This window comes from Pipistrellus hanaki (genome assembly GCF_964339955.1).
Source record: "Pipistrellus hanaki genome assembly, chromosome: 2".
NCBI classification, from domain to species: Eukaryota; Metazoa; Chordata; class Mammalia; order Chiroptera; family Vespertilionidae; genus Pipistrellus; species Pipistrellus hanaki.
This window is the reverse complement of record NC_140504.1, coordinates 50,033,538-50,295,988: the sequence shown is the minus strand read 5'-3', so window position 1 is coordinate 50,295,988 and position 262,451 is coordinate 50,033,538. Positions and strand designations below refer to the sequence as shown.

Genomic DNA, 262,451 nt, shown 5'->3' with positions numbered 1-262,451 from the left:
CAAAGTGAAAAAAACAAAGCAGCAAAATAAATACAAGTTAAGACTATGGAGAAAGTAAAAGGGGATCATATAGCCCTAGCCGGTTTGGCTCAGTGGATAGAGCATTGGCTTGCAGACTGAAGGGTCTAGGGTTCAATTCCAGTCAAGGGCACATGCCCAGGTTGTGGGCTCCATCCCCAGTAGGGGGCATGCTGATCAATGATTCTCTCTCATCATTGATGTTTCTCTCTCTCAATCTCTTTATTCCTCTCTGAAATTAATAAAAAAATTTAAAAATAAAAAAATAAGAGGGGATCATATAAGAAAATAAATGTGATGAGATGGAGAACCTACTTTACAAGAGTAGTGGAGGAAAGTCATCCATGAGGAGACAACATCAAAGTTAGAGATGAAGAAAGATGAGGAAGCTAAGGAAAAGGCAACCTTCACTTATTCTGAGAAATGAGAGATCTGGGAGCCTGGAGTACGGTGAGCAAGAGAGAGAGAGAGTGGTGTGAAGTGAGAGTGAAATGATAGGCAGAGAAATTTATATTTTATATTAGAAAATCACTGAAAGTTTTATCAGAGGAGAGCTGTGATACAATCTATGTTATTTAAATATCTCTCTAGTCTTTTTAACAAATGGTGCTGAGGCAACTGGATATCCACATGCTAAAGAATAAAACTGGCCAAAACCTGTTTGGCTCGGTGGATAGAGCATCTGCCTGCGGACTGAAAGGTGCCTGGTTCGATTCTGATCAAGGGCATGTACCTTGGTTGCGGGCACATCCCCAGAGCGGGGTGTGCAGGAGGCAACTAATCGATGTTTCTTTTTCTTTTCTTTCTTTTTGGCACTTCATTTTATTTATTTATTTATTTTTTGTTTGTTTGTTTGTTTGTTTTTTAATAAGTTTTTATTTTTCATATTATTACAAATGTTCCTTCCCCCCCCCCACACCATTGCTCTCCTCCACCAGGTTCCCACCCCACCCTCTGCCCTTTCCCCTCTCCCCATTGTCCTCGTCCATAGGTGCACAGATTATGTTCAGTCTCTTCCCACGTCCCCCACTCCCCTTTTCCCCGAGAATCGTCAGTTCGCTCCCCTTCCATACCTCTGATTCTATTATATTCAACAGTTAATATTGTTCATCAGATTTTTTTAATTTTGTTTATTTTTATCGGCCTTTTCTAGGAGATTCTTGAACAACCTTATAAGTGTGGTTTTGAACTCTATATCCAGTCGCTTTTTGTCCTCCATTTCTTTTGTTTGTGATCTATTTCGTTGTCTCAGCATTATCGCAGCTTCCCTGATGGGGCGGAGTTTCAGGGTGGAGCCTACAGCTTTGGCTTCCGTCAGCCCCGCCCTATGTGGCTCCTGAATCTCAGGGTCCTTCAGTATTCGTTGCAAGCACCTCTGAGAGTGAGGTGCCCTCGATTTTCGCCTGCTACCAAACAGTCTAGGCTCTCCCCCAATGAGCCCGGTATTGGGGTTCAGTTCAGTTGGAAGTGGAGTTGGAGGTGGCGTCCAGAGCAGTCTGGAGCCCCTGTCTCCTTCCCGCCAGGGAAATCCCGAGGCACAGCCAACCGCCCCTTCTCTGCGCGCAATGTGAGTGCCTCTGTGACCTCCTTTCGCTGCTCCCTGGGGTTCCGCCTTACAGCCCAGCTCCCTCTGTTTGAACCTGGTCCCCGGGGTCTGGCCTAGAACTGGGGTTCAGAGCAGTCGGAACTGGGGCCCAGCACAGTCGGAGCTTTTATCTCCTTCCCGCTAGGGAACGCCAGCCAGGCACTCAGCCGCCCCTCCTCTCCGGCTCCACCTCTCCGTGTGCGCCGTGTGTCTCCATACCTTAGGCTTTTACAGCTCCTCCGCTCTTCCTTCTGGTTTTCTCCTTGCTTTTCCTTGTAGAATTTCCAGTCAGTCGACTTTCCTGTAGTTCTGGGTAATGTCCATTTTATATTTTAGTTGTATTTTATTGAAATTGTTGTGTGCGGCTGCGGCTAGGTGTTTACCTGTGCAGCCATCTTGGATTCTCCTCCTCATCGATGTTTCTAACTCTCTAGCACTCTCACTGTAAAAAATCAATAAAATCTATATATTTTTTAAATTGTGCTCCAAACAGTACCATCAAGAAAGTGAAAAAACAACCCAACAGAAAGGGAGAAAAATATTTGCAAACATGTATCTGACAAGGGACTTATAGCCAGAATATGTAAAGAGCTCTAATGGCTCATTAATAAAAAGATAAGTAAGCTTATCAACAAATATCACCCCAATAAATTCAACTTTTAAAAAAAGACAAGTAAGCCAATTTAAACATGGGGAAAGGAGCTACACAGACATTTCTCCAAAGAAGATACACAAGGGAAACAGCTGCAGTGGTGGGCCAGAGGAAGCAGGAAGCAGAGAGCCCCACACCCATGACAGTGCTGACTGTGGGGCCCTGGTGACCTCCTGGAGGGGCACCTGAAGAAGTTTGTGGAGAACATCTGGCAGCTCAGCAGCAGCAGCAGCCCAGCGACCAGGCTTAGCTCAACCAAAACCTGAATTTACTGTGACTGGCTTACAGGATATTGATAGTGCAGACAGTAACTTCACGACACTACTGAACCTTTAGAAGTTTTTTAATATATTGATCAAGGTCCAACACTGCAACTCTATACCAAAGAGTGCCTGGGGAAGGCTCTGGTATGATGAACAGGTTAAAGGCAAGATTACGTGATGAAGGGTTGTGGTCCATGCCTGTTCTGCCAGGTCCTGCTATACTTCTCTACAACTCCAGTGTCTGCAGGTGAGGGAGAGGTCTCCTGTTGGCGGTACTGCATGGGGGCTGTGTAGCTTGTCCTCAGTTTGCCTCGGTTGGCACTTGGTGTCATTCTCTCTGGGACCCGAGAAAGTCTCTGCAGTTCTATGGCCTTCCTTTGCCCAGTGGGTGTGTACTGTAGTGTTAAAGTGCAATCTCCTTAGAGAATGTATTCTTAAAACATTGTATTGACTTCAGTGAGGTAAGGAGAGAGGGAGATGTATAGAAACATTAGTGATGAGAGAGAATCATTTGTCAGCTGCCTCCTGCATGCCCCTCCACTGGAGATCAAGTTCACAACCCGGACATGTGCCCTAACTGGGAATCGAACTGTGACCTCCTGGCTCATAGGTCGATGTTCAACCACTGAGTCATGCCGGCCGGGTGGATAGGCTCACTCCTATCACTGTGGCTTTTACTTCTCAGTGAGCTAACGCCTTGGCTTCTTCCCTTCCTTCCTTCCTTCCTTCCTTCCTTCCTTCCTTCCTTCCTCCCTTCCCTCCCTCCCTCCCTCCCTCCCTCCCTCCCTCCCTCCCTCCCTTCTTTCTTTCTTTCTTTCTTTCTTTCTTTCTTAATATTTTTATTGATTTCAGAGAGGAAGGAAGAGGGAGAGAGATAGAATCATCAACGATGAGGGAGAATCATTGATTGGTTGCCTCCTGCACACCCTCTACTGGGGATGGAGCCCTTAGCCTGGACATATGCCCTTGGCCAGAATCAAACCTGGGGCCCTTCAGTCTGCAGGCTGACGCTCGATCCACTGAGCCAAACTAGCCAGGGCAGCTTACTTCTTTCTTGTTTTTATTTTTATTTTTAAATTTATCTCTATTGTTGAAAGTATTACAGATATCCCCAATTCTGCCCCTTCTCCCCCTCATTAACCTTCTCCCCCTCACTCCCATCCCCTCCCCTGGCCTCTTTCTTATAACCCCTCTAGAGAGCAAAGCAGCCCCGGCTAGGCTCTCTCCTGTTGTTTCTTCTGTCCCGAGCCAGCCCTTGTTTCACCATCCCAAGCTTTTTCCTTAAAAATAAATAAATAAATAAATAAATAAATAAATAAATAAATAAAAATTGAAGAGTTTATTTGAGCCAAACTAAGGACATATGCCAGGGAGCAAGATCTCAAATCCTCCACACTATCCCAACTTTAATAAATGTATTCTCAAAATCTTCCTGCATGCTGTGAAACCTTTCCTGCTCAAAGTCAAGAACCCACACACCACAAGCTGGTCCCCGGCAGACCCGCTGTGGGCCAGTCCCTCAGGGTGACACCCTCGCAGAGGCCTTCGCTGACCACTGCCCCTCCCCATTAGTCTCCACCCCTTTCCCGTTTTCGTTTTCACATAGCACCTGCCAGTATATGCTTTGTTGTGAAGTTTATGTCTCCTCTCTTTTCCCACTTCTGCGTTCCCCGGCTCTTGAATGCATTGTTGAATGAGTGAATGAATGCACTACAGTGGGAAAGAACTTGAACTTTGGCATCAGCTTTCAAATCCCCATTACTTCCTGTATGTGATCTTGGCCAGATTACTTACTTACCTTGGTGAGACTCAGTTTTCTCACCTGTAAAATGGAGAGAGAGTGAAATGAGAAAACATGTGAGTTCTTCCCTTGCATGCACATGCTGTGGTGAAAGGAAGTTCCAGTTGGACCCCAATGAGACCAGTGAATGCGCCAAGGCCAACTCTCGGAAGCTGATCAAAGATGGGCTGATTGTCCAGAAGCCTGTGACTGTCCATTCCTGGGCTGGATGCCCCAAATCACCTTGGCCCCAGGAAGGGCAGGCATATGGGCACAGGTAAGCAGGAGGGTACTGCCCATGCTCGAACGCCTGAGAAGGAACCTGGGTGGAGAGGATGAGAACTCTTTGCTGGCTGCTCAGAAGATTGACCTCCACATGTACCACAGGCTGTACCTGAAAGTGAAAGGTAACGTGATAAAAACCAAGCGGATTCTCCTGGAACACAGCCACAGGCTGAAGGCAGACAGGCTCGCTGGAAGCTTCCGGCTGACCAGGCCGAGGCCCGCAGGCCTGAGACCAAGGCGGCCCCCAGGCGCTGTGAAGAGCGGCTCCAGGCCAAGAAGGAGGAGACAGATCATCAGGGCTCTGTCCACGGAGGAAGAGACCCAGGGATAAAGCTCCCCCTCTCTTCCCTGGACACAGTGGCCTTGGCAATTACACGGATAAACCATTCAATAAAGTAGCCTTCATCTTTAGAATAATAAAAAGGAACTATAATATATAGAAAGTGGCCGAAGCCGGTTTGGCTCAGCGGTAGAGCGTCGGTCTGCGGACTGAAAGGTCCCAGGTTCGATTCCGGTCAGGGGCATGTACTTTGGTTGCGGGCACATCCCTGATAGGGGGAGTGCAAGAGGCAGCTGGTCGATGTTTCTCTCTCATCAATGTTTCTAGCTCTCTATCTCTCTCCCTTCCTCTCTGTAAAAAATCAATAAAATATATTTAAAAAAATATATATAGAAAGTGCATAGAGTCAGTAGTAAACAAATGCTATTTTTTTAATTTTTTAAAAAAATATGTTTTATCAATTTTATACAAAGAGGAAGGGAAAGGGATAGATAGTTAGAAAGATCATCAGCTGCCTCCTACACCCCGCCCCACACGCACACACACACACACACACACACTGGGGATGTGCCTGCAAACAAGGTACTTGCCCTTGACTGGAATCAAACCTGGGACCCTTCAGTCCACAGGCTGACGCTGTATCCACTGAGCCAAACCGGTTAGGGTACAAATGCTATTTTTCACTTCCACTTTCTTTTAAGATTTTTAAAAATTATTTTATTTTGCCGAAATCGGTTTGGCTCAGTGGATAGAGCATCAGCCTGTGGACTGAAAGGTCCTAGGTTCGATTCTCGTCAAGGGCATGTACCTTGGTTGCGGACACATCCCCAGTAGGGGGCGTGCAAGAGGCAGCTGGGCGATGTTTCTAATTCTTTCTCTCTCTTCCTCTCTGTAAAAAAGCAATAAAATATATTAATAAAAAGAAACCCTTGTGTTTAAAAAAAATTATTTTATTTTATTTTTTACAGAGAGAGGAATGGAAAGGGAGAGAGAAACATCCAGTGTGAGAGTGAAACATCAATAGGCTGAGGCTGCAGGAAATTAAACCGGGAACCTTTGGGTGCACTGGAAGACACCCAACCCACTGAGCAACAGGGGCCAGGGCTCCCTTTCACTTTCTAAGCCTAATCTACTGAGGGCGGGAGGGTGATTTATTTTCCTGCTTTCTCTGTGAGCCGCAGCTATGGCAGCTGGAATGAAGAGGACAGGCCACAGAGAAGCTGGGGCAGGCTAGCGAGGAGCAGTACAGAGACACTGTGAGAATAAAGCTGTGGGCCCACAATTTATATATATTTTTTTAAATGAAAGAAGGGAAAAGAAAGGAATTCCCAGAAGGAATTACGTTCACATGCACAATAGACGTTATTCCTGTGGTGACAGAGAGTCCCTGTTAGCCAGGAGCCCTCCCTCTCCAGCTTAGGCAGAGGTCCTCAGGCGATTCAGCATTTCACGGAAACACTCCCCTGCCAAGCGCAAAGCTAGTTGTGGGAGTGAAATAAATAGACACACAAAGAGCGCTTGCTGGGGAGGAGAGAATGGAGTAGCTGCTGTGCTCAGATTTGGATAAAATAATGTTTTTCTCCCATTCCTTGCTCCTCCCAGTAACTCTCTTCTGAATCCCTATTGAACTGTCTGTGGACACAAGGGGCCACATGCTGACCGGACAGGCTCAGGGAAGGCCTGTGTGGCAGTCTTGCAAACTCAAAGACCTAAAGTAACCATAAAGGATGGTCTGAAATTTTACTAAAAGCAGTTATGTTGGGTAGTCACCTTCTAGGCTGGTATCTTCCCTGACAAGGTCAACCTTTACCTTACCTGAGACTATCTGTCATTTTGCATCTATGATAACATACCCTTGAAATGTCAGGGTAATGTGTAACTTCCCTTTTTTCCAGACTCCTCAGGCCACAACCAGATGCCCTGGGCACCACAATAGGAGCCATAATTCCCTTCATTGTTATTGTTATCAGGTTAATTGTTGACAGTGAACTATCCTGAACCCACCTAAGTATGTGTCTATCATTTTACTTTTTATCCAATCCCAGAGTTCCCCCCACCTTTGCTTCCTCCCGCCTTTATAATCTATCACCAGTGGATTTCATGTAACCCACCTACATCTCCTCCTATGTATTGGGTCGGCAGCTAAGTAATTGCGGGTTTCACACATATATGGCTTCAGTTGAATTTTTAGGTTTGCAGACGTAGTACAAATGTAAAACACATTTTGTTATTTGATAGTTGGCTATTCAGCTGTTAATCAGTAAAAAAAGTTTTTTGATCTGTTTTGTAGTTTTCGTTTGGCGTTCGTTGAAAAATGGAAAATCAAAAGGAACATTTTCGTCATATTTTGCTTTTTTATTTCCGCAAAGGGAAAACGCATCGCAAGCTCATAAAAAGTTATGTGCTGTTTATGGTGACGAAGCCTTAAAAGAACGGCAGTGTCAAAATTGGTTTGCCAAATTTTGTTCTGGTGATTTTTCACTCAAAGATGAAAAACGCTCTGGTCGTCCAGTTGAAGTTGATGACGCCCTAATCAAAGCAATAATCAATTCAGACTGTCACAGTACAACACGTGAGATTGCAGAGAAGCTTCATGTATCACATACATGCATTGAAAATCACTTAAAACAACTTGGCTATGTTCACAAACTCGATACATGGGTTCCTCACGAACTGAAAGAATCACAGTTAACGCAACGCATTAGCAGCTGCGATTTGCTAAAGAAACGTAATGAAAATGATCCATTTTTAAAACGACTGATAACTGGCGATGAAAAATGGGTTGTTTACAACAATATCAAGCGGAAAAGATCGTGGAGCAGGCCAGGTGAACCAACTCAAACAACATCAAAAGCTGATATTCATCAAAAGAAGGTTTTGTTATCAGTTTGGTGGGATTACAAAGGAATTGTCTACTTTGAACTCTTACCACCCAACCAAACGATCAATTCTGATGTCTACATTGAACAACTAACGAAATTAAACAATGCAGTTGAAGAAAAGCGGCCCGAATTGACAAATCGAAAAGGTGTTGTATTCCATCATGACAATGCAAGGCCACACACATCTTTGGTCACTCGGCAAAAATTAATGGAGCTTGGTTGGGATGTTTTGCCACATCCACCATATAGTCCTGACCTTGCACCATCTGATTACTTTTTGTTTCGATCTTTACAAAACTCCTTGAATGGTAAAAATTTCAATAATGATGATGATGTCAAATCGTACCTGATTCAGTTTTTTGCTAATAAAAACTAGAAGTTTTTTGAACGTGGGATTATGATGCTGCCTGAAAGATGGCAAAAGGTCATTGATCAAAATGGGCAATACATTACAGAATAAAGTTATTTAGTTTCATAAAAAAATTGTCTTTGATTTTCTTTAAAAAATCCGCAATTACTTAGTTGCCGACCCAATATAAAAGCAGATGAAAAACCGCCATTCTCCAGAGCATTATCCCAAGATGTTGAGATTCTGCTTCCTGGCAATTGCCAACAGTTTGGCTCAAATAAACTCACAAAAATCCTTTACAGGTTTGAAGTGTCCATAAAGTTTATAGTGTTAACAGTGTCCATGAAGTTTATAGGTTGGGATACCATTAGAAAGTAAGTGAATTCGGCTTCCACAGTATGGCCGGCGACATTAGCTGGAGCTCGCTCAGCTCGCTCTCTTAACGGGGGAACAGCGGACTACAAGAGACTGAACTGTATCTGCCTCTCTTCTTTCCAACAGACTCACGTTCAACTTTTCGCTCACACGCATACAAAAGAAAAAAGAAAAAAAGCCGGGAAAATTTTATTCTTTTTTTTTTTTTTTTTTTTTTTTTTTTTTTTTTTTAAAGAAAAAGTTAATATAAAAATTGTAGCAAAAAAAAAAAAAAAAAAAAAGTAAGTGAATTCTTGTGAAGAAACCATCCAGATTAAATTCACCTTATTTTTCAAGTTTTAGCACCATTTCCCTCCCTAACATCCCCCTGCTTTTGTGTGTCTTGGAATCCCTCTCCTGAGAATCACTCCCCTGGGTGGTGTTTGGGCAGAGGCCTCAGATGTGCCCAGAAAGCCCCTGGCAGGGAAGGAGTTGCACCTTTTGGGGCCTTAAGCATTGAAAGATGCTGTTTCTCATATATGTTCAAAATCTTACCTAATAAAAGGGAAACATGCAAATTAACCATCAATCCACTACGCTCACAGCCAATCAGAGTGACTATGCAAATTAACCCAATAAAGATGGAGGTTAGTTTGCATATACAGGCTCAGAGCCAGCTATAAGGGAACGGGGGCAGTGGAGGGAGCTATTGGAGAGGTGCTCTAGATAGAAGCGAGGGCTTGCTGGCTCTGGGTGGCTAGGGAGCAGGGACTTGCCAGTTCCAGGGGGGCTGGGAGTGAAGGCAGGAGAAGAAGGAAGGCCTATTCTTGCATGAATACTGTGCAATAGGCCTCTAGTAATAATAATAATAATCTACATATATAAAAGCTTAATATGCAAAGTGTCCCCACAGGAGTTTGATGGATGACTGGGTGTTCCATCACTTGCTATGATGTGCACTGACCACCTGGGAGTGGTAGTGTGGAACCAAGGAAGACCCTGGCAGGCATCTGGCAGCAGGGAAGGGAGACCCCGGCCAGCAGCTTGCAGCTGCTAGGGACCCTAGCCATGCACAAATTTTGTGCACTGGGCCTCTAGTAATAATAATATCAACCTGTGAAACAAGTGAAAGATGCCCAACAAAGTTTGGATTTGCCCCATAAAAAACTGTTTTGAAACATCATGTTTCAAACCTGAGACACTTGGGAGAGGCAGGTGTGCTTATTGGGTAACAGCACTGGATCGGGAGAAATGCCTTCTGCCTGGTGGTGGTGGTATGGGGTGAGGGTGGAGTTCCTAACCCCCTTGCTGCTCTACCCTGGAATGAATGGATTTAGTTCAGTCTCTTCTCCATCAATGAGAGCACACTTGGGATGGTGAAGTAGTAGAAAACTGTGCCACAGGAAAGGGCCCAGGGGTACCAGCCATTGAGGACAGGCTCATGGCAACAGGGAATTTGGGGTGGTTTGGCTACCTCGATGGTGAGTTGCCTATTTTAAGGCCTTGCCTTGGACCATCTTTTTCGTTTCCCCAGGATACTGGATAACTGCTTTGTGTTCTATGTTTAAGATATCTGTGTCAACAAACAAACAAAACACACACACACACACACACACACACACACACACAACTAAAAGAAGATCTCTGAGGGACTATATTTGCATTAACATAAAGTCCTTATCCTTAATCTTTGATAACATAAGAACAGAAATGCTCTCTCATGTAGGAACTCCTCCCTCCTCACCCTCATTCTAGGCTGTGGGGGACTTAGAAGGCAGATTCCTAGGTCCTGAGCGACTAGCACAGCCTGGTGCAGAGCAGGCCTGTAAGTGCTTGTGGAATGAAGGAATGGTGGGAACCTTTCAGAAGACACAATGCCTTATCCCTTCCTGGTCTGGCAGCTCCTCACGGCATTCAGGCCAAGACTCTGCATCAGTGGGCCTCAGCTACATGGTGTGTTCTGGGCTTGCTCTTTTTAAAAAAATATATTTTATTGATTTTTTTTTTTACAGAGAGGAAGGGAGAGGATAGAGAGTTAAGAAACATCGATGAAAGAGAAACATTAATCAGCTGCCTCATGCATACCTCCTACTGGGGATGTGTCTACAACCAAAGTACATGTCCTTGACTGGAATCGAACCCGGGACCCTTCATTCTGCAGACCGATGCTCATCCCACTGAGCCAAACTGGTCAGGGATGGGCTTGCTCTTGCCACCCTTTTGTCCTCAGTGCCAGCAGCCTCAGTGTCAGCTGTGATGACGGCATTTGTGATGTTACTCACACTACCCAGAGGACATCTCACCTTCCATACATGAGCCACCAGGTCTCCTCCAGGGGACTTGTTACTAATTTTCTAAAATACTGAACTCACAGAGTACAATGTCTAAATGAAGACAAGCCTCTTTCATCCTTGTGGAAGCTGGAAGATGCCTGAGTCTGTTAGAGCAGGGAACAAAGAGGCAAGGTCAAGAGATTAATGATGTGGGAAGTAACTTTCTATTGCAAGTTTATTGACACAGAACTAGAGGTTTGGGAATGTGCATAGTCAGAAAGAGAACAGTAAGATCATGCAGTCAAATGGACTTATGTCAGATTTACCCAAAGGTTCCCCATTTGGGGCCCAAAGATGAACTATCTAGAGTGTTATGCTCGGCCAGTGTTGCTCGTGGTTGAGTGTCAACCCAGCAACCAGGAGGTCATGGTTCTATTCCTGGTCAGGGCACATCCCCAGGTTGTAGGTTCAATCCCCAGTAGGGGGCCTGCAGGAGGCAGCCAATTGATAATTGTCTATCATTGATGTTTCTCTCTCTCTCCCACTCCCTTTCTCTCAGAAGTCAATAATATATATATATAATTTTTAAAGAGTGGTATAGTTTCTCTTTCTATGGGAGTTTAGGATGAAAAAAGATCCCCATCTTCTTGAACTAAAATGAGACCTGGCTAAAGGAAAAGAGATAACGTGGTCTTGGATTTTCAAAACTCACAAATGTTATTTCTGATTTCTTCTCCAAAAACCTTTACTTTAGTCATTAACTGAAGATACATATTGCACATGGATGATATGCCAGGCACTCTGCTAGTTGCAAAGGATACTATAATAAACAAGATACAGCCTCTGCCTTCAAAGCCCCCACATAGAGCTGGGAAACCAGTTATTAAACAAGAAATTTAAAATAAATCTGAGAAGTGTAAGGTATATGTAAGTATGGAGCTGGAGGAGAAATGGGTGGGTGAGTGGGTGGGCGGTTGTTTACCTAATGTAGCAATCAGAGAAGGCCTTCTTGAGAAAACTGATATTTAAGCTGGTAACTGCAAAGATGAATGGAAGGCAGAGGGAAAAACATATCCAATAATGAGAGAAGAGGTATAAGAGAAATTAAAGAAGGCTGGGGTGAGCAGAGCTTGAAAGGATATGACAGAAGATTAGTCTAGGAATGTCGTCAAGGGTCAGATGGTGGCCAAGAAATCTGGAGGTTTTTTTTTCTAAGCACAAGGGAAGCCATTGAATGAGTCTAAGCAAAATCATTAATTGCATGATGAGAGTAAGGTTGTTTACTATAGAATGACATTATTTCTAGCCCTAGCTTCTTCCTGGGTCTAAGTACAGCCTTGCCCTAAATTAGGTTGCTAAGAAAATATTTCCCACGCACATTGCTGGATTTCAAGTAGAAAGACCTCCCCTGCCAGGTCTTGCAAATCATCAGATGGGCACAGAAACCTGCAGCAAGATTCTGTAAGAGCGTGAAGTAATGAATCTTCATCCTACCTGTTTACATTTCTCAATTTCCTGACTCGGTTGACCATAAAGACATGTCAATTCCCTCCTAATTGTTCTTTTCTTCTCCTCCTACCATCTCTACAGTTTCTAATGCGGTATTGGGCACCATACAGCCTTATGAAAAGTTGCTTGGTACAATGGACATGGCATAAAGGGACATTCTCCTGACTTCTGAGGCCATTTGCTTTCATCATAAGCTCTTCTTTTTTTTTTTTTTTTTTCTTTTGCTTTTGAGGGGAGATTTGCCTGTTTTGGTTCCTTAAATATGTGCATCCTTTTCTATCACCCGTCATGTGTATCTTTTATGTGGTTTTGCTTTTCGATAAGAGGATTGGTCTTTGAGTAAGGATTTGCTAAGAATGCTGGTTCCTCACTAGAACTCCCAAACAATGTGTTGTGGCATTGTTCTCCCTTCATCTTCATTTCTGAATATCTTTATTACTAGCTATGTTTATTTTTTTCTTCTTCAAAAAAGATAACTCTCTGAATCTAGAACTGGATCAGTACCAAATGCACTGGTAGATTGTGTGTGTGTGTGTGTGTGTAAGGGTTATGCTTGATTTTGCTGATGAAAGGTCTTTGTTCTTACTCCACATATTATTCTATTTTAAGGGACGGATATTGGACTGGAAAAGGGGAAAGAAAAGGATCTGACATATAACTGCTAATTATAGTAGCAATATATTAAATACTATGTGCCAGTCATTGTGCTAAGTAGTTTATACATGTAATATTTTATTTTATTTTATTTATTTATTTATTTTTTTTACTTCTTTTTTTTTAATAAGTTTTTATTTTTCATATTATTACAAATGTTCCTTCCTCCCCCCCCCCACCATTGCTCTCCTCCACCAGGTTCCCACCCCACCCTCTGCCCTTTCCCCTCTCCCCATTGTCCTCATCCATAGGTGCACAGTTTATGTTCAGTCTCTTCCCACGCCCCCTCTCCCCTTTTCCCCAAGAATCGTCAGTTCACTCCCCTTCCATACCTCTGATTCTATTATATTCAACAGTTAATATTGTTCATCAGATTTTTTTAATTTCCTTGGTTTTTAGATTCACTTGTTGATAATTACGTATTTGTTGTTCATAATTTTTATCTTTGTTTACTTTCTCTTCTGAAAGAACCCCCTTCAGCAATTCATATAATTCTGGTTTGGTGTTGATGAACTCCTTTAGCTTTTTTTTATTAGTGAAGCTCTTTATCTGGCCTTCGATTCTGAGTGATAGCTTTGCTGGGTAGCTTATTTTTGGCTGTAGGTTCTTGCTATTCATCACCTTGAATATTTCTTGCCATTCCCTTCTGGCCTGCATGGTTTCTGTTGAGAAGTCAGCTGACAATTGTATAGGTGCTCCTTTATAGGTAACTACCTTCTTTGCTCTTGCTTCTTTTAATATTCTCTCTTTATCTTTTGCTCTTGGAATTTTAATAATGATGTGTCTCGGTGTGGTCCTCTTTGGATTCCTTTTGTTTGGAGTTCTGTGCGCTTCCTGGACTTGTAAGTCAAATTCTTTCACCAGGTGGGGGAAGTTTTCTGTCACTATTTCTTTCAGTATGTTTTCGATATCTTGCTCTCTCTCATCTTCTGGAACCCCCATAATTCTGATGTTGGTTCGCTTGAAGTTGTCCCAGAGGTTTCTTACATTATCTTCAATTTTCTGGATTCTCTTGCCTTCTAGCTTCTGTGGAGGAGTGTCTTCTGGCTCTTTATGTTCCAAATCTTTGACTTGATTCTTGCGATCTTCCCTTCTGTTTTTAGGACTCTGTAGAATATTTTTTATTTCAGACAATGTATTCTTTATTTCTTGTTGATCCCTTATCATTTCTTGTTGACTCCTTATTAATTCTAGTTGATCTCTTTTCATATCCTCATAGGCCTTATCCATCTTTTCTAGGAAATTCTTGAAAAACCTTATAAGCGTAGATTTGAACTCTATATCCAGACGCTTTTTGTCCTCCATTTCTTTCGTTTGTGATCTATTTTGTTGTCGCATTTCGCAGTTACAGATGGGACGGGGTTTCAGGGTGGAGCCTGCAGCTTTGGCTTCCGTCAGCCCCGCCCTATGCGGGTCCTTCAGTGCTCGCTGCCTGCGCCTCTGAGAGAAAGGTGCCCTCTATTTTCGCCTGCTGCCAAACAGTCTATGCTCTCCCACAATGAGCCCGGTATTGGGGTTCAGTTCAGTTGGAAGTGGAGTTGGAGGTGGCGTTCACAGCAGTCTGGAGCCCCAGTCTCCTTCCGGCCAGGGCAATCCCGCGGCACAACCGACGGTCCCTTCTCTGGGGGCAGTGTGCGCGCCTCCGGGACCTCCTTTCTCCGCTACCCCGGGGTTCCGCTTTACAGCCCAGCTCCCTATGGGTGAGCCTGGGTCCCCGGGGTCTGGCCCAGAACTGGGGTTCAGAGCAGTCGGGGGCCCAGCACAGTTGGAGTTTTATCTCCTTCCCGCTAGGGAACGCCCGCCAGGCACTCGGCCTCCCTCCTCTCCGGCTCCGTCCTCTTCGCGTGCGCCGCGTGTCTCCGTACCTTAGGCTTTTACAGCTCCTCCGCGCTTCCTTCTGGTTTTCTCCTTGCTTCTTGTTGTAGGATTTCCAGTCAGTCGACTTTCCTGTAGTTCTGGGTAATGTCCATTTTATATTTTAGTTGTATTTTATTAAAATTGTTGTGTGCGGCTGCGGCTAGTTGCCTACCCGAGCAGCCATCTTAGATTCTCCCTATCATAAGCTCTTCTTTTTATGGGAATTATAGTTGCTCGTGGTTCTTCTGCCTGCGGCAAAACCTGTTTTACTCTTCTGAACCATCCAAATCTTTTAGAGTTTAACTGGTCAGATCTTTAAAGCAGTTTCTCATAGGGTCTAGGAAAAGGATGGATGAAGACATTTGGCGCAGACCACAGCCCAATGGTAGCAATTCATCTCAAGAAAAGCATAACAGAGAGTGTTCCTCCTCCAGCCACACAAGGTGTGATTCTACCTTCTTTCAATGCTGGAGAGTCTGAGGCAACAATTTCCTCATTGTTCTTGGCAATTTAAGTTATTCTTTGCAAATGCAGTGCTGTTGGGAAACCAAGCTACTAATTTGAAGCATTGGGTCAGGCTGCCGGAGGCCAAGGTCAGCTAGTCCCCTGATCACCTGTCTCCAGTCTTCCCTATGCTCAAGCTTTCCATTTTCCTGGGATCCTTTCTCATGGCAGTATGCTCCTAGTTTCCTGTTCAACTTTTAATCAAGTCTTTGGTATAGACTTTGCTAGTTGAACAAAAGGCTAAGAAAATATCAGACTTCTACTGTATATACCTTGCTAGTGAGGAGGAAGTCTGTGATGACCTTGGCAGGGCGGAGTGCAACAGACTTGTGGCTTTTTTATTTTTATTTTTTAAAATATATTTTATTGATTTTTTTTTTTTTTTACAGAGAGGAAGGGAGAGGGATAGAGAGCTAGAAACATCGATGAGAGAAAAACATCAACCAGCTGCCTCTTGCACACCCCCTACTGGGGATGTGCCCGCAACCAATGTACATGCCCCTGACCGGAATCGAACCTGGGACCTTTCAGTCCGCAGACTAGCGCTCTATCCACTGAGCCAAACCGGTTTCGGCACTTGTGGCCTTTTTAGTTGACAGGAATCACAGATGCAAATGCTGAAGAGTCAGGCGAGTGAACGCAGGCCACGTGGGAAGTGGAGGGGGTCTGTCCCACCTAAAGAGAGAGCCAGCACTCCACGCCAACAGACTGTTTCCAGGAAGGCCCAGTGAAGCCACATCTTCTAATTTGCTAGGAGAAGCCAGAAATGTGGGCTTTGATGTGATAGACCCTCAAGTTTTAAACGTTTTCCCCCAAAAAGTTTAATATGTAGGGATCAAGACAAAGCATGTTTCATGACCAGATTCAACCCAAGTTCATTCCACATCTGCACGGCAGAGCTCCAGCTATTTCAAGACAGAGACCATGTCACCATAAATATTTTTTTTCTGGTAAAAATCTTCAATTCTAAGTAAAACGCTCAATTCCTTTGAAGACATGATTTCAAGTGCTGTTATTGTCCTGCATGCCCCCAGGTATGCCCAGAATAGAAAGAAGCAAACCTGCAGAAGTGTCCAGACTTGTATAAAGTGGATCAGGTCAATCACCTCCCTTACTCTTGACATTGTGCTTCTATTAATACAGCTTTTAGTCATCTGAGCACGCCTCTGCCTGTGTGCATTCACCTCATCTTCAATCCTTTATGTGCTTGCTATGAAAAGCCCATCTCTCCACCTAGTGCCCAGTACGTGGTTTTTCTCTGTCAACTTACATCTTGCCAAATCCTCCTCATCGCTCCAGCCTGACCGGCTCTCTCTGGATTCTGACACTGACATCCTGTCCATTCACGGCCTCCTCTGGCTCCATGTCGGCTGCACACTCAACCGATGGTCACCTGTGCTCATCCAAGTCATGGACAACATTTTCACCAGGACAGAGCCTAACTGGAGCCTTTCCCCCGGATTCACGTGATCTCATCAATCAGGACTCTGGTGAGGTGCGTTGTCTCCATTCTCACCCGGCTTGGATTTTTCCACCTAATTCGAAAGAAGGTAGCAAGAGATTTGGCTGAAATTCTGTGGTTACAGCATTTCCCTACCCTCTGGTCTAGAAGCCTTAATTTATATATATATATATATTCTTTTTTATTGATTTTTTACAGAGAGGAAGGGAGATGGACAGAGAGTTGGAACCATCGATAAGAGAGAAACATCGATCAGCTGCCTCCCACACCCCCCACTGGGGATGTGCCTGCAAACAAGGCACATGCCCTTGACCGGAATCAAACCTGGAACCCTTCAGTCTGCAGGCTGATGCTCCATCCACTGAGCCAAACCGGTTTTGGCTAGAAGCTTTAATTTTTAATAATCACCCTACAGGTTAGTGGCTGAGCTAAAACAGTGTGGTTAGTTGCTGTCCTAAATGTCCCAATCTACTTGGAGACATGAGAAGCATACAACTGAAACATCCAGAAGATGGGCTCTTCTCTCCTCCGTCTGCAGAGAGGAAGGGATACGAGAAAGGAGGGCTGTCCATGATCCAAACCTAAGACCAGAGCTGCAGGCAGGATCCAACCTCTGGCTGAATCTGAGCATGCCCCGTCCTTCCCCATTGCCCTTTCCTACGACTTGGGGGGAAAATGGTATTTTCTTCCAGAGTGGGCTGTTCACCATCGGAAACAGCGCTCCTGTGGAAACAGTCCCTGAGGAGCCTCCTTCCTAGAAATACTGTGAGAGCCGGCAGGTCTGGCAGGAGATCTGGGCCAGATAACCATGCAGTCGCTGCAGCCGCGTTCCTTTGGCGATGAGGGCCAAGAAAGAGGCCTTTGTTTGGAGCACTCGTGGCAAGGGAGGTCTTTCCACACCGAAGTGCTGCTGCTCGGCGGCAGGCCCAGGAGGTTCAGGCTGTCTTTCCCCCACTGTGCTGATGTCCAAAGCCGACCCTGCCCTATAGTCTAAAGACACTTCTTAGGAATATTCTGTCCTCTCAGGTAAAAGAATGTTTAGTTAGGTGGCTGGTTCTCGTCTAGCCAGTGCTGAAAAAGGCCTAGGCTTGTCTTGAGTCCCATGCTCCTCCGACAGTGGTCGGCAAACTCATTAGTCAACGGAGCCAAATACCCTGTTTCCCCGAAAATAAGACAGTGTCTTATATTATTTTTTGCTCCCAAAGATGCGCTAGGTCTTATTTTCCGGGGATGTCTTATTTTTCCATGAAGAAGAATACAGTACACATTTATTGTTAAATGAAAATAAAGGAAATTTTTTACCTGTAGTACGGTAGTTGTCAACACAAACCAGACAACTGTGAATCCTACAGTATCAAGAATTTACTCATTTATTCAATGACAATCATGTCATCATCTTCCGGAACATCATCATAACAATCCAATTCCTGAATTTCCTGGTGAATTTCTTGTGACTCCATTTCTTTCAGAATCAGTGGACCAAATCTCTCATGTGTAGTCTGGGGGGGGGCTTATTTTCGGGGGGATGCCTTATATTTCACTCAGAAGGAAACCTATAAGTAGGTCTTATTTTCAGAGGATGTCTTATTTTCGGGGAAACACAGTATCAACAGTACAATGATTGAAATTTTTTTTGAGAGCCAAATTTTTTTAAACTTAAACTTCTTTTAATGCCATTTCTTCACACATACTCCCCCAGGCCGTGGTATTTTGTGGAAGAGCCACACTCAAGGGGCCAAAGAGCGGCATGTGGCTTGCGAGCCACAGTTTGCCAACCCTGGTCCTATGATAACACAACTCTAATGTCACAACGTACCTCCTGTCCTCATCTTTGTTTCTAAAATACGAACAAAGGAAGTTAAGGGTAGCTCAGGTGGGAGACATAGGTTATCTGCCAACGATAACAGTGTGGGAGGCCTGAGACCAGTCTACAAGGAGGACACAGGGAGGTGCTGGTCCGGCAGGGCTTGAGACAGAGGCTTAACACCAGTCTGTCAGAGATGGGGTTGGTACAGAACCTAGGGCATCACTCCAAGCAAAGGTGACCCCAGACTGTGCAAGGTTTTCAGTTGTTTCAAGGATTAGCAGGCCATTTGTAAGAGAACTGCCACAGAGAGGGGAGAGTGGAAGGCACCGTGTCTTAAGCCTCATGAGTTTTAAGCCTCAGGTATCCAGGTGACCTTCCTCCTGGATGCCCCCTGGACCTTCAGCGTCAGGCGCCGCATTGCTCAGCCTGACCTTTCCTCTTTGCCCCTCTTCCACTCAGCCTGACCTTTCCTCTTTGCCCCCGGTTTCCTCTTTGGGTCCAGGCCTTCAGAGGAAAATACATCACAATTCCGTCAGGTTCACCTTTCCTTCCCAAGCCTAGAAGCATGAGCGCTGTCTTAGTCCTTTCGGGCTGCTGTAATAAAAATACCGTAGGCTGGTGGCTTAAACAACAAACTTCTATTTCTCATAGTTCTGGGGGCTGGAAATTCTAGATCAAGACTCTGACAGATTGTCTGATGAGGGCCCACTTCCTGGTTCATAGATGGACTTCTTCTTGCAGTGTTCTAACCTGGTGGGAGGCTCAAGAAACACTCTGGGGTCCCTTGTATAAGGGCCCTAATCCCATTCGTGAGGGTTCCATCCTCATGACCCAAGCACCTCCCAAAGACCCGAGCTTCAAATACCATCATACTGAGGGTTAGGGTTTCAGCATTTGAATTTTGTTGGGAAATAAAACATTCAATCCAGAATAAGAGCTCTGAGAGTTCTTCCTCACCTCCGACTGGACTCTGAGAATATTCTCTGTGGTCCTTGTCTCAGTCACATTTTGGCTGATATTAATTGGGTCTAAGGTAATCTTAAAGAGTTATCGTATTGCCCACATGGCTCAGTGGACCTATAACCAGGAGGTCAGGGCACATGCATGGGTTGTGGGCTCAATCCAGAGAAGGGGATATGCAGGAGGCAGCCAATCAAGGATTCTCTCATCATTGATGTTTCTATCTCTTCATCTCCCTTCCTTTCTGAAATCAATAAAAAGATATTTTTAAAAAAGAGTTATCATACCATTGCATACATTCTTTAACTTCCAGAAAAATCTACTTAGCCATGCAAGGAGGTTGAACATCTAGTTTTTTTAAAGTACAGTACAGGGAATCTATGTACTAGAACTGAAATATCATTTCTGGAATCTACACATAAGGAACTGTTTGACATTGGAATTGGGACTCAAAAAACTGTTGGCCCAGAAAGAAACTCAGTACAGACTGATTCATTTACCTCTCAGCATAACCATTACGGCTGGTCTCATTCTCGGTTCTTACAAGTGTATTTCTTGTAGCACATGATCTCACACATCTAGGGGAAATAATGAGTAACATAAACTGCTGAACAAAAACAGACCCGGAGACAGGGAAGCATCGATCAGACTGTCAGACTCAGAGAGATGGTAGGAGAGGGTGGAAAGAAAGGGGGAGAGATCAACCAAAGGACTTGTGTGCATGCATATAAGCCTAACCAGTGGCCACGGACAACAGGGGAGTGGGGGCATATGTGGGGAGGGGTTTGGAGTGGGAATGGGGAATGAGGACAATTATGTGATATCATAATCAATAAAAAATAAAAAGAAAAATATGCTAATTAGACCAGATAGACCAGATGTCTTCTGGTTGTCCTTCCTAACAAAGCCGTGGTATGGCCAGCCTGCAAACTGCCTGAAGCCCCTCCCCTGGGCTGGCCCCACCCCCCAGTGGGGATCCCTCCACCCTGTTCCGGGCCCCCTTCAGGCAGGCCAGCAGGCCCCATCCATACATCAGACCTCTACCCTATATAATAAAAGGGTAATATGCAAATTGACCCCAACGGCAGAACGAGTAGAACGACCGCTGGACCAGTTACTGTGAGGCACACTGACCACCTCTTGGTCCCTTTCCCCAGCGAGCAGGTCCCATTGCCTGATGGCATCTGTGTCAGGGGTGGGGCTGGCGAGAGGGCAGGAATAGCCGACCTCTGGGTCCTTTCCCCTAGCTGTCAGGCACCAATCATCCCATGGCTGGCCAACCCAACTGGGAACTGGGGGGTGGATGGCGGCAGAAGGCGGGGCGGGCTGCAGGCAACTGGAGAAGGTGGCCCTGATCACAGGCCATCCCTACTGGCGCCAATAATATCATAATAACTATTTATAGTGTCACGTGGGTAATACAATTATCAGGGGAAACACAATGTAAAGTATAAGAGACCACATGGTGTGGTTGAATGACCCTGGATTAAAGTCAGACCATCCTGGCTCTGCCATTTGATAATCGTGTGTCCTTGGACAAACTACAAAGCATTCCTAAGAATCAGTTCTCTAATCTTATTAATACTTTCATGCTGGAGTTAATGGGAACAAAAATGAAATGACATTTAATGTTAGTTACCTTCTCACATTATTTCAGGTAAAAAAAATCTTGACCTAAATATTTCTAGACAGAATTTACCCAATCTCTGCCATTGATGGCAGACTAGAAAGCTGATTACAACTTTATTTACAAAGGATTTTCATTAGCTTGCAGGTTTCTGCTTCCCTCTTGAAGTCATGTGCCAGATAAAAACTTCCTCCTTATTACCTTTCAGTTGAATCTTTCGTTGGTAGCTTTATATTTCTTTTTACCCTCTGTGGCAGCTCATTCCTACACATGGCATCCATGGAGTCCTGTCTTTGACACACACTTAAAAAAAAAATCCTACTTAAAGTCAAGAACAGTTTGGCTCAGTGGATAGAGCGTCAGCCTGCGGACTGAAAGGTCCTGGGTTCGATTCTGGTCAAGGGCATATACATTGGTTGCGGGCACATCCCCGGTGGGGGGTGTGCGGAGGCAGCTGGTCGATGATTCTCCCTCATCAATGTTTCTAGCTCTCTATCCCTCTCCCTTCCTCTCTGTAAAGAATCAAAAAAAATATATTTAAAAAAAATCCTACTTAATGATATATTCTTCTTGACTTTTAGAGAGAGAAAGAGATACATCAATGTGAGAGAGAAACATCTACAGGTTGTGCCCCAAACTGGGATTGCACCTGCAATCTAGCTATGTGCCCTAACCGGGAATCGAACCTGTAACCATTTGTTGGGTGTATGGGCCTTTGTTTCCCCCCTCCCCCAATTTAATTCTAGAGACAAGTCACTAGGTAAATGTGGTTCTCTCCCAAACAGTAAAGAAAAATTTTAAAAAGGAAAAGAAAAGGGAACTTCCCCATGGGGTAATATCCAATAGCTTATAGTAAGATTAAGGCTTTTGTATTCTTTTCTGAACCACCTACCGTAATTTCAAGCAGTTTGATTTTGTTCTGTATAAGCAGTCCTCACTTCTAAAGTAGGCTATGGATTCCAAAGTGTATTTACAAAGCCGTTAATCAATCAATCAATCAATCAATCAATTAAATGGAACGCTTCACAAATTTGCACGTCATTTTTGCGAGGGGGACCAGGCTAATCTTCTCTGCCAGAAGCGAGCACCAAAGCCTGTTGTTTAAAACTTGCAATGCCACAGCCCGTGGGCATGAGGTTACCTTGGGTCGTCAGGTGCTCAGGGCAGTCCACAAAGTCTATCTAATCCTGAATGTTGCCAACCCGGCACACTGGAGGCACTGTTCGTGTTCTCCCAGTGACTGCGCAGCCTTGGTTTTGTGAGGGAGGGAGAACGGGCACGCTGTGTTCCAACCTCGGGTGCCAGGCCCGCCGCTCTCCCCTCCTCCCTGCTTGGCTGGGCCGCAGCGAGGGGCGGGGAGGAGGGGGCCGGAGAGAGGGCAGATAATCCTGGTGGACGGATAATCCCACCGGCGCCAGGAATTTGATTCTCTGCCTCTAGACAGAGACATCAGGACATCTTTCTAGTCCTTTCCTTCATAGGAATGCCGAATAGGAAGCAATAGTCACAGTCATGACATTTGTAAAGTGCTTTATAGTTTCCAAACAACATATTTTCGTCCTTAATACCTCACTGGTCTCATTTGGTACTTATACGAACCCTCTTGAGTTAGTTATTGCATGATTTTTGTCTCACGGGCAAGAAAACTGAGGCTGAAAAAGGAAATGATTTTTCTAAGGTCAGGGAGGTAGGAGAGTGTGAAAGAAAGCTCAATTGCCACCCAAGTGTGGGTGTTCCTAACGAGGTCTCCTCCCACACCCGCGTGTCAGTACTTGGACTGTGAAACACTTACACAACTAGTGTTCACTGAGTGCCTGGGACTGATCTAAGGGTTCTACAAATATTAGCCCACTTATTGTGGCTCAGTCCAAAAGCAAGGTTTGCCTTCTTTTCTGCTTTTACTTTTAGTTTTAAATATTTTTAAATATATATATTTTATTTATTTTTTACAGAGAGGAAGGGAGAGGGATAGTTAAGAACATCGATCAGCTGCCTCTTGCACACCTTCTACTGGGGATGTGCCTACAACCAAGGTACATGCCCTTGACCAGAATCAAACCTTTCAGTCCACAGGCCAACGCTGTATTCAGTGAGCCTATTAGGGCTATTTTAAAATATTTTTATTGGTTTTTAGAGAAAGAAAGGGAGAGGGAGAGAAACAGCAAAGTGAAAACAAAACATCCATGGGCTGCCTCCCGCACGCCACCTCCTGGGGACTGAGCCCACAACCCAGGAATGTGCTCTTCCTGGGAATCAAACCAGCAACCTTTTAGTGCACAGGATGATACCCAACCAACTGAGCCACACCAGCCAGGGCTCTGCTTCTACTTTTTAAGCCCAGGCCTCCATCACTGTGAAGTCATCTTGGAAATGGATAATGACTTTAACAATGTTCCCCTGTGGTAGATTTTTTAAGTCAGAGAGTCTTGGGCTGTGTAGTCAAGTGATCTCTGACTCTCATATTTCAGTTATCAGATGAGTTGTTTTCAAGAGGCAGACTCTTTGCCAAATACAATAGAACCTCGGTTCTCGAACTCAATTTGTTCTGGAAGGCTATTTGAGAAGCGCTTTGTTTGAAAACGGAATCATTTTCCCCCATTAGAAATAATGTAAATTGAATTTAGTCCGTTCCAGACCCCCAAATGATTCGTTTTAACCTTTCTGTATACAGTGCATGTCCAATTCATTTCAGAGATGACCTCAAAAACACTTCTGAAACAGTGCCTTTGGGTAGAGTTTCTTAAACTTAGAAATGACCTTCCCTTGCTGGTTTGGCTCAATGGATAGAGTGTCAGCCTGTGGACTGAAGGTTCCCAGGTTCAATTCCAGTCAAGGGCACATGCCCAGGTTGCAGGCTCGATCCCCAGTAGGGGGTGTGCAGGGGGAAGCTGATCAATGATTCTCTCTCGTCATTGATTTTTCTATCTATAGATAGAAAATTCCTTCCTCTCTCTGAAATCAATAAAAATATTTTTTTTTAAAAGAAGAAATGGCCCTACTTGGTTTGGCTCAGTGGGTAGAGCATCAGCCTGGGAACTCAAGGGTTTCAGGTTCGATTCTGCAACCAAGGGCATGTACCTTGGTTGTGGGCACATCCCCAGTAGGGGCTGTGCAGGAGGCAGCTGATTGATGTTTCTCTCTCATCGATGTTTCTAACTCTCTCTCCCTCTCCCTTTCCCTTCCTCTCTGAAAAAAAAAAAAAATCAATAAAACATATATATATTTTTTTTTTAAAGAAGAAGGAATGACCTGCTGGTCCATAGGCTGGGTGACAGGAGCTGTAGTGACAAGAGCCTCGCAGTGATGAAGCTGTGCTCCTGCACCAGCTTGGCCTCCAGGCCTGAGGGGTGGGCAGCAGCCCTGTGCCTTACAGGAAGTTCCCTGAGTGGCAATTGTGTTTCCTGGAGCTATTTCTTCACATTTGGGACAAACACTTCATGAATCCACTCAATAAAAAATTGCCTGTTTACCCAAGTTTTGCTCTTAGCCCTCCATATTATCACATTCCATTTGTTTTTCATGGCATTCTTTTTTTCTTTCTTTCTTTTTTAACTCAGAGGTTTTCAGAATGGTAGATGAATAGATGCTTCAATTAAAGTCCCTGCTCACATTCCCACACAGCAATACTGTCAGCCTGCCCGCCATTGGCTTGTGTCCGGCAGAGACTTCTCCTCCTGTGAGATGTAGGTCCTCCTCGGCATTTCCTTCCAGAAGAGGCCTGTCTCCCCACACCTGAACCCTTGTTAGGGAACAAGTCCCTCAGCCTCTGCGCATTCTTGAGATTCTGCCACAAAATTATCAGCAGCTACTTTGTTAGAACTGGTAGCCTCCCCGTGCCTCACTGCACTATAAATGCTTCTTCTCCTCCTCCTCCTCCTCCTCCTCCTCCTCCTCCTCCTCTTCCTACTCCTCCTCCTCCTCCTCCCCTACTCCTCCTCCACCTCCTCCACATCCTTCTCCTCTTTCTCCTCATTCTCCTACTCTTTCTCCTTCTCCTTCTCTTCTTCTCCTCCTCCTCCTCCTCCTCCTACCCCTACTCCTCTTCCTTCTCCTCTTTCCCCTCCCCCTCCTCCTCCTCTTCCTTCTCCTTCTTCTCCTCCTCCTACCTCTCCTCCTCCTCCTCCTCCTCCTTCTCCTTCTTCTCCTCCTCCTACCTCTACTCCTCCTCCTCCTTCTTTACCTCCTCCTCCTCCTTCACCTCCTCCTCGACCTCCTCATTCTCATCCTCGTCCTCATTCTCCTCCTCCTCCTCATTCTTATTCTTCCTTTTCTTTGAAAGAAAGAAAGGGAGAGGGAGAGATAGAGATATCAATGATGACAGATAATCCTCAATTGGCTGCCTCCTGCACGCCCTCCACTGGGGACCAAGCCTGCAACCCACAACCTGGGCATGTGCCCTGACTGGGAATCCAACCCTGACCTAGTTCATAGGTCGATACTCACCACTGAGCCATACCAGCTGGGCTGGGTTCCATTTTTCATTTGGTAGAAGAGGTTGTTGTGAAACTCGGTCCCCTCCCACTCTCAAACTGTCATCTGCTGACTTGGCAATTTGGGTTCTGAGTCTGACCTGAGGAGTAACTGGCTTTGGCACAGTCACACATGGTAGGTATGTGTGAGAGAGACTGGGCTGACTCCTGTCGTTAGACCTCACAAACGAAATCCGAACACCTCAGCCCAGTGCAGAAAGCAGCTTAACCTCATGACTCGCCCCCTTTCCCCTCACAACACTCAACCACCGATACTGTCCCTAAACACCACGTTGGTTCCCCCCAATCTGTGTTTGTACGTGCGGTTCTCTCCTCCTCACCCCATTCAGCCATCTGGACCTTTAGCCAATACAAGGGGCCCCTCTGGGAAGGTGTTCTAGCCTCTGCCTCTGCTCCCCTTTTCCAGGCCTAACTTTTCTCTCTCTCCCTCCTTTAACTTTGCCTTGTGGTACATATTAGGTCATCCCATCTATCACAGTTCTCACACTTTTAAACACTTGTTCCCCTACGAGACTGATTCCTTCAGGGCAAGGACCAATGCACATTCATAAAGGCTGACCAGCCCTGAACCCCAGATATGCTGAGACAGACCCTGACGTCAGAGAGGAGCTGACCACTAGTCCTTGTCCTCCCCACACCCCTCCCCCAGCGCACACACTTCTGCTTTCTGAGATGCAGCGTTTACTGCCGATCTGCGGGACGACCGAGGATGTGTATCACTGGTGACCATCCTGGGTCTCAGCATCGCTGTTGTATAGAGTGGACTGTACGGGTTGGGAGGTGATTTAAGTGTGTAGCACTTAATAGTAGCACCATGGTACAGGGCAGTGTTTCCTAAACTGTTATGAGACGTCCTCCAATCCTTTTCTGGGGAATGCATAGTCACTGCATTAGAAAGTAGCCTGGGAGCTTTTTTGGAGGTTCTAGCCGGGGAGCGCAGCTACTTGTATACCCTCAACCGAAGACCGGTCCTCTCCCGGGGGGGCGGGGGGGAGTTTGTCCTCTTTGACCGAGCGCGCAGCTTGGGGAGGGACACACACGGGTCGGTGAGGGAGGAGGGGGACACCGCCTAGCCAGCCAGATGGGCCGAATCATCCCTGGTGATCGATCAGTGGGGTGACAGATGTCACGGCCAGATCGCCCTCACATCCCACAATTCACCATAGCTAAGATTTGGAAACAGACTAAATGCCCTTCAGCAGATGAGTGGATTAGAAAACCGTGGTACATCTACACGATGGAATACTACACTGCCATGAAAAGAAGCAATTCTTGCCCTGGCTGGTTTGGCTCAGTGGATAGACGCAGGGGTCCCCAAACTTTTTAAAGTGGGGGCCAGATCACGGTCCCTCAGAGAGCTGGAGGGCCGGACTATATGAACTACTAATCCCTACTGTAACACCTTGGCTGCGCTCACTGCCCAAAAAACCTGGCGGGCAGGATCAGACTCCCCTGGGGGCTGCATGTGGCCCGCGGGCCGTAGTTTGAAGACCCCTGGATAGAGCGTCGGCCTGTGGACTGAAGGGTCCCAGGTTCGATTCCAGTCAGGGGCATGTACCTTGGTTGCGGATACATCCCCAGTGGGGGGTGTGCAGGAGGTGGCTGATCAATGTTTCTAACTCTCTATCCCTCTCCCTTCCTCTCTGTAAAAAAATCCACAAAATATATTATAGAAAAAAAAGAGGTAATCATTTACAATAGCATAGATGGAACTGGAGAGCATTATGCCAAATGAAATAAGCCAGTCAGTGAAAGAAAAATACCACATGATCTCACTCATTTATGGACAATAAAAAACGTTATAAACTGATGAACAAAAATAGGTACAGAGGCAGAGAAGCATCGAACAGACTGTCAAATTACAGCGGGAAGGCTGGGGAGGGTTGCGGGAGGTAAGAGATCAACCAAGGGACTTGTAAGCATGTATATAAGCATAACCAATGGACACAAGACACTGGGGGAGGGGGGTTGAGAGCATGTGCCGAGGGGTAGGGGAGGCCGGGGGAAGGTCAGTGGGGGGCGGGGGGGAAGGAGATATATGTACTACTATTTGTAATGCTTTAAACAACAACAACAACAACAACAACAACAATAATAATAATAATAAAAAGTAGCCTGGTCAAGAAAGCTTGGGAAAGCCTGAAAACCATATTCTAAGAAGAAAGACAGTGCAAATTAGCATATTAAAGGCCCAGAAATCTGGTGATGAAGAAGATGACTTCATCTTGCTTCTCCCAACATTTCCAAAGTGTCGTGTCAAGGAGCAAGCACTGCAGTTACAGTCAGGAGACTGGAGTTCCCACTTCTCCCCTCCCAACAACGCAAACGTGTGATCTCGAACCCGATGTTTCCCCTTTGGGAGCCTCAGGTTCCTCCTTTGTAAATGGGAAGAATGGAAAACTCTGAAGCGGCATGGCTGTGTTCCAATGGCCCTTCTAAGCCCCACTTTCTATCCTGCGGGCAGAGATGACCGGCTCCAGCCTTTGCTGGGGCTGAACAGCCCCCACACGGTGCTTAGCAGCGCGGTCTCAGCTCTGCCTGCCCCGCCCTACCCCGGGACAGCTGGGCAGGCACTTGGTTGTTCTCCTAACGCAGCTGTTTCCTTCCACTGGCCGGATCGGAATGGGAATTATCTGTGATTCTGAGCTGATTGTGCAACTCCGGGACAACCCCCAACACTGTACAGGTCAGCTGCTCACTCTTCCTCCCCTCCTTTGCAAGGCGTTCACCGTGGCAAGAATCACTGCTCAGAATGTCCCCAAACCAATAAACTTGACAGTGAAGTAGCACTTCAGGTTATGGAAGAGCTGGTGAGGAGGAGAAACTTGATAGTGATCATCAACTAGGACCATGAAAACCCCAAGTACCTGCCAGGAGACCAGATCCCCAAAAATGTAGTGAGGGGAGTTAGGCTGGAAGTTCCTCTGGTCTTGGGAGACAATACAGCCAGTCCTGTTCCCTTTAAAGTGCAGCTGTGGAAAAATAAAAAAAATAAAAATAAATAAAGTGCAGCTGTGGGAAGGAAAGTACATCTGGCTCCAGTCAGATCTTGGAATCACCGTGTTTGTGTGGACAGTGGTCAGCCCACTGGTACTCTCTGCTGATGGAGGCCCTATTAGCATGGCCCCATGTTCAGAACAGAAAGCCCACAATTTCTTCCCTGAAGGGTGGCCCCCCCAAATGACCACCATTTAAGGCCCACATCCTATATAATAAAACGCTAATATGCAAATTGTCTCCTTGACTGGGAGTTCTACCAGCAGTTCAACCAGGGGGTGGGGGCTGGCCAGCCAACAGCCTGCAGCCCCTCCCCCCAGCCTGCCCGGCCTGATCAGCTGCGAGCTGGGGCAGGCCGGCCGGACCCCACCCATGCACAAATTTGTGCACTGGGCCTCTAGTTATACCTAAGCAGAGTGGTGGTTCCCTCTGAATATCTTCTCAGCAAAGTCAGAAATACCATTACTCTGTGGCCAGGACTTCCTTCTTTTGTAAGCTACACCCACTCCATGGTCCTTCCTTCTCTCCTTTCCTCTGTCCTGAAACATTACAGAGCCTTCCTGTTGTCAAAGGACAAACTGAAAACAATTTAGGAAGGAGTTTGACGTCCGGTACTCAAGGGGAAACAACCCATGCACTGGGGGAGTACAGGGCCTCACAGGCGGCGGAGCACTCTCCTCAGCATATTGTGCGCAAGAGCGAGACTATTGGACGTGGCGATGCAGACACAGGGCGGGCTGGGCTAGGAGGGCAGGGGCTTCCGGAGGAGGCTTGCAGCCCTATTTTCCAGGGTCAGGTAAGCTGGCTAAAGATGACTTGGAGGATTGCACTTGGTGTTAGGTTTCCTTGACAGTGAGGCGTCTCCGGAAGTAAATGCAGGCTAAGGTTTTGAATTATGAGCTGGGCCCTGGGGCAGCCTCTGTTTTGTGGATCCCGATATATGAATTAACTTTATCCCTGTATTTCAGGTCTTGCCCTGGCTATCATGTTGCTTCATGGATCTCGAGTAGGTATATACACTGCAACTTTTATAGGGGTTGGGTTAAAAAGTTAATGTTTACGTGAAAAATCAAGTATTGTCAGTGTTACCTTTGACAATAAAATCATCCCACAGGTGGTAAAATGGTCACATTCTGAGAAGCACAAGGCAGATGAGAGACCTGGGGTATTTTTGTCTGTTTTCCAAGTTTTTATTGTCGGTGGTGTTAATCCTCACTCGAGGTTATTTTCCCATTGATTTTTAGAGAGAGTGGAAGGAAGGGGAGCGGGTGTGGGGAGACAGAGAGAAACATTGATGTAAGAGAGACACATCAATTGGCTGCCTCCCGATGGCCGGAGATGGAAACTGCAACCAAGCAAGTTATGTGCTCTTGACTGGAATTGAACCCACATCCTCTCAGTTTGCAGCCTGGAGCTCTATCCACTGAGCCAAACTGGCTAGGGCGATTTTTTTCTTCTTTAAAACATTTATTTTTAATTTATTAATTTGAGAGAGAGAGAGAGAGAGAGAGAGAGAGAGAAGAAGAAGAAGAAGAAGAAGAAGAAGAAGAGAGAGGCATTGATTTGTTGTCTCACGTATTTATGCATTCATTGGTTGATTCTTCTATGTGCCCTAACTAGGGATTGAACCCACAACCTGGGTTTAACACAACACTCTAACCAACTGAGCTACCCGGCCATAGCTTTATTCTTACTTAACAGAGAAAATGTATTCATGTTTTTCTTGAAAAATATAAAAAGGTTCCTAACTACAAGTTGCTTACAACCTCAGGGAGGCAGGTATGAAAATAAAGACAAGATAGTGTTGTAAGTGCTGTGACAGCAGCGTGCGATGGGAGGCCTCTGGGTGGCAGAGCAATTAATTTTGTCCTGTTTGCCTGGCTCCTTAGCCTCCTCCCTTTGCTCTGTGCTCAGGGGAACGGGGCTGGATGAGGCCCTGCTTATCTGGCTTCCAGTAACCTAGGTGCGGCTTGGGCCGTTTGGCTGGTCTTGCCAGGCTCCTCCCCGGCCCCAGGGGAGGGCAGCTCTCAGGTGTGTAAGGCTAAGTGAGGTGCATTGATATCAGGAGGCGCATGTGCAGGAGTTCGATCTGTCACAATTTTTTGCCATGACAGGGATGTTGCTAAGGGTGAGAGGGGACCTTGCATCCCTGCGTTGCCCTGGCTCGCTGGTTGTCGTTAGTCCTCACTCAAGGACAGTTTCACCCTCGGCAGTGCCTTCTCCTCCACGCTGTCCTTTGTGAGGCGAAATAGACGAGCATGACTATTCTTATTATAGGTTTGAAAACCAAGGCACATGGCCCTGGTGGAGCAGCTTAACTGGTTAGAGCAGTGGTCAGCAAACTGTGGCTTGCGAGCCACATACGGCTCTTTGGCCCCTTGAGTGTGGTCTTCCACAAAATACCACGAGCGGGCGCACACCTACAGTGCGATTGAAACTTCGTGGCCCATGCGCAGAAGTCAGTTTTTGGCTCTCAAAAGAAATTTCAATCGTTGCATTGTTGATATTTAACTCTGTTGACTAATGAGTTTGCCAACCACTGGGTTAGAGCATCGTCCTTGTTACTGGCGAGAGGAGGAGACTCAGTTCTTGTTTTCTTAAGGGAAAAATTTCAATCAAGAGATAGAATATAGAAAACAAAACAAGAATTTATTGACCTCAGCAAAAATAGACTTAGGACAGTGGAACAAGGAAGGGCATAGAAGAAGCAACAAGAGAGCCCAGGCCGGGCTGCTTTGGCTCACTGGGAAGTCAGAGGAAAGGGGCCTTGGAGACAGGTTCAGGGGTTAGCCCAGGATGAGCTGCCACTGCCCGTTGCTCCCCTGGTTGTAAGTCTCACGGGGTCTCATAGAGGTGAGGGCACACGTGCCTTTGGGGGGAGGAGAGGAGGAAGGAAATGGCAGGGGTGTGCTCCTTGGAGGTAGAGTGCCCTGGGACTGAGCTTATGGATCAACTCTGAGCTCAGGATTCTGCATCCATAGCAACAGAACCGCAGGAAGGCCTCTGGGTGACTGGATCATTTCACACATAGGCTAGAATGTGAGCTGTTCATGGCCTAATAGAAAAAATATACCTTTTTTTTTTAATTGTTATATTTCAATAACAGTTGACAATTTTTAAAAAAATATACTTTATTGATTTTGTACAGAGAGGAAGGGAGAGAAATAGAGAGCTAGAAACATCGATGAGAGAGAGTCATCGATCAGCTGCTTCTTGCACACCCCCTACTGGTGATATGCCCACAACCAAGGTACATGCCCTTGACCGGAATCGAACCTGGGACCCTTCAGTCCGCAGACCGACGCTCTATCCACTGAGCCAAACTGGTCTCGGCAAACTATACCTTTTTTTTTTTTCTTTTCCTAGAAATAAGGTCCTGCTCGGCGGAAGGCTGTGCTTTGTATAGTAAAAGTTGCAGGCTCTAGACTGAGATGGAATCAACCCGTTTCACCTGTGAGATATTGGACTGTGAACATCAGCACTTTATCTGTCAAACGGGGAAAAGACCACTTGCCTCATTGGATGACTGTGGGGAACGACTAAAGAAGATGGGCGAAGGGAACACTGGATTGTGATGCCAGGAGAGGAAGGAGCAGGACAGTGTGCCTCCAGGAGAGGAGAAGGAGCAAAGCATTGTGCTTTGCTCCCTGGAATAGATCCTCCCCCAATGACAATTGAACCTCCACCTAAACATTTTGTAATCTATTCCCCTCCAATATCCTGACTCTAAATGGGACCCGTGTCCCTGGGCTCTCATCTTCTTCCCTAATTAAAGGAAAGCACGTTAAAAAATAAATAGTGGTAGCAAAAATAACAGCTTCCACTTACTAAGAGCCTACTACATCCCAGCTGTTTTACATAGTTTACCTCTAATTCTCACAACAACTCTGTGAGGCAAACATTGATATCCCCATTAAAAAATAGTTTTGTATAGCTTGCCTTTTACTTATTATTATACTATTTTTAACTATAATTTTTATTGATTTCAGAGAGGACGAGAGAGGAAGAGATAGAAACATCAATGATGAGAAATTGTTGATCAACTGCCTCCTGCACGCCCCCCACTGGGAATAGAGCCCACAATGTAGGCATGTGCTCTTGACCAGAATTGAACCTAAGACCCTTCAGTCCACAGGCTGATGCTCTATCCACTGAGCCAAACCAGCGAGGGTGATATCCCCGTTTTACAGACATGGGAAACGAGTCTCAGAGTGATAAAGTAACCTGCCCCCAAGTCTCTCAGCTACGGGGTGCTGAGTCAGACCCAGGCCTGCCGACTGCCACCCGCCAGGCCACAATGTCGTTGTGGGGGAGAAGGAACTGTGTTCGCGTCCTATTGCTGCTATAACAGATCACCACAGATGGAGTGCCTAGAACAATGTGAACCTATCATCTCAAAGTTCTGGAAGTCAGAGGTCCTAAAAGCAAGGGGTGGGCAGGACGGCGTTCCTTCCAGAGGTTCTAGGGGAGAACCTGTTTCCTTGTCTTTTGTAGCCTAAAGGCTGCACGCATTCCTTGGCTCATGATCCCCTGTGTGGGTTGGGGATCATCTTTCTCCATCTTCAGAGCCAAAAGCATAGCATCTTCAATTCTCCATCTGACTCCGCTTCCATCTTACATCTTCTCTGTCAGGTCCTCCAGACTTCCTCTCTTATAAGGGCTCTTGTAAGTGCCTTGGGCCAACCAGATAACACAGGATAACCTCTCCATCTCAAAATCCTTAACCTTATATGCAAAGTCCCTCTGGGCCTGTAAGGTAACATAGTCACAGTTTCTGGGATTAGGACGTGGACATCTTTGGGGACCATCATCCTGTCTCCTACATGAACCACATCCATCTCGTTGACCGCCGTATCCCCAGCACCTAGTACAGTGCTTGCTGCATATAAAATGCTCAAGAAATGTTTGTTAAGTTGATGAGTGAGGAATAGTAACCTAGATTAACTTCAAATCTTATCCTCTCTTTTTGTTTCACTTTGATTTCAGTTTTTGGTTCATATAGAGATATGACAGGACCAGAAAGACCAACTCTGTGCTGAGCTATCTGTTCTTCCAATTGGTCCTGAACTTAAAAATGGACAGCCCCGAACACAGAGTCTGTAGCTAAGGCTGAGTGGCGCTCTAGATTGTTAACAAACTCTGCAAGTGCAGATGGGATGCCTGCAAACCTAGAGGAGTAAGGCCTTCAAAACTCTGAGATAGAAATAAACCTCAAACAAACAATTTAAAAAAGGGAAAATGACTTAAACAGACATTTCTCCAAGGAAAATAGATGAAGGGCCAATACACATATAAAAAGATGCTCAACATCATTAGTCATCAGAGAAATACAAATCAGAACCACAGTGATTTTTTTTCCACATTTACTAGGATGATTATAATAAATTCTTTTTAAAAAAATATATATTTTAATTGATTTTTTACAGAGAGAAAGAGAGAGGGATAGAGAGTTAAAAACATCCATGAGAGAGAATCACCAATCAGCTGCCTCTTGCACACCCCCTACTGGGGATGTGCCTCCAACCAAAGTACATGCCCTTGACCAGAATCGAACACGGGACCTTTCAGTCCGCAGGCCGATGCTCTATCCACTGAGCCAAACCGGTTTCGGCTACAATAAATTCTTTTCAAAAAGGAAAATAAGTGTTGGTGAGAATGTGGAGAAACTGAAACCTACATACATTGCAGGTGGCTAATGAGAAATGGCACAACTGCTGTGGAAAACAGTTTGGTGGTTCCTCAAAAAGTTAAAAATAAATTTATCATGAACTAGCAATCCCACTCCTAAGTATATATCTAAAAGAATTAAAACTAGATTTTTGTACATCACTGTTCATAGCAACATTATTCACATTTGCCAAAAGATGGAAACAACACAAAACAGGACCAGGAAAATTAATGAACAAACAAAATGTGATCTATAAATACAGTTGGATATTATATAGACATAAAAAGGAATGAAGTTCTGGTACATGCTACAACATAGGTAAACCTTGAAATCACTATGCTAAGTGAAATAAGCCAGGTGCGAAAGGACAAATATTGTCTGATTCCACTTATATGAAATATCTAGAATAGACAAATTCATAGAGACAGGAAGCAGATTAGAGGTTATGGAGATGGGGAAGTGGGAATGGGGAATTATTGCTTAATGGGTGTGGAATTTCTTTTGGGGGTGCTAAAAACTTTTGTTAACAGATAGTACTGATGGTTGCACAACACTGTGAAAAAACATACTTAATGCCACTGAATTGCACATATAAAAATGGTTAAAATAACTAGAGGCCCAGTGCATGAATTCGTGCATGGCTGGGGTCCCTCTGGGTGGCCTGCAGGGATTGGGCTGAAACCCGCAGTTCAATGCCACCTGCAGCTCTTACCTGCTGCTCCGCTCATCCTGGCCCCACTGTGCCTGCTGCTGGCTTGCACCCTATCATTCCCGATCGATCCATCGGGAGAGGCTTGTGCTACCACAGCAGCGCTTGCCAACCATGAGCCCTGCATCTGGCGCCCTCCCAAGGGGAGTGGCCTGCGGGATTGGGCTGAAACTGGCTCTCCGACATCCCCTGAAGGGTCCTAGATTGCAAGAGGGCACAGGCCAAGCTGAGGGACCCTGCTGGTGCACAATTGGACACCAGAGGGACTGCAGGAGGGCTCCAGGGCATGTCTGGCCCATCTCGCTCAGTCCCGATAGGCCAGACCCCAGCAGCAAGCTAACCTTCTGGTCAGAGCATCTGCCCCCTGGTGGTCAGTGCATGTCATAGTGAGCAGTTGAGCAGCCTTAGCATATCATTAGAATATTACGCTTTGATTGGTTGTTCCATTGTTCTGCCATTCAGTCTCTTTGCATATTACCCTTTTATTATATAGGATTACCACAATTGTAAAAAAAAAAAATAAGTAAATGAATAAACCATGATCTTTTTTGCCAGGGAACAACTAGCTTTCAGTGAATCCACTCTGCCACAAGGTAAAAATCATAGATCCTATGAATCCCAATGTTCATAAAGGACAAAGTATTTAATTATAGGGCCTTGATGGAAACAAATGTTCTGGCCTTTGTAGTGTAACACAGGGAGCAGCTAAACTATTATAGCTTTATCAAATCTTATCAGCCTTAGGGGAAGACCTGGGATGGATACATATGAAATTATCTCACAATATGCTGATTTTAGGGTTTAATGAAACAAAGCAGTAAGACAGACATTGACCCAGAGATAAAGTTCTCGGAGAAGCGAGTTAAAAGGAAAAGGAACACTGGAGCTCTGACCAGTTTCTAAGGAACTGTGGCAAGTAATAAAATGTAGTACTTCTGATATCCCTGTAAATTAGCTAGTTATTAACAGCAGGAAAGGAGCAAAGGAGAGGCCAGATATTATAGGCATGTTCCCTGCAAAACACTGTGGGGAAGGGACTGGACGAGGGGGAGAGAGACACGTGCCCAGTGAAGTCGGGGTGACCTAGGGAAAGAGCTGTCTGTCAGTCACACTTGGGAACACGGCCCTTGGCCGGATGTATATGGCCACTGCAAGCCCGTGAGGATCTGGGATGCTTAACCTCTAAACAAAGAAGTTGGCTCACTGTGATCTTACGCTCTTGGCTCTGTTGGAACTTGTGTGACTCTGGGCTTGTGGGCTCTTTTGCTCCTGCTTCCTCCCTCCCGCCCTCCCTCCCCTACTCCCCACACACACTGGACTAATGGACTGTAGCTAGCGTGATGCTGTATTGGGCCCAGCTCCAACATGGAAAGGAACTCTGACACTGACTTTGCTTCTAGCGCTATTGAAACCACAATCCCCGCAGGCCACTCTGAGGGACACCACCCATGCACGAATTCAGGCACCGGGCCTCTAGTTTAGACCATAAATACCGAGTCTGTGAGGACGATTTGAGAGTTTTGGTTTAGGAGAGGCAACTCTTTCTAAGCCTGAAAAGTTTCCAAAGACCCTTGGGGCATTAGCTTGTCTTGGGGAGGCACTCCTCACCGGCAGTGGTGAGAAAGTGCAGCTCCTGTGAGAGAGGTCAGCTGCTTACTTACCAACACTGGTCTTTCTAGCAACAGGGGCTGTCACACTCTGCACTGCAGCTGCAAATCAGCTCTTGGTTGGTCACCCTCTCTCCCAGGTGCCTTCACCTCTTCTTAAATTTGGACTTTATTCCTTCATCTTTTCTTGCCTGGAACAAGAGTGTGATTAATCTGACTTTTTAATTTTTTAAGTACATTTTTATTGATTTCTGAGAGAGAGAGAAAACACCAATGAAGGGTGAGAATTGCGGATTGGTTGTGTCCTGCACAACCCACACAGGGGATCAAGCCCGCAACCTGGCCATGTGCCCTGACCTGGAATTGGATCATGAATGCCTAGTTCATAGGTTGATGCTCAACCACTGAGGCATGCCAGCTGGGCTGTCTTTTATTTGAAGTATGTTATTTCTTTATTTGGCTTACTAAAAGTTATTATCCTGTATGCTATTGGCCTCTCTCAAACAAAAACAGAACAGGTGGTGTGCTCATTTTTCTTCAAACACTCAAGAAATGTTTATCTAGCACCTACTCTGTGACAGGAGATGTTCTGGGCTCTGGGGCACATCAGTGAGCTAAAGAGGCAGAAGTCTCTGCCGGGCAGAACTTACACTCCTGTGGGTGAATGAGCCCCATGGAAATGTCCCCAACTTCTTTGTTTTTGCTTGTCCTGGTGTGTCATCTCTTTCGGAGGTAACCTGGAAAAAACCAGGAGATGAAACTCTTTTTTAATATACATACATATATATTTATTGATTTTAGAGAGGAAGGGAGAGGGAGAGGGAGAGAGAGAAAAATCAGGGATGAGAGAGAATCATTGATTGGCTGCCTCCAAATGCTCTCTACTGGGGATTGAGCCCACAACCCCGGGCATGTGCCCTTGACTGGAATCTACCTGGGACCCTTTGGTCTGCAGGTCGACGCTCTACTCATTGAACCAAACCAGCTAGAGTGAGACCTCATATTCTTTTTTTTTTTTTTTTTTTTTTAATATATTTTATTGATTTTTCACAGAGAGGAAGAGAGAGGGATAGAGAGTTAGAAACATCGATGAGAGAGAATCATCGATCAGCTGCCTCTTGCACACCCCCTACTGGGGATGTGCCCGCAACCAAGGTACATGCCCTTGCCCGGAATCGAACCTGGGACCTTTCAGTCCGCAGGCCGACGCTCTATCCACTGAGCCAAACCGGTCCCGGCAAGACCTCATATTCTTAAGAGCAGAAGGGCCATCCTATATATAATAAAAGGCTAGTATGCAGATTGACCCAACAGCAAAATGACCATTCGCTATGATGCTCACTAATCCCCAGGGGGCAGACGCTCAATGCAGGAGCTGCCCCCTGGTGGTCAGCGCAGCAGCAGTGGTGGGAGCCTCTCCTGCCTCTGCGGTAGGGCTAAGGAGGTCCAACTGATGGCTCCCGGATTGTGAGAGAGTGTAGGCCAGGCTGAGGGACACCCTACCAAGCGCACAAATTTCGTAAACTGGGCCTCTAGTCTAAAAGATAAGCCTCTGTCTGGATATTTGTTGATCAAAGTGATTCCAATTTGTAAATTAAAGTATATCATCTAGTGGCTGTTTTTCTTATATAATTTTTTATTTAAAAATTTGTATCACACCGAAACTGGTTTGGCTCAGTGGATAGAGCGTCAGCCTGTGGACTATAAAAGGTCCCAGGTTCGATTCCGGTCAAGAGCATGTACCTTGGTTGCGGGCACATCCCCAGTAAGTGGTGTGCAAGAGGCAGCTGATGGATGATTCTCTCTCATCGATGTTTCTAACTCTCTATCCCTCTCTCTTCCTCTCTGTGAGGAAAATCAATAAAATATATCTTAAAAACAAAAATTTGTATCAGAATTTATTTGAGCCAAAATAAGTACATATGCCTGGGAGCAAGATCTCAAATGCTCCCTTATGTGCTTTTTTGTATAAGAAAGTTTCTGTTGCCCTGACCTAGGTTGCTCTATGGTTAGAGCATCATTCTGTGAACCAACAGTGGAGGGTTTGGTTCCCGGTCGAGGGCATGTACCTGGGCTGCACATTTAATTCTGGGCCTTGTTTGGGGCACATGCACAAGGTAACCAATTAATGTGCTTCTTTCACATCGCTGTTTCTCCCCCCTCCCTCCCACGCTCTTTTAAATCAACGGAAAAAATATCCTCAGGTGAGGTAAAAAAAAAAGTTTTTGTGAAATATCTTTCATTGTTTAAGCTTTAAAAGAAATAAAAGATAAAAGACAAGTCACTGACTTGCTAATATTAACCACCTAAATTAGAAAGAAAATATATAACGACCCAAATAACAGTCTGAAACTGAGGTTCTCTAAGCTGAAGATGAAAGTGTAGCTACACCAAAGAAGCACATTATTATTTAAGGCAATATTGCCTGGCCAGTGTGGCTCAGTGGTTGAGCATCAACTCGCCAACCAAGAGGTCACTGGTTTGATCCCCAGTCAGGGCGCATGCCCAGGTTGTGGGCTCAATCCCCAGTAAAAGGGCAAGCAAGAGGCAGCCGATCAATGATGTTTCTCATCGATGTTTCTATCTATCCCTTTTCCTTCCACTCTCTCTAAAATCAATAAAAGTATGTTTTTAAAAAAGGCAATATTATAGCCCTGGCTTGTTTGGCTCAGTGGATAGAGCATCAGCCTGCAGATTGAAGGGTCCCAGGTTCAATTCCAGTCAAAGGCACATACCTGGGTTGCAGGCTTGATTCCTAGAAGAGGGGCATGCAGGAGGCAGCTGATCCATGATTCTCTCTCATCATTGATTTTTCCTTTCTCCCTCTCTCTTTCTCTCTGAAATCAATTTAAAAAAATGTTTTTAAAAAATATATTTAAAAAAGGCAACATTATAAGTTCAGGTCTCTCGTTGGCTCAGAGAAGGATTATAAAGTCTTCTTTGCCATCAACAGCCTTCAGGTTTCATGTCACGGGTGCTAGAAAGCCAGGTTTCAAACAGATCCAAAATGGGTAGTGTGAAAATGAACAGAAACCTAATTTTAAAAAATGAAGTTGCGAGGAGGATCCAAGATGGCTGCACAGGTAAACACCTAACCACAGCCTTACACAACAATTTCAATAAAATACAACTAAAATATAAAATGGACATTATCCAGAACTACAGGAAAGTCGACTGACTGGAAATTCTACAATGAGAAGCAAGGAGAAAACCAGAAGGAAGAGCGGAGGAGCTGTAAAAGCCTAAGGTACGGAGACACGTGGTACACGAAGAGGACAGAGCCGGAGAGGAGGGGCAGCTGAGTGCCTGGCTGGCATTCCCTAGCAGGAAAGAGATAAAAGCTCCGACTGTGCTGAACCCCAGTTCCGAATGCTCTGAACCCCAATTCTAGGCCATACCCTGGGGACCCAGGCTCAAACAGAGGGAGCCTGGGCTGTGAGGTGCAACTCCGGGGGAGCGGCGAAAGGCAGAGCCCCCGGAGGTGCGCACATTGCACGCAGAGAAGGGACGGTTGGCTGTGCCGCGGGATTGCCCTGGCGGGAAGGATACAGGGGCTCCAGACTGCTCTGTACGCCACCTCCAATCCCACTATCAACTGAACTGAACCCCAGTTCCAGGCCCATTGGGGGAGAGACTAGACTGTTTGGTAGCAGGAGAAACTCAAGGGCACCTCACTCTCAGAGGTGCTTGCAGCGAGTACTGAAGGACCCTGAGGAACACTGAGACTCAGGAGCCACATAGGGCGGGACTGACGGAAGCCAAGGCTGTAGGCTCCACCCTGAAACTCCGCCCCATCAGGGAAGCTGCGAAAATGCCGAGACAACGAATTAGATCACAAACGAAAGATATGGAGGACAAAAAGTGACTGGATATAGAGTTCAAAACCACACTTATAAGGTTGTTCAAGAATCTCCTAGAAAAGGCCGATAAAATAAACGAGACCTATGAGGATATGAAAAGGGATCAACTAGAAATAATAAGGGATCAATAAGAAATAATAAGGAATCAACAAGAAACAAAGAATACATTGTCTGAAATAAAAAATATTATACAGAGTCCTAAAAACAGAATGGAGGATCGCAAGAATCAAGTCAAAGATTTGGTACATAAAGAGCCAGAGGACACTCCTCCGCAGAAGCAAGAAGACAAGAGAATCCAGAAAGTTGAAGATAATATAAGAAAACTCTGGGACAACTTCAAGAGAACCAACATCAGAATTATGGGGGTCCCAGAAGATGAGAGAGAGCAAGATATCGAAAACATACTGAAAGAAATAGTGACAGAAAACTTCCCCCACCTGGTGAAAGAATTAGACTTACAAGTCCAGGAAGCACACAGAACTCCAAACAAAAGGAATCCAAAGAGGACCACACCAAGACACATCATAATTAAAATTCCAAGAGCAAAAGACAAAGAGAGAATATTAAAAGCAGCAAGAGCAAAGAAGGTAGTTACCTATAAAGGAGCACCTATATGATTGTCAGCTGATTTCTCAACAGAAACCATGCAGGCCAGACGGGAATGGCAAGAAATATTCAAAGTGATGAATAGGAAGAACCTACAGCCAAAAATAATCTATCCAGCAAAGCTATCACTCAGAATCAAAGGCCAGATAAAGAGCTTCACCAATAAAAAAAAAAGCTGAAGGAGTTCATCATCACCAAACCAGAATTATATGAATTGCTGAAGGGGGTTCTTTTGGAAGAGAAAGTAAATAAAGATAAAAACTATGAACAACAAATATGTAACTATCAACAAGTGAATCTAAAAACCAAAAAATTTAAAAAAATCTGATGAACAATATTAACTGTTGAATATAATAGAATCAGAGGTATGGAAGGGGAGTGAACTGACGATTCTTGGGGAAAAGGGGAGATGGGGATGTGGGAAGAGACTGAACATAAACTGTGCACCTATGGATGAGGACAATGGGGAGTGGGGAAATGGCAGAGGGTGGGGTGGGAACCTGGTGGAGGGGAGCAACGGAGGGGGCGGGGAGAGGAACATCTGTAATAATATGAACAATAAAGATTTAATAAATAAATAAATAAATAAATAAATAAATATAAATAAAAAATAAAAAATGAAGTTGCAAGGCCAGAAGGGGGAGCCCTTATCCCCTAAGCCAAGCACAAAGTCCAACAGGAAGAACTCTGTTTAGAATAGCATTACCAACCTATTATTTTTTATCATACATATTTCTATATGATATCATATATATTTCATATGTATACACATATATTTTATATATATATTTCAAAGAGGAATGGAGAGGAAGAGAGAGATAGAAACATCAATGATGGGAGGGAATCATTGATTGGCTGCCTCCTGTACGCCTCCTACTGGGATAGAGCCCATAACCCAGGCATGTGCCCTTGACCGGAATCAAACCTGGGACCCTTTGGTCTGCAGGCTGACTGGTGCTCTAGCCACTGAACCCAACCGGCTAGGGCTATTCTTTTCTATAAAAGAGTCTCTTCTCCTTTGTTTCTTGGGACTTGCACATGGTTTGTTATTAGGCCTCATGTCCTTGCAATGCTTTATTGTTCTGAATCCATTTTGCTGGAGAAATATCTGGCTATTTATTTGTGTAAGGTCCACAGTAGCTTATGACAGCGTTTTTCAACCGCTGTTCCGCGGCACACTAGTGTGCCGCGAGATGTTGCCTGGTGTGCCGTAGGTGCAGACAATACAAGAATTTTATAATTTTTCACTATTTTGTTTACTTAATATTTCATAATAAAGTAATTATAAAATACTTTCTTTGTGTTTATTTGATTCCTATTCAAGAGAATTACTTTATATATAGTCAATATAGGCACAGAGTTAAATTTTTTAACATTTTCTAATGGTGGTGTGCCTCATGATTTTTTTCATGAAACAAGTGTGCCTTTGCCCAAAAAAGGTTGAAAAACACTGGCTTATGATTCCAGCAGGCCTAGGGTCATTCAGCAGAGGTGTTGTATGCATGTGCTTGACGCTTAGCAAGTTGTTTCCTTACGATTTTTATATCAGAAGGTAAACATTTCCTTTGGCTAAACTCTTCCTCCATACAGGAACAAGAATGGAGAAATGAGGGTGAAATAGTAGGTGAAACAGAGGGCCTCAGTGGCTACGTCCATCTCATTGACAGGGACTCAAAATGTCCTTATGCTGTGCAGCAATCCACTTCATATGGATGAGGTCTGCACTCAGAAGGACACAGAGAAAGGACTTTCTCTTCGCAATGACAACCCTCAGGCTGCTGTTCTATAGGAGGAAAATCCCAATCGCCTTGATATATTCATTCTAGTATGTCAGTTTCCAGGTCCCCATCATCCTGACCATTCTGTTCTGATTTACTCAGGTCTGCCAGTATACTTTTGTTCTGTATGATTTTTTATTGAGGTATAATTGACATATACCATTATATTAGTTTCAGATGTGTAACAATGATTCGATATCTGCATATATTAACAAAAGTTAACATCTGACGCTACATATACCGTGTTTCCCCGAAAATAAGACATCCTCTGAAAATAAGACCTAGTGCAACTTTGGGAGAAAACATTAATATAAGACACTGTCTTATTTTCGGGGAAACAGGGTAGTTACAAAAAAATTCTTTTTTTTTTGTGATTAGAACTTCTAAGATCTATTCTCTTGGCAACTTTCAAACATAGTTTGCCATTAGACTTTTTAAAATTTGGCACTTATGGTTGAAAGCTTGCCCGGCAGGCATGGCTCAGTGGTTGTATCGACCCATGAACCAGGAGGTCATGACCTGATTCCTGGTCAGGGCACATGTCCATGTTGTGGGCTTGATCCCCAATAGGGGGTGTTAGGAGGCAGTGGATCAATAATTTTCTCTCATCATTGATGTTTCCATCTCTCTCAATCTCTCTCTTCCTCTCTGAAATCAAATATATTTTTTAAAAAGAGTTAAAAGCTTTCTCTCAGTACACATTATGCCTGCGTAAGGCAGAGGGAGAAATATAAGTGATTTTGTTGTTGTTGTTAATTCTCACCCAAGGATATTTTTCCATTGATTTTTAGAGAGAGTGGGAGGAGAAAGAGACACAATCAACAGAGGTACATGATCTTGTCCAGAACCCTTCAGTCCATGAGCTGACGCTCTATCCACTGAGCCAAACTGACTAGGGCAGAAGCGATTGTGAGGAAGTGAGCTCGAGGATCAGGAAGATAGTATTGAAGATGGCATGGATAACAGCAGAGATGTGAGATGATTTAGACTTAGCTATGTTTTCCTGGTGAGAATGGATTCAAGACTTAAATATAACTCCCTAAATCATAAAACTCCTAAAAGAAAAAAACAAGTAGTAAACTCTATGACACTGCTCTTAGTATTATTTTTGAATATGTTTCCTTGGGCAAGGGTAACAAAAGAAAAACTAAACAAATGGGACTAACATCAAACTAAAAAGGTTTTGCAACACCAACAAAATTAAAAGACAACTTATGAAATGGAAGAAGATATTCACCAGTGATACATCTGATAAGGAGATAATATCCAAAATTAATAAAGAACTCATGCAACTTAACACCAAAATAAATAAGTAAATAAATAAATAAAATAAAATAATAGGCAGAGGACCTGAATAGACGCTTCTTCAAAGAGGTCATACAGATGGCCAGTAGTTATACAAAATGATGCTTACTATCAATAATCATCAGAGAAATGCAAATTAATACTATAGTGAGATATCACTTTACACCTGTCAGATTGGCTAGCATCAATAAATCAACAAATAAGAAGTGTTGGTGAGGATGTGGAGAAAAGGGAACCCTCATTCACTGTTGGTGGGATGCAGATTGGTGCGGCCACTGTTGAAAAGAGTATGCAGATTCCTCAAAAATTAAAAATAGAACTACCAAATGACCCAGCAATACCATTTCTGGGTATTTATCTTAAGAAATCCAAAACACTAATTCAAAAGAATATATGCACCCCTATCATTATTGCAGTATTATTTATAATAGTCAAGATTTGGAAGCAGGCCAAATGTCTTATCAGTAGATGAGTGGATAACAAAGCTGTGGTACATTTACACAACGGAATACTATGCAGCCATGAAAAAGGAACTGTTACTTTTGTGACATAATTGATGGAGCTAGAGATTATTATGCTAAGTGAAATAGGTCAGTCAGAGAAAGACAAATACCATGTGGTCTCACTCATATGTGGAATCTAATGAATAAAATAAATTAATGAACAAAATAGAAACAGAGGCATGGATACATGGAACAGACCAACAGCAATCAGAGGGGTGTGGGGAGGGAGGGACTAGGTGAAAGAAGATGAAGGGATTCGCCAAAGAACATATATGCATAACCAATAGAAACAGTCAGCAGTGTAGTAATGGCCAGAGGAAGGTGCGGTGGGGGGGGAGGGGAGGCCATGGGGTGGGTGGAGGTGGGCAAAGGTGGGGTTAGAATGCGATTGCAGCCCTCTTGACATGTCATTCGGAGACCCACTGCTGTGGGGGGGAAACCAAGCACTGACACAGGGGTGGACAAACACAGGTTCATAGTTGCAACATGACATTCTTTTGAGTTAATACAGCTTTTGTAACAATCCTAACCTGCATGTCTTTTTCCATATGCAGAACTGTAAACCTACTTTGGTGATCTGAATATTTTAAAATGAGATCATGGAAAGTTGTTGAGTTTCTGTTGAAACTAAAATTAGAAAGGAGTGTTAGTGGTATTGAGAGCTAGAGTGGCATTGACTCTAAGACATACTAATTTTGTACATATACAATGGGAATGGCATTGGCCATCCACTGGAACAGGGGCGGGGAACATGCAGTCTGCGGGCTGTATGTAAGGCCTGCGGAATCATTTGGTCTGGCCCAGCGAGGCATGAGGGGTGAGTGAATTACAGCAGGCTAATTTTTAAGTTGATCATTTTGTATGGCCAAGAACTATGCTGTCACTACCCAAATGGCCCTAGGCAGAAAAAAAGTTCCCCACCCCTGCACTAGAACATCCGATCACATCTAGTTGATAGTTGGACAACTATCTCCAAATATGCCCAATTTATTTTAAAACAATAAATAATGAAATCTGGTTGAACACTAACAAAATTGATTTAAATAAACCCCCTCCATTTCAGCAAATCTGAAGTTGTGGACAAAAGACTCTGTACCAGTAATGAGGTCTACTAAATAAGCTGTGCTTTGTGGACATATCAGGAGGCAGTGTGAACAGGTAGTAATGTATGAGATTTACCTTCAGCACACGGGCAAATATTAACATTCCCCACGACGGTTTCAGCTCAGCAATCCGGTCACAGTCGTCACGAAGGGCTTGGCTCCGGGGCACCGGGCGGAACGGCTGAGTGCCCACGGTGAAGGCACGCCCCCGGGCCATGCTCTCAAACTGCTTTCAGAGCCCCACGCGGAGACGAGGCACAGGGCGGCACCTGAGTGCGCCAGGGTGGCCGGCAGAAAGCTCCTGGCCCACAGCGCCGGCCAAAGGGACGCGGCATGTTCAGCCGGCGGTGGCCGCCCTGATTGTCTGCTCTCTTTCCTGTTAACTATTTGAGGAGGGCTATTCCCTGCAGCTTTTCGTAACATTCTGTCCTCGTTCTGTAAGTAGGACAATTTTACTCCAGGTAAAATAAAAACTGCCCTAGCCGGTTTGGCTCGGTGGATAGAGGGTCGGCCTGTGGTCTGGTCAAAGGCACATGCCTCAGTTGTTGTGGGCTTGATCCCCAAAGGGGTGGTGTGTGTGTGTGTGTGTGTGTGTGTGTGTGTATGAGTTTGTGCAGGAGGCAGCCGATCAATGATTCTCATCTCGGATGTTTCTATCTTTCTCTCTCTCCCTCTTCCTTCCTCTCTGAAATCAATACAAATATATTAAAAAATAAAATTAAAAATAATAATAAATAAAAATAAAAACTGAACTATACTTCATAATAAACACCTCATCTTCTCCATGCAGAGTGCTGGCTGTGTTTGTGTTTCCCATCCATGTTTTTAAAAACTGAGTGTTGGCCTGGCTGGTGTGCCCAATGGTTAGAGTGTCAGCCCTGGAACAGAGGGTGGCAGGTTTGATTTCTGGTCAAGGGCACATACCTGGTTTACAGGTTTGAACCCCTCCCCGACTCAGGGCGTCTGTGGGAGGCAACCAGTCCATGTGTCTCTCTCACATTGATGTTTCTCCCTCCCTCCTCCCTCCTTTCCACTCTCTCTAAAAATCAATGGAAAATATATCTTCACTCCTCAGGTGAGGATTTAAAAACAAAGCAAAACCACCACCCGGAAGTGTTAAAGACAAGACATAGCTTAGTTCTCATTTTTATTAAAGATGTTTTTTAAGGAATATATTACACTTAAAGTTCAATACCATAAATAAAGATTAGTTTTTAAATATTCTATTTTTACTTATTTAAAATGTAAACATAAAAGAAAAAAATTCACCACTCCTTCCCCAACTCTGCCTAAATGCGTTAAAAAAAAAAAAGCCATCCCTTATGTAAGTTCTTTCTTCAGAATGAGAAGCCCAGTCTTCATTGACGGGAGTCCCCCGGGCTGCGGGCCCGCGAGGCCTGGGTCCGAGGGGCTGAGACGGAGTGCCCCTCCTGCCAGGACTGCGCAAGCGCCCGCAGGGACAGGCTCTTTCCCTTCCACTCGGCGTCCAAGGCCATGGCTGTGCGATGGTTTCCAGCGCAAGGCGCTGCGACGAACGTGGCGTGCAAGCGGGCACACCCTCCGAGGCGGCCCAGGCCCGCAGTCACCCAGCCATTCTGGGTCGGCATTAGCCGCGGGACGGCCGAGCTGGCGAGATCCCGAGAAAGCACTTAGTCATTTTGCAGTTGATTTCAACCAGTGAGTCTTCTAACACTGAAGAGAATATTGATATTACATTTTCAAGAATACTCTGACATACTTATTTACACCTACTTAAACTTCATTAATTCATGTTTCATCTTCACATAATCATAGGCTCTAAGCCAACATATTACGCTGAAACTAATTTTAGCACAGTTTACAACATCTTTAGAATGTCTATTTGATCTTAACAAAAATAGGAATCCTTAAGAAATCAGTAAGGGAAAAGGATGTTTTTCAGGAGAATACTAGAGGGGTTGACATGAAGACTTCCTAACTGCTTGCCAGTTTCTTGAACGCCGTCAGCTCAAATCTACTGACATGGCTTTTGCTTCCTTCCTTGAAAACCTGAGAGACAAATTCACTTGATACAATTGGGACCTTAATCCTATCAAAATGAACCTAAGTCTGAACGGAAACTGAGGTAGTCGGAGTTGTAAGCACTTGACACTTTGAGTCAGAAAGGACTCCAATCTACTACCCCCAAATCGGCTCCTCCCCACTCTCCTTCCCTTCCCTCCCCCCACGGCTGCAATCTGCTCCATCTTCCTCAGGAAACTGGGTTTGCTAATATGAAAGGTATAACCTGCTGCAGAATATTGCCAGTTCAGCCATTTCAAACTCTTCAGTTCAAAGCTGCATTCTAGCCCACTAATTCTGTATTGAAAGCTCAGATTTTAAAAGTCTTCGTTTTTTAGAATATGGTCATAATCTGAGTGAAAAAAATGTGCCTCTTAAATTTTTTTTACAGGCTCAATGGCCTTCTAAGTCTTCATTGATACAGGGGCCCTCAAACTTTTTAAAGTGGGGGCCAGATCACGGTCCCTCAGAGAGCTGGAGGGCCGGACTATATGAACTACTAATTCCTACTGTAACACCTTGGCTGCGCTCACTGCCCAAAAAACCTGGCGGGCCGGATCAGACTCCTCTGCGGGCCGCATGTGGCCCGCGGGCGGGCCGTAGTTTGAAGACCCCTGGATTAAACTATGCAGAATCCGTGATAGGGAACCACTTTCAAGATTTGAAGAGGAAGACAACAGCACATTTAGTTATCCTCAGAAACTCAAGATTTGTTAACATTATACTTTATCAAGTTTCACATTTGTGCAGAAAAAACACCGGGATACCAGATTTCAAGCTTAATAAATATATGTAGAAAAAATGTCAGCTATAATATTTTCTCCAGAAAGTCCTTAGTGCAAATATAATTATATCAATAAAGCAAAAATATATTTCAAGTATAAAAAGCACCATGCTCAGAAACAATACTACCTCAATGGCATCACTGCACAACAGTCAAAATATAATCAAGCGTATCATTGCAAATCTCACATATATTCTTGGTCCATAATTTTTTTGTGAAATTCTTTATACAACTTTGCAGGATGATCCATAATCACAATCAGAATGTAAGTTTAGATTTTCATGGTTTTCTTAAAAATATACTCTATACTTTTCTCGGATGTTGCACAATTGAAGAGATACGTGACACAGGCAGAAAACAGAGCACTGACCTGACACCTTCACTATCAGCTTCTCTTTAGCTGAACGTGGATATGCTAGAGACCCCAGCTTTCACAATGAAATGCCTTTAAATTCAAAACTGCACATTTAAATACATATTTAAAATTTACGCGTTAAAAAAGGCAATTTTCCTTTGCTGGGGTTGCTGTTTGGCCCCAGGTCCAAATAATCTGCTGGAATTACTCCTTAGTAATTATGTTACTTGCTCACTTTGCACAGTTTCTTACACAGAGAGCTGGATAGTTATATAATGAATTAAAGGGCTAACCAATGAATGAATGAATGTATGAATGAGTGAATGCATGCATGCATGTTTGTCCAAGAGCTGTGTTTATAATGCCACAGGACTTTGTTAGCTTTTGAGATAAAAACTGGGATCATTCATCATTAAAGAATGTAATTAGTAAAGTGAGGTGATAAGCTCCAGAATAGACTTGCTTCTGTGGGCCAGAATCTACGTGGTAACAGAAGGGCCAAAAGCAGGAGGTAAAGGGCATCACCTCCTTTTAAAGTAAAGGCTGTCTTTCAACCTCTGAGGATTGACCGTATGTGAAACAGTCAAGAGAGCCCTTTTGGATGGGCCATACACCAAACCTACACTTTGCTATTAGTAAGCGATTCAGATTATCTTGTTTTGACTTATATTTTTCTTCTTGTATATAAAATAAGTTTCACAAGTTCTTCTGAAACAATTCGTAAGCCCATGTGAAGACAACTTGCTTACCTGTCTATCCCAGGATTTCTTTTTATCTTCATTGTTAAAAAAGGAATAGTTCTATTTGTTGTTGGATTATAACTGTCATATCTATTATAAGAAAAACATATTTATATTCTCTTCTGAGTGCACATCCTCAATGTTTTTACAGAGCACATTACTTTTCTCTCTGCTTCTACCGTTTTCCAGGTCATTATTAAACGAATGGAGGATACAACAGGAAACTGGGTACGGAGATCTGGGAGTAACAGGTGCAGCTGGAAGAGGGCTACCAACACACCATGATTCCACAGTAAACCACCACAAAGCTAGTTTGAGAAGGCGAGCATGGTTAAATCGTAACATTTAGCATAACATAATTAAAAAAAAGACATTTTATAACAAGAACAATGACTTAACTGTGCGATGTACACTCATTAAATTCAACATAAGTATAACAATGATGTAGAAACCTCAACTCAATTACTTTCTGTAAGTCAAAGAATAACTTATACCTGTGGGCTCAGGATCCACAATTTATAATCTTGAAGTCATTAGCAGTTCTTTATTACTGCAGTACTGATGAACTTTCCCATCATTCTAGGTTAATGAGAATGCTGAGGTATGTAAATCTGAAAATTTCACCAATATCCCATTTTCAAAGGAAAACGTGAGGAAGGTTATGCATCCTGAACAATAAAGTGTCTTGATGACTTGGAATTCCTTCTCCTTCGCCAAGCCGAGGCTGTTGGGTTGCTGTGAAGCTCTGCTTCAAGGTCTGACTGTGGTCAACGCTTTCAAGCCAAAGTCAGGAATGCCACTTCTGCCATCTGCACAGGCTCATACTCGCTCAGATTTTGTGCTTTGTTCAGAGGAACGTGACACAAAAGAATGCCTTGAGAATTCACATTTCCATTCCTAGTGCCATACACACAGAAGAAATCCAGCCAGCAGAGGAAACAGATTGCCTAGCAGAAGCCAGAGGGTGACCACAAGGCTAGAGGAACGGGAACAGATATCTAGGGTTGAAAACAAAAATTGACTTTCTATAGACATTTTTGGAATATATTATGCCAACTAAACACTGACAGATGAATATAGGTAATTATTAAAGGTGAACAAGGACAACCTTGGAGAGCAGAATCAAGAATGACTTCCTGCCCGCCTGGCGTGGCAGTGGTTAAGCGTTGACCAAGAGGTCACAGTTCAGTATCCGGTCGGGGCACGTGCCTGGGTTGTGGGCTCGGTTCCCAGTAGGGGGTGTGCGCGAGGCAGCTGACCAATGATTTTTTTGCATCACTGATGTTTCTACCTCTCTTTCCCACTCCTTCCTCTCTGAAATCATTCAATCAATCAATCAATCAATCAATATGACTCCCGAAAACCTAGATATGTAAAGTCAATTGTTTTTTGCAGTTTTTGAAAAAAAACAAAATGTTTATTCAGGAAGAAAAGAAGATGTACCTACCATCTCATGGTTAAAAAACAGCACCCAGGAAGAGAAGGACGTGCCTTTGGCTAGTATCCCAGCAGTTAAAGATGTTACACAGGAAAGCAGATTATTATCTTGTCTATTCTGACATGGGAAGAAGAACTCTCTTTTCTTTCTTGTTCCTTTATTATGGTAATTTGATATAATTTATCATCCCAAATAAGGACATTTTGAGACAAGTTTTGAAATAAATTGCCATGTCAACAAACTGAAACTTAGATCACCGGGTGCTTGACTAGAAAGATAGTATATCCAGTCAGCCAATTGTCAACCAACAAGCCAACTCTGGGCTATACTTATTTCCTTGTTCCTCAATCTTTCAACATGAGGTCAGATATGAAACTCTGGCCAATTAACTTACGGCGAGCGTTTCTTCCTTGTTTCCTGCTTGTATCCTTTCCCCTTATTTTGCAGTTCTCTGGACTCTTGAGAGTGGAGACTGCCTGCTTCATGAAGTATGAAATAAAATTTGTTTAGATCAAATAAATGTTCTCTTTGATTTTTTTTTTAAACACAGGGGACACTATTAACAATTATACCAGGACAAGAGGCATATGGACTGTCCCAGGCAAGCTAGGGTATATGGTCCCCAATCTCTAAACAACTACCTATCTATCACATCCAGCCTTCATCTGGAAACAGAAGACACGTTTGTAATGACTTAATAAAGAAAAAATTTTAAAAAAGAGTCTATGGGCTTTTGGCACTAGAAGTCCATTTTAATTTAGGCATGAGCTGTTCTCACATCTAAAACTATATTTCCCAAAATAATTCTCACAAAGGAAAACTTTTTAATTTTGTTGTTTTTAGAGTGTGTGTGTGCGTGTGTGTGTGTGTGTGTGCGTGTGTGTGTGTGTGTGTGTGTGAGAGAGAGAGAGAGAGAGAAAGAAAGAGAGAAAGAAAGAGAGAGAGAGAGAGAGAGAGAGGTTTGTTATTCCACTTATTTATGCCTTATTGATGGTTATTTCTTACATGTGCCCTGACCAGAGATTGAACCTGCAACCTTAGTGTAACAGGACACTACTCTTAACCAGCTGAGCTACCTGGCCAGGGTTGGTAAACATTTTTACAGCAGCAAAGAGACCAGGCCAACTTGAATTTATCTTGAGATTAATTGTCCTTTCTAATATACGGTGTCCTCCAAAAATGTATACACACACTTTGAATAATTATAAAGTCAAGTGTTTATTAAAAGACATTTTTGCAAAATTGAGTTTTTAGCGATTAAATTATGTTTGCTTCTTTTGGGACAGACACCCTGTATTTTGACCAATAAAGAGCCAACTAAGCTTCAAGTCTGATGCTTACAAGTGGAAAATAGGGCTAGTCTTCAGCTCTAGAATGAAGAGAATGATAACGTCACAGCACTGCAGCCTGTTCTTCTGAGCACCATATAATGCAGGTAAAACAGGAGGAAACTCCTATTTTTCCCAATGGAATCAGTTGGTAATTGTTAAATCTTACAAAGATCCTACTTTCCCAAGAACAGTCCTTCTCATCAGCATCATCTGTAAACTTGTTAAAAATGCAAATTCTCAGGCTCTGACTCAGATCTTCTGAATCAGAAACTCTGGGGTTGAGGCCTGGCAACCTGTGTTTTAACATGATTCTGATGCATGCAAAAGTTTGAGAAACTGATCTAGCATTGCACTGTCTAATATGACAGCCACCAGCTATATGTGCTACTTAAATTTAAATTAACTCAAATGAAATAAAGTATTTAGTTTCTTAATCACACTAGTCACATTTCACACATTCAACGGTCGTATGTGGCTATTACTCTGTTGGGCAATGCATATAACAGAACATTTCTGTCATCCCAGAAAGTTCTACTGGATAAGTTCTGGCCCGGAGCATGAGGTAGAAGGGTCTTGGCTGGAATAAGGAATGGAACCTGGAGTCTAATAACGCAAGTATATCCCTTTATCTCATGATTCTCAATTTGGCCCAAGGAAATGGAGAAGGACTACCTGTTTCTTTTTCTACTATTGACACTAAAATTTAACAAACTATTAAAACATTAATGGCAGCTCTGGAATATTTGTTGTCCTTCAAAAATACTGAACGTTAGCCAGGCCAGTGTTACTCAGTGGTGTGAGGCAAATTACTAAATTTGGTTTTCTTAGATGGTCATTAAGCTACTTTTAAAGGCAATTTAAAAAGAGGAGTTCCAAAAATGTATTTCAACAATGGAATTGCCCGGCTGATGTAGCTCTGTGTGTTGAGTGCTGTCCCATGGACCAAGAGGTCACCAGTTCAATTCCCAGTCAGGGCACATGCCTGGGTTGCAGACTCAATCCCCAGTAGGGGACATGTAAGAGGCAGCCTATAAGTATTTCTCTTCTCACTGATGTTTCTATCTTTCTCTCCCTCTTCTTTCCTCTCTCCCTAAAATCAATAAAAACATATTAAAACACAACAAAATAATGGAGTCACTTTTGAAATAACTCTATTGATAGATATTGCTCCTGCCAGGGGAAAAAAAAATCAGTGGTGGGAAGGAGATTTTCCAATAAAACTGAAATTAGAAGAGAAGATGCTCAACCTGTTTAGAGCTTCCTTGAAGGGAATTTCCAACATCTGATAAGAAAAGTCCCTGTCTTTACTCCAACCATAGAGATACTCACCCAGCGGTACAGCTCTGGTCAGGTTAGCAGCTGGAGGGTCTGTTTCTGGAGGACAGAGTTCACAGAAGTCCCAACATGAGGGACAGAGCAGGTTTCCATCGTGAATCCAGCCGTTCATATGAATACTAACGAAGAGGACCTGCCCGGCTCGACTACACAAATATGAAGTATTCTGGACCCAAACCTTTAGACCTTGTGGAGAACAAGAAACCTTCAACAGAAAGAAAAAAAATCAGATCCGTAAGTATACTGGCCTCCTTCATCTGCAGGAAAAGGTTAGAATTTGCCAAAATACTGGTTATAAAAAATAATTTGGGTTATAAAAATTTCAAATAATTATTTCTTCTTCAAAGTTGTTTTCCAAAAAGACTTCATGTTAATTTCAATTATGCTACTTCACTTCAAATATTTCAAAACTTCTCTCCTAGAATTATTTTCAAAGTAAAAGCATGTTTCTGAAAATGTTTGTTGGTAGCAAATTTTTACTCTACAGGGAGATGAAGTTTTCTGTAATATTTGGTATGATTATTAATAATCATTTAGTTTACCTGATAACATCCACTCCCCCAGTCTGGGTAACTCAGCTTCCTTTCACACTTTTCCATGACAAATGCTGATTTCTGAATTAGACAAACTGAATGAGGTCCATACTTTTCAGCACCATAGTTTTTAAAAAGGTCTGAAGAAAAACAGAAAAATTTTCTTAAAAAACTTATCTTAGGCTCAAAGAACAAGAAATTGAAGTATTCCATCCTTATGACTAATGGTTATTTTTAAAACAAACATGTTTAATGGAAAATTTCAATTTAAAATATCAAGAGAAAGAGGGCTCCAAACTCAAACTAGGTTCTCAATACAGAAACTACTGGGAGAAAATAATTATAGCAGAAACAAGTGATAAAACTGGACCTAAAGTATTTAAGTTAAATATACAGAGGAAATGGCACTGAGAATCACCTTCATTAGTGGCTTAAATAGCAGTCATTTCCCAAATGGCCCAAAATAGGATGAAGGCAACTATTTATATAATGAAAGCTTTTTGGAGGTCTTGCAACTTTTGTAAGACTCTTTTTGTATTTTCATAATACCTGGAAGTTCATAAATACCATGCTGATCTAGTCTCAGACTAAACACAAACTTGCAGAGTGGACTCAATGACCCCTAAATAGCTAATAGGGCAAAGGATGAAGTTCTTAAACACAAGCAATATTTTGCTCTCTTTATACTTAATACAAGTAAGTTTCATTTTTTGAAAGCAGAGAGTTCAATTAGCCCATTTAATAATATTGTAAAGGTAAGTATTGCCCTGCCAGTGGTTAAGTGTTGACCTATGAACCCAGAGATAATGGTTCAATTCCCAGTCAGGGCACATGCCCAGGTTACAAACTCAATCTCCAGCAGGGGGCATGCAAGAGGCAGCTGATCAATGATTCTCTCTCATCATTGCTGTTTCTCTCTCTCTCCCTTCCTCTCTGAAATTATAGATAGATAGATAGATATAGACTAGAGGCCTGGTGCACAAAATTCATGTGTGGGTGTGGTCCCTAGGCTTGGCCTGTGATCAGGGCCATCTTCCCCAGCTGCCCTCACCCAGCCCCACCCCCCACCTACACCCACCCCCAGTCCCCCATTCGCCATCAGGTGATCAGTGCCTGACGGCTGGGGGAAGGGAACGAAAGATCGCTATTCCCACCCGCTCGCCAGCCCCACCCCACCACAGGTGGCTATCAGGCGATTGGAGCCTGTTGGCCGGGAAGAGGGACCAAGAGGTGGTCAGTGCACCTCATAGTGACCAGTCCAGCAGTCATTCTGCTGTTAGGGTCAACTTGCAAATTACCCTTTTATTATATAGGACAGAGGCCTGGTGCATGGATGGGGGCTGGCTGGACTACTCTGAAGGGGGCCCTGGATTGGGGTGGGGGTCCACTTGGGGGTTGAGAGGCTGCAGGCGATTTGCAGGCTCACTGCACCCCCAGCTTTGTCAAGAAGAATATCTGGAAGACATCCAGTCTATCCAATATAATTAGCATATTACCCTTTTATTAGTATAGTTGTGTGTATGTATATTTCTATCTCTATCTCTATCTCGCTCTCTATATATAAAAGGCTAAGCGACTGTTAACAGCAGAATGACCAAATGACCAGAACGACCTGTTGCTATGATGCACACTGACCACCCTGATCGCCTTGTCAGGGCCTGCAGGCCAACCTCCTGGACCCTTCCCCTGGCCAGCAGGCACTGACTGCCTGATGGGAACAGGGAACTGGAGGTGGCTGGTGGTGGACTTGGGTGGCACCAGGCCAAGGCGGGTACAGGTGGGGGACAGGAACGGCTGATGGCAGCCAGGAGTTGGGGAAAGGAAGGCCCCAGCTAGCCAACCTCTCGGTCCCTCCTAATCGCCTGATCCGAGCCTGCCAGCCAAACTCCTGGTCCCTCCCCCAAGCAGGCAGGCACTGATCGCCTGATGGGGAATGAGGAACCGGGAGCAGGCTGGGCTGAGGGACTCCCCCCACTCTGGTGCATGAATTTCGTGCACTATCCTCTAATATATCTATATCTATATATCTATATCTATACCTATACCTATATCTATATCTCTAATAAATAGATAAGTATCGCCCTGGCTCGGGTGTAGCTCAGTTAGTTAGAGTGTTGTCCTGATATGTTAATGTTATAAGTTTGATTCCCCATCAAGGACATATAAGAATCAACCAGTAAATGCATAAGTGAAATAATAAATCGATGTTTCTCTTTTTCTCTCTAAAATCAATCAATAAAAATTTTTAAAGGTATTTTATTTTATGTCTGTTTTGAAAAATCTTAATTATATAAATGAAGAAAGAAAATGTAAAATAGAACTCTGTATTTCTTTTATTTTCAGAGTATTTCAAAGTCCTCAAAAAACACAGTACCAATTGTAAAAATTAATTAATTAATTAAAATAAAATAAAAGGAGCATCAACAAGCTATAATTCTCAGGCCAAATCCTGAAGGTTACCTGTTTATATGAATAAAGTTTTAGCCAACACATCCACACTCATTCATTTATAGATTATGACTGCTTTCACACCACAACAGCAGTGTTGAGCAGCTGCAACAGATATTATATCCCACAACACCTAAAATATTTACTATCTTGTTCTTTACAATAAATGTTTGCCAATTCCACCTATAAAACAATAAAATGTGATAAGGTACTTTTAGAAAACCCATGACTGATAGATCTGTGCATTTCTTTTGCTCTATATGCAACTGCTGAGTGTTGTATCATAAATCTTTAGATATTTATTAAGTACGTGAGTGATTAAAAAAACACACGAAACTAAAAACCCAATTAAATTTGCTAGGTTTAAAAATAAAACATTATAGAAATTAAAAATTTAAATGACTTAGTTTGTAATAAAGTATGAAATACAGTATGAAATAAAGTGATGATGCCCTAGCCAGTTTGGCTCACTGGACAGAGTGTTGGCCTGTGGACCTAAGGGTCTCAGATTCAATTCCGGTCAAGGGCACATGCCTCAGTTGCGGGCTCAGTCCAATGTGCAGAAGGCAGACAATCAATGATTCCCTCTCATCACTGATGTTTCTATCTCCCCCTTCCTCTCCTCTCTGAAAGTCAATAAAAATACATTTAAAAAATAATTTTGATGACCATAGAAACAAAAACTATTCATTGCTATTTATTATTTTTTATTTTAAAAAAACCACAATTTCTGATTGTTTATAAGCAATGGGAAAGATTTTATTTTTCTTTTTTTAAAATATATTTTATTGATTTTTCACAGAGAGGAAGGGAGAAGTATAGAGAGTTAAAAACATCGATGAGAGAGATACATCGACCAGCTGCCTCCTGCACACCCCCTACCGGGGATGTGCCCGCAACCAACGTACATGCCCCTGACGGGAATCGAACCCGGGACCTTTCAGTCCGCAGACCGACGCTCTATCCACTGAGCCAAATCGGTTTCGGCTCATTGCTATTTATTAACACAACATATGTGAGAACACTTTATTTTTAGAGGTGAATAGTATGAGCTGTAACTATTATTGTTAAATATCCAGTTGCCGTATTGTTTATCCCTTTGAAGACCTGTTCATTTATATGTATATTAAGAAAACAATAAACAGTATGACATCATCTTACTAGCTATGAGATAATAATGTCATTCTGATAGCTGAAGAATGGCATGTTACTTCTAAATTACATAAAATGCACACTCCTAAGGAGCTGAAAAAATAGGTTACTTAATGTGATTAGCTAAAAAGAGCTCTCCATTGGAGGAACCTGCACTAAGTAACTGCATCACTTAGTGTCTTTTTATTCACCTGTGAAATTCAATATCTTCTCTATGTCTCTTGTCAGGTTTTTACAAGAATAAAATTAAATATAAAAATAAAATGTTTTGTAAATGAAAGTGTCATGCAGATGTAAGGTATTACTAAAAAGCAGTGTAGCCGAAACCGTTTTTGGCTCACTGGATAGACCATCGGACTGCGGACTCAAGGGTCCCAGGTTTGATTCTGATCAAGGGCATGTACCTTGGTTGCGGCCACATCCCCAGTGGGGGGTGTGCAAGAGGCAGCTGATCGATGATTCTCTCTCATCGATGTTTCTAGCTCTCTATCCCTCTCTCTTACTCTCTGTAAAAAATCAATAAAATATATATATAAAAAATAAAATAAAATAAATGAAAAGCAGTGTATGCATACATGTACAAATCTATATACTAGCTAAAAATCCTTTCTATGTGTGATGGTTCTGAGCTCTTACTACATTAATTCATTTAATTCTCACCATACCTCTATTAGATGGGTATTATTATCCCCTTTCTACAGATGCCGATGCTAAGGCACAGAGAAGTTAGATTATTTACAACAGATGAGTAGCAGTGGAACCACAATACAAATTCCAGGGTCTGTGCTCTTAACCACTATTTTACATTGCTGATATATAATTGTAATATGTATATAACATTTCATTTCATTAGACTACTAACCTGGTTGATTTTCCAATATTCTACAATCTGAGCTGCGCTGATATTCACCACTTACATGCCAACTGAATTCCTGACTGAAAGGGCAGTAGTCAGCAATTTCTACTGAACCACCATAATGAGGCAAATCTTCTGCAGGTATTCCACTGAGTTCATCAAAGTACTACGAAGAAAGTATCAGGAAGACAGGAGAAAAAGAAATATTCTGTATAACCAAACAAAGCCCACAGTCAATTTATAGCAACCCTCTAATGCTGTACAACACAAAGAAGATATTAATGTAGTTTTCCTCATGTACAGCAAGCATGTCAAACTCAAAGGCTAACACAGGCCAAATAAATGTGGCATGTGGCCCGTGGGCCTCAAGTTTGACATGCTTGATGTACAGTGTAACACAAAGATATTAATATACTACTTGGATATGACAAAGCTTTACCCAAGATTTAGTTTTAGAAATAAGTAAGGTAAGCAAACTGGTTAAGTTTCTTATTAGATAACAAATTTGATATGTTTTTAAAGAATGAATCGGAAGACTTTCAAGAGTTGACAAAACACAAAAAACTGCACAGAATTAAGATTTTAAATATACTGTACATCAAATGTCTTAAGAATATTTAATTTATATGCTGTTTTGACATTCTTGAAAAAATAAAATTGTGAGAAAATGGAAGAGATCACATATATACATACTAGAGGGGCGGTGTCCCTCATCCTGGCCTGCCCTCCCTCACAGTCTGGGAGCCCTCAGGGGCGGGAGGTGACCTGGTGATCAGGGGAAGGAGATGCCCCATCACATCTCTGCTGCTGCCACTGCTGACAGTGCAAGCCTCAGCCAGCCCTGGGCAGCTGGGCAGCCACCATCCGAGGCTTGCCTGAACCTCAGGCCGGCCCTGGATGGATGGGGGGCTGAGAGAACTGGGGAACTTCGGAGGCAGGAGGGCCCAGTCTGCTGCATGCCTGCTGCCCCTGCAGAGTTAAGGGGATTGGGCACCGCCATCTTGTGGCTGTGGGCACCACCATCTTTGAGGGTGGGGCAGTCAATTAGCATATTCCCTCCTTATTGGCTGTGAGTGCTGCCATCTTTGAGGGCAGGGTAGTCAATGAGCATATTCCCTCCTTATTGGCTGTGGGTGCCACCATCTTTTCGACAGCTTGAGGGTCAATGAGCATATTCCTTCTTTTTTTTTTTTTAGGTTTGAAATAAGCATTTTTTTAAATTAAATTATTATCTGTGTACATATTTTAACATTGCTCCCTCCCCCATACATACCCTCCCTCCCCAGAGTTTTATGTCCATTGGTTGTACTTATATGCATGTATACAAGCCCTTCGGTTGATCTATTATCTCCCCCAGATCTCCCTACCCTCCCTGCTGTAATTTGACAGTTTGCTTGTTGCTTTACTGTCTCTATATCTATCTTTTGGTTCATCAGTTTATAATGTTCTTTATCATCCATAAATGAGTGAGGTCATGTGGTGTTTCTCTTTCATTGATTGGCTTATTTCACTCAGCATGATTTTCTCCAATTCCATCCAGGTTGCTGCAAATGATGAGAATTCCTTCTTTTTTATGGCTGCATAGTATTCCATTGTGTAGATGTACCATGGTTTTTGGATCCAATCATCTGCTGACAGGCACCTAGGCTGTTTCCAGATTCTAGCTATTGTAGATTGTGCTGCTATGAACATAGGGGTGCATATATCATTTCTGATTGGTGTTTCTAGTTTCTTGGGATATATTCCTAGGAGTGGGATTACTGGGTCAAATGGGAGTTCCATTTTCAGTTTTTTGAGGAAACTCCACACTGTTCTCCACAGTGGTTGCACCAGTCTGCATTCCCACCAGCAGTGCACGAGGGTTCCTTTTTCTCCACAACCTCGCCAACACTTGTCGTTTGTTGATTTGTTGATGTTGGCCATTCTGACAGGTGTGAGATGGTACCACATTGTTGTTTTGATTTGCATCTCTCGGATAATTAATGATTTAGAGCATGTTTTCATATGCCTTTTGGCCTTCCTTCTGTCTTCTTTTGAGAATATTCTATTTAGGTCCATTGCCCATTTTTTAATTGGATCATTCATCTTCCTTTTATTTAGTTGTATAAGCTGTCTGTAGATGTTGGAGGTTAAACCTTTATCAGTGGTAACACTTGCAAATATGTTCTCCCACACAGTAGGCTTTCTTGTTGTTTTGTTGATGGTTTCTTTTGCTGTAAAAAAGCTTTTTATTTTGATGTAGTCCCATTTGTTTATTTTCTCTTTAGCTTCCATTGCCCTAGGGGCAGTATCAATGAAGAAGTTCTTTTGGCATATGTCTGAGATTTTGCTGCCTGTGGATGCTTCTAGTATTTTTATGGTTTCCCATCTTATGTTTAAGTTCTGTATCCATTTTGAGTTTATTTTTGTGTATGGTGTAAGTTGGTGATCTAGTTTCATTCTTTTGCATGAATGAAAGAGACTGTCTTAACTCCATTGTATATTCGTGCCTCCTTTGTCAAATATTAATTGAGCATAGTGATTTGGGTTGATATCTGGGTTCTCGATTCGATTCCATTGATCTATATGTCTGTTCTTGCGCCAGTACCAGGCTGTTTTGAGAACAGTGGCTTTGTAATACAGTTTGAAGTCTGGTATTGAGATCCCTCCTACTTTACTTTTCTTTCTCAGGATTGCTGTTGGCTATTCAGGGTCTTTTATTGTTCCAAATGAACTTTTGGAGAATTCTTTCTAGGTCAGTGAAATATGTCGTTGATATTTTAATGGGGAGTGCATTGAACCTATAGATTGCTTTAGGAAGTATGGACATTTTGATGATGTTGATTCTACCAATCCAGCATATTCCTTCTTTATTAGATAGGATAATACTTTGAACACCAAAGGAACAAGGTACCAGATAAATCTTAAAGATTTCACATTTTACACCAACTCATCCTATATAATAAAAGGCTAATATGCAAATGGACTGAATGGTGGAATGACCAGTCTCTATGACGCACACTGACCACCAGAGGACAGACACTCAATGCAGGAGCTGCCCCCTGATGGTCAGTGCGTTCCCACAGGGGGAGCGCCGCTCAGCCAGAAGCTGGTCTCACAGTTGGCAAATGCAGTGGCGGTGGCGGGAGCCTCTCCCGCCTCTGGGGCAGTCAGACATCCTCTGAAGGCTCCCAGACTCTGAGAAGGCACAGGCCGGGCTGAGGGTGCCCCCCAAATTTTGTGCACTGGGCCTCTAGTTGAATTATACCACTACTAAAGGCCCAATGCACGAATTCGTGCACAGGTGGGGTTCGTCTGGCCTGTCCCGATTAGGGGAAGGGAGGAAGGCATTTGGGAGTGGGGCCAGCTTAGGGGAGGGGCCTCGGGTGGTTGATGGGCTGACCCTGCCCCCTGGCTGAACTCCCAGTAGAACTCCTGGCTAATTGTTCAGCGGACAATTTGCATATTAGCCTTTAATTTTATAGGACGTCTAGAAATATAGTTACCATCATATGATGTCTGAAACAATCAGAAAGGTCATAAACATATGTAGAAAGCTCAAACTTTAGCAGCAATCATTTAAAATTAGCTTCTGTGATATAGTTTCTGACTAACATGCCCTTTGAAAATGACAGGCAGAGATGAGGGTTTTTAGAAATAGCCATGGCAATGTATCACTTAAAAGGTCAAATCAGAGATTCAGACTGAACATCATGTGGGGCCCTTTTCTTCACCTTTACATCCCTTGAGTCAAACCTCCTCTAAATCAGAACTCCCAAGCCTTCTAATGAATTGGCTTAGAGTACCTGGGTTATTTTCTTTAAAGAATCTTGTGGGGTTTTGTGGTGTGGAAATTAGAGGAAATTAAAGATGAAGACTTTGGAAACAACTATAAAGAAAAAAAAAAAACATACAGTTTAGAAATATTTAGAGCAAAATAAATATTCTAAATGCCTCTTACTATTTCTGCAAGGAATTGCTAGATATTAATTACTATCTATTATCACATTAGTTATAAATAAATGGAGGAATTCCTCAGTTTTATCTGACTTGTAGAAAACAAATGAGGCCTTATAAATTGAAACAGTTAAGAGGCTTTACTCTTCTAATTCAAAATAGAAACTTATTTTTAAAAATGTGATTGTTAAAATTTTGCCCCAAACAAGTGTTACCTGGTATTCTTGAGGCAAAGGTTTTGGAAACTTCTGCAAATTACACACTGCAACTGCTCTCTGGTCCTGTCTGCAGGTTAACTGCAAGGGATTACTCCTTAGGGTGTCACAGTAAGGGCTCAGCATCTGCCTCCTGCACATAAAGATAAACACCACAGCATAAAACTGTAAAGAAAATAGTACACATCTATTCTTTTCCATTATAAGCTTATCTTTTCCACTATAATTTCAATATGTTTTAATAGCTTAAAATTAATTGCTAAATCGAATTATAAACTTATTTTTCAAAGGGTAAAAGGTACGCGTAATGTAGATGTGAAAGATTAAAGCTAGATGCATTATAACATTATTTCACTGTTATTAAGTAAAATCCTATTTATCTCTCTCCATTTTTGTCAGTAAAAAGGAGTTTTAAAGACCCAATTTGCATTTAATATGACAAATAATGAAATTCCAGAGCTTGTCAAAAATATACATCTTCATAATTAACAAATGGAGTCTCAGAAACAAATGGAGATGACATCCCCTCTATCCTGTAGCTACAAAGAATTAATTAAATATTTTCTATGCTACAATCTAGGTAAAAAAAATCCTATTTGACAATTTGTTAAATTAAAAACATTCACACCCTGGCAGGCCCTCAGATGGGAGGGTCACAGGTTTAATTCCCGGTCAAGGCACATACCTCAGTTGCAGGTTCAATCCCGGCTCCTGTTGGGAGTCAACTAATCAATGTGCCTCTAAACACATGGCTGTTTCTCTTTCTCTCTCTTCCTTCCTCCCTCCCTCCCTGTCCCTTCCACTCTCTCTAAAAGCTCAATGGAAAAAATATCCTCATTCCTTGGGTGAGGTTGAAAAAAGAACACACAAATACACAAAAATAAAAACAATATTCACAATCCAATCTGGTTCTTCTGAGTAAAATGAAAATTGTGTTAATATTCCTAATTGTTACAACTTACTCTGTTGTCTGTTAAATCTAATCTTGGAGAGAAAGTAATTTATGTAATGTTTAATTATTTAATTTGTTAATCCTCTCTTCTTCCAAGGATACTTTTTCCATTGAGGGTGGAAAGGAAGGAGAGAAGGGGGGAGATAGGGTGGAGATTGGGGGGCAGGAAGGGTAGGTGGAGGGAAAGGGAGATGAGAGAGAGAGAGAGAGAGAGAGAGAGAGAGACAGACAGACAGACAGACAGACAGACAGACAGACAGACATAGATGCAAGGGAGACACATTGATTGGTTGTCTCCCACACATGCCTGATTGGGGCCAGGGATTGAACCAGCATCCCAGGTACATGCCCTTGACTGGGAATTGAACCCAAGATCCTATAGTGTGCTCTACCCACTGAACCACACCAGCCAGGGCTGAATGGAAACTTTTTTAAAAATTGCACTAATTGCTACAGATTAAACTGAGTCCTACAAAATTCATGTGTAGAGGCCCTTACCTCCAATCTGACTATAACCAGAGAAAGGGTCTTTAGGAAGCAATATGGTTAAATGGGGCCATAAGGGTAGAGCCCTAATTTGATAGGACTGGTGTCTTCACAAGAAGAAGAGGAGAGACCAGAGTGCACTGTCTCTGCCATGTGAGGACACAGTGAGAAGGCAGCTGTCTGCAAACCAGAAAGAGAACTCTCTCCAGGAACAAAACCGGCAGGCACCTTGATCTCAGACTTCTCAGCCTATAGAATCATGAGAAAATAAATTTCTACTGATTAAGCCACCCTCTCTGTATTTTGTTATGGGAGCCCAAGCAGACTAAGACATGAATGAAAATAAAAATAAAACATTGGAATTTGTGGGAGATAGCTGAAGAAATGCTGAGAGGGAAATTTATAACACTAAATCAGAAAGATGTAACATCTCAAATTAATAATCAACAATACAGAGAAAGAAGAAATAAAAAACAAGCAGAAGAAAAGCTATAAGATAAAAGCAGAAATCAATGGATTTAAAAAAAAAAAAACAGGAGACATCAATAAAACAAAAAGTTGGTTCTTTTAAAAAATTGGTAAAACTTCCCTAGCCGATTTGGCGCAGTGGATAGTGTCGGCCTTCAGAATGAAGGGTCCCTGCTTTGATCCCATACAAGGACATATACCTGGGTTGCAGGCTTGATCCCCAGTAGGGGGCCTGCAGTGCAAAAGGCAACCAATCAATAATTCTCTCTCATCGTTGTTGTTTTTAGCTCTCTCTCCCTCTCCGTTCCTCTCTAAAATCAATAAAATATATATATATTTTAAAAATTGGTAAAACTGACAAGCATCTAGTAAAACTGTAAAAGAAACATAGAGAAGAGTCAAAGGATTTTTTTCATTAATTAAAATGTTTTTTCATTCACTGATATGAATACAGTATATAGTGAATAATGTATTCATTATATACAATATAATTTCATGTATATAATATTCTTGAAAGGACAAAATTAGAGAAATGGAGAAGATTAGTGATTCCAGGAGTCAAGGAGAGGCTGACATGAGAGGGAACTGAGTATGACTATAAAAGTGAAGCAAGCTGAAGCCGGTTTGGCTCAGTGGTAGAGCATTGGTCTGCGGACTGAAAGGTCCCAGGTTCGATTCCGGTCAAGGGCATGTACCTTGGTTGCGGGCACATCCCCGGTAGGGGGTGTGCAAGAGGCAGCTGGTCAATGTTTCTCTCTCATCGACGTTTCTAGCTCTCTATTACTCTCCCTTTCTCTCTGTTAAAAATCAATAAAATATATTAAAAAAAAAAAAAAAAGTAAAACAAGAAGGATCCTTGTGATGATCCAAATGTTCTGAATCTGACTGTATCAGTTGCAATATCCTGGCTGTGACGTTGTACTATAGCTTTGTAAAATGTTACCAATCAAGGAAACTGAATGAAATGTACATGAAATCTCTGCATATGAACCCGTAATTATCTTCAAAAATTTATTTATATATATATATGTATATATATATATATATATATATGTATGTATATACACACACAAAAAAAATATAAACATGCGCGCGCGCATGTGTGTGTGTGTGTGTGTGTGTGTGTGTGTGTGTGTATCCCTCCAAATTGGAGACTATTTTTTAAAAAGCTTGCTAGGTGATTATAATATGCATCCAGATTTGAGGACTCTATTGAAAAATACTTTTTTGTTTTTTTTTAATATTGAATCAATAGCTATATCTATGTTTATGAGTGGATTTTCTGAAGAAAATGGTAAGAAATGTAGAGTATGTAAAATTTTTGCAATGTATATTTATGAATTATAAGCTAAACAGAAATATCTTATGGTCTGGCTCCCACATTGTAGAGTCTTTAAGTCTATGATTTAAAACAACATGCAGCTATTTGTTATATCACCAAGTACCATAAATGGTTTTCTACACCTTTTGAATATGAACTATACAGATCATATTTTGAAAGTAGCACTTTAGGCTCCAGATAAAGAACAAAATCAGAAATAAATTGCTATCAAACATTATGAGGAAATGTATTCTTACTTTTTTTTCTGCTGATCAATCCAGAACTTACAGCTCTTCCTGACAAAGTCACAGCCCATTCCTCGACCCCAGTCTAACTTCTCAGCCATGCTATAATTAGCTTTATACCAGCTGTGGAAATAATTCAAACAAAGCACTTTTTATTGCTGTCATTTAAAAAACAATTCCAACATACCCGTGACAAATCTCAACAATGAGAAAAGTAGGACCTCAAAAGGGACTTTGGTGGCCATCCCACGGGGCAGGCATCACTAAGAAAGCCCTTGCTGCAGGGGTCTCCGGAGCAGGACTGGGGACTTCAGTTTTATGGTGAGGCTGTTCAGAGTTGGAAAAAAACACTAACAGACCATGTTTCCATTGTAATTTCCAAAGATGACAGAAGTCACAGAGTAGAAACTAGTTCAGGTGTGAGACCAGCGGAATGAGGGCCAAAGAAACAGAAAGAGAATGAGAGAAAAAGAGAAGTAAACTGAGGAAGAAACAGTGGAATTATTAGGTAGCTAGTTTTTACCTAATCTGATTCAGTTGGAGTTTCTTGCTTCTCTGGCTTTAAAACTGTGCTATTTTATCATATAGGCCCTGCCTGTGACTAAATATTACACCATTAAAATAAGGTAAATGGCCGAAACCAGTTTGGCTCAGTGGATAGAGCATCGACCCTGCCAACTGAAGGGCCCCAGGTTCGATTCCGGTCAAAGGCATGTACCTTGGTTGCAGGCACATCCCAGTGGGAGGTGTGCAGGAGGCAGCTGGTCGATGTTTCTCTCTCATTGATGTTTCTAGCTCTCTATTCTTCTCCCTTCCTCTCTGTAAAAAATCAATAAAAAATATATATTTTTAAAAAGACAAATGAATACAATGTCTAATACTTTTTAAAATGCTTATCATTTCAGAAAAAAACACATAGCACATTGATTTAGTTTCCTGGAAAATTTAATCAACAAGCTTAGTTTTATCAGCATTTCTCCTTTTTTTTTTTTTTTAAATCTTTTTCTTTTGGTCCTAGCCAGTTAGGCTCAGTGGATACAGCATCAGCCTATGGACTGAAGGTCCTGGGTTTGATTCTGGTCAAGGGTGCGTACCTCAGTTGCAGGCTCCTCCCCAGCCCAGGCCCAGGTCACAGTTGGGGCAGGAGCCCACCAATCTATGTGTTTCTCTCACAACAGTGTTTCTCTCTGTCTTTCCCTTACTTCCACCTTCCCTAAAAATCAATGGGAAAAATGTCCTCGGGTGAGGATTAATAAAAAAATAAAAATAAAATAAAATCTTTTTTTTTTTTCAACTAAAGGCCCAGTACACAGGTTTGTGCACATTGAAAGGAAATTAATTAGAAGGTGGCCGGCGGGACAGGACTGGGCGAGATGGGCCAGACACGCCATGGATCTGACCTCCTGCAGTCCCTCCCCGGCTGGCCACACATGGGGCAGCGCTGGGGCTCAAAGGGCGACTGTGGAGTGAGTGGGGTCCCTCCGGCAGGTGGGGTCCCTCAGCCTGGCTTGCGGGGATAAGCCAAAACCCCTGACATCCATCAAAGGGACCTGGAATGCGAGAGGGCATTCTGCCAAGTTGCTGTCATTCAGCTGCTCCTGCATTGAGCATTTGCCCCCTGATGGTCAGTGCGCATCATACCTACCAGATGGTCAGCCAGTCGGCAGGTCGCTTAGCCTTTTAATATATATAGATTGCAGTTGACATACAATATTATATTAGCTTCAGGTGCACTCCATACTGATTAAACATTATATAACTTACTGATCCTCACAATAAATCTCATACCCATCTAACGCCATTCATAGTTATTTATTTTTAAAAATATTTTTTATTGATTTTTTTTACAGAGAGGAAGGGAGAGGGATAGAGAGAGTTAGAAACACTGATGAGAAACATTGATAGCTGCCTCCTGCACACCTCCTACTGCAGATGTGCCTGCAACCAAGGTACATGCCCTTGACTGGAATCAAATAGGGACCTTTCAGTCCAAAGGCTGACACTCTATCCATTGAGCGAAACTGGTTAGGGCCATACATATTTATTAGTATAGTATCTATATACTAGAGGCCCATTGCACAAAATTTATGCACGGGGGTGGGGGTTGTCCCTCAGTCCAGCCTACACCCTCTCCAATCTGTGACCCCTCAAGGGATGCCAGACTGCCAGGAGAACAGAAGTTCCATTGCTTGCTATGATGTGCAGTGCAGAACGTGGTGGGTGACCAGTGGTGGCAGCGGGGCTGAGGGAGCAAGGGAAGGAGGCGGCGGGGGAAACCACATAGTGGCAGTGCACAGGTAGCAAGGGAAGGAGGAGACCGAGAGGTGGGGAACCTGATCAGCCCTGATCACTGGCCAGGCCTAGAGACCCTCCCCATGCACGAATTTCGTGCACTGGGACTCTAGTTGATTATAATGCTCTAATTTACATCCTCATGACTATTCTGTAGCAACCAATTTATACTTCTTTTGTTGGTTAATTGATTTTAGAGAGAGAAAGGGAGATGGAGAGAGATACAAACATAGATGAGAGAGAAACATGGCTTGGCTGCCTCCTGCATGCCCTGTACTGGGGACCAAGCCCAAAGTCCAGGCATGTACCCTAATCGGGAAATTGAACCGTGACCTCCATGCCAGCTGGAACCAGCAACCTCTTGGTGCATAAGACAATGCTCAACCAACTGAGCCACACTGGCTGGGCTCCATGTCTAGTTTTAAAATATTGCCAGAAATTTAGAAACCTGAAGCCCATGCTGCTGTTGTGTTGCCTCAGAAAAAAAGAAAAATGTTTAAAATTCACCACTACCATGATTTTTCATTAGTGACTCACACACTCCACAGTGCAGTGCTTCTATATCCAACTGGTATCTTAAAGAAACTAGCATTGTTTATAAAAGGGCTATAAACAGGCTGTTAAGCAGAGCAGCAGGACCACTTCAGCTAGCTATTGCTTATTCAGGGATAAGCGAGAAAGAGCTATACTGGCACTAAAAAACATCCGTCATTGTGGGTTCCCCCCCACCCCCCTTTTCAAATACAGTATATGAATGCCTAACTTGGTCCACTGTAAAGTATGAGAAACAATGATAACCTACTAGCAATGAACACAGTGTATAGGCTGTAGTTTCTTAAAGCTGTCTCTATTAAAAGGAACCAGCGCTCTTTGTTAGACTGGCTGATCAGCCTGGTACATTCTACCATCCCAGAAACCAAGGGAGCTATCAAAAACCAACATGTCTTTTCTAAAGGACTCAGGAGCCAATAAAGAAAAAGACCCCACTGGAGTCATTTAAAAACAGTATTCTACTGCTTTATCAGAAAATTCCACTGCTTTACAAACTAGGAATCTATACATCACCAATTTCACTTAGAATTAAAATTTTTTTTAAAAATTAATCTTTCCTTTATGTTAGCATGGCCTCTATGCATTGAAAGATAAATTCCATAATACTTGGAATTTTCTTCTATTCTTTACTATATCTCAGGGCTTCAAATATTTATTGAATGAATAAAGGGAGTTGTTAGAGGTAATGGATAGCTAACTGCACAAAATTCTAAGAATATTTTACTCCAATGCAAAATGTCAGCATTTTAAGCTGATTCGCTTATTTAGCTTAATTGCATTAATTTTAATATTCATTTCATTTTAATAAACAACTCATATAATAATCTCAAAGCTGTCTTACCCAGTGTCCTCCATTAATGCCAGAGTGATTCGAGAGAGGACTCGGTTCTGGGTGTGAGAACCAGTCATTGCTTCATTCTGAAAATCCACAACAAATTTTCATTAGAGGACTGGACCCCTTGCAATAGCAATAATTTCCATGATTATGTATGTTTAAATATACTTTGATGTATATTTAAATGCCTTAAGTATGAAAGGCTCATGAAGTATTCACTTAAAATAGTGAAATACGTAAGTCTTGTTTAAAATGACAAAGACAGGAGCTTAAAATCTACTTTCTGCCTCAAATGTCGACATTGTGTCCAATTTTGTTAGAATGGTAGACAGCCAACATTTAGAACTCTATGATGAAAATGAGGATAAATACATTGAAACAGGAATAGTGTAAAAATATTAACTACCTAGGCAAAATGGGTAGTTGAGACAGGTGCCCAGATAATATTACCTGAATTACACAAAAATGCTTTCATAACCCTCAATTTTGTGATCACAGAAATACACATTAATATGCAAAACACGTATCACAGGATCAAAGGATTTGCATGAGGGACCTAAAATACCATCAATGTCTATCATCTACCCAATGTTTTAATTCATATAATAAAATTTATACCAGTAGGTTACCTAACAATAAGGATTTCACTGCCTCTTAAAAAGACATATTCTATCTTTGGGCAGCTCTGAATATTCTTCCAATCTCTAATTTGAACACTTGAGTCTTCTCAAGTACTTTCATATCATCTTAGGTCAAGGACACAAAGTTGATTTCAGAGAAAGGTGTAATTTGATGAAATTAATAAAACTATTACTATCTACTGAAAAGTAAGTATGCTTTCATTTCTGGACAATCTACAGCTTTCTAAAGGGAATCACTTCATAAAATTGCTTAAAGAAAATAAACTGAAATTCCCACGGGAGAAATATATGTTACTTCCAGTAAGTTTCCATTACTTACTTTGTGGTCATCTAGATAAGAACAGTCAGTACAAGCATTAATTTTACTCTTTTCACAGTTTCACCAACTCAAGTCCTGATACATGTAAGCACAATTTTCAAATCCTACACCCATTTTTAAATTAGGTTGTCTTTTCTTTTTTTTTTTAAATTTTTTATTGATTTTTTACAGAGAGGAAGGAAGAGGAATAGAGAGAAACATTGATTATCTGCCTCCTGCACACTCCCTACTGGGTATGTGTCTGCAACCAAGATACATGTCCCTGACTGGAATTGAACCTGGGACCCTTGAGTCCACAGGCCGACACTCTATCCACTGAGCCAAACCGGACCTGAGGTTACATCCCCTGCCTGGCAGGGCTTGACAAGGGTGGGACTGGCCAGGTCTTGATCTAGCCCAATGGGGGTGGGGGGCGGCAGGGTCTGGGTTTTACACTTTTTTTTTTTAAAATAAATTCTTATTGCTCATATTATTACAAATGTTCCTTCACCCCCATCCCTGATTGCTCTACTCCACCAGGTTCCCATCCCACCCTCTGCCCTTTCCCCACCCCCCATGTCCTCATCCATAGGTGCATAGTTTATGTTGTCTCTTCCCACATCCCCATCTCCCCTTTTCCCCAAGAATCGTCAGTTCACTCCCCTTCCATACCTCTGATTCTATTATATTCAACAGTTAATATTGTTCATCAGATTTTTTTAAAATTTCCTTGGTTTTTAGATTCATTTGTTGATAGTTACGTATTTGTTGTTCATAATTTTTATCTTTATTTACTTTCTCTTCCGAAAGAACCCCCTTCAGCAATTCATATAATTCTGGTTTGGTGGTGATGAACTCCTTTAGCTTTTTTTTATTAGTGAAGCTCTTTATCTGGCCTTTGATTCTGAGTGATAGCTTTGCTGGGTAGATTATTTTTGGCTGTAGGTTATTACTATTCATCACCTTGAATATTTCTTGCCATTCCCTTCTGGCCTGCATGGTTTCTGTTGAGAAATCAGCTGACAATCATATAGGTGCTCCTTTATAGGTAACTACCTGCTTTGTTCTTGCTGCTTTTAATATTCTCTCTATGTCTTTTGCTCTTGGAATTTTAATTATGATTTGTCTTAGTGTGGTCTTCTTTGGATTCCTTTTGTTTGGAGTTCTGTATGCTTCCTGGACTTGTAAGTCTAATTCTTTCACCAGGTGGGGGAAGTTTTCTGTCACTATTTCTTTCAGTATGTTTTCGATATCTTGCTCTCTCTCATCTTCTGGGACCCCCATAATTCTGATATTGGTTCGCTTGAAGTTGTCCCAGAGGTTTCTTACATTATCTTCAATTTTCTGAATTCTCTTGTCTACTTGCTTCTGCAGAGAAGTGTCCTCTGGCTCTTTATGTTCCAAATCTTTGACTTGATTCTTGCAATCTTCCATTCTGTTTTTAGGACTCTGTATAATGTTTTTTATTTCAGACAATGTATTCTTTATTTCTTGTTGATCCCTTATCATTTCTCGTTGATTCCTTATTAATTCTAGTTGATTCCTTTTCATATCCTCATAGGTCTTATTGACCTTTTCTAGGAAATTCTTGAAAAACCTTACAAGCATAGATTTGAACTCTATATCCAGTCGCTTTTTGTCCTCCATTTCTTTCGTTTGTGATCTATTTTACTGTCGCATTTTCACAGCTTCCCTGATGGGGCGGAGTTTCAGGGTGGAGCCTACAGCTTTTGCTTCCGTCAGCCCCACCCTATGCGGCTCCTGAGTCTCAGGGTCCTTCAGTACTTGCTGCAAGCACCTCTGAGAGAAAGGTGCCCTTGATTTTCGCCTGCTACCAAACAGTCTAGGCTCTCCCTCAATGAGCCTGGAACTGGGGTTCAGTTCAGTTGGAAGTGGAGTTGGAGGAGGCTTTCAGAGCAGTCCGGAGCTTTTGTTTCCTTCCCCCAGGGCAATCCCGTGGCACAGCCCAGGGATTCCGCCTCACAGCCCAGGCTCCCTCTGTTTGAGCCTGGGTCCCCAGGGTCTGGCATAGAACTGGGGTTCAGCGCTGTTGGGTCTGGAGTTCAGCACAGTCGGAGCTTTTATCTCCTTCCCACTAGGGAACTCCAGCCAGGCACTCAGCCGCCCCTCCTCTCAGGCTCCGTCCTCTCCGCGCATGCCATGTGTCTCCGTACCTTAGGCTTTTACAGCTCCTCCGCTCTTCCTTCTGGTTTTCTCCTTGCTTCTCGTTGTAGAATTTCCAGTCAGTCGACTTTCCTGTAGTTCTGGGTAATGTCCATTTTATATTTTAGTTATATTTTATTGAAACTGTTGTGTACGGCTGCAGCTAGGTATTTACCTGTGCAGCCATCTTGGATTCTTAAGCAGCTATTGGTCTCACAGGATTTTGAGGTGCATGTGAGTGGGCAGGGACTTGACTCTGGGTCCCGAGGTGTGCCCCCGACTGACAGGAGGAAAGTTTTCATATACACTTTACTAATTTTCTTTCATCTCTGACACTTCTATTATAGAGAGCAAATAGCAATATTAAATTATTTCCTCTAATTAATCCCCTTTTAATGTGCACAAATTTCATGCGCTGGGCCACTAGCATTTAAATATTCTTATTGATTTCAGAGAGGGAGAGGGAAAGGGAGAGATAGAAACATTGATTGGCTGCCTCTTGCATGCACCCCACTGGGGATTGAGCCTGAAATCTGGGCATGTGACCTGATTGGGAATTGAACCATGACCCCCTGGTTCATAGGTCAAGGCTCAATCACTGCTTTATTGTTGAGTTATAAGAGTTCTTCATATAGCCGAAACCGGTTTGGCTCAGTGGTTGAGCATCGGTCTGCGGACTGAAAGGTCCCAGGTTCGATTCCAGTCAGGGGCATATACGTTGGTTTTGGGCACATCCCCGGTGGGAGGTGTGCAAGAGGCTGTTGGTCTATGTTTCTCTCTCATTGATGTTTCTAGCTCTCTATCTCTCTCCCTTCCTCTCTGTAAAAAAAATCAATAAAATATATTTTTAAAAAAAGAGCTCTTCATATAGTCTGAATTATAGACCCTTATCAGACAAATGATTTGTAAATATTTTCTCCCGTTCTGTGAGTTGTTTTCTCACTTTCTGAGAGTGCCTTTTGAAGCACAAAAGTTTTAAATTTTTGATGAAATTCATGTTATCTATATTCTTTGGTTGCTTATGCTTTTGGTGTCACTTCTAATATAAATATAAATAATATAAATATAAATATAAATGTGTATATATATGTGTGTGTGTGTGTGTTTATATAGATATATATATCCCTCCTTTGAGCAAGACATTCCACTTGTAGGGATTTATCTTTTCTTTTTCTATATAAAGAAATTTGACCTTCAGTTAACTTCCTAATTCTGGTTTCTAGGAACCTAATAAAGGTGGAATGTGAACTGTGTACACAGGGAAAAAGACCACCTGATATGCATCTGGACTTGGGATTACTGTAAGTGAACACGAACACCTGTTGGTAAGCCACAATTTTGGACTTCTCAGTGTGCCGTGACTTTTATGAGTATGACCCTTACAGGGTTCTGCAAGTTATATCTATGAATAACTCTTAGACTGCTGTATGGAGTATAAGAGAAATGCCTCTTGGCCATGGTGGCATGCTGTGCTTTCTTTCCTCTACCATTCTACATGAATGTTTTTTCAACGGACCATTTAGGTCTTGTTAGTTTGATTATTTAGTTGAACCTAATTACCACCACTAGAACAACACTCCTAGAAGACAGTATACATTTAAATAAGTTGCTCATTACAGTATTTTTAAAATCAAATAAAATTAAGTTATTCATTAGCATAGGAATGTTGTTCATATAATATGTAGCTATTAAAAAATAAGTAGATTCAATATACAGATTATTCTACTAAAGCATGGTTTTCTGTATGTGAATGAGCTCATGTAAGCCTGGTAAATAAGAAAACATCATAATCATAATAAGGAATCGTGTTGCTTCATAATGATTTTTCTCTGGATTTTAATGGCTTGTGTAATGGAGCAATAGCAGCTAAATACAAAGTACATTAAGGCAGCTAAACACAGTAACAGAGAAATGCTATACTGTGCAGGGTGTCTGTTCACACCATGCACTTCTACATGGCTTGATACAGCTAGGGACTCTGATTTGGAAGTGCTTATTGCATGGTTCTCTCTAATCTTTGTACAATTTTACTATTTTCTTCCATTGCTCAGATTTATAGTCTCCCATCCAACTATCACTGCTTTTTTGTTATTGTTGTTTAATATAAAGAAATACCAAAGCCAAAACTGGTTTGGCTCAATGGATAGAGCGTCGGCCTGTGGACTGAACGGTCCCGGGTTCGATTCTGGTCAAGGGCATGTACCTTGGTTGCGGGCACATCCCCAATAGGGGGTGTGCAGGAGGCAGCTGATAGATGTTTCTCTGTCATCGATGTTTCTAACTCTCTATCCCTCTCTCTTCCTCTCTGTAAAAAATCAATAAAATGTATCTAAAAAAAAATACCAGAGTAAATATAGTTTATTTATTGGAAATATATGTCTTTTTATTTATAGTCATAAACCAAGCTAGCACTTTTATTATGACTTATTGCTTTTATTAATGCTTTGGTATTTGTTTTACCAAAAGCCTTGTTATTTTTAGTGTTCAATTTTGGAGGAAGAGGTTTTTCTAGGAAAGCATACATTGCATTACAATAGAAGCACTTTACTACCTTGGAGAAATGTTTAAGATAAGTATCATTAAGTGTAGAAAGTTATAGAAATGTACGAACCACTTTTTTAAAAGTATATGTTAGTTCATACTTCTGAAAGAATATACAAAAAACTTAAAAAGTGATTACTTTAGGAAAGTGGATCTGAAAAACTAAAGGGCAAAAGAGACTTAAAATTTTTTTACTTTACTAGTATACTCTATTACACTGAATGACTTTTTACCATAAGGAAAAATATGTCTAGTAAAATTTAAAGAAAAAACAGATTTAGTACAATGTTAATGTAAACTTACCTCTAATAACCGCTTTTCCCAATGGTTGAGTTCAGTGCCCATACCACCTTGATTTTCAAGTTCCATTCCTTCCAGAATTGGACAGTTAAAATGTTTTCTTGCTTCATCCTTAAAACCAGAAAAAAAACATAAGCCCTACAAAAGTACAGTTGGATAATGGCAAATGACCACACTAGATGTAATCAAGAGTTAAAGAATTACTTTGGTGCCCTAGCTGGTTTGGCTCATTGGATAGAATGTCAGCCTGTGGACTGAAGGATCATGGGTTCAATTCTGGTCAAGGGCACATGCCCAGGTTGCAGGCTACATCCCCAGCAGGGGGTATGCAGGAGGCAGCCAATCAACAACTCTCTCTCATCATTGATGTTTCTCTTTCCTTCTCCCTTCTTCTCTGAAATCAATAAAAATATATTTTAAAAATTGTTTTAAAGAATATAATTTGAGCCGGGACCGGTTTGGCTCAGTGGATAGAGCGTCGGCCTGCGGACTGAAAGGTCCCGGGTTCGATTCCGGTCAAGGGCATGTACCTTGGTTGCGGGCACATCCCCAGTGGGGGGTGTGCAAGAGGCAGCTGGTCGATGTTTCTCTCTCATCGACGTTTCTAACTCTCTGTCCCTCTCAATTCCTCTCTGTCTAAAATCAATAAAATATATTTAAAAAAAAAAAAAGAAAAGAAAAAAGAAAAAAAGAATATAATTTGGTTCTGCCTGTCCTTCAGTTGGAGACTTCCAGGGATGGAAAATATACCAAGAGCAGTGTACAAGTTCAAAAGACTCTTAGAGAGAGCTGTGTTCAGTCAAGGAGGGAAATTAAGTTTTTGTCATTACATACATGTGTGATGGTTAATTTTATGTGATCTTGGCTGGGCCGCAGTGCTTAAATATTTGGTCAAACGTTAGTCTGGATATTTCTATGTGGATGCTTTTGGATGAGATTAGCATTGAACTTAGTGGATTTTGAGTAAAGCAAATTTATAGTTGGGCCTCATCCAATCAGTTAAAAGCCTTAACAGAACAAAGACTGACCTTACCTGACCAAGAAGGAATTCAGTCAGCAGACTGCCTTTGGATTCAAATTACAGCTCTTCCCTGAGTCTCCAGCCTGCCACTGCCAGCCAACCCTCTCAGATTGGAGATTCTCTGAACTTCCGCAATTACATGAGTCAATTCCTGAAAACGAATCTCTTTCTTCTCCCTCCCCCCATGACAACACATCCTGGGGTTCTGTTTCTCTGGAGAACTCTGACTAGTACAGACTCCAAATTAAATGATCCGCAATTACGCAATAGTGCCAGTAATACTGAGAGGTATGAAAATAGAGGAGCACTGACTTAAAGCAGTGGGAGGAAGGGAAACCAGGAGTCATTGTCAATTTCCATTTCCTCGGATTTCTCTGGGCATGTAGCTTTATTGTACTGCCTTTCTATTCTTTCTATACTTTTTCCATTGTAAGCTCTACAATGTTATCATAGTTCTTAAATAATAATAATTAGTAGAGGACCATTATGAAAGAAAAGAGCTGATGGCTCATGAGACAATAATTTAGTAATACTTACAACAACACGAGGTGTTACTAGGAGATGCACAGTGTGAGGAACTATCTTGTTATCTCGAACATCCCATAATCTCTCCACCTTTTGAACTACTTTATCACTCCATTGATATAATCCAAGACTGTAGTTAAAGGATAAGAAGACAGTCACTTTTGCAAACTGACCACATTAAATGTGCTTATGAATATCAGTAAAATTAAAATTTTCAAGCTTACTAAAAGTACTTGATAACATTTTCTCATTTAATCTTTTCAACAACATCATGAGATTGTCATCACCACGCCACAGATAAAGACACAGATGCTTAGAGAGATGAAGTAACTTGCTCAAGTCCACATAGCCAATTCTTGGCTACAATGACAATGAATTCTTTCCTTTTAAGACACTTATTGGGGGTGAAAGCAGGTCCAGAGACATAGTCAAGTATATAAAGAAACTTAAACCAAAAAAAAGATGGCACTTTAATTGAGTGGGAAAGTATAATTTACATAATAACTGTAAATCCGATTATTCATCTAGGAAAAAAAGTTAAATCCCTATTTTGTCCCATATACAAAAATAAATTCCAGACAGATGGCAGCAAAAATAGTAGAGTAAGGACCCCTGAAAATTTTCTGCCTTGTGAAAGCCATGAGAAAAGTAGCAAAATGGACCAAATCAACTTTTTTAGAACTCTGGAAATTAACCAAAGGCTTGCAGCAATCCAAGAAGCACTTAAAAATGGATGAATCTGATGAATTAAGAAAAATGAATTGTAAGAACAGCAAGCCTTTTGGTGTTTTCCCATGCCCTCTCTCCTGTCTTACGGCAGGCTTGAAAACCAAAAACCCAGACATGGCAAAAACCAGCAACTGAGCAGCCACGAGAAGAATTCACAAAAAACAACAGCTATGATCCAATTATATGTCTACAAGAGACAGTTCAGACTCAAGGACACAAATAGGTTGAACATAAAAGGATTAAAAAGACATGACATTCAAAGAGTACTCAAAAGAGAGCTGGAACAGTTTTATTAATATTACACAAAATAGACTTTAAGACAAAAATTATTTCTAGACACAAAGAGGGAAATTTTCTAATGATGAAAGAATCAATCCACCAAGACATAACAATTATAAAAATATATGTATAGCCCAGCTGGTGTGACTCAGTGCTGAGTGTGTCAACCCAGGCACCAAGAGGTCGCTAATTCGATTCCTGCTCAGGGAACACGCTTGGGTTGCAGACTTGGTCCCCTGGTGAGGGGTATGCAGAAGGTAGCCAATCAATGTTCTTTCTCATTGATGTTTCTCTCTCTCTATTCCTCTCCCTTCCTCTCTAAAAACATAAATAAATAAAAATAAAAATATATCTATATAATAAAATTCTAAGTGACGTTAAGGTGGACTGACCAGAATGACCAGTCGCTATGATGAACACTGACCACCAGGGGCAGGTGCTCCATGCAGGAACTGCCCTCTGGTGGTCACTGCACTCCCACAGAGGGAGTGTCACTCAGCCAGAGCTGGGCTCACAGCTGGCAAGTACAGCAGTTGTGGCAGGAATCTCTCCTGCATCCACAGCAGTGCTAAGGAGCAGTGGGCCAAGTGGCAAGCAGCAGTGAGCAGGTTGGTGGTAAGGAGCGAGGAGTTCCAGACATCCCCCAAGGGGTTCCAGATTGTGAGAGGGCGCAGGCTTGGCTGAGGGACCCCTCAGTAGTGCTTAAATTTCGTGCACCGGACCTCTAGTGTGTGTTTGTGTGTGTGTGTGTGTGTGTGTGTGTGTGTGTGTGTCTATCTATATCTATCTATCTATCTACCTACCTACCTACCTACCTACCTACCTACCTATCTATCTATTTATCTATCTATATCTATATATAGAGAGATGGATAGATGGTAGATACATATAGATATAGATAGATGGATAGATAAATAGATAGATACTCTTTCCTGCCAGACTGCTATCTTCCAATAATTTGCCAAAATGACTAATACAAAAAGAGAGCCATCCACTATATCTTTTTTAGGGTTTTTAGAAAACATGGAGTTGTTCCTCTAGCCACATACAGGTGAATCTACAAGAAAGGAATGGGCGCTGTTAAAAAGGAATGGCTCACGAATGTTACCATGGCAAATCTGGAAAAGTCTACAGTGTCATCCGTATGCAGTGGGCACTGCTGTGAACAGACAAGTGCAAGATTCTTGCCAAGAGAATTAATGTACGTATTGAGCACATTAAGCACTCTAAGAGCCTCGATAGCTTCCTGAAATGTGTGAAGGAAAATGATCAGAAAAAGAGGGAAGCCAGAGAAAGGCACTGGGTTCAGCTAAAGCATCGGCCTGCCCCACTCACAGAAGCTCACTGTGGGAGAGCCGTGGGAAGGAACCTGAGCTGTGGAACCCCTTCCCTATGAATTCATGGCATGACAAGTGTAAAAAACAAAAGACTTGTGTACCTTATAAAAAAGGATGGGGAACCTTTTTTCTGCCAAGAGCCATTTGGTATTTACAACATTGCTCACTTAATATAATTCACTAAATATAAGTTTATGTTGCTTGAAAAAAGCTCCTAGATTTATTGAATTTCGAGTACTGCCAGGGGTTGCCTGGGCAGGGCCACACCAAATGATTCTGTGGGTCTTATAAAGCCCTCAGGCCAGACATTCCCCACCCCTATTATAAAGAACCAAAATATATAAAGCAAAAATAAATTTCAAATAAAGTTATGAATGTAAAAAATTTACATAATAATTTACTGTAAGAAATTTAGGGTAACATTTTTATTTTAGAGAGAGGCAGGGAGAGGGAGAGAGAGATAGAAACACTGATGTAAGAGAGAAATATCAATGGGTAGCCTCACACAGGCACCCAGACTGGGCTTGAACCTGCAACTTTTGCTCGGTGTACTGGATGATGCTCCAACCACTGAGCCACAACAGCCAGAGCTAGAATAATATTTTTATAATCTTTGGAGGGCAGGAACTTTCTTATGCAATAAAGAAAAAAGTAGATGAATTTAATTATAAAATTTAAAAAAATTCTTTGTATGTGAAGCTAAATGATCTCTTATACCCTATCTTGTTTTAATAGGCTAGCCATAAAACCACTGTTTTATGGCTAGCCATAAAACCATAAATTTTCTTAGGCTAGCCATAAAATCACTGTTATTTATGGCACTTAACATGCTACGATTCTCAGATTCAATTCTTAGCATCTCGCCTAAAAGAGAACAAGAATAAAAATAACAAATACCTATAATTAAAAAGTGGAAGACCATCTGCAAATCTTGAAGTTAGAGGATTTCCATCTTTATCATGGTAGAATGCAAATAGCCCAGCAGAGAAACCCTGTAAGAAAAAGTTGGAAATGTCTTAAAGTAAAAAAATATCAATTCTGATTTGAGACGTCATAACATGCTGCTATAAAAAAAAAACACACTGATACAACCACAAAAAAGCATCAGTACTTCTACAGGAACTTCTTACATTGAAATTGGACAATTAAGTGGTCCATATTTTTGAATTCTAAATTCCAATTACTTGAGGTTATTAAGTGAGGAAACCATAGGTAACAATAACAAAGATATTCTTTTTTTTCCTTTTTTTTAATTGTATACTGTATTACACTGATTTTTAAATATATATTTTATTGATTTTTTTACAGAGAGGAAGGGAGAAGGATAGAGAGTGAGAAACTTCAATGAGAGAGAATCATTGACCAGCTGCCTCCTGCACACCCCCGACTAGGGATGTGCCCGCAACCAATGTAAATGCCCTTGACTGGAATAGAACCTGGGACCTTTCAGGCCACAGACCGACACTCTATCCACTGAGCCAAACCGGTTTTGGCTAGAAAGTTTTCTTAAGCACTCATATTTCAGAAGTATTATCTAGTATTTAAAGCACCATGGATGACTTTAGTTGAGAGCTATGAACATATTTAACTTTACCGGGAGTACCTGTAACTGTTAAACATTTAATTCTTTCCATTCTCCAGGATGGTTTTTGAGATTTAAACTAATCTTTAAATTTTGTAGGGATTTACAATTTCTAAAATAATTAAAGAACACAGACAAATTTCAAAAGCCTAACAGAAACTTATGCATCCTCTTTAAAAGGATTAAGATGTTGGTTTTTCCATATTTTCTTCAGTTTTTTTTTTTAAAGAAATAAAACACTCCAGAGTAAATACTGCTGAAGCCTCACTAAACTCCTTTTCCTCCCTCTCTTCCCAGAAGTAACCACTACCTTGAAATCAATTTGCATAACTCTCAAAGATATTTTTACATTCAATGGTGTCTCACTTTTATTTGAAATTACCTGACTACTAAAGCAAGTATGAATACCTTCTGATACATTTCTTGGCCAATTGAACCTTTTCTTTCTTTCTTTCTTTTTTTCAATAAATATTTATTGTTCAGATTATTACAGTTGTTCCTCTCCCTCCCACCCCAATAGCTCCCCTCCACCTGGTTCCCAACCCAGCCTCTGCCCTTACTGCCCTTCGTACTCATCCATAGGTGTACGAATTTTGTCCAGTCTCTTCCCACACCTCCCACACCCCTGTAAAAATATGGAACGTTTCACAAATTTGTGCATCGTCCTTGCACAGGGGCCATGCTAATCTTCTCTGTATCGTTCCAATTTTAGTATATGTACTGCCAAAGCGAGCACTGTTTAATTATTTTAAACAGTATAATTCAACCTAGCTCAAATGCTAGTCATCAGAAATTTTCTAGTGGCAAAGGCCTAATCAACTGTTTTATGGAACATGAATCTAAGAATCTACATAATCTTAAATGTTAATATATACATCAAAATGAAAGCATAATAAACGGAAAATCACATACACACACACACACACACACACACAGAACAGTTAACAGGAAAATTTACCAGGGCATGAATAATCTCATGTTTCACTGTAGACAGCATCCCAATAAACTCCTGAGGCTGGGTAGAGATCATATTTGGACACAGGTTAGCATATCCTGCTATTGGCCTGTTAAAATAGACATTGAATTTTATTATATTCCAGAATAATATGCATTATGATATTTATTAACCTATACTTTTCTATAAAAAAATGCCCAATTGCCCTGGCTGGTGAGGCTCAGTTGGTTGAGGGTTATCTCATACATCAAAAGGTGGTAAGTTCAATTCCCCATCAGGGCACATTCCCATGTTGTGGGTTTGATCCCTGGTTGGAGCACCTACAGGAGGCAACTGGCTGATGTTTCTCTCTCTAAGATCAATTAAAAACAAAAACCTGCCCAAGGTAAAAAAAAAAATCTTTGCTAAATATCAAATGTCATTTTGTATAATAACATCTAACTTTCACTATCTTTTACTTTGAAGAAATTTGCCTCTGTTTCTATGGCATGATAATCAACAACTATTTCTACAAAAGGATTTAGTCAGTTAATTTTATTTTACTATGAATTTTTAAAATTTCAATATATATCAAAGAAATTACTGGATAATTCAAATTCTAACACTATTTTACTTGCAAAATCCATATATAACTTCAGCATTTCTCTATATTTACAGGCAAGTAAGTAGAGATGGAAACGAGATACACTACAGGACAATTAGCAAATCATTCAGGTCACTGACAGTTGCTAAACCTTCTTATTTCCATCTCACTATTCCCTCTCATGCCCCAACACTGCCCTTCATTCATATAAAGATCTCTATCTTCCCATTATCTTCTTTCATATTCTATCCCTTCTAGAATCTATAGAATTCTACATCTCCTCTGCACCCAGCACCTGATTCTGAGAGCTGACTAGGCCCAGAGTAATTCAGTCAGTTGTGTCATGCACTTAGCCATCTTTCAAAAGCAACGGCAAACAATGGTAAGGAACCCCAAGGTCATTTCTCTCATCACTATGTAACACTTTACCACAGAAATACCACAAACCTCACTAAATTTTGATTGCCTATTTAAAAAGTAGCATTTGTCTTATTTTAAAAACATAGTATAGATTCTTCATACTTGCAAACAATAGTCTTACTCTTAGAAAAGTATATATATATATATTTATTTATTTATTATGTTATTTATTATTTATATATATTCATTATTATGTTATTATTATTATTTTAGAGATCGATAGTGATGTTTTGGTAAGTGAATTATATATATATATATATATATATATATATATATATATATATATATATATGAAACATTGCTAAAAAAATCTTTGCTAAATATCAAATGTCATTGTCAGGCTTAAAACCCATCAGGGACTTCTATAACATTCGATTAAAATAGCCCCGTCTTTCTCTTCAATCCATTTCATGAAGCTCTCATCCTCCCACACAGTGTGCACTGAAGTGGCTTCTAACAGCAATAGGTATACATGGCTTCTTCCTAACCTAAGCTTATTTATAAGTATCTATATAATAAAAGGCTAATATGCAGATTGTCCCCTTAGGAGTGTAAACGACTGAGAGTTCAACTGCTCACTATGACATGTGTTGCCCACCAGGGGGCGGCATGGAACAAAGGAAGGCCCTGGCTGGCAGCTGGCAACTAGAGGAAGGCAGGCCTGATTGGCCCTGATTGCGCAGCCAGACCTAGGGACCCTACCCGTGAATGAATTTCGTGCACTGGGCCCCTCGTATTTAACTAATATCTTAGGAAAAAAGAAATACTCTATTAAGTGTATATTCTTTTTACTAAACAAGATTATTATATAGGAACATAATTATGTTATTATTATTATTTATTATATAGGATACCTACAAATAAGCTTATTTTACATATGATTCTGCAAAACATACAGCACTTCATTAGTACATATACTCAATATTTGACTAAAAGCTTTTTGAACATTCAGAAGCTAAAGATTTTTGAGTCAACTTCATGGATCAACAATTACATAGTATCATAGTAACAGACTGCTTTTCATAATTCATGATGCTGATTTTGAACTCCTTTCCACCTTCAGTGCCGAAAGAATAATTCTGAAGCACATAGCAGTGATTCAGAAATTTTCATTTTCCTTAAATGTATGACATATCAACAGAAGTGAAACAACTCTTAAAGCCAGCAAGTCTTTTGACAACAAATGAATGTTCAGGACCTCAGAAATTATCCTTATGTACACACGAATTGGCCGCATTAACTTTCCTAGATTTGAGAATGTTACATAGAATCTATTCTGAGAGTTGCAATTTCTACTGCCTTTAATTGATTTCCCTGGAGTGTGACAGGCAAACTTCTGCATATATAATAACTTTTCATTTTAAGGCTGCTTCACTGGAAAAATATTTTGGAAATATTTTGTAAGTAAAAAAGACTCAATTTTTAACTGATAATTTAGCTAAGTACAGCACATATAAATAATATGACAATTAGATGAAGCTATTTTGAACATCTTACTTACAGTGTAGCCACAGAATTGCTCAAATTTGAGTTAAAATTGTTTCCTTAGAGAGGTATTTACTTCCAAAGAAAATTCCCTTGACAGCAGACGTTTTCTTTGGACTTGGTACTGACATGGCCGTATGTGTAACGGCCCTACAATCTGATTCCTCCACTCCCTGGCCCCCATTCAGGCAGTGTGCCATTTCTTACTTCTGAAGGCAATCTGGCAAGTGCAAACTACCTGTACTCTAAACACATAACATAGTTTGTTTTAAATGTTCCCATACCAGATGTTGAGAAATAAGTCTCAGGGAAAAGCTTACCTGTCCATTTTTGCTTCCTGCTGACAATAGGCTGCATAAGAAATGATGTTTTCATGGCTGCACCTCTCGGTGGCCAGAGCACCAACATAAAGAACAAAGTCAGCATCTCGGACCCCCTCTTGGTCTGGCACACCCACTGCTCCACAGGGCCACTTACCCCCACGGCAGACCCTGCATTGCTGCACCCAGGGGGCGGGGAGGAGGCAACAGAAAATCAGACCAAAGACAAGATTAGCTGTGGAGACTTTTAACTTACAGTGAATCTAGACTCTGAACATATATAATTTAATTTTTATTTATCCTTCAAATTTATCAAAATCCATACCTCCTTCTACTCACTTCTTGTCTCTATTAGTAACTCTGAATTCATTTTACTAAAATTTCTACTTTATGTAAAATTATCATAAGTCTATAATTTTACCTCAAACAAATAATTGCTATTTCTAAGCAGCAGCCAACCAGGAGGCAAAACAGAAATATAAAAGAGACCTCCTTATACATTTTTTTTCGCAGCTTCCTATAAATCTATTGTTATTTAATTTCAAAATTAATTTTAAACATTTAAAATATAAATATATTTCCTACTATAAATAATCCATGTATCTTTTTAAAAATTCAAATACAAAAGTATATAAGGTAGCCTGGCCTTATGGCTCAGTGGTTAGGCATTGACCTATGAACCAGGAGATCACAGTTTGATTCCCAATCAGGGAACATGCTGAGGTTGCTATCTTGATCCCCAGTGGGGGATGTGCAGGAGGCAGCTAATCAATGATTCTCTCTCATCATTGATGTTTCTATCTCTCTCTCCCTCCTCTTTCCTCTCTGAAATCAATAAAAATATTTTTTTTTTAAAAAAAGAAAGAAAAGAAACACTTCTTGGTAACACAGATTCAAAATTTCCCCTAAAGAATAAAAACATTGCTATAAAAAAAAGAAAAATCCTCAAAGATCATTTATGGCAAAAACAAAAACAAAAACAAAAAGCATTGCTAATAGCAGGCTGAACTACCTGGAGGTGCTCTTCAGGCACTATAACGGGGCCACACTTTGTGTGCTCTGCACATTCTCCTGTACAGTATCTGTGGGGATCATTTTCCTTCCGTAGGTATTGGTTTGTTGCACATTGTCTTCAGTTTATTTGTACATCGAAGTTTAATTGCCAAAAAGGAAAAAAAAGGGGAGGGGGGAAGAGTTCACAGTAGTCAAAGACATCATAAAAAACTAGTAAAGCTATATTAGCTCATTAATAGTTACGATATTGCTTAGAAAAGTGGACTAAGAAAAAATTTTGGTTCCATGGGAAATCTTCCTGATCTGAGTTTTCAAATACCCAAATATTTCATAAAACCAATACTGCAGACAAAGAAAGTGGGAGGAAAAAGGATGTAGCAAGCAGGGGACAACTACACCCTAGGAAAAAATCTAGTAGGTCACTATATAACAGAAAATCAGGAAAATAATTATCCAACAGATGCTTTTATATTATTTTTAAAATAGCTTATATTTTGGTCTTTAAAAATATTATAATAAAATATTCTAGTATAAATTTCATAATTTTCCATACTGGTAAAATGGGAGGGCAGAGAACTAAATGACAAGAAAATGATCTGTGTTTAAAGTGACATACCTGCTAAGTAAGATAGTGCCCGCAGGTCTACGAACCTGAAAAGTCTTCTCTAAATAAGAAATAGCTTGTGGAAAAAGTTTGTTCTAAATAAAAGTTAAACAAAGAAAACTAGTCAGAATTATAATCAAAGTATAAATTACATTTAAAACAAGTATATACAGGATTTAATGCCCGAGGAGAAAAAAGGAAAAAGCCTTACATTTCTGGAATACAGATATTAATTAGTAAAAGGCTGCATGGCAAGGAGTAGGGGGAAGAGTAAATATGTCTAGGAGCAAATGAATTTCCTCATTTTCTAGATGAGTTTGGGGAAAGAACACTAGCTGGAAACTTCCTTCCCTACCTCTATGTAAACAGAATATTAGAAAGCACAAATCTGACCTATTAATCTAAATTACTTCAAATTTGGGACTGAGTTAGTTGGTTCCAACATCATAGTAGTTTATGTGAAGAAAATCTTACATTTAGAAAATTTACTTTAACCTCGATTATTTCTGTGAATGAACTGGCTTAACGTGTCTGTGTGACTATCTGTAACAGTTTAAAAAACTAATGAGGTTAGCACTTCTATAAACAACTCTGGCATATTATACTTTCAGGTTAATTAATCTTCAGGAGAAAAAGCATTTCCACAATGGTATTTTCAATGCATTTCCAAAAACTCAGCTTTTTGTGCACTATCCTTCATATATATGTTCTGCTCCCCCAAAACTTAAGAGAACAATTAAGAAAATGAGAAAACTAAATTAATATCAAACATAGATGAAGTCTTGGTGAATGCATAACAAAAACACCTTTGGTGAAAATGATAAATACATTTATCAATTCACTACCAACATCTTGTATTCAATAATTCACAAAAGTCATGTATATAGCTTTCTTTACCGCAGTAGAATTTACATACAATAAAATATACCCATTTTAAGTATCCAATTCAAACCATGAGTATTTATTACCTACCTTAACAAGGTATCTTTTTTCAGGGAGCAACCTGAAAGAAGTGACAACATGAAAGATAAGAATTGCCATCCTGGGCAGAGCACTGTCTCACTTATTCAGAATACATCTGGTAGGAGCCCCAAGGAATGCTTTGTGGAAGAATGCAGTATTAAGCCCCCAAAATTTCAATTAATTACAATAAGTATTTGAGAGTTCATTCTGTGACAAAGCACAGTGCTAGGCATGATCATATGCTATTTCATTCATTTGGAAAGTTAAAGATAGTAAAGGATATCAACTACTCTTAATAGATTTTTATAAATTTTATAAAATTCATGCACTGGGGCGGGAGGGGGGAGGGTGGCCTCAGCCTGGCCTATATCCTCTAGCAGTCTGGGAGCCCTTGGGGGATGTCCAACTGATGGCTTAGGCCTGCTGGCCACGGGAAGTGGGCCTAAACTGGCAGTCGGACATCCTTAGCGCTGCCACGGAGGCAGGAGAGGCTACCACCACCCCCGCTGTCAGTTGTGAGCCCAGCTCAGGGCTTCTGGCAGAGAGGCACAAGTGTACCAACCACCAGGGGGCAGCTCCTGCATTGAAGTTAGTGTGTGTCACAGAGATCTGTCATTCTGCTGTTCAGTCGACTTGCATATTAGCCTTTTATTATATAGGACTATAAATTGTCCTGGACCAGGGGTCTTCAAACTGCGGCCCGCGGGCCACATGCGGCCCGCGGGCCACATGCGGCCCGCAGAGGAGTCTGATCCGGCCTGCCAGGTTTTTTGGGCAGTGAGCGCAGCCGAGGTGTTACAGTAGGAATTAGTAGTTCATATAGTCCGGCCCTCCAGCTCTCTGAGGGACCGTGATCTGGCCCCCACTTTAAAAAGTTTGAGGACCCCTGTGACCTGGACAGTGTGGCTGTTCGTTGGGCATCATCCCCTGTACTAAAAGGTTGCTGATTCAATTCCCAGTCAGGACACATACACGAGTTGTAGACTCAATCACTGGTGGGGAGCGTACAGGAGGCAGCCCATTAATGTTTCTCTCTCATCCCCTTCTCCTTTCCTTTCTCTCTAAAAATCAATAAAAATATTTTTTAAAAACCTACTATAGATTCATAATTTACATGTTTTCTGGACTACTCTTACACTAAATAAAAAATTTAGACTATACCACCTCTCTAGTGAATAATTTTGTAAATGTTCTTATTATGCACTTCCTCTTATTTTTCTTCCAAGTACTTATTGAGGAGGTGCCTTCTGGGTCTATTATTGACCACATCCAAAGAGATCCACATTTGTTCTGTTCAAATTATGTATAACATATAGATTTTTTAAAAAATAGGTTTTTATTGATTCTTAGAGAGAGAGAGAGTTAGAAACACAGATGAGAGAGAAACATTGATTGGCTGCTTCCTGCACACCCCCTAGTAAGGATCAAGCCCTCAACCCGGGCATGTGTCCTGACTGGGAATAGAACCCATAACCTCTTGGTGCATGGGTTGCTGCTCAACCACTGAACCACACCAGTTGGACATCATGTACAGATTTTGATCATATCCCATGGTTATCATCTTTCCAAATTAAAAAGCATTTTTAGATTAATTCCATCTTTAAGATGCACTGGCTCTGAGTTGAATCTATGGAACTTCAGATAATAGATAAAAATACCTTTAAAAGTTTGATTCTTACCCTAACTGGTTTGACTTAGTGGATAGTACTGGCCTGTGTACTGAAGGGTCCCTGGTTTGATTCTATCAAGGGCATATGCCTGGGTTGCAGGCTTGATCCCCAGTAGGGAGTGTGTAGGAGGCACCGATCAATGATTCTCGTCATTGAAGTTTCTATCTCTCTCTCTCCCTCTCTGAAATCAATTAAAATTTTTTTCTTTAAAGTTTAATTCTTAATAAAAAAGATCACAAAATAATGATGTACTTACTCTTCAATACTTTTATCATAGACAGTCTTGATTCGTAAATGTTCATCAACATCTCTCTTTACAACATGATTTGCTTTAAGATGAACCTTATTTATGACCTGAAAAAAAGGAATAGATTTAAAGTTTTTTAAAAGATGTTGTACAGATTAACTGATTGAGGTCATAATGTAAAATTAATAAACTAAATTTCAAGTGTAATACCCAGAATAAAAATAAAGAATGAATAGAGAGATATTTCCTATTTATGGATAAACTCAACTTGATGTATAGATTCAAAGTAATCTCAATCAAAATCTAACAGGTTATATTGTGGATATAAATCAACTGATTCTAAAAATTTATATAAATAGGTAAACGACCCAGAATAGCCAACACAATATTGAAGAAGAACAAAGTTAGAGGACTGACACTACCTAACTTCAAGACTTACTATAAAGCTACAGTAATCAAGACAGTGTGGTACTGGCAAAAGCAGAGGCAGACCAATAGAACAGAATAGATAGACTAGAAACAGAACCCCATAAATACAGTCAACTGAGCTTTGGCAAAGAGAAAAAAAGGCAACACGATGAAGCAGATAATCTTTTCAACAAATGGTTTTAGAACAACTGGATATCCATATGGGAAAAAATGAATCTAGACACACACCTAACATTCTCCATAAAATGAACTCAAAATGGACTGTAGATCTAAATACAAAATGTAAAACAATAAGACTCTTAAAAGATGCAATAGGAGTGAAACTAGATGACCTTGGGTATGGCAATGACTTTTTAGATATAGCACTAAAGGCATGGTCCATGAATGAAATAATTAATAAATTCAACTTTATTAAAATTAAAAGCTCTGCTCAGTGAAAGATAATGTCAAGAGAATAAAAAGTTAAGCCACGATAGAAGAAAATATTTGCAAAAGACACATCTGAAAAGGGACTATTATCCAAAATATAGAAAGAACTCTTAAAATGAAACGATTATGAAAACAAATAATCTAAAGAGGGGGAAGGAGGGTAGAAGAGGGTATAAGGAGGATAAATGCTGATGGAAGGAGACTTGACTTGGGGTGGCAAACACATAACACAATACACAGATTATGTATTATATAATAGAATTGTACATCTAAAACCCACATAATTTTTGAGAGAGAGATAAAAACCCACATAATTTTTAAAAAATACATTCTTATTGATTCCATAGAGGAAGAGAGAGAGAAAAACCAATAAGAGAAAATAATTGATGAGCTGCCTCCTGCACATCCCCAACTGGGGACCTAGCACACAACCCAGGCATGTGCCCTGACTGGGAATCAAACTGCGACTTCCCTGGTTCATAAGTCAATGTTTAACTACTGAGCCAAGCTGGCCGGGCTGAAAGCTATATAATTTTATTAACCAATGTCACCCTGATAAATTCAACAAAAATGTTAAAAAAGAAAAAGAAAACAAACAACCCAGTGTTTTAAATGGCTGAAACTGTCCTGGCTGGTGTGGCCCAGTTGGTTGCCAGGTGGATTCCTAATCAGGGCACATGCCTGGGTCCAGGTTACAGGCTTCATCCCCTATAGGGGGCGTGCTGGAGTCATCTAAGTGATATTTCACTCACACTGATATTTTTCTCTCTCTAAAAATTAATTTTAAAAATCTAAAAAGAAAAAAAAAAGGCCAAAAAGTTTAATAGTCATTTCACTGAAGAAAATACAGTGGTGCCTCACACAACGAACTTAATTCGTTCCAGGAGCAAGTTTGTTATGCGAAAAGTTCGTTATGTGAAACGCGTTTTCCCATAACAATACATGTTAAAAAAAATAATTCGTTCTGTAGCATAAAATATGCTAAGATGACATAAAAAAAGATAAATTTTTTGTTATTATTTTTATTTAGATACATCTAAAAACATAATTTTTAAAAAAAAAACACACATTTTTTTAATTTTAAGACAGACTAAGTAGAGTCTACCGAATCTTGCACATCTTCATCCATTTTCTGCTTTTTGGCCGATGGTTTCATGAAAAACCTGTCCAAAGTCGTTTGTTTTTCTCTTTTCTCCAACATCTGCCGGAAATAACGGACAAGAGTATCGGAGTAAAGATCGTTGATCCTGTTTGCTTCAGCTGAATCCGGATACAGTGTATTGAGTTTAACTTAAAAGGACGACTGCCGTGATACGTGCGTGATTTAATTCGTAATGAAGAACGATTGCCGCGATACGTGCTTAAGTTAAGCGCAGTGACTAACGACTGCCAGCAGTGCCTGCGCGGAAGGATGCAATACATCGGCAGCGATCGTGGAAGCTCGGGCAAAGCGGTCGTGGAAGCTCGGGCGACTTCGTTGTGTGAAACGAAGTTCGTTGTATGAATCATGAAATGAAGTTCATTGTGTGCAGCGTTCGCTGTGCGAGGCGTTCTTTATGCGAGGCACCACTGTATACAGATGGTGCCCTGGCTGAGTAGCTCAGTCAGCTGGAGCATTTTACTGAAGCTCAAAGATTGTACGTTTGACTCCTGGTCAGGGGACATATAGGAGTCAACCAATAAATGCACAAATGGAAAAAAAATATCTATATTTCTCTTTCTCTCTCTAGCCCAGCCTAATATTCTTTTTTTTAATATATATATATATATATATACATATATATATATGTATATGTATATGTATATTTTATTGATTTTTTTACAGAGAGGAAGAGAGAGGGATAGAGAGTTAGAAACATCGATGACAGAGAATCATCGACCAGCTGCCTCTTGCACACCCCCTACTGGGAATGTGCCCGCAACCAAGGTACATGCCCTTGACTGGAATCGAACACGGGACCTTTCAGTCATCAGGCCAATGCTCTATCCATTGAGCCAAACCGGTTTCAGCCTAATATTCTTAATAGTGGAAAACTAAATACTTTCCCCGTAAGATCAAGTATGTCTATTCTCACTATTCTTATTCAACATCATATTGGATGTACTATACTATCCAGAATAATAAAAGCATATGCTAATTAGACCAAACAGCCAAACAGCCTTCCGGACAGAGCCAGGGCTGCGAGGGCTGAGGCAAGCTGTTGAGGCTATAAGGGCTGAGCCCTTTACACAACTTTCGTGCATCAAGCCTCTAATTATACATAATAGTCATTATAAGACAAAATTAACATGAAAATATTTAAAACTAGAGGCCGGGTGCATGAAATTTGTGCACTGGGGTGTGTGTCCCTCAGCCCAGCCTGCACCCTCTCCAATCTGGGAACCCTTGAGGGATGTCCGACTGCCAATTTAGGCCATATCCTACCAGGATTGGGCCTAAATGGGCAGTCAGAGATCCCTCTCACAATCCAGGCTCCCAACTGTTTACCTGCCTGTCTTCCTGATTGTCCCTAACTGCTTCTGCCTGCCAGCCTGATCAACCCCTAACCACTCCCCTGCCAGCCAGATTGATGTCTAACTGCTCCCCTGCCTGCCTGTTTGCCCCCAACTTCCCTCCTCTGTAGGCCTGGTCACCCCCAACTGCTCTCTCCTGCAGGCCCGGTCACTCCCAACTTCCCTCCTCTGCCGGCCTCGTGACCCCTAACTGCCCCTCCCCTGCAGGCTTGATCACCTCTAACTGCCTTCTCTTGCAGGCCTGGTCCCTCCCAACTGCCCTTCCCTGCTGGCCATCTTTGGTGGCCATCTTGTGTCCACATGGGGGCAGTCATATTGTGTGTTGGAGTGATGGTCAATCTGCATATTATTCTTTTATTGGATAGTATAAAGCCTGGTGCATGGGTGAGGGCTAGCTGGTTTGCCCTGAAGGATGTCCCGGATCAGGGTAGGGGTTACCTTGGGGGATGGAGCGGCCTAGGCAAGGGGCCTGTGATGTTTTGCAGGCCGGCCATGCCCCCCAGTGACCCAAGTGGAGGTCCTGGCATCTGGGATTTATTTTTTATAATTGAAACTTCGTAGCCTTGAGCAAAGGCCAGGCCGGCCAGGGCTGGCAGAAAGCTTGGCTTCCTCCATTGCCAGGGGAAACCCAAGCCTCCAGCTGGCTCCAATTCTGTGACTGCCAGCATTTTTGTTGGGATTTATTTATCTTCTATAATTGAAACTTTGTAGCCTTAAGTGGAGGTCAGGGCAGGCCGTGGCAGGCGGAGAGCTTGGCTTCCTCCATCACCGGGGACAACCCAAGTCTCCTGCTCCCTCCAGCTCTGTGGCCACCACCATATTTGTTTACATAATTTGCATACTCACTCCTGATTGGCCAGAGGACATGGCTTGTGGGTGTAGCAGAGTGATGGTTAATCTGCATATTACTCTTTTATTAGATAGGATAAGCAAAAGATGTAGCCTGGCTGGTGTGGCTCAGTGGTTGAATGTTCACCCATGAATCAGGTGGTCACCATTCAACTCCCAGTCAAGGCTCATGCCTGGGTTTTGGGCTCGATCCCCAATAGGGAACATACAGAAGGCAGCAATGAATGATTCTCTCTCATTATTGATGTTTCTAGCTCTCACTCTCTCTTCCTCTCTGAAATCAATAAACACCCCCCCACACACATATATGTATACACACACACACACACACACATATACATATATAGTGTGAGAGAGTGAAACATCAATTAGATGACTCCAGCATGCCCCCTCATAGCCCTGGCTTCATCCGGAAGGCTATTTGGCTGTCTGGTCTAATTAGCATATTATGCTTTTATTATTAAAGATGTATATTATAATCTCTAAAGCAAGCACGCGCGCACACACACACACACACAGCACAAAAGTTAAAGGTGAGAGAATGTAAGCTCTAATTATAAGCAAGCTGAAATGGCTACATTAATATCAGACAAAATAGACTTCAAGAAAGGGCCAGAAATAGAGTAAAATTTTATATTGAAAACTTATACAAGTAGACAGGGTTAATACAACAGAAAGACATAATTATACATTTGAATCCACCTAACAATGGATTCAAAATCCATGGAGCAAAAGCTGAAAGAACCAAAGGAAGAATAATTTATAATCTTAGAGGTTTTTAAGATCCTGACAATTAGGCATAATTTGTAAGAATATATTAATCTGAAGTACACTGTCAATCATCACATCTTATGAGATGTATAGAAACCTTCACACAATAACTATAGAATATATATCCTTTACAAGTACAGATAAAAAGTTAAACAGGTTAAAGCACATGCTGAAGTATATATAAAACAACCTCAAACTTTAAAGTGCTGAAATCTTACAAAAGATACTCTCTAAATTAGAAATTACTAACATAAGGTAGCTAGAAAAGGACCAAATATTTAGAAATTATATTTTAAACATATTTTTAATAACCCATGGATCAAAGAAAAAATTATCCGGAAAAATAAAAACACTTTTTGAACTAAACAATAATTAAAATACAATGTGTCAAAATCTGTGAGGTGCAGCTAGAGTTGTAGGTACTTAGAGCAAAATTTGTATCTTTGAATGTTTGTATTAGAAAGAATAAAAGGCTCTAAGTTTCCACTTAACAATATGAACAAAGTAACTATAATAAGTAGTAAGAAGAAATAATAAAGAACAAAAAACAATAAAATAGATAACCATCTTTAAAGATAACTACAAAACCAACCATTGGTTATTATAATGATTAATAAAATTAATAAATCCCCTACCCAAACTGGACTATGATAAAATAGAATAAATACCAATTGCAGCATTAGAAATAAAAGAGTAGATATTACTCCAGATTCTATAGACAATGAGAGATAATTTTTAAAAAATATATTTTTATTGATTTCAGAGAGGAAGGGAGAGGGAAAGAGAGATAGAAACATCAATGATGAGAGAGAATCAGTGATCGGCTGTCTCTTGCATGCCCCCCTACTAGAGAAGGAGCCCACAATCCAGGCATGTGCCCTTGACTGGAATTGAACCCGAGACTCTTCAGTCCCAGGCAGACACTTTATCCACTGAGCCAAACCAGCTAGGGCCAAAAGATAATTTTTAAAAATATTTGTTTCAGATGTTCAGTATAGTAGTTAGATAATTATATAATTTGTGAAGTGATTCCCCTGATAATTCTAATGTCCACTTTGCACCATACATAGTTATAATACTAGAGGCCCAGTACACAAAATTCATGCACAGTGGGGGGTGGTTCCTCAGCCCAGCATGCACCCTCTCCAATCCGGGACCCCTTGAGGGATGTCCAACTGCAGGTTTAGGCATCCCTGATCCCTGCAGTTGGACATCCCTCTTGCAATCTGGGACCACTGGCTCCTAACCCCTCACCTGCCAGCCTGCCTGCCTGATGTCCCTAATTGCTCTCCCCTGCCGGCCTAATCACCCCTAACCACTCTGCCTACCTCCCTGATCGTCCCTAACCGCCTCAAACCTGCCACTAAGGGCTTGCTATTACATACCCTATCAAGAACTAGGAAAATTTACTAGGGATGAGAACTCTCAAGAACTTAATAGCTTGCTTTTAATACCTGAAGCACTATCACTACCAAGTTTTTCCAGCTGAGAGGCAAAAACAGGAATGGGGGTGAGGATGGTGGAAATTTCAAAAAGAGTTTTCAGCTCTTATGATAAAGAAAAACTTTAACAATGTTGATCTCCAAAAAACATAAGGGCTGCCTCTGGAGATAATGCCCCTATTCACGGAGATGTTCAAATATAAGTTGGAGATTCATACATTGGCACAATCACTAGAAGAAAACAGATATTAAGTTTCCTTCTAGCAGAGGTTTTATATATCTTTGAACTACTTCCTATTATTATTATTATTATTATTATTTCCTCTTAATTTAAACTAGGTTAAAAGGGAGAAGCACAGGGCTTTGTGGAAATTTTTTAAAAAGAGGGATGGGAGAACAGAGGGATATGTTAAGGGTACAAACTTACAACAGTAGATAAATAAGTCCTATAGACCTAATGCACAGCATAGTGATTATGGACAACACTAATCCTGTATTATAAAAGCCTAATATGCAAATTGTCCCCTTGGGAGTTCAACAGGAGACCGATGGCTCACTATGACATGTGCTGACCTACTAGGAGGCGGTGCAGAATGAAGGCCCCAGCCGTCAGCCTGAGGGAAGGCCCCAATCGGCCCTGATCTCCAGCCAGGCCTAGGGACCTAGTGGTGCACCAGGTCTCTAGTGTATTATAAACTTAAAAGTTTCTAAGAGACTAAAAAAATAAGACAATTCAGCCAAAATGCAGTGTCATGATAAAACTATACCATCACAAACCACACACTTAATATTTTGACACATATGGTGGAACATTGTGCATAGAAATCTTTGGAAGTTACCACATAAATTAGTGGTCTTAGATTACTAGGCTGAACTGAACATTTCTAGGTTAATAAAGCAGTAAGACAAACTGTAAAACCAACCACAACATGCAGCCCTGTCCCAGCACTGTGTCTCTTTTCTTCAAAGAAGAGTAACGGTTGTGGGCCCTCCCTCTGAGCTAAGTACTGTGAAGAATCAAAGTGATTTGAGGTTTTTTGGTGAGCAGGGTGCAAGGATGATTACCAGGTTCTTGTCTAGACAGATTCGAAGAACGAGGCCTTGGACAAAAGGTGATAGATGAGAAGTACAGAAACTGTATTGCAAGTAGATACTACCTCTTAAATTTCTAATTCTAAGACTATGTCTCTCTCTGTCTTGAGGTAGTAAATATTCTAGAGACCATTCTTTCCTTTATCGAGCCTTTCCCACCGTGGGACTTCGGCCTTGTAATCAGTTCCCAGGGCCCCTAAATCACTTCTCCTATTTGGTCATCTTATCTGTTCAGGCTGGAATTGCTTTTGATCTTCCTTAAGGCGTTCTCAGCTGCTCAGATCAGGGCTGCTTTAGATTAACTTATGGTTGCTTTAATTGCTCAGGCCGTAGACACTTGTCCTTGGTTTATGGCTGCTGTAATTGCTCAGGCCAGAAATGCCTCCATCCTCCCTGAAGCCCCCGCCCCTTCCTGTCTGCCTAATTAAGCTAGCTAGCCAACCCTTTTCCCAAAAGCGTAAGACACGAACTTTATCCTAAGGAACTTTACAATACAAGGGCAAGCCATGCCTGGAAAATAAGCCAGCATCACATAGCAGTACTTGATCAAGTTACTACCGATGAGACTACAGATAAGACGCCCAGAGAAATGGAAAGAGCGTCCTGCTGGGGTTGGTTTCAGCAGGCTGCCGTGAGATAAGAGAACGTAACCCAGACGGAAAGAATTGAGAGAGGAAGAAACATGGAGTGTGAAGGAGGTGGGCACTTCCAGGGCAGGAGAGCCGGGTAAAGTAAGCAATGTGATGAGGTAACTTGAAAATAAACCTGGATTTTGTCTCCACAGAACCCCCAATACCCCTCCGATTCCCCCAATTAATTCCTTCCCGAACTTTTAGTTCGGTGTTTCCCGGAGTGTGGTCAATGGATAAGAGTACCATCAACTACCTGGGAACTTGAGCTGCACATACTCTGGGGGTCCATCCCGGACTTAATGAGTCAGAAAGTGGGGAGGTTGGGCAGCGACCTGTTTTAACAGCCCTTCAGGCTATGTGATGATGCTCAGGTTTGAAAACCACCCCTCTAGGGCTGCCTCATACGCACAACTCCCCGCACAAGAACGCGATGATGCTCCAAGTGCCTAGGCCAGCCGCTTAGCTGGGGACAGGCAGGGAGAGGACACCAAGGCCCGGCCTCTGGGCGTTGGCTTCCTCCCCCCGTGCACCCGGTTCCAGTCTCTGCTCTCGGCCGCTGCCTCCCGCATGACTTCGCCCGCAGGCCCGCTCCCTGCCCGCCGCCCTACCTCAGCGTCCGAGGGGACGTGGTGCCGGCAGGGGAAGGAGCTGCTCAAGGAGACGGGAACGGACGTAGCACCTGCCCGGAGCCCGCCCAACAGGAGCAAAATGCCTCGGACCCATGAAGAACCGCTCCAGAGCCACCGACTGGGGCCCGGGCTTGGACCAGAGGACCCCGTTCCTCTGCCCCAGTCGGGCGCCATCTTCGGGCTGCGCGTCGTTTCCATGGAGCGCTTGACGCTCTCACGCCGGCGCCGGCCCCGCCCCTCGCCGCTGGGTGGAGGCCCAGCTGGCGGAAGCTGCTTTGCCATCGGCTTGCGTCACCCGGAGGTTCACCAAGAACACAAGCCGGGCCTCGTAGCCAGAAGCTAACCAGGAAACGCCGCTAAGCGGCTCACGTGAGAACTGACAGTAGTGACGTCGATGGTAATGATGGTGGTGTCTGGGACTCTAGTGAGGAAGTTTGTCTTTAATTCAGTTAGCGACGGAACATATACACACATAACTAGATGCCAAGTGACTTGGAGCTGCAGAATTCTTTATGGTGTAGCCCTCACAAAAGGTGAATGGAATATAATTTTTAATGGATTTTTTTTATATTTTATTCTTTGAGAGGAAGTTAGAAACATCATGAAACATTGATCAGCTGCCTCCTGCACACCTCCTTCTGGGGATGTGCCCAAAACCAGAATTGAACCTGGGACCCTTCAGTCTGCAGGCCTATGCTCTATCCACTGAGCCAAACTGGTTAAGGTTTAATGTATTTTTATTGACTTCAGAGAGGGAGACAAACATCTATGATGAGAATCATTGATCAGCTGCCTTCTGCACACATTACCCCTCCTCCCCACCCGGAACCTGGGCAAGTCCCCTGATGGAATCAACCACTTGAGCCACACTGACCAGCTAGGCCCATTTCTTCTTAAAGTCATTTTCTATAAAGTCAACCATGTGTCTGTCCTTTACTATTCAACCCTATCCCTTATTTAAAACCCAAGAATTGGCCCAGCCTGCCTCAGTGGTTGAGGAACGACCTATCTGAAGGAACCAGGTCACCAGAAGGTCACCGTTTGATTCTGGGTCAGAGCACATGCTCCGGTTGAGGGGCTCCACCCCAGTAGCGGGCACGTGGAAGGCAGCAGGCCAATGATTCTCATATGTTTCTCTCTGAAATGAATACAAATATATTTTAAAAAAATAAAACACAGGAATTGCAACTATAATTAACTCAGTAAGAGATTGGGTGGATCCTTGCCATTGAGTAAACTACCTTCAAAACTGAACAGTGAGGAACTACAAAAAAAAATCTGAAAATCTGAAAACCTATAGCACATGAAAACAAAGTAATTAGGTTTTGGAAGCACTTAGCTAGAACATTCAATGCGAAGTGGATATTGTAAATTATTATAGTTGGAAGGGTAGGGGATACAAAATCCCTAAGAATTTATATTTCATTGGTGAAGATCATGTACTCAAATAATAAGGGGTAAGACATTTTACAAATAAAGTCATCAGATAATGTGTCAACCCTGGTGGGGTAGGTAATTCAGTTGGTTAGAGCATCATCTGGATACATCATGGTTGCAGGTTAATCCCTGGTCAAGACACATAATAATCAACCAATAAATTCAGAATTAAGTGGAACAAATCTCTCAAATCAATTAAAAAAATGTGTATCATTCCACAAGTATAAGTTGGGATTCTAAACCAAATTTACCACTTTCACCTGTGCTCTTTCCACTACAAAACCACAAAGAAACAATAGATTATCAACAAAAAACACCTACCATCTTCAAGTTCCTGGTGTAACAGTAGTGTCAGGGTGGGAGGCTGTTTCAGTGGTCTGGAGGAAAAGCTGCTAGTCATTCAAGCTCATTTCTGTGAAATGTTGGAGTCACGCAATAGTAACTTCAGCTTGAGGACTACTTTTGCACAGACCGAACCTCATGTGGGAACAGAAAAGCGCAGACACCCTCATTTTGAAATGATGCATTACATCACGCAAAGAGGAATGTCCATGCAAGGCTACTTTTCAAAGCTGGCAATGCCAAGGATTGCCAGTTTTCTCTTCCCTGCTTTGCTCAGATGCGTATCAGTTCTTGTGTGTTCACACCATTGCTTTACTATCTATCCCACTCAAAATACCAATTCACCTGACTCCTACAATGTTGACAGAAACACCCAACTTGTTCCTTTTATTTATGCATCCACTGGTTCATTCTTATATGTGCCCCAACTAGGGATTGAACCCACAACCTTGGCATATTGAGACAAAGCACTGAGCTACCAGGGCCACACTATTTCCTTTCCTTTCCATGAATAAGCCAGACCTGAAATATCCATCTGTCTTCCTGGACATATTCACAGCTAAGTAACCCGTCTCCTCAAAACTCAACCCCCCGACCTCTGCAAAACAAACAAAAAACCCCCATCTGGTCCCCCAGCATGCACTAAGCCACATCCCAGCCGGGTGTATTTGTTTACTTGCACTGACTGGTGAATTTACTAGACCTACTCAGTATAAACTTAAAATTACTGTAATATATAGGAAAGTCTCCTGTGAAAGTATACTTTTCATACATAATTTCAGTCACACAAATTTGTCTGGAAGGTAAACACAGGTTCACTAGTCCATTTTCTAACATAAGCCTCTGGAAAACCATTTACTATATAACGAATGGACTCTCAGCTATAAAGGGACCCCTTTGCCCAGATTAGTCCATTGCATCGAGGTCAATCAGTAAGACTGGATTACAAATACAAGCCCGTTTCTGTGAATCATGGCCTCTTCCAAAAGCAAACTTGGCTTGAAGACTTATCACTGGACTAAGAAACCTTCCCGATTGAGTGCCTTTAGTACCCAATCCGAATCCTTTCCTAGAGCCTCTCCTTCAAAGGCCTTTCACACCACAACACACTTTTAGCATGCTGCTTCCCAGCATCTATTTAGGGAACCCTAATACTAATGAAAACTTTAGTAAGAGGGGCTGTTTTGCAAACTCCATTTATTCCCATGGGATGTCAAGATTTGTTAATAAAGGACTAACTGTTACTGCATCAATTTACAACCGCCATATTACAAACTGATGAACTCGGTTCAAACTTTTACCCCCTACTGGGGATATGCTCGCAACTGATGTACATGCCCTTGACCGCAATCGAACCTGGGACCCTTCAGTCCGCAGACCTACGCTCTACCACCGAGTCAAACCAGTTTCGGCTGGTTCAAACTTTTATTTCAACATTTTGAGATTCAAAATACTCTGCAGCCCTGCTTAATCTCATTATGCTAAAATCCCAATCCTGCACTTTTATACCAACCCTGACACCCCCCCCACACACACAGATAATGGAGGCATGTGGCATTATTTTGACATTTTCAACTAATTATTCCCATTTGTGATATGCTTGAATGCTTTGTCATCAGTGCCAAGGATATCTCATCCCTGCCTATCCAGCAGGCTGCCAATACCATCACTATAGCCTCCATTCAAATTTCTCCCAACTACCTTTTTTAAGTCACAAGTTTTCCACCCAATATATTGAACAGTGCATTCTATTACAAGGTATTTGAAAAGATCAATATGTTTATTCACCGACTCTCAATCTAATCTGGAAGGTGGTCCCCAGAATATTTAGTAAAATGCAGTACCAAAGAAATAAACTGTTACATGGTGCTTACCTGTGCTGGCTAAAATTGGCTTCTGTACTTCCTGGAATATGCTGTGTCTCCAATTGTCCAAAAGCTTATCAGAGGTTAGGTTTAAGTACTCCATCACTTTCCAATGTACTTCTTTTTCCCTGTCCCCAAAGTTAACTTGTTCCCTCTCTCCATTAACTTGTAAGGCCTGATACATTATTCCTATCCAGTTGTTTAAATCTCTGTAATCATCACTACATACAGCCCTCTGACTTCCTAGTATACTCTGAAAATGCCTGATAACTGCCACCATTTAAGCACATAGCAAGTGAATTTAGGGCACGTGATTTTTAAGCCATTTGACCAAAACACATGAAAACAAATCCATTTTATTTATTTTCAGTAAGTTTAAATCCTTGAGGGGTACAGCATCTGGAGGGGGAAAAAGAAAATGTCATTAGGTGCATGTTATATATACAAATTTACAAATGCCATTAGTAACACAATATGGATAAATCTCCCGTTGTCCCATTACTCATCTCTAAAAGGCATCCAATGAGTTATATGTAGGTAGGGGGAGGAACCAAGTTTTTATGGCCTTCAATTTTTAGGTGAACGTTACTTTGCACTAAGGTTCAAAAGTACCCCAAGTGGCCCAAGACTATTAAAAACAGATACTAATTGCCCTGACCAGTGCACTGAAAGGCTTTGGGTTCAATTCCTGGTTAAGGACACAGACCTGGGCTGTAGGTTCATTCCCTGTTCCTGGTCGGGGTGCTGTCAGGGGGCATGAGGGAGGCAACCAATGTTTCTCTGCCCTTAACCAGGAATCAAATCTGGGACCCTTCTGTAGGCCACTGCTCTATCCCCGGAGCCAAACCAGCTGGGGCCAATGTTTCTCTCTCCCTCCCTGCCACCCATCCACTCGGTCTAAAAATAAATATTCTATGGGCCCAGCCGGCATGGCTCAGGGTTGAGCATTGACCTATGAACCAGCTGGGGCACATGCCCAGGTTTCCTATTTGATCCCCAGTGTGGGGCCTGAAGGAGGCAGCCAATCAATGATTCTAATCATTGATGTTTCTATCTCTCTCCCCCTCTCTGAAATCAGTAAAGATAATTTTAAAAATCTGGTAGGATTAACAAAAAGATGTTTTCTTCTACAAAATAAGACTAAACACCTAATCTAATAAAACTGTCAAGAGACAGGAAAATATTAGTAATTATGCCAGAAAATGGTATGTTTTCAATTCTCTAGCAACTATTGATATTTTAGTGTCCAATACATGTCTTTGCCAGGAATTTGTTCATTTATTTTATTTTGCTGATTTTTTTGTAGAGAGGAAAGGGAGGGGACACAGAAAAACATCTATCTACTGCCTTCTGCACATGCCCCAACCAGGAATAGAACCCCAAACCTGGGAATTGAACCCACTACCTTTTGGTGCCCTGAATGATGCTCCAATCAAATGAGCCATACCAGCCAGGGCAGAAAATTATTCATTTAAATATTTCCCTCCACAAAGCTTCAGCAAAATCTAAAATCTAGGCATAATTCACTTGAAAAATTTGCCTTCACTTTCCTTCTAATGTGAAGAACCTTATGTTCCATAATACAGTTACACAGGAACCACTAATTTTGTAGCATAATCTTTCTAGTCACATTTTATAATCACGTAAGTTCTTCCAACACCTTGAGCTTAGTTTGACTCAACAAGTATTTTGCTTATAATTGTACTTACTACTCGGATTCTGTGTCCAATAGCCTTAGCAGGAAGGTTGCTTCGGAATTTGGCACGAACCATTCCACTGTTTCCATGAGCGCGAGTTACCTTCCCCCAGATCACTCTGGTTTTGTTTGGTTTGCCCCCAGGAGTCACTGTGTTACTGATTTTAAAAGGGAATACAAAAACCATGAGAACCCAGGCAATTAGTACTCCAATGTGGTACAAATTCAAAGTGACATCTGACCTAAAAGCCTTCCGCATACTATATGCCAGACACAATGTAATTGTTTGGAATTTTGTAAAAATACAGTTTATAAAACATAAATTCCTTTTAGAGGATAACCAAGTATATAGCCTTCATTTATATGTAAGTAAAGTATAGAAGGTAAGATGGTAAGAGCTTTTGAAATAACTGAGGAAGAATAAAGGAAAGGGGGTCAAATAGTTTGAGGTATTTGTGTGTATCAAATTTTAAAATCGGGAAGGTCTAAGAAGGTATCAAAGGCTGAGGAAGTGTGTGCTTTGCTTGTGAAAAGGCATAAGAGACCAAGAGGTGAATCCCAACTAGATTAAGAGTAGAAACAGTTTTGAAAGCATAGTCTTTGATGACTTTGGCTTTTACTAATGACATGGGAGCTTGAACAATGTACAGATGATCTGACATAATTCAAAAGATCACTGATGGTAGGAGAAAAGGAGAACAAAGATGAAAGCATGTATCAAGAGTTTTTAATTGGTCTGTAATGGGCTTAAGAACCCAGGATAGAGACCCAAATGAATTAAGATACATGAAAAGCACTCTATAAAATCATAATATCATAATATAAGGAGCTGGCTCTTGCCTTGAAATAATGAACAGCTGTTATTAACTGCAGAAGATACTTAAATACAAAACTACCCTCAAAAGTAACATTGCTTTATAACCCATAACCTCCCATAAAGGTCCTAAAAGTCCCAAAGTAGAAGCCACACCAGTACCAATTTATTCGTTTGAATAGGGAAATAAGACAAATCTCAAATAACAACTCAATATGCATAACGATACTATAAACTTACTTCTTTGCTTTGTACACATAAGCACATCTCTTGCCCAGATAGAATTCTGTTTCATCTCGAGCATAAACACCTTCAATTTTAAGAAGAGCTGTATGCTCCCTCTGGTTCCGGAGACCCCGCTTATAGCCAGCGAAAATGGCCTTGGACCACAGCCTAGGACACACAAAATAGGTATCAACCACAAACTGCTGCCAGATCCCGTTTAAATTCAACAAACCACCAGTATGATTTGACCTGTAATGACCCCATCCACCAGTTACCTATAGCAAACATCTAATTCCCCACACACACACTAGTTTCGAGTTCGCCTTTAGTTAGCTACAGGCCTAATAAACAAAAAACTACAAGAACAAAGCAATTATATTAAAAATGCATACCTTCCAGACATATTTGTCCTTATAGAAGTCCTGTTCCCAGCAGGCCTTAAACAAAAAGAATCAGTTTAAAAATTCTTGCAACGCACGTTCCCCACCTAGTCCCTGCTTGTTTCTTAAACCTGTCGGCATTTCCCGTTCAGAGCATGGGGAGACGTCATGACGCTGAAACAAGTACATGAAGCGCAGTCTGGCAAGACTTACTCCCAACGTCAGGCAATGCCCGATAACTAAGTAAACTCCGAAACCAAAGTTGCAAGACTTATAACCCCTAGAAAACTCCTAAAGGAAGTCCTAAGAAAACTCATGTCATGAAAGCACGGAGCAAACAAGACTCTTAAGCAATGAATGGGAAAGAAAACCTAAGGATGAGAGATTATAGACAAAGAAAGGTTTGCAGGGGAAGCAAATGCCAAGAACCCCGCCAAAAGCTGCCGCTGTCTCAATAAGGTAAATGCAGACGATAAAAGTGCCTGTCTCCTTTGGGACGGGACCAGGAAGCAACTCTCAGACTAGGGGAGCACCCGTTTCCCGGGTGTCAGGGGACCAGCGTCATCCGTCCCACATCTCCTCCATCCTGTCCTCCCTGCTGCTGGGACCCATCCAAACCAATGCCTGGCAGAGCCTCCGTGCCCCAGCAGTGCCTCTCCGAAAGACGTGGTGGGACCCACTCCAGTTATTTACCCCTAAAGTTCAGCAGCAGCGGCGCTCCCGCTCACCTCCGCAGGGTCCAAGATGGCGGAAAAGGGAAAGCAAGGCCCCGCCGCGTGGCCTTGTGGGAGAAACACCTCTCCGCCCCGCCCCCAGTTTAGGCATCTCCCGCAACCGCCTAAAGAAAACACACATCGGGGAAATGGTTTTCTGACTAAAAACAAGCCACGTTCAGAAGCACTCTTACAAATTCTGTCCCTGAGTAATGTCATCTTTGTAAGCTGCCGCTTGTATTATATTGGAACAGAGGGAGGCAGAGCGGTAGCCAGCTAAAGGAGGAGAACCAACGGTCCCATAAAGCCCTGCGTTGCCATAGAAACATCTGGGTTTGGCGCATGCGTCTTCGGGTGCGGTCGGTGGGAAGAGCGAGGCCTGCCGGAGGACATCACCCCGGCTTCGGGGACCTCAGGTTTGATTCCCCTACGCGAGGGTGTCTTTCGCTCTCACCGCACAGGAGCGGGGCGAGCGGAGCCTCCGACCCCAGCCTAGAAGAGAAAGGCCGGTCTCACCAAGGGGGGAGCTCTTCTCTTTACCTTCCCCGTCCCCCCCCCCTTCCTCCTTCCTCGGTACTCCTTCCTCTCTTTCCAGAAATGACTTAAGCTCTTACCTCGATCCTTTGTTTTTGTCCCCGAGGGTAAGGAGGACCGTGGTTTAAAAAAGGCCTTATTCCTTTTTTAGGGAGAACTCACTCAGCTGCCCTGTGATAGGTCTTCAGGAATTACATGATATAGGTTAATGGACGTCGGAGATTTACGTTTCCTAGTTATCGCACATTTGTTTGGGTTTCCCTTTGGGCCCATTCATTGATCGAACCGTTTATTGAATGACTCCCGTGTACCAAGCTTGTTTTTTTTGGCTCAGAGGACATTGCAATAAACCATACAACAGAAATCTGCCCTCATAAGGGTTTACTTTCTGGTAGGGGGAGCAAACTATAGTCTGAGTACATTTTAAATGTAACGCTGACCAGATTTACTAATGGATAAGGAATGAGCGAGAAAGAGTAAAAGGTGACTCCAGAGTTTTGTGTAATAGATGTATATCAATCATATTTCAAGTCAGATCCGTATACATGCATCAGGATAGAGTTTATGTACCTTTATAGCCTACCCCCCCCCAACCCCCATCTAATTTCCTGTATCCTAGAAATATACTAGAAAGCCCACTATTATAGAATGTGCTAATAATTCTAGCATTAAATTCCTCGGAGGAATTAACGCATTGTGAGTTTGATTCCTTTGTTCATTCATTCTAAAAATATTTATTGAACATAGTGCCTGAAACTTAGGATACAATCGTGAGCATCCATGTCAAGGTTCCTGATCTCGTGGAACTTAACAGTCTAGTGGGGGAAACGGACATAAACATTACAACGTGTGAAGAGAGCCCTGCAGTCAGTCCTTGCTTGCACAGAGGAATCAAGATCCAGCCTGATGGATGAGTGAGGGAAGGTGTCACTTGCAAAAGTGTCAGTCAAGGCATTTTTCAAACTGCAGGTGATCCATCACCCATTAGATCATGATTATAATCCTGATCTAAGGCACATGCAATAGAACAAAAAATATCAGAATGTATCACAAATGTTGCAGGTAAATTGTTTTATAAAACTTTTTCGGTTACTTGCATGTATGGGTATTTACATAGATGCCGTATATGAAATGTATGTGTGTCATTGTAGGTCATTGTGTCAGTGTTGTGCTGGAAGGAAAGGATTAGCAGAGTTGAAGAGAATTTAATAAGGAGTCTGCTTACAAAGGTGTTGGCAAGAGTGAAACTGTAAGGGCTAATGCATTCTCCAGGCGCATGGGGATGAAGTTCCCTGAGCCCCCAGGAGAGAGCGCTATGGAGAGGATTGCCTGACAGGAGCCATGGACTTGGGAAGAGAAACAGCCAACTAGTGGAAGAGCGGAAGCTGGGGGAATAAACACGGGACTTTACAATCCTACTCTACGGATCTCTTTTGAAATTCCCCACTGATGCACGATGCACTCCATGGGGATTAGAATCTCAGGGCACGGGAAATGATGGAGATTGAATTTAGAGGGGCAAAAGGCAGATACCTAGCAAAATGGCACTAATTTAAACTGCTGCCTGACAGGACTTTATAAGATGAGAGCCATGAGAGAGAAGAGGGGGAAAAACAAAACAAAAAAAACAAACAGTGCCAGATAGATATGGAAAAGGACAGATCATGAAGGCCTTATAGGCAAAGTTAAGATTTTTTTTTTCCTAAGGCAAAGGGAAACGATAGATGGAATATGATCAGGATTTTTAAAATTATTATCTTTGCTATTAAAAATATTACCTATGTCCCCTTTTTTTCTCTTTTGACCTCTTCTAGCCCGCACCCTCCTCCCTTGCCCCAGGCCTTCACCACACTATTTATTGTCTGTGTCCATGGGTTATGCATATAAGTTCTTTGGTTCATCTCTTCCCACCCACTCACCCACCCCCATCTTCTTTTATGATCAGATTTTCAATTTTAAAATATCTCTCTTTCATTTTAAAAAGATCATTTTCAGCTCAACTGGCAGCCAATCAATGATTCTCATTATTGGTGTTTCTTTTTCTCCCTCACCCTCCCTCTCCGAAATCAATAAAATATAATTTGAATATATATAAAAAGATCATTTTCAGCTTGGCTGGTGTGGCTCAGTGGTTGAGCATTGACCCAGAAACCAAGAGGGACTCAGGAGCCAAGAGGTCACTGGTTTGATCCCTGGTCAGGGCACATGCCCAGGTTGTGAGTCCCATCTCTAGTAGGAGGCATGCAGGAGGCCGCCAGTAGATAATGGTTCTCTCCCATCGATGTTACTTCTCTCTCGCTCTAGTAATCAATTAAAAATATATTAAATAAAAAAGATCACTTCCAATTTGGAGGTAATTAGGGTAGTTCAAGCAAGACACAACATGGTCTAGCATGGTGTTAGAGAACATGGAAATATTAGGTACGATCCACAGGACTTGGTGTGGGTTAGATTGGAGGATGCTGATGTCAATATGAAGGAGAAAGCAGGAATGATTCCTGGGTTTCTATCACTGAGGAATGAGAAGCTAGAACAGAACAGAAGAACTAGATACTGTATAAGCATAGTTCTATCTTACCTATGTGAAGCACATGGACCTAGGCCCCAAGTTGAAAAAAATGGAAAAATAACACAAATGAACAAGACCTTATTAAACCATGCCACTTCCTCCTAAGACTGCCCTTGCACCAGAAAGTTTGGCTAGTTTGGAGTATGGTTGTTTCAAAATTTACATAAACATTCTGATTCATATGTTAGAATTTTTGCATTTGAGGTTTTTGTTGTGTGAGGCATTTGTACCACCCCCCTTTTTGTGTGAACAAAACCACACTGGACACTTAACCATTCACTATTCATTCAGTATAGAGCAAAATTCTCCATAGAAAATTTAAAGCTCTTTTAAGCAGATAGGACTCTGGTTTACTGAGGAGGGTTAACATCTTTGTAGCTGTGATTTTTAGGATAAATAAATAATTTTTTTTTTTTTTTTTTTTTTTTTTTTTACAGAGAGGAAAGGAGAAGGATAGAGATTTAGAAATATTGATGAGAGAGAATCATCGACCAGCTGCCTCCTGCACACCTCCCACTGAGGATGTGCCCGCAAACCTAGGTACATGCCCTTGACCGGAATCGAACCCGGGACCTTCCAGTCCGCAGGCCAATGCTCTCTCCACTGAGCCAAACCAGTTTTGGCAGGATAAATAAAAATTTTTTAAGTGTAGTCTCGAGTGTTTTTTAAGTCCAGATGGAATCAACTCTGCTGTCTTGACAGATCAGAGGAAAGATTAATGAAATATTTTAGTAATCAGGGTAACAGAAAAGTAAGTATTTTATAGAGGTTACCAATTAAAAAATCAGAATATAATAAAAAGTATGAACACCATGTTGGATATTAATTTACCTTAAGAAGAGACTCAGAGATTGCATTTACCTGCTGATAATTAAGCTGGTGACCTAGTAGACCTGCACCACATGATGGTTCTTCCACCTCTAAAACTTCTAATAGCAAAAAGATGGGATAAACTACAGCTCTTGTAATTCTTTAATTTTCTCGGAATGGAAGAGCATAGAAAAAACTTAAATGTCATTCAATACTCAAACTAATCTCAATGTTTTCTTCCCATTTTAGCTGACTTCATTTTTGTGAGATTATACATGTACCTTGGAAGTTAACAAAGCTAACTTAAGAAGAATGGAAGTGTATGTTCAAAATTCCTATTTTGTGTGTATTTATTTATTTTTTACAGAGAGGAAAGGAGAAGGATAGAGATTTAGTATTTTGTGTGTATTTATTATATTTAAATTGTCCCTTGCATTAAATTTCTATGAATTATTTATCTATTTTTATGTAACAAATTACTCCCAAACTTATCTACTTACAATATAAACATTATTTCACACAGTTTTTGTGGGTCAGGAATTTTGGAGCTGGATGGTTCTAGGTTGGGTTCCCTCAAAAGATTGAAGTTAGCCAATCCTGCAGGCATCTGACTGGAGGATCCTCTTCCAGATGTCTCGTAGAGCTGGCATGTTGATGAACCTATCCACAGAGCTGCTTAAGTGTCTCCAGGACAAGGCAGCTGGTTTCCCACAGTGTGAGAGAGACAAGAGCATATGGGTGAAGCTGCAATGTCTTTTCTTTCATTGATTTTAGGGAGAGAAAAACATCAATTTATTTTCCCACGTATTTATGCATTCATTGGTTGATTTTTGTAAGTATCCTAACCAGGGATCAAACCTGCAACCTTGGTATATCAGGAGGATGCTCTAACCAACTGAGCTACCGGGCCACTGCCTGAACCTAGCCTTTTATAACCTTTTAGTTACACAGGTTGGTTAGTCCCATTCAATGTGGGAGAGATTACAAAAGGGCATGAAGGTGAGAATCATATGGGCCACCTTGGAAACTGGCTACCACATTCTGTTCTTCACTGATCATGAGGCACTTTTGGTTAGTAGCATCTAAAGATGTTGCTAGAAAAAAAGTTAATTCAAATTGGTTAAGCATAGCCAAATTACATGGATCACATAACTTTGTTAAACAGTAAGTTGCTTGCTTATGGGTTGGTTAAAATGTCACTGAGGTATTTAGCAGAATCACGTGCAAAACTCTTTCTTTTGTTCATCTTGGTTATATGACAATATAGACTTCATAGGAGCCAATCTACATGCTCTCTGTGCTTTTGAGTTTAACTTTAAAGCATTTGGTGGCTGACTTATTTTTTTCTTTATTTTTTCTGTAGAAGCCAACTGAAAGCCTCAAATCTTTCTTTAAATCCTTGGCAACCTGAGGTGATGGTGTCAGTGACAGGCGAACCACCCAGGATAATAGTAGTAGAAGAAGAAACAGCTCCAGAAGCAGACGAAGAAGTCATCCCGGAAATCATAGAGGCACTCTCCATTCTAGATGTACTGAGGATCTGTGCTGTTCTGGAAGATACCACAGACCAGCTCTCCATTCTCAACTATATCATGCCTATTCAGTACGAAAGAAGACAAAGTAACACCATGGTATATTTCATTGAATCTATTTTTTCTTATTTCTCCATTTACAGTATCTATGTCATTAAACGTAACATGGGCAATAGCATCTTTATCTCAGATAAGGCCTATAATTATTACCTGAAATATGGACTCTCCGTTGGAGTGAAATAGCCATATCTCAAGGTTCGTTACCAGCCAGAATATCCTTTCCTTCCAGTATGCTGGCATTGTTCAAAAGGCCTGTAGTTAAATAGGTGTAAGTACAGTATATACAGATACATGACTGAGTGGTCCCATTTATATTTCTCAGCTGCTAAAAGCTAACTGAACACTAGGTGGAGGAAATTCAATGCTGGCGCCTCTAAACATTGCTTTAACCATTTAAAATGGCTTTGTTGTCATTTCAGAATATATCCTAACCTGCCCTTCTGAATACCCGCCACATTATTGTGTCAGTCATTACATTTTCAGCGATGCCGTGGACTACTCACAGCACGTATTTAGTTATCAAAAAATCCACCGCGGTAGTGTCCAAAAGATTTATAAGTGACTAAGCTCTTGTTAATTTTAATAACTTAGGTCATACATACACGATAAAAAATTTTAAATACAAATACATATTTATTGGTAGCTGGCGATTGGTGAAGAAAGCGGCGGCTGTCCCAGTGGAGCCAACGATGGGGCGGCCTCAGGGAGGCGGGACCAGCTGGAGCGCGGCACCCCCTGGCGCCGCGGTGACCACTCACCTTCCCTGTGTGCCGCCCTGCACGGCGGTGGCCAGCGGGGAACCATGGCCCTGCTCGTCCTGCTTCTGTCCTTGGTGGCGGGTGTTTGGGGGAATGAGTTTAGTGTATTACGATCACCGGAGTATGTTGTTTTCCGCAATGGCAATTGGTCTCTACCAGCAGAGCGAATCCCAGACGTGGCTGCGTTGGCCATGGGCTTCTCTGTGGAAGAAGAACTTGCTTGGCCTGGACTTGCCGTGGGTAACCTGTTCCGTCGTCCTCAGGCTGCTGTGGTGGTGACGGTGAAGGGAGTGGACAGACTCGCTCTACCCCCAGGCAGCGTCGCTTCCTACCCTCTGGAGAACGCAGCTCCTTTCAGTCTTGACAGCGTTGCCAATTCCATTCATTCCTTATTTTCTCAAGAAACTCCCGTAGTTTTGCAGTTGGCTCCCAGTGAGGACAGAGTGTATATGGTAGGGAAGGCCAACTCAGTTTTTGAAGATCTTTCAGTAACCTTAGGACAGCTCCGCCGTCGCCTGTTTCAAGAAAACTCTGTTCTTCATTCATTTCCCCTTAATTCCCTGAGCAGTAACAATGAAGTTGACCTGCTCTTTCTTTCTGAACTGCAAGTTCTGTGTGATATTTCAAGTTTGCTGTCTCGACATAAGCATCTAGCCAAGGATCATTCTCCTGATCTATATTCACTGGAACTGGCAGGTTTGGATGAAATTGGGAAACATTACGGAGAAGAATCTGAGCAATTCAGAGATGCTTCTAAGGTCCTTGTTGATGCTCTGCAGAAGTTTGCAGATGGCATGTATAGTCTTTATGATGGGAATGCAGTGGTAGAGCTAGTGACTGTCAGATCATATGACACATCACTTGTGAGGAAGACGAGGACTATCCTTGAGACAAAACAAGAGAAGAACCCAGCAAGTCCCTACAACCTTGCATATAAGTATCATTTTGAGTATGCAGTGGTCTTCAACATGGTACTTTGGGTAACGATCTCCCTAGCCTTGGCTGTGATTATCACCTCTTACAATATTTGGAACATGGATCCTGGCTATGATAGCATCATTTATAGGATGACAAACCACAAGATTCGAGTGGATTGAACTTGCTCCATGCCAAAATTACAAACAGGGTTTGGAAATGGGCTGTTTTGTGAAAATAAATTAGTGTAATTTAAAGTAGTACACTTCAAAAATTTTTTAAAAGCAAATTTTGTTGTCTATTTTGTGTGTACCTGTGAAGTTGTTTTAGAGTAAAGTATATTGACATGAATTGATTTGTGTGATAGATTTCATAATATGCTCAAATAGTAATTATAATTGCGTCCCATTTAGTATTTGAATATAATGCACTGAAATAAATGTAAAACATTTAGAATAGTTTGTGTAATTTATGTTGAGAAAAAGCACTGGATTTATTAGAGAAACTTTTAAGTGCTCAACTTCCTTACACAGGATAGGTGAACATTATATTTGGGTTGTTATATGAGCAATGGGTTATTTTGAAGCAAGAGAAAAGGTTTTAAACTTTAGAGCAGCCCTAAACGATGAAAGTGCATGTACAGTCACTGAGATTTGGAACTGCATCTGATTGAGAGGATAGCTATTTTTTAACTTATTCTGAAAGTTTGGTGACGCACATTTGGTCTAATGTGGATATTAAAAATACTACAGAGATCTAAGAAGAAACTAGCTTTGTGGAGTTATAAATGCTTATAATTATACACACAGAAACATATTGGGCCGTGAATCTATAGTCTTTTAGTTTGCTGGCCAGTGCGGCTCGGTTGGAGCATCGTTCGGTACACCGAAAGATTTCAGATTCAGTTTCTAGTCAGGGCACATACCCGGGTCGCAGGTTCAAATCCCTGTTGGGGTGTGTGCAAGGGGCAGCCAGTCAGTGTTTCTTTCTTGAATTGATGTTCCTCTCTGTCTCCTGCTCCCTTCCTCTCTTTCTAAAATCAATAAGGATATCCTCAGTTGAGTATTAAAAAAAAACAAATGTTAAAAAATTTTTTTCAGTAACTGTGGTTTGTATCACTACAGAATATTAACTATAAATAGATACTCCTTACTTTCCATGAGGAAGTGGACCAATGTCTAGAAAGAGCAACAAATAAAGTGATTAATAACGATTCCAAATAAAAAATAACCCACATACATCTTTATTAAGTTTAGCAAAATTAACATTATATAATTTGTACAGAATATATTCTTGGTGCTTTTTTTGGTACACAATATATTCTTATTTCTGACAAATGAAAATTGCTTTAAGCCTTGGCCAGGTACCTCAGTTGGTTAGAGCATGGAACCAACACACCACAATTGTGGGTTTGATCCTGGGTCAGGGCACATACAAGGAGCAACCAATGAATGCATCAATAAGTGGAACAACAAGCCAATGTTTCTCTCTCTCAAATAAATAAATACAAAAAGAAGAATAAAGTTACTACATAAATAAGAAAACAAATTGCTTTCTATATCTCACTGAAAAAGAAGTCCATATTGTAACTAGACAAAGTTCCCTTTAATTGCTCCTTATAATTTAAAAATTACTATATGTATAATCTGGGTTTGTAAAGCTTTTTTTAAAGTTTAAAACTTTTCATATAAGCATAATCCATGGACACAGACAAGAGAGTGGTGAAGGCCTGGAGTGGGGGTGGGAGGGCGACTAGATGAGGTTCATCGGGGCAAGGAGAGTGGGACTATGTAATACTTCCAACAATAAAGACTTAAAAGAAAAAATAAAGTTCAAAAGTTTAGCCCTAACTGATTTGGCTCAGTAAATAGTGTTGGCCTGTGGACTGAAGGGACCGGGTTCGATTCAGGACAAGGGCACATGCCTGAGTTGCAGGCCCCATCTCTGTGGGGCTTGCAGCAGGCAGCCAACCAATGATTCTCATCATTGATGTTTCTGTCTCTCCCTCTCTGAAGTTAATAAAAACATATTTTTTAAAAATTTACACAGGATTTTAATAGAACACTGGATTTGAAGTCAAGGAGACCTTTGCAGTTCAGTTGTGTGCTATGAACAATTCATTTCACTTTCTTGGTCTTAGTTTTCTCATTTGTAAATTGTGATGGAGTTTTAAGAAAATGATCTATATGGTCCCAATGCTAAAATTCTATGAGTTCTGGGGTAATTTTTAAATGACCTTAATAGATATTAATAGGTATTTTATAACAAATTAATTTCCTTATCAATTTATGAGTGACAAAGATTAGAAGCCCAGGAATTAAGCCTTTCAATGCCTGTAAAAGAACACTGATTCATGAGTTAAGAGAGTTACAAACAGTACGGAGGAGACTAGTGTTTCCTTCCTACTTCCTGTCTCCTTCAGTAAGAAAGCCCTGGCCCGTGTTCGCAGTGGTTAGAGCCCCAGCCCATGCACCAAAGGGACTTGAGTTCGACTCCTGATCAAGGGCACATACCTGGGTATCAGGTTCAATTTCCAGCCCTGGTCAGCGTGAATGTGGGAGAGAACCAATTGATGTCTCTCTCTCTCTCTCTCTCTCTCTCTCTCTCTCTCTCTCTCTCTCTCTCTCGCGCGCGCGCTCGCTCTCTCTCCCCCTCCCTGCCTCCCTCCCTCCCTCCCTGCCTTCCATCCATAAACCATCCCTTCTTTCCACTCTTAAAAAATAAATGGAGCTGAAACCGGTTTGGCTCAATGGATAGAGCGTCGGCTTGTGGACTGAAGGGTCTCGGGTTCGATTCCGGTCAAGGGCATGTACCTTGGTTTCGGGCACATCCCCAGTAGGGGGTGTGCAAGAGGCAGCTGATCGATGACTCTCCCTCATCGATGTTTCTAACTCTATCTCTCTCCTTTCCTCTCTGTAAAAAATCAATAAAATATATTTAAAAAATAAAGAATAAATGGAAAAAAAACGTCCTCAGGTGAGGATTAACAAAAACCAAAAAATAAAAAAGATAATCAGTTAACAAGATGAAGTATTATTGTTCATAAATGATACTGTCGGGCATTAAAAAAAAAAAAGGAGGAAAAGGAGGAGGGGGGGGGGAGGAAGAAAGGAGAAAGGAGAAAGAAGAAAGAAGAAAAGAAAGAAGAAAGAAGAAACCTGTTTGGCTCAGTGGTAGAGCCAACTACCACAGTTGGTCTGCAGACTAAAAGGTCCCAGGTTTGATTCCGGTCAAGGGCATGTACCTTGGTTGCGGGCACATCTCCGGTAGGGGGTGTGCAAGAGGCAGCTGGTCAATGTTTCTCTCTCATCGACGTTTTTAACTCTCTATCTCTCTCCCTTCCTCTCTGTAAAAAATCATAAATATATATTTTAAAAAAAAGAAGTAATTTACCATCATAGAAATTCAAGAAAGAATGAAAAACCCAAATTTATAAACAGCCTTCAGCAGTAGTCACCGCTTCAGTAAATAAAAGAACACAACTTTTGAGCTGTTTTATTCTGGCTAATGATCTTCATCCACAAAATTTTCTGACTTAACAGAGGTTCTGATTTTGATTTTATAGAAGTATAAGTAATAAAGGTTTGATCGGCTGGTGTGGCTAGCGATTGAGCATAGGCCTATGAACCAAGAGGTCACAGTTCGATTCCTGATCCGGGCACATGCCTGGGTTGTGCCCACTGTGGGGCATGCAGGAGGCAGCTTATCAATGATTCTCATCATTGATATTTCTCTCTCTCCCTTTCCACGTCTCTCTAAAATCAGTAAAAATAGCCAAAACCAATTTGGCTCAGTGGATAGCGCATTGGCCTGTGGACTCAAGGATCCCAGGTTTGATTTTGGACAAAGGCATGTACCTTGATTGCAGGCACATCCCCAGTGGGGAATGTGCAGGAGGCAGCTGATCGATGTTTCTCTCTCATCGATGTTTCTGACTTTCTATCTCTCTCCCTTCCTCTCTGTAAAAAATCAATAAAATATATTAAAAAAGAAAATGATGGATCTCTTAAAATAATGTTTTTACTTCATAGTACTATAGTTGTTCAATTTCATAAATGTAACTATGCCATTACCCTATATGTCATTGGATGTACACTTTTAAATCTTAGTATGTATGTGGATTTTTTTCTTCCAAAGACTTCGCATTGTTTAGCCTTATAACAACCTGGAGTTGAACTGTTAGTTAGCATTATCCCATTTTTACAGCCATTTTTATAGATAACGACATCTCCAAGTAGATTCCCCCCCATTTGTTTGAAACATGGAATGGGCATGATGAAACTATACTAATATACCAGGCTCTCTCAGAAGCGAAGTAATGGACCGAAGTTTGGAAAGAGATCCCTTGCAGGAAATAACTTTTTCTTTTTCCTTATAGTCCAGTGCCCTATCTTGTACATAATGTATGCTATATAAACATCTTTACTAGTGACTGGACTAAATAGAACACTTAGCTAGTTCCTTTAAGTTCTCATCTAGAAATTCCTCTCTCTATTCATCAGTAAATCCGTTTGACACATTTGCTTCCCTTTCCAAATGCCTACGCCTAAAGGAAGAGGCAAAACAGGCCGATCAGAAAACCAGCTTCCTAGGCCTTACATTTCCTAGACAAAAATGAGGTGAAAAATGTAGGCGAAGGCCCTTGGATAGCTTTGTCTCTTTACTCTTTGAAAATCTGTTACGTAAAACACCGTTTCTTGTTTTTTAGAAGAAATACAGTGAAATGAATTTAGAAGAAAAAAAAACAGAAAACCTCCCACGGTTCCGGAAAGGGACTAAGGAAGAACCCAGGCTGCCAGAAATCAGACAAGGAGGCCAATTAGCCAGCGAATTCAACAGAGTTCAAGACCTCGTCCTCCATTCACACGCAAGGCAGTCTATACTTTCCACAGAGACACTGAAAAAAATTCAGAATGATAGGTAAGGAAGGAGAGCATGTTTGGAAGGGTACGGGTACGTATTTCTGGATGGATAAAGAATGAGTGCCAATGGGGAGTGAGGGCTTCTATTGGGGCGGGGGAGGGAGGCAGTGGTAAGATATGTACACAGATAATAATTTAATTAAAAATATATATATAAGGGGGGAAAAAATGAGTGCCAGGGTGGCTGGCTGCCCTCTTCACTTCTGGGTGGTCCTTGTATCCAAAGTGAGTGCTGATAACAGAATTAGCTAAAGATTGCCTAGAGCCGTGGTCGGCAAATTATGGCTCGCGAGCCACATGCTGCTCTTTGGCCCCTTGAGTGTGGCTCTTTCACAAAATAACCACGGCCTGGGCGAGTCTATTTTGAAGAAGTGGCATTAGAAGAAGTTTAAGTTTAAAAATTTGGCTCTCCAAAGAAATGTCAATCGTTGTACTGTTGATATTTGGCTCTGCTGACTAATGAGTTTGCCGACCACTGGCCTAGAGGAAGTGTGATATAATGGAAAGTATAGGAGCTTAAGGATGTGAAGCAAGTATTGAGTATTTATTTGCAATTTTTTAAAAATGAGAATAACTGCAACATTAGTGTGATGATTAGAAATGAGGCTTCAGTTAAGTGTCCAGCATAAACTGGTAGCTATTGTGTGCTTTATCCATTACTAAGAGACAGACATCATCAAAATAGCCAGATTTCAAGCTAATGTTTTAATCCTGATGGTTTTTTAAAGTCAGTCTCAATTTCCATTGTCTCATTAGGCAGTTTTTGTCAACTGACTTGCTGACAAAATAGCCTGTTATGTTTAAAAGAGGGTATAACATTAAAAAAAGAAGAAAAAAAAGAAGGAATAACATTATGGTAAGGATTTTTGGTAAGCGAGAGCTTGTAGTAATTGCCTAGGGTCGCTTGCCAAATCCAGCCTGTAGTCTGTTTTTGAAAATAAATTTTATTGGAGTACAGCATTGCTCATTCGTTGACATGTTGTCTATGGCTATTTTCATGCTTCAACAGCGGAGCTGAGTAGTTATAACAGAAAATTTATGGCTTGTCTCTTTACTGGAAAAGTCTGCGGACCCCTGCATCACACCCTCACTAGAGGAGTAATGCTCTTGTTAAAATCAGTCTGGCCGAAACCGGTTTGGCTCAGTGGAGAGAGCATCGGCCTATGGACTGAAAGGTCCCAGGTTCGATTCCGGTCAAGGGCATGTACCTTGGTTGTGGGCACATCCCCAGTAGGGGGTGTGCAAGAGGCAGCTGATCAATGTTTCTCTCTCATCAATGTTTCTAACTCTATCCCTCTCCCTCTCTGTAAAAAGTCAATAAAATATGTTTTTTTTTAAAAAGAATATTAAAAAATAAAAATAAAAAATAAAATCAGTCTGGCTCAGATTTGCAGACATGACAGGAAGATGTCCTGTTTACTATTAACGCCCTTTTCATTCTCAGGATGAGGCTCATGGCTTTTCAGTATCTTGACTTCAATATACTTAATTATTATGAAAAAACGTTATTGAATCTTTTTATGTGAATTATTATTGGTACATTACTATGTAAGTGTGATTCTTGCTAAGTCTATATCAGAACATTAAATGGGAGATTAAAATTTTTCTACTTAAGAGAATATAAAGAGCAGTGGACTAGGAGTCAGGAACCAGGATTCCATGGTTCTAGCTTTATCTCAAATTGGCTCTGTGATTTGGGCAAGTCACTTAACCTTTCTGAGCCTAGGTTTACTCATCTTTAAATTTTATTAGGGTCTTTCTCTTTTGTAAATTTAAAATGATTTAACTTTTTCAAACATAAACTATTTCAAAAATAAGGAAAACTGCAAAGAATAAAATAATGGATATTATCTATATAACCATCAAATCGACATTTTACCATGATTGCTTTAAAGCTTTCTTTTTTTAATAAAATTACTTCAGATACAATTGAAGCCTCTGATCCCAGCCCTGTAGTGCTTGTTCCAAAGATAAACTGTCTTCTGAATTATTCTTTTGTAAATTGTGATACTTTAAAAGATATTTTTATTAATTTCAGAGAGGAAGGGAGAGGGAGAAAGAGACAGAAACATTAATGATGAGAGAATCATTGATCAGCTGCCCCCTGCACACCCCCAACTGGGGATTGAGCCCAGAGTCGGGAATTGAACTGTGACCTCCTGGTTCATAGGTTGATGCTCAGCCACGAAGCCAATCCAGCTGGGTGTGACTCTTTTATTAGGTATGTACGTATGTATATTATTAAGCCATCCATATAGTCCTGGCTGGGTAGCTCACTTAGAGTATCATCCCAATATGTAGGTTTGATCCTGGTTGGCCGGGCACATGCAAGAGGTAACCAGTGGCAGAGCCAGCATGGCTCAGTAGCTGAACATCAACCTATGAACCAGGAGGTCAAGATTCAATTCCCGGTCAGGGCACATATCCAGGTTGCAGGTTCAATCCCCAGTGTGGGGTGTATAGGAGGCAGCTTATCAATGATTCTCTCCCATCACTGATGTTTCTATCTCTCTTTCCCTCCCCCTTACTCTCTGAAATCAATAAAAATATATATTAAAAAAATTAAAAGAGGCAATCAATGAATGCATGGATGAATGAGGCAGCAGATGGATGTTTCTCTCTTTCTCAAATCAATCAATCAATAAAAAACAAAAAACCAATACATATATACTTTTACATGTTTTTAAATGTTTATATATCTTATCATACTGTATATTCAATGTTTCTCAGCCCTTGGTATGTAAACTTTTTCAGATTAAGAACGTTCTGTTTTATTTCTAGCATTCTAAGAGAGTTTATTGTTTATAAATAAAACAATAAAATATCAAATGCCTTTTCTGCACTTATTGCAATGATTATATGGTTTTTCTCCTTTTGCCTTTATTAATGTGATGAATTCTTTTTTTAAAAATATTTTATTAATTTTTACACAGAGAGGAATTGAGAGGGACAGAGAGTTAGAAACGTCGATGAGAGAGATATATCGACCAGCGCCTCCTGCACACCCCCCACCGGGGATGTGCCCGCAACCAACGTACATGCCCTTGACCGGAATTGAACCTGGGACCTTTCAGTCCGCAGGCCGACGCTCTATCCACTGAGCCAAACCGGTTTCGGCAATGTGATGAATTCTTTAGTAGATTTTTTAATGTTAAACTACATTGGCATTTCAGAAATAATTCCAACTTAGATATGATGTTCCTTCTGGGTCTTGTGTGACTTCTATAGCCCTTTGTGACTGTAGTGAAATATGAATCTTATTAACTTATATTTTTTCTCCTTACAGGCAATTTCTCAGTGATGTGATTTTAGAAACCATGCAGGAGTTACAAAATTCAGGCACTTTCAACAATCTCCTGACATCTCTGAGTGAAGAGAGGGAAAACAAAATGCATTTCTATGATATCATTGACAGGTCAGAGTAATACTAATTTTGTTTTCTTTGTTGCATTTTAAAGTGCTATAAAATTTACCACAAGTCCTTGATTTCTAAAACAAGTAAAATTTGTGCTTCCCAGGGAGGATAACTAGAAGTCAGACATTTGGGTTGTATTCCTAGTTTTGCTCCGACAATAATTCAAGTTTCTGGGCTCCTGTTATCTGTATGTACAATATATCAAGAATATTCTTCCTATCATAGAGCAGTGTTTCTTAAGACTGAGCTCACTGAACATTCCTGAGCGGTAACAGTAAAATCATGCTGAGGGAAGCTTACTTTGCCAGAGTCTTTCAACTAATTTCAAAGATTTTCATTGCTTTAAGACATTCAACGCAATCAAATGCTTTGGGACCAAGATAAAAGTCTCTTTATATGAACCCTGAATACTCAGAATGAGAAAGTGTTGACCTTGTCTGCATAGGTGGAATTGTTTTTCTTTTCTTTTTTAAATATATATTTTATTGATTTTTTACAGAAAGGAAAGGAGAGGGATAGAGAGTTAGAAACATCGATGAGAGAAACATCGACCAGCCGCCTCCTGCACACCAACTACTGGGGATGTGCCCGCAACCAAAGTACATGCCCTTGACCGGAATCGAACCTGGGACCCTTGAGTCCACAGACCGACGCTCTACCACTGAGCCAAACCAATTTCGGCTGGAATTGTTTTTCTTTGAATTTGTTACTCTTCCTTTGTGCCTTGGTATTGGTGATAAATTCAGTACTGGGGTTATTGTGAAGATTAGATTAATTTATACATGTAAAACACTTTGGATAGTTTCTGGCACATAGTCAGTAAATGCTCACTATAAGTTTATAATAGCTACTATTATAAATTTAACAATTGGAGTTGGCAAGGAAGCACGAAAATGAGCAGTTGTGTGCATTGCTGGTGGGAGAATAAATTGGTAAAACTCTTAAAAAAGTGATTTATTCAGGAAAATGAAAAGATATACACCTGATTTTAATTTTATACCATTCACTATTATATATGTACTATTACATAATTTATTTATCCATTTCTTGAGTTTGAATATTGAGCTTGTTTCCAAATGTTTTCTGTAGCAAAAAATGTGTCAATATACATTTTGTATGTAAATATGCATCATCAAATGTCTGAATCTTTTATTATTCCATTTGGTTGGCTCACTATATGTGGAATTACAGAATCAAAGAGAGTGTCTATAGTTTGATGGATGATATTATGAAGCTGTTAAAAAATACTGCTTACAAAATCATAATAGCATGGAGAAAATATTTATTACAATTTTACACAGAAAAAGAAAGGCTAGACATAATATAGTATTATCACATCTGTATAATAAAATTAACAAAAACATGTATAGAAAATGAGAACTGGAAGGAAATATATGCCAATGTGTTACTGGGGTGTTTTTACAAACCATCTTTTCCCCAAAAAAATATTTATTTTTATTGATTTTTTTTAGAGAGAGAGGAAGGGGAGAAAGAGAGATTGAAAGATTGATTCATGTTCCATTTACTAATGTGTTCACTGATTGACTCTTGTATATGCCCTGACCGGGAATGGGAGCCACACTTTGGCAAATCAGGATGATACTCTAAACAACCGAGCTACCCGGCCAGGGCCCAAAACCTTTTAATTTTTAAGTATTTTCTCCATTTTCACTTTATTTAGGGAGAAAATAAATGTGTTAACAGAAAAGCTAAACAAAATACATATACCCTTTTGACCCAGCATTCCTACTTTTGGAAATCTAGCCTATAGGGGGGAAAAATAGATATATATGCAAAACATTTATTGCAGCACAATACAAATACCTAGAAATAGCATAAATGTCCTTCAACAGGGGAGTACTTGAATGATGGTTAATTTTATAAAATAAAAACATACAGCTATTAAAAAGGATGAAATAGTTATGATTGGTCGAAGAAATGTTTTTCATACATACAGATAAGTGCCCAAAAGTTACAGTATTATATATATAGCATCATTCTATTAAGAATACATGCTCATTCACATATTTGAGAGCATAGAGAGAGATGTGAAAGTATATGTACAATCAAAAAGTTTGACATTGGTTACCTCATAGGAGTAGAATCGGAGGGGAAAAGGGAGATGGCAGATTGTGTACTTTTCCTCATATATTCCTATTCTGTTTTGAAATATTACAATGTGCACTAATTGTATGACCTTCCCCTCCCCAATCCCTATTCCTCACTCCCCCAAAAGAAGTTTCATAAGTAGAGGGCTGAGGGGAGAGGGATGGAGAGTGAGTGCAAATGAGTACAGGGTTTCTTTGGTGGATGATGACAATGTCCTGGAATTGGAGAGTGGTGATGGTTGCACAACGGTGAATAAACCCCAAACCACTAAATTGTACTGTTTAAAAGGATGAATTGTATGGTATTACCAAAGTCTCTTACCTTGAACTAACTAATCAGGCTCCTCTGGTATTTTTGTTATAGCAGCCCGAGCAAGCTAAGACAGTTGTTTAGTTTTGTTTATCTCCATGTTGTTATTTTGTTTGCTTGTTTTAAACTTAAGTAATGGGATTGCTGGAGATAAACAGAGAGTAAACAGAAACCATAACAAAAAGTAAGTTCTCAAACAGTACTGAGTTTGAATCCTGCTGTGCCATTTACTGTTTGTATGGCTGTGGCAAGTGTGTTGGGTCTGTGCCTTCTGAGAGGTAGGTGCCCAGATGAGATTAGTCACCTGAGTGAAGAAAGTGGAAGGGAGCCCTCAGACCCAGTGCTGGACAGATCCCAAGTGGAGGAGAGGGGAGGGTGGCTGGAGGAGACCGCCTGCAGTGTAAGGATTCTGGGCAAGGTCATCAGGGAGCCCTTGAGCCAAAGTCAACCATAGCCCTAACGGGTGTAGCTCAGCGGATAGAGCGTCGGCCTTTGGACTGAAGGGTCCCAGGTTCGATTCCGGTCAAGGGCATGTACCTTGGTTGCGGGCACATCCCCAGTGAGGGGTGTGCAGGAGGCAACTGATCGATGTTTCTCTCTCATCGACGTTTCTAACTCTCTATCCCTCTCCCTTCCTCTCTGTAAAAAAAGTCAATAATATATATTCAAAGTCAACCATAGAAAAGGCCTGGGAGCAGTCGGTGGGATGTGAGGCCTCCGAACACACACAGTGAAGGATTTCAGAGCCTTGAGCTATGTTTGCTTACACTCCCTGTAGTGGGAGGTCTGCGAAGCACATTCTCATGTCCACCACGCATTATCTCAGCTCTCCATTACCTCATTTGTCAAATAGGATAATGATAGAGACCACTCATAAGGTTACTGCAAGGTAAGAATATGTGAAGTGCTCAGAACAGAAAAGATTCTTTTTATCCTCTTCCTGTACCTTCTCGTCTTAGTTTTTCTCAGCAGTAGCTATTTTATTTTATTTTATTTGGGGGGTGGGGTGGGAGTGGTGAGAAAAAGAGAAGCTTTTATTTTTAAACAGAAGAATGCCAGTTCATAAATGGAGAAGGAATGATAAAATTACAAATTCACCACTTTTGCAACTTTTTATAGTGAATAAATGATTCGGTCAAATGTTAGCAATGGAACTGAACACATTAGGTAAAAGGTGCTTGGGGAACAAGATATTAGCATGGTGAGAGTGTGCCTGTGTGATAGAGATATGTGGTGGTTATCACCTTAACCAAGACCTTGAACTTAGTATAAGTAATTCAGCAGCAGCAATTTTAGATACAACACTGATAAGCCAAAAAAATCCTCCTCCAAGTTACTAAAACAAATCAGTCTTTTCAAAAATATCACCGAGCCCTGACTGGGTAGCTCAGTTCATTGGAGCAGCGTCCTGATTTGCCACGGTTGGGGGTTTGATCTCCAGCGAGGGTACATACAAGAGTCAACCAATGAAAGCACAGGTGGGTGGAATTGATGTTTTCTTTCCCCCTCCTGCTCTTCCTTCCTTCCTTCCTTCCTTCCTTCCTTCCTTCCTTCCTTCCTTCCTTCCTTCCTTCCTTCATCCCTCTCTGTCCCTAAAATCAGTAAATTTTTTAAAAATGTTTTTTAAAAACGTGTCACTGAAAGTGTGCTCCATGAACCAGCATGATGAACATCCCCTGGGAACTTGTTAGAAATGCAGATTCCAGGGCCTTGCCCCAGACCCACTGAAATAAAAACCTCGGGGAGAGCCTGGGAATCTGATTTATAGCATCCAGGTGGTCCTTGTGCACACTGGAGTTGGGGAAGCACTGCTCTGAACACAAATCATTCTTATTTCTTCTAGGGAGGAAAAAGGAAGAAAACGAATAAAATCTCTTCAAAAGGAGCTTCACAATGTCAAAAAGGAGCGGGAAGTTGAAGTTCAGGTAAGAATTTCCTGGGCAACACCAAAAGTTACTGAGCTAAAGCTGCAGCATAGAAGCCGTTTTTCTTAAGCCAGGTTTTGTATGAAAAGTTGCTGTTTCTCCTGGGGTGCCTGTACTATTGGAAATCTGAAGAGCGTAACTACAGAGTGGGTCTGAGATGTGCAGGTATGTCCAGGATAGAACTCTGTGAGACCCCAGCCCTCCGGAGCTCTCAGCCAGCCTTACCCTCCCATCCCACCCACCATCCCTCCACTCCTTCCCTACCGGAGACCTTATCCCAGGCAGCCTCACTCCAGCTACCAGATGGGAATTATAGTCCTTGGAAGGACATCAAGCACAACATGAACCTTCTTATACATGATGGTTAGGATTAATAATGGCATATGTAGTATGTTTTTTTAAACATTTATTTATTTATTGAATTGAAAGAGAGAGAGAGAGAGAGAGAGAGAGAGAGAGAGAGAGAGAGAGAGAGAGAGGGAGAGAGGGAGAGAGAGAGAGAGAGAGAGAAACATCAATTTGTTGTCCCACTTATTCATGTATCGTATTTTCCGGTGTATAAGATGACCTTTGAGACAAAAAAAAGTCAACTGAAAATCGGGGGCAAAAGACCAAAATTGCACAAAAATTACCTGCAGATCTTGATGGCAAAGTAAGTCTTTTCTTTGAAGTGGGGGGTAGTCTTATACAGCAAAATCTAGGCCTAAACCTATGTTTTAACTGTAAAATTAGGGGGTCGTCTTATACGCTGGAAAATACGGTATTCATTGGTTGATTTTTATGTGTCCTGACCAGAGATTGAACCCTTAACCTTGGAATAGCAGGATGACACTCCAACCAACTGAGCTATGGGCCAGGGAGGGCCATTTATATTATATTTTAAACTAGAGGCCTGGTGCACAAATTCGTGCATGGATGGGGTCCCTCGGCCTGGTTGGTGATCGGGCCGATTGGGGCCTATTGGGGCTGGCTGGCCGGGGGAGGGATCGTGGGAAGTTGGCCAGCCACGGGAGGTTGGCTGTGGGAGCACACCGACTACCAGGGGGCAGCTCCTGCCTTGAGCATATGTCCCCTGGTGGTCAGTGCACATCATAGCAACTGGCCAATCGGTCATTCTGGTCATTCTGATCACTCGGTCATAAAGGTCACGTAGGTCTTTATATATATATAGATACGGAGTGGACTTACTGAGTTTTTATGGTTATTAGAACCTAACATTATATCTAATTTACCTCTATTAGAAAATACATCCGACTTTTAAGCAATTGACTTACAAAGTAATGTTTGGGCTACCACTTAGTCAGTTAGAAATTAGTTCTACTAAAATGACAAACACTATTAGTAGTTTAGGGAGTTAAAAATGATGGCCTAATTTCAGTTTATCATTACCTAGCTATTTGGACAAGTTTATGCTTCAGATCAGGGAACTGTCACTATTCCCTGAATGGAAGTTAGATATATTTAAAAACATATTTGGAAGAATTGTCTAAAAAAGGCCACTAGCCTTTGTTCCTAGGTACATAGTATCTTTAGGTTTTCTGAACAAATTGCTCCCAAAGGAGTCAAAGTGCATGAAGCTGGATGTCCTGGAACCCTGTAACCTTATTACAATAGTAAGAGGACCTTCCCAGTGATGCTCAGTGATTCTGAGTACAAACTCTTGCCCTTTGACTCTGCTAGTGCCCACTTGTATTCCAGTGCTGGATGGAAGGCATTCTATACCTCCTCCTTAGCAGGGGCTAATCACGATTATTTTCCCTTAGAATTGGGTTCACATGAATGTCTAGACTGTGGGTGGACTTAAGTCAACTGCAGCACTCCGAATCCCTCACCCTTTCATTCTCTATTCAGCAACCCCATGGTCATCCATGGTCACTGGACTTTGGGACGCCCAGTGCTATCCTGAAAACTTTGCATGATATCCTAAAACTGGCCTGAATTACTCCAGCCTTCAAGCCATACTTGTTTTTCCTGTGGCCATCGTATTACTACTTTGCATGTTACCTGGCTCTTTTCTTCACTCCAGCCCCTCACCTTTTTTAAAAAAAATCCTCACCCGAGAATATTTTAAAAAAATTGATTTTAGACAGAGAGGAAGAGAGAGAGAGAGAAAAAAAAAAAGAAACACACACACACACATCTGTGTGAGAGAGAAACATTGATTGGCCACTCACCACAACCTGGGTATGTGCCTTGACTGGGAACCGAACCCACAACCTTTTTGGTGTACGGAACGACACCCAACCAACTGAGTCACTCAGCCAGGGCAGTCCCCTCAGCTTTTTGTACACTTTGATGACTAATTTCTTTTTGGGGGCTAGGTTAAGAGAATACCAAGAGAATAGGTTGAGATGACTCTGATGTTCTCTGTGGTCCAAAATGGATTCAGGAATTAAATGAAAATACAGAAAGCACGCTTATTAAATTTACTAGCAACTCAAAGCTGGTATGTGATAAATAATAGACATTAGAAATAAAGACCCTGTTAATTATTAAAATTTCGAACTGATTCCAAAAAGAAGCAACTGTGAATGAAACTAATGTCCCTAGAAGACTCTTCTAAGTTGAGCATTGGGAAGACCTAACTTGTCTTCAGCAATTTCTTTGGAGGTTCAGCCAGGTCATCACATGAGAATCTGAATTTAGGCCTAGCTCCACCACTAGTTGTAGCAACAGCCTTGCCTGCCTACCCCTGTCTTCTTTAAACTTCTCAGTCTTCCTTTCATAGTGGTCCTTCTACCTTCTTCCTACTTCCTTATTCCCTCTTCCTTCTTCCTTCCTGTGACCAGAGTCTTCACAATGTGACACCGTATTACCATACATTCTGAAAGCACGTGGAGTACTTGCTTTTTGTTTTGGTTACTGACATTTGGCACTGTGGGCCCTGGTACAACAGGGAAAAACCACTCCCTGTCTTCTGTTGTGGTTAGACCACGTGTCAAACACAAGGCCCGCGGGCCAAATCCAGCCCGCCAGGCCTTGCAATGTGGCCCGCACTGCGCTGTCATCACTGCACTCCGCTGTCAGTTTATGACATTGTCAGTTTATGACTGTTCAGTAAACTATTCGGCCCGCGATTTAGGCTGGATTTTAGATTTTGGCCCCTTCTCTGATTGAGTTCGACACCCCTAGGTTAGACAGATAGAATAACACGTACAGTTTTAGGCGTCATATTTAAGGAGTTTACTCAGAAGAGATCAGCCAAGACAGTGAGGTGTGTGGAAACTTTATTACAAAAGGAAAGAGAAGAGGAAATTGCTACTATTGGAAAGAAAGTAGTTCAAGTGGAAGTGGGTGGAACTGGAGCCTGAAACTTTAGAATTTGGTCTTGATTAGGTTTCATTTATATCTTATAACTGGAGACTCTGCTTAGCTCAGACTTTATTCGTAGACTCTTATAAAATCAGCCAGCATTTTTAGTGATAGACAGACAAATACAAATGTTAATTTAACACAGAACTATAGTTGTTTCTGTGGCTGTTATCAAGGCCACATTCCCATTTTTCCTTTTTCCTTCTAACCAGACAGGACAGCCTGAGTTGTAAGACAAAATCCAACTTTTCCAGACAGTAGCGTCCAAAAATTCCAGGAACCAGTACTCTTGTCGTACTTTATGTTCAATTATGAAAACAGACACTACCATTAAAATCCTTTGGCTCATGATAATGTGCAGCCACCAGAGCCTTATTAACTTTAACTGGCCGACTCCTTCTTTCCATTACTCATACTTCTTTGAATTCAAGTAACAATTCCAGAAGTCCAGATCTGAAGGCAGTTTTGGAAGTAAAATTTGGTCTTCTACAAAGCCCCACAAATACGCTGTCCAGTCCACAGACCCTGATCGTGGGGGGAGCTCCAGACACTGGACAGCCAGGGTTATGATGGCGGGTGGTGGTGAAGGCAGATCTTTTCTTAGTCATATATATATATATATATATATATATATATATATATATATATATATATATATATATATATATATATATATTGTATATATATATCAAGTAATGGGAAATTCTTGTGGATACCAAGTACCCAAATAGTGTGTCTCAGAAAGAATCTCACAGTCCTGATGTTTAGAACTACCTATCTTTCCTTTTCACTTATACTATCCACAATTACTGGCTAAACTTCCCATAGCATGATAGCAGAAAAAAATAAATAGATTCAGGTCCTTGTTGATATATATATACAAAAAGTAAGCATAAAACCACTGGCTGAACTGAATGGAGGTAGGATGTATTTTCATTTACAAACCTGGCCTTACCTCTGCAGAGTCGGAACGAATATATTTCTCACCTCAAGGACCAGTTGCAAGAGCTGAAGGCAAAAACGAACATGGAGAATCGCTTTATGAAGAGAAACACTGAGCTGCAGATCTCTCAGACCCAGAAGAAATGTAACAAAACAGAGGAGCTCCTGCTGGAGGAGATTGAGGTAATCGCTGCTGCCCAGGCAGGAGCCGGCGAGATGGCACTGCCGTCCCTCCTCACATTGTCTCAGCTAGCGGAGGAGCGAGAGGAACATCCCCATGATTTGTCTGATCTCTTCTGTAGCCCTAACGTTTGAGGTTAAAGATTAGAAGGGAAGGAAAACTTGATTGTTTGCCCGTAGAGACTCTGATGGGCTGGAGAGCCTGGATCTCCTGTTGTTTTGAAAAGACTGAAAACTGGTTGTACTTTCTTCCCTTGATCACTTTCATAAAACCGCCTGCCATATCTCCTGGCAATCATAGGCAGAGAATAACACTAGGTTTGCAGAAACTGCAGGATTTTGCTGCTGCTTTCCTCACTCAGCCAGTGCCTTTTTTCTTTGAGTATTTAAAAATAAACGTTTTTATTGATTTTTAGAGAGAGAAAGGGAAAGAGACAGAAGCCTCCTGCACACTCCGTTCTAGGGACAGAGCCTGGACCCAGGCAGGTGCCCTGACTGGGAATTAAACCGCGATCTCTTGGTTCCTGGGTCAGTGCTCACCCACTGAGTCACACAGGCCAGCTCAGCCCGTACCTTTATCCCTCCACTAAGAAATACAAAAGTTAGAGATCTGAAGTTCATACAACTTAACAAGGAAAGCTAAACGGCTGAAAGAACAACAGGCGACAAGGAGCAAGCAGGAGAGTGTGTCTGTGCGAGACTCCTTTCCTCTGAGCTCCCTGCTTATTGGAAGGTCACTTCCCAGGCAGCTACGTCTGTGATAGAAAACGTTTTTCCTGCACCCGGCATTGCCTTTCCTAGGCCTGAGAACCTGGGCCTTTGTTGACATCCTTAAGTTGACATCACTTTCCAGGCAACAGGATTACGGCCCCTTTGTTCTGGTTCCTCACACGCACCAGCACAGTGCCCGACACACAGCTCCGAGGTTGGTGAGCACACACTGAGCGAGCTGAAAGGAGCAGAATTGTGGCTCCAGAGCAACTCCACGGAGTCCTGTGCTTCTGCCGCAGCCTCGCCTCTAATCTTGAGAAGTTCTCATTTCCAACCCAGGAGCCCTGCTGGGAGGAACTGACGTGGTTTATTGTTTTCATAGAAACTAAGGCTGAAAACCGAAGAAGAAAACCAGATTCATATGGAGATTGAAATATTCCTTCGAAGGGAGCAGCAGGTGAGTCACCAAAACTATTTTATCCTCTGACATGTTTGTGTCTCATTTACAAAATACCAAGGACAGCCAACACACTTTTCTTTAAGGGAAAAAAAATCAATCTTAATTCTACCAGCTTAATGAATGAGCTATAGCCCATGTTATCTTTTAAAGTTATTCATCTGAGCCCGGCTGGTGTGGCTCAGTGGTTGAGCATTAACCTATGAACCGGGAGGTCATGGTTTGATTCCCGGTCAGGACATATGCCCAGGTTGCTGGCTGGATCGCCAGTAGGGGGTGTGCAAGAGACAGCTGGCCAATGATTCTCTCTCATCATTGATGTTTCTTTCTCTCTCTCCCTCTCCCTTCCTCTCTGAAATCAATAAAAAATATATTTAAAAATATTTTAAACATGTATTTCACATACATCAAAACAAAATAGTTATTCATCTGAATAAATATTTTATAAAGCTGTAATCTGAATACGATTCTGACTTCTATCACTATGGAAACATTGTGCTTGTTCTTGAACTTTATATAAGTGCTTTGTGTCTGGTAGAAGCCATGATTTAATATTCTTTCCCAATAGAAACTTGAGGAGAAGCTAGAGTTCTGGATGGAGAAATACGATAAGGACACAGAAACGAAACAGAACGAACTGAATGCTCTCAAAGCTGCGAAGGCCAGTGACTTAGCACACCTCCAAGAGCTTGCAAAGACGGTAAGGAAGCAGTTTCAACAGCTGAAGGCTGAGCACTGAGGAGTGGGTGCAGCTAAGTTACAGGAGCTGGAGTAATGCTATTTTTGGTCACAAAGTGAAGATGTAAACCATCTTTTTCTTGTTCTTAAATATATTTTTATTGATTTCAGAGAGGAAGGGAGAGGGAGAGAGAGAAACATCACTGATGAGAGCGAGTCATTGATTGGCTGCTTCCTGCCTGCCTCCCTGTGGGGATCAAGCCCAAAACTCGGGCTTGTGCCCTGACTGGAAATCCAGCTATGACCTCCTGGTTCATAGGCTGAGACTCAACCACTGAGCCACACTGGCTGGGCCATGGGATTCTTTTTCAGTGATCATAATAGCGGTGACAATGCAACAACAAGAGCAGTACTAACACTTAGTGCTTACTGTCCCAGGCGCCTTCCTAGTATTGCACATACTCTAGTAGAACTTAATTTGACCCTCACAACAACCTCTTGAAATTTCTACTTTATGGTCTCTGAAGACAGTAAATTATGATTTCCAAAATGCTTCTAAGTATGGCTTCATGTGTGCATTCTATCACAGCTCTTAAAAAATGACATTAATTTGAGGTCATTAATCACATTAATATTTCATTTTTATGAAATATTTTAAGGCAAATTTGAATTATTCAAACTGAAAAAACAATTAGGAACAGAACAGTTATGAAGCTAATAAGTGAATATTTATAATATAGGAATCCAGTAAGTATTTTTTCCTTTGGTTTATCTTTAGATTTGGCATGCTTTATTTTAAATTTTATTAAAATTGCAGGGCTGGCTGGGCCACAGCTTAGCCAAGAGTCCTGTAACATAATTAATGTTTACTTTTGCAGATAAGGGAGTATGAACAGGTCATCATTGAAGATCGTATAGAAAAGGAGAAGAACAAGAAGCAGATAGAGCAGACTGCCTTGGAATTAAAGAGCATCATAAAGGTAGAAAGTTGTAATTGTCTTAGTGACTCCTTTCAGTTCTGTATCTGGCTTACCACTGAGGAATGCAAAGTACTTCTCACTTATTATCAAACTCAGAACAGGACATCTACAGTCGGTGGTGCAGGGAGACAGTTAACAGAAGAAGACATTCCTCCAACTTTATTTTTTTTAATTTCTTTATTGATTCAGGTATCATATATTTGTCCTTATCCCATTCCCATCCTCCACCCCTCCCATTCAAGCCCCACCCCCGTTGTCCTTGACCACTGGTCAGGCTCAGATGTATGCACACAAGTCCTTTGGTTCATTCCTCCAACTTTAATCAGGGAAAAGAAGGTGACTTAGCAGTGGAAACAAAACCTAGAATTTGTGCCCAGAGGTCAAATTTAAGGATACTATTTCTAACTAAAACGTATTTTTAAAAATGTTTTTATTGATTTTTAGAGAAAGGGAGAGGGAGAGAGAGAAACACTGATCGGCTGCCTCCTGTACACTCCCTACTGGGGATCAAGACCAAAACCCAGATGATGAATTGAACTGGTGCCCTCTTTCTGCATGGCATGCAGCTCAGCTGGGCCATACAAGCTGGCCTAACCAAAACAGCTCTTGATAGACTTCTAATATCATGCTGCTTCTGAAAATCCTATTTCTAAGTTAGCCCAGGCTATCTGCCAGATTGTGCTGAGAGCTGTTTTCAAAAAAGGTAGAGGGGATAAGTTTAGACAAAAAAAAAAAGTTTTAGTTTTATATGAACTTCTGTATATTCATGATGCTTTAACTGGCAGGTCAGATTCTAGGAAATATCAAGCAAAAATAACATCAATGGAACTGAAACTTGTTTTGAGGATCGTCCTTGTTTCTGAAAGAGGAGTACCTGCGGAGATAGAATAATATGCAGGCTGTAGTTTGGGATATGTATTAGGAGTGGATTAAAAACGTAAGCTTTAGCCCTAACTGGTTTGGCTGAGTGGACAGAGCACTGGCCTGCAGAATGAAGGGTACCAGTCAAGGGCACATACCCAGGTTGTGGGCTCAATCCCCATTAGGGGGTGTGCAGAAGGCAGACAAACAGTGATTCTCATCATTGATGTTTCTCTCTCCCTTCCTCTCTGAAACCAATAAAACTATATATATATATATTGATTTTGTACAGTGAGGAAGGAGAGAGAAACATCGATGAGAGTGAGTCATCAATCAGATGCCTCTTGCACACCCCCTACTGGAGATGTGCCCACAACCAAAGTACATGCCCTTGACCGGAATCGAACCCAGGACCCTTCAGTCCCCAAGCCGACGCTCTATCCATTGAGCCAAACCGGTCTCGGCTATATACATATTTTAAAAAGTAAGCTTTAAAGTGCATTCGGGATCAGGTAACCAAATACAAACTTGAGCTTTCCATTAGGAGTCAGATGTACAGTTAGTATTTATTGAGCTCCTATGGTGTTTTCTATTTGTCACCCACTAGTCAGGATTTCTTGACTGAGAGCAAAAATGTAAGAACTAGAGGAAGGCCACCTTTTTTTTGTTTTTGTTAGTGGATTTGCTCTCAGTCTTTATGGCTGAGTGTGATTTTAAAGTAGCCCAGAACAGTTCTCTAATGACTAAAATATGCAAGGCTTACTTTTTGAAAATAAGTATTGATCCTTTAACCAATCATTAAAGATATGAAGTGCACCAGAAGTCTATTGAAATCATCTAGATTTGCACATTTTATTTATTTTTAAAAATATATTTTTATTGTCGAAACCAGTTTGGCTCAGTGGATAGAGAGTCAGCTTGCAGACTGAAAGGTCCCGGGTTCAATTTCAGTCAAAGGCATGTACCTTGGTTGCGGGCACATCCCCAGTAGGGGGTGTGCAGGAGGCGGCTATCGGTGATTCTCTTTCATCGATGTTTCTAACTCTCTATCCCTCTCTCTTCCTGTCGTAAAAAATCAATAAAATATATTAAAAAATACATTTTTTTTTTATTGATTTTAGAGAGGAAGGGAGAGGGAGAGACAGAAACATCAATGATAAGAGAGAATCATTGATTGGCTGCCTCCTGCATGCCCCACACTGGGGATTAAGCCTGCAATCCAGGCATGTGCCCTTGACCAGAATAAACCCGGGATCTTCAGTCTGCAGGCTGACACTCTATCCACTGAGACAAACTGGCTAGGCCTATCTGCACATTTTAAACTTGGATCAAATTGTTGTTAGATGGAAAAGTATGTTTGTGAAGAGCAAAAGTACAAGGGAGTTGGTTTTCTAAGTGTAAGAAAAAGGTTTTTTGGTTTTTTTTACTCCTTGAGAACTTGAGTCCATGGCTTAAGCTCTGGGTCCTACACAACCGGGGAGCACTGCTGCAGGGAGGGCATGCTTGGCACACCCAATTCTCAGTCCATTCTTCAGGCACAAGTCACTTCATTAAAACCCAACCCCTTGCCAAAGCCGGTTTGGCTCAGTGGATAGTGTCGGCCTGCGGACTGAAGGGTCCCAGGTTCGATTCCGGTCAAGGGCATGTACCTTGGTTGTGGGCACATCCCCAGTATGGGGTGTGCCGGAGGCAGCTGATCTGTTTCTCATTGATGTTTCTAGTTCTCTATCCCTCTCCCTTCCTCTCTATAAAAAAAATCAATGAGAAACATATGTTTTTAAAAAACCCAACCCCGCCGTAACGGGTTTGGCTCAGTGAGTAGAGAGTCAGCCTGCGGACTGAAAGGTCCCAGGTTCGATTCCGGTCAAGGGCATGTTCCTTGGTTGCGGGCACATCCCCAGTAGGGGATGTGCAGGAGGAAGCTGATCAATGATTCTCATCGATGTTTCTAACTCTTTACCCCTCTCTCTTCCTCTGTAAAAAAAAAAAAATCAATAAAATATATTAAAAAAAAAACACACACACCCAACCCCTTATGTAGGAAGAATGCAGCTTGTCAGGCACTATAAATTGTTCCCACTCCCCTTTCTCTTCCAGCTCCAGGCCTGGTGGCGAGGCATTATAGTGCGGAATGAAATCGGTGGTTTCAGAATGCCTAAGAGGGAGAAAGCTGATGGCAAGGATTCAAAAGGTAAAGGCAGAGGCAGAGATAGACTGAGAATCAAGAGAAAATGACTAAGTATCTTCCGGCTTTTCCTCTGGCATCCCGAGATGGGGAGGACTTGAAGGGAGTAAGAAACATCTATAACTCATCTTCAGTAGTTCCTGATTTGGACATTCCCAGGTGTCCCCTGGTTATTTCACTTTGCCTATTATATTAGTTTCAAACCTTGAAATAAGATTATAGCATTGATTTAGGGCTTGTTCATATTTTGAAAAATTTGTGCTGAACTATTTGTAGGAGCCTTGTCTTGTCTTGCTCTTTCTTACCAGGAAAGAACTCATAGGCTGTTACAGTAATGCATTAAAACTTCAGTAATTCCTGTAATTCGTCTCTGATTCTGATTTTATTCAATTGGTCGATAGTGAAAACACTCTATGAGCAAAAGTGAAGTGTTCGCCCTGACAGGTTTGGCTCAGTGGATAGAGCGTCGGCCTGCGGACTAAAGGGTCCCAGGTTCGATTCCGGTCAGGGGCATGTACCTTGGTTGCGGGCACATCCCCAGTAGGGGGTGTGCAGGAGGCAGCTGTTTGATGCTTCTCTCTCATCGATGTTTCTGGTTCTTTTTCCCCCTCCCTTCCTTACTGTAAAAAATCAATAAAAAATATATACATTAAAAAAAAGTGAAGTGTTCAATAGGAATTACAAGATGTTTATGACGTGTCCAGCATAATATACATATGTAGTGAAGTTTTATTTAAAGATTGGTTCCTTCCTGCCTTTTAGATTTATCACCATTTTAGTGTTTTTATCAGGGGATGATGGTGGTTTAGCTTCAGCTCCTTTTCTGGGAAATAGGTCAGGATAATTCAATCTCCCAGAAATGTCAGGAATGAGATGTCAGCAAACCCAACCGGGTAAAGATGGGGGACACAGGTTCCCTGGAAGGCCAGTTTGGAGATATTTTTGATAAGGGGGGTATTAAGACTAAGAGACGAAGCACGTGAAAATACCTAACCTGTGCCTGCAACATAAAGCTGATGGTTGGTCACCCTCCCTCTTCCCCTAAAAAAGAATGAGCCGCTGGGTCATTCGTGTTTTGCTTAATCAAAGCAGAATCTTGGGATGCTAAAGCTTTTTCAATGGCACAAGCGGTAGAGAAAATGTGTCTCAAAGACACATGTTTCATGTACTAATAAATAAGCCTTACATCTAAGTCCAAATACAGGGCACTACTGACTTCCATACTTCCTTTACTAGGGGTGTCGAACTCAATCAGAGAAGGGGCCAAAATCTAAAATCCAGCCTAAATCGAGGGCCGAATGGTTTACTGAACAGTCATAAACTGACAATGTCATAAACTGACAGCGGAGTGCAGTGATGACAGCGCGGTGCGGGCCACATTGCAAGGCCTGGCGGGCTGGATTTGGCCCGCAGGCCTTGTGTTTGACACATGTGCTTTAAACAGTACATTTTGATGTCAAGGGCCTATGATGAGAACCCCGTTTCTCCTGATCTGACGTTCCTTAGGAAATTAGATGCTCTTTCATTTCTGCCACGGAAACCACGCTTTAGATAAGAACATTTTCAATCAGCCTTTATCTCATGCTATTGAAGTGTTGGTTTTTATTTCAGTGTGGAAGTGTAAGGTGGCATACAGGCAATTTAAAATAACATACATGATATTGACATATTTATAGTTAGAACTTATGCACCATATTTACACACATACAAATATAGGACAACATTTCACAAATTCTTTTACTAATTACATGTTTACAACATTTTCAGAAATAAAATCTGCTGTAAACCATCTCACTGCAATATGTATATAAAAAAGCTTCAAAATATCCATGTTTTCCTTCATTTCTATAACCATTTAAGTGCTTAGTTTTTAAAAATTCATCACACTCATCAGCACAGGCACACATTAGTCACTGCTGAGCTATGGCAAGTAAGAGAAGTCAGATTCCTTGATTGGCTGTAAGACGGTGTTTCTATAAAGAAAAGTGACCTATTAGTAAGCCTCCTCCTCTGTTCTAGTCAAACACGAAGGCTCCCCCTCCTGTGGGTTGTTTCGGAGAAAGTGGTTTGGAGTGCCGAGCGCGTGTGCGCCTGAAAGCCCAGAGACCTGCTGACTTACAGCCTCTGCAGGTGGCAGGGCCCGGTGGGTGGGCACCCAGCCTTTCCTTCCTCCACACTCCAGCTCCGGGAAGGCTGCTGCAGCAGGAAGCGCATAAGTAAACGGTCAGGTGGAGCTGTTACAAAGTCATCTTCGTTAGTATCTGGAAGGCTAAGTGTTAAACCGTATTTTCCAGTAAAAAAAACAAAAGGTACAACTTAAAAAATTGCACATTACTATAAAGCAACAGAATTTTGTGGCATATAAATTATACCTCAATAAAGCTTAAAAAAAAAAAAAAGCAAAAACAAACGCAAAGGTACAAATAAAATACTGAAACACTGAATACAAATAATTTTCAACAACAAAAAATCATGGTTCCCTCATCTTGAAGAAATTCAATATATTTGATATCTTCATTATCAACCAAAACTGCATTTTTTCCTAGCAATTCAAATGTAAAATTTGATAAAAAATACATGAACAGGTTTCATGCTTATGTGTAAAATTTGAAATGCATTGAAATTACTATTTATTCCTCTGGAAAAATTAGTTGCAAACGTTCCGAATGTTGCAAAAAACTAGATAATTAGTATCTTCACTTACGCTATTTACTTCTGGGGTTATTCGTTGCAAAATATGTGACAGAGTCCTGTCCTTTGCCGAGTTTCCTTCAAATGGCTCGCTATAATCTGGAAGTAGTACTGAGGTTTAATGTTGACCAGAAGGAAAAATATAGTTTAAAAATGCACATAACTAAATTCTAAACAAGTCATATGACTGGTGGGTGTCTGGAACTGTTAGTATAATGGGTCTGGCTCTAAGCACTTAAAGGCATTTTGCTTTTGTTCTGTGCGGAACGCTGGGCTTTGAGTGCAGGTGTTCTGTGATACATAATTTTAAACTAGGACAAGTGGTAATGTCCTGATGAACTCATTTCCTTAAGGCTTATGAGAACAAGTAGAAAACATTGACTTATCAGATACCAAACACTATTTTATCCAAAGTTACGTTTAGATGCTGTGTTTACATTGATAAAAAGAGTGAGAACATTATGCTCAAATGCATGCATTGGTAAAGGAAACCCAGAAAAAAAAAAAAACCTAGATAATTAGTATCTTCACTTACGCTATTAACTTAGTTTGTAAGGACAGTGACCAAAACATTATCACCGACAACTAAAAAGGGTTCAAAATGCAGAGGAAGAAAGACCCCGAGGGCTGAAGGGCTGAACTCCCCGAGGCTCAGGGAAAGGCCCGGCCCCGTGCGGGGGAGGCCTCGGGCCCACCTCTGCACACAGTGGGGAACAGGCACTGGCGGTGGAGCTGGATGAGAAGGCAGCGAGCCGTTTTTAAGATGCTGCAAGCGCTTTAACTCAGCCCCTGGGACTGACAGTTGCCTGGAAGAAACAGAAGGCTTTCCCCTTATTCCTTCCACTTTGTTTTATGGGCTTCCATCAGCTGGGGAGCTGGACGTGTACTGCGGTGGCTGGAAGGTGCTGGCAGGCCCAGGGATCCTGGGAGCAGCATGGCCTGAAGGAGGGGCGGGGGGCCTCAGGGAAGTCAAAGCAAATGCTGAGTTACTGGCCTGAGGATTCCGAACAGTCGGGCCCAGGACACTGGCCTTAAATTCAACTTTGTTCCATTGGTTTACCATGCAAAATCTAGGCCTTCTACATACTTCTGTTTTGCCTTGGACAGAAAGTCCAAGTAGTCACCATACAGCTTTTGGTTTTAAATGTGGCTGAAAACACAGTGGAGCCATTGCTTCCCCCAATCACACAAATATCTAGCTTGGAACGGTGGACTCCATTACATGAAACATCTGGAATGTCCGTTGGAAATGCAGATGCCCAGGCCTTCCTAGACCTTACTGACGAGGACCTGTATTTTAACAAATGCTCCAGGAGACTCCACTGAACAACCGCGTTTAAAACCAGAGCTCTAGCGGTCTGGGGGACAGGGAAAGCTAACCGCATGTCTGTGCCTTTGAGAGAGCTAACGAGTCTCTGAGACGCTCTCTCTGGGAGGCGGGAAAACCCTTCCTCCAGGGAACCACGGCCAGGTCAGGCCTCGGTGCTGGTTCTCAGTAATGACAGGATTACGTTTCATTTGTGAAAATCAACCAGGTCTTCCAAAACAATTCAATGGAAATAGATATAACCTCCCCTAAAATGGAGAAATGAAGCGAAATATTCCTGTTAGGAATCATGGAACAGTCCCTGTTAAGAGCATGTGAGAGCTCTGGGTAAGCAGGCGGCTGGCGGCGTGGTGTGTCCTGGGCGTGTTGGCCAGGCAGTGCCCGGAGCGCGGGGCGTCCTCACGCAGCAGAAAGCTGGTGCTGCTGCTGCTTGGGCGGGGCCAGCGCCAGGAGAGCCTGCACCGTCACTGCAACCTGGCTCAGACCTTTCTCTTCTAAAATGTGGAGAGGCAAACATAATTGCTCCTGAAATGGGAAAACGTGACATAAACACAAAAGAAAACAGGATGAACATCACAGAACTGAAAAGAAAAAAAAAAAAAAGCATCTCTTACAATAATCAACTGAGAGGTGGAAAGTCAGTTGGGAAAATGACCTCTGTTCACATGAGGCAGACGGAGATGGTATCCGATACTATCACTTTATTAACACAACTAAAAGTACATAGGATTGTTTTGGCAGAATGGAAAATGGACAAGTTACGTACACTTACACAAACGACAGAGGACAAACAGAATACTATGGAGTGAAAGCAGGAGCTTTACCTCTGATAAATAAAAGAGTAATGCAAATGAGTAAAACGAGGCAGGCGAAGAGAGAGAAAAGGACAGGCTATGTCAGATGGCTGGGCCACAGGAGGTGCACATGGGAATGCCGTCCACGAGGAAGGCACGGCCGTCTGGTGCCATCGCTCAGCGGCCCGAGGGAGGGAGGCCTCCTCTCTGCATTACTCCTGACTGTGAAAATCAGGGCTTCATACAGGCAGGGGTTACGGGAAGAAATGGACAGAAAGGAGCATTCTGGTTTCATTAAAAAGAAATTATACATACTTATTAAAGAAGATAACTGAACTTTTCTCAGCTTTTCATTAGCACTTACTATAGTAGGAAGTTTTACAAAATCAGCTGCAATAAAAAATATAACAAAAGTATTTATTTTGAGCAGTTATTGGTCCTTAAATGCTTCTTTCTTTTAAAAAATACTTATCTGATTAAAAAACAGTAACTGCAATCTTTTGCTCTTTTAAATGATCAACTTTGTGTAAATACTTTGAGTACAACTGCAAGTATAGGTTGCTACACTTAACATGAGCTTCCAGGGCTTTGCTCTTGGGAGAGACCTGTTCTCTCTGAGGCCGGTTCCCTGCGCTCCTCTCGGGCGTGCCCTGCGCCGGTGCACGTGACAGACACGTGCTCGGCGGCTGTGCTGCCGGATGCAGTCACCTTCCGCTGGCCTAGACAACCACGTGTTCCCAAAAGAATGCACAATTACGCCCTTCAAACCACACACATGAGACCATGTGTTTTTTATCAGGTGTTTTTTCAAAAGCACAAAATTCCACAGAACTAAATGATCTCTGACTCAGAAACATCTGACCCTCCCCTCCCCCAAACTCTGGAAGGCACTACTACGACATAAAATTAAAGTTCCCAACACAGTGTTCCATGTTTCAGCACCAACAGTGAATAGTTTTAAATGTTTTAAGTAACTGTCTCATTTAATAGAGAAGAAACTGAAAACCATCAAACCTCCAGGCTGACTTCTACAACAGGATGTTCTAAAAGCAAATATATCCTTTGCCTTGTATACAGAACAGAGACTGCTGCCTAATACTTTACCTACAGTTCAGATAGAATTTCCTCAACAGCCTATAAAATACAAGTTCACCTAGTAAGGTGGTTCAAATGGTATTAGGAATTACATAAATTCTGATTTTAAATTCTTAATAGGATTCTAGACATGAAGCTCAATTAAAGATGAACACATAGTAAATCTGGACAGCTGCCTACCCCTGCAGTCAGCTCTAGACCATTTGCTTGCTGTGTATTGCTTTAAATGTACACCCCGGGCTCAGAATAACAATCTAGAGAACCTACATGACTTTGGACTGACCATTCTGATCAAATTAAAGTTATTAAGGTTAAGTGCCTTCCAGATGCCCAGACAGCCAGAGGGAGACTTCAGGGCACAGTTCAATGCAGAGATTTAAGTGAGCAGATGCCCTATAAACCAGAAAGGGTACGACTACTTTCCTTAGGAGCATCTGTTGAAGAAGTTCGGCAACTTACAATTTCAACATTTAAAAGTTGTGTTTAGGCATGGAAAAATAGCCAGATGGGAATTTTATTATGTCATTTGGAATGAAATTCTTAGTCATATGCTAAGACAGGCTCAGACTGTTTTAGCAGAAACACTTCAGCATTAACAGAAACAAGGCCACAGGCCAGGAGAACGGGTGAATGGCCAGGAGGAAAATGCCGGTCTTTTGCTCTGTGTTAGTCTCCATAAATGCCTACTGACTAACGTGACATATGAGGAAGGGATTCATCTCCGCTAGGGGTTAGCTCTCCGATGGCCAGGAAGATAAAGCACATATGTAAATATTTGTGACGAGAAACAAACCTCCTTTACCAAGCCCAGGAATGAGGTGAAAAACCACTGGAATGCACTCTTTCAGCTAGAGGGGGAAGGTCCAGTAATAAAGCATACAGAGAGTTAACATTAAAATACAATAAAATGCCACAAAACCCAAAAGCTGTATAGACAGAGAGACAAAACTGGATTCTTCTGAACGTGCCCCAAGAGAAAGCAGTGTTTCAACCGTTCTTTTAACGCTGAGGTTTAGCTGAAGGATGTCAGAAGGGGAACAAAGATTGTCCTGTCCAAAGTGTGAGCAGGAAAGGAAACAGAAAAACAAAGTCAGTGGATCGGAAATACAGATTTGAGTATAGAATTCAACACGATCATCTCAATCATACTCAAGGAAACATCTCGTAACATTTTTTACTAAGATGAATGAAAAAAAAAATGCTGAACAACAAAGCTACAAAGACACCTCTGTGTGCCGAGTTTGGTTTTACTACAAAACAGAATAAAACTGGCTGGAATGGTGACTGGTATGAACATTCAGGGTACAATGAGCAGCTCTGGCTGCCGGCTGAGGGAGGCCTGAGAGCAGTGAGGGCTTCGAGAGGAAACCTCTTTCTCGGATCTCATTCTTCCTCAATAACAAAAAAGAATAGGTTTCTCAGAAAATGGACAAAACCTAGGAGCAGGCTGAGGAGAGGGAAGTTTTCAGGGAAAGCCAGGTTAATTAAGAAAGTTCAAAAAAGGAGGAAAACCTACAATCAGAGAATTTAGCTGCTCAGGTGTACTGGATGGCGTGGTGCTCCTCTAAAGCCACGGCACGCCCATCTAACCACGTCTTCACTGATATGTGCAAAATGAAGCTACATCACAACGATCTCAGAGATTACCCAACCTTTCAGTTCATAGATGAAGAAATTAAATAAGCAAATATATATCACTGGACTTGATAGATAGAAAATACTCAACACATAACATATAGTAATTTTAGTACACAAGATATTGAACTCACATAGAAATTTTTATCATCCACTAGTTTTTCAAATGTAACATACCTAATAAAAGCACAGTAATAAAAAGAATATCCACATGCCCAATCTTATCAGAAGTTTTTAATAGTCACCTTATTCTTTTTTAAAAATATATATTTTATTGATTTTTTACAGAGAGGAAGAGAGAGGGATAGAGAATTAGAAACATCGATGAGAGAGAATCATCTATCAGCTGCCTCCTGAACAGCCCCTACTGGAATGTGCCCGCAACCGAGGTCCATGCCCTTGACCGGAATCGAACCTGAAACCCTTCAGTCCACAGACCGATGCTCTATCCACTGAGTCAAACCGGTTAGAACATAGTCACCTTATTCTTTAATATTTTATTCATAACTTACATTATAAACACTTAAAAATTATATTGAGAAGGGAAATTGTTTGCCTTTACATATAGAATCTGATATTTATAACATTACATTCCTGTTTTCTTTACAGTCACACAGAGAGTGGGCTGTGCAGGAATCAGAGCGCCCGGAGCAGGGGGACAGGAGGCGGCGGCGGCACAGGCTTCTCCTTCCTCCTTAGCAGAGGCCCTGAGAATGCTAGTTTGAACCTATGAGTTTGTGTATTTATTCATTTTCCTTCACTTTGTTCTAAGCAAATGACTAATTTCTTTTAGAGCAGAAGCTGCAGCCTAACAGGAACCATCGGAAGTGGCGGCGGCGGCGGTGGCGGTGAAGAGTGGGGGGCAGAGGAGGAAGAGGTGGCTGTGTGGGATGTCCGTTTCCCCCTTCGGGTGGGGAAGAGGTGGGGAGGAAGGATACGTATGTCATTATGTCCAGAAACCCTTTCTAACCACCCAGTATTTTAAAATTACATTGCTTTCTCCTCCTGACTTCAAATAGCACAGTTCTGGTAGGAATAGGGACAGCCTGGCCCACAGTAAACACTATTCACCACTGCTTGGCAAATGCTGAATTAAATGCCTGCTCTAAGGCACTCTGTCTTTGTATTTCGCTGACTGCAGGCACATTCTAAAAGAATTTAAGAGTGTGCACTTTAAATCTGAGGTAGATGATGGTTCCATAAAGCCCAGAATACAGGTCCCATGACGATAAACACTGGTAAACACAGTGCTTTCAACAGGCTTGACAGGCTAATTCTACTAACATGTCTTGCTCTTTGGGGCTGTTCTCCGCATTCCTCTATGTGTGCAGTGACTCTCTTGAATCACTCATATCTTTTCTCTGGCTGCCATTCCCTATGCCAACCCATGCCACAGGCTTTTGTTCAGGACCTGATGGTATGGAAGCAGGCAGGTACTGGGCAGGCTTGTGTAATGTGATGACCAGGTAGGAACATATTCAATAGACAAAAAGAAAGCACTGAATGTTAATGTGAACATCTGAGTTTTAGACCTGCTTGTTAATATGGAGAAAATGCATGCTATTTGTTTAGAAAACGTATTAATACGTTTAAAAAAGGTTTGTTCTGCCAAAACCAGTTTGGCTCAGTGGATGGAGCATCGGCCTGTGGACTGAAGGGTCCCAGGTTTGATTCCAGTCAAGGGCATGTACCTTGGTTGTGGGCACATCCCAGAAACATCAATGTTTCTCTCATTGATGTTTCTAACTCTCTATCCCTCTCCCTTTCTCTCTGTAAAAAAATCAATACACACACACACACACACACACACACACACACACACATATATATATATATATATATATATATATATATATATATATTTATTTATTTATTTTAAAGGTTTGTTCTAAGAGATGATGAGCCTTTAGGAAACTATGATGTAAAAATGAAAAAAAAATTTGAATTTTTTCATACAGCAATTAAAGGTTCTTGCTAACTACCACCAAACATATTTAAATTCTTTCATTTTATAATTCTTAAAAAAACACAAAAGAAAAAAGTGAAAAAGAAATAGAATCACAATCTACTTAATAAAAGGAGGAAAACACACTGACTAATACAGACACTATGGAGCTGAGCTCTCTCTCTTCCATTCTGCAGCATGTGAACGAGCTGAAAGAGAAAATGCTCACTGGACAGTGAGCTGAGCCCTTCACCAGTCCTGGCCGCGAAGAGACAGGAATGGAACTGGGTTAAAAAAGAGTCATGTTGTGACAGCCATTAGGACAAGGGCTTAACTTCAAGAGAAACAGTGGAGTTTGAGTCCAGGGCCCAATACTGGATTTCTAATTAAGGAGACAGAAGAATCATGTTTTTCTCCTTGAAGGAGAAAATGATGACAGGAACTGTAATGACTGTGGTTAATGAAAAAAACATATAAAATGTTACCAAGTTGCTTATTTCTTTAAATTTAATTTCATTAAATATTATATTTCTTAAGAGCACCATGCTTAGTTGGTTTAACATAATTGTTTTTAAAAGGGTAAAATGAATAAAAAGTGTATCAAGTTCATATCCCTTAATCACATCTATAAAGTTTAATTTTTTGTACTATTAAAGGCAATAAAGCCGTAACTGCGGAAGTCAGAAGCAATAAATTTCAATAGCAGGACAAGAGCCTAAAAATGGCCTCTTGGGGGCTAAATGCTAAAATCCAAAGTATTAGAGCTTGGTAGGAAAACGGGAAATCTGAACAGAATCTGTAATTCAGTTAACAGCATATCCCAGTGTTCCTTAGTCTGGATGGCGTTCTACGTTTATATAAATGTTAGCAGTGGAGGATCCTGGGTGAAGTGTACACAATGACTCTCTGCGATATTTTTGCAACATTTCTCTAAGTCTAACTTTATTTCAAAATAAATAAGAAAAGTAATATAACAAGTGTGAAAATACCTGAAACCCACTGAAGCATTCTCAATCGAAGATGCACTTATTTTGAAAGCACAGACTATTGTGCATGAAGATGTATTACCAGTCAAACCGCAAGTGGGAATGTTTAGGAAATGTCAGAATAACTATTTTTGATTACTTTGCATGTTATTACAATACATTTAAAATTATATGTGGGGGTGGGCTGGAGAGAGTTAATTGGGGGGAAAAGGGGACACGTAATACTTCCAATAATAAAGATTTAAAATAAAAAAATTTATGTATGTATGATTTTTTGCTTGGTCCTTGGAAATAATTAAGGAAAACTGCTCAAAGTATACCGATTGCCTCTAAGAATACAAAATCATGTTAGTAATGATCAGTTTAGTTCAAAGCTAGCCCTATAAGGTTATAGATTCCTGCACTTCTGAAAGATTTCAGAAAAATAATAACCATCTATTTAAGCAATATAAAAACGATGAATTCATTACCTGAGGCACACCAATTTTTCTGCAAGCTTCTAGGAAATTCTCCACATTTCGCCTGCATTTTGCTATTGACAATTTAGGCTGCAAAGGAAGAAAAATGTGATTTACTAGCAAAATTTAAAAAATTTTGCTAATTTTAAAAATATTCTTGCCAGTTGCTTTATAAACTCAATGCTCTAGATCAGAGTCAGCAAACTTTTTCTTAAAGAGTCAAATAAATGTTAGTCTTGAGAGCCATAAGATCTGTTGCAACTACTCAATTCTGTTAATAGTCTGAAGGTAACATATAATATATAAGCAAGCGGGACTCGGTTCCAATAAAATTTTATTACAAAAAGAGGTGCTGGCCTTTGCCTTACCTCTCTAGCTACATTTCCTGCCTTTTGCACTCACACCTTGTGCAGGATCAATTCTGAACAAGTTAAATTCCTTGAATGTGCCATGATCTTCCTTATCTTTCAAATCTAGAAATACTATGTCAGAATTCCTACAATTTTAGCTCTTCTGGAGGGCTTTCCTGAACTCTTCAGGCAGAAATGAGCGGTCCGTTTTCTGTATTCCCATGCACATCTCTTACCTCTCTTCCAACATCACGCACTCTGCTGTAAGTCACTGTCTACGTGCCCATTTTCTTCTCTGGCAGAAGGTAGGGAAGGCAGGGACTGCACTATTCGTATTTGTATCTCTAGCATTCTGCACAACACCTGCCATTGTACTTTATAGATGTCTGACAAGCAGCCAACATTTTTTAACAATAAACTTACTACAGCTGGTGAGGGAACGTGAATACTTGGGACAGATCGAGGCCACACGTGATTGGCCAAATGGCAAAGAACAACACCATCGGTTAGAGCTGCTCCGAGATCACAAGGCAGAGATACTTTCAGACGGTACTCAATGTGCTAAAAGAACAGAAAACATGCGATGTATTAACTGAAGAGTGGCTGGCACATAGGACATAATGGAATTACAATGAATATATTTAATTAGAAATCAGGATAAAACACAAATAACTTCAGATTATAATCCCTACTTTATCCTTCTATCTAAATCAATGTTAGGATATCAATTACATCGATATGGCAGTCAGGGCATAGTGGTGCAAAATAAAACAATAGAAATTCATTTATAATTTTCTGATTAAAAAAACAACTAGCCCTAGCTGGTTTTGCTCAGTGGATAGAGCATCAGCCTGCGGACCAAAGGGTCCCGGGTTTTATTCCAATCAAGAAACATACCTCAGTTACAGGTTCCTCCCGGCCTGGGCCCTGGTTGGGGTTCATGCAGGAGGCAACCAATTGATGTGTTTCTCTCACATCTATATTTCTTTCCCTCTATTTCACTCTCTTTAAAAATCAATGGAATGCCAAAACCGGTTTGGCTCATTGGATAGAGCGTCGGTCTGCAGACTCAAGAGTCCCGGGTTCGATTCCGGTCAAAGGCATGTACCTTGGTTGCGGGCAGATCCCCGGTAGGAAGTGTGCAGGAGGCAGCTGGTCGATATTTCTCTCATCAATGTTTCTAGCTCTCTATCCCTCTTCCTTCCTCTCTGTGAAAAATCAATATATATTTTTAAAAATCAATGGAAAATATCCTCAAGTGAGGATTGAAAAAAACTAGATTGTCTCTTAACTCCAAAATAAAAAATAAATACTATAAATGATGTGTGATATGTATATGAGTAATATAACATATAAATTATTATTACTCTTATAAGAATTCTTTACATGAAGCAGAAAATATTTTTTAATGAGTAGGGCCAGATTTAAAGAATTGAGCTTTATAGAATAACCCATCTCATTTCCCTAGTAAACAGTTGAAAGAATTTTACTAGCAAAATTACTTTTACTTTCATCACACAATGGGTACTTCTTTACTCTGTTAAAAATTGTAAGTCACATAAACAATTGATTACAGGATTATAATGAAAAAGTGTAATTTCAAGGTACTGTACACACTTTCCGTAGCTGATCTATTGATTCCAGTTCTTCTTCTCTCTGCCTTGAATTCTGTCTTGTTATGGGATCTGTAGAATCCGTGGTAGGTTCAGAAGATGAAAGAAGGGTTGAACCATGACCTAAAAAATATTCATATGATACAGAAAGGTGATTTGCCAATATTGGAAAAATAACCTGATCCACCTGTTCACAGTTTTCGTTCAAGTATAGCACTTTCTACTTCTGGATTAACTCTTTAAAAATTTATTATGCTAATTTTCAAATACACAAAATCAAAGTGAGAATAGTATAAAAAAAAAATCAACAAATGTCCATTACCCATTTGGCTCAACTACTTTTGTTTAATCACATCCACTTCATAATGTTTTCATTATGAAAAATAACACACATACAGAAAATTATACATAAATCATAAACAAACACCACAATGAATTATCTTCACAAAGTGGACACAACCAGGTAAATAAATGCAACATTACGAACACCCAGAAGCTCCTCTTAAGCTCTCTATCATCAGTATCCAAAGGTTATTTCTACCACCACAGGTTCCAATCACCTACTCCCTGACTCCTAACACCTGAATAGTTTCGTTCATATTTGAACTTTCTAATAAACACTAAGAGATTTATCCATGTTGTATATGTTAATTTGATAATCTTCATTGCTTATATGGTATCCCACTGTATAGATATACCACAATTTTTAATCCATTCTATCATTGATAGACATTAAGTTTGGGGCTATTATGAAAAATGTTGCTATGAATCTTTTTGTACATATCTTTTGGTATACATGTATAAATATTTCAGAAGGCAAATTTGCTAGTTATAGGCTATACAAATGTTCAACATTAGTAGATAATGTAAAAAGTTTTCCATACTAATTTATAATCTCATCAGCAGTATGTCTCTGGTTTAATTTTAAATCTCATTGCAAGTGCAACTATCAGTTACATTAAAAGTATTTTTGGACTTGAAATGTTTGTTTTTAATTCCAGGTAGTAATTTCTTTTGGGACTAGGCAGAAATTTTTCATTTTAACTAAAAACAAAAAAACACACACAAAAATTAGGAAAAAATTACAGATTCATTTATTTAAGCACATACTGTAGAAAGAAAAAATCTGTAAGAGAGCTCATTATAGAGAAGAGAAACATTCTCTAAAGCCCTAAAAAAGTATTTTATTTGTTCAAACACTATAACCTGCTTTTAGGTGGTATAAAGAAATTCTCTTTAAAAAAACACACACAAAACTATTAGAGAGGGAAATGGTGGGGATGGGAGAGGAAGGGAGAGAGGGGAGGAGTGGCAGGGAAGGGGAGGGGGAGGGGGAGGGGGAGGGAGATGGGGAGGGAGAGGGGGAGGGGGAGGGGGAGGGGGAGGGGGAGGGAGGTATCAATTTGTTGTTCCACTTATTTATGCATTCACTGGTTGATTCTTGGATGTATACTGACTGACCGGGGAATGAATCTGCAACCTTGGTGTTTTGGGATGATGCTCTAACCGAGTTCCCTGGCCAGGGCCAAGAAACTTTCTAATTAAAACAAATTCAGTCCCTGGCCAGTGTGGCTCAGTTGCCTGGAGTGTCAACCTGTACACCTAAAAGGTGGAGGGTTCAACTCCTGGTTGTGGCATATGCTGGGGTTGCACATTCAATCACCAGTTGATGCAAGTGCAGGATGAAACCAATTGATGGTTTTCTCTCACATGGATGTTTCTCTCTCTCTGTCTCTCCCTTCCTCTCTTGAAAAATCAATTAAAAAAAATTAAAAACAACAAGTTCAAACAAGAGTCTCCTGCTGTAATGTCAGTGAGATCACAGATAAATGCAGAATCCAAAGCTCTTGCCAAGGTGACATCTCAGGGTGGTTTAAAAGCATGTGACAGTACATGTCATTGTATGAAGCATTCCCTCCTCCCCCTTAGTCACACCTCCTACCTTTGTTTGTTTCTGCCCTGACACCTGCTCGGAAAAGGAAGCTTTCAGGGCGCTGGGGCTGGTTTCTCTGGGTAGCAGCAGGAAAAGAATATTCAGGAGAATGATGAACTAAATCAGCACAGAAAGTAAATTGGATAAAAAGAGATGAAAAATCATTAAATATGTAACAGACACATGTCACAAAAGTTCAATAAATGAAAAAAAATTAAATATGGCAATGATATAAAAGGATAATAATTTTGTTAGTACAAAACCTGGTACAGAAACGAAACCCTGACAGCAGGAAGGCAGCTTGTGTGTATTTTTAATTGTCATGTTATTTTGGTGTATCAGTAAAGGTAGACTGAATGTTAATATATTGAATATAGTCTCTTGCAAACCTGTAGCACTGCTAGCTCATGCTCATTTGTTCATACCAAATAGCTGAATAGTTGAACAACCAGTTGAATTTAAAAATTTAAAATGTACAGAAAGTTTCCAATATTGTGTCTGATTTCTCATCTCTAAGAGGTAATTTATCAGCCAGGTGGGTACTTTAAATATTGGGGATGGGGGGCGGGGCACTTTGTAAAGTATGTAACTGTCTAACCTCTATGCTGTAACCCTGAAATTAACACAAAATAATACTGAATGTAAACTGTAATTGAAAAAAAGAATACTTTATGAGGAAAATCCTGGTAAAGAATTACAATCTTGATGTGGAGAACTGCCCCTGTGTGTCTATTACCTGTTTCTGTTGTAGGTGAACTTGATACAGCATTAGATCTGTCACCATTCTGTGGAGAAAAAGATATATCAATACTTATTATTCAAGAAGAGGAACTCTCCATATTTATGGGAACATTAGGATTATAAAAGAGAAAAAAAAACCATGCAACTTTCCTTCAAAATTAAGTCTAGAAATGAAAATTTGGACTATTGATTTAATTTTATATGTTTTTTACACTTATAAAAATAGGTATTACACAAGATCTTAGCCAAAAGGTTAAGAAGTGATTTTATATATATATATATATATATATATATATATATATATATATATATATATATATTTTTTTTAAGGCCAAATTTTTTATTTCTATAGAATACAAGGTTTATGTATTGCATTCTCTCAAGACAGTCCTATTATATAATAAGCCTTTCTTATAACTGAGAAAAGATAATAATTGGGAAATGCAAAGGAAAGAATATCTTTTTATTTTATAATAGTATTTTTCTGGTATAGTTTCTAAAGTATTCTTCTCTGCAGAATAAAATTTAATGTGTTAAGACAGAGTGATAAAAGTTTTTTATTTCAGTTAGGAAACAAGGTGTTTAAATATTACAGATAGCTGTATTTCTAGACTAGAATTTGAATCCAAGCTGTTTTTAATTCATTGAGCAAAGGAACTATAAAAAGGAAGAAGAGGTAGGTGAACTGGTATAAAGTTTACCTAAATAAAGAAAAATGTAGTTAAACTAATTTAAAAAGAAGTGCTGGGTCTGAATAGTGTGGCTCAGTGGTTGAGAGTACCCATAAACCATGAACTAAGAGATCACTGGTTCAATTCCCGGTCAGGGCATATGCCCAGGTTGTGGGTTCCCTCCCCAGTAGGGGGTGTGTAGGTGGCAGCTGACTGATATTACTCTGTCATGGATGTTTCTATCTCTCCTCTCCCTCTCTCTTCTGCTCTCTCTCAAATCAACAACAACAAAAAATAATAAAAAATAAAAAATAAAAATAAATATAAAAATATAAATTATATATATATATATATATATATATATATATATATATATATATATATATATATAAATATAAATAAATAAATAAATAAATAAATGTTGGGCCCAACCAGTATGGCACAATGGTTGAGCTTCAACCCATGAATCAGGTCATGGTTCGATTCCTGGTCAGCACACATGCTCAGGGTTGGGGGGCATATAGGAGGGAGCTAATCAATGATTCTCTCTTAACATTGATATTTCTATCCCTCTTTCCCTTTCTCTTCCTCTCTCTGAAATCAATAAAAACATAAAATTAAAAAAAAGAAGTGTTGGCTGGCTGGATAAAGATGTAGAAGAATAACAGGATACTAGAATAACTTTTTAGACCTTGATATCTAATTATACTAAAAAATTTAAATATAACTTTACAATAACTATGACACATTTTGAACAGAAAAACTTTAAAATACACACACATATCTGCTCCCATCCCTTCCCCCACCCTTTTTTGTTTCATTATTTCCACAAATCTTTTTTTCTTTTTTTAATAGATTTTCACTGATTTCAGACAAGGAGAGGCAGAGAGAAACATCAATGATGAGATATAATCATTGATTCGCTGCCTCCTACACGACCCCTACTGGGGATTAAGCTGCAACCAGGGCATGTGCCCTTGGTGGGAATCAAACCCGGGACCCTTGAGCCCACAGACCAACACTCTATCCACTGAGCCAAGCCAGCTAAGGCACTTCCAGAAATCTTTTATTTCTAATTGGAGTTGGGTTGAATGAAATGGAATTTTAACTGCTAAAATAAATACATAAATAGGGGCTATGCTGTTGAGTAAATTCTTAGACTGATCTAAATGACAATTTTGTGGTAATTATTCCTTGATCTGACACTTTTAGTCTGAGAACTAAGATTTAAAAAGCAAGCTGCATTCTTGAGTAAAGTAATATACAACATTCTCATTAGTGAAAAAGAGAACATGTTCAATTTACAGTTGGCAATAAACTAAATTTAGAATGTTGAGAAGAAATGGAATTTAAATAAATTTAACTTAAAATAACAAGAGGAACTACTAAAAGAAATTTATAGGCAAATGAGGCAAAAGCTGGATATCTTTATAGAGAAACAAACAAAAGACTAACCTTATTTTTTAAAAATATGAGCTAGAAAGCTGATTAGCTAAAGACTTGTTCAAGGACCAATGGCACAAACAGAAAAATAAAAAATGTAGATATGTGTGTGTGTGTGTGTGTGTGTGTTAAAATGTTAAAAAAAATCAAAATTAAGTATTTTGGAAAACAAAAGATATAAGATGTAGAAATTGTAGCCGAAACCAGTTCGGCTCAGTGAATAGAGCGTCGGCCTGCGGACTGAAAGGTCCCAGGTTTGATTCAGGCCAAGGGCATGTACCTTGGTTGCAGACATATCCCCAGTCGGAGGTGTGCAGGAGGCAGCTGATCCAATGTTTCTCTCTCATCTCTCTCCTTTCCTCTCTGTAAAAAATCAATAAAATATATATATTTTTAAAAGATGTAAAAATTATCATTTAAATTGTCATTTAACTAAAACATTTGAGAATTGTAACAGATACTGAGCAAATTAATATTGAGATGGAAAAGGTCGACCTAAAGCTCTGTAAGAGGTGAGAAAAGTCCTTGTTTTATGCTCAGCCCCAGGCGAGCTCTAATGAGAGAGATTTGTGCTGGACACAGTGGAGCCAAAATGAAAGGCAGAGAACTTGTGAACGTTTCTAAGGCTGGGGAAAGCATGTAAAAGGATCAGAGTTTATTTAAGGATAAGACAAGGATGACATCATAATAATTTTCAAATATAAAGAATATTTGAACTACTAATGAAATGAAATGCTGAAGGGTATTCTCTAAGAAGAGGAAGAAGAAGAAAAAGGTAAAGGTAAAAACTATGGACAACAAAAAGACATCAAATACATACCTACCAACAAGTGAATCTAAAAATCAAGTAAATAAAAAATCTGAAGAACAGAATGGACTGGTGAATATAATAGAATCAGGGACATAGAAAGGGAGGGGACTGACAATTCTCAGGGGGAAGGGGGTCTGAGGGATGCGGGAAGAGATTGGACAAAAATCTTACGCCTATGGATGAGGACAGTGGCAGGGGGTAAGGGCATGGCGTGGGATGGGGAATAAGGTGGAGGAAGCTATGGGGGGGAAAAAAGAGGAACACCAGTAATAATCTGAACAACAAAGATTTATTTTTAAAAAAAAGAAGAATATTTGAAGACTGCTATTTACTAGAAAATCTCCACTCTGGAAAGAAATAAACATAAGCCACAGGAGGACAGATAGAAGTTAGAAAATAGAGGATCTTGACAGTAAGGATTATTAATCATCTCTTATGTGTCATATGATAACCAAGATAGAATTACCATCCCTATGGGCCTTTAAAAAATAATATCCTACAGGTTCTTTATTTAGGTTTCCAGATTAGATGATCTCCTTCACAACTATTCCAAGTGTGCTGCTGAGCACAAAAGCAGCCACAGATACTACATAAGCAAATAGCAGTGGCCGAGAAGCTGCAAAACTATTTACCAAAACGGATCTCCTGGAGCCACTGTAGAGGGTTTCGGCAGTAATAGTTTGAGGTCTGGAACTCAAACTGCTTTGCATGTACAGTAGTATCAGAGTAAATTTGATATTACATATTAGTCAAAATAAAATAACTCACGACAAAAGAAAAACTACTGATAAGAAAATGAGAACAGCCGAAGCCGGTTTGGCTCAGTGGTAGAGCGTCAGTCTGTGGACTGAAAGGTCCCAGGTTCGATTCCGGTCAAGGGCATGTACCTTGGTTGCGGGCACATCTCCGGTAGGGGGTGTGCAAGAGGTAGCTGGTTGATGTTTCTCTCTCATCGACGTTTCTAGCTCTCTCTCTCTCTCCCTTTCTCTCTGTTAAAAATCAATAAAATATATATTTTTAAAATGAGAATGATATTTATAAAGAATTTATGACTGTTTCTGGTATGATAAAACTTCAAGTGAAATTAATGTTAAATTCAAATAGTTTAAGTACATTTCATGTAATCTTAGATGCCAGACTGCTTACTATTAGACCAATCCATTGGAAAAGTTAAGATCTCAACACATACCACCCCACAAAGTTCCCGGTAAATTACAGTAACGAAAGATACCTTGAGGGGCGTGAAGGCAGAAGAGTGAGGCAGGGTACCAGCACAGCCCGCTTGCTTCAACCCTGACAGCAACTAAATTTCAAAAGAGAAAGAGAAGGCAGGATTTATGTTAGCAAAATGTTAGGCAGGCCCTGGCCAGTGTAGCTCATTTCGTTGGGCATCATCTGATGAAACAAAAGGTTGCTGGTCTGAATCCTGTCAGGGCACAGGCCCCAGCTGCAGGCTAGATCCCCAGTGGGGGTAAAGGGGGTCATGCAGGAGGCAGCTAATCTATCGATGTCTTACTCTCACATCAATGTTTCTTTCTCTTCCTTCCCTTCTCTCTAAATATCAAACTTTAAAAATCTTAAAAAAAAAAAAAAAAAAAAAAAAAAAAGTCAGACAGGCAGGCAAGCAGAAAAGGAAAGATAATTTACAAACTTTCAAATGGTGTACTAAGATATTAGTAGTGCAGAAAGAATAAGGGGGGGGGGGGGGAGAGAGAGTAACCCTATCTATATATATAAAAGCCTGCCCTAACTGGTTTGGCTCAGTGGATAGAGCATTGGCCTGAGAACTGAAGGGTCACAGGTTTGATTCTGGTCAAGGGCATGTACCTTGGTTGTGGGCACATCCCCAGTAGGGGGTGTGCAGGAGGCAGATAATCGATGTTTCTCTCTCATCGATGTTTCTCTCTCATCGATGTTTCAAACTCTCTATTCCTCTCCCTTCCTCTCTGTAAATAAAAAATTTTAAAAAGCCTAAGCAACTGGCCGACTGACCAGTAGCTATGACACACACTGACCACTAGGGGACAGAGGCTCACCGCAGGAGCGGAAACCCCAGGCATGGAAACATGGAACAGACTGATGAATCTCAGAAGGAAGGTGGGAAGGGGGAGGGCGGGAGGAGATTAACCAAAGATCTTATATGCATACTAGAGGCTCAGTGCACGAATTTATGCACCATTGGGGTCCCTCAGCCTGGCCTGCACCCTCTCCCAATCCGGGACCCCTCAGGAGATGTCAGAGAGCTGGTTTGCTGGTTTCGACCCAATCCCTGCAGGCCAGGCTGAGGGACCCTGCCAGTGCATGAATCCATGTACTGGGCCTCTAGTTTAGAAATAAAACTGAGAACATCATGTGTGATTATTTTAGCAAAATAGCCTTGAAACTAATGAGTTCTGAGTGTTCCCATGACAGAAGAAAAAAAAGTCCAGTCAAAGAGGACATTTTAATTGAGTAGAACCAACATGAAAGAATATTTTTTCAAAATTAATCCAAATTAGATGTAATATATTTAATATTGTAGTTCTGATATGAGAAGACAGAACATGAGAATTCTGCATCACACCTAAAGGATGAACCAGCATTTCATTTCTACCTATGAGCAAGTCCTTTTCTTTAAATCCTCTATTCACTCACCACCCTACATGTAACTAATTAGAGATAGTGTTAGTATTTATTGTACATAATTTTGATTACAGATAAAAAGCTGCTCAAAACAGGATAATTTTTTCATTTGGCGATGGATGGAAATCAAAGACAGCTTTCACAAAGGATGTTGTATAAGACAGTACCTATTAAAACAACAAAATGCCAAAGGCTTAATGATATTAAAGACTTTATTAGTTGAATAATTTTAAGAAATTTAAATTAGGAACATAAATATCTGAATCATAGGACAGATGAACAAGAACACATGCGGGTTTTAGAAAATAAAGAAGTGTAGATGGTCAATAAAATACAACTATTTTTTAAAAAATATTTATTTTATTGATTTTTTACAGAGAGGAAGAGAGAGGGATAGAGAGTTAGAAACATTGATGAGAGAGAGTCATCAATCAGCTGCCTCTTGCACACCCCCTACTGGGAATGTGCCCGCAACCAAGGTACATGCCTTTGACAGGAATCGAACCTGGGACCTTTTAGTCCACAGGCTGACGCTCTATCCACTGAGCCAAACCGGTTTTGGCTAAAATACAACTATTTTTAATGAGAGTTAATAGCAATGTCTTCCCTCACCCCACCCACCCCACCCCAAAGCATGTAGCATATACAATACAGCATAATCTATCTTAAGGCAGATAAAAGTGAAGAAATGTACCAAAGAACAACAATAATACAATGTGTATACTTTACCTGTTGAGATTTCCTGGGACTCCTTATAATCAAATTGTTAGGTCTGATCAAATAAGTAAATCCATACCTCCTCCCCTGGGAAACTGATCTTTAGATAGTTTCCCAACCGATATTCCCTTTCACTTAGACCACATTCCATTTGCTAAGACCAGTAACTTTATCCTCTGACTTGCCCAGGATCTGGACCTCCCCAGAGAACTCCCAGCCAAAAAAGCCCGCTTAGAGTCCTTAAAAACCTCTGTCTCCCCATCCCTAGGTTCTGGTGCCATTTTGGGGCTCAGCCATCTGGTTTCCAGATAACTTAATTCTATATAATAAAAGGCTAATGTGCAAATAGACTGGATGGCAGAACTGAACAGCCAGTCACTATGACGTGCACTGACCACCAGAGGGTGTGTGCGGAACATGGCGGGTGCTGGAGCTGCCACTCACACCCATTGTCAGTGTCTGGCGGCTGCAGGCCCCAAATGCTCAGCGCTGTCAGCAGGTGTGAACGGCAGCTGCCGGCCCTGATCTTCCATTAGGACTTTTCCACCTCCCCCTGCTCCTGAGGGGCAACGAGGGCAGTAGCTGCCACTAGCACCCACTGACGGCACCGGCCCTGCTTGTATCCACTGCTGGTGCCAGCACCAATTACTCCACGCTGTCAGCGGGTTTGAGAAGTGCCCAGAGCCATTAGCATGTGCGAGTGGCTGCAGCAGGAGTGGGGCTGCTGGCAGACAGAGGACCAAGGGGCAGCAGCAGGAGGGGCCAGGTGGGAGTGCAGAGGATGAGCTGAGATCTGCCCCTGTGCCCACTGCAGCCCACAATTCCTTTCAAGGTGCATGAATTTGTGCACTGGGCCACTAGTAAATTTATAATTCTTTACCTCTTTTGGCCTCATGCATACTTCCTTTGGTGACACTACCACAAATGTACTAGAATTACTATCAATTTCAAATATAAAAGGGCTAAAGCCATTATTTTTGGCAAAGAAGAAAAAAAAGGAGTGGAAGGGAGAGAAAGTATCTAGAGATGGGATTTAGATGCAGATGGGACACAGATGAAAGCAACAGAAACCTGAAGAGCAGCTCCAAGATAATGTGAGTACAACTGACATTAAATATTACTAATACTCATCCCCAGTGGGGGTCATGCAGAAGGCAACAGATCAATGATTCTCTTTCATCATTGATGTTTCTTTCTCTCTCCTTCTTCTTTCCTCTATCAAATCAATTAAAAATAATGTATGTTAAAAATTATTTAAAAAAATAGCCGGGACCGATTTGGCACAGTGGATAGAGCGTTGGCCTGCAGACTGAAAGGTCCCGGGTTCAATTCCGGACAAGGGCATGTACCTTGGTTGTGGGCACATCCCCAGTAGGGGGTGTGCAAGAGGCAGCTGATTGATGATTCTCTCTCATCGATGTTTCTAACTCTCTATCTCTCTCTTCCTCTCTGTGAAAAATCAATAAAATATATTTTTTTTTAAAATTAAAAAAATAAAATGTGATTTTTTTTTTTTTTTTTGCAGTGTTGGACACTATTTGGCACACAAAAATATGTGAGACATGGCTCTTGGCACCTCCCCCCCACCTTCTTAAACAAGAGAACAAATCCATTTTATTTATTTGCTCTTTAATAAGTTTAAATCCTTGAGGGTACAGCATTACACAGACTCTGTGTCCAATGGCCTTATTAGCAAGGAGATTACTTCAGAATTTAGATCCAACCATGACACTGTTTCCATGAGCACGAGTTAACTTTCCCCAGATTACTTTGGTTTTGTTCGGTTTGCCACCAGAAGTCACAGTGTGTTATTCTTTAGTTTGTACACGTTAAGTACATCTCTTGCCTAGAGAGCATTCAGTTTCACCTCAAGCATAAACACCTTCAATTTCAAGAAGAGCTGTGTGGGCCCTCTGGTTCTGGAGACCCCACTGATGGCCAGCGAAATGGCCTTGGACCACAGTCTCGTCACGTTTGTTGCTATGGAAGCCCTGTTCCAAGCAGGCCTCCTCAGGCTCCAAGATGGGAGAAAGAGTGAAGGCCATCTCATTATGGGAGACATGAATACTGATAACTAAAATACAAGTGTATGTATTTTGAAATGGCTAAAGGCCATTTCAAATTTCATGCTAAGGAAACTTGTATTGTTTCAAATCCCACTTTTTCCTTGACAAAAAAGTCTGGACATTCAGATTTATCTTATCTAATAAAGAGGGAATATGCTAAGTAATCATCACACCCTCACAAAGATGGCCGCACCTAGCAATAAGGAGGGAATATGCTAATTGACTGCCACACCCTCAAAGATGACAGAATCCTCAGCTACAAGATGGCAGTGCCCTGTCCCCTCAGTTCCACCAGGGCACCTGCCTCTGGAGTCCCCACATCCCTACAGCCCCCCAGCCACCCAGGGCCGGCCCAAGGTGCAGGCAAGCCTTGGATGGTGGCTACCCAGCCGACACCTGAGGTGCAGGCAAGCCTCAAATAGAGCTATGTGACCTTTGGCAAGCTGCCCAGGGCCAGCCCAAGGCACAGGCAAGCCTCGGATGACGGCTGCCCAGTCACCCAGGGCCACCCAGGTAATCAGGGCCAGCCGAAGCTTGTGCTGCCGGCAGTGGCAGCAGCAGAGGTGTGATGGGGCGTCACCTTCCCCTGATTACCAGGTCACCTCCTGCCCCTGAGTACTCCTGGATTGTTAGAGAAGGCAGAGAGGGCTGAGGGATCCCTATACTAGAGGCCCAGTGCACAAAATTTGTGCACGGGGTGGGGGTGGGAATGGGGGTGGGGAGGGATATCCCTCAGCCCAGCCTGTACTCTCTCCAATCTGGGACCCCTTGAGAGATGTCTGACCACCTGTTTAGGCCAGATCCCACCGAGATTGGGCCTAAATGGGCAGTCAGACATCCCTCTCACAATCCAGGACTGCTGGCTGCTTCTGCCTAATTGCCACTAACCACTTCTGCCTGCCAGCCTAATCACCCCTAACCACTCCCCTGCCAGCCTGATTGACACGTAACTGTCCTCCCCTGTAGGCTTGTTCCCTCCCAACTCCCCTCCTTTGCTAGCCTGGTCCCCTCCACTGCCCTCCCCTGCAGGCTGGTCCCTCCAAACTGCCCCCCCCTCCCCCCCGCAAGCCTGGTCAGCCCTAACTGCCCTCCCCTGCTGGCCTGGTCACCCCTAACTGCCTTCCCCTGCAGGAGGCTGCCCCCCCCCCCACCTGCCTTCCCCTGCTGGTCTGGTCCCCTCCAACTGCCCTCCTCTACTGGCCTTGTCTTCCCCAACTGCTCTCCCCTGCAGACCTGGTCTCTTCCAACTGCCCTCCTCTGCTGGCCCAGTAACCCCTAACTACCCTCTCTGCTTGCCTCATTGTCCATAACTGCCCTCCACTGCAGGCCTGGTTCCCCCAAATGCCTTCCTTTGCTGGCCTGGTCACCCCCAAGTGCCCTCCCCTGCAGACCATTTTGTGGCGGCCATCTTGTGTCCACATGGGGGCAGCCATTGTGTGTCTTGGAGTGACGGTCAATTTGCATATTATTCTCTTATTAGATAGAATATGTCCTTAAATCTCATCTCTGGTTTCCAAAATTGTTTTCAATTATAGTGTTGGAGGCAATACAGCATGGTGTTTAATGCAGGTTCCCCAGTCAGCCAAATCTAGACTTAAATCCAGCCTGGCACTTTCTAGCTATGTGACCCTTGGCAAGTTACATTCTGGACAAGACACACCGGTGTCTGTGTTTCAGTAATCATTTGTAAAATGGTGATAAACTAACCTTAACGTTGCTGTGAGGAGAAAATGAGATAATTCTGGTAAGCTGTCTGAACCATCAAAGGCTCTCAATGTCTCTGCATTGATTTAAATTATTAGTTGTTTCTCATGTCAATAAATTTCCACTAAAACTCAGAAATTGGTGGTTACATTTATCTATAAAACTGCCCAGTTAAAATGTGCTTTAATTCTCAAAGGAAATGATGACTGCAGAACACACAGAAATTTGGACAGACAATGGAAGTTAACATACTAGGACTCTCATGCTGAAGTATGCAGTTCATGCAATAGTATGCACAATGGCAGCAGTTACTAACACATAAGACAGGAGTTGACATACACAGCAGATTTTTGAACTGCTAGGTTTCAATACTACTGAGAACAAATAACATAAAACATGATGGGAAAAGCAACATGTAAATGGTTAGAATTATCTTTTAAGGCTGATAAAAGTAAAACTTTCAATAAAGTTCTCATAATATACTGCATTTTGGCTGATGAAACAGGCAATAAAAGTAAACCAGTGTTAAAAAGTATCAGTAGATAGCATTCCAAGTTAATGTTTCCCTTGAATGGAAAAATGGGCATGGAGATGTAATTTTTTCAGGTTTGGGATTTTCAGTAGCTTAAGAGAAATGACAAAATAGAATGTTAAATACACAGCTGTATAATTAGCATCATAAAGAAACCCATTTAACACACAGGTGACTCATGAGTTAAATTAATTATTAATAAAATAAGTGCACCTGGAATTAGAAATGGCATTTAAAAAACTCCCAACACACATACAAAGCTAATATGGTCCACAATGCAAATGGTTTACATTTGCAACATTAACCAAGATATTTTAATCATAGCTGCAGAACACTGGACCACTGGATAAATCATGAATAGTAATGTAGGAAAACAGTTCAAGCTATTTGTAAAGCATTTAGTAATGATGCCCCATATGTTTTATGACATTGAGATTATTTCTTAATGAAAAATACATCGCTATTCTCTAATCTCTAGACACAGCAATTTAAAACTCCATTTTGTGCAAGGCTCTTACCACTAACAAGGCACTATCATCAGTGTGTTGAGACCTTCTGGATGGGAAGGGACACTGGAGAGGTGGAAAAAATGAAGCAATGTCAAAACAAACTGCAAACAATGTCAAAACAAACTGTGCAAACAATGTCAAAACAAACTGTGCAAACACATGACATATTTCACAAATACACAAGCAAAGAGCCATATTAAGACATAATTGTGAAGATGCTAACATATAGGACCGCATTCAATATCATTTTGATTCACATCCCATAAGAGCTAATAAGTTGGTTTTGAGTAATGATTCTCTTCCAAAGAGGTTAAATAACTTCAAATATGATCATATTTGCCTATAAACTTTCTAAAGCAAAGAGGGAACAGGGATTATTCTTTGTTCACAGAAGAGAAAGCTGAAGTACAGATGGTGCAGTAACATGAAGAATTTGTCAGTTAGTGAGCCAGTAACAAAAAAAAAAACCCAATCAACTCAAGAGTCATGATTTCTAATTTAGGTATCTCTTTATTACCTTTCTCAGACAAAACAAAAGTATAATTGAAAATTTTAGAACTGTTATTTTCCTGAAAAGCTTTAATTTTTAGATAATGAATTCTCTAGAAAGACCATCAAGAAGGAAATGTAGGGGGAAAAACGAAGTGTTAACTTATGTGAACAAGTGTACAAGTATGATAAATAACATACGTGCTTAGGAAATGAGCAATGAGGTTGAAAATACTATGTAGTCTTTTTTGTTTAATACTGACACCAGTGAGCCATGCCGGATCCCCCTCTGGGACTCTCACTATGTGACATGCTTGGTGGATGAGGAAGATGATCCCTCTGGTGGGGATAGGGAAGGAAATAAATAATCTCCAGATGGATGTGTATACTTCTAAAACCCTCTGATCTACAGATTCTGATAAACTCTCTGGCTTGTGTCTTCTTCCATCCAATAAAAAGAATGTTGTGAGGGGAAAAAGGGAAAATAGCAATATTTTGATCACTGAAAGCACATGTCAAACATTTCATTTCCATTGCAATAAAAAATTCCAAAATAAAGGTGATTATAAAGACTTACCTCACCATCTAAGGAGTGTTGCTGTTTTTGTGGACTGTGTGAGGTTTTCTGCTACAGACCCCCATCCCCCAAAAAGGGAAATTGGTTAGAAGCTGAAACACTAGAAATGATAAATGCTATTTACTAAAATAATCATATTCGGTATTTCTTATGTATAACATTTTTCTAGATTTACTGGTTAGAAGATATTGTTCTTTCCTTGAAATAGCTTACAATTGAAATGAGGAAAGGCAATAAAATAACAATCAGTATTTTCATGTCTATAAACATCTATACATAGAAAATTTTATAACTATGTTTTTTATATATACATGCATACAAACATTCACAAAGTAGTGATCTCTCACTACGTTTTCATACTGAAATCATTCTCTTTCTCTAATGGCTTAGATATCACTCTAATGCTAACGGCTTGAGCTCTCAACCATCAGCAAATTTCACATTTGCATTTCAACCGCCTGAGGACACAATTCTACCTGGAAACTGCACTCTCACCTCATGCTCAATACAAACTCACAATTTTCCAAACCAACTGACTCTTTTTCCCAATTTGCTAATTTTTGTTATTATGTCAAATAAAAACATATAACATCTGTATATCCAGTGCTTTACAATGTGTTCTTATGTACAGTATCTCTCAAGTGATTCTTCTTTTTACTTTGTGAAATAAACAAACATCATAATCATTTAGAGATGAGAAAATTGAGAATAAGAGAGGTTATGTGACATATGCAAGGCTGTAAAGTTTTAAGTGGCATAACTGAGATTTGCATTTATGTCTTCTGACTCTAAATCCTACATTCTTTTCCCAATCCTAGACTCGTATTAAAACCATCATTTTTAGCCTCAAATTCTTGCTTTGGGATTCCCTCCCCTACTCATCTAAACTAATAAAAGAATAAGATGCAAACTGACCATACCTTTGCAATGCCCACTAGCCAATCAGGACTGAGTATGCAAATCAACCCAACAAAGATGGCAGGTTAATTTGCAAATACAGGCGGAGGGGGGGACGGGGGGGGGGGAGGTGGAAGGCTTGTGTTGTTGCCATGGCGATGGCGCAGGCATTCTGCACCATCCCAGCTGCTCTGGGACTCTGGGCAGCATGGGAAGAAGGAAAGGCGGCTCTGGCCAGAGCAAAGGCGGTGCCGGCAGCCAGGGGAAGGAAGGCCCATTCTTTCATGAATCTTCATGCATCAGGCCTCTAGTTTATGTATAAGATATAATGATGCTTTTCTTGAAATCTCTCTTATAATATTTAAAATCTACTGTGATGGTAGGGTGTGTAATGCTCACCATCATAGTACAAGTATTAGATGTATCCATAATTCTGAAATAGTTAATATTTAACAGTTCAATGTTACATGTATAAGGAAACTAAAGGCACAAAATAGTTCAGTAACTTTCCAAAAGTCAAGCACAGCCTGGCCAGTGTGGCTCAGTTGGTTGAGTGCTGTCCCATGCACCAAGAGGTCACAAGTTCGATTTCCAGTCAGGGCACATGCCCAGGTTACAGACTCGATCCCCAGGAAGGAGTGTGCAGGAGGCTGCCCATGGATGTTTTGCTCTCACAGTGATGTTTCTCTCTCAAAATTAATTTAAAAATATCAAAAATAATGCATAGAACAGCACTCAGGACATAGTATGAGTTAGCCATTATTATTGTGGTCATAGAGTAGGGTTTGGAACCAGTCTGTCTTTTTTTTAAAGAAACTTTCTTTTTTAAAAAGGCCTGTAAATCTCTCAAATTTTTGGTATTAGGAAAAGTGAGAAAATTAAAGATAGGTTAGATAACAACAGTTTATATTTGCAAGGCTCTTTCATTTTCATAACTAATGCACTAAAAATTGAGAGAATAGCAGCTGGATAATAAAGTGATTGGTAATTAAGAAGAAGAGACTGCTGTTTGAAGAGCAAGATCATAACTTCTAATTGTCTTCAGGCCTATCTACACGAGGACAATTAATCTAATCACAAATAGGAAAAAATTACACCAGTAGTATTTACTCAATATTCCTTATATGAGGAAAAAAAGTCAACCATTTAATTAAGATAATAAAAACTGATAGCTTCAGCAAAACAAATAAACACTTCTAAGAAACTTTAGGAATATCATTCAATGAATTCAAAGGACTCACTTTGACAAAGTCCAGGACAGCATCTCTCTGAATCTGCTTGGTCCTTATTTTCTCCTCCTCATACTGTAGGGCAGCAAGCTGTGCCTCTCTCCTAGTGCGCTCTACTAAGTGTTCTCTTTTCTGATGAAGTTCTAAGTCTGTATGTGATAGCTGAAACAAAAATCAGTTTGCATATGCAAGTGGGAATAAAGACTAACTTATCCATTTAGAGAACTACTACTGACCCAACTTCAACTTTGCTATTTTTCTCTCTCATTTTTGCACTGTGTACTACTAGAGGCCCAGTGCACTGACCACGAGGGGGCAACTCCTGCATTGAACGTCTGCCCCTGGTGGTCAGTGCACATCATAATGACCAGTTGTTCCACTATTTGGTCTATTTACATTTTAGCCTTTTATTATCTATACTACAGGACCAACGCATGAAGATTCGTGCAAGAACGGGCCTTCATTGCCCAGGCTGCGGGTACCGCCTTCGCTTGGGCCAGAGCTGCCTTTCCGCCTCCCATACTGCCCAGAGTCCTGGAGTGGTTGGGGCAGTGCAGAATGCCTGCATCCTGCCCCTCCCTGGCCACTCAGAGCCATCTTTGTTGGGTTAATTTGCATACTCACTCTTGATTGGCTGGTGGGTCACAAAGGTACGGTCAATTTGCATCTTACTCTTATTTCTTTTAATAAAGTCCTGGTGCACAAAATTTGTGCACAGGGGGTGGGGGGGGGGTGGGACTGTCCCTTAGCCTAGCCTGCAACCTCTCCAATCTGGGGCCCCTCTCACAATCCAGAACTGCTGGCTCCCAACTGCTCGCCTGTCTGCCTTCCTGATTGCCCCTAACTGCTTCTGCCTGCCAGTCTAAACACCCCCTAACCTCTCCCCTGCCAGGCTGATGGATGTCTAATTGCTCCCCTACCAGTCTGTTTGCCCCTAAATGCTCTCCCCTTCAGGCCTGGTAACCCCCAACTGCCCTACCCTGCAGGCCTGGTCCCTGCCAACTGCTCTCCCCTGCAGGCCTGGTCCCACCTAACTGCTCTCCCCTGCAGGCCTGCCCCCGCCCCCCCCAACTGCCCTTCCCTATAGGCCTGATCACCCTAACTGCCCTCCCCTACAGGCTTGATCGCTCCCAACTGTCCTCCCTTGCAGTCCTTGTCCCTCCCAACTGCCATCCCCTGCTGGCCTGATTGCCCACAACTGCCCTCCCATGCAGGCCTGGTACCTACCTACTGCCCTCCCCTGCTGGCATCCTTGTGGTGGCCATCATGTGTCCACATGGGTGCAGGATCTTTGCCCACATGGGGGCAGCCATCTTGTGTGTTGGAGTGATGGTCAATTTACATTTTACTCTTTTATTAGATAGGATAGAGGACTGGTGCATGGATGGGGATCAGCTGATTTGCCCTGAAGTGTGTCCTGAATTAGGGTGGGGTTCCCTTTGGGGTATGGGGCAGCCTAGGTGAGGGGCCTATGGTGGTTTGCAGGCCGACCCCCACCTCCCCCCCATATCTGGAATTTATTTATCTTCTACAATTGAAACTTTGTAGCCTGGAGTGGAGGCCTAGGCTGGCCAGGGCTGCAGAAGCTTGGTTTCCTCCACTGACAGGGGCAACCCTAGCCTCCTGCTCTTACAGCTCCATGGCTGCCACCATTTCTGTTGGGATTTATTTACCTTCTATAATTTAAACTTTGTAGCATTGAGTGGAGGTCTAGGCCGACAAGGTCAGGTGGAAAGCTTGGCTTCCTCCATTGCTGGGGAAACCCAAACCTCCCTCCTGTTCTCTGTGGCTGCAGCCATCTTATTAGGTTAATTTGCGTATTTGCTCCTGATTGGCTCATGGGCGTGGCTTGTGGCTGTGACAGAAGTATGGTCAATCTGCATATTACTCTTTTATTAGATAGGATTAGTGTATACTAGAGGCCTGGTGCATGAAATTCACACAGCCCAGCCTGCACAATCTCCAATCTGGACATCCCTCTCACAATCCTGGACCAATTGTTCCTACTTGCTCACCTGCCTGCCTGGTTGCCCCTAACTATCCCCCACTGCTGACCTGGTCACCGCTCTCTGCCCCCACTTGGCAGCCTGGTCACCCCCAACTGCCCCCTCCTTGCCACCCTGGTCACTCCTAACTGCCCCCCCCCCCCCCCCGCCTGCCTGCTCACCCCTCACTGCGCTCCCTGCCAGCCTGGTCGCCCCACACAGCCTGCTTGTTTAATTATTTGGTTGTTCCTCACTAACCCCCCTGCATGCCTGGTGATAGACAGCCATCCTGTTAGGACATGAGGGTTAATTTGCATATTACCTCTTTATTATATATGATATTTAAAGAGCAAGGGTTTGTAACACCCAAAACGACTGAAGGGACGACCGAACGCCAGGTTGCACATGCAGTGGGCTTGGGTGAGTGGGGACTGGTGAGTGGGCTGAACTGTTGACCTCTCAGAGAGAGAGTGGCGGGGCTGATCAGCAGCTGCTACAACTGCTAGAGAGGCCAGGAGAGAGAGAAAAGCAGGGTCTGATCCACAGCCTCTGTGTTGCTGATCAGCCCTTGCCTTTCTCTCTCTCCCCGGGTCTTGCCAGCAGCTGCGCTTCTCTCTCTCTCTTCAAGAGGTCAGCAGTTCAGCCCACTCACCAGCAGCCTGGGGCAGCTGCTGATCAGCCCTGCTTCTCTGATCAGGCCCAGATATGCTGAGTGGCATAGAAACTGACCAATCAGAACCAAATATGGGAGAACTGCAAGGAGCCAATGGCTGCCTAGGAGGTGGAGCTTTTGACACTGATTGGCATAGACTGACCGATCAGAATCAAATCTGGGTGAACTGCAAAGGCAGAACCTAAGGTGGGGGCTGAGGAGGAGTTTTAAGGGCGATAGCTATTTGGTATAAGGTATAAGAAAGCGGTTCAAACTCTATTCCAACAAACTGAACAACCTGGAGGAAATGGTCATATTCCTAGAAAAATACAAACTTCCAAAACTCAATCAGGAAGAATCTAAAAATCTCAATAGAGCAGTGACTTGGGATGAAATTGAAACAGTCATCAAAAAGCTTCCAGCAAACAATAGCCCAGGGCCAGATGGCTTCACAGGAGAGTTTTACCAAACATTCAAGGAAGAACTAAAACCTATCCTCCTCAAACTATTCCAAAAAATTCAAGAGGAAGGAACACTTCCAAACTCCTTCTATGAAGCCAGCATCACCCTAATACCAAAACCAGATAAAGACAACTCAATGAAAGAGAACTACAGGCCAATATCCCTAATGAACATAGATGCCAAAATCCTCAACAAAATTCTAGCAAATCGGCTCCAGCAGAGCATCACAAAGATCATACACCATGACCAAGTAGGATTTATTCCAGGAATGCAAGGTTGGTACAATATCCGCAAATCAATAAACGTGATACATCACATAAACAAGTTGAAAGATAAAAATCATATAGTCATATCAATTGATGCAGAAAAAGCATTTGATAAAATCCAACACCCTTTCCTGATAAAAACTCTCAACAAGGTGGGAGTACAAGGATCATACTTCAACATAATAAAAGCTATATACGATAAACCCACAGCCAACATCATACTCAATGAGCAAAAACTAAAACCATTCCCTCTAAGAACAGGAACAAGGCAGGGATGCCCACTATCGCCACTCCTCTTTGACATAGTACTGGAAGTACTAGCCATTGCAATTAGACAAGAGGAGGAAATAAAAGGCATCCAAATTGGAAAAGAAGAAGTAAAGTTATCCTTATTTGCAGATGACATGATATTGTATATAAAAAACCCAAAAGACTCCATTAAAAAACTAATTGGCTTAATAAATGAATTTGGCAATGTAGCAGGATACAAAATTAACGCCAAGAAATCTATGGCATTTCTATACACCAACAGCGAATTTATAGAAACAGAGACTAAAAAAGCAATTCCATTTACCATCGCACCAAAAAAATTAAGATACCTAGGAATAAACTTAACTAAGGAAGTAAAGGACCTATACACGGAAAACTACACGACACTGAAAAAAGAGATAGAGGAAGATGTAAACAGATGGAAGAACATACCATGTTCATGGATTGGTAGAATCAACATCATCAAAATGTCCATACTTCCTAAAGGACCTATATGCGGAAAACTACACGACACTGAAAAAAGAGATAGAGGAAGATGTAAGGAGATGGAAGAACATACCATGTTCATGGATTGGTAGAATCAACATCATCAAAATGTCCATAGTTCCTAAAGCAATCTATAGGTTCAATGCACTCCCCATTAAAATACCAACGACATATTTCACCGACCTAGAAAGAACTCTCCAAAAGTTCATTTGGAACAATAAAAGACCCCGAATAGCCACAGCAATCCTGAGAAAGAAGAGTAAAATAGGAGGGATCTCAATACCAGACTTCAAACTATATTACAAAGCCACTGTTCTCAAAACAGCCTGGTACTGGCACAAGAACAGACATATAGATCAATGGAATCAAATCGAGAACCCAAATATCAACCCAAATCACTATGCTCAATTAATATTTGACAAAGGAGGCACGAATATACAATGGAGTCAAGACAGTCTCTTCAATAAATGGTGTTGGGAAAATTGGACAGATACATGCAAAAGAATGAAACTAGATCACCAACTTACACCATACACAAAAATAAACTCAAAATGGATACAGAACTTAAACATCAGACGGGAAACCATAAAAATACTAGAAGCATCCACAGGCAACAAAATCTCAGACATATGCCAAAAGAACTTCTTCACTGATACTACCCCTAGGGCAATGGAAGCTAAAGAGAAAATAAACAAATGGGACTACATCAAAATAAAAAGCTTTTTTACAGCAAAAGAAACCATCAACAAAACAATAAGAAAGCCCACTGTGTGGGAGAACATATTTGCAAATGTTACCACTGATAAAGGTTTAATCTCCAACATCTGCAAACAGCTTATACAACTAAATAAAAAGAAGATGAATAATCCAATTAAAAAATGGGCAATGGACCTAAATATTAGGTCTAGTAATAATTAATGTTGTTTTCTAATACTTTTTAAAATCGAATTTATTTAAACAATACAACAAAATTTAATCAACAATATAGTTGCCGTTGTTTTCTACTACTTGTGCCCAACGCTCAGGAAGCATTTTAATCCCTCTGTTGTAAAATTCTTGTGATTTTGATGCAAAAAATTCGGTCAATGCATTTTTGAGGCATTCTTCATTATTAAATTTTTTTCGAAGAAGAAAGTTTTGCAAAGAACGAAACAAATGGTAATCGGAAGGGGCAATATCAGGAAAATATGCAGGTTGAGGGAGAACTTCCCATTCCAACTGGCGCAGTTTTTCAGCAGTGATTCTTGCAGTATGTGTTCTTGCGTTATCCTGGTGAAGAATTACGCTCTTCCGATTAATCAACGCGGGTTCTTTTTCTCTTAAAGCTTGGGCTAACCTTTCCAATTGGGCACTATACACTGCACTTGTAATGGTTTGGTTAGATGGTAAAAGTTCATAATGAAGAATTCCTTTAAAATTCCACCAAACACACAACATCACTTTTTTCGCATGCAAGTTAGGTTTTGGCGTGGGCTGTGGAGCCTCATTTTTGTCCAACCATTGAGGCCGCCTTTTCAAATTAACATACAGCACCCATTCTTCATCTCCGGTAACAATTTGCTCTAAAAACGGCAAACGGTTTTGACGAGAGAGGAGCGAACTGCAAATTGTGACTCTTTGATTACGGTTGTTGTTGGTCAACTCATGAGGAACTCATTTTCCAAACTTTTGGACTTTGCCAAGTGCACGCAATTGATTGGAAATTGTTTTTTTGTGAACAATTTAAAGTTGTTGCCAGTTCTTGTTGGGTAATTTGAGGATTTTGCACCAAAAGAGCTTGAAGAGCTTCTTGATCAAAATTGGACACACGGCCTCAACCACTCTTGTCATCTAACAAAAAATTTCCTTCGCAAAATTTCTCAAACCAATGCTGGCATTTTCTGGCGCTAACTGCATCTTGACCAAGAGCACTACAGATGTTTTTTGCAGCCTCACTTGCTTTTCTTCCTAATTGGAACTCGTAAAGCATGCAGTGCCGAATATGCTCTTCATCAGCCATCTTCTTAGCCCTAGTTTTGCAACAAAAACCAAACCAAACACAAACTTTTTCAAGCAAAACTTGTTCATTGCACTTCACACGTTCTGTAGATACCACGTGTTTGAAGGTTATGTCAATACAAGTCAACGACAAGCAAGATTTTAAACGAATGTTTTTAAACGACATTAATTATTACTAGACCCGATAGAACATTTTCAAAAGAAGACAGAAGGAAGGCCAAAAGGCACATGAAAACATGCTAAAGTCACTAATTGTCCGAGAGATGCAAATCAAAACAACAATGCGGTACCATCTCACACCTGTCAGAATGGCCAACATCAACAAATCAACAAACGACAAGTGTTGGCGAGGTTGTGGAGAAAAAGGAACCCTTGTGCACTGCTGGTGGGAATGCAGACTGGTGCAACCACTGTGGAGAACAGTGTGGAGTTTCCTCAAAAAACTGAAAATGGAACTCCCATTTGACCCAGTAATCCCACTCCTAGGAATATATCCCAAGAAACTAGAAACACCAATCAGAAATGATATATGCACCCCTATGTTCATAGCAGCACAATCTACAATAGCCAGAATTTGGAAACAGCCTAGGTGCCCGTCAGCAGATGATTGGATCCAAAAACCATGGTACATCTACACAATGAAATACTATGCTGCCATAAAAAAGAAGGAATTCTCATCATTTGCAGCAACCTGAATGGAATTGGAGAGCATCATGCTGAGTGAAATAAGCCAGTCAATGAAAGAGAAATACCACATGGCCTCACTCATTTATGGATATTAAAAAACATTATAAACTGACAAACCAAAAGATAGATATAAAGACAGTAAAGCAACAAGCAGACTGTAAAATTACAGCAGGGAGTGTAGGGAGATCTGGGGGAGATAAGAGATCAACCGAAGGACTTGTATACATGCATATAAGTACAACCAATGGACACAAAACTCTGGGGAGGGAGGGTATGTATGGGAGGGGGGGCAATGTTAAAATATGTACACAGATAATAATTTAATAAATAAAAAAAATAGAAAAAGAAAAAAAAGAAAGAAAGCGGTTCAATTTTTTAATGACTGGTTTGGCAGTATAGTGCATATTGTTGGCTATCAGTCTAAATAAAGGGATTATGTATTTTTGTCTACCAAGAGCATCACCTCCTGCTGAAAAAGGCTTCCCCATGTCCCCCATTTAAGCAATCCTATCCTATATAATCAATACTAATAAAAGGGTAATATGCTAATTAGAATGGGTAAACCAGCCATCTTCCGGATGTCTGACTTCCTTCTGGACAAAGCCATGGTGGTGGGGGCCGAGGCAGTTAGGTTTGCAGGAGAGGGCAATTGGGGGCGAGATCAGGCCTAAAGGGAAGGGCAATTGGGGGAAAGATCAGGCCAGGCAGGGGAAGGCAATTAGAGGCAATCAGGCAGGCAGAAGCAGTAATGGGTGATCAGGCCGGCAGGGGAGAGCAGTTACGGGCAATAGGCAGGCAGACAGAGAGGTTAAGGGCAATCAGGAAGAGGTGGTTAGGGATGATCAGGCAGGCAGGTGAGAGGTTAGGAGCCAGCAGTCCCAGATTGCAAGAGGGATGTCCAACTACCAGTTTAGGCACTATCCCACAGGGAACGGGCCTAAACCAGCAGTTGGACATTCCCCAAGGGGTCCCTGATTGGGAAGGGTGCAGGCTGGGTTGAGGGATCCCCCTATCTCCCTGTGCACCGCGCCACTAGTATACGATAAAGCCATCATGTGGATAAAGACTCATTTTCTATCTGGTACCTAAAAACAGTTAGCAAGTATCAGGTGTACAAATTATATTAACTGTATGTCTGAGGAGACAGGTAGTGAAGTTCACAGATATCTGGCAATTAATAGTAACTTAAGTATTACAAAAAAGGAAAACCAGTTTAGTTTAAAAATAATAAAAACTAAAATGGAACATTTTTTTTTTTACCTGATTTTGACTTGGTGACAGTGAAGAAAGTGGCCCAACTGGAACCCTGACCCAGAAAAGAAAAAGGAGAAAGAAAAAAATCCTCTTTGATAAGAGAAAGATACATAAAAGACAAGTGAAACTTCATTGTTAATGTAGCTTTCTATTAACCAGCAGGCAAACTGTCTAGTGAGCACTTAAAGGCTAAATAAATTTTGTAAACTTGAGCCCAAGTCATTAAATTAAGCTGCAGGACTACCTGATGTCTTCAACTCATGTTTCACATGATGATATCACTGATCATGTTATAGACAGCTAACAACTGTCTGTGATCAGCCAATGCTGATAATACAATTATTTGAGATCACTTTCAAACAGTATCATTTTTTTATAGCATAAATGTTATCTTTTTTACTACCATGATTGAAACAAGATACATATAAATGGAGATCTTTTTATATACAAAGTAATTTATCAACAGACATCTGGAATACTACAGAACCTGGTAACTGTACTTGCAAAGAACTCCGACTCTCATTTTCAATTGACAAAGCAATTTTAAGAGCAAAAGTAAAGATACTTTTGGTTTTATTTTTAAGAAAATGATGAAACCTGATTTAATGCTTAAAAAATAATAAGACTTGCTTCTCAGATTTATCAGTGTTAATTTTATAGTTTGGTATTTATCTTTTTCCTGAACTGGACTTGGTGCTTCAAGTCTCTCATCTGTCTTACTCATCTGTCTCTTTAAAACTAACAATGTTGCAACAGTGACTTTTTGACATTTGGGACCTGAAATTTTAAACTATGATTATTAGCCAAATGGTTTTTAATTCTATATTGCTTCCAATATAAGTTAATAAACTTTACAAGACTTAGCGTGATACTATCACCTCTCCTGAACTAAAATGACATTTAGATAAAAAGTAAATACTTTCAAAAACAATAATTTTTGTTAGTTTTGACTTTACATTTATTTAATCCACCTTGGCAAATAATTATAAAATACTTAACAATTTATCATGCTCTATCCCCTACCTTTATTATTCTCCAGGTGCTATGTGTATGTGGAAGGGGCAGGTGGGGAGCAATGTACATGGAGAGTAAGGGATGGGAAGGAGAATTGGGAGAAGAAAGTAAGCAACTTTCTTTTCAGCAAGGACTAATGGGCAAGTAGTAGTTTGACTCAATTCCTTTGAGTCTTTGTAACTTGAGGACTGATATTTTGGTTAATAACACAGGTCTTGGTAGCCTGAAGTTGCCAGTAGTTAGAGGTGATGTTGTTTTGTAGGTTCTAATTATCAAGTCCATTTGCATATAAGCGCGATGAGGATGGGAATTTTGACTAAAGTTTACAGCTGTTTCCAAATACCTGGAAAAGTACTTGGCACATAGAAGTAGCACGTAGATACTGAGCAAATATCTAATTGAAAAAATGAAGTACAGTTGACACTTGAACAATGTGGCAGTTAGGAATATCAACCCCCACCCTCTTGCAAAGTCAATTATCTGCATATAGCCGAAACCAGTTTGGTTCAGTGGATAGAGTGTCGGCCTGCGGACTCAAGGGTCCTGGGTTTGATTCCTGTCAGGGGCATGTGCCTTGGTTGCGAGTGCATCCCCAGTGGGGGGTGTGCAGGAGGCAGCTGATCGATGTTTCTCTCTCATCGATGTTTCTGACTCTTTCTCCCTTCCTCTCTGTAAAAAATCAATAAAATACATTAAAAAAAAATCTGCATGTAACTTTAAAAAAAATGTATGTTTTTATTTATTTCAGAGTGAAGGGGAGAGGGAGTGATAGAAACATTAATTATGAGAGAGAATCATTAATTGGCTGCCTCCTGCACAACCCCTACTGGGGATTGAGCCTGCAATCCAGGCATATGCCCTGACTGGGAATCGACTGACCCACACTGGCTGGGCCCGAGTATAACTTTTTCTTTTTTTAAATAAATATATTTTATTGATTCTTTACAGAGGAAGAGAGAGGGATAGAGAGCTAGAAACAATGATGAGAGAGAATCACCGATCAGCTGCCTCTTGCACACCCCCTACTGGGGATGTGCCCGCAACCAAGGTACAGCCCTACAGTCCGCAGGCCTACACTCTATCTACTGAGCCAAACCAGTTTCGGCCCGAGTATAACTTTTGCACACCAAACTTAGCTGTCCCTTGGTATCCCTGGCAAACTGGCTCTAGCCCCCATCCCCAGCGATACCAATATCCACAAATACTCATGTCACCTATATAAAATGGTGTAGTGGACCCCAAATGTGAATCAAAAACAGTATAGGTATTTATTGAGGGGGGAAAAACATGTATAAGTGGACCTGTGCAGTTCAAACCCATGGTTTTCAAGGGTCAACTGTATGCATTGATCCGAGAGATTAACTGGTTATTGAGCTCCCATTCAAAGACTATATTAAGGTCTTGTGATTGGAAACACACAATTCAAAATATAGTTGGCCCTCTCTATCTGTGGTTTCTGCATCAGGATTCAACCAACATTTTAAAAATATATGTTTTTATTGAAAAAAAATTTTTAAGATAGAGAGGAAGGAAGAGGAAGAGAGACAGAAACACTGATGACAGAAATATCATGGATTGGCAGCCTCTTGCGTGCCCCCTATTTGGGATCGAGCCTACAACCCGGGCACATGTCCTGACCAGGAATCGAACTGGTCACCTCTTGGTTCATGGGTCAACGTTCAACTACTGAGCCACATTGGCCAGGCACAACTAACATTTTAAATCCATGGTTAATTGGATCTCCCAATGTGGAACCTGGGGATACGGAGAGCAAACTCAGACTTGCACATTTTGGAATCCGAAGTGGTCCTGGGACCAATCACCTGTGGATGAGGGAGGATTATAATCATGGCTTCAGTGTCTAGCTGTGGCAGATTACACACACTGAATAATTCTTCCAATGGAAACAACTAAAATGTTGAATAAAATAGTATTTTAAAACACACTGCTAAAGTGCCATGAAAATAAAAGAATTCACAGATTATAAAAATCAATAAAAACAGGAACTCTAGATTAAGGTTTAATAGACAGATTTTTGGCCCCTATCATCCCCACATCTGGTGTTACTCCAGTGAACACATTGCACATCGAAAGGACTTTGCAGATGAAATTAAAGTTACTTATCAGCTGACCTAAAATGGGGAGATTACCCATGTGGGCCTAATATAGTCATATGGACCCTTAAAGAGGAGGAAGGCAACATAGTTTGTGAGATGCAGCAGAAAGGGAAATCAGAAATTCAAAATGTGAGAAGGATTTGGTCCATCGCTGCTGCCTTGAAATAGAAGGAGCCATGAACTAAGAAATGCGGGTGGACTCTAGAAGCTGAAAGTGACTCCCAGCTGATAGCCAACCAAGTAATGGGACCTTACTCTGCAACTGCACAGAAATGAAATCTGCCAAAAACCTGTATAATCTCGGAAGGGGATTTCCCCCCAGAGTCTCCAGATAAGAATCCAGGCCAGGTAATACCTTGATTCAGCCTTTTGAGACTCAAAGCAAAGAACCAAGGAGATCCTATACAGATTTTTACCCGGCAGAATTGTGATATAATAAATGGGTGTGTTTTAAGTTGCTAAATTTGTGATAATTTTTTACATAAGCATTAGAAACCATTACACAAGGCAACTGGGCTAAAAAGCTGGTTTTCACCTTGAGGGTTTATACTAAATCCTAGAGATATTGAGCTTTACTTGTGATGAATATAGGAACTAACATGGTCAGGAGATAGAGTCTAGGTCCATTCAAAATGGGAAAATGTAATAGGAAATCCCTAAATTGTAATCTTAGAACACTACACTCTCAGTAGAAGTAGACATGGCAATTAAAAAGTCATTTTGAGATAAATTTAAAAGATACAAAATTTAACTAAATCACTATGAACTGACTGATGAAACTATAAAAGACCAAGTTATACATTTCTTTAATTAGTCTCCCCATTTTCTTTATCCCTCTCTATCTTAGTGCCCTAAACTATAATATCCTGTCAAGCATAAGTAAAGAACTATGTATGACATACTAAATATACTATTGTTTTAAGATTAGGTATGCCGCCCTAACCGGTTTGGCTCAATAGATAGAGAGTTGGCCTGCAGACTCAAGGGTCCCAGGTTCGATTCCAGTCAAGAGCATGTATCTTGGTTGTGGGTACATCTCCAGTAGGGGTTGTGCAGGAAGCAACTGATTGATGTTTCTCTCTTATCAATGTTTCTAACTCTCTATTCCTCTCCTTTCTTCTCTGTAAAAAAAATCAATAAAAAATATATATTAAAAAAAAGAAAAAAAAAAAAGAATAGGTATGCCAAGTCTACTGCTTTAGGAGTTCATAAAAACGAAGAGAAGAAGAAAAAAAAAAAACAAAGGCTAAGAATTTCATTTAGCTCTCTTTATGGATAAATCCAGATTGTCACCACAAAAATCTCATCTTATTAACTACCGTTTCCCCGAAAATAAGACAGTGTCTTATATTAATTTTTGCTCCCAAAGATGCGCTAAGTCTTATTTTCAAGGGATGTCTTATTTTTCCATGAAGAAGAATACGGTACACATTTATTGTTAAATGAAAATAAAGGAAATGTATTACCTGTATATGGTACGGTAGTACAGTAGTTGTCAACACAAACCAGACAAACTGTGAATCCTACAGTATCAAGAATTTACTCATTTATTCAATGACAATCATGTCATCATCTTCTGGAACATCATCATAACAATCCAATTCCTGAATTTCCTGGTGAATTTCTTGCGACTCCCATTTCTTTGAGAATCAGTGGACCAAATCTCTCATGTTTAGCATAGGGGGGCCTTATTTTCAGAGAGATGCCTTATATTTCACTCAGAAGGAAACCTATAAGTAGGTCTTATTTTCGGAGGATGTCTTATTTCGGGGAAACATGGTATCTTCAAATCAAATAATTGTTTAGGTAATGCTTTAGGTGATCTGAATTTAGAAACAATAAATCAATTTTACTTGTTTTGCTATTACATGAGCACAAAGGAACATTATCATGCAGTTCTAAATACTGAGTGTCTAAAACACACGGTATCTAAATGTCTTCTTTATACACAGATCTATATAAAACTAAAATCATTTCATGCTTTTTATTGACTGTTAGGACAGAAAAAAATGAATAGAATTGGTTTTCAAACCTGTTTTGATATAAATATCTTCGTATGTCTTCTGTTTTTTGAAACTCCCTCGTGGGTACTGGCTTTATTGGTGAACTCTACATCAAAAAAGTAGAAATCAATCAATTTAAATATATATCCAGAATACCGTGATTACACAGTTCACATTCAACTTGACAGTTAGGAATATATATATATATATATATTGAAGAAACAGGACTGGCAGGAGAATCCAAGATGGCTGCACAGGTGAACATCTAGCCGAAGCCGCACACAACAATTTCAATAAAATACAACTAAAATATAAAATGGACATACCCAGAACTACAGGAAAGTCGACTGACTGGAAATTCTACAACAAGAAGCAAGGAGAAAACCAGAAGGAAGAGCGGAGGAGCTGTAAAAGCCTAAGGTATTGAGACACATTGCGTGCGCAGAGAGGACTGAGCCAGAGAGGAGGGGTGGCTGAGTGCCTGGCTGGCGTTCCCTAGCGGGAAGGAGATAAAAGTTCCGACTGTGCTGAACCCCAGACCCGACAGGGCTGAACCCAGTTCAAGGCCAGACCCCAGGAACCCAGGCTCAAACAGGGGGAGCCAGGGCTATGAGGCGGAATCCCAGGGGAGCAGCGAAAGGCAGAGCCCCCGGAGATGCGCACATTGCACGCAGAGGACGGACTGTTGACTCTGCTGCTAGATTGCCCTGGCGGGAAGGAGACAAAGGCTCCAGATTGTGCTGGGCCCCAATTCTCAATGCTCTGAACCCCAGTTCTAGGCCATACCCTGGGGACCCAGGATCACACAGAGGGAGCTGGGCTGTAAGGCGGAACCTGGGGGAACAGCGAAAGGAGGTCCCGGAGGCGCGCACATTGCGCGCAGAGAAGGGACGGTTGGCTGTGCCTTGGGATTGCCCTGGCGGGAAGGAGACAAAAGCTCCGGACTGCTCTGAACACCACCTCCAACTCCACTTCCAACTGAACTGAACCCCAGTTCCGGGCTCATTGGGGGAGAGCCTAGACTCTTTGGTAGCAGGCGAAAATCGAGGGCATCTTTCTCTCAGAAGTGCTTGCAACGAGTACTGAAGGACCCTGGGGATTACTGAGACTCAGGAGCCGCATAGGGCAGGGCTGACAGAAGCCAAGGCTGTAGGCTCCACCCTGAAACTCCACCCCCATCAGGGAAGCTGTGAAAATGCCGAGACAATGAAATAGATCGCAAACGAAAGAAATGGAGGACAAAAAGCGACTGGATATAGAGTTCAAATCTACACTTATAAGGTTTTTCAAGAATTTCCTAGAAAAGGTCGATAAGACCTATGAGGAAATGAAAAGGAATCAACTAGAATTAATAAGGAATCAACAAGAAAAATAAGGGATCAACAAGAAATAAAGAATACATTGTCTGAGTCTACGGTCATACCACCCTGAACGCGCCCAATCTCGTCTGATCTCAGAAGCTAAGCAGGGTCGGGCCTGGTTAGTACTTAGTACTTGGATGGGAGAATACATTGTCTGAAATAAAAAATATTTTACAGAGTCCTAAAAACAGAATGGAAGATCGCAAGAATCAAGTCAAAGATTTGGAACATAAAGAGCCAGAAGATACTCCTCTGCAGAAGCAAGAAGGCAAGAGAATCCAGAAAATTGAAGAAAATGTAAGAAACCTCTGGGACAACTTCAAGCGAACCAACATCAGAATTATGGGGGTCCCAGAAGATGAGAGAGAGCAAGATACCGAAAACATACTGAAAGAAATAGTGACAGAAAACTTCCCCCACCTGGTGAAAGAATTAGACTTACAAATCCAGGAAGCCCACACACAGAACTCCAAACAAAAGGAATCCAAAGAAGACCACACCAAGACAAATCATACTTAAAATCCCAAGAGCAAAAGACAAAGAGAGAATATTAAAAGCAGCAAGAGCAAAGCAGGTAGTTACCTATAAAGGAGCACCTATATGACTGTCAGCTGATTTCTCAACAGAAACCATGCAGGCCAGACGGGAATGGCAAGAAATAGTCAAGGTGATGACTAGCAAGAACCTACAGCCAAAAATAATCTACCCATCAAAGCTATGATTCAGAATCAAATGCCAGATAAAGAGCTTCACTAATAAAAAAAAAAAAAAGCTAAAGGAGTTCATCACCACCAAACCAGAATTATATGAATTGCTGAAGGGGGTTCTTTTTGGAAGAGAGAGTAAATAAAGATAAAAATTATGAACAACAAATACGTAACTATCAACAAGTGAATCTAAAAACCAAGGATATTAAAAAAAAAAAAACAGCCGATGAACAATATTAACTGTTGAATATAATAGAATCAGAGGTATGGAAGGGGAGTGAACTGATGATTCTTGGGGAAAAGGGGAGAGGGGGATGTGGGAAGAGACTGAACATAAACTATGCACATATGGCTGAGACCGGTTTGGCTCCATGGATAGAGCGTCGGCTTGGGGACTGAAAGGTCCCGGGTTCGATTCCGGTCAAGGGCATGTACCTTGGTTGCGGGCATATCCCCAGTAGGGGGTGTGCAAGAGGCGGCTGACCGATGACTCTCTCATCGATGTTTCTAGCTCTCTATCTCTCTCTCCCTTCCTCTCTGTACAAAATCAATAAAATATATTAAAAACAAAACAAAAGAAAACAAAAAAAACTATGCACCTATGGATGAGGACAATTGGGGTTGGGGAAAGGGCAGAGGGTGGGGTGGGAACCTGGTGGAGGGGAGCAATGGAGGGGGGGAGGAAAGAGGAACATTTGTAATAATATGAACAATATTTATTAAAATAATAATAATAGTAATATATATATTATTTTAGAAACTAAAAATATTATAACAAAAATTTCAAATGTGAATATTTATGTTTAAAGGATTATAGGCTATCTTACTGCTTTGGTAAACACAAAACTACTCATAATCCAAAAATGTTTATTTTATTTTCAAAAAAGTAGATTTCCTTCTCACTGTATTATATAAATTATAGTGGACATGCAGTATAAATCAATGATAAGATGTTAGCATTGGAAAAGATCTTAGAGGTCATCCAGTACAAACTTCCATCCACAGAAATCCCTACCTAATCTGCCTTAACTTTTACTTAGCTTCTTTTGAATATTTCTAGTAATAAAAAATTTATTTGGCAGATGACATTTCTTTAATTTTTCATCATCACTAATTGTAACTCAGGTTTGTCATCTATATAGTCCTGGGGATGTTGGTGGGATATCAAGATAAAGAAAAAAGTAATTACTTTTTTGGCAAAATATTAATTAAAAGAGAAATACTGGCAATTTAATTTATTTATAAACTAAAGGGTAAAGATCATTTCAAAAAACATTACTAAGGAAAATTAAACTGACTTAAGTAATATGGGCCACATACTAAAAAAAAAAAATTACAAAGGGAGAAACTTGCAGGTTATCACAGCAACGTATTTTGTCAAATGAAAATCTATAGAAACAATACAATCTTATTTCAACACCAAAAATAATCATAAAAATGTATATTGTTGAGGGGGGAAAAAAACTTATCTAAAAAGTGTATCTAAAAGTTAAATGTAAAACTAGTCTAGCTCCAGGAAATAGGTACATCACTGATGACTAGAATATCTTTGGTGAGTTATTCCAAAGGGCTAACTAAAGCTGACTCCCTTAAAGTCTGGGCACGAGAATCATAAAATGAAATATAAATTTAGAATCCTGACGAGAGAATCATTATTCTAATTTCACTAAATATGGATTCTTTAAAAATAAACAAAAATCTCTTCCAGTATGTTAACATCAGTGACTCATCACTGTTTTACACTACAATTAGTATTTAAAATTATTGCAAGAGGCAGATGAAATTTTCACAACAAAATGTATATAACATTGGTTTAATTTTAAAAAGTCATATTCTATAAGTCATACCCTATTTTATCATACTTCTAGATATGTGAGAGATTTATAATGAAATCAAGTAATAGCAGAGTGTTTAAAATCTCAAATAGATTAGTATCTTAATCCATTTTCAGATAGTATTCAAGAACATAAAAAAGCGTCACTGGTTATTCTTTTAAATATATTTTTATTGATTTCAGAGAGTAAGGGAGAGGGAGAGAGAGAGAGAAACATCAACGATGACAGAGAATCATTGATTGGATGCCTTCTGTACACCCCATATTGGGGATTGAGCCCACAACCCAGGTATGTGCCCTTGTCCAGAATCAAACCCAGGACCCTTCAGTCCGCAGGCTGGCGCTCTACCCACTGAGCCAAATTGGCTTGGGCTTCACTGGTTATTAAACCATCTAAAATAATACTGCTTCATCACATTAAAAATGTTTTTCTTTTAAATTACTTTGAAAGAAAAAGAGAAAGAGAGAGAGAGAAACATCATTAGGTTGCACCCTGACCATGGATCGAACCTGAAAACTAGATATGTGCCCAGATCCCAAACCTGCAATGTTTTGGTGTATGAGACAACACTCAATGAAGCCACACAAGCCAGGGTTGCTTCATCATATTTTTATATTATATTTTATATAGATGCCAAATTTAAGAAAGCTTTATGAAACACAAGTCATAAAGAACCTTATGACAGACATACAGACTGCCATACATAATAGGAAGCAAGAATTAAAAATATATTATTACAAACTGGCCAATATAATGGACTGAAGAAGTGGTACTATAATTTTTCACCAGCAGAGTAATAGGCATTATCACTTTCAGTAGAGATACCTCATTTATATAGTCCAATTAACCATAAAATAATCAAAGCGAGCTTAAGAAAATAAAAAGGATTCCCTAAGATTGTAGTGTGCATTGTTGCCCAGCTTGTGTGGCTGTGGTTGAGCGTCAAACCATGTACTGGGAGGTTGCAGGTTTGATTCCCAGTCAGGGTATATCCCCAGATGGAGGAGTGCAGAAGGCAGCCAGTCAATGTTTCTCTCTAATCAATGTTTCTATCTCTCTTCCTCTTCCTTCCTCTCACTCTAAAATAAATAAATAATGTATTTTTTTTTAAAAAGATTATAGTGTATACTGTTGTTCTAACTTTATTATAAAGTAGTTGCTCTAGTAGGAATGTTTATAGCCTGAATCACAAGTAGTTCCATTAATCACCTCAAACACACTGATATCTCTGGGCTGCAGGAGTCTGATTTATATAGCTTTATTCAACTTTAAATACAAGAGTGCCTTCTGAATAACAACAAAAATACTGTGTTCAAAAGCCTTCAGGTAAGAAAACCAAAGGATTTTTTTTAAATACCTATGCTCTTTTTTTAAATATATATATTATTAATTTTTTACAGAGAGGAAGGGAAAAGGACAGAAAGCCAGAAACATCAGTGAAAGAGACACATCGACCAGCTGCCTCCTACACACTCTCTACTGGAGATGTGCCTGCAACCAATGTATGCCCTTGACCAGAATCGAACCTGGACCTTTTGTCTGCAGTCCGACGCTCTATCCACTGAACCAAACCGGTTTCGGCAAGGATTTTTTAAAAGAATGATAATAGCACTCCCTAACATGTCCCACTTGAAATGATTATTCTCTATTTCATCCTCCTCCAAAAAGGCCCAAGTGTTTCTCAATACCCCCTGCTCAGAACCTGGGACCAACACCAGACATTAACAGCACACAAACTAAAGTGGAGCCATTTTATTATGCTGACAAGATTTATTTTTTATTTTTATTTTTTTAAATATATTTTATTGATTTTTTACAGAGAGGAAGGGAGAGAGATAGAGAGCTAGAAACGTCGATGAGAGAGAAACATCGACCAGCCGCCTCTTGCACACCCCCTACTGGGGATGTGCCCGCAACCAATGTACATGCCCTTGACCGGAATCGAACCTGGGACCTTTCAGTCCGCAGACCGACACTCTATCCACTGAGCCAAACCGGTTTCGGCATGACAAGATTTATTGAAGAATGCTATTTCTATTTGAGACCTTTTGGGAATTGGCACAGTCCTTGCCTGGACTGAACGCTCGTTTGTTTTATAAGGCAACTCAATGCTCCAGTATAAGGGACATCCAAGAATTTTATTGGCAAACAATTTATATTCTGTGTTGACTGATATTAAAAGCTCCAATATCATTAAGCTCAAATTCTACGGTTATACAAATTCTATGGTTAAGTTTCGCTCTGAAAGTCATCAGTTTGGTTCAATTCTTAGTTACTGATCAAAATATGTAACAATAAAAAAGCGGTAAGAACAACAATTAAAAGCATCACATTCCTTTGCCTTTACTTCAAAGGCATAGAATACTCTTAGGAGGTTTTAAATTCTTTTTTAAAAATTCTGAAATCTGTCTTTTTATTTAGAAAATAAACTTAAACCCTATTTGAGACTATTGTCTGATTTTTAAAAACGAATCTGAAAAATTCAGTAATGAAACTGGAACTGAACATAATAAAACAAATAATAAGGCCTAAACCAACAAATCACTGATAGACAGAAATTTATACTACCATAAGTTATTTTTACTAGAGAGTAGCAACATAGTTCGGCTTAAATATGTGTACTACCTCATGAGAGATTCGCCGTTGTTCAATATATGCCATAAACTGTGAACTGAGGCTGTCTGCGTCCAGGCCCTTGCGTTGTCTCGCCTCATCCTCTTCTTCCTCTGCAGTACAGCTGTCAATGTAGTCAATTTGATCCAGATCATGTTCTACTGTCCACATCACACACACATCAGAAAAAAAAAATTCAAATTAGATAGTTAATCCAAGACATTACCTTGCATTTTTTCCTTTTCCCTAACATTTTCTATTCTGAAAGTGGAAGAAATGAGAAGTTTAAATTATGTAAACCTTTATTATTAGTCCATGGGCACTTACAAAAATAGTCTCCAGAAAAATCTTAGTCCTAATTCATTAAAGCATATAGTAATTGATAAGTATTAGAATACAGACCTCTAATATTTATTTTTTCCTTGGATAGCTCTTTACTGGTTTAATTTTTATTTTTTAATTATTATTATTTTTTAAAAATATATATTTTATTGATTTTGTACAGAGAGGAAGGGAGAGAGATAGTTAGAAACATCGATGAGCGTCATCGATCAGCTGCCTCTTGCACACCCCCTACTGGGGACATGCCCGCAACCAAGGCACATGCCCTTGACCGGAATCGAACCCGGGTCCCTTCAGTCCCCAAGCCGACACTCTATCCATTGAGCCAAACCGATCTCGGCTTATTTTTTAATTATTATTTTAAAAAATATTTTATTGCTTTTTTTTTTTTTTTTTTTTTTTTACAGAGAGGAAGGGAGAGGGATAGAGAGTTAGAAACATCGTTTGGCTCAGTGGTAGAGCGTTGGTCTGCGGACTGAAAGGTCCCAGGTTCGATTCCGGTCAGGGGCATGTACGGTTTGGCTCAGTGGTAGAGCGTTGGTCTGTGGACTGAAAGGTCCCAGGTTCGATTCCAATCAGGGGCATGTACGTTGGTTGTGGGCACATCCCCAGTAGGGGAGTGTGCAAGAGGCAGCTGGTAGATGTTTCTCTCTCATTGACGTTTCTAGCTCTCTATCTCTCTCTCTTCCTCTCTGTAAAAAATCAATAAAATATATTTTAAAAAGAAAAAAAAGAAACATCGATGAGAAACATTGACCAGCTGCCTCCTGCACACCCACTACTGGGGATGCACCTGCAACCAAGGTACATGCCCTTAACCGGAATCAAATCTGGGACCTTTCAGTCCATAGGCTGGTGCTCTATCTACTGAGCCAAACCAGATAGGGCAGAAAGAATAATTTTTAAACATCAGACGGTACATTTTATTTTAGGTTCTTTCCCCAAGTTTTAGATTTGGGGTGTAATCATACCTCTCTTTGAAGAGGTGGGAGGCAGAAAACTTAACACAATCAACTTAAAAGAAAAGAGAAAGGACTGGAGGAAAGTGAACTTGGAGATAAAGAAATAGATACTGACTACTGTTTCCCTTCCTGTAACTGGTGTCCAAAACCAGAACAAAGATTTTCGATTTAAAAATGATTTTCTAGAGGTCAACATTGTAGATATTTTATAGCAGTTTGTGGATAAAAGAAAATCATTTGTGGAATTTTTTATTCTATAAATGTTTTGGAGTGAGGCGAAATATAAAAATAAAGTATAAATCACATCATTATATCTATATATAAAGAGCCAGGGTCCATAATGTCCAAAACGACCAAACGGATGACTGAACAACACAAGTCAGTCCTGCAGTCAGTGCCTGCGTGGCGACCCAGCACTGACTGCCGAGGCGGCTGCGGATCGGGCCTGGAGAGGGAAGCAGGGTCTGATCTACAGCCTCTGTGGCAGCTTTGATCAGCCCTTGCCTCTCTTTCTTCCCAGGTCTTACTAGCAGCCACGCCTCTTTCTCTGGGGCCTTGCCAGCAGTCTCAAAGACTGATCAGCCCTGCATCTCTGATTAGGCCTGGAGACACTGACTAGCGTAGAAACCAACCAATCAGAACCAAATCTGGGAGAACTGTGAGGAGCCAATGGCTGCCTAGGAGGTGGAGCTTTTGATGCTGACTGACATAGAAACTGACCTATCAGAATCAAATCTGGGTGAACTGTGAAGGCAGAACCTAAGGTGGGGTCTGAGGAGAAGTTTTAAGGGCAACAGCTGTTTGGTGTAAGGTATAAGAAAGTGGTTCAATTTTTTAATGACTGGTTTGGCAGTATAATGCATATGGCTAGCTATCAGTCCAGATATAGCGATTATGTATTTTTGTCTACCAAGAGGATCTCCTCTGAAAAACGCTGCCCCCACCCTATTTAGGAAATCATATCCTATATAATCTATCTATACTAATATGCTAATTAGTCCATGTCAACCAGCCATCTTCCTGACTTCCTTCCAAACAAAGCCATGGTAGTGGGGGCCAAGGCAGAGGCAGTTAGGGGTGATCAGGCTGGCAGGGCAGGGCCATTGGGGGTGATATCAGGCCAGCAGGAGAGGGCAATTTGGGGTGATCAGGCAGGCAGGCAGGCAGATGAGAGGTTAGGAGCCAGCAGTTCAAGATTGAGAGAGGGTTCCCTTATTGGATAGGGTACAACCTGGGCTGAGGGAACACCTCACCCCCACCCCCATGTACAAATTTCGTGCACCAGGCTACTGGTTTCTTCTGATAAGTTTCGGAGTACCCCATTATTTTTAAGCTTAGAAAGTAGCCATTTAAAAATCCAGTTAAAATGGCACGCTAGAAAAGAAAATACTTGCTATGAAGATTGTTTCTCTAGAGATATATTAAATCCCTGGTATTATTGTATGATATTCTATAAGTTGGCTAAAAGTTGCAATTTCTGGGAATAGTAAATTTGAAGAAGTGTACTTCTCAATTTAGTTTTCTGACTCAATTACTTCTAAATATATCTATAACTGAAAATAAATTTTGAGTTACTAGTTTATATTAATAGATAAAAGGATGAAAGTTCTACACCCACATTAGAAACAGGTACATAAGTACATTTTTTCCCAATGTGCTACAACTTGTATGACTAAGTAATTCATTTTATGACTACTTCCCAAGAATGCAATATCACTTTTCATACTATTTTGACCAACAATTTCCAAGAGAAATAGAATGTAAGCCCCAAAAGTAAACCATATATATAATTTTAAATTAACTAATTGCTACATTTCTAAAAGTCAAAAGTTGACTAATTTTAATAATATATTTTATTTTGTCCAATAGATCTAAAATATTATTACCATATGTAATTAATATAAAACATTATTTAACATTCCTTTTCTCATGCAAAATCTTCAAAAATCTGTTTTACACTTATAGTACATCTCCATTCAGAAAAGTCACATTTCAAATACTCAATAACCACATGTGACTAGTGCCTACTATATTGGACAGCAAAGATAAGGCTGAAATGAATCAATGAGAAAGACTATTACATATACAAGCAAGATTAAAAAGAAAACTACCAAAATATGAATGAAATGCTAAATAACAGGAGTAAAAAAAAGAATATAAAATGGTAGGAAAAAAAGACAGCAAATCACTTAATTAAAATAATGAATCAGAGATTAAACCTCTTCTCAGATAATACAATGGACTTCTGGAAAATCAAAGTCATTTTTCCCTTATGGCTAACCATCAAAATTTAAAAATTCAAATTAAAGCAATATTGAGTAGAATACAAAAATCAAGTCTGCCACAGAAATACAAGCAAAAAGAGTTCTGTCTGTTAATGAACTATAAAAACAATTATACAATTTAAAATCACAAATATTAAAATATCAGAATAAGGATGACTCAGATTCAGATGCCTTTGAAGAGCACAATTCCAGATGAAGGAAAAGGTCATGAAGAATAACAGTGAATTCCTAAAAGAGGTAAAGTAATAACCACAAAAAGAATCTTTGAAAGGAGACTAGTACTTCAAAGAAAATTCTGATTAAATTAAGATTAACAAAAATCTAATCCAGATAAACTGTCATTAATAAAGTTTCCTCCCAAAATAAAGAGAGAATCTCCGTATTTTAACTGAAAGCCTGGAAATTCAGAAAAATTGAAATTTAATCCCAACAGAAAACATTTCCCCCCCAATCATATAAGAGAGTCTTTTAAGAGAAGAGCTGAAGAAATTACAGATACACAAACCAAAGGAGTAGGTGTAAAAAAGAACATTTTTTAGAATAATTCCAAAGACTTCAAATGTCATCAGGAATTATATTTACCTCCATTTGCTACTACTACACTGCCTCGATTTTCTTGGTACTGATTTTCTCTCCGTAGTCTTTGTTCTTTAGTAATTTCTGCTACTCGAAGAGGTAGATCTGAAAATTCATCTGTAGGCTTAAAAAATAGCAGAAATATTAAAAAATATCATTCCACATTTTAGATTACCAAATATTTAAAAGTATTGGATATAATATAAGCTCATGAAAATTTATATTTATGAAAAAATTTCTGGATATGCATAGTGACGAAAGTTTCTCAACAATGTGAATGTACTTGATGCCACTAAAATGCACACTTTGGAATGGTTAAAATGGCCCTGGCTGGATGGCTCAGCTGGTTGGAGCATCACCCCATATACCAAAAGATTGCCAGTTAGATTCCTTGTCAGGGCATATATTGAGGTTGAGGGTTCCATCCCTGGGTTCTCTCTCAGATCAATGTTTCTCTCTCTATCTCTCAGGTCTATAAAAAATATATCCTTAGGTGATATAGAAGGGTATGTATGACTATAACTATAGGGTGGGGGAGGGGAGTAGGTTTATAGTTGATCATATAGAAAATAACTCAATAATTAATAAAAAATCTCTATATATAAAAGTCTAAGAGATCCTTCAATTGTTTGACTGGTAGCCATGATGCGCACTGACCACCAGGGGGCAGATGCTCAACGCATAGACATGGAAACATGAAACAGATTGATGAATCTCAGAAGGAAACGGGGAGGGCGAGATTATATGCATACTAGAGGCCTGGTGCACAGGTTCATGCACCGGTAGGCTCCCTTGGCCTGTAGAAATTAGGCCGAAATCAGCAGTCCAATATCCCCCAATGGGTCCTAGATTGTGAGAGGGCTCAGGCCAAACCAAGGGATGCCACTGGTGCACAAATCCATGCCCCGGGCCTATAGTAGAAGTATAAATTCTGTGTTTGGTGTACTCACAACTGTAAACCTTCATTTGCTCCATCCTGTATACATATGTACATGAAGTTAAAGTATTTATATCTACTAGAGGCCCGGTGCACGAAATTCATGCACTTGTGGAGTGAGAGAGGTCCCTTAGCCCGGCCTGCACCCTCTCGCAGTCTGGGAGCCTTTGAGGGATGTCTGACTGCCTCAGAGGCAGGACAGTTGGCCAGGTAACAAACATGTAAAACATGCCGAAACCGGTTTGGCTCAGTGGATAGAGCGTCGGCTTGCGGACTGAAAGGTCCCGGGTTCGAATCCGGTCAAGGGCCTGTACCTTGGTTGCAAGCACATCCCCAGTGGGGGGTGTGCAAGAGGTAGCTGGTCGATGTTTCTCTCTCATCAACGTTTCTAACTCTCTATCCCTCTCAATTCCTCTCTGTGTAAAATCAATAAAATATATATATAAAAAAAAAACACATGTAAAACACAACATGGTAAAAAGATAATGAAGAAACAATTTTTGGAATGGTATGACTATATGGAATTTATACCCTTCCTTTGGCTTTTCTGTATATTTTATGTAATAAGAAATTGAACCCAACTAAGAAACTTTTCATTTTCATCATTTGATTTTCTCTTAATCAGGAGTTATAGCCTGCAGAACAGAATAAACACTTACTTCGTTCCCTGACCATCTCTTATCACCACTGTCAACACTATTGAAACCTGAATCAAGGGCTCCATAAGGGCGACCTGAGTATAGTTCTTCATGGCTGCCAAAAAGAGACACTCGTTATTACTGCAAAGTTTGATATTTTAAAATTAACATTTGAAATAAATTAGATTCAATTTTACAAATAAACATTTTCATGGCTTTTAGGGACTTAACTATTTAGAACTAAATGAATATTCTTTTAATTTTTTAATATGAAAAATTCCAAATTAAAACAGAGTAAACAGAATAATGAGCTCCCAGGTACTTGTTACCAGCTTCAAAAATAACATCCTGCCACCCTTGTTTCATCTATTCCTCCATCCATTCCCAATGCCCCTGTCATTTGCTTTTACTTTTAATAGTACTCTTACATACATTGAAATACATTCACCTTTGCTGTGTACTTTTGACAAATAAATACATCTTTATAATAACATACTTTGGAGAGAGATTAACCAAAGGACTTGTGTGTGTGCATGTAAGCCTAACCGGTGGTCATAGACAACAAGGGAATGGGGACATGTGTGGGGAGGGGTTTGATATGGGAATAGGGGATGAGGACAAATATGTAATATCTTAATCAATAAGGAAATTTAAAAAATAACATATACCTCTATCATGTTATAGGATATTTCTATTTTGCCAGAAAAGTGCCACACATCCATCCCTTCCCAGTCAATTTTTCTCACCACACCACTGTGTGTAATCAACATTTTGATTTTTTTCACCTCATATTAATGGTCTGCAAAGATGCCCAAGATTTTATCCTTAGAACCTGTACTTTACATGGCAAAGGAGAATTACAGTTACAGATAGAAATATGATTGCTAATTGGTTGACCTTAAAATAGGAGGATTATTTTGAATTATCTGAAAGGGTTTTCACTGGAATCACAAGGGTCCTTAAAAGTTGAAGAGGAAGACAGAAGAGGAGGTCATAGTGGTGTAACACTGACTTGAAGATGGAGAAAGGGGGGCCAAGAGCAGAAATTCAGACAGCCCCTAAACATTCAAAAAGGCAAGAACATGCACCCTACTGAGAGCCTACAGAAGAAAAGGCAGCTTTGCCAGTTTCCCGAGGAGACAATATTTAGACTTCTGACCTACAGAACTGTATAACTAATATGTCTTGTTTAAGCCTCTGAAATTTTGGTTGGTTGCTATGCAGTAGTAGAAAAATAATACAATTAGTTTTTCTTATTGTGGCACTCATAAAAATGAAATTATATGTACTTTTTTAAAATTCAGCATCATGACAGTGAAAATATTGATGTTTTTAATATCCTGGAGTGAATGAATGGATAATATAAGTGTAGGTTTAACTTAAAAAACAACACCCTGCTAATCTGTTTTCAAAAGGAACTATATCATTTTGCAGTCTCACTAACCACGTATTTGAGTTCAAGCTGCAAACATTTGTATTGTCAGTCTAATTTCAGGTGTTCTGGTGGAGGTAAAGTATTATCTCATTATGGTTTTAATTTGTATTTTTCTCATGACTAGTGATACTGAGTATCTTCTTGTGTGGTCATTATTTGGTCATTATTTATCTTCTTTTGTGAAATGTTTAAATCTTTTGCCCATTTTATTTTCTTTTTTAAACACTTTTTTAAGATTTTAGAGAGGAAGGGAGAGGGATATATAAAGAGGAACATCAATGAGAGAGAGATAACAGCTGCCTCTTTCATGCTCCCCACTGAGGATCGAGCCCTCAACCCTAGCAAGTGCTCTGACTGGGAACTGAGCCAGGGACCTCTTGGTTCATGGATCCAGGCTCTTTTGCCCATTTTATTTTATTTTTTAAAAATATATTTTATTGATTTTTTTACAGAGAGGAGGAGAGAGGGATAGAGAGCTAGAAACGTCAATGAGAGAGAAACATTGACTAGCTGCCTCTTGCACACCCCCTACCGGGGATGTGCCTGCAACCAATGTACATGCCCTTGACCGGAATCGAACCTGGGACCCTTCAGTCCGCAGACCAATGCTCTACCACTGAGCCAAACCGGTTTTGGCTCTTTTGCCCATTTTAAAATGTAACGACAATGATCTTTTAAAAAAATCTTTATTGTTGAAAGTATTATAGATGTCCCCCTTTTTTCTACCCATTGCCCCCCCTCCACCTGGTTCCTGCCTTGCCCCAGGTTTTTACCACCCTATTGTCTGTGTCCATAGGTAATGGATATCTATATATATAAAAGCCTAAGTAACCCAACTTAGGCTTTTATATTATCCATATGCTATGATGCACACTGACCACAATGGGGCAGACACTCATTGCAGGAGCTGCCCTCTGGTGGTCAGTGCACTACCACAGTGGGACTGCAGCTCAGCTGACCAACAGGCACAAGGGGCAGTGTTCATGGCTGGCGAGCACCTCTGTGGCAGTGTGAGCCTCTCCTGATCAGGACTGACTGGGTGCAAGCCTGCGGCAGGTGCAGTGGGGCTGGGATGAGCTGGAGCAGCAGGCAGAAACAGCAGGCGGTATTGGAATGCCAGTTTCAGCTCAATCCCCACAGGCCACACCAAGGGATCTCACCAGTGCACAAATCCATGCACCAGGCCTCTAGTATGTATATAAATTCTTTGGTTAATCTCTTCCTGCCACCCACCACCACCCTTCTCCCCTCTGAGATTCATCAGTCTGTTCCATGCTGTTGGTTCTATTTTATTCATCAGTTTATTTTGTTCATTAGATGCCTTGCTTGTTTATTTTGAATAAATTACAATGCAATTTCACTAATCTGTACTCCAGTGAGAAAGATATGAAGGTATAATATCTCATTTACTGTTGCATGAGGAGTTCAAGGAAATATTTTATGTATATGTAAATATGTAAATTATCTATCTAAGTATACAAAAGCCTAAGCAACTGGAACAACCAGAACGACAGGAATGACCAGTATCTATGATGCGCACTGACCACCAAGGTGGTCATATAATAGTGTCACAAATGATATGACACTATTTTTCTCAGAATACTTATATTCAGAGCTGCCCCCTGGTGGTCAGTGCACTCCCACAGCCAACCTCCCCCCACCAGCCAACCTCCCACGGTCCTTCCCACCGGCTGGTCAACCTCCTCTGGTCCCTCCCCACCACCGCCTGATCACCCAATTGGGGCCGGGCCTCAGGCTGGATGGGAAACTGGGGGTGGGTGGCGGTGGACAGGGCCCCTTTCTCAGGAGGGCTGGCAGCCAAACTCCCATGCCCTGTCCCTCCCCACTAGCCGGCAGGCCCTAGTGGCAGCACGGTGGCGAGGGAAGGAGGAGGCTGGGAATCATGTGGTGGTGGGGTTCCGGCGTCAGTGTCTGATCCAGTGACCATAGCCTCCTCTCCAGCCCTGGACTGGGATGGGGAACCAGAGGTGGGTGGTGGTGGACGTGGCCCCTTTCCCAGGGGGGCCGAGGGCTGGCTCCTTCCTTTGGGCCAGAGGCCAACCTCCCATGCCCTGTCCCTCCCCCTGGCTAGCAAACCCCAATCAGCCCAACCCTGATGGCTGGCCAGGCCTAGGGACCTCACCTGTGCATAAATTTCATGCACCGAGCTTCTAGTACACTTATATTTATATTTAAATTTTCTAGCAAATTGCAAAACCATTACAAATAAAGTATCATATCTCCTTTGGAGAGACAAGACATATTTATGCTATCTAGACTTTGCATTTAAGAAAGGTTTCTGCATTGATCCAAGGTTTCTTTTATCTCTTAGAAAGATGTTGAGTGGTTGTTGTTGTTTTTTATGTATGTTTTTAAAGTAATCTGATGATGATTGCTATAGTAAAAAAAAAAAAGGGCTAAGACAAAAGACAGAATCACAGAGTCTACAATTAGCACTCAGCCCTTAGCTAAAGCTCATTATTCATATAGGTGCCGATGCTCCTCCTTAGTTCTTTAGGCATACCCTCACATAGAGCTACCGGGACGCCCTATTAATTGTCTTACACTCAAATCTCAAAGGTAGAGTAGCAGTTTAATGTTCCTATTCTGTTATTTCACAAGGGGAAAACTTTATCTTAGCAAAAATTACTAACTCCAAGGGAGACAATCAATTAGTATATATAAAATAAAAGCTATTTTTATTGTTTGTACATCTTTTCCTTAATTGATTTTTTTAGATCCCAAAGTGACAACAAATCCAATCTCTTCACTCCCTATAGGAAAAATGAAGCACAAAAAGTTTGAGAGATTTGCCTAAATTACAGAGCTAGTTAAGAGCAGAGCTAGGTTAATATTCAAATCACTCAGACAAATGGTTTTCAACTAGAGACCCCTCTACCCTCCCCCGCCCCCCAAGGGATATTTGGCAATGTCTGGAGACATTTTTGTTTGTCCTACTGGGAGAGTAAAATAGAAGCCAGGAATACTGCTAAATATCTTCCAATGTATAGGACAGCTCCTCGCAACAAAGAATTATCTGGCCCAAAATAACAAACAGTGTTGAGGTTGAGAAACCCTGATTAGAGCTATAATTTGCCATATCGAACTAATCAACATTTTACTGAATATAAGTATTCTGAGAAAAATAGTGTCAAAATAGGTCATTTTCTTATAGTCAAACATTCAGGAAGATTTAAGGGTCTACTGTATTTTATTTCTTGTGAGATGGAATATGACAATAATAATAATAAAAGAACATACTCACCAGGAGCCAAAACCCAAGGGTCTCCTATCATAATCTGGCAGATCTGGAGCAATCTTACAAGCTTGTATGTTCAGGTACTTAAATATGTGAATTTTGCCTTTTATGCATATCTAAATAAAGTAACACATACATGCAATCAAATTGTTACTCATCTGAAATGTGTCCCTTTTTTTAATCACAATCAGCTTTTTACTTAATGTATACTGGAAACAGAAGACATTTCTATTAAGTACAAATACTAAAAATCTAACACTAATTTTAACAAATTACATTATTTGTTTCTTTAGGCATTTAAATGATATAAATATAGATTCTATTTTCTAGATACTAATAAGTCTAAGTAACATATAAAGTAATTTATGATTACAAACAATATCAAATAAACTTATTATTAGTTAGGCATTGTCAGGAATTTAAAGCATTGCTCCCACATGAATTATATTTGCTTTTACTAATCCAACAATCATGTACTATTATGTTCTCTATTGTACATTCTGTCAGGAAGAAAAGCAGGAAATGTTTAAATATTAAGCTATATATACAGAATATTTCTGTTGCTATCTGTTGGCTTTTGTCCCAGAAGTCAATACACAAATTCTTTCGGATTATAAGACACTTCTACAGTTTTGATGTTTACTCATAAAGTTTTATAGTTGCTAGGCAGAGGCTTATACCATCAGTTGATTGTAGAGTAAAAAAAGCTACAGGTTGGTATTTTTTAGATTGTATGATGTTTAGAATATATATGTAACATTACCCATAATTACTTTATTTAAAACAGACTCATTCAAATCATTGCTTAGCAAATGACCAAACTAAATAAATAAAGGAATTGAAGATTTTAGAAAACAGGAAGGTATAATAACACCGGTAAGAAGAGATGCACCGATAGTCATTAGTTCTGAAAGTTAAGTATTCTTATTTGTCTCTAGCATTTACATTGTACACATTCAAATTTTATTTAAAAAAAAAAATTTAACTCAAATTTTATTGGAAAAAAGCTTTATTTTTATTTTTTTAATTAAAAAATATATATTATTGATTTTTTTACAGAGAGGGAGAGGGATAGACAGTTAGAAACATAGATAAGAGAGAAACATCAATCAGCTGCCTCCTGCACACCTATTACTGGGAATGTGCTCACAACCAAGGTACATGCCCTTGACTGGAATCAAACCTGGGATCTTTTAATCCAAAAGCCGATGCTCTATCCACTGGGCAAAACTGGTTATGGCCCACAAGTTTTTTAGAAGATCAATTTAATGAAAGGAAAAACACTTCTGGACACTGTACCTATCTTCCACACTGTTCAGTCAAGGCTTCTAATGAATACATAAGTGTGTGCATTTATGTTAAAAGAACTTAATTTTCAACAGAAAGACAAATTCATATAACAAATGCATAAAGTTTCATTCTTTGCCAAAAAAGTTCATAACATACTTCAAATAAACAATGGTTTACCTGTGCAGGAGGAGACTGTAATGGATTGTTATCTAAGGCAATCATCTGTAGGTGTTTGAGGTTCCGATAACAAACAGGGATTGTTGTAATTTTATTGCAGGAGAAGTCTAACCGTATCAAAGGCAACTCTGCCAGCTCTGCAAAGAGATAAAATGGAAATGAACAATTAATGATACTTCAAAACAAGACAATTTTGACAGGAGCTTCTAGCTAAATATAGTGGATTTAATATAAGTATTTACTTCCATTTTTTCTTAGTGATTAAGTGACATAGCGAAGTGGTATAAAATGAAATCTAGATGATACAGACAGAAATACTAATGAAAAGCAAGCTGTATGACTCCTCACAGAACTACAGAAAGTTGAAGGCCTGATATCATAGAAAGATGGGGATAACAAAGGGATTAGATGATAGTCTGTATAAAGAACAAGTTAGAGGTACACAGGTTTCTATACTGTAGGAACAGAACCAAGATCCATTAAAAAAAAACAAAAAAACCAGTGACCTGACTACCAGGAGCTGCAAGGTATATCTCACTTTTCACTTCTGGTAAAAACCCTTCAAGATATTTTATTAACTTCCTTAAAGCTAGGAATCGTATTGTGACTGCATGATAAGCTAAAATGTATTACTGCTCAACGCACATAGAAGAAAGGAAATTTTCTGAAAAGTGAAAAAAACAAACATGGGAATGTTTCAAATTGGGTGAAAGAAATCAACATGAAAATGTATATATGATTCCATTTATCTGACATTTTAGAAAAGATAAACTATAGGGATGGAGAATAAAACAGGAGGTGAAGAGTGAGTTTAATTTTTTTTAAAAAAAGGAGCTTTTTTTGAAGTGATGGGATTAGGTATCTTGATTGTGGTGGTGGTTGCATTAAAAAATAAGTTAAAATTCATAGAACTGTACTATACCCCCCTAAGAAGTCAATTTTACTGTATGATAATTTAAAAAAATAAGTACTTAAGAAAAAAGATGTAAGACAATTTTCCAGAACAAATGATGTGAATGTCTGGTTTGAAGAGGCCCCCCAAGTAAAAATACTCATACTATGGCATATCATCATACTGGGTAGAGGGAGCTATCCGGGGTCGGGGGGGAGACACACAATAAAGATTTAATTTTTAAAAATCAAGCTAGAGTGGGAGTATAGAACCTCATAATCAAAGATTCCTAGTTGAGTCACTTGATAGAAGTGACAATGGAACAGCGAATCCATCAGATCATTACTGTACTGTAAAATGAGAAATGTTTGCAAGTTGATAAAAACTGTTGTAAGAAATTAAATATTTTGTGTATGTATGCATATATATAGAATGTGACTTTTACTATAAATACTAAGAGTTAAATTTATTTCAAAAAAATACGAAGCATATGTAACAAAACTAACATCTTTTATTTCTGGTTGGTAGGTACAGGTATGTTTATAGTTTTCTATATTTCTTTAAATTTTTCAAAATAAAGAAATAAAAATGTTGGGGGGGAAATAAAATAAAATTCACAATAGAAGAGATAACATATTAAGTCAACCATTACATCTCAAATATTGGCCGTAACTCCATACATTTTTGTCTTATGCCCATCAGTCTCAGTGATCTTTAAAATAAAAAGACAAATAATAATAAAACAATTATTTCACAGTTTTTTACCTTCTGGCAAACGTACTAAGTGATTTCTTCTGAGGCTAAGGTCTCTCAAGGCCTCCAAATTACCAATTTGAGAAGGTATTGTTTGAATTTCATTGCAGCTCACATCCTATTTAAAAAAGATACAAAATAAAGAATTATTCTAAAATTCCAAACTTGCCTGGTTTAAACAACCTGTAAAATGAGGTTGGACAATAAGGTTGCAGTTCCTCCCTGTTATAAAAAAATTATGACTCGGTGTCCAAGAATAATTCTGTAGTTTGTAAAAGCATTTACTATCAATTATAAAAATGCAGTCTTCTGACTGATTCTATACATTTTACACATACCTAAATAATTTTATGAGAATTAAAATTAAATGTTTTAAGAAGCAGATAGGCATAGAATATCAGATCAATAAAAATACAGGTGAAAAGGTAAAAAAGGAAAAAGTATAAATACATCGATATAGGACAATATTTTATTTTATATTGTTCTAATAAAGCTAGAAGAAAAAATTATAAAAATGATAAAATTATTTGAAAAAATATCCTTTTTAAAAAAAATAAATGTTTTTATTGATTTCAGAGAGAAGGGAGGAGAGTTAAAAAATATCAATCCTAAGAGAGAATCATTGATTGGTTGCCTAAGCCTCTTGCACGCTCCACACTGGGGACTGAGCCCCAACCCTGGTTGTTGCCCTCGACTGAAATCAAACCTGGGACCCTTCAGGCCACAGGCCGAGGCTCTAGTCACTGAGCCAAACTGATTAGGGCAAATCATTTACTTTTAAGTGTCCTTGTTTTAGGGGAGATAGGATTTACTAGATGGCTCCAAACTGCTATTTAACCTTTGTAGTTTCCCTTTTCCACTTGTCCTGGCTTACTGTCATTTATGATATGGAATTTTTGGACTGGATCCGGAGTCAAAGGATGGATCGAGACAGAAGATGGTATAGCAAAGGTGGAGATGATTAAAGAATAAGTACAGATTCCCACATGGGGAGGGGGAAAGGGTCCCCTTATTTTCAAGCCCTGGTCAGCTAGCTCAGTTGGTTAGAGCATCATATTGATATGCCAAGGTTGCAGGATCGATCCCCAGTCAAGATGTGTAAGTGGAACAACAAAGCAATCTTGGGGCGGAGCTTGAAGATGGCGACCGAACAGACGGACTTGTTCTGACCCCGGTCCCAAAACAGATAGAAGCAACATCTGAGTCGCTCAGGGAATGTTGATTAGCAGCTAAGGGGCAGCGGATCACTCTAGGAAGGTAAGGAAGTGTCCGCTGGACAATTTTTCCTGACCAAGCGGCCAGCACTCCCGACTTCTCCCGGAGCTCCGGGCTCAGCGCAAAGGCGGCCCCACCCTACCAGGAAGGGAGCAGCTTCTCTGAGGCCTGGAAAACCCACAGCCGAGGAGTCCATCGAGCACCTGTGGCGCCCCGATCGGAGCAAGCGGGTGGATTCAAGGAAGCTCTTCAACCACCCACAGAAAGGTCAGAGTCTGCGTGGCTAGGCTGAGAGTTCAGGCTGCGATAGCGCCATTGCTCCAGCGAGGCCCCGCCCCCAGAGCGGCCCTGAGCGCGCCACCAGGAGCGCCGCGAGGCCCGGCCCCAGAGCGGCCCAGAGCACCGCGGCCCGGAGCGCCGCGAGGCCCCGCCCCCAGAGCGGCCCTGAGCGCGCCACCAGGAGCGCTGTGAGGCCCCGGCCCCAGAGCGGCCCAGAGCACCGCGGCCCGGAGCGCCGCGAGGCCCCGCCCCCAGAGCGGCCGTGGCCCCGCCTATATTGTAGCCCGGGAGAGCTGCGAGGGCCCGCCCCCAGAGAGAAAGAGGGCCAGAGCAACCAAAGTCTGGGAGGTCAAACCAGTAACACTGACACCTAAGGGCTGAACTACAAACTGCCTTTTTTTTTTTTTTTTTTTCTTTTTTTTTTTCTTTTTTCTTTTTCTTTTTCTTTTAATTAATCAAAAATAAATAAATGGACACAAATAACTAAGATATAGCCTGCCTAAAATTAAGGACTACCTTACAAAACTGAGGTGCAGTGGAAAGCTGGGAACTGCAAGACTCTCTGATCCAAGAACCAGGCATACCAAATACAATAACAGAGGAAGTGATTGAACTCTACTGGACAATTTTATGCTAATTATACTATTCTTTATTTTATTTTCATTTTTTACATTTTTTAGTTAATTTTCATTTTTTACATCTTTTACTTCAGAAACGATTTTTTTTCTTTTTTCCTTACTTGATTTTACCTTTTCAATTATTACATTTTTCAATCTCTATCTTCACTATTACTACTGCTATTTTGCAATTTTTTTTTTCTTTTTCTTTTCCTCCCCAGTACCATTTTACTTCGTCTTTATTTTACATTGGGAGTAACCTTCATTCTATTTTAATCTCTACTATAGCATCATTCAACCCTATCTCAATTCGACCTTTACCCCATCACTCTCTTACTAAACTTTAACCTTTTAGTCTCCAGTTTATCCTATCCCTTTCCGGCTTTAGTTTTTCCTCTATTCTTTCTGTATACCCCCTGCTAAAGCTCTCACTATACTCATAGATCTAAGTTCCAACCCCTGATACAAGTGTATAAATATCACTCTCTGCACTATATTAACTAGTTAAAAAAAAAAAAAAAAAAAAAAAAACACAAAAAAAAAAAACGGTTCTACTTTCTATCCTTTTCTCATTGTTTGAGTGAAGGTTGATTATTGTGAATATTGGTGCTTTTCAGTGAAATTGTTATGCTTATTCCAGTGTTGTTATTGTTGCTTTGTAATTTTTTTTAAATCCTCTGTTTTTGTTTGTTTCTTTGACTTCTGTATATCATAACCTTACTTAATAATAGTGGATATTGTATTGTAGTTTGTATTAATCTCCAAGTATTGTTACCAGCATTGGCTGGGCTCACTGGTTGATCTATGGCAATTTTCTCCACATATATATAGTTTGTTTCCCATTTTTTTAGTTTGCTTCTTCTTCTTCTCTCTCTCTCTCTCTCTCTCTCTCTCTCTCTCTCTCTCTCTCTCTCTTTCTCTCTCTCTCTTCTTTTTCTCCCTGTTTTCTAACTTCATTTTGTCATTACTTTATTTCTTCTTTGACTTTTTTTTTTTTTTAATTTTTCTTTATTTTATTTTTACCTTCCTTCCTTCCTTCTCTCCTATACCCTAATTTGCCTATCGCTAGGGGTTACCTTTATTAGAGGTTATTAATATTGTAAATACATTCCTGTTAAGTGCCTCTCGTGTTGTACATGGTAGTGTTGTATTTTGCACCTATAAATTAACGCAAGAGAAAGAACACCACATAACCAGACATCCTGAAAAGAGATACCATGGGAAGACAAAGAAACACCCCACAAATGAAAGAAAAGCAGGCATCACCAGAAAAGGAAGTAAACGAGCCAGAGGCAAGCAGCCTACCAGAGCAAGAGTTCAGAATAATGATTATTGGTTGGCTAAAAAGAATGGAAGAGAAATTTGACAATAACCAAGAAGAAATGAGGAAGAACCATCAGGAATTGAGGAAGAACCAAGAAGAAATGAAAAATGACATCGCTACCATGAAGAACTCAATAGAAAGCATCAAGAGTAGACTAGATGAAGCGGAAGACCGCATCAGTGAGCTAGAAGACAAGATGGAAAAAAATACCCAATTAGAGCAGCTTCTAGAAAAAAAGATTAAAAAGCAGGAGGAGAGCCTACGGGAGCTTTGGGACATTACAAAACAAAATAATATTCGAATAATAGGGGTTCCAGAAGGAAAGGAAACTGAGGTAGACGTGGAAAAAGTATTTCAAGAAATAATGACAGAAAACTTTCCTGAGATAGAGAAGAAAAAACCCACACAAATCCAAGATGCTCGCAGAGTCCCAAGCAAAATGAATCCCAGAAGACAGACGCCAAGGCACATTATAATTAAAGTGGCAAACAACAACGACAAAGTAAGAATCTTAAAAGCAGCCAGAGAGAGACAGAAAGTTACTTACAAAGGAACCCCCATCAGACTAGCAACTGATTTCTCAACAGAAACATATCAGGCCAGAAGGGAATGGGATGAAATATACAAAGTCATGCAAAGGAAGGGTTTGAATCCAAGAATACTGTACCCAGCAAGACTATCAATCAAAATTGAAGGGGAAATCAGGAGCTTCACAGACAAAAAAAGACTGAAGGAATTTATCTCCACCAAACCAGCAATGCAAGAAATGCTAAAGGGTCTACTGTAAAAATAAAGAAATAGGAATTGAAGAAGGAACATGGGTATAGAATAAAAATGCCATCAAATGAGTACCTATCAATAATAACCTTAAATGTAAATGGATTAAATGCTCCAATCAAAAGACATAGGGTGTCAGATTGGATAAGAAAACAAGACCCTTACATCTGTTGCCTACAAGAAACCCACCTCAGAAAAAAAGATGCACACAGACTGAGGGTGAAGGGATGGAAAAAAGTTTTCCAGGCAAATGGAAAGGAAAGAAAAGCTGGGGTAGCAATACTTATATCTGACAAATTAGATCTCAGAGTGAAGGACATAACAAGAGATAATGAAGGTCACTTCATAATACTAAAGGGTACAATCCAACAAGAAGAAATAACCCTGGTAAATATATATGCACCCAATACAGGAGCACCCAAATACATAAAAAAACTGCTGGAGGACATTAAGGGAGAGATTAATAGCAATACAATCATAGTAGGAGATTTTAATACCCCACTGTCACCCTTCGACAAATCATCTAAACAAAAAAGCAGCAAAGAAATATCAATCCTAAACGACTCACTAGACCAGATGGAATTAATTGACATCTTTAGAACATTCCACCCCAAAGCCACAGAATATACATTCTTCTCAAGTGCACATGGGACATTCTCAAAGATAGACCACATTTTGGGACATAGGCAGAGTCTATTCAAATTCAAGAAGATAGAAATCATATCAAGCATCTTCTCAGACCATAGTGGCATAAAACTGGAAATTAATTACAATAAAAATAATCCAAAGAAATCAAATACATGGAGACTAAACAACATGCTATTAAACAAGGACTGGGTTACCAGAGAAATCAAGGAAGAAATTAAAAACATCCTGGCAACAAATGACAATGAAAACACAACAATCCAAAATCTATGGGACACAGCAAAAGCAGTTTTGAGAGGGAAGTTCATATCCTTACAAGCCTATTGCAAAAAACTAGAAAAAATGGTAACAGATGAACTAACTCTACAACTCAAAGAGTTAGAAAAAGAGCAACAAGAAAAGCCCAGTGTAAGCAGAAGGAAGGAAATAACAAAAATCAGAGCACAGATAAATGACATAGAGACCAAAGAAACAATACATAAGATCAACAAAACCAAGAGCTGGTTCTTCGAAAGGATAAACAAGATTGATGGACCTCTAGCCAGGCTAACCAAGAAACAAAGAGAGAGGACCCAAATAAACAAAATCAGAAATGAAAGAGGTGAAATAACAACAGACCCCACCGAAATACAACAGATTGTTACAAAATACTACGAACAACTCTATTCCAACAAACTAAACAACCTGGAGGAAATGGACATATTCCTAGAAAAATACAAACTGCCAAAACTCAATCAGGAAGAATCTAAAAATCTCAATAGACCAGTGACGTGGGAAGAAATTGAAACCGTCATCAAAAAGCTTCCAGCAAACAAAAGCCCAGGGCCAGATGGCTTCACAGGAGAGTTTTACCAAACATTCAAGGAAGAACTAAAACCTATCCTCCTCAGACTATTCCAAAAAATCCAAGAGGAAGGAACACTTCCGAACTCCTTCTATGAAGCCAACATCACCCTAATACCAAAACCAGATAAAGACAACTCAATGAAAGAAAATTACAGGCCAATATCCCTCATGAACATAGATGCCAAAATCCTCAACAAAATTCTAGCAAATCGACTCCAGAAGAACATCACAAAGATCATACACCATGACCAAGTAGGATTTATTCCAGGAATGCAAGGATGGTACAATATCCGCAAATCAATAAACGTGATACATCACATAAACAAATTGAAAGATAAAAATCATATAGTCATATCAATTGACGCAGAAAAAGCATTTGACAAAATCCAACACCCTTTCCTGTTAAAAACTCTTAAAAAAGTGGGAGTACAAGGATCATACCTCAACATAATAAAAGCTATATATGATAAACCCACAGCCAACATTATACTCAATGGGCAAAAACTAAAACCATTCCCTCTAAGAACAGGAACAAGACAGGGATGCCCACTCTCGCCACTCCTGTTTGACATAGTTCTGGAAGTACTAGCCATTGCAATTAGACAAGAGGAGGAAATAAAAGGCATCCAAATTGGAAAAGAAGAAGTAAAGTTATCCTTATTTGCAGATGACATGATATTGTACATAAAAAACCCAAAAGACTCCATTAAAAAACTAATTGACTTAATAAATGAATTTGGCAACGTAGCAGGATATAAAATTAATGCCAAGAAATCCATGGCATTTCTATACACCAACAGTGAAACTACAGAAACAGAGGCTAAAAAAGCAATTCCATTCACCATCGCACCAAAAAAATTAAGATACCTAGGAATAAATTTAACTAAAGAAATAAAGGACCTATTTGCGGAAAACTACACGACACTGAAAAAAGAGATAGAGGAAGATGTAAGGAGATGGAAGAACATACCATGTTCATGGATTGGTAGGATCAACATCATCAAAATGTCCATACTTCCTAAAGCAATCTATAGGTTCAATGCACTCCCCATTAAAATACCAACGACATATTTCACTGACCTAGAAAGAACTCTCCAAAAGTTCATTTGGAACAATAAAAGACCCCGAATAGCCACAGCGATTCTGAGAAAGAAGAGTAAAGTAGGAGGGATCTCAATACCAGACTTCAAACTATACTACAAAGCCACTGTTCTCAAAACAGCCTGGTACTGGCACAAGAACAGACAAATAGATCAATGGAATAGAATTGAGAACCCAGATATCAACCCAAATCACTATGCTCAATTAATATTTGACAAAGGAGGCACGAATATACAATGGAGTCAAGACAGTCTCTTCAATAAATGGTGTTGGGAAAATTGGAAAGACACATGCAAAAGAATGAAACTAGATCACCAACTTACACCATTCACAAGGATAAACTCAAAATGGATACAGGACTTAAACATCAGACGGGAAACCATAAAAATACTAGAAGCATCCACAGGTAGCAAAATCTCAGACGTATGCCAAAATAACTTCTTCACTGATACGGCCCCTAGGGCAATGGAAGCTAAAGAGAAAATAAACAAATGGGACTACTTCAAAATAAAAAGCTTTTTTACAGCAAAAGAAACCATCAATAAAACAACAAGAAAGCCCACGGTGTGGGAGATCATATTTGCAAATATTACCACTGATAAAGGTTTAATCTCCAACATTTACAGACAGCTTATACAACTAAATAAAAGGAAGATGAATGATCCAATTAAAAAATGGGCAATGGACCTAAACAGAATATTTTCAAAAGAAGACAGAAGGAAGGCCAAAAGGCACATGAAAACATGCTCAAAGTCACTAAGTATCCGAGAGGTGCAAATCAAAACAACAATGCGGTACCATCTCACACCTGTCAGAATGGCCAACATCAACAAATCAACAAACGACAAGTGTTGGCGAGGTTGCGGAGAAAAAGGAACTCTCGTGCACTGCTGGTGGGAATGCAGACTGGTGCAACCACTGTGGAGAACAGTGTGGAGTTTCCTCAAAAAACTGAAAATGGAACTCCCATTTGACCCAGTAATCCCACTTCTAGGAATATATCCCAAGAAACTAGAAACACCAATCAGAAAGGATATATGCACCCCTATGTTCATAGCAGCACAATCTACAATAGCCAGAATTTGGAAACAGCCTAGGTGCCCGTCAGCAGATGATTGGATCCAAAAACTATGGTACATCTACACAATGGAATACTATGCTGCCATAAAGAAGAAGGAATTCTCATCATTTGCAGCAACCTGGATGGAATTGGAGAGCATCATGCTGAGTGAAATAAGCCAATCAACGAAAGAGAAACACCACATGACCTCACACATCGGTGGATGATAAAGATCTTTATAAACTGATGAACCAAGAGACAGATATAGAGAAAGTAAAGCAACAGGCAGACTGTCAAATTACAGTGGGGAGGGTAGGGATATCAGGGGGAGATAATAGATCAACCGAAGGACTTGTATAAATGCATATAAGTACAACCAATGGACATAAAACTATGGGGAGGGAGGGGATGTGTGGGAGGGAGGGAGGGGGGCAATAAAAAAAAATCAAGAAAATATGTAAAAAATAAATAAATAAATAAATAAATAAATTAAAAAAAAAAAAAAAAAAAAAAAAAAAGAAAAGAAAAAAAAAGTAGGATGATTTGATATTCACATAATCTCTCCACAATATTTTGATAGTTTCTTCTCTAAAATCAAGCAGCAATGAGTAAGCTTATGCCACAGCCCTGATTCTCACTGCTGTGGGATTGCAGAGTTCTTGCCTGACAGACTCATCCTGCCTCTTGACATCAGCTCATGTCATGTCATCTATTTTCAGCTCACATAAATTTTTTTAAAATTAAAAATTAAAAAAAGTTTTCAAAAATAAAAAAAAAAAAAAAACAAAAAAAAAAAAAAAAAAAAAAAAACAAAGCAATCTTTCTCTCTCTCTCTACCCCTCCCTCTCTTAAATCAATTTAAAAAATAAAAAATCCACATACATTTAAAAAAATCCCATTTTTAAAATACCAGTTCAACTGGTCAAGAATCCTATATAATAAAAGGCTAATATGCAAATCGACCAAACAGTGGGACAACCAATCGCTACGATGTGCACTGACCACCAGGGGCAGGCGCTCAATGCAGGAGATGCCCCCTAGTGGTCAATGCACTCTCACAGGGGGAGTGCCGCTCATCCAGAAGCTGGCCTCATGATTGGTGAGCGCAGCGGCGGTGGCTGGAGCCTCTCCTGCCTCAATGGCAGCTACACATCCCCGAGGGCTCCTGGACTACAAGAGGGTGCAGGCCAGGCTGAGGACCCAGGCCAGGCTGAGGCCCCCGCCCCCGAGTGCACAAATTTTGTGCACTGGGCCCCTAGTATAAGATAAAGATACTCTGAAGATGACTCATATCATTCCTTATCAAATTCAAAGTGAGGAGGAAATGACAAAGTACACATAACTCAAAAGGATATGGAAATATAGATAATGCTTTATTAGCATCTGATGAACCTGGTTAATATATATATATATATATATATATATATATATATATATATATATATATATATTAGGTAGGCCCTCTGGTATCTTGGTAATAGCTTGATTCTGATTCCACTGGTTCTAAAATGAAATGACTTTAGGTTCTAATCCTGATATATCCAGGATTACATAATTCTGAGACCAACCAGAATAATTTATACACCCATGTGTAGCATCAAGAAGCTGCCTAGGTTATTAATTATCAAGATGCCACATTAACACCTAAAATTCCTCCAATATAGAAGTAAAAAGTATATTAAAAGACTTACTATAAGAAAAGACCACTTATCAAAAAATTCAACAAGCTTCAAATATTATTTTTAAATTTTCCCAAAACATTTTTAGAAAAATTAATTTTACTTTTATTTTTCTATCAATTAGTGACAGAAGTAGAATCAAAAGCTAGACTTAGTCTAATACTCTAGGCATAAAAGTTAAAAGAGCTCTAAAAGAAATTGAAAGGGTTGGAAAACTGAGCCTGAGCCAGAGATAATAGCAATCTATAATATTTCTTTCAGAAAATATAAATGTTGAAAGACAATTTACTTTCACTCAGAAACGAATAAGAATGGTGCAGAAAGACCATGAAGTATAAATCGGTAAGTTTAAGTTTACTAATTGTTTCTCTGCCAAAAGCTGTTTGTATAACTAGGATATCAACTCACCACTCTGGTAGAAATTTGAAAGTACCTTTTGTAAGACATATCTATATTTTAAGTATTGAGGATTCAATAAGTAGAAATAGAAAGTTTAAAAGATTTAAAAATCAGAATTTCAATCACGAATATAATTTATTATTAGTTCATGTTATTAACCCAAGCTCTGAAGAAATGCCAACAAACATACATTTTTGAACTATTTCCTAGATCTAACTGGCTCTAAATAAATAGTGGTCTAGTATAAAGATTCCAGATTTAATATATTTGTGAATTTTACATGACCTTTATATTCATAATCTACCTGAAAAAGTTAGCTAATATGTAGTCCAATTAGAGTATATGTGTATAGTGTTTGTTTTTGTAAAGTTCATCTTTATTATTAATAAAAGTACATGGAACTATACTCCCAAATCTCAATGGGCATCACTGCATCTGACCATTTCAGAAATATGAAACATGGCTTTGGAGTTAAGGTAGAGTGGCTTCAAATTCTACTTCAATTATGGAACCTTGGGCCTTATCCTATCTGAGTGCTAGCTCCCTCAATTGTAATACGATAATTATAGAATTCAATTAATAATGTAACCTGGTGATTAAAAGAAAAAAGTCTTATTGCCATGCCCATAACAAAAGTACTCAAGAGTAACAAGGAGTGGTAGGTGAGGGTTAAAGTTCTCAGAAACAGAAGGCAGTAAAGAACAGCTTGCCCAGCCGACTGGCTCAGTGGTTGAGCATTGACCTATGAACTAGGAGGTCACGGTTAGATTCCTGGTCAGGGCATATGCCCATGTTGCAGACTCAATTCCTAGTGTGGAGCATGCAGAAGGCAGCCGATCAATGATACTCTCTCATCATTGATGTTTCTATCTCTCTCTCTCCTTCTCCCTTCTTGTCTGAAATCAATATATATATATATATATATATATATATATATATATATATATATGAAAGGATAGCTTACTTTAGAATGGGAGATAGGTTCTAAAGATATAAGGAAAAAAAGGTAAGCCTGACCTCTATAGTATCCATTTACCAATGGGAGTTAACCAAAAATCAGAATATTGATATTAACAAGATTTAATACTTATACCTCAAAAGTTTAATAACAGAAATCACTTAATAGCCGGGACCGGTTTGGCTCAATGGATAGAGCGTCGGCTTGGGGACTGAAGGGTCCCGGGTTCGATTCCGGTCAAGGGCATGTACCTTGGTTTCGGGCATATCCCCGGTGGGGGGTGTGCAAGAGGCAGCTGATCGATGACTCTCTCATCGATGTTTCTAACTCTCCATCTCTCTCCCTTCCTCTCTGTATAAAATCAATAAAATATATTTAAAAAAAAAAAAAAAAAGAAAGAAATCACTTAATATTGATTAGAACCTAATTTAATGACCTTTCCCCATTCCATGTGAGCCTGTCAGACTTGTATGTTCAGTTTCTTCTTAATTCTGTACTGAAGCCCTTGAGTACTGAACAATCAGTAAAACTTCATTATTAATACTTCAAAATAACTAAAAAATACACGGCAATAATGGATCTGTACCATATAAAAGAACAGGGTATTTCTATGGTTATGTGGGACAATAAAAAAATAAAATATTAACTTACAAGTTCTGTTAAATGTCTGAGATGTCCAATTTCTTCTGGAAGCGAGACCAATTTGTTATTACTAGCAATTAAGACTTTCAATGGTAAATTACACAAATGTACTGGCAGTGTTGACAGTTGGTTCCGACTAAAATGGGTAAGCAGAAAAAAAAAAAAAGAAGATTCAGAGCCCATTACTCAAGAAAAAAATGTCCATCTTTCCCACTCTATTATACACAGTAAAATAACAAATATAAGTCTTGCAAGGAACAAATAGAATTCAAGATTTGAGTTGTAGCCTACATTTCCTCACTTGTCAGCTTTGTAATTTTTAGGAATAGCATTTAACCTATATGCATTTTATATAGACTCATTTGTAAATTGAGAATCTTAACTTCTCCTCTACCTTATACCATAAAACACCTTTATAGAAAATAAAGTGCTATATAAATACAACATATTATTTTATTGAAGTTATTTTATATTAAGAAAAAATTATTTAAAAATAGGGTATATTTCCTTCCTAACCATTACAGTATATATGAAGAGGCAAAATGAGTTTTAGAATTATGTAAACTGTATAATAAAATGATTACATATAAAAGTATTTCCAAAGGATATTTCATTTGCTCATTTTCTCCAATAAAACTTATAAAATAACAAAAGAATTCCATAAAATGTGAAAAAATGGAGTAAGTACATGAGTTGAAATGCAATTATACATTCAGAACTGAATTCATAAAAATACATAATCACAAGAACCAAACGGAGTTATTTGGAGAAACACTGCAAGCCTACTAGGCTACTGACTATTAGAGTTTGTCAATTATTGCAAAGAGAGGAGAAACTAGAGGGACACAGGAAATACTGTTAATTTAGCCTAAGAACGAACATGTATAGAAACTGTTGATATTAAAAGATAATGTAAACTTTAGTAAGAAGCAGAAAATTGAAAAGGTCACATAAAATCAAATATTAAACAACAACAACAACATCTTACCTAATATTTAAGAATGTTAGAGCTTGTAGGTTTAGAATTGCCTCTGGTATATATCGAATACAATTTTGGTATAAGTTGAGATTTTCAAGAGAAACAAAATGACATGTTTCTATGGGAATTTCTGAGAGGCGATTTCGTGACAGATCTGAAAGAAAAAAATAAAGTTTAAAATCAATCCTTGCAACTCATTTTACTGAAATTTTAAATAGGCATTTTTGTGAATGTTTGAATTACCAAGATTTCCTACTGTGGAGATTGATCCAAAATAAACATTCAAAAAAAATTGTTTTAATATATTTTATTGATTTTCTACAGAGAGGAAGAGGGATAGAGTTAGAAACATCGATGAGAAAGAAACATCCTTCTGCACACCCCGCAGTGGGGATGTGCCCGCAACCAAGGTACATGCCCTTGACCAGAATCGAACCTGGGACCTTTCAGTCCTCAGCTAGGTGCTCTATTCACTGAGCCAAACCGGCTCCTGTACCATTTTGATATGCCATTTTCATTTTCTTTTTTAGCATTTCCTTATATTCTGGCACAACAAGATGTTCCAGTCTTATCTTACAACTTCTGTGCCTCAGTTTTGGAATCTATTTCTCACCTTCATATAACATACACTTCTGTGGCAAGTCAGACTTGGGGAGTGGTGGTTAGGAGCAAAAAGGAAAGCCACCAATCCTGACTGAATTCTCAGAATAAATGACTTGGTTTTTTTGTAAACCACTAAGCTTTGTAGTGGTCTGTTACATGCAATAGAAAAGCAAAACAAATTGGTACCTGGAAATGAAGTTCTGCTTTAATAAAAACCCAAAACATCTGCTATTTTTAAAATGAGGCAGCAGACAATGGCCTTAAGGGACCTCCCAGACCTGTTAGTGGAGGCCGGAAGACAGTGGAAAAATTGCTATTAAAGGCTGGAGAAAAGGCACCCTAGTTCAGCTTGGGCAGTAATATGAAAGAGCACCTAAAGGATTTAAATCACCATGAATATATGCGGTGCTCTGAAGTGAACTATGTTAGTTGAAGTTAAAATATATATGACAACAAAGATCCCTAAATATTAATCTTAGATCTTAATGATGAAAAAGGGTATGCATATACACATTCCAGCAATATTCCATCTAATTTAATTCCCCCCTCTTATTTTCAGATATCAAATACATTACATATTTTCCTTTTTCAAATAATGCAGAGAAAGGAAATAGTGCCAAACAACTTAAAAGACCCTCTTTGCTCACACAAGAAAGAACATGAACTTCTGCCTAGAATGGATTCTGATTTCTCAGAATATTGGAAAACAAACTTAATTTTAGAGTCTATAAAGACCATCCTAAACTGTGATCCAATTCTCACAATATTTTCTTTCATCTTGGAACACTGCTCATCTCACACTCTGACAATAAGGTTTGCAAAACCAAACCCTGAAACAATACAATTTAGAGCAAACTTTTATCTTAAATGGGACATATGATATAGCCTTTAGTGCTACTTCTACCATTTATACTGTCTTAATATCTAGAACATCTGAGAATCTCCTCTAGAACTTTTGGTGAGATGCTTTCAATTACTTTGCTTTTTTTTGCAGGTAAGAAGTACTTTTTTCCTAAATCTATCTGTCCCATTACCTGTTCAATAACTTTATGATTTTATTAGAGGCCCAGTGCACGAAATTTGTGCACAGGGGTAGGGGCGATGCCCTCAGCCTGGCCTATACCCTCTATAATTGAAACTTTGTAGCCTGGAGTGGATGCCTAGACCAGCCAGGGCAGGTGGAAAGCTTGGCTTCCTCTGTCACCGGGGGCAACCCTAGCTGCTCTCTCTAGCTCAGTGGCTGCCGCCATTTTTCTTGGGATTTATCTTCTATAATTGAAACTTTGTAGCCTTGAGTGGATGCCTAGGCCGGCCAGGGTGTATGGAAAGCTTGGCTTCCTCCATTGCTGGGGAAACCCAAGCCTCCCTCCTGCTCTCTGTGGTGACAGCCATCTTGGTTGGGGTTAATTTGCATACTAGCTCTGATTGGCTGGTGGGCATGGCTGGTGGTGTAGTGGGGTGATGGTTAATTTACATACTACTATTTTATTAGGTAGGATATACAAATGTACAGTAGGAAAGCTTTGTTATGTTAGTTTGTCAATGTGGGAATTTCTGATTCCATATTTCCTCCACCATGGATTGGAGTTTTTCGTAAGTGATCATCCTTGGATGTTGATAAATGGTTCAACTTTCAAACTAGAAATAGAAGACTTATCATCTGGTAAAGGTGACTGTGCTATGCTAAACCAATATGTCTTCACATCAGGAAATTGTGGAGCTTCAAAAATATTTAGCTGCAAGCATAAGCTTCAGAGTTAAAACATCTGAGTTTGGATTCTGGCGGGTAACTTTATTTTCATAAAATGGAAATAACATTATGAATGCATATATCTTCAAATGAATTATATCACTTGTTCTAATAATGAAATAATTTTCTATAACAATTTTTGGACAATAACACACACATCCAAAAGTGCAAAAAAAAACACCCACACACAAAAAAAAACAAATGTACAGTAGGTCCTCAGGTTATGTCAGAGATCCGTTTCTATGGTGCAGTGTAACACGATTTTTGAAGTCAGAATCCTCCTACATAAGCTCCTACATCACTTACATAGAGCACATACATAGCAGTAATGAAGTGAAACAGTAAAAAAAAAAATTTTTTTTTAAATAACAATTCCTGACCTTTACTTGTGGTAAATAAATAATAAAAAATATAAACCACATATGTACATATGTCAAAATGATGGAACACTTTTTTTAATAAATAAATGGGAGCCGTGACCGGTTTGGCTCAGTGGATAGAGCATCGGCCTGCAGACGTAACCATGAAACGATGTATGTCGAGTCTGACATAACCCGAAGACTGCCTGTGTGTCATATATAAAAACATTTTTTTAGGACATCTGCTCAGCTTACTACTAATCATTCACAGGGGCTGACTTTCTCTCCCTCCCAGTTTTTCAGCATCATATATACCAGTGATTCTTACTTAACCTTAGTGACCCTTTCATTCATTTTAAGAAAATATATTTTATTGATTTTTTACAGAGAGGAAGGGAGAGGGATAGAGTTTTAGAAACATTGATGAGAGAGAAACATCGATCAGCTGCCTCCTGCACACTCCCTACTGGGTATGTGCCCACAACCAAGGTACATGCCCTTGACCAGAATCAAACCTGGAACCCTTGAGTTCACAGGCCAATGTTCTATCCATTGAGCCAAACCATTAGGGCGAGCCTTTCATTCTTTTTTCTTTTTTTTGTTTTAAGTCTTTATTGTTCATATTATTACAGATGTTCTTTTTTTTTCCGCCCCCTCCACCAGGTTCCCACCCCACCCTCTGCCCTTCCCCCCCCATCATTGTCCTCATCCATAGGTGCACAGTTTTTGTTCAGTCTCTTCCCACATCCCCATCTCCCCTTTTCCCCGAGAATTGTCAGTTCACTCCCCTTCCATACCTCTGATTCTATTATATTCAACAGTTAATATTGTTCATCAGATTTTTTTTTAATTTTTTTGGTTTCTAGACTTATTTGTTATAGTTACATATTTATTGTTCATAATTTTTATCTTTATTTACTTTCTCTTCCAAAAGAACCCCCTTCAGCAATTCATATAATTCTGGTTTGGTGGTGATGAACTCTTTTAGCTTTTTTTTTATTAGTGAAGCTCTTTATCTGGCCTTCGATTCTGAATGATAGCTTTGCTGGATAGATTATTTTTGGCTGTAGGTTCTTACTATTCATCACCTTGAATATTTCTTGCCATTCCCGTCTGGCCTGCATGGTTTCTGTTGAGAAATCAGCTGACAATCGTATAGGTGCTCCTTTATAGGTAACTACCTTCTTTGCTCTTGCTGCTTTTAATATTCTCTCTTTGTCTTTTGCTCTTGGAATTTTAATTATGATGTGTCTTGGTGTGGTCCTCTTTGGATTCCTTTTGTTTGGAGTTCTGTGCGCTTCCTGGACTTGTAAGTCTAATTCTTTCACCAGATGGGGGAAGTTTTCTGTCACTATTTCTTTCAGTATGTTTTCGGTATCTTGCTCTCTCTCTTCTTCTGGGACCCCCATAATTCTGATATTGGTTCGCTTGAAGTTGTCCCAGAGGTTTCTTACATTATCTTCAGCTTTCTGGATTCTCTTGCCTTCTTGCTTCTGCGGAGGAGTGTCTTCTGGCTCTTTATGTTCCAAATCTTTGACTTGATTCTTGCAATCTTCCATTCTGTTTTTAGGACTCTTTATAATATTTTTTATTTCAGACAATGTATTCTTTATTTCTTGTTGATCCCTTATTATTTCTTGTTGATCCCTTATTATTTCTTATTGATTTCTTATTATTTCTAGTTGATCCCTTTTCATATCCTAATAGGTCTCGTTTATTTTTATCGGCCTTTTCTAGGAGATTCTTGAACAACCTTGTAAGTGTGGTTTTGAACTCTATATCCAGTCGCTTTTTGTCCTCCATTTCTTTCGTTTGTGATCTATTTCGTTGTCTCAGCATTATCGCAGCTTCCCTGATGGGGCGGAATTTCAGGGTGGAGCCTACAGCCTTGGCTTCCATCAGCCATGCCCTATGCGGCTCCTGAGTCTCAGGGTCCTTCAGTACTCGCTGCAAGCACCTCTGAGAGTGAGGTGCCCTCGAGTTTCGCCTGCTACCAAACAGTCTAGTCTCTCCCCCAATGGGCCCGGAACTGGAGTTCAGTTCAGTTGGAAGTGGGATTGGAGGTGGCGTTCAGAGCAGTCTGGAGCCCCTGTCTTCTTCCTGCCAGGGCAGTCCTGAGGCACAGCCAACCGTCCCTTCTCTGCACGCAATGTGCGCGCCTCTGGGACCTCCTTTCGCCGCTCCCTCGGGGTTCCACCTTACAGCCCAGCTCCATATGGATGAGCCTGGGTCCCCAGTGTCTGGTCCAGAACTGGAGTTCAGAGCAGTCGGGTCTGGGTTTCAGCACAGTCGGAGCTTTTATCTCCTTCCCGCTAGGGAACGCCAGCCAGGCACTCAGCCGCCCTCCTCTCCGGCTCCGTCCCCTCCGTGCGCGCGCCGCGTGTCCTCGTACCTTAGGCTTTTACAGCTCCTCCGCTCTTCCTTCTGGTTTTCTCCTTGCTTCTTGTTGTAGAATTTCCAGTCAGTCGACTTTTCTGTAGTTCTGGATAATGTCCATTTTATATTTTAGTTGTATTTTATTGAAATTGTTGTGTGCGGCTGCGGTTAGGTGTTTACCTGTGCAGTCATCTTGGATCCTCCCGCCTTTCATTCTTAATATCCTGGTAAATTCCTGCCCATCATTCAAGAGCCATCTCAAGTATAATCTTATTATACTCCCCTTGCTTGTCTAGGCACTCAAAGGATTCCCTGACTGCCTTTCTATTATTCTACTATAGTACCACATTGTACTAAAATTCTTCATTAGATTTTAAGTTCCTTGAAACCAAGAGCTTTTACCTTCAACATCTAATCCCTGAATAGGTCAAGCTTATTTGTTAAAATTAACTCAGTAAGCTAACATCGGATATTTCATGATAGTCAAATTTTATGTTTTTTATTAAAAATTGGAAAGTTAGCCGGGACCGGTTTGGCTCAATGGATAGAGCGTCGGCTTGGGGACTGAGGGGCCCCGGGTTCGATTCCGGTCAAGGGCATGTGCCTTGGTTGCGGGCATATCCCCAGTGGGGGGTGTGCAAGAGGCAGCTGATCTATGACTTTCTCTCATCGATGTTTCTAACTCTCTCTCTCCCTTCCTCTCTGTACAAAAGTCAATAAAATATATTTTTAAAAAAAATTGGAAAGTTAATTATCCTATATAATAAAGAGGTAATATGCAAATTAATCCTCACCCCCTCACAAGATGGCTGCCTACGACCAGGCTGGCAGGGGCGTTAGTGAGGGATGACCAAACAAGTGAACAAGCACGCTGCATGGGGCGACCAGGTTGGTGGGGGGAGGCTGTAAGAGGTGACCAGGTCAGCAAAGGGGACAGCTGGGGGCGACCAGGCCGGCAGAGGGGGGCAGTTGGGATGACCAGGCTGGCAAGGGGGGCAGTAAGTGGCAACCAGGCTGGGGTACAGTTAAGAGTGACCAGACCAGCGGGGGGGCAGTTGGGGGCGATTAGGCTGGCGGGGGGAGGGGGGGGTAGGGGCAGTGAGGGGTGGCCAGGCCAGCACACAGGGACAATGAGGGATGATCAGGCCAGCAGGGCAGGGCAGTTAGAGGCAACCAGGCAGCTGAGCGATAAGGAGCCAGCAGTCTGGGATTGTGAGAGGGATATTCAAGGGGACCCAGATTAGAAACAGTTCAGGCTAGGCTGAGGGCCCCATCCCCCACCCCCGTGCACTAATTTTGTGCACCCGGCCTCTAGTTTCTAAATAAGTGAATTTTATTTGGGAGGTAATTTTTAAAATGTGTGCTTCATGAAGGGAATAAGAAAGAATCCTAAAGAGGAAATGTAGGAAACATAAATACAGTATAGGTCAGATTATACCCACACCAATAACAACCTTCTGCAACAAATTAAAAATAAAATGGATAACCTAATAACGGATTAATATCCAGAATATATATGCATTTTTAAAAATACCCAAAACCGGGGGGCGGAGCTTGAAGATGGCGACCGAACAGTCGGACTTGTTCTGACTCTGGTCCCAGAACAGATAAAAGTAACATCTGAGTCGCTCAGGGAGGGTTGATTGGCAGCTGAGGGGCAGCAGAGGTTTCAAGGAAGCTAGGCAGCGATCCGCTGGACAGGATTTCCAGCCGGTGGCCAACACAGCCACAGCGGCGGCCGCGGCGGCTGCGGCGGCGGCAGAAGCAGCGGCGGCGGCGCTGTGAGAAAGGAGTGGCTTCTCTGAGGCCGGGAAAGCCCACAGCGGAGAGGTCCATCCAGTAGCTGAGACGCCCGAGTTGGCGCTGGCGTGTGGATTCAAAGGAGTTCTTCGGTCACCCACGGAAAGGTCAGAATTTGCGAGGAAAGCCTGAGAGATCGCGGTCCCGCGGTGCCGGCAGCCACAGTAGCCGGGGAGTTCCGGCCCTGCCTCCATGCAGCGCCCGCAAAGCTGAGCCCTAAGAAGGCTGCAGCGACATCTAGTGCTGGGTTTGGCATAAGCTTCCCCAGAAGCGGGAATTTTTTTTTTTTTTTTTTTTTTTTTTTTTTTTTTTTTTTTTTTTTTTTTTTTTTTTTTTAAAGCCAGGGGACACGGGACAGAGTGCTAAGAATCGCGGCTGTCCCGCCAAGGGCGGAACATCTGGACACCTCGGCGCCTGATCCCCTTCACCCCCTAGCTTCGGAATACTAGGGAAGATCAGCCTAGTTGGGCATATCCGGGGAATTTGCAGGGAGAAAGTGCCTCCCTGGAAACAAGGGATCGGAGCCAGAAGAGATAGTCTGGGAGCCAGCTGGCACCCTGCCAGCTAGAGCCATAGAGAAAGAAGGCCGGAGCAACCAAAAAGACTGGGAGGTCAAACCGGAAACACTGACACCTAAGAGCTGAATTACAAACTGCCCTTCTTTTTTTTTTTTTTTCTTTTTTTTTCCTTTCTTTTCTTTTGTCTTTTAATTAATCAAAAATAAATGGACACAAATATCTAAGATATAGTCTACTAAAAATTAAGGATTACCTTACAAAACTGAGGTGCAGTGGAAAGCTGGGAACTGCAAGACTGTCTGGTCCGAGAATCAGAAGTGCCAAATACATTAACTGAGGAAGTGAGTGACCAGTACTGGTCATTTTTATGCTAATTTTGCTATACTTTACTTTATTTTCATTTTTTACATCTTTTATTTAATTTTCATTTTTCATATCTTTTACTTAAGAAACAATTTTTTTTCTTTTTTCCTTACTTGATTTTACCTTTTCAATTACTACATTTTTCAATCTCTATCACTATTACTACTGCTATTTTGCAATTTTTTAAAAAAAAAAATTTTATTTATTTTTTTTTTCTTTCTTTCTTTTCTTTTTTTTCTCTCTCTAGTACCATTTTATTTTTTCTTTATTTTACATTGGGAGTAACTTTCATTCTATTTTAATCTCTACTATAGCATCATTCAACCCTATCTCAACTCAACCTTTACACTATCACTCTCTTACTAAACTTTACCCTTTAGTCTACAGTTTATCCTATCCCTTTCCGGCTTTAGTTTTTCCTCTATTCTCTCTCTATACCCCCTGCTAAAGCTCTCACTATACTTATAGACCTAAGTTCCAACCCCTGATCCAAGTGTATAAATACCAATCTCTGCACTATATTAACTAGTTAAAAAAAAAAAAAAAAATCCATTCTCCCCTCTATCCTTTTCGCATTGTATGTGTGAAGGTTGATTATTGTGAATTTTTATGCCTTTTAGTGAAATTGTTATGCTTATTCCTGTATTGTTATTGTTGCTTTGTATTTTTTTTTAAATCCTCTGTTTTTGTTTGTTTATTTTACTTCTGTATATCATAGCCTTACTTAATAATAGTGGATATTGTAGTTTGTATTAATCTCCAAGTATTGTTACTGGCATTGGCTGGGTCCAGAGGTTTTTCTATGGCAATTTTCTCCATATATATATAGTTTGTTTCCCATTTCTCTTTTAGTTTGCTTCTTCTCTCTCTTTCTCTCTCTCTCTCTCTCCCTCTTCTTTTTTTCCCTGTTTTCCAACTTCATTTTGTCATTACTTTTTTCTTCTTCTTCTTTTTCTATCTCTTTATCCCTCTTTTTTTTTTAATTTACTTAATTTTTTTTTTAATTTTAATTTTTTTTTTTTTTAATTTTTCTTTATTTTATTTTTACCTTTATTCCTTCTCTCCTATCCCCTAAGTTGCCTTTCTCTAGTGGTCACCTTTATTAGAGGTTATTAATATTGTAAATACATTCCTGTTAAGTGCCGCTTGTGTTGTACCTGGTAGTGTTGTATTTTGTACCTCAAAATCAACGCAGGAGAAGGAATACCACATAACCAGACATCCTGAAAAGAGAGGCCATGGGGAGACAAAAACATAGTCCGCACTTGAAAGAAAAGCAGGCATCACCAGAAAAGGAAGTAAACGAGCCAGAGGTAAGCAGCCTGCCAGAGCAAGAATTCAGAGTAATGATCATAGCATGGCTAAAAAGAATGGAAGAGAAATTTGACAAAAGCCAAGAAGAAATGAGAAAGAACCATGAGGAAATGAAGGAGAGCCATGAGGAACTGAAGAAGAACCAAGAAGAAATGAAAAGTGACATCGCTACCATGAAGAACTCAATAGAAAGCATCAAGAGTAGACTAGATGAAGCAGAGGACCGCATCAGTGAGCTAGAAGATAAGATGGAAAAAAATACCCAAGTAGAGCAACTTCTAGAAAAAAAGATTAAAAAGCAGGAGGAGAGCCTACGGGAGCTTTGGGACAAAACAAAACAAAATAATATTCGAATAATAGGGGTTCCAGAAGGAAAGGAAACTGAGGTAGACATGGAAAAAGTATTTCAAGAAATAATGACAGAAAACTTTCCTGAAATAGAAAAGAAAAAACCCACACAAATCCAAGATGCCCGCAGAGTCCCAAGCAAAATGAATCCCAGAAGACAGACTCCAAGGCACATTATAATTAAATTGGCAAACAACAACGACAAAGTAAGAATCTTAAAAGCAGCCAGAGAGAGACAGAAAGTTACATACAAAGGAACCCCCATCAGACTAGCAACTGATTTCTCAACAGAAACTTATCAGGCCAGAAGGGAATGGGATGAAATATACAAAGTCATGCAAAGGAAGGGTCTGAATCCAAGAATACTGTACCCAGCAAGGCTATCAATCAAAATTGAAGGGGAAATCAGGAGCTTCACAGACAAAAAAAGACTGAAGGAATTTATCTCCACCAAACCAGCAATGCAAGAAATGCTAAAGGGTCTACTGTAAAAATAAAGAAATAAGAAGTGAAGAAGGAACACGGGTATAGAATAAAAATGGCGTCAAATGAGTACCTATCAATAATAACCTTAAATGTAAATGGATTAAATGCTCCAATCAAAAGACATAGGGTAACAGATTGGATAAGAAAACAAGACCCATACATCTGTTGTCTACAAGAAACCCACCTCAGAAAAAGAGATGCACACAGACTGAGGGTGAAGGGATGGAAAAAAGTTTTCCAGGCAAATGGAAATGAAAAAAAAGCTGGGGTAGCAATACTTATATCTGACAAATTAGATCTCAGAGTGAAGGACATAACAAGAGATAATGAAGGCCACTTCATAATACTAAAGGGAACAATCCAACAAGAAGAAATAACCCTGGTAAATATATATGCACCCAATACAGGAGCAACCAAATACATTAAAAAACTGCTAGAGGACATTAAGGGAGAGATTAATAGCAATACAATCATAGTAGGAGATTTTAATACCCCACTGTCACCCTTCGACAAATCATCTAAACAAAAAATCAGCAAAGAAATATCAATCCTAAATGACTCACTAGACCAGATGGAATTAATTGACATCTTCAGGACACTCCACCCCAAAGCCACAGAATATACATTCTTCTCAAGTGCACATGGGACATTCTCAAAGATAGACCACATTTTGGGACATAGGCAAAGTCTCTTCAAATTCAAGAAGATAGAAATCATATCAAGTATCTTCTCAGACCATAATGGCATAAAACTGGAAATTAACTACAATAAAAATAATCCAAAGAAATCAAACACATGGAGACTAAACAGCTTGCTATTAAACAAGGACTGGGTTACCAGAGAAATCAAGGAAGAAATTAAAAACATCCTGGAAACAAATGACAATGAAAGCACAACAATCCAAAATCTTTGGGACACAGCAAAAGCAGTTTTGAGAGGGAAGTTCATATCCTTACAAGCCTATTGCAAAAAACTAGAAAAAATAGTAACAGATGATCTAACTCTACAACTCAAAGAGTTAGAAAAGGAGCAACAAGAAAAACCCAGTGTAAGCAGAAGGAAGGAAATAACAAAAATCAGAGCAGAGATAAACGACATAGAGACCAAAAAAACAATACATAAGATCAACAAAACCAAGAGCTGGTTCTTTGAAAGAATAAACAAGATAGATGGACCTCTAGCCAGGCTAACCAAGAAACAAAGAGAGAGGACCCAAATAAACAAAATCAGAAATGAAAGAGGTGAAATAACAACAGACCCCACCGAAATACAACGGATTGTTACAAAATACTACGAACAACTCTATTCCAACAAACTGAACAACCTGGAGGAAATGGACATATTCCTAGAAAAATACAAACTTCCAAAACTCAATCAGGAAGAATCTAAAAATCTCAATAGACCAGTGACTTGGGAAGAAATTGAAACAGTCATCAAAAAGCTTCCAGCAAACAAAAGCCCAGGGCCAGATGGCTTCACAGGAGAGTTTTACCAAACATTCAAGGAAGAACTAAAACCTATCCTCCTCAGACTATTCCAAAAAATTCAAGAGGAAGGAACACTTCCAAACTCCTTCTATGAAGCCAGCATCACCCTAATACCAAAACCCGATAAAGACAACTCAATGAAAGAGAATTACAGGCCAATATCCCTCATGAACATAGATGCCAAAATCCTCAACAAAATTCTAGCAAATCGGCTCCAGCAGAGCATCACAAAGATCATACACCATGACCAAGTAGGATTTATACCAGGAATGCAAGGTTGGTACAATATCCGCAAATCAATAAACGTGATACATCACATAAACAAGTTGAAAGATAAAAATCATATAGTCATATCAATTGATGCAGAAAAAGCATTTGATAAAATCCAACACCCTTTCCTGATAAAAACTCTTAACAAGGTGGGAGTACAAGGATCATACCTCAACGTAATAAAAGCTATATATGATAAACCCACAGCAAACATCATACTCAATGGGCAAAAACTAAAACCATTCCCTCTAAGAACAGGAACAAGACAGGGATGCCCACTATCGCCACTCCTCTTTGACATAGTACTGGAAGTACTAGCCATTGCAATTAGACAAGAGGAGGAAATAAAAGGCATCCAAATTGGAAAAGAAGAAGTAAAGTTATCCTTATTTGCAGACGACATGATATTGTATATAAAAAACCCAAAAGACTCCATTAAAAAACTAATTGGCTTAATAAATGAATTTGGCAATGTAGCAGGATACAAAATTAACACCAAGAAATCTATGGCATTTCTATACACCAACAGTGAGTTTATAGAAACAGAGACTAAAAAAGCAATTCCATTTACGATCGCACCAAAAAAATTAAGATACCTAGGAATAAACTTAACTAAGGAAGTAAAGGACCTATTTGCGGAAAACTACACGACACTGAAAAAAGAAATAGAGGAAGATGTAAACAGATGGAAGAACATACCATGTTCATGGATTGGTAGAATCAACATCATCAAAATGTCCATACTTCCTAAAGCAATCTATAAGTTCAATGCACTCCCCATTAAAATACCAACGGCATATTTCACTGACCTAGAAAGAACTCTCCAAAAGTTCATTTGGAACAATAAAAGACCCCGAATAGCCACAGCAATCCTGAGAAAGAAGAGTAAAGTAGGAGGTATCTCAATACCAGACTTCAAACTGTATTACAAAGCCACTGTTCTCAAAACAGCCTGGTACTGGCACAAAAACAGACATATAGATCAATGGAATCAAATTGAGAACCCAGATATCAACCCAAATCACTATGCTCAATTAATATTTGACAAAGGAGGCACTAATATACAATGGAGTCAAGACAGTCTCTTCAATAAATGGTGTTGGGAAAATTGGACAGATACATGCAAAAGAATGAAACTAGATCACCAACTTACACCATACACAAAAATAAACTCAAAATGGATACAGGACTTAAACATCAGACGGGAAACCATAAAAATACTTGAAGCATCCACAGGCAACAAAATCTCAGACGTATGCCAAAAAAACTTCTTCACTGATACTACCCCTAGTGCAATGGAAGCTAAAGAGAAAATAAACAAATGGGACTACATCAAAATAAAAAGCTTTTTTACAGCAAAAGAAACCATCAACAAAACAACAAGAAAGCCCACTGTGTGGGAGAACATATTTGCAAATGTTACCACTGATAAAGGTTTAATCTCCAACATCTACAAACAGCTTATACAACTAAATAAAAGGAAGATGAATGATCCAATTAAAAAATGGGCAATGGACCTAAATAGAATATTTTCAAAAGAAGACAGAAGGAAGGCCAAAAAGCACATGAAAACATGCTCAAAGTCACTAATTATCCGAGAGATGCAAATCAAAACAACAATGCGGTACCATCTCACACCTGTCAGAATGGCCAACATCAACAAATCAACAAACGACAAGTGTTGGCGAGGTTGCGGAGAAAAAGGAACCCTCGCGCACTGCTGGTGGGAATGTAGACTGGTGCAACCACTGTGGAGAACAGTGTGGAGTTTCCTCAAAAAACTGAAAATGGAACTCCCATTTGACCCAGTAATCCCACTTCTAGGAATATATCCCAAGAAACTTGAAACACCAATCAGAAAGGATATATGCACCCCTATGTTCATAGCAGCACAATCTACAATAGCCAGAATTTGGAAACAGCCTAAGTGTCCGTCAGCAGATGATTGGATCCAAAAACTATGGTACATCTACACAATGGAATACTATGCTGCCATAAAAAAGAAGGATTTCTCATCATTTGCAGCATCCTGGATGGAATTGGAGAACATCATGCTGAGTGAAATAAGCCAATCAATGAAAGAGAAACACCACATGACCTCACTCATTTGTGGATAATAAAGAACATTATAAACTGGTGAACCATAAGATAGATATAGAGACAGTATATCAACAAGTAGACTGTCAAGTTACAGTGGGGACGGGAGGAAGATCTGGGGGAGATAATAGATCAACCGAAGGACTTGTATACATGCATATAAGTGCAACCAATGGACACAAAACTCTGGGGAGGGAGGGGATGTGTGGGAGGGAGGGAGGGGGTAAAAAAAAAAATCAATAAAATATATTAAAAAAAATAAATAAATAAAATAAAATAAAATAAAATAAAAAAAAAATAAAAATAAAAAAAAAAAAAAAAAAAAATAAAAATACCCAAAACCAAGCACAATTAAAAAATGGACAAAGGTCTTGAATGAACATTTTTTTTCCAAAGAAATACAAATTGCCAATAAGCACATGAAAAGACACTCAACATAACTATCATTAAAAAAATGCAAATAAAAACCACAATGGGATACCACTTCACATCAATTAAGATGGCTACTGTGTTTTTTTTTTTAAGCCAGAAAATAACAAATATTGGTGAGAATATGGATTAATTGGAATCCTTGTGCATTGCTGGTGAGAATGTAAACAGTATAGCTGCTGTAGAAAACCTAAAATTATGTTTATAATCCAGCAATTACATTTCTGAATACATACCCAAAAGAACTGAAAGCAGGACTGGAAAAGTTATTTGTTCTAATACGCATAACAGCATTATTCATAATAGACAAAAGGTGGAAACAACCCAAATAGTCATTAACAGATGAATAAACAAAATGTGTTATATGCATATAACAAAATAATATTCAGCCTTAAAAAAGGAATACAATTCTAATACATGCTGCAATCTGGATGAACCTTGAAAACACTGTGCTAAATGAAACAGGCCAGACACAAAAGGACAAATTTTGTATAATGTATATAGAATAGTCCAATTCAAGGAGTCAGAAAGTAAAATGGTTACCAGGGGCTAACCATTTACCAGTAAAATGGTTAGCTTATTGGAGGAGCTAACTGGATAGTAAGTTTGGAGATGTATAGGTACTGGTTGCACAAAAATATGAGTGTACTTAATGCCACTGAATTTATACTTAAAAATGGTTAAAACAGTAAGCTGTTATATGGATTTTACCACAATTTTAAAAAACTAGATGTATAGTATGCAAAGTAAAAAGTAATGTAAGCTGCCTCTTTTTATTGATATATACCTTAAATATATCTCTAAAATGATGGACTTTTCTTAATAAACGTATCTTATACATCAGCAATAAATTAAATAATACAGAAATTACAGAAACAAAAATTCAAAGTATTCTTGTAAGCCAATTCTCAAAAGTTAGTCTCAAACTGTGTAACAAAGAATGTCATTTATTTATTAACTTCTTCCTAATTCCATTTCTCTTTCCCAGAGAGAAAAATATGTAATACTTAATTCTATTCAACTGTGACAGAATTTGTTTCAAATCTCTAGTGTTAAGCCAGGAAAACCTAGGTTCACTTCAGTGCAAACACAAATTAATGTTTTCAACGCAATGGCATTTAATAAATGCTAGCAGTCAAAAGTCTTATGTTCTTCTAATAATTCCTTCAGGCTATCCCAATGACATCATCCTTACCAAATAAAACCCATTATGCAATACTCACAGATACAGTACTATCACTTTCTATGAGAACAGTCACTGCTATGAATGATAAAAGGGCTCAAGATTATGATAAACATGCTGTAAGAAATTTTTACACTGAGCAATGTAAACTTTAAAAGAGTATTATAGGAATAAATATCCTTCAACAAATAAAGAAATGGTAAGGACACAAGCTAACAAATAAGAGAAAACATAATTGCCCATTAAATGAAGATACTTTGATAACTGATAGAAATCTGTTACACTTTTGAAACTTTCTTTAAATTGGCCACATTTAAAACACACTCTATACTTTAAGGTACTTCCTTTATGTTGCAACCATTACATCATTACCATGACAATTTTATTAAAAGAGAATGCAATAAAAATCATTCTTTGGCTATTAACCAAATTATGTAACCCAGGGAGATAAAAAAAAAAAAAAAAAGAGAGAATGTTTTATAATGTTTTTCATTCTGTAGTCATTTAGTTTTTAATATAAGTTGTAGGTTTTCTTTAAAAATTTTTAAATTTTAGTTTTTTATCAAAGTTAGCGAATGTATACAATTTTACTAGTATTTTTATTTTTTTAAATATATCTTTATTGATTTCAGAGAGGAAGGAAGAGGAAGAGATAGAAACATCAATGATGAGATCAACTGCCTCCTACACAACCCTTACTAGAGATTGAGCCCACAGCCCTGGCATGTGCCATGACCAGGAATAGAAACTTGAACTCATAGTTCATAGGTTGACACTCAACCATCTGAGCCACACCAGCTGGGTGAATTTATATAATTTTAAATCCCAATCTGAGCCTTCTGCTTCTGGGAAGATAGAGCATGTGTGCTTTTTCCTATTCCTCCTGCTAAGTACAACTAAAAACCATGGCCAATACAGAAGAAGACTCTGAAGGGTTAAAAAGATGACGAGGGACTTTAGGATAGTGATCAGTTCCCTGGGCTCTATTTGCCGCACTCATTCTAGACTTGGAGTTGATATTTCCAAGTTAGCAACCCAGAAATGCCAAAGGAATACCGATACCAGGAAAGGGGCAACTTAAGACAGAAAACTTTTAGACAATAACTGCTCTCCTCCAGCCAAACACCTCACCCCCGACCTTTGCCAGCAAAAGCTGAATGAGAAGCCAAACTTCCACCTTTGTAAGGCTGCAACTTGGCATTTTGATGGCTCCTCCTCAGACTCCATTGGTGTGGTATCAAAAAAGGCCAAGTAGGCCGAAACCGGTTTGGCTCAGTGGATAGAGCGTCGGTCTGCGGACTGAAAGGTCCTGGGTTCGATTCCGGTCAAGGGTATGTACCTTGGTTGCGGGCATATTCCCAGTAGGGGGTGAGCAAGAGGCAGCTGATCGATGACTCTCTCTCATTGATGTTTCTAACTCTCTATCTCTCTCCCTTCCTCTCTGTACAAAATCAATAAAATATATTAAAAAAAAAAAAAAAAAAAAAAAAAGGCCATGTAGGGAACCAGGACTTCCATGCCTGCCAGAAGGTAATGTGGCTCCCTCACCACCATGTGGAGAGGTGTCCTCCACCTTCCTGCTAGTGTGATGTCAGAGGAGGACTAGTAAGTACAGTTAGGACTTTGACCACTCCCCAGTACTTTGGAGAGACAGGAAGAAGAGACAAATGGCCTGTCGTAAGATTACTATTCCTTTTCAGAAAGCAAGGGCCTTCAAGAAATTTCTAGATTCCTTAGAGGAAGAAGATAATAGGTATAAGGGTTTATAGCAAATACTTCATGGACTGAAAAAATTTAACTGCATGTTAATTTTAAGTGTTCTGCATTAGAGTATGAAAATTCAGACTACCATAAATATGGTGTAATTCTGAAATGAAAAAAAAAAATTTAGAGGTACATTTCAAGAGAATGTGCCATTGAGCCTTTTTGACTATAGAGTAAAGCAAATACTTTAACAAGATCTAGTCTCTTGTGAACTACCGCTAAAGTGGAAAACAATGTAAACTAGAAAGACCTAGGGACTCAATGATGGGGATGTTGACAAATGAGTTCTGAAGCAGTGTTGGAAATAGGCAATTAAGAAAAAAATCCATGTCTTATTTTGTTTATAATATTAGAATTTGTACTGAATAATGGCCACTTGATATCTCAGAAAATAAATTTTTCTATGAAAGCTATGAATGTATCATAACCTCTATTCCTTATTTCCACTTACACGTAGCAGCAATTACAGAGATGCCAAATATGCCTTATTATGAGGCAAGTATTAGTTCTCATCAGTTAGAAAATAAAAAGCAGAGGTTATGCTTAAAAGTCATATTTTTACATGATTCAATGATATCCTCTTATGTTTCTCTACAGCACAGTTAGAACTTTATGAACATCTTGGGCAAATTTGTTACAATCTCATCACAACTTTAATGGCATCATATCTGGGCTATTTCATTGTGGTCTTTGCTAGGATTAGAAAATCTGGTTATAGAGGAGAAACCAAGATGGCGGCATAGGTAAACGCCTAACTGCAGCCTCACACAACAATTTCAAAAAATACAACTAAAATATAAAGTGGACATCATCCAGAACTCCAGGAAAGTTGACTGACTGGAAATTCTACAACTAGAAGGACAGAGAAAAACAGAAGGAAAATCAGAGGAGCTGTAAAAGCCTAAGGTAGACTCGGTGCGCACCTGGGGAGAGGACGGAGCCGGAGAGGAGGGGCAGCCAATTGCCTGGTTGGCATTCCCTAGCGGGAAGGAGATAAAATCTCTGGACTGTGCTGAGCCCCAGTTCCAACTGCACTGAGCCCCACTTCAGAAAGCAAGGGCCTTCAAGAAATTTCTAGATTCCTTAGAGGAAGAAGATAATAGGTATAAGGGTTTATAGCAAATACTTCATGGACTGAAAAAATTTTTCTATGAAAGCTATGAATGTATCATAACCTATGAATGTATCTCGGTCCCCTGGGCGAGACTCTGGGGACCCAGGCTCATAAAGAGGGATTCTAAGCTGTAAGGCGGAAACTCAGGGGAGCGGCGAAAGGCAGAGCCCCGGAGTCAAGCACATTGCACGCAGAAGACGGACTGTTGACTCTGCTGCTAGAATGCCCTAGTGTAGGGGTGTCGAACTCAATCAGAGAAGGGGCCAAAATCTAAAATCCAGCCTAAATCGCGGGCCGAATGGTTTACTGAACAGTCATAAACTGATAATGTCATAAACTGACAGCGGGCGGAGTGCAGTGATGACAGCGCAGTGCGGGCCACATTGCAAGGCCTGGCGGGCTGGATTTGGCCCGCGGGCCTTGTGTTTGACACATGTGCCCTAGTGGGAAGGAGACAAAAGCTCCAAACTGTGCTGAAACCTACTTCCAACTGCACTGAATCCCAGTTCCGGGCTCATTGGGGAGAGACTAAACTGTCTGGTAGTGGGTGAAACTAGAGGGCACCTTTATCTCAGAGATGCTTGAAGTGAGTACCAAAGCAGCAAGTACCAAAGGACACTGAGGAACACAGACTCAGGAACCTCATAGGACGGGGCTGATAGGAAGCCAAGGGTGTAGGCTCCTGAAATTCCGCCCCATCCAAGCTGAGCACAGAGGCTTTTGAATAAAACTATCTCCCACCACAGACATAGCTGATCCTCACAGTCAATTGGCCTGGAGCTCAGTTCCTCCCAGTGATACCAACAACAATTAAAACTTAACTACAAAAGGCTGTACACACAGTCCATAACGGGGTGCACCAAGAGTATCTACCCCAGATAACTGGGAGGCTAACCCAATGAACCTTAACACACAAAGCCACCCTACCAACTCAGGGAAGCAGCGAAAATGCAGAGACAAGGAAACAGATCACAAACGAAAGAAATGGAGGACAAAAAACAACTGGATATAGAGTTCAAAACCACGCTTATAAGGTTTTTCAAGAATTTCTTAGAAAAGGCCGATAAAATAAACGAGACCTATGAGGATATGAAAAGGGATCAACTAGAAATAAAGAATACATTGTCTGAAATAAAAAAATATTATACAGAGTCCTAAAAACAGAATGGAAGATCACAAGAATCAAGTCAAAGATTTGGAACACAAAGAGCCAGAGGACACTCCTCCGCAGAAACAAGAAGACAAGAGAATCCAGAAAGTTGAAGATAGTGTAAGAAACCTCTGGGACAACTTCAAGCGAACCAATATCAGAATTATGGGGGTTCCAGAAGAAGAGAGAGAGCAAGATACCGAAAACATACTGAAAGAAATAGTGACAGAAAACTTCCCCCACCTGGTGAAAGAAATACTTACAAGTCCAGGAAGTGCACAGAATCCCAAACAAAAGGAACCCAAAGAGGAACACACCAAGACACATCATAATTAAAATTCCAAGAACAAAAGACAAAGAGAGAATATTAAAAGCAGCAAGAGCAAAGCAAGTAGTTACCTATAAAGGAGCACCTATACGATTGTCAGCTGATTTCTCAACAGAAACCATGCAGGCCAGACGGGAATGGCAAGAAATATTCAAGGTGATGAATAACAAGAACCTACAGCCAAAAATACTCTACCCAGCAAAGTTATCACTCAGAATCAAAGGCCAGATAAAGAGCTACATAAATAAAAAAGAGCTAAAGGAGTTCATCACTGCCAAACCAGAATTATATGAATTGCTGAAGGGGGTTCTTTAGGAAGAGGAAGAAAAAGATAAAAAATAAAAAAAGATAAAAATTATGAACAACAAATATGTAACTATCAACAAGTGAATCTAAAAACCAAGGGAATTAAAAAAAGCTGATGAACAATATTAACTGTTGAATATAATAGAATCAGAGGTATGGAAGGGGAGTGAACTGACGATTTTCGGGGGTTGCGGGAAGAGACTGAACATAAACTGTGCACCTATGGATGAGGACAATGGGGGGTGGGGAAAGGGCAGAGGGTGGGGTGGGAACCTGGTAGAAGGAGAAAAAATGAACTTTTGTAATAATATGAACAGTAAAGATTTATTTTAAAAATAATAATAAAAATACCAAGAAAAAAAAAGAAAAGAAAATCTGGTTAAAATACTATAAAGAACTAGAGGCTGATGCATGAAAATTTATGCACTGGAGGGGGGGAGGGGGATCCCTCAGCCTGTCCTACCCCCTCTCACAATTCAGGAGCCCTCAGGGGTGGGAGGCAAACTGGCAATCAGGGGAAGGCGACACCCCATCACACTTCTTCTCTTGCCACTGCCACAGCACAAGCCTTGGCCAGCCCTGGTTACCTGCACCTCGGACCAGCCCTGGATGGCTGGACAGCTGCCATCCAAGGCTTGCCTGTGCCTTAGACTGGCCTTGAGCAGCTGAGGGGACTGGGCACTGCCATCTTTGAGGGTGTGACAGCCAATTAGCATAGTCTCTCCTTATTGGCTGTGGGTGCCGCCATATTTGCTATGGCGTGAGGGTCAATTAGCATATTTTTTTTTTAATTAGACAGGATTTCTTGCCCTTGTTGGTTTGGCTCACTGGGTAGAGCATCAATCTGTGGATGTAAGGGTCTCAGGTTCAATTCCTGTCAAGAGCACGTACCTCGGTTGTGGGCTCCTCCCTGACTCAGGCCCTGGTCAGTGCTCCTGCAGGAGGCAACCAATCGACGTGTTTCTCTCACATTGATGTTTTTCTCTGTCTTCCCCTCTAATAATCAATAGAAAAATATCGAGTGAAGATTTAAAAAAAGAAAAGAATTTCTTTGCAATGAAATTTAATCTGATGTTAATAGGTTAAAATTAAGATCACCAGATTATAAGAATGCACTGTAAAATTTTCTTAACATAATAATAATACGCTATTGGAAAAATAAATTGTTAGAAACAACTTGTTTTCCCGTTTTAAAATACCTGTGAATATTAATATGACTTTTTGTAACTCTGAAAAAGTAAAATTTTAACTTTTTATTAAAAAACTAGTGTATATATTTTGTCTATAAAGACTGACCAAGTATCTAGAGACGTTTAAGAAATTTGTTTACAGATGCATGTCTACTTTAAGAAAAGGCTTTTTGTTGTTGCTGTTATTTTTTTCTTAACATAAGCCAGACTATTTCCAAACTTCACATTATATAACCTTTGCTCTGTTTATAGTACACTTTCACTTGAAATACTGATATCAGTAACTTATAGTTAGTACAGGGAAGAATTCCTGTACTAGATAAAGGGAAAAATTCCTAATAAATTGCTAATATTTTTATGTGCTTGGGTTTATCTCTAAAAAATGTTTAAACCCACCTCCAGCCTCAAATTTAACTTAATTTCACAGAAATTTCTTACTGAGTATGTTATAGTGTCAAGAAATACCATAAAACAGATAATGTGTGTGAGAATAGGTGGATGCTGCAGGAACGTGCTCCCAAGAACAGGCTGGAATTACAACTGAAATATGGAAAGGATTCCTGAATAATCAACGGAACACTCACAGGAGAGAATCCTGATACCCAAGGACCAAAGGTGGAGACGGCATAGAGACTGGTAGGAGGGGCAGGGGCGGGAAAGGGCTGACCAGGCGCCCATAGACAGGAACTGAAGTCCTGTCTTGGAGAGATATTTCAGCACTTGCCGGGGAGGGAAGGGAGATCTCATTGAGAACACTGGGATCTAATCCCCAAGCTGGGCTCCCCAACAGAGAGCACCAAATCTGAGGACGGTACCCACATTAATATCTAGCTGTGAAAAGCATCAGGGTGCTGACTACCAATGAGTGGCAGCTGAAAGTTCGGACACTCTCTTAAAGGCTCAATGCACAAAAATTCCCTGTGAAGCTACCCACCTTGTGATGTGGCAGGAGGATGAAATGAAATGGAGCTGTGAGGACAGAACCAAGAGCTCAGAAGGCAGACACACCATTTTCTGGGCTGAGTCATTCCTGCACGACGTGGAGAATATATTTCCAACATAGACATTTGCCTTGCCTGGGGGGGAAGACAGTCAACACACGGTAATGGAAAACACCTGGCCTTGAGGCCACTTAAGACATTAAAAATAGTAATTAGCCTCCAGGCAAAGCAACTATCTCACCTGTTGAAAAAACAAAACAAAACAAAAAAAAAACCTCTTGCCACACCTGAGGATGATTGCCTGGGGCTATTCAAGTCAGAATCTTATTAGTCTGTACTCAGAGGTGTTCTCTGGAGGCTTTGAGTCTTTGCCTGATTTAATTAACCAGAAATAGCCTTTAACACCGTCCTGGCACTAGAGATTGAGAGGTGTAGAGGATCTACCTAGAAAATAGTCACAAACCAAAAAGACAACAAAGTGAGGGGACAAAGAAACAACCCTGAAAGAACTAGAGAATTCTCCTGAAGAAGTGATAAATGAAGCAGAGATAAGAAATTTATCTGAAACAGAGTTCAGAGTAATGACAGTAAAAATGCTCAACAATATGAAAAAAGATATAACTATGAAAAAGAAATGCCATAAAATAAAAACATTTAAATCTCAGTTCAAACTATTTTATGTAACTTAAAAAATAACTTCAATGTAATAAAAGAATTTATAATGTGTATGAGCTTGGCAGGGGGGGGGTGGAAAGATATGTACACAAATAATACCTTAATTTTTAAAAAAAGAATTTATAATGTGAATTTATAATTTACTGTCATGAGTTTAATTTGTGTCAGTTCTTAACATAAACGAAATCTTTCCTAATGAAATCATTTTTCCGATTTATTATGTAATTTGAACACTTATTTGCTTTTTTAAAAAGCAGTTGGTCTACATTTATTGTAATTGCATGAAATAAGCATTTGTTTTAAAACTTAACATTCCTGTAAAACTCTCCCTCTCCAATGTATGCAGAATTTAAATCATAGTCAAATGTATTACCATTACCCAATTTATCCCTTTACTCAGTTTTCCAGAAATTATTTCTTCAAAATTTAATTGTGAAATCAAACTAAGTATCTTACTGATAAAAAAAAAGAAAAGTTATTTTATTCAACAAAAGGATTAAGACAAAATGATACCTAAACAACCTTTTCTCTGCAATTATGTCATTCTATAAAAACCAATGAATCCAAGAGTCCTAATGCAGTTTCGACTAAATCACATTGGTAATTTTGTATATTCTAGCTCACTAATGATACTCAAAGTTTCACAAGTTCTTCATGGATAATGATTTGGTCTTATTGTTCATATTTAAATGTTCAAATTTTACTTAAAAACCCAAACTTCTGGGGAGAAACCAAGGTGGCAGCATAGGTAAACACCTGAAATTGCTGCTGTGCACAACCACTTCAAAACCACAACTAAAAGACAAAACGGACTTCATCCAGAAACAGGAAGGCTGGGTGAGTGGAAATGATATAACTAGAAGGAAAGAGAAAAGGGCACTAAGATTCAGAGGAGCTGCGGAAGTAAAGTGCAGAGGTACGGAGGTGCGAGCGCAGAAAAAACTGGCAACTGAGTACGCGGTTGTCTTTTTCAACTGGGAGGGAGACACAAGCTCCCAACGGCTCTGACTCCAGTTCCAGGCAAGAATCTGAGGAACCACTCATACGGGGATAAACTGTCTGGCTTCAGGCGAACTCGAGGGCGGCTTTCTTTCCGAGGTGTTTGCAGCGATTACCTCGGGACACTGAGACCCGGGTTCTTCTTAGGGTAGGGCTGAAGATCAGCCATAGCTATTTGCCACTGAGACTATTGATTCCCTGAGACTCCACCCCACCAACCTGTATGCAGAGGCTTTTGTATATGAATGGCCTGGCCCTTTGCAATCTAAAATTACCTAACAAATTGCAGCTGGGTCAGAGAGACCCAGAACATCCAAAAGAAGACCCGAAGCCCCACAGAAGCTTGCACTGCTTCACAGCTGGGCCTCATCTGGGCACCTCCAAAACCCAAACAAAGAAGAGGAATTTGCAGATCTCTCCATAGCTCCTGATGGGTAGCCTCAGGCAGAGCCTAAATTAGCACCTCCTTAGAAATCTAAGTGCCAATGTACCCAGTGGTCAGAGTGGGACCATCCATATTACAATTCCTCAGATCCATAAGGGACACACTCAAGGGATAGACTCAGTGAGCACCAAAGCCCCACTGAAGCAAGTCTTGCCCCATAACGATGTCTCCAGCACAGAAATTCTCCCATCGTAGATACAGTTGATCCTCACAGTCAATTGGCCTGGAGGTCAATTCCTCGCAGTAATACCAACCACAACCAAGGCTTAACTACAACAAGGCTGTGCACACAGCCCACAAAGGGGTTCAACAAGAGTGTCCAGCTCAGGTAATTGGGGAGGCTGAGCCACTGGACACTACTGGACAACTAGCATACAAAGCCACTCTATCAACTCAGGAAAGCAGCCAAAATGTGGAGACAAAGAAACAGCTCACAAATGAAAGAAATGGAGGAAGGAAATTCTATGAATAGAGGGTATCAAGTACAAAGGCTATGAAGGAAAACCAAGTTTGATGTGTTTAATGAAGAGAAAGCAGAAAAGTGTTCTAAGTGTAATAAGGTTTAATAAGCTAGGTCCAAGAATGAATCCAGTGAAGGCATAAAAATAGGCAGGGATCACACATAGGCCTTTTTTTTTTTTTTTTAAATATATTTTATTGATTTTTTTACAGAGAGGAAGAGAGAGGGATAGAGAGTTAGAAACATCGATGAGAGAGAAACATCCATCAGCTGTCTCTTGCACAGTCCCAACTGGGGATGTGCCCGCAACCAAGGTACATGCCCTTGACTGGAATCGAACCCGGGACCTTTCAGTCCGCAGGCCGATGCTCTATCCACTGAGCCAAACCGGTTTCGGCTCATAGGCTTTTTTTTTTTTTAAAACAATATACAAATCTATTACCAGATTGTAGATACAAAATAATTAGCCATTTATGCGCAATAAACATTAACATTTCAAGAAAAAGGATTTTAAATATAATTATATTACCAAAACGGCACTAACAGTATATCACAAAAGTTGCAGAAAATAGTAACAATCTTCAAATAACAGGATTACTTCTATTATATTCTAAAATATTTTTTTCTGCCGAAACCGGTTTGGCTCAGTGGATAGAGAGCGTCAGCCTGTGGACTGAAAGGTGTCAGGTTTGATTCCGGTCAAGGGCATGTACCTTGGTTGCGGGCACATCCCCAGTAGGGGGCGTGCAAGAGGCAGCTGATCGATGACTCATCGATGTTTCTAACTTTCTATCTCTCCCCCTTCCTCTCTGTAAAAAAAAATAATAAATAAAATATATTTTAAAAAGTAGAAAATAAATATTTTTTTCTTCTGGTTCTATTTTTTTTTAATATATATTTTATTGATTTTTTTAATATATTTTATAGATTTTGTACAGAGAGGAAGGGAGAGAGATAGAGAGTTAGAAACATCGATGAGAGAGTCATCGATCAGCTGCCTCTTGCACACCCCCTACTGGGGATATGCCCGCAGCCAAGGTACATGCGCTTGACCGGAATCGAACCCGGGACCCTTCAGTCCCCAAGCCAATGCTCTATCCATTGAGCCAAACCGGTCTTGGCCTGGTTCTATTTTTATTCATCAGTTTATATTGTTTATTATATTCCACAAATGAGTGCGATCATGTGACATGTATCTTTCTCTGACTGGCTTATTCACTTGGCATAATGCTCTCTAGGTCCATCCATGCTGTTGCAAATGGTAAGAGTTCCTTTTTTTATAACAGCAAAGTATTCCATTGTGTAGATGTACCAGTTTTTTAATCCATTCATCTGCTGATGGGCACTTAGGCCAGCGGTGGGCAAACTCATTAGTCAACAGAGCCAAATATCAACAGTACAATGATTGAAATTTCTTTTGATAGCCACATTTTTTAAACTTAAACTTCTTCTAATGCCACTTCTTCAAAATAGACTCACCCAGGCTGTGGTATTTTGTGGAAGAGCCACACTCAAGGGGTGGGTCAAAGAGCTGCAGTTTGCTGACCACTGACTTAGGTTATTTCCAAATAATAGCTATTGTAAATTGTGCTGCTATGAATATAGGGGTACATATATATCCTTTCTGATTTCTTGGGATATATTAGTAGAAGTGGGATTACTGGGTCAAATGGAAGTTCTATTTTTTAATGTTCTGAGGAAATTCCATAGTTTTCCACAGTGGCTGCACCAATCTGCATTCCCACCAGCAGTGCACGAGGGTTCCTTTTTCTCCGTATCCTCTCCACACTTGTCATTTGTTGATTTATGATAGCCATTCTGACAGATGTGAGATGGTACTTCATTGTTTTGATTTCTATCTCTTTGATGATTAGTGACTTTGAGCATGTTTTCATATGTCTCTTGATCTTCTGTATGTCCTCTTTTGAAAAGTGTCTATTTAGGTCCTTTGCCCATTTTTTTATTGGATTGTTTACCTTCCTTTTGTTAAGTTGTATGAGTTCCCTGTAAATTCTGGAGATTAAACCCTTATTAGAGATAACATTGGCAAATATGTACTCTCACACAGTGGGTTTCATATTGTTTTGTTGATAGTTTCTTTTGCTGTGCAGAAGCTTTTTCTTTTAATGTAGTCCCATTTGTTTATTTTCTCCTTAGTTTCCATGGTCCTACGAGCTATATCGGTAAAGATATTGCTATGACATATGTCTGTAATTTTGTTGCCTATGGAGTCTTCAAAGATTTTTATGGTTTCTCATCGTACATTTAAGTCTTTTATCCATTTTAAGCTTATTTTTGTGTATGGTATTAGTTGGTGGTGTAGTTTCATTTTTTTGCATGTATCTGTCCAATTTTCCGAACACCATTTATTGAAGAGATACATATGTTTTTTTGACCCTGGTAAGGCATTTGAATTTTATACAAAAGGCAGTCAATAGCCTGGTCGGTGTGGCTAAGTGGTTAAACTTAGGTCATGGTTTGATTCCCAGTCAGGGCACATGCCTGGGTTGCAGGCTCGATCCCCAGTTTGGGGTGTGCAGGAAGCAGCTGATCAATGATTCTCTGTCATCACTGATGTTCGTGTGTGTTCCCCCTCCCCGCCAATCTCCTTCTTCCTCTCTCTCTGAAATCAATAAAAATATGTATCTTTTTAAAAGGGCCAGTGGACCACGGTAGCAGTCAGCATCTGTGCGTTGCTGCAGGTTGCCGAGGACCAAACCAGAGAGGGTCAGACCTGCATTGCCACCATCGGTCCTTCATCCAGATATTATTGCTGGCATGTACATATAAGTAACTATTTGACATTGAAACTGGGTCTCAGAACTGTTGGACACTGAAATTGGGACCCAAACGTTTTTTGCTATTATATGTTTATTTCTAGTCTGCAGTTGCAACATTTTTCAAAGAAAAGAAATGGGGGAAAAATAGTTATAGAGATAAAAACCATTGAATAGACTGTCAAACTATAATGGGAAGGCAAGGGAGGTTGGGGGTGGAGGGCTGTAAGAGATCAACAGAAGGACTTGTATCCATGCATATAAACATAACAAAAGGATACAAGACACGGGCTGGGGGGAGGGGAGGTAGGTAAAGGTATATAGGGGGGGTAGGGAAGGCTGGGGGAGGTCAAGGGGGAAAAAATGAGACATATGTACTACTATTTGTAATCCTTCAAACAATAAAAAGATAAACAAACAAATAAAATAAATAAAAAGGTCAGTGGATAGTACCATAAAATTTTGTTAGTTTGATTTTAAAGGGAAGTGACATGATCCAATTGACATTTTATTTTATTTTTTATTGATTTTTTTACAGAGAGGAAAGGAGAGATAGAGAGCTAGAAACGTCGATGAGAGAGAAACATCGACCAGCTGCCTCTTGCACACCCCCTACTGGGGATGTGCCCGCAACCACCGTACATGCCCTTGACCGGAATCGAACCTGGGACCCCTCAGTCCGCAGACCGACGCTCTACCACTGAGCCAAACCGGTTTCGGCCCAATTGACATTTTAAAAATACTATAATTTTGGGCTGCTGTATGAATGCTTTCAAATAGTTAAGAATAGAAATAAAATTAGTTATGAGGCTACTGCAGTAGCTCATGGCAACAGATCATGGGGCTTAGGCTGGAGTTCAGCAGGAGAAAGAAGTGAAGAGATTTAAGATATGCTGAAGTAGATAATTTGCTAATAGACTAAAGAGGATGGGAGAAATAGAGAGAATAAAAGATGACTCACACATTTGAGGCCTGAGCTACTTGCCTTGGTTACACAGATGGTGGAGCGATGGCATCAATTACTCAACACTAATTGAGATGTGTTCCACCTCAATAAATAAATGATAGTGTCATTTAGTACAAGAACAGGCTTTTGATGTTAGTTTCTCCTCTCTACATCTCTTTTAGGGGCAAGGGAGTAGGGGAAACAAATCAAGGATCTTTTCTGCTTGCCCAGCCGGCATGGCTCCGTGGTTGAGTGTCACAGTTCGATTCCTGGTCAGGGCACATGCCCAGATTTTGGGCTTGATGCCCAGTGAGGGGCGTGCAGAAGGCAGATCAATGATTCTCTCTCATTATTGATGTTTTCATCTCTCCCTCACCCTTTCTCTCTAAAATCAATGAAAATCTATATATATATATATATATATATATATATATATATATATATATATATATATATTTTTTTTTTTTTTTTTTTTTTTTTTTTTTTAAAGAATCCTTTCTGCTCAAGGTACCTTTAAGATGTATATTTACATATCTAATAAAAATATCAAGAAGACAACAAAAATATATGTCTGGACCTCAGGAAAAAAGTCATGACTAACATTGTTTGTTAAATGAATACATCACAGAATCAAAGTTGATTTTAGTTGAAAGCATTTTCGGGGAGGGGTACAATTTAACTCCTACCCATGCAAAGCACAACCTCTGAGGAGATTGCTCCAAATCTCTAGGCCTTCTAAATTTTAAGATCTCAATGAGAAAAGATAAGGCTGATTTAGGTCAAACAACTAAATAGTAAAGAATCAAGGTTAAAACATCCAAATCTTCTTACTCCTAAAGTAACATGGTTCCTACCCCATACAATCACATCAAATCGCTGGATGCAGCTCAGCCTTTACAAACTACTCTAACTTCCACATACGTACACACTGGTTTGTTTTGGTCATGCTATACAAGGATCCCTCCTTCTTTATAGCACTGCCTCAAGAAATGTCTTCAGTCTGCATCTTCCAATATCCTTTCCTTCTCTACAGGTTATAGGCTCTCTAACCTTGAACTTCACATCTCAGACTGTCTCCTATTTCCCATATTTCTTCAATGTAATGCTTTTAAATAATTAATATTAAATTCCCTTTCTCCTACTTAAAGATCACTAAGAGGCTAACCACTGTCTGAATCAATTGTCTTCAAAGGAGGAGTGTGAACCTGCTATCTAGGGGATATACAAAACGATCCACTGGAGCATGGAAGATAAACATTAAAATTTTTATTTCTATTTATGTTTAATTTCTCCAATTTTATATTTATGTATAATTTAAAATACATATAATTTTAATATATTGTACATGCATATGATGTAAATAAACATACATTTGTTGTCAACATTTTTTACTAGAGGAATCATTGGCTAAAATGACAATAGAATACTGTCCCTGGAATTGGAATTTGGGATACTACAGACACTTGAAGGAGAAGGAGGTGGGCAACCCTGTTCATCTTTCTTCTTTCCAAATTAATGCAGACTGCAGATATTAAAAAGAAACTGAGGGTACTCTAAGAATTAAAAAAGAAAAAAATCCTGAGATAAGCCTAGAAGAGTCTAATTAATAGTTTTTTTCCTCTTCTCCCCACTAAACCAAGAAATGGAAAGTTTGGCTGTAAAAAAATCACACTAATTATAGTCAGTAAAGCCTATCATTTAATGCTTGTTTACTGTGCGTTACAATGATATACTCCACACTAAACGCCTACGTGGTTACCTGATTTTAGTATTAAATACAACTTGTAAGATACATGCCATTTTCCACGGCTGCCTGGGATTAAACACTATTCCTATGTTTGGAGAATCCAATAGTTAATGAAACAGAGTTCTCTCCTCAACAGAATATACTTGCTTTCCCAGTCTCTCTTGCAGTGAGGAGCATAGGCACATGATCTACTTTTCCCCAAGCCAAAAAATCCTCCACTAACCTTAAACTCAAAGCACAGAGGTAACAGTACACCCCAATTTCCAGAAGTGCTGGCAAAAGTTCCGGTTCTGGCCGTACAGTATTCATTATATTGGTGTTGGTGGTCCAAGTTTGGATGTCTATCCCAAGTGGCAGCTTTAGTGGTATCTTCCAAGGACAAGCCCTGTCACATGATTTTGGAAATTGCTCCTAGTTACCTTCCTTCCAGCCTGGTTCTCTACCCTCCCAGAGATTTCTGTGGACTACTCATAACCACAGCTGGTTTCTGTTGCTTATAACTAAGAATCCTAACTATACATGCTCAATTTTCATAGTTTATTTTTCATGTAATTTGGTTATCTACTTGTAATTTTAACAACATAGTTCTTTAGTGACACTATCTTTAAACAAACAAACCAATCTTTCAAGTATTAATTCTATACTGAAGTGTCCAATTTTGCAAAATAAAGTATACATTTTACATCTTTAATTGAATAAGATGTTTGGCTTGCCTAATCAAGAACTGTAGGATATGAAAAATTATTGTCTTCCTAAATGAATTTTAGAGTAAAGTAGCAAAGATCTAAGAAAGAATTTCTTCACTGGAGGTTCCTAGACTATCTGCCCTAGAACTACCAGACTTCTCGTTAAAAAAGGAAGTTTAGATCCAAGATGGCTGCACAGGTAAACACCTAACCGCAGCCGCACACAACAATTTCAATAAAATACAACTAAAATATAAAATGGACATTACCCAGAACTACAGGAAAAGTCGACTGACTGGAAATTCTACAACGAGAAGCAAGGAGAAAACCAGAAGGAAGAGCGGAGGAGCTGTAAAAGCTTAAGGTACGGAGACACGCAGCGCGCGGAGAGGACGAAGCCGGAGAGGAGGGAGGCCGAGTGCCTGGCTGGCGTTCCCTAGCGGGAAGGAGATAAAAGCTCCGACTGTGCTGAACCCCAGACCCGACAGCACTGAACCCCAGTTCTATGCCAGACCCTGGGGACCCAGGCTCAAAAAGAGGGAACCTGGACTGTGAGGCGGAATCCCAAGGGAACGGCGAAAGGAGATCCCGAAGGAGCGCACATTGCGTGCAGATAACGGACTGCTGACTCTGCTGCTAAATTGCCCTAGCGGGAAGGAGACAAAAGCTCAGGAATGTGCTGAGCCCCAGTTCCAACTGCACTGAACCCCAGTTCTGGGCCAGACCCCAGGGACCCAGGCTCAAACAGAGGGAGACTAGGCTGGAAGGCGGAACACCGGGGGAACAGCGAAAGGAGGTCCCGGAGGCGCGCACATTGAGCGCAGAGAAGGGACAGTTGGCTGTGCCGCGGGATTGCCCTGGCGGGAAGGAGACAAAAGCTCCAGACTGCTCGGAACGCCACCTCCAACTCCACTTCCAACTGAACTGAACCCCAGTTCCAGACTCATTGTGGGAGAGACTAAACTGTTTGGTAGCAGGCAAAGCTCGAGAGCACCTCACTCTCAGAGGTGCTTGCAGCGAGTACTGAAGGACCCTGAGGAACACTGAGACTCAGAAGCTGCATAGGGCATGGCTGACGGAAGCCAAGGCTGTAGGCTCCACCCTGAAACTCCGCCCCATCAGGGAAGCTGCAAAAATGTCCAGACAAGGAAATAGATCACAAACGAAAGAAATGGAGGACAAAAAGCGACTGGATAGAGTTCAAAACCACACTTATAAGGTTGTTCAAGAATCTCCTAGAAAAGGCCAGTAAAATAAATGAGACCTATAAGGATATGAAAAGGGATCAACTAAAAATAATAAGGGATCAACAAGAAATAATAAGGGATCAACAAGAAATAAAGAATACATTGTCTGAAATAAAAAAATATTATACATGCCGAAGCCAGTTTGGCTCAGTGGTAGAGCGTCGGTCTGTGGACTGAAAGGTCCCAGGTTCGATTCCGGTCAAGGGCATGTACATTGGTTGTGGGCACATCCCCGGTAGTGGGTGTGCAAAAGGCAGCTGGTCGATGTTTCTCTTTCATTGATGTTTCTAGCTCTCTATCTCGCTCCCTTCCTCCTCTCTGTGAAATATCAATAAAATATATTTAAAATATATATATATTATACAGAGTCCTAAAAACAGAACGGAAGATCGCAAGAATCAAGTCAAAGATTTGGAACATAAAGAGCCAGAGGACACTACTCCGCAGAAGCAAGAAAGCAAGAGAATCCAGAAAGTTGAAGATAATGTAAGAAACCTCTGGGACAACTTCAAGCGAACCAACATCAGAATTATGGGGGTCCCAGAAGATGAGAGAGCAAGATATCGAAAACATACTGAAAGAAATAGTGACAGAAAACTTCCCCCACCTGGTGAAAGAATTAGACTTACAAGTCCAGGAAGCTCACAGACTCCAAACAAAAGGAATCCAAAGAAGACCACACCAAGACAAATCATAATTAAAATTCCAAGAGCAAAAGACAAAAAGAGAATATTTTTTTTAATATATTTTATTGATTTTGTACAGAGAGGAAGGGAGAGAGATAGAGAGTTAGAAACATCGATGAGAGAGAGTCATCGATCAGCTGCCTCTTGCACACCCCCCACTGGGGATATGCCCGCAACTAAGGTACATGCCCCTGACCGGAATCAAACCCGGGACCTTTCAGTCCCCAAGCCGACGCTCTATCCATGGAGCCAAACTGGTTTCGGCAAAGAGAGAATATTAAAAGCAGCAAGAGCAAAGTAGGTAGTTACCTATAAAGGAGCACCCATACGACTGTCAGCTGATTTCTCAACAGAAACCATGCAGGCCAGATGGGAATGGCAAGAAATAGTCAAGGTGATGACTAGCAAGAACCTACAGCCAAAAATAATCTATCCAGCAAAGCTATCACTCAGAATCGAAGGCCAGATAAAGAGCTTCACAAAAAGAAAAAAAAAAGAAAAAGAAAAAAAAAAAGCTAAAGGAGTTCATCACCACCAAACCAGAATTGTATGAATTGCTGAAGGGGGTTCTTTTGGAAGAGAAAGTAAATAAAGATAAAAACTATGAACAACAAATACGTAACTATCAACAAGTGAATCTAAAAACCAAAAAAATTTTTTTTAAAAATCTGATGAACAATATTAACTGTTAAATATAATAGAATCAGAGGTATGGAAGGGGTGTGAACTGACGATTCTCAGGGAAAAGGGGAGATGGGGATGTGGGAAGAGACTGAACATAAACTGTGCACCTAGGGATGAGGACAATGATGGGTGGGGTAAGAGCAGTGGGTGGGGTGGGAACCTGGTGGAGGGAGTGCAACGGGGGGGGGGGGGGGGGGGGGGGCATCTGTAATAATATGAACAATAAAGATTAAAAAATAAATAAATAAATAAATAAATAATAATAAGAAATAAATAAAAAAGGAAGTTTATGCACCCGGTCTCCTATCTCCCCAATTAGACTCTCTAGGGTCTGGAATCAGGAATGTACTTTAAAAAAAAAAAAAAAAAAAAGTGCCACAAGTGATTTTATGCATACTAAATTTTGAAAATTAAGCTTCATTTGTCACTTGATAATAGATGGCCAGAAATCACAAAGTTATTAAATTAGAAAAAGCATCACATAGTTATTAAGCTAAGATTTTCCTCAGGCAACTAAGACTTGCATAATTATCCATTATAAATATTCAATATGTATGGAAAGCCAAATTCACTGTGAGTTTAAAATTTTTTTCTTCTATTAAAAAATCAAGGTCTTATTTTGAAAAACTTCAAAGACTTAAAAATTCTCATTGCCACTGGTTACATTTTTGGGGACTGACTCTTAGTACATGTAAATCCTCTCATCCTTTATAACACCAATTAAAGAGGGTCTGCAAGCCTGACTTTTTGACATCAAAAGGAAGCCTGTTCACTGGTATTATCCTTGAGAAGTTCTGACTGAATTCGACCATGATTGAAGCCCCCAGGGTCCCCATTAAACCCAGTCACACAAAAGTCAGTTGTCATTATTTCCAAAGCTAAGAAAGTGAATAGGCACTTCATCATTTTCTGTTTCCCCCTTCTTATTCACCCATCCACCCAATGTACATAACATACATTCAATAAATACTCAGAGGACTGGCATTGTACCAGCTGTTGTACAATAAAAAGAGAGCAAGAGAGAACCCTTTAGTAGGAAGAATCCAAAAATGGCCCCCCCAACATTTTCTATGGATATGAAATATATTTTGATTATGTTTCTTATGAGACAGAAGAGATTTTGCAGATATAATTAAGAGTACTAATCTGTCCTAGCCCATGAGGCTCAGTTGTGTCATCCCATGCACCAAGAGGTCACTAGTTAGATTCCCAGTCAGGGCACATGCTGGGTTGTGGGCTCCATCCCCAGTAGGGGGCATGTGGGAAGCAACCAATTAATGTGTCCCTCTCAGATCTCTCTCTCTCCCTCCCTCCCTCCCTCTCTCTCTCTCTCTCTCTCTCTCTTTCTCTCCTTGCCCATTTCCTCCTTACTTCAACTCTCTCTAAAAATCAATGGAAAAATATCCTCAGGTGAGGATTAACAACAACAAAAAAGTAAAGAAATATCTGAAATATTTAGGACTAGTTTATTATTCTAATACTAGAGGCCTGGTGCACAAAATTCATGCACAGAAAGGAGGGGGTCCCCTCAGCCCAACCTGCACCCTCTCCAATCCGGGACCCCTCGGGGGATGTCCAACAGGTAGTCCAACATCCCTCACACAATCTGGGACCACTGGCTCCTAACTGCTCACCTGCCTGATCATCCCTAACTGCCCGCCCCCGCCAGCCTGAACACCTCTAACTGCCTCTACCTGCCAGACTAATCGTCCCTAACTGCCGCCCCCTCCCCCCCACCCCCGTCCTCACCCCACCCCTAGCTGGCCTGGTTGCCCCATGCAACCTGCTGTTTGGTCGTTTGGTTATCCCTCACTAACCCCCCTGCCGCCTGGTCACCCCAGGAAGCCTGTTGTTTGGTCATTACTGTTACTGTGATGGCATCCTGGACCATTTGCATATTCCTCTATTATTAGTATAGATTAGTAGCAATGCATTTAATATTGCTGGTTACTTCAAGAACTCAAAATAATGTTGTGTGAAATGACATATTGATACCATATTTTTCCCCCATGCTTGAATGAATAACTTTTATAAACGAACAGGGGGGAAATGAATATTTGTTACTACTTAAATGGAATATTTTTTAAAAAGTAGTATTTCAAGTTATAATGTGAGATATTAACCACCCAGCCCCCCAAACAGTATAAGGAAATGAACCCCAGAAAATCCTTGGGCCAACACTGTGGCCATTCTTCTAATCACAATACTGAGTTTGTGGTGATTGACTCATCTTCATATCCCTCCTAAAGGCATCATCCTATTTACTCTTCCTATTTAAAAAGCAATGCCAATACTGTTTAGTTTAGATTTTTCCTCCTGAAACATAAATTTAAATCTTATTTCAGATGCTTTTATACCCAATAGTGATGATCTTCCCATGATCTCTGTCTCTCTTCAGTAAGTGTACCGGTATGTATGTATGCTGTGTTGCAGAAGGGGTTGGGGTTGAGGGGGGAAGGAGGAGAGGACAGTAAGCAACAAGTCTGTGGATGAAAATATATTAGAGCCAAAGGATTTCATATTTCAAATGGAAGATAAAATGATAAGAAAGTTATAAATGTTGTTTCCTGAGATGTGTTCTATCCACTTTATCTCCCTTTTTCTAAACCTCTTCTATTTTTATTTCCCTATTATCCAAAATATAAATAGTATTCCAAGAAAAATATGATTTCCTCTTAGCATCCCACATTTCAATTCAATATGCATATAGCCATAAAAACTGTGTTACAAAAAGTAGTATTATATATAATATATCCATACTTTTGACACTGATATAGGTAAGCTGGGGGGAGTTAGATTACAGAAAAACAACAGAATAAACCTTATAGAAACTTATTTGGTTTGATCTTCCCTAATGGTTGGTAATATGAAACCATAGATCTGTATTAAAATAAGCATGAAAATACAGAGGTGGCCAAAAGTAGGACATTTCTGAGTATGTGAAACAGAGATTATTTTTGTATTATTATTTATTTATTACTGTATTATTTGTATTTATTTACAACTGTAAAATTACTTTTGCTCTCCTCTGTATAGGGTGGAATTTCTAAGAAAATTTCAAGCCTTCAAATTTCAAATTCCCTACTGAGGCAACTTAAAACTCTGCACCCCAGACCACCTTTGAGGTTAGAGGTACTTCATTAAAATTTTATGTGATTAATAAATACACACAGTTTAGAGAGATATATGTGGGAAATCAAAAAGATGAAAAGACCAGTGGGTACAAAGTAAAGACAACTCAGGTACTGTTGGTATAAATCCAAGCTAAATAACCCTTCTGAAGGACAATTTCACAATCTATATAAAATCACTAAAATTGTAATTAAATACCTTTTACACTTTTAGGAATTTATCCTAAGGAAATAATTAGACAAGTCTGCCGAGACATACATACTAGGCTATTCTCAGCAATATCATGTGTAATAGTGAAAGTTAAAAAGCCCAATGTGCATCAATAGGGTAAATTAAATGAGTTATTTATTCAGTGAACTACTGAAAATTATGCTGATCTCTATTTTCTGATATTGTCTTTCATGTAATAAAAAGATTAGATGACAAAACAGCCTCTGTATGATCTCATTTTATAATTTTAAAAAGTGAGGATATGTATATTAATAAAGAATTTTAATAAAGAATTTTAATATTAATATTAATAAAGAATTTTTGGAAGATTTCAAGCCAGTGTTTACTACTATTTATCTCTGGTATCTAAAATTATGAATGATCTTTAGTGTCTTCTTTATAACTTTCTAAACTATACTGAACATGTACAACTCTTAATATCAGAAAAAATGACTTTTAAAGACTACTAAATTGAACCAGTCTGATTAATCAAATAAAATTAGTTTTGTTGTTTTCTACTCTTTCCTCATTTCTAAGGCTCTTAAAAGACTCTTCCTGATTTGAACACATAACACTCAGTGGATGTTAAAGGTGCCAAATATACACTTAATGCTTCTATTAACAAAGATGACATGCTTAAATGGCAGTCACTGCTAATAGATTTTATTTCTAAAGAAAAAAATTATATATCACCCCTGACCCTAAGATGGATCTTGTAATTATGATTGAGCCCCCATTTGTTGCTACCTCCTCCCTTTGCCTCTCCCTTCTCAACTACTATTTAACCATGTTTTCAGTTATTGTTACCATGGTGGCTCACTGTATTCATGGATATAGAAAAACAATTCCAAAAGAAGTAAGATTATGTACAGTAGTAATACAGAAGGAAATTTCAATTCTATTCAAGACAGTATGCCCCGACATCATTGTCCGATATAACTTTCTGTGATGATAAAAAAGTTCTATTATCTATGCTGTTCAATATGACACATGTGGCTATTAAGCACTTGAAATGTGGCTAGTGCTACTGAAGAACCAAATTGTTAAATTCTAATTTATTTTAATAACCATCTGTGGCTAGTAGCTACCATACTGGATAGCACTGTTATAGGAAAATTCACGTATATCTACTGTATTTGTTACAAAATATACATAAATAGTATTCCAAGAAAAATATGATTTCCTCTTAAGACCTGACACTCCAGTCAGTACATATTTCCAAGACTGACGAACCCATAATTTTGTGGGTTATGAACTGCTTCCTTAAAAAATTTAATGGCCTTTTAGCAATCCTTTTTTTTTTTTTTTTAACCTAGGAAATAAGTATCCATTTATTCAAAGTCTCAATTCTCATGGCTTTAACAGAATTGCATTACCTTGTCTCACCACTACAACTCAATTTTCCTTTCTTTGTGTGCAACCTTAGCCTTCCCCTTCTGCCTTCAACTATAGGCTTTCCCCCAAAGCTAAGCCTTTGTTTTCTTGTTTTCTGTCTGCCATTCAAAAGAAATTTCTTACAGCTTCAATTCAGACCCTTACACTTGCCTGCCTTCTGTGAAACCACCACCTCACTATATAATCTTTTTTTAATTGCTTTTTGTTTCTTGTGTGTGCTAATGCTTTACCAACTTCTGAATCATTTTGATGATATCAAATATTTATAAAGTTTGAGTTCAGCAAGACCTTACAGAAATCCACTCTATTCCCACCTCCGCACATTAGTTACAATAACTCCAGTTATTGTCAACAATAAGGACATTCCATTTGTTGTTAGGATCTCCATATAATCTTAAACATATTTAACCTTTTTGAGACTGCTACTTCTATTGTGTAAAATAATTTAGAGTATTATGATTCGTTTGGTTTTTAGGATTCTCAGAATTCTAGTACAGGCCTAGTTATGAAACAGGTTAATTCCTCTTTTTGCCTTTTTAAATAAATGAATATTCCATGGTTGTCAGTGACCAGCTTTTCCACTCTCTACATTCTTTCTCCAAGTATCTTATAAACTATTATGACTCTCTCAAATTTATGCTGGAGCCCTAACTTTAAAGCTCCAGATTTAAATCTTTATTTCTTGTACATGATTAACTAGATATGCTACCACTAGCCCTTTAAAGGAAACATGCAAACCAAATAAATTATGTGTATGTGTACCAAACTTCTTTGTCAGTATGGCTTGTGATAAAAAAACAAGTTTTAGGATCAGATGTACCTGAATTTGAATCCCAGCTCTGTCATTTATTAGCTGAGAATAACCACCTTGATCAGATTAATCTTGTCTCCATTTTTATGTACTTATAATTCATATGGTTTTTATATGTGCATGTTTTATATGTACAGCTTAGTATAATACCTAGAACATGCTAATAGCTCAATAAATGTTAGCTACTGTTATTATCAGTAGCATTACCATGTTTCCTAATCATCCAGGTTTTAATAGCTCAGTAATCTTTGACAGATTCTGTTTTGTTTTGTTTTTTAATCAATTCAATCAGCATTTGTATACTTTTTTCTTTAAAAAAATTTTTTTTTATTGGTTTCAGAGAGGAAGGGAAAGGGAGAGAGAGAGAGAAGAATCAATGCAGAGAGGGAATCACTGATTGGCTGCCTCCTGCACACCCCACACCGGGATCAAGCCCACAACCCAGGTATATGGCCTGACCAGGAATCGAACCATGATCTCTTGGCCCACAGATCCATGCTCAACCACTCAGACACACAGGCTGGGCCTATTTTCTGACACAATCTGTTTTTCAGTCCCAAATAGATTAGGATTATCATCACAGACATCTAACCAGATTACTAGATTATATGTTTAAAGAGTAGAACCTCTTCTATTTTTATTTCCCTATATTACCTAGCATATGCCTAATACATAAAAGTTTCACTATTATTAGATAACTCATGTAATCTTTACATCTATTTATTCATTCCTCCATTGACCCCTTAAATCTTTGAGGGCAGGAGGTGTCATGGTCCTTCTCTGTACAAAACCCCTTAGTCTATAAATGTTTGCTGAATACATGAATGTTGACTAGCCTCACTCCAAACCTATCATCAATCCAGCTACTGCATATGCGAAAGATAGGTCTTACATTCTCTGATCCAAAGACTCATACAGATCCAAAGATACCAACACTATCATCAGAACCATCTTTTGGCTCTGCTTTCCGCTTATTGGCAAGTTCCAGGATCACATTCTATTCTCTCAGCATCCACAGGCTTTAAAGCATGGCTTTTTCTCAATAGTGTGAATAAAAAATTCTGAATTAGCACTCATGTGTGCTGACTGGAAAATATGCCCTTCTCTGAATAATCTCTGTGGACAGAGGGACGGACAACCCTGATTGGCTAGGCCTGAGTTAGGTCCACATCCCTGTGTCAGGGTGGGATCTATGTAACAGAGAGGGGTGGCTCCCTGGGAAAAGTGGAGTACTGTATTGTTATGAGAGGAAAGGGGAATGCATGGCAAAATTAACTGATGTGCCCTAGACTCTAAGGCTTTTTGCAAGTCCACCAGTGCCCGGAAAGACTATCCTTCTCATTTCTGCTTACCCAAATCTAAGCTACGTCATTTCTGCCCCCAAAAGTCTTCTGTGATTTTTTCTAAGATTTTCCTTGTTTACTGAATCGAATCACTCATTCCAAGTAAAGATCTCCCTTTTTCTAAAGCTCTTCTTTTTTAAATAAACAGGAGAGAACCTCCAAAAAAGGTTCCACGATGAATTCTAATAATGTCGATTTATAAATGGTATGGGTAATGCGTGCTGTTTCTTAGGATAAAAACTCTTGAAGGACAGCAGCTCTACCAGATACATTCTATATATTATCAAAGAACTGTGTGGCAGGATTAAAATAATTTTCTTGGCTTAAAATTTCCCATAGGGTCTAAACAAAACACTTTAGCTAATAGTTGGGGCTAACTTCAACTAAGTACCTGTTTTAACAGATAAGACTATGGTTTTGGAATTACCTCAAACTAGGCTCAAATCCTAGCTAATATCACCTTCCCTGGCCTTTAGCTACAGATCTTTGAGCAAATTATTTTCTCTCTCCAAACCTTGGTTTCGCTACCTGTAAAAACAGGAATGGTAATACCTTTCTGTACATAAAGAGGCTATATGATATAGTGGAAAGAATTAGATGGACCCAGGCTGACATTCTACCACTAATACTAGTTATATGACTTTCTCTCAGTGATTTCTCATCTGTAAATGCTGAGGAAATGCTCATATGCAATAATATTTAATCCACTGGTTATCAATCATTTAACAAGGCAATGTATTTTAAAAGACCTACCTAACACATTGAATAGCAAACACTGAAAACTCAATAAATGATGTTTATTCACATCAAACTATATGATTAAAAATAATAATTCAGCCGAGACCGGTTTGGCTCAATGGATAGAGCGTCGGCTTGGGGACTGAAGGGTCCCGGGTTCGATTCCGGTCAAGGGCATGTACCTTGGCTGCGGGCATAACCCCAGTGGGGGGTGTGCAAGAGGCAGCTGATCGATGACTCTCTCTCATCGATGTTTCTAGCTCTGTATCTCTCCCCTTCCTCTCTGTACAAAATCAATAAAATATATTTTAAAAAAATAATAATAATAATAATTCAGTGTTTTTGTACCAAAGCTTTTTTTTTTTTTTAATATATTTTTATTGATTTTTTACAGAGAGGAAGAGAGAGGGATAGAGAGTTAGAAACATCGATGAGAACCATTGATCAGCTGCCTCCTGCACACCTCCCACTGGGGATGTCCCTGCAACCAAGGTACATGCCCCTGACCAGAGTCGAACCTTGGGACCCTTCAGTCCACAGGCCGATGCTCTATCCACTGACCTAACCGGTTTTGGCCCAAAGCTTTCTTATACTTAATACATGGTATTTCTAACATATTAAAATGAATTTAGCCTAATAGGTTAGAAAATACCCTTCAGTCTTTTTTCCCCTTTTTTATACTTTTTGATCAGATAAATGTCAACCACCAAAAATTGTGGTTTATGTATAAACTATTAAAATATTAAAATAATAAATATGGATAATGATAAATTAAAAATTCAGAGCACAAAGAAAAATTCACTGGGATTACTAATTGGTCTTCATACATACCCTTGGGTTTTGTTAAAATATTTTCTAAAGGCAAAAACACTTTGGTCTTACAATTATTTCAAAGCAAGTAAGAGAATGAACTAGATAAACTCCTGTCATCAACTTGTTCTTTAGCTTCAGGCTTAATGTAGTAATATGAAATGACTCATGCCAATATGAAATCGCTATGCTAACCATCTCCTGAACACAATCAGATATGAGATACAAATGATCATTTTAGATGTTATCTATCAGAATACGTGCAAAAGGCAAGTAGCTGTTTATATTAACCTTAGCAATAGTTTAACTTCCATGTCATTCACTAAAAAATACAAACTACATTCAGTACAACTGTTTCCAGAAAGAGATTTGATAAGTAGGCATTTGATTTCTTCTATTTTACACTAGAGCAAAAGTTTCTTTGGAAAGAAGTTTCCTGAAGTAGCTTAACATTCTGTTTCTCTTCCTATCGTGAATAAATCATATGTAATATTTACCAGTCTTTAATGAGTGCACAAACATAAGAAAGGTGTTAAGTTGGAGATTTTAAAATAAAGATAAATAAAATAAGGCAAATAAAATGGAAGACACATTCTTTGGTCGCAAAACACTATATGGAAATAAAATATTTAACTACCCCATACTACACAAACTTGTGTGATTTTTTTCCCCTCCTTTGTATTTGTGCAAAACATGAATAGACTGTTTTTAACCCACCCCCCTGAGGAAGTTATATTTTAAACACAAGAGAAGAATAATGTGGTGAACACCTCAGTCACCCAGACAGTTCTCTCCCAAGTATGAAAATCTTAAATCCTTATCTTTCCTGTGTTCAAAAGTACCTACAAACCAAAATAATGCTTGTTTTTAAATGCATTAAATACAGATATGATAGGCACCCTATGTATCTTTTCAAAGTCGTCTTCTTTCAAAGTTTTCGGGGAGGAAGGGGGGCCGGGCATGAGGACAGTGGGGGCATTAGTAATGGGAGTCTGAAGGTGGGCTCTCGTTATTTTTACAAGCGCATATGGAAACTCAATTAGATGAAGGAGGCGATAAAGTACAGTTACAGCGTTCGGGTTCCCACGGAAAAACAACTCAAACCAACGCCAGCAGCGCTGAGATCAAAGATTCCGGATAGTGCGCCGACCCACAAGGCTGCGATCTAATTAGGAGCGCGCTACAACCCCAAATCTCAGCAAAGTCATTTTTTTGTGTGTGAAAGATTTTAAAAAATATTTTATTGATTTCTTATAGAGAGGAAAGGATAGGGACAGAGAGTTAGAAACATCAATAAGAGAGAAACATCGACCAGCTGCCTCCTGCACACACCCCACTGGGGATGTGCCCGCAACCAAGGCACACGCCCCGGACCGGAATCGAACCCGGGACCTCTCAGTCCGCAGGCCGACGCTCTCTCCAGAGCCAAACGGATCAGAGCGGCAAAGTCAATTTACTAGTTAGACTCCCAAATCCGCAGGGGCCTGCAGAACCCGGGGCTTGGCACCTAACTTCCCCGGAGAGGAAAAAACACCACCCATCAGTCCCCGGCGGGCTCCCCCGGAGATGCTGGCGTCCGCCGCGCCCCGCGCTCGGGGCCGGCCCGCGGAGCCGGGAGCCGGGCGGGTCGGGGCAGCCGCCTTCCCCCCGTTACCCGGGTCCCGGTGACCACCCTCGCGTCCTCCCCCCCGCGGCCGGGCGGCTCCGGCCGCGCCCAGGGCCTCCGCCGGCAGGAATGCCTCCCGGGGCCCGGCTCACCCGCGCGGGTGGTGTCCGTCAGGTCGTGGTTGGCCGCTCCCCGGGGAAACTCCCTCAGCTTCCGGCCGCTCAGGCTCAGCACCCCGGTGACCGCCGCCTCCTCCAGCGCCCGGTCGAGGGAGCGGCTCCACGAGCCCGGGCCGGGGCCGGGACAGGTCCCCGAGCTCGGGCCGCAGGGAACACCGGGCAGGTTGCCTCCCGACGCTCCTGGGCCGGCACAGTCTGCAGCTGCGGACATAGCGACCAAGCCCGCGGCCGCCATTTCCCAGCCGACAACTACCGACTAGCCGGCTCCGCGCATGCGCGGCCGGGCTGCCGGGTGGGCGGGGTCAGGGACTCCCGGACGGGCCTCTCCCCTGATGGACGGGCCCGCAGGCCGTCCACGCTGCCCGGCGCTGGCCTCCGCCCCCGCCCCCGCCCCCGCCCCCGGGTTTTAAAGGGAAAAGAAAACACAGCTCTGGAGCCGCCGCCAGGAGCATTTTTTAAATGCCTCTATAAAAACCTCTCTCTGCCTTCTTCTCTGGGTACTGGAGGATTGAATTAAGCATTACATTAAGGCTTCTTTTTTTTCCCCCCTTCTTTTTTTAAAATATGTTTTATTGATTTTTTTACAGAGAGGAGAGATGGGTAGAGAGTTAGAAACATCGATGAGAGAGAAACATCGACCAGCTGCCTCTTGCACACCCCCTACAGGGGATGTGCCCACAACCAAGGTACCAGGCTGATGCTCTATCCACTGAGCCAAACCGGTTTTGGCACATTAAGGCTTCTTAACACGGATACTGCCAGAAACGTGGGCAGTGAGAGAAGGGGGCGGGCATGAGAAAAGTAGGGGCACTCTTATCTAGACGCCCGTTACTCATGTCCCCCCACTTTCCTCAATTCCAGTCCCCGAAAACGTTGCGATCTAAAAAAAAAAATTTCCCAGCTTGTCATTCTGTAAACCAAATGATGCAAATGGAAACTTGTGGATTTAGTAACTATTATTGCCTGAGGTAAAATAAGAACTAAACTGGCTCCCAAACTCCATAGGATCTCATTGAAAGGGTTATTTAAGTATTTTAGGCCCTCCCTTAAAATAGTTAACAAATATAAAACAAACAAGCATCTTTAGTACTCGTCCTTCAGGCATTAAAGTCTAAAATTTCAGTCTGAAACCAAAATTGAGAACATGATCTGACTATAATCTAAATGTGGGAATCGAAGGTAGAACTAAAGAAAATGGTAAAACACACACACACACACACACACACACACACACACACACAATTTAGTTTAAAAAAAATGGAAAATACATTTTAAACCAATTAGATTTCACTTACAGTGCAGTGGTTAGCATATTATTTGGTTTGGGGGGTTAGGGGTTTTTGTGGGATTTTTTGTGGATTTTTTTTTTTTTTTGTACATTTAAGTCATTCCTGATAGATGATGTAAATTTCACAAACAATCAATCAAGTATTCACTGTGGGAAGTAGAAGAGGCTGTCAGATAGTCATTTTACTATATTATAATCTAATTATAGACTCCAAAGAGACCATTTAGAGAACAAGAAAAAATATCTGAATAGGGGTGGTGTGGATAACCTATCAGAATTCAGAGAAAAGGAATCTATATCATGAATTAGTGAGGTTTTGAATCAAATCCTGATTAAGTGAGATGGGCTGGAAGGAGAGAGCAATATTCCAGATTGGGAGGATCCGCATGAACAAAACCAGATATAATTTATAATGGTTACGTGTGGAGAACATTAAGGCCACAGGCCAAAGTTCATGTCAGAAGCAAAAAAAAAAATAGGGTTGGAGAGATCCTACTCATCATTCAAGGCCCAACTCTTTAATGAAACCTTGATTAGCACTTCCCTGGACTCCTAAACCTAATCAGAAGAGATTGTAAAAGTGTTTAGACACACTACCAAAGATAATTAGTAACGGCTGCTCAGAGTTGTTCTATGAACTCAAGACTACATGTTAGATTCTTCAGCAACAAATTTCATGTTCAATTATCAATGCCCTTTTATTAAGGTGACCAGACGTCCCGATTTTTAACAATTTGTCCCGCATCCCGCGGCATTTTAAAACAGTCCCGATTTTTGGAAAAACAAATTGGTAAAAATCCGGACTGTCCTGCCAAAAGCAGGACATCTGGTCACCTTACCTTTTTTTTTTTTTTTTTTTTTAAATATATTGTATTGATTTTTTACAGAGAGGAAGAGAGATGGAGAGAGGGATAGAGAGTTAGAAACATCGATGGGAGAGAAACATCGATCAGCTGCCTCTTGCACACCTTACCTTTTTATGAGCAAGGGTTACTGCAATGACAAGTGATATATTTGTTATTCCTGGCAAATAACATTTATCCAATGGATGAATTGGTTTCTATTATTCTGGTATTCCTACAATTTTGTTGCTCTTAGAAAGACTTCAAGCTCATTTTGTTTTTTAAAGATACAGTATTCCAACTAAAATGACTAAAAGCATAATCATATATTCTATGCTAATGCTACACTATAAATGTACTTATCAGATCTTTCTAAAATGCACCATTATATCATCTCTATATTTTTTTAAATATATTTTATTGATTTTTTACAGAGAGGAAGGGAGAGAGATAGCTAGAAACGTTGATGAGAGAGAAACATCGACCAGCTGCCTCCTGCATACCCCCTGCCGGGGATGTGCCCGCAATCAATGCACATGCCCCTGGCCGGAATCGAACCCAGGACCCTTCAGTCCGCAGACCGACGCTCTACCACTGAGCCAAACCGGCCCCGGCTATGTCATCTATATTTGATTACTTATTGCCTTCCACATTTACAATAAAGTCTTCTGACAAGTTTTCTGTAATATGACTCATTCCTATCTACCTGTACATTTCATTATAATTGCAACATTCCATGCTCATCATGGTCTCTGATTTCCTGGCCAAATTTATGTTTCATGTTACTTGTCCATTCACCAATTAGAAGAAAATCTATCATTATCTTCCATAACCCAGGTACGAGTATAAGGGGCCCTGCGGACCAGTAGTTTTATTGCTATCTTTATCCAGTGGCCAGGTAAGTTTCTATTGAATGAGTACAAAAAACGTTTTACATAAATGTTAAAGGCACACTTTAAAATTAAATACCCATTGCATTTTGAATTTATTTTTTTACATGTTCTTACAAACTAATATCTTTTTAAAGTATGATACTTTGTAAAACAGTGTAATACGAAGCAAGAATTCTCTGATCCATTCACAATGTGTTAATGAGTTAAAAATAGGAAGAAGCAGAGATAGAAGATGGGTTGTGTACTAACAAAATAGAAGTTATATACAGGAGAGGTTAGGAGGAAAGAAAAGAATTACAATTTTTGAGAACAGAATACATAAGTACATAAATATTTTAAGGCCAAAAGAAAGGCTTGTGGATAAGAGGAAACTGAAATGCTATATCTGCCACTCTATGAGAACAAGTCCTAAGTAAAGAAAGCTGGAAGACAGATTAAGGAATTACTTTTGAGACTTCGAAGGATTTGAGGTTTCATTTACAAAGTATAGGTAGAATATGAGGGAATTCTCATCTTACTCTTTCAATCTTCTCCATAAAGCAAATGACAAGGTCATCTGGAAAAGGAGTCATTGTGGGAAATTCACCAGTTTAGTGATGAATAAAAGTGATGAGAAATGGTTGCAAAAAGTCTGTGAACAAAAGAGCTACAGGGATCTGTAATTTATTCCACTTCTGCTCTGCAGTCTGGAAGCAGCCGAAAAAAATAGGCAGTGGGGGTTATTGAAAATTGGGAATATAGAGAACTTCCCTACTTCTTCAGGCTGAAAGTTAGGAGCAAAAATTTCACTCAGATCTCAATAGCTCTCTACTGCTCTATATCTGACTATACCATGCACAAATGAAGTTCTTTCCCCCTTCCTACTCATTAGAAATATTTTGTGGTTACTTCTTTAAGTTTGATAAACTCAAAGCAGTAGGGTTAAAATCTTGGCAAATCCACTCTCTTCAAATGGAAAGCACAGAAACTGGCTTGTTGAATATACTCAATGTTTGGTCCTTCCCTTTCCGATTCATTTAATAAGAAGCGGTAATAATTGACTTTTTAAAATTTCATACAAGAAAATTTAGACAATATGATTTTCCTTCGCCCCAGAAGTAAATGGATATATAAATTAAATAGACGCACACTAAGGAAATAGTTTCCTATTCATATTTAAACAACCACAAACCTCACCTGAATACATTAAGAACAAGGAATTACTTGATCAAACTTTATGTTTTATAGATTTCAGATTGTAAACTGTAATAGCATGGAGTAAAAAGAGACATTAGAAGTCAACAATTTATAAGCAAATCTCCAAATCTCTATTAATGGTCCACAATAGTCCAAAATTGTTGTGAATGGTTTGGCTTATTGATGTCATTTTAAAAAAGGCTCAAATTCCAAATTGATTTATGCAAAAAGAGGCCTCCGTAAAGGGAAGGTTAAATCAAATGCTTCTTTTTTTACAGTGGCAAAAAACAAAACAAAAAACAACAACACCCAATTCTGATGAAAGATCAAAGGATCAGAAATGAAATAATTTTCTATCTTAATACTGCCTACATTTAGAATATATGGTATTCTCTTTAGTACAAAGTCAGCTATTTTTTTTTCTCCTGAAATAGAAATAAGAACAAAAATTATCCTACACTGTGTATGTTATGTGAATTATAAAGCTATTGATAGCCATACACACACACACACACACACACACACCCCCACACTAGAGGCCCGGTGCACAAAATTTGTGCATGGGGGCGAAGGGGGGTTGTCCCTCAGCCCAGCCTTCACCCTCTCCAATCTAGGACCCCTCAAGGGATGTCTCACTGCTGGTGCAATTGGGCCTAAACGGGCAGTCAGACATCCTTCTCAATCCAGGACTACTGGCTCTCAACTGCTCACCTGCCTGCCTTCCTGATTGCCCCTAACTATTGCCTGCTAGCCTGATTACCCCCTAACCACTCCCCTGCCAGCCTGTTTGCCCCCAACTTCCCTTCTCTGCTGGCCTGGACACCCTTAACTGCCCTCCCCTGCTGGCCATCTTGTGTCCACACAGGGGCAAGATCTTTGACCACATGAGGGCAGCCATCTTATGTGTTGGAGTGATGGTCAATCTGCATATTACTCTTTTATTAGATAGGATAGAGGCCTGGTGCATGGGTGGGGGCCAGCTGGTTTGCCCTGAAGGGTGTCCCAGATCAGGGTGGGGGTTCCCTTAGGGCATGGGGTGGCCTGAGCAAGGGGCCTGTGGTGGTTTGCAGGCTGGCCACACCCCCCAGTGACCCAAGCAGAGGTATCTGGGATATATTTACTTTCTACAATTGAAACTTTGTAGCCTGGAGTTGGAGCCAGCCAAGCCTCCTGCTTGCTTTGTGGCAGCAGCCGTTTCTGTTTGAATTTATTTACCTTCTATAATTGAAACTTTATAGTCTTGAGTGGAAGCTTAGGCTGGCAAGGGCAGGCGGAAAGCTTGGCTTCTTCCATTGTCAGAGAAACCCAAGCCTCTGTGGCTGTAGCCATCTTGGTTGGGGTTAATTTGCATACTCGCTGATTGGCTGGTGGGCTTGGGTGGTGGGTGTGGCTTGTGGAGCAGAGTGGTTAATTTGCATATTACTCTTTTATTAGGTAGGATACACACACACACATACTAGGGGCCCAGTGCACGAATTCATGCACCTTGAAAGGAACTGTGGGCCATGAGGCTGCAGTAGGCACAGGGGTGGGTTTCAGGCCATCCTCCCACCCCTGCCCAGCACCTCTTGCCAGAGGCTCCGCCCCCCCACACCGTCCTGTCTGCCAGCAGCCCAGCTCCCACAGCTGGCACTCCCATGGGCTGACAGAGCCAGCCTCACTCAAACCTGCTGAAGGCATGGAACAATTGGGGGCTGGTGCCAGCAGCAGAGCTAGCACCAACTGCGGGTGCAACCAGGGCTGACGCTGGCAGCCAGTGCAAGCACTGGGCAGGACCACAGTGCATAGGAGCAAAGAATTTTCAGTAACCACCAGAGGCTCTCCCTGATGGCAGCAAACTGCACACCGCCTTTGTTTGGTGCCCCCTCTCACCTGCTCCACCGTCCTGTTGCAGCTGAAGCCTGCTATGTTCCCCACTTACCCCCTGGTGTCCAGTACATGTCATAGTGTCTAGTTGTTCGGTTATTTCAGTTGTTCTGCCATTCAGTCTATTTGCATATTAGCCTTTTATTATATAGGAGATATAGATATAACAAAAATAACCCCCGGACAATGAAGCCTATTTTCTTCATATTTAGAAGTACTTTATGATTTGCTTATAATTAAAATTGTGATCAAGTTTATGCATATTAAAAAACTAGAGGCCCAGTGCGTGAATTTGTGCACAGGGGGGGTCCAGCTGGCCCCAATCAGGCGGATGGGGGGGTGAACCTGTCAGGAGGAGGAGATGGTGGGAGATTGGCCAGCTGTCCTGCCTGGATTAGGGCCCAATCAGGGCTCCCAGTCAGGGCTGGGCCGGCTGGGGGAAGGGGTCGAGGGCGATTGCTGGTGGGCCCTGCCCCTGACTGGGGTTGGGGGACCGATTGGGAGTGTGGCCAGCCATGTGGAGGGGCTGTGGGTGGTGGGAGAGCTGGCTCACCCCGAATGGGGTGGGTGGGGGTACTGATTAGGGGCCAGCTGGCCCTACTCGATTGGAGTGGAGGGGCCCATCGGGGCAAGGCCGGATGAGGGGTTGCAGCAGGTTGGCTGCCCAGTGCCGCCCCCTATTGGGGTTGAAGGTGCAATCAGGGGTGGGCCTATCATGGTGGGGCAGACTGATGGGGGCACAGCTGGCCAGGGGAGAAGGGAAGGGGCAGTTGGCCAGCAGGCCTGGTTCTTGATTGAGGTGGGAGAGTCCGATCAGGGGCAGGCCAGCAGGGGGTAGGGGCCATGAAGTTGGCTGCTGGCCCCACCCCATGTTCGGCTGG

General features: G+C 40.5%; 4 protein-coding genes and 2 pseudogenes across 34 annotated transcripts; 2 read left to right on the top strand and 4 right to left on the bottom strand.

Moving 5' to 3' along the window:
- Window positions 1-4,363: 4,363 nt before the first annotated feature.
- On the top strand, window positions 4,364-4,914 carry LOC311615062 (large ribosomal subunit protein eL19-like; annotated as a pseudogene). The gene has a single exon. The product of its transcript is annotated as a large ribosomal subunit protein eL19-like (transcript).
- A 41,943-nt stretch (window positions 4,915-46,857) lies between these two features.
- LMLN (leishmanolysin like peptidase) lies at window positions 46,858-98,727 on the bottom strand. Of its 3 annotated transcripts, none has more exons than XM_084871625.1 (18): window positions 98,485-98,727; window positions 89,728-89,825; window positions 87,811-87,841; window positions 86,851-86,933; window positions 86,233-86,350; window positions 85,221-85,399; window positions 82,416-82,521; window positions 80,773-80,867; window positions 77,543-77,660; window positions 75,988-76,095; window positions 70,048-70,124; window positions 66,375-66,485; window positions 62,891-63,023; window positions 58,746-58,905; window positions 54,293-54,423; window positions 53,745-53,955; window positions 48,393-50,644; window positions 46,858-48,196 (listed from the first exon to the last, which is right to left on the bottom strand). In XM_084871625.1, exons 1-17 carry the CDS (start codon window positions 98,701-98,703, stop codon window positions 50,544-50,546), a joined length of 2,079 nt encoding a protein of 692 aa, XP_084727751.1. In that variant the 5' UTR covers window positions 98,704-98,727; the 3' UTR covers window positions 46,858-48,196; window positions 48,393-50,543. The 3 variants fall into 3 exon arrangements, with proteins under 3 accessions (XP_084727751.1, XP_084727752.1, XP_084727753.1); XM_084871626.1 differs by having other exon boundaries at window positions 46,858-47,419; window positions 49,656-50,644; XM_084871627.1 differs by having other exon boundaries at window positions 46,858-47,419; window positions 50,141-50,644.
- Window positions 98,728-102,474: 3,747 nt separating this feature from the next.
- LOC311616413 (large ribosomal subunit protein eL33) lies at window positions 102,475-106,068 on the bottom strand. 3 transcript variants are annotated; one of them, XM_084871772.1, is made up of 5 exons: window positions 105,993-106,068; window positions 105,277-105,321; window positions 104,900-105,052; window positions 103,859-104,003; window positions 102,475-102,548 (listed from the first exon to the last, which is right to left on the bottom strand). In XM_084871772.1, the coding sequence occupies exons 2-5, from the start codon at window positions 105,285-105,287 to the stop codon at window positions 102,525-102,527; spliced, it is 333 nt and encodes a 110-aa protein (XP_084727898.1). In that variant the 5' UTR covers window positions 105,288-105,321; window positions 105,993-106,068; the 3' UTR covers window positions 102,475-102,524. The 3 variants fall into 3 exon arrangements, with proteins under 3 accessions (XP_084727898.1, XP_084727899.1, XP_084727900.1); XM_084871773.1 differs by having other exon boundaries at window positions 105,958-106,046; XM_084871774.1 differs by lacking the exon at window positions 105,993-106,068 and adding an exon at window positions 105,883-105,961.
- Window positions 106,069-106,271: 203 nt separating this feature from the next.
- DRC9 (dynein regulatory complex subunit 9) lies at window positions 106,272-136,760 on the top strand. Of its 5 annotated transcripts, XM_084871656.1 has the most exons (11): window positions 106,272-106,393; window positions 110,140-110,210; window positions 111,254-111,521; window positions 117,864-118,075; window positions 121,364-121,492; window positions 125,754-125,835; window positions 130,111-130,272; window positions 131,363-131,437; window positions 132,006-132,137; window positions 132,994-133,095; window positions 136,054-136,760. In XM_084871656.1, exons 2-11 carry the CDS (start codon window positions 110,203-110,205, stop codon window positions 136,189-136,191), a joined length of 1,308 nt encoding a protein of 435 aa, XP_084727782.1. In that variant the 5' UTR covers window positions 106,272-106,393; window positions 110,140-110,202; the 3' UTR covers window positions 136,192-136,760. The 5 variants fall into 5 exon arrangements, with proteins under 5 accessions (XP_084727782.1, XP_084727780.1, XP_084727781.1 ...); XM_084871655.1 differs by lacking the exon at window positions 110,140-110,210 and having other exon boundaries at window positions 106,281-106,393; XM_084871657.1 differs by lacking the exons at window positions 110,140-110,210; window positions 131,363-131,437 and having other exon boundaries at window positions 106,281-106,393; window positions 136,054-136,581.
- A 954-nt stretch (window positions 136,761-137,714) lies between these two features.
- On the bottom strand, window positions 137,715-255,783 carry LRCH3 (leucine rich repeats and calponin homology domain containing 3). 21 transcript variants are annotated; one of them, XM_084871589.1, is made up of 21 exons: window positions 255,479-255,783; window positions 211,763-211,907; window positions 210,784-210,910; window positions 199,245-199,350; window positions 197,588-197,724; window positions 196,127-196,236; window positions 191,448-191,541; window positions 189,858-189,975; window positions 185,699-185,847; window positions 179,200-179,276; window positions 174,043-174,088; window positions 165,989-166,138; window positions 163,851-163,901; window positions 162,794-162,847; window positions 155,866-155,937; window positions 151,705-151,753; window positions 150,978-151,085; window positions 149,040-149,158; window positions 147,846-147,983; window positions 147,085-147,162; window positions 137,715-140,684 (listed from the first exon to the last, which is right to left on the bottom strand). In XM_084871589.1, exons 1-21 carry the CDS (start codon window positions 255,738-255,740, stop codon window positions 140,559-140,561), a joined length of 2,316 nt encoding a protein of 771 aa, XP_084727715.1. In that variant the 5' UTR covers window positions 255,741-255,783; the 3' UTR covers window positions 137,715-140,558. The 21 variants fall into 21 exon arrangements, with proteins under 21 accessions (XP_084727715.1, XP_084727716.1, XP_084727717.1 ...); XM_084871590.1 differs by having other exon boundaries at window positions 163,851-163,898; XM_084871591.1 differs by having other exon boundaries at window positions 185,699-185,844; window positions 255,479-255,756.
- On the bottom strand, window positions 157,343-160,023 carry LOC311617366 (annotated as a pseudogene). The gene is made up of 3 exons: window positions 159,402-160,023; window positions 158,854-158,911; window positions 157,343-157,423 (listed from the first exon to the last, which is right to left on the bottom strand). The product of its transcript is annotated as an uncharacterized misc_RNA (transcript).
- Window positions 255,784-262,451: the final 6,668 nt, after the last annotated feature.

Excerpts from the sequence above, each read along its gene's own strand:
- LMLN (XM_084871625.1), bottom strand. The coding sequence starts at position 98,703 with ATGGAAACGACGCGCAGCCCGAAGATGGCGCCCGACTGGGGCAGAGGA. Across the intron at positions 87,842-89,727 it reads TATGATAAAAGTATTGAAGA|GTTGCTCCCTGAAAAAAGAT; the intron begins GTAAGTACATCA and ends CACTTCTTTCAG. Across the intron at positions 53,956-54,292 it reads GGGGGAGTGGATGTTATCAG|GTTTCTTGTTCTCCACAAGG; the intron begins GTAAACTAAATG and ends TTTCTGTTGAAG.
- LOC311616413 (XM_084871772.1), bottom strand. Across the intron at positions 104,004-104,899 it reads TATGTGTACAAAGCAAAGAA|TAACACAGTGACTCCTGGGG; the intron begins GTAAGTTTATAG and ends TTTTAAAATCAG. Across the intron at positions 102,549-103,858 it reads TTGGACACAGAATCCGAGTA|ATGCTGTACCCCTCAAGGAT; the intron begins GTAAGTACAATT and ends TTCCCCCTCCAG.
- DRC9 (XM_084871653.1), top strand. The coding sequence starts at position 106,320 with ATGCGTCTTCGGGTGCGGTCGGTGGGAAGAGCGAGGCCTGCCGGAGGA. Across the intron at positions 106,394-111,253 it reads CCCGGCTTCGGGGACCTCAG|AAGCCAACTGAAAGCCTCAA; the intron begins GTTTGATTCCCC and ends TTTTTTCTGTAG. Across the intron at positions 111,522-112,125 it reads GAAGACAAAGTAACACCATG|CTGGCGATTGGTGAAGAAAG; the intron begins GTATATTTCATT and ends ATTTATTGGTAG.
- LRCH3 (XM_084871571.1), bottom strand. The coding sequence starts at position 255,740 with ATGGCGGCCGCGGGCTTGGTCGCTATGTCCGCAGCTGCAGACTGTGCC. Across the intron at positions 179,277-185,698 it reads AACGGCGAATCTCTCATGAG|AGTTCACCAATAAAGCCAGT; the intron begins GTAGTACACATA and ends TTTTTGATGTAG. Across the intron at positions 147,163-147,845 it reads ACGTTCCCTCACCAGCTGTA|CCTAAATTGTCAATAGCAAA; the intron begins GTAAGTTTATTG and ends CTTCCTTTGCAG.